Genomic DNA, 249,243 nt, shown 5'->3' with positions numbered 1-249,243 from the left:
AAAAAATTTCATGCCAATGCTCCTTTATCCACCTAGCTAAGCTTTAGCATTCTACCCAGGAATTTGTTTTCCTACAGAGAGCCAAAGCTCGTAGCTGTAGGTGATACTCATAGCTATACGTATTGCTCACTTTATCAAACCACACAATGCAGTCAGAAAAGGCCTTTAGTAGAATCTCAAAAGTGCTGGCTTTTATAATGACGTTTTTTACAATTTGAAAGTGTTAACTAATGGTTGCTACATTTCTTGTATTACTTCTTCCGTAGAACAGTTAATTGTATATTTATTTAAAACTATAAATTGCATGAGCCCAAAATCATCAGTACTCCTCGCTTTGGGTTACATTCCTACCAGTAAGATCTGGTATCTTACTACCTGCATAGATTCTAGCAAAATTTTGGACTAAAATCTCTTTCTAAATTCCCACACAAAAACTGCTTCTAAAACAAACTAATCCTGACTTTCATTTCAATCAATTCAAGCTTCTGTTCATGTGGTATCTTTCTCTTCTGAAAAATGCCACTCTGTCCTGTTCAGATTCCTCCAAAATATTGCTCTAAATAGTAATTTTTCAAACTATCAACTTGACTATTTTATCCAGACTATCTTCTTGTACATATCTTCCTTGATTCTTCTATTACAACTGCAGAATTATTGACACATGAGCACAATGCCTTCATCAGGTCCTCTAAAAATTTGGTACTATTCGTATCTCCACATCAATCCATTCTGTTCTGAAAAAGGAGATTCTTGAAACTTCCTAAAAAGCCAGGATGTCTGTGTCACAGCTAGAAGGCTTTTCTCTAATGGTTATCTGGTCTCTTAATCTCATCAAATTAAGATGGGACATTTTTGTCTTATCACCATTAGATGGAGATAGCTATTGATAGTGATGGTATCTTGGAAGACTGTAACCATGTATATGAAAATCATGTTCTTTAGAAACCATGACCTGCACATGAAGGAGAAGAAAAAACCGCCAAAACTTCTATATAGCATTTCCTCTCAGCATCCCCTGGCAGTACTCTACTGTGCTTCCAAGGCCTTTCTTCAGTGCTCCCCCAGACATCCTAAGGGACCAGTCTGAGGAAAAGGCTTTCCTTTTTTTCTCAGAACTAAACACTCCGGTCCCAGTAATTATCAGACTACCAAAGGTTGCAAGGGAGTGCAGCTATGTTTGGGACTTCTTAGAGAAGCAAGAAAGAAGAAGTTGTGAAGATTTCTTAAAATACATGGAATCCTCTTATTTTCACAGAATGTGGCGTCTTCTACATTTGCTTCCTCTAATCCTACTGCCTGGGAGACAGTTCCCAGAGGGACTGCCCTCTGCATAGAGGTTACTATTCCATTTTAGTCAGGGTCAGCCCTTCCTCCAGAAATGGGAAGTGACATTTAGAAACAGCTACTTCATACCAATCAATCACTTTAAATGTATGGCTACCATACAGTCATACATATGAACACTGATCTGCACACAGGTAAAAGAGATGCTTCAGTTAATTTACACTGAGCCTGAGAACAAGCTGAAAGATTGAAAGGTCTTAAAAAATGTTTAGGGACTGCAGAATGTACTGCTAGTGGAGTCCATGCACGACTATGCAGTTTTCAATATACCTAGAGCTCCCAACCCCCCAAATTAACACAGCCCCATCTACAAAAGCCAGGACTGAATTAAAGAACAAAGTACTGAAATTTAAAGAATTTTAAAAGATGATTGGCTGAAAAGAGGTAGGTTGGGGGTTCTTCCCCTGCAATCACAAATTTTGGCAGTTCAGCAATTAAAAAAACCCCAAACTTATGGATTTTGGATGGCATCCTTAAGGCTTGGCCATTTGGAAGAAACATCAAGTCTCCTTAATTATTTCTGCTGCTACAAATCAGTAATTGTAAAAATGATTTTGTACAATGGAAGGCCTTTTCAAATAAATGTTTGCTTTAAATATAACTATGCTGGATTACCAGGGAGAGTTTTACCATAATTTCTTCTGTTAAATGTATCACTCCTTCAAGCTTTCATCTTTAGCATGAATCATACAGGGTGTGTCAATTAACCATGCTTTTGCCCAATAATTTGACATATCTTTACAGACTGTTATAGTGTACAATGACCTAGGAGCAAACTTAAGTAAGTAAATGCCAGGAAATTTCACAAGATGCCACCAGCCAGACACCTGAGAGCAGGTTACATTTGTAGTGAAATTCATGTTTGTTTTCATAAGACCGGGCAAACAAACATCTGACACTGATGAAGAAGGCAGGAACTCTTTCTTGATCTCCCAGGGCTAATGGGAATGCAGAAGCTTAAACAAGAGACCCTGTTCATTCAGCAAAAATTATATAGGCAAATAATCTATAAAGCTAAAATACACCTCACAAATTTCAAAACCTTCTAAATTCTATTTATTTTTGGTTTACATAATCTAATATCTTTTCTAGCATTTGATACCCAGTGACCACTATTTATAAAAAATAAAGCAGCTGGGAAAGCAGGGAGGAAGAACACTGGACATTTTAACCTGACAGCATGTTAATATGGTATACCTCACCACTGGATGAGGAGCTATTGGTTTAAACTGCATATGCAATGCTGCTGAAGAGCAGTCACCCCTCACCACACACATATCCTCTCTGACTCCTGACACAGCTCCAAAACCTCTGCCCCACCCTTCCTCAGAGAAGCAGAGCTTAAAAAGGAACAGGAAACATCAGATTCAGTTCCATGTGCTGCATGTTTTTGTCAGACTCTCCAGTATTCTAATGTAACTACTTCTAAGAAAACCAAGGATTGTAGGGACGAGAAATAACTAACACAAGCTTGCCACACTGGAAACATTGTATGAGAAATAACAAATAATCTCCTATGCTCAGAGAGGTGAATCAGACAATTAACAGACATCCTGGGAAGAAAGTATCTGGATCTCATCCTCGTCCATAATGCTCTCTGACTCACCTGAGATTTGACTGAGCTACTAGTTTGCAATTTTTTTTCAAATAATTTGCATCAGCATTTTAAAAAGCACTTTTGATGTTTCAAACTTCAGAAACCTCTTCTGCATTTCTTAACTCAATTTTGAGTAATTTTATTCTTCATCAATACATTTGCTTCATAAAGTATTGAACATATTTTCTGTGGCCAGAAGGAGTTTCATCAACTTCATGTTAGACATTTTAGATGGTAAAGTCACCAAATATCAAATAAAAGCTATTTTAAAAAATTTTTTTCTGAGAAATTCATTCCTTTAAAACATTATTTAACCCTCTTATTGTGTTATTTTTCATAGTCAAGTTTTGAGTTCCCCAGCTAATGTGAACTTAAAGTAGAAATACAAACCAGCAGATACTTGAAACACTGGCAAATGATCTACAAGATGAGTTACTCTAAGCACTATTTTAAGAAGTTCATTCCTAAAACATATGTTTATGTTTTAACCCCCCAGGAATAATGTTCCTGTATTTGAAAACAGGAAGCCTAGATGATCACATGGTAAGTTTTGAGGACAGTCTCACACAAGCTAGCCTGTCCTCATTTTCACACTACACACAGTTCAAGTAAACACTCTTGATCTTGCTAAACGGAAACAGCTGATACAGAGGCAGTTCAGGCGTGTCTTACACTCAATAAAGGGAAGTTCTTGTAGTAAGCTTACTGTTACTAACATAATGATAATGATGAATTGTGGAAGTCAATTATATGACACTGGATTTATTTAATTTCTTTTTGCTTTTTTCTTACACCAGTTCCTTCATGTGGTCTGATTCTTTCCTCTTATAATGCAGAGATATGAAAACCTGGAGGGACCAGACATGGTTAACAGGAAATAGCTGGCTGTCAAACCTTGGTTAAAGCAAGGCACAACAACATCATTTTTACTACAGGACAGATCAACACTATACACTCTCCAGCCTATATCACAATAAAAACAGGCTTTAAGAACTCTCTGCTAGTGGTAATGCTGAGAAAATCCCTACTTTAAATGGTCTGTACCCTGGAAGAAGGGCCTTGAATCCTAAAGCCCCATATAAGTATTTTTTTGTAGGTGTATTTCATATTTGTACGTTGTTTTCTTTTCCCATCACTTCCCTTCCACTGTCTTTTGCAAATTCTATCAGCTTCTGATTCTGTGAAGTATCACCTGCATATCTGCATGCAAGCCTTTACTCATACCTTTCCTGGTGGGGGATGGAGCTGACACTAAAAATTCCTTAGTTCCAGTTATATATATTGCCTTTGGTGAATCACTTAGCAATCCCTGATCTCTCTCATACTAGATAATTTTTTAAGATCATCAGCAAAACAGATGTGTAGATAATTTAGCCTATGTTTATCCTGCTCTGGAAGTGCACCTTACTATTATGTTGTGGTCATTTGCTCAGGTGGAGTGCATTACCATCTTCCCTGGCTTCTAACCACTTCCTCCCTTCTGACAACATCCTTCTCTTTTCCTGTGATCTCCAAATAATTAGTCCTCATTTTTCTTTCAGAAAATTCTTTGTTAAATGCACTTGGTAAATGACATATTTTACAAGAATGCCCCCCCCAGACATTTGACACATGCATGCTTATGGTGTGTGTCTCTATCCTGTTGCTTCTCAGGCAGTATGCAGTAGGCTTTTATCTGGGCTAGTTTCCAAGAGGAAGTAATAAATCAATTGTTGGCAAACAGAAATGCAATTAAAAAAAAAAATCATTATCTTACCTGAAAAATTTCTACAGCACCTACATGGGAAGCAGCTCAGACAATAAATCTCCCCCTTAGGTCTAAAGTTCTGGGTGACCACGGAATATAAAAAATGCTATCCTAGATGGAAGTCACACTATACAGTGGGGAAAAATGGATCATCTCAATCCACACAACAGTCCCATTTAAAACTCTTAGCAAGTGTTACTGCACAGGTTCACTACACTACACTAGCACTTTCATCACTACACTGAGAGAACTGGACAGGATAAATTAAAAATGCCTCCTAACCATCTTTTAAAGCTCAGAAGCTAGCAGAAAATGAAGAAGCTTCAGGGAACTAGGGCCTGAAGATTAATTTACACTCCGAAGAACAAATACTTTTTTTCTCCTAAGGTTTGCTACTTTCTCTGTAACATGCAATTTCACAAATTTGTCACATGTTTGCAAGCCAATAGGAAAACATCTGAGACATTCTAATATGCCAAATAGATATGGATAAGAGATTTTTGGGACAAACAGCCAAAAACCTGCAGGAATCAAAACTTCAAATTGAGAAAATGATGTAGCCATTTGCAACCATATATTCAGAGATATATTTATAAAAGAGATGTAAGAATTCTTGAATTAAGACAGAAGGCAAATGTTAGTATGAAAAATCAATTGCTGTGGCACTATTTAGCCATGTACTCCTACCTACAAAATCTAAATTAGCATGGGTAACACTGAAACCTTGCAAGCCTTGAAAAGCCTTGGATCTTAGAAAGGAAATTTCTTGGTTATGAGTACGTTAAGCCAGCCATCAACTGCCCTTCACAAATTAATAACAATCAGCAGGATGCATTAAAACCCAAGAAGTGCCAAGGCCATGACACAGGGATGGGTGCAAGATAATTTAATAGTAAACCATGCAGTAATACTGGTTAACATACTACAGAGTGGAAGCAGAAAAATATAAAGCAGTATGAAACCAGAAAATCTCCTTCATCTTGGGTAAAGTTATTTAGGATGCTAATCAGATTTTGTACCTACAGACACATCCAAACCATACACTACCAAATTTTAGGTTTAAATTTTAGATGAAATAGTTCCAAAATAAATCTGAGGACTGCTGGAGAGTGATCCATCTGTGAATATATTTTACATCCTTTTCTCCATCAGAAATGTTCTGCTTTATGCCCTGTTCTCATGTGCCACATTGGTCTCAAAACCGTAAACCAAAACCTTCCGGTTTAAGTCTTACTCTTTTATGACTGTCTTTCCACACAGGTATATCTTTAGCTTATGGTCAAGCAGCATTTAGTCACTACAGATGCTCTGCTATGTGTGAAAATCACATGAATTTCACAGTTAGACTAAGGTGTGGACCATGTTAAGAATTAATACTGGTGTTCATCTAATGCAGAAGAATGTGATTTTATTTTTTTATTTTTGTAGCTGCGTACACTCCCTATGCTACCATAAATACTTTTAAGAGAAATGGATCCATATTGGCAGTATTACTGATTTTTAAAGGGCCAAAACTCTTTTGTGTAGATAAGGTCTTGCATATTCATTGAAACTTATACTGAAAGTAACCGATTAAAGCAAGAAACTGTACTTGAGTTCCTAAAATTCTAAAATCCTAGATGAGGTTTCTGGCTAATTTTTTCTATTCCTCTGGTTTTCTAAGACACCTACATTATCAGCTACTCAAAAGTTCCATAAATTCCCAAGGTGTCCATTGGGGTTTTCAGGTCTAATGCTGCAGGGTTAGAGAATTTTTGACAAAACCAACTCTTGTACAACCTCAGGAAGACAATCATATTTGCCACAGGGCAATAAAACCTGCCTACTGGTTGGGGATACGTTGACAGGAATAACCTGTGAATCCACTTTAACCACTAGAGACTTCCTGTAAGACTCTAAAACATACTCTTGAGATGTTATTTCAAACCTGAAAGTGAAAAATAACCTGCAACAATTGAGGGCTCAACTACAAATGTGTATCTTTAAAGTTTTTATTAATAAAAATGAAGCCAAAATATGTAGAAGCCTAAAAACAAAATATGCAAGGAGTTAAGAATGCTGAAATTCTGACCCTAGTAACACCCAAACTATCTAAGAACTAGAGAATCACTGCTGTGAGCAGCTGAACTGAGTTAAATGTTAATACTGAAAAGAACTTTTCTCACTTCTGACTTCCACTCCTGGCTTAGTCAACTCCTTCATAATGAGTCTGGTACTTACTGAACATGGTTCTCACTGATCTGCAAGACCTTTTACTAACTCAAGGACAGTAACATCACTGAATTTCCCAATCCATCATTACAGCTGTGAAAGTACTCACGTTGGCACAAGCAAGGTGGGACAGGAATTCTGATTAGAGAGTATCTTTGAGTATTCAGGTAAAGCACTTGGCCCCAGTTTCAGTCTAGTTTTCATTAAAAACATATATCAGCTCTGGTTATTGCCTTTGGCATTCAGATCACCCAGGGTAGTGGCAATTAACAAAAGAATGTGATCCTCACCTGTCAGTCCTACCTTCTGCTCCTGTAAGCAGTAAGTGCCCACACAAAGTGTAAAAATTCAGTCTCAAGCACTGGCTTCAGGCCAGCTCTGGAGTCACACAGAAGAGCTATGTTCATTCAATTCCACTCCAGTCCTAGGTAAACCACTTAATGCCCTCTCTGCTGGAAACCACCACTAATGAAAACGAGAATAATGACAATTCTGTTAACTTTTGGTGATTATATGAAGACAAGTATGTTTTTAAATAAGAGGTTTGTCAACACTATGGTCATTGGGGAGACACAAATATCCTATAAGTATTGTTTGTAATATTAAAATAATAGTGTAAGTATTAAAATAATAGTAATTTTGATATTAGAAGTACATTTTTCTTCAGTAGCTGTCTTTCCGATACAAACTTGGATTATTCTTTCTCATCTTTGTGAATACTTTCTATAATTCAGTTCAGTAACTTCTGCTGTGATCTAATCCTGTGAGTGAACACGCGCACTCTGCACACCTCCGTACTTACCTGAAGTTTCAGGAGTTTCCCTGCGATTTATATGGATTCAAGTCTACTTTCTTGTCATGAACCTGTGAAGCAGTAAAAAGCTGACACCTCACCCACCACCGCGAATTGTTAAGACAAAGACTTTTGGCAAAGTCGAGGAGATGAACATACAGTGGCGGGGATGGAGGACATTGGTGGCCCAGGGGACGTTCAAAACCATAAACGCACAACTCGTCCTTTTCCACCGCCCGCGACGCGGCAGGCACGGCCGAGCTCGGCGGGGCCGTTCCGGTGCCGGCGGCGCTCTCCGGGCGGGCTGAGGGGGCTCCGGGCGGGCTGAGGGGCTCCGGGCGGGCTGAGGGGCCCCGGGCGGGCTGAGGGGCTCCGGGCGGGCTGAGGGGGCTCCGGGCGGGCTGAGGGGCTCCGGGCGGGCTGAGGGGCTCCGGGCGGGCTGAGGGGCTCCGGGCGGGCTGAGGGGGCTCCGGGCGGGCTGAGGGGCCCCGGGCGGGCTGAGGGGCTCCGGGCGGGCTGAGGGGCTCCGGGCGGGCTGAGGGGCTCCGGGCGGGCTGAGGGGGCTCCGGGCGGGCTGAGGGGGCTCCCCGCGGCCGCTGCTCCCGCCCTTCCCCGCCTCGTCTCGCCCGGGGCCCGGCACCGCTGTCCTCCCGCGCCACCACCCGCACCCGACCCCACGGGCGAGCTGCCCCCGAAACCGCTCCGGACTTACCGGCGGAGCAGCGCACATCCCCGGGGAATGGCCGCCACCCGCCCCGCCCCGCCCCGCCGGTTCTGCCCGGCCCCGCCCCAGCTGCCCGGCCCGGCCCGGCCCGCTCCTTTCGCCCCGGCCCGCTCTGGTCCTGCTCCCCGGGCCGCGCCTGAGGCGGGACCCTTCCAGCAGCGGCTCCTCCGCACGCCCCACGCCTCTGGGTGAGGGAGCTTTGCTCTCTGCCATGGGGTCCGTGAGGCTTAGTTAGTTATTGTTTTAAAGGTTTGTTATTTCTTTGCCTTAAGGCCTCGGCAGGCGGAGTTTGGAGTAGGAGTATGACTGTCACAGAACCTGACACCCTTGACAGCTCTAAGGGAAGCTGATGTTCTTACTTTTTTACAGTCATTTACAACACTGAAGGCAGCTTAGCCTGTATAAACATCACGCTTTCTAGCCACTGGGCTAATCAAGGTTAGCAAAGACTTCCTCTTGTTTTTTAGGAAGTAAGCCTCTGGCTATTAGAAACTGCCCAAATTATCTTAAACAAATCACTGCCTTCAGGAACTTCAGTGAGTTTTTTCATCAATAGCCTTTCTGAAGTCCCATATTGTCCTTTTTGATCTTACTGCCTTCCAGGGCACTTTTGAAAGCTGCCTCTTAAAATGAAATCAGATGGCCTTTTACATGAAAGTGAAAGGATTCCTGGTTCAAGACCTTGTTCTGCTGAAAAAGAAAGAAGAAAAAATCCACCAGGAAATGTTACTTGCAGATCTCTTGGTCCCTATTGAAATAGACTGGGGTTACCAGTACTTTTCCAGTGTCAACACTGAATTCCTTACACAGAGCTGGGAGGGCTGTGCTGAGCAGTGGTACGCGGTTGTGCTCTCCTTCCCATCTATGTGCATGGCATTGTTTTCCACTGTTTCCTGCATTCTAGCATGTCCTGCACCCCTGACCACACACTGAAAACATTTTGGTTACATTCAGTGAACAGCTGTTGATGGTCTTCTTTGGAGTGCCCATATGGCTAGTAGAAATTTCAAAACATATTGGCATGTCAGATGGAATAAAATTCTACATGAAGCAAGTCTGTAACTACTGCCTTGAAATTACATGGGTTCTTCTTGGCAGAAAAAGATGTGGAGTTCTATTTCTTTGCAGGATCTACCACCTTTGCTGGCTCAAGCGATGTAGGAAAGAGGAATCAGCTCTGGGGAGGGCAGAGCAAGCTGCTGCAAGACAAAAGGTGGTAACAGGCTTTGCCAAAACCCAGTTTCTTTGAAGTGATTTAATTGGTTACCATTGATTTATTGGAACATTCAAGTTGACAGAGATGTTTGACAAAGAAGAGACTATCACTTAGCTTGTCACCAACCGCAGCTACTGTAATCCCACTGTAACTGTAAATAATTCATATCCAGAGTCTTACATTTCCCATTCATTTTTTTCATGCATGACAGTCCATTCTGAAAGCCTGCAACTATAAAAGGCATTATTTTGATTGCCTTGTTTGTGCAGCAGTAACAATTGCCTCAATTAGGCCACTACATAGGCGCATAAAAAATACCTGACCAAGCTTTAAATGAGCTACCCTGGCTGCCAGAAAGAGCACAGCTGCATTAGTGCAGCATGCTGTGCACTTTAATTAGATGTGTTGAAGCAGAGCATGTGAGCTGTTTGGAGAGGTAAGGCTGATCAGGTGAGTGGGAGATATTGCTGACTCCTGACTTGGCCATTACATACACATTTGCACTTTTATCCATCCAGTAGTATTGATTCCAAGCATGCAAAGCAACCATCCAGCATGCCTGAAATGTAATTAAACTGTCCTTTCCCAGGTATCCTGTGGAAAAGTAACTACAAAGATCATAGTCCCCAGAGATAATGCTTGATTGAGAAATCTTACTGATAGCTTTTCTGTGTGGAGCTAATAACACTGAACATCCTTGAGATACCTATCCCCCACAGCCCCCCAAAGTTACCAGGCTAGCCCAGATCTGTGAGGCCTTGGGGGGAAGTATTTCAGAAGCAAGGCAAAGATTCCAAAAGAAGCTCCAAGCCCCTATGTGGTCCAAGATGTTTATTCCATGGGAGGAAAAGAGAGGGAACAAGGAAAGGACAAAGCCTTATCTAGGCTCAGTACAGGAAGGATACTTGGCTCCCAGCCAATTGGGTCAAGAAAGGAAGGGTTAAACTAACATGGTCACAGCTACAGGGGTCTCTGGGGAGGGAAAAACCATTCCCCAGAGCAATACAACACATCCTCCACATGGATATATCCTTTTTCTGTTTTCCCAGAGATCTGCAGTGTTTTTTATATAATCTCCTGAACCGCCACATGAAAAAGGAAAACTTTGAAATTCAGGTCATCCAGGGTAGTGGCTATTATCAAAAGAATGTGATCCTCACCTGTCAGTCCTACCTTCTGCTCCTGTAAGCAGTAAGTGCCCACACACTAAGTGTAAAAATTCAGTCTCAAGCACTGGCTTCAGGCCAGCTCTGGAGTCACGCAGAAGAGCTAAGTGAATCAAATTCCACTCTGATCTTAATGCCACTAAGTGCCCTAAACCACTTCTCTACGGTGCCTTCTCTGCTGGAAATCACCACTCATGAAAACAAAAATAATGACAATTCTGTTATCTTTGTGATGATATGAAGACGAATATGTTTTTAAATAAGAAGTTTCTCAACATTTTGATCATTGATGAGATGTGAATACCCTGTAAGTATTGCTTTTAAGTACTAAAATAATTTTGATATTAGAAGTACATTTTTCTTCAGTAGCTGTCTTTATGATAAGAACTTGGATTATTCTTCTCTATCTTTGTGAATACTTTTCATAACTAAATCCAGTAAGTATTATCATGGTGCAACCCTCTAAGTGCTCTGCACCCCTCCACACTTTGCTGAAGTATCAGGAATTTCCCTGACTTAAATCCAATGACACAAGAGCTGTTGATGACTCCAAACCAGTTGCAGAGCTCTTTGTGTATTTCAAATTCTCTATCTGTTTATGGCTGCAATAACTCTGCAAGTACAAGCATGAGCAACTCAGCCTGCCGTGCTCATACAGTGTTTGGGACACATGAAAGAGAGGAACTTGTGAACTGCCAACTAAACATGTTGGCAGACTGAAAACTTCCCAATGAAAACCTGAAAGGAAGAGGGAAGTTTGCCATAGCATGCTATCAAACATTTCTCAGAGCACCTCAAGTTAATGGAATGTGAAAACCTGAGTATGATTCTTCTCTGGGAGAATCTCTTCCCCAGAGGAGACTCACACCAGTGATGATTCCAGTGCCAAATCCACATAAACAGCAGTGCCAGTGGGGATTTGGGGTTGTAGACATTGATGGTTATCATTACTGCAGTGTGTAATCAGCTTAGTGCATTCATATGAGGTCGGGGAGGTGTACTTGAGAGATCCAGTGTGTATTCACAGTTAAATAGTGACATATTATGATAGCTACTCTAGTTCAAATACATTTGAAGATGTGGTGGCATATTAATAATAACTTATAGCCAGAAAGGGAATTAATTATTACCCAGTAATTTCAGATGTTTTACTTCCTTAGCTCTGCAGTAAACTCAAACAATTTAAATGGAGCAGGGATTTAAAAAAAAAATCCCTTGAATTTTAAATTACATTGAATTATTGTTTACCAAGTCATTGGCTGGTAAATATGTGTTTAGAGTCCTAAGCAGTGCTGCCAGTGCAAATTAAAGCAGTCTGTTGTGCTTATCACTAAGGTAATTTCTTACAAGATCCTCAGATATATTTCCTGGCAAGACCCCTGGAAGACAGATACACAGTAATGAAGCAGCTGTTTATCTGCTCTAGTTTGTGTGTGGCCATAACCTTTACTTACCATACACTGTCTAGATCTGTATTGGTTTACTGATTTCCTTGGGAGGAGATTGTTTATTACTGGAGTGAGCATTTTTTAAATAGTCATGAATTTTCCTTCACCGCTCCCTGTGAGACAAGAAGGTATTACTGCTTTCAGGTTACAAATAAAAAATTGAAACAAGGGAGAATAAACACCACAACATGAAAGTGTTTGTTAGTGAATCTGAGCCTACATACTCAGTTTGAAAGATTAAGCATTTGTTTTAATATTTTATTGTGCAAAATACATTATATGTAAATTATGTACATATTGAAATCTTGAAAGAGGTAGATTTGGATGTAAATATTATTGTGGGAACTTTCCTGAAAGGCATTTTCAGGGTCATTAAATCCTTGTAATTGCAAGCATGCCATACAATCTGTTTCATAAACTGACTGAATTTTTCTAAAACTAGTTAGGTATTTTGCTCATATTACTCTACTAAAAAAATTGCCCCAGAATTTGGTTGCTGTGAGGGTTAAGAATTATCTTGTAGCTTCTAAACTCAATTTCATACACAGTTGCTCATATACCAGCAGTGACTACTGCTCCCATTAAATAATTCTTTTCGTTCCTGGTGCTTATCAATCCACCTTTGTTTTGCTAAAGTAAACCAGATACGAATGAATCATATCAAACTGACCAAAGGCTAACTAAATTTTGAATAAAAGTATCCAGCCAAAGGTGTAATGAAGTTTAAAAATCCATTCAGACCTTAATTTTGGATAAATTGCTGTGATGTAGCTTGTGTAGACAAGTTTTAAGGGAATAACTGACTAATACTTACTCATGTAGTCCTCATACTTTGCTCATGATTTATACCACTAAGTTTAGGCAACTGTGCAGTGGAAAGAATCGGGAAACTGGCATTAGATGCCAGTTCTGCAGAGCAGTTATTAGCAGCCAGTAGCAGTTATTATTATTGGCATAGGACTTACTGATTGTCACTCACTGTGGTCTGGCATTGTGTGTACTAGGAACCTCCATCCTGAAAGACACTAAGATGAGACTTTTTGTTCTAGAGATTTTCATTTTATCTATTCCACAGAAAATAATTATCAGCTGGAATTTAACAAGGAATCTGAAAGTCTTCCACTTTTAAGAGGCTCTGAATTTACAAGACAAGCAGAAAATAATTTAAAATTATATACTGTCAGCTTACTGCTCAGGAATTTGTGTCTTATCCTGACATTTTTACTTTATCCAATAGAGAAGCTCAGGTGGTAATCTATGGGGAGTCTCCAGCTTCTAACAATCCATATTCACTCCCTGTGAACTAACACAGGCCCATTGAATAAGAAGACACAAAACTAATCTTGAAAAAAAGGGAACACCATGTAATGCTGATACTTGTGGACTGATAGAAAAGTGTGTATGATTGGAAAGTAGTTTCAGCTAAGTGGAATTGTACATAGGCAGATTGATGCCCTTGGAAAATTGCTTTATTCCTTCTTTTTCTGTTTTCTCTGATGTGGCAATTTCCCATGTCTCGTCTTCAACCTTATCTATCTAACTTGTCACTAGCTGGTTTACACTATTACAGTTTAATTGTGTGTAAAAACACTTTTGATATGCACTTATGATATGTACTTATGTGCTTTCCTTTTCATTGGTATAGAAGCAAGTTGACTTGTTGAATTTATCTGGTCCATAAATAACCTTAATTCTACACTTTCTTTTTATCAAACCACTTTATCAGTTAACAAAAGGACCCAAGTCAGTGATATCAAACAAAATATTTAGTAACTGTTGCTTTTTTTCTCTATCTTTGAATGTATAAAATTACTGTCTGTGTTATAATATTTTTCAAGTTTTTCTGTAGTTTTTCTAACACAATTTCTGCTGGACAGTGACTCCAACCTGCCAAGCAAATTTTGTCAATAGTCTAACTTAACTACTTATGTCACAATTACTATATCCATTTCTTGAACAAATAAAAATAATCCAGTAGGTAGATATGAAGATAACACTTAGACTTTTGGATTCTCTCAGGTATTTTTCACAAGGGAAAATCCAAGGCTGGTTTCTCATAAAATGGTAAATTTAAGTTAGGAAAGCTAGTGTCAGATTAAAAGTGTTCACAAGACACCACACTGAAAAAAAATCTAATTTTTATGGTTCATGTATAGTTAAACATTTTTTAAGGTGAAACTTTGCCCATCAGACATTATATGTGATCATTTGACCTTCTAGAGCCAGTGTAAACCAAGATAAAGTCTAAACAAAGATAGATCAAGTCTGAGACAAAGTACAAGTACAGCTTTAGCTAACTTGGAGGAAATGTTACCACATGGATGTTTCTGATTCACTTGGTGAGCCCAGTGCATCACAGATCCAAGATGAATTAATGAAAAGCCATACCCTTGGTAAAGACAAGAGAGATTCATACTTTCACATGTATTGTAGGTCAAGTTCAAATTTAGAAGAAAGCTTAGGTTTTACTTGTAACCTGCACTATGTGACAATATTAAACCAACTGCTCCTTGCTAGACCTTTGTCATATATTCCATTGTAAATAACATAAGGAAAACATGTCTGTTTTCAAGTGAAAATTTTCTATTTTCTCCTTATTTTGCCCATATAAGGAGAAGAATTATTTAAGGAAAACTAGGAAAATTAACATAAATGTAAATTTTCTGGTTTACGTTGCTCAGTATTTCTCTAGAAATATTCTCCAAATTGTGAAATTAAAATTACTTACTACATTCTTTATTGTATCATCTAGAAGAACAAGTAGGTCATGTTTTCATAATGCAAACAAATTTTCTGGATAGCTCTTATCTAGAATTTGCTCCACAGTAGCTCTAAATTATAAATGTCAGCTACTTTATTGAAAATTAAAAATACCTCTCCTGATGTAATAACATCAACCCATTGAAAACTTAGTGTGAGCAAAATAGTAATCAAAACACCATTGTCACTCACATAAGATCAATTATTTTATTCATTATTCCTAATAGCATTTTTTACCATTCATATTACAACAGCAAACCCTATTTGTATGTAGCATTTTCCTGTGTACAAAACTCTTGCACTTGTGCATACACTAGAGGGCTTCCAGACTTTTTTAGAAGGTTAGTAGTGTTTTTTGGAAAATTAGAATTTTTTTTTTTTAACTGAGAGAAATTACACATAGGCAAGCTGAGATGTTTGGATTGGTAGAGTGTCTTATTCATCAGCAACTAAGCCATGAGAAAATTTCCAACACAAAAAGGTGCCTCTCTTCTTTTTTTGTCTTTGCTAATTTGAGACACTCTCAAGATTAAAAAAAAAAAAAAAAAGGTAATTACAGTAATATAATTGCAGTAATACGATTCAAAGTACAATTTGTTGCAGGAGCCATGAAGGTCACAGGTCACGTGGTCATACAACTGCAGCAAGAGTTAGCAAAGTTTGAAAAGCTGGTAAATATGCAGAAGCTGTCCAGAACACTGACAATTGTGTTTAAAAATCTAGTTTTCAAATTAATACTTGAATAGTCAGCTTTGAGAGAAACTGTCACTTTCATAGTATTTGTTTTGATATCTTTTGGAGAAGTCTGTTACATTGTTATTTCCCATGGAAAAGACAAGAGCAGTAGGAAGCAGAGATGTGAAAAGCTGCTCCATATAATTTAGAGACCACAAAAAAGTCCAAAAAATCTGGCTAATACAATGTGCTTCCAAGCTGGACACAGACTGACAAGACTGAGAAAGACTTCTAAATCACAAGGCCATTTTGTGAGGAATTCCTGGAAGGAAGTTGGCTTTATTTGCCCCAAAGAGATTTAGTCAAGAAGCACTGCTGTGCCTCACTATGGATGTATTTGTATTCAAACTGTTTTTTCTTAGTCTGTCATAGTTACTTTCTCTTTATATGCCCTTGGTTGAAATAACCTCTGTCAGCAGAAAAAGAGTACTGCCAGTGTAACTTTCACCAACTGCTGTTTTAATTTCATTTCAAAATAGGTTGTTATGATAAAAATAAAATCCATAGTAGCTGTAATAGTAGCTCTCAACACAGTTATATAATAAATACAGACCATGAAGTCCTTGTGTAGATGAGATGTTTGTAGTCAGTTGTTTATTATTTCAGGAATACTTTCTCCCCACTGCTATTATGACGTGATGGTACAACTTGCTATGCAGCATATTCCAGCATCTACTAATTGTTGTTTACTACTAGGGTTAAGAGTTACCATACTCTACATACTGGGCATTTTCTTTTCTGTTTTATGATGTTCAAAGATTTCTGAAAAGCACTGACACATTCATACCATTCACTATTAATACTGAAATCTTAAGGTTAGGCTTGGAAAACAAGGGAATGTTTTGGCTTAGTTTTTCTACGTCTGCCCTAAAAGGGATTGCTAATTTTCTGTTGTTGTCATTTTGAATTCCAGACATTACAATAATTAGACCTGAACATTGTGAGTAAAATCCCAGTCCTGATGTGTGCCTGGTGTTCAGTTCACCTAGAATTTTTAAATATGAAGAAAGGTACATAGAAGGATAGAAATGGTGACAATAGATTTTTCCGTGTAAGATGGTATCAATAGAGAAGATAAAAATAACTTTCTGCATGTTCCTAAACATGACATAAGAAATAAAGGGTCTGAATTGTAGAGAGTTAGGAGAATATTCATAATGTTCTTGTAGAATGGAAGATGAAGACTCCTCCCTCTCCAATCAAAACTTATGCAAAGAAGTGTTCCTTGGGGATCGGAGAGGAGAAGCAGGGTAGGTAGCTGCTTGCAAAAGATGGTGACCAGTGTTACTCATGAGCAGAGTCCCAGCTACTGACTCCAGTTTGTCTTCTAGCTGTTGTTTTAGTGGGTATATGGCTCAAGCCAACTACAGGCTCCTTGGAGTACATAGGATGTCAATTTTCTAGTCTGAGCTATTCCTCTGCCTCTGTCCTGCAGAACACTGGGTGTGACACCAGCTCTTGTCTCTTCTGTTACCTCAGCCAGGCAGGTGTTGAGAGGTACATAGTACAGATGTTTTACAGATCTATCATATTTACTGATTTCAAGTAATGTGTACAATATCTTTTCATCTGCTACTTCCAAGTATGCTTGGAGTGTTTCCAACAATAGCACTTCCTCTCTCAAGATCTTACAGTGTAGCAGAGCTCTTTTGAATGCTCTCTTCAGTATGCTTTTGTCTGTGAAAGGCAGTACAAATTTCTGTGTATAAACTGTGACTGTAAGCGGTGTTGAACCACAGGAATGTCCCTCAGAGCTATTGCTAGTTCTTCAATGCAGTCTGTGGGAAGGACAGAACTGCTACAGAAACCAACAAGATGATTTTGAAATATCAGTGAGAAGTGAATTCAATAACATTTAAGAAAGTTCCTCTTGTTACATCTCTTACTGGGAAAAAGAGACATGATAGAGACAAGTGTAAAGCTGTACACAGACTTTATCAACAGTATGCATGACACACTGTACTCCTTATGTCTCATGAATATTATATTTACTGAATAGGGACTGAGGGAAAGAACCAAAACTTCTCATGGTTTTATATATTCAAAATTTACAAGCAAAATTATTTGAGAAACAGATTTGTCATTTGGAAGGAATTATGATTACAGATTATGAACAGCAAATAGGTGATAAAGTATGTTATGCACATCAGTGCCATGTTCATTCAGCCTCACTATGAACTTCTCTGTCTCATCAGAATGTAAACATTAAATAGAGATAAATTACTTTCAATCCCCTTCAGCTGCAGCATATCACTATGACCATGATTATATGTAAGTGTCTACAAAAACTTTCAAGATTCCTAGTTTAATAATTAAAGTTCGCTGATTGATATTCATGTGTCAACCAATTTCACCTAAGTATGGGCTACCAGAAGGGGTAGTTTTGTCTTACCCCTCAGTCCCAACTACAAAGGTCACTTCTGTCAGAAGTGGTGCTCTGTTCACAGTGGAAATCTAACCCATGAAAAAAAAGAATGCAAAAATAAAATTACTTTTAATCTACATCAGCTGCAGTTTCATCCTGCAGCCCCAGGTACCCTAGTGCAGGCATGAGAGTCAGGGAGAGGAAGCAGAGGAAGCAACAGGGACTAGGGGGCCAGTGAGGCCTGCCTCCTCCACAGCAACCCATGTTTAGCTCAGCATCATCTTAATTGCAGTCTCAGTGTTTGCACTGCATTTAAAAAATAGCTTTACTTTAAGAAAGTAACTTTACTTTACTTTACTTTACCCTTTGTGTTGGTAAAATATGCAGTTACCCATTTATTTCTATTGACATACCTGTTTAATAGTTCCTTGTGGGACACTTATACTGGTGCTTGGATATTCTCCTCAACTGGATATACTTAGAGCAATGTAAAACACTATCCTACTATATTATGTACACATTATTTATAGCAATTATAATATTATATATATATAAATATATAATTGTTACTATATTGTTATGATAAAATGTATGTTACTATAATATTATTATAGTAACATATAATGGTTATTTCCTCTGGTTATTAAGTTATTTCCCAATGTATTAATTATTGATATTCTTCCAAAACCAAAGGCAACAAATGGATTGATCTTAAAATGGGTTTCATTACTGTAGTTCAGCTTGTGTGTTATCTTTACAAGCAAATAAACCCCTCTATAAGTCATCAGCAATGTGGATAAAAAAAATGTGAAGTTTACGCTACACTTTTCTCTCATAAAATTGCTTCTTTCCTTGCTGCTCTGAAATCCTTGCCTATGTACTTACTGTTCTAAAAGTTTCCCTCCCTGATTTTGTGGTTATTTGAGAGCTTAACTTCAAGGGGTGGTGTGGGTTATTACTGCTCTGGTACAAAAGCATGAAAACCAGATATTTTTAAAGGCTAAGACTTGATGGCAGATCCAAATAATGCAGATCCAAACAAAGTCCAAACTGCCAAAGGCCAATTTTATATCCCCTACTTCACTGCAGTTGAACATGAGCTCCAAAACATGGATTTATAACCCAGCTGTGGTTTCCTTGAGCAGTCTGACTTTGCTTCTCATGGGCCAATAGGCTGGATCAAAAATATTACTTTTAAGCTACATATATGTGAAAAATGAAAAGTGAAATTCTTTATTCTTCAGACTGGGAAAAAAATTAGTTGCTTTGAAAATGTTCACTGGGATAGTGTCACATGGGATGGCAGTTTTCTATCCTCTGTTCTCTGTTCCTGTCATCATCCGTTACATCTTTGATCTCTTCAATTTTTTCATTTATTTTGATCCCTTTCAACCGAGTGGGACACTCAATACCTTTCTCTTTATTTCCCAGATTACTTCATTGCAAGTCTGGATCACCTTCGTATTTCTCCTGTTGTCTCTGGGTTTAAATTGTTGGAGCAGACGCTCCCCCTGGTGCTCTGTTTTGTAGCGCACAACGCAGTACAGTCAAGGTAGGTAAGTTTCCACTAAATTAACAAAGAAAAAATTATAGGGGAATAAAGAAAATTAGTATTGAATATAATTTTTTAAAATTTTAAATTTCATCTACTCTTTTAAACAGCAGCTTTGAATAATTTCCCCATAATAACACTGAATAAATTTTCTTAAAAGCTTACTCTACTAGCAGTAGCAAACCCTAAGGAAAATGGGAGGAATTTGAAAGTTTTCAGTCAGCAAAACCTGAAATCGGTTCTTCCCCATGTATTTATTCTCCAAAACTCCCATGCACCACATTATTCCCACACGGCCACGTGCCTTTCTGTGAAGTTGTGCTGCAGACTGATTTAACCAGCTTGGGTTTTTTACAAAGACTTTCTATCCACCACTTCGGACTTGTAGCTGCTTTGGTATTCGTACAGTCCAGTGTTACACCTACATATGCATAACTGTTTGACGGTAAATTAGCCTTGTGATTTCAGTGAAATCAAGTCTGCCTACAGGTATAACAGTCTCTGTGCAGTTTTGTGACCTGCTATGACTTGAATTCTTACAGGTTTTCTCGTAAAAGCCATCAAGGCGATTTTAATTCTTTGCATTGACATTCAGTGAATTCAACACATGGGAAAGTCACGGCTAATGCAAAAACCTATTCCATAAACCTCCTCCACTATCTGGCTAGGATTTAAAAAATGAGCTCTTCACGGTAAACACTGTACAAGCAACACGGGCTTCTGCAGTCAGTGTTCCTCCTGACTTCCTCAATTTGATGTAATATCAGATATGGTGGCCGTTTTAAGTCTTGATCTTCCTTTCTTGCCACCAAGTGCAAAATTAACCTGTTAAGGGTCAAAAACCAAAGCTGCAACACAGGCAGAATGCAAAACCAGCTTGTTATTGCCTATAAAAGCTTGTAAAATCAGGGGGGTTGCGGCTTCATTCGCCGTCCGACCGAAGGTCGCACAGATCACGCTGCGCGCCCAAGCGCCCCGGGCGGGCGCGACGCGGGGCTGGGGCTCGAACCCGCGTTTGGGGAGGATGAGGGCGGGGGTTGGCGCGTGCGCATGCGCGCCGGCGTGGCGGTCGCGAGGCGGCCGGGCCGGGCCGGGCGATGGCGCGGGCGCTGGAGAAGCTCCCGTCGGGACGGGCGCTCCAGGTGGGCTCCCCGCGGCCCCGGGCGGGGCAGGCGGGCGGGCTCCCGTGAGGGGGGCAGGGCCCGCCTCCCGCCGGGCCGCAGTGCCGCGGGACTGTCACTGGGATCCTGGGGCGGCCCGGGCGGTGCCGCGCGGCCCGGCGGTGCCGGGGCGCGGGTGGCTGAGGCCGCCTGGGCTCGGCGTCCCGGCAGGACTGCAGCTGTGCTCACAGCTGTTCATTCTGCACCTAAGTCCTGGCTGAATGTAAAGCACGTTGTGATTTCTGTGGCCAGTCCTCAGAACTGCCTTTAAGGGGAGAAGGGAGGACAGTTCACATTCAGGGAGTTCCTGTTCGGGGCTTTTTTGAACGGTGTCTGGGCTGCAGTCCCAGAAACATTGAGGCAGTCCCTCCCAGTGGAGGGAAGGTTGATAATTGAAGTGCTTGATCACTCTCATATGAAGTATGGATTAACCGTGAGAGAATTATAAATTATGTATCACATCGTTTCAGTTCCTTCATAAGATAGTTGATGGCATCTGTGGCCGTGCGTACCCTCGATACCAGGATTATGGCAATGTTTGGAGCTTGTCAGAGTGGATGCAGGTTTTAGAAGAAACTACAACGTATTTCAAAACTGCAGTTGGCAAAAATATGTCTGATGAAGAGGTAAGAGCTCATCACTGATTAGCCTTGACTTGGGGAGATCATGACCGGAGTGATTTGTTTTGTAGTTTGTTTAATCGTAAAATGTTTTAATAGGATTTGAATGGTAGTGGATTCAGCCTAAGTAGGTAAAAGGTAAGCAGCATCTAGAGATACACTGCAGGACTTCTACAGCAAAAAGTTAAGTAGACGCTAATTTTTAAATATTTTTCTAATATCACAGGCTACTTGTTAAATTGGTATTTTGAGTATCCCCAGATTAAATCCTTGTCTATAATACTGCTCATTAACTATAAAACCAGTTCACTTTCTTGTTTGGTGCACTGAAGTGGTGTAAAATATTGACTGTATGTAAATAAATATTGTAAAAAATCTAAGTGTGAATGGAGGACCATGTGGTACAGGGACTGTAATTCAGGACATTCCTATAGGTATGAACTTTGCAAAACCTTGTTGCATTATTAGAAATATTAATTCTCATCTCTTGCATGTTGCTTGTATTTTGACCACCTGCTAGCAGCTGGGTTAAAGAAAGACACCTGTGTAGCCTTGGGGACCTCCCTACATCAGTGTTTCTGTTTCAGCTGAGCTGATGTATTTAGCCTCTGCCCTGGTCCTGAGAAACTTGCAGACCTAAACCCGAGCTGTTTGGGTGTGTGATGATTTTTTGATTTCAGGGTGGCATGTGAGAAGGTTGATATAAAACCTCTATTCTCTGGTGTCTTTTAATTTAAATGATTTTTTTTTCCTCTGTGTGTTGCTGTGATAAACACTGACTCAACCAGCAAAGACAGAGAGCAGCCACAAAAGGCAGCTTAGATATTTTAGTTATTGCAGGTGGTACATATTAATTCTGTGGTTCATAGTGCAAGTAATCACAGTTTTAATTTTTATTTTTGTAGGCTGCTCAGCAGATAATGGAGTTAAATTCAGATTATCAAGAAGCAATCACAAAATGTCTGAAAGGTAGAAAGGAAGAAATCAGGAATGCCCTAGTAGAAAATGTACATGCAATCTCTTCTGCCCAGCTGCAGGATTTTGACTGGCAGTTAAAGGTGAGAGTGTTTCCTTGATATTGTTTGAAAGAAATGTTCTGCAATAGAGAAGTAACTTGATACAGTCCCATTAGGCCTGCTCCTTGTGCAGAGTGGTTTGATTTTTGTAGGTAGTGCAAAAACACATCAAAGACTTGCCAGAAACTTGAAAATGTAAATTTTAAAAATTTGTTTTATTTTGTTTTCCCCTTTTTTTCTTTTAAAGCTGTTCAGGGAAACTTGGTGCTCTTCACATAGCACTTGAACACCTGAAAGTTTTGTATGCTGTTATGATTTTGAGGCCTGAATAAACAGTGCTTTTTCTCAAAGGAAGAAAAAATATGCTTAATTTTAAGATGAGTTCACTGATTCAGGATAAGTTTTATTGACTTTCTTCAAATGTTTGTATTTTTGCAATGGACATTTAATAATTAGTTTGAAATAATGTATCATTAGACTTCCTGTTTTGGTAATAAACCTGTGATATTGGAGTTGCCGAAGTTAGGATGGTGGTTTGAGGTAATGAAGATCTTAAGCTCAATCAAAGACTTAAAAACATTACTTACACTGTTTATAATTTTGCTTAGACTGTGAGAGCTGTTAAACAGATTTGTAGAGCTGTTAAATAGTTTTCCATGTTTACAAGAGTGCTCGATAATTTCTGCAGCAAACAGCTTTGGAAATCAAAGAACAATGCCCAAAACAGACAAGTTTTTGCAAGAGCAGGTGTGGCATCATAATGTACTTTAGATGAACTGTTACTGGGCTTGATCTCCTGCTAAGTGCATTTACTGCTGACAAAAATATGGACATATGTGAACTCTTGTATTTTGTTTGTAGCTTCTTTTAAATTTTTCATCTAGAGAAATTTTTTAATTTCTTTCTATTTTGTGATGCAGTTTCTGGTGCATGTCTGAACTATTATTTTGCTTACAACCACTTTTTTCCCCTTTGAGCTGTAATAATTTTTTACTTCGCTTGCCATTATTGAACTCTACTGTATTCTGTTCTCTAAAGATAATTCTGTACAATACTAATCTATAGTACTGTCAACTGATCTTTGATTTTAATGCATTTTAAAAGCCTTATCTATGCCAGAGTATTGTAGTCAATAAAAAAGAAAGCACAATTGGCATGTAACCTGCATCAATGTTTGTCTAATAGGATATCTGACAATATGTTTGATCAGCTGCAGTGTTGAAAAATGCATAAATGTCTCCTCCTTCTCCCAACAAGCCCATTCTGTAAGACCCTTCTTGCTGATTAGAAGACCTATTTGAATATGGTAATTTTGGAATCTTAAGTAATTAATTAAGAGCCATGATCAAATGTATCCTTTGTTTTCACCTAGAATACCAAAGTGTGGTAGCCCAAAATTTTAACAAATTGGTTTTGGCAAGTGTATATGACACTTTGAAGTCTGTGAAGAGGGTGATCTTTATTCAATATATTTTTGATACTAACAAATAAAAATCCCAATATTGGAGGAAAAAAGCCCTGAAAACAGCAGAGATGACTCCTTTGAAGTAAATTTTGTCCTGCTTATGTTTGTTCTGGTATCACAAGTACAGATGTGATAGTATGAAAGACTAACAATTTAATGGCTCCACCTTATACTTCATTGTTTTTGTGTCAATCTGCATAGCTTGCTCTCTCCAGTGATAAGATCTCCATGCTGCAAATGCCACTTCTCAATCTTGATTTGGATGTGAGAGAGAATGGTGAGATTAAGCCAGTTTCCATAGAGATGAATAAGGAAGAGTTGCAGAACCTAATAAATGCACTGGAAGCTGCTAATAAGGTAACTTTTACTGATTAATCTTTTGTTCCTGACTTGTTAGATACTGATTTATTTTTAGCAGAATTCATAGAATCAGAATAGTTTGGGTTGAAAAGGATCTGTAAAGGTTGTCTAGTCTAAGCTCACTGCCATGAGCAGGGGCATTGTTGACTAGGTCAGGTTGCTCAGAACTACTACTCCAGCCTGACTGAGGGGTGGGGCATCTGTGTCCAGAGTTTCACCACACTCATTTTAAAGTATTTCTTCCTAATAACTAGACTAAATCTAATTAATTTAATATGATTACCCTTATCCTATGCTGAAAGATTGGTGAGAACACCCATGTTTCCCTCACCTTCACAAAATGTCTGTGTCTGGGAGAGTTATTTGGTTCATATTAAGTCCTTTAATTTCCATGGCATAGTGAATCAGGAAGAAAGTTAAAAAGATTACGGTGTAGTGACGCAAGAAGAGAATTTCAAGTGAAGCTATAAGACTTCTGAGACACTGAAGGGTCTCAGATTTCTTAATAGAAAAGGCTAAGGAAAATGATGGTTTGAAGAAAATAGTGTTTACATGAAATTATAGCCCTTAAGAGCTTTCACAGCTTGATTCCTTGTGGATTTTCCTCCGTGCAAATGAAATAAAAATAGTACATGAGCAAGGATTCTTCCAGGACAGACTTCAGTGTTCACATGCTCTTTGTTCTGCTTGAGGGAAGCTGTGGGATGTGGTCATCTCTCCATACTTCTGTGAGCACACGAGGAGGAATTAACTTTAGAATTGGTCCCTTGGCTCTGGTTTGTGCAGAAGGAATCTTACTGGACCTGGATTTGCTATTCTACTTTTTGATTACAGGCAGCTGAAGAATGGTTTGAGTGCAGTAAAGGGTAAAGAAAGTTATTTTAAGTGATAGTTTTGTGAGATTGTAAAAGAGAGTTGAGAGAGGAATGATGTGTTGTCCAAAGGAAAGATGCTTATTCAGTTGCATGTTACACCAAAACAGAAAGCAAAAGGCTTCTTTTCATAGGCTACTTAAATTTTGTTCTTAACCAGCTTTAATCTCATTCCTTTTCTCCTTTTTGAAGGTCGTCTTACAACTGAAATGATGGAATTCAGGTCAACAATATCTGCTGGTGGTGGCTCCCTGAATGATTTGGGGAAAAATGTGTTTGCTGCAAAGTGGAAAGGTTCTGGTGCTGTAAAATACTGAAGTCAGAAGAGTGTTATGACCAAATGAACTACTAATCCTTCAATAAATATAATAAGTTCTTGTATCTATTTGACCAAAAATATGAAAATCTAATGTACAGTTGCTTTTAATACTAAAGATTTATAGACATTTGGAAGAAAATCACTTACAACATGTGCCATATTTGTTTTGGTAAAATTTTGGCAGTGACTGCACTGGTGCCTGGTAAAACTAAGGCATCTTGCTGGTATTGTATGTTACCTTATCTAAAGTGCCATGCTAATAAAGAACGAGAGAGTATTTGTAGCATTAATGTATTTAAACTTGTAAATATGGTAAATAAACACCTAACTGTATGTGAATAATTGTAGTAGGCTGTTTTTTGATTTATGAATCACTGAACTCATTATTTTTAGATGTTGGGGAAAATCACCTTTAAAAAAAAGCCAGTGTAGAATGAAAGAACAGTTGAGGTTGTATGTGAGCTCTTTGAGGTTGTCTTGTCCAGCTTCATTCCTCAAACATGGCAACCTAGAGCAGGATGTCCAGGCCTGTCTCCTGAATATTTCCCCGTGATTGAGGCACCACAATTTCTCTAGGCACCCTGTTTGGTGCTCAGAAGTTGTAGAAAAAGCACTGCAGCTTTATTCAGAGTAAAGTTGTAGTTTTTAGCTTAGTTTTTGTATCTTAGTTGGTAGCTGTTCAGTTAAAAATATTAATGTTTTCAGAAGGGGGTGCAGTGCTGGAGAGGAGCTGACCTATATAGACTATGAGAAAGATATCCCTAGCTCACTTAATACAGAAGATAGTTGGTAAATTCTACTCTAAACTTTTCTGGAACCAGATGGAGTTTTGATTGTAGTATGTAACAAAAGTTAAAAGCAGTAACACTAGGGAAGAGTACACCAGAAATCTTACTGTTTTTACTATTTATTAGACCATTTTTCCATACATGAAGAGCAAATGATCTGTAATGCTTACATGATGCAGATGTGTGGTTCTCATTATGTGCATGTGTGTGTCTTAGGCAAGTCTTGTATAAAAAATAAGGAATATAATTGAATACTTTATTCCAAGTTTTGAAATGAGGATCTTGAGTTTATTCCACTGTTGTGCGATGGGTTTTCATATATGCAAAGTTGCATACACTAATATAAAATAATGGACTTCAGAATACTGGTCACAGAAGAGGACAAGAATCTCTTGTAGAAAGGCTTCTATAAAAAGGATTTTAATGGGTTTAATAAATAGGAAACATAAATATATTCTCTTTTATTTGTTCCTGATACATTTAATCAGATATACATGTTCAGTGTCAGCAGTTGAAGAATGAAGAAGTGTGGAGAAGTGGGTAAAGAGTTGTAAAGATGAAAGAGTGGAAGATGTGTCTTACTGAAAGGAGTGCAACTTCTAACAGATATGGCTTGATCATAGTCCTGAATTTCCATAAGCAACAAATTTCATAATGGATCAAATAACAGATAAAGGCTTTGTATAAATTATTCAAAATTCAAATCAGGTTGGAATTGATCATTGTTTAATTTTATTAAAAATCTGGAAAGAGTTACTGCAGGCTGTCCAGCAGCGTGTTAGGAGGACGCTGTTTTTTTTAATTGTGAGTGTAAGGAATAAATGTACCAAGTCTATTTTATTTACAGGTATATTTGTGGTGACTATGCTTTTTCCTTTGTTCTAGATCTAGTTGCTTTATAGGAGAATATGGCCTTATGTGTTCAAATGCTCCATGTATTGTATGATGCATGTCTGAAGGTATAACTTGTTCATCTGATTGGCATGCATTGCTGAAAGGCTTTCCTAGAGAAAAAAGGCTTTGTTTTTTGTTTTTTATTGTTGCCGTGCTGTTTTTTATCATTTAGGACAAAAGGACTGGAAACTTTTATTTATAGTTGCAGATTTAATAACAGCAATTTATTTTGTAAAAGGGTAAACTATCATTTGGGATGTCTTTGGGATGTCATTTGGATAGAAGAAACTTGTGTGCTGATGTACTCATACAGTTTATAGATGTACTGTGAAACAAAAAGCCCCATACCTAGAAAGGCTGTACTTCAGTGAAAGGTGGATATTTAAAACAAATTTTTACATTTTTACTGTGTTGCTGAAGTGAACTTTTGTGTTGCTACCGCTTACTTTTCAAGATCAACCATTCAAAAATACAAAATAGTGGTATTTTCTCAACAACAAAAGGCCACAAATAATAACTTCAATTTTTATTTACAAACAGTGAAACTTCTTTTGCAGAATCTGCTACAGACACTACTTCCAATATTTGTGACTTTTTCTTAATAGTAGCCTTAAGTGTTTACATAGCTTCATTTAAAACATTACCACTTATGTAATAATGGATTTCTAATTACAAGTATGTAGTGGTGTTCAGTCTGTAGTATCATCTTATATTTGTCTGTCCTTTACTGCAGCACTGAACAGAAAAGGCTGAAAAAAATCTTTTTTCAGTGGTTTTTTGCTTTAACAGGAAGACAGGTTTCTGATAGTGCTGTTGTTGACAGAAATAAATGTGCAATGAGATGCTTTTTTAATAGGTGTTAGACTTTATTGAAAATCTGAGTATTTTTAATATAACCATCAAAATTATATTTTTAATAGGGGGCATAACAGCACAGTGTGACTGGCTAGAGGGGGACAGGAGCTCCAGTTGACAAGGAGTTGAGAAGTAGCAACTAAAACACAGCATTGCATTTGAAATGTGCATCTTGACCTTACATCTCTACAGGTAAATGTACGGCAATAATGGCCTCCAGCAGATGGCAAGGAAAAGGACCAGAAAAAATGGAGAGCAGAGCTTGCTCTTTGTACTGTCTTTCAGATTTTTTTTTATCTCTTGCTCAGAGAATTAGGTACTTCTGGAACAAGCAAGGTCTCCTGTTGTGACAGATAGGGCTTTTGTGGAGACTGTACCAGACCAGATTAATGAAAAAGCTAGAGCTTTCACAAGACCCATTATACTGGTGTCATCTTCAGCTACACTTTGCTGAATGCAGGTAGATGTGGGTGGGTAGCAAACAGGACAAACCTGCACAGGACAAAAGCATGCCAAGCTCATGGCCAGGAGCACATCTTGAGGAGAGTTTATGGTGTGAGGAGCCCCACTGACAAAGAAACTTGGGCCTGTAGCTAAGAATTAGGCCAAAGGTGTGAGAGTTTAGAGACTCCATTAGCATTAAAGAACTGAATTTTGTCCTTGTTTTTCTGCTCTATTTGCCTGTATCTGTATTTTCCTGCATTCTTCCATGTGTGAGCTCAATCTAGTTAACTGGCTACAGCATATGGGTTACTTTTGGAGTTTGCACATCCCACCACACTAACTGGTAAGTATTGTTCCTAGGAGATGCTGCCCCTTTGGCCCAGTTCTAGAACAGGGGTTCCTATTCTCCCAGTCCTTACCTGGCAGAACAGCTCTCTTCTGGGTCCTGCAGTAGCATGGGCAGAAAGCCCCCCAACTAACCATCATAAATATGTTCTAGAAATCTCTCTGGTTTTGCAATTACTAAGGAGAGATCTCTTGAGTATGTAATATACACCAGAAATAAAACTTTGCACAGGGGGCTTTTTGAAGCAAAAACTAATGAAATCAGTACCTACAATACAATAGACACACTGTAGGAAGTTTTAATTTCACCACCTAAAAAGCACAGAAATTCACACTGCATAAACAGATGTGCAATTTGAATCAGAAAATCAGCATATATTGATACAAAATATAAAAGTGAATTATAAAAATAATGTTACTTGCCCTCTGCTTATGTTCATTGCACTTTTCTTTGTTTCACAGAAATCTTTCCTTGGTTTCAGAAAACCTTTTTTTTTTTTTTATATCAACCATGTCAGCTTTGATCTTGGTATGCTAAAGGACCAGAACTGCATATGAACAGCAAACTGTCAGTATGGAATTGACTATTGTTATAAAACTGCTTTTGCAACAAAGCAATTATAGATTTTAGGAAGCTGTTTTTAAAAGATCTAAATAAGTCTGTAGAACTTCTGAGTTCTGAAGCAAGCCTTTCTGATGGGAAACATGTTGAGACATAACTATGCTTTCTTCTGAAAGGTGGTTTTAAGAACCAGTAACACCCTGTCCTGAAATATGCACATTTTGCTATAATTTTAATTTGTGAATTAATATTTATAATACAGTATCAGCAGTCAAGGGATTTTTACTCTTCTAGTACTAAAGAATGCTTTCATAAGCATAAGCTTTCATAAGTGCATCAAGATACTCCATAATGTTTTTTTTACTTCTTTAAATCAACCTCAATTACATTTAGTAGTATACACTCCTTCCTCTGCAAAATTTTAGTTCATACCTGCTTTAGCCCTTAATCAGAAAGACCAAATGACTCCCACCAAAACCTGGAAAAGGAGTAAAATATCATGAAGATTCATTCTTTGGACTTTTGCAGACCTTTGTGGAGAGTACTACATAGAGAAGTATATTTTTAAGCATTAGGTTATTCAGCTAGTTTAGCTAATAGAGTAATAAAATGCACTGGAAGATGTGGGGATTTTTCTAACTAGGAGCTGCTGCAGGTCCACAGGGACTGCTCTGGTGATGGACTATCTGTGGGGAAGGATTCCTAGCATCATATAGATTAAATAAATTTTTTGTGGCCTGCAGTAATTTTTTTGGGGGAGGGTGAAGGCAGAGGTTTCAGATCTGTCGTATTTCTGTTGATATTGTTTTAAATGGGAGCCAGAGCAATGTTGGATCATCTAATGAGAACTGCTATTTACTTCTTTTGTAAAACCCAATTCTGAATTCTTTATCTATGCCAAAGTCTCATTCAGCTTTCTTGAAATGATGATTTGCCTGATTATTTCAGAATGTTAGCTATAGTGTACAACATTCAAAGGTTCTTCTGAAAATCTAAAAAAATACCAGGTAATATATTGTCAGCTAGATCAAAACAGCAAATGACATTTCAGAGATAGGAACAAGGAGACTGGTATGTTCACAGATGTGAAGGAGATGGCTGATGTTCTCACTGAAAGGCATGATCTGCTAAAGGAAACCATCTTTATTACTTTTCTGGCAGTGTGATTGATTTTGTACTTTTGCATGAGACTGTGCAGGTACAGAGAGCCAGGGATGAGTTAAAAGAAATTGGTCAGAGATGATCTCTAGCAATATGATATGCTTCTGCTGCCATATAATTATTTTAGTTCCTCACTGGTATTGATAATCAAATGCAATTGGACTTTGCCAAAAAAGAAAAAAAAAAAAAAAAAGAAAGTAAAAGAGTGAGTTCCAGGCCATTTCTTAGATTGGCCCCAGCATGAGACAAGAAGGGATGTTTTTATAATTTTTTGGAATTTAAGATTACTTACAAAATAATTGAGAAATACACATGTCAAGGAGCAAACAACATCGTTAGAGTTAATTCTGTGCTCCAAGGCAGCCAGTAGACCAAAGTCAAATGGTGTTGTTTTAAGAAATGCCAGCTTTTTTATTTGTCACTTAATTCTTTCAGCCTGCGCATATACATTTTGGCATTATTGCATGCTGAAATTCATTATTCTTGTGTAATCTCTTGCCTTCCTTGGGCTGCAGGGTGATTGGTTGCCCAAGGAGGTAGGAGGAAATGATGCACAGTCACAGATGTGGGGAGGTTATGCTTTGTAATAAAGAAACTAGTTTTAAAGAATTTTTTTACATAACAGATATAATCCAGCTTTTTTTTTTACTAATACTCCCAAGGAAGTGTTAGCAATGCATCCTCAATATGTGAGAATTCACAGGAACAGGCTCCTTGGTGATGGGAAACATGGCCCTCAGGCCCTAGGTTCCTTTCCTCATGATTTATGTCAAGAAATCTTCCACTTCCAGTACAAAGGGAAGGAACATTTCCTGTAAGGGTGAACTACGTGGACGAGCAGATATTCTGAAATTGCAATCTCTGTGCTGTTCAGTGGTAGCATAAAGCAATGTAATGTCAAAAATATTCCTGTTTCACTGAAAAGACTGTTTTTTGTGCCTAATAAGGCTGGAGTTCATCAAGCTTCTTTCTGCCAGCGAGGAGGGGTGGATTAATTTGAGCTTTGTCCTCTGCTGAGCTAGCTGCTTTGTTGCAACTTGTAGGAATGTAGGATCTCAGTTGCTTACTGTTCTTTTCGCTTTTGGTTGAAATAAATTCTCAATGGTTTAAATATTGTTGGGAGACTCTCAGGTAGGCACACAAATATACATGCTCAGGGACAGTAGAAACTCAACACCTCAGGAAACTGAGCCAAAACCAACTTCCAGCAGAAATTGCATGAGAGCTGCACAGACTGCATGGGCATTTAGCTAAAACCTAATTAGCAATAGGACCTTACCTGTGCTGATCTTGAAGTCTGGTTCCTCAGGGTAGGGAAACTACTGAAGTTCAGCTGAGAGGAAACTAAGCATTACAGCATTATTCACCTTTATTACATAAAGCCAGCCAAGTTACTCCAACTTATTGATGGGAAGAGATAGTGTTTCTTTTGCGCTCCATAATTTGTAGCTCCAGATGGCATGTACCTGGGTAACCCATAAATGGGCTCATTTTGCTATGCCATGCCACTAATAACCACTGACTTTTCCTTGCTGTCAAGTATTGGTCTCAGGTGAGAAATGTTTTCCTCTGCATTTTTCTATAGAAGTAGTTTACCTACAGTTAGTTGCTCTTGCCTCTGTATATGATGGGTTATTAGTCCCTGCTGACAAACTTTGCACCAAGAGCTGGCAGCTGTTTCCAAACTCAAGGTCGTAGCTTCCAACTCTTGATGCAGACAGGCCTTGGTGTGTGCTGCTCAAAATGGACTGTGGGGCTGGGATTTGGATAGGAATGTGTTCAGTGTCTCTGGGGGCAGAAAGGTAGATCCTTCTATTTTGGAACATGCTGTTCTTAAGGAGTTTTGCCTGTGCCCTTTGTTGATGGCTTTTACTCTGCTCCACAAAATTTTTTTTTGGCTTGGAACTGTACAATGTAACTGATTTTAGTCCATGTACCTATAAGAAAAATATGTGTATGCAGCTGTTAGGGGCCTGCAAAAGAAATGCTGAAGACCAGTAAAGCTGATCTATGCCCTTGTAATCAAAAACAAAGGATCCTTTTTGTTTAAACCTAAAGTCTTTTTTTGATGTCATGTTGGATGTTGGCTCTTCTAAAACATTCACTGCAGCTGTAAGGAGAGGTTGCAGTATCTCTTCACTACTGGATCAGCTGGACTTAATTACTTACCTGAGGTCTGTATGTGAATATCTTTGGGAAACTAGGTAATGCAAACCATGAATCACTGATGGTTGTTATATTTTACAATACAAATCTGCAGAATGCATTACTTTCTTTGAATTATTTTCTTTGAATTAAGTTTTGTGTAAGTACAAAGCAGGCAAATTCAATGGCTCATGGACTTACTCTGTTAAGTCTCATGCCAGTTCAAAGAATTCTAAACTATTTAATGGTATATGTGTTTACAATGAACAGCACATATTGTTCTACCACTGTCTCCCTCCTGGTGCTATTTTTTGCAGTTTTGGAAAGTTCAGTTCACAAGACTTCCTTATGTTCTCTGTATTCTTTATTTTACAATACCAAAATAATACTGTTCGTTTCCACTGACATATTCTTGATATAAACATTACTTAACTGTAATTACTTAACTGTAATCATCAAACTGTCCCAAGTGAGATTCTTATTTAAAAATTATTTTGAGTTGTTTCAAGGAGTGGGTAGACATACATAGCCTATTCAGAAGAGACATTTGTCTGAATTAATATTTGTCCTAAATCACCTCAAGTTGTACTTAGTGGCTGATTAATCTTGTAAGATTGTGCAACTCTGTAGTAGACTGGAGGTTAAAGGTTGTAGCAGCAGAGACCACCATTGTGTTCCACAGAACTTGGGATGAGACCGGGGCTTTGGAGGCCACAAAAAAATGGATAGTTTCAAAGACTCCCTTGGATTAGCAATGCCAAATTCCTGTTTTGCAGCCTTATAACTTTTGTAGTGAGTAAATTAAACCTATTCCCTTTCTTCTTTGGTGATTCTCTGGTTCTACCTCATTCTACAGAAGCCTGCTGCGCAAATAAAGGGAAGGGGCTGCAGGCCCTGGTCTGTGAGAAGGTTCAATTTGCACAATGTGACAAACCATAACATGTAGGAGGGTTTAATTTATTATTATGTTCTGATTAAAGAGATTGCAATGCCACTTGGCAATAAGGTCATCAGCTGTCCTTATTGCCAGGCAATGAGGAACTACTGAAGAATTTTCCACACTGCTTTTTTATTTGTATCCTCAGCAATGTTTCTTTCTGTACCAGCTTCCATTGATAACACCACCTCAGTACCTACATAGACTCCGTTGACTTGTATATCTTGACTCTCCTAAAGTATGAAACACTTGTAATACAAAAAAAAAGTTAACTGGTAATTTTTTCAATAAAATGCTATGTTAGGCAATATAATGTCATTGCTGTTAGGAAACAATTGGAAATAGAGAAGGAAAATTGATGTAATATAGATATAAGATGACTGACCTATTGGTTCTCAGTTGCATGGGTGTTGGTAGTGCTTTGCCTGTGGCTCCTTGGCAGGAGTTGTGTCAGGCAATAGGCAGCCAGGTAAGAAGAGGCAGCTCCTCAGGAGGAGTACACCTGGCATTGCCAGTGTGCCATAAGACTCAGCTGCATCTCCTGGTTCTCAGTGGAATAACGAAATCTGAAGGAAACTGTGTGCAAAAATTTCCTCAGATCTGTTCCCAGAGATCTACCAACTTTTGGGAGTATGTTGCAATTGCCAACCACATGAAACGTGGCGTTAAGAAAAATCTTGGCCTGGGGTATCCCACAGAGTTGCTTCAAGGAAACAGCATGTGTTGTGTGTTTTTAATACAAAATTACGTATGGCACAACTGTTCTCATAAATATTGACTTTGCTGCTTTGTGGAAATAACTGAATTCCATTGAGATGTAATCAGCTGATTCCTTGCTTGGATACTCAGTGGGATTTCCCTCTGCTGTCCTTTATTTCTTTTGAAGATGTCTGTCTATGAAAAAGTTATTTGACCTCTCCTTGAGTGATACTTCTCAAACACACTATGGAAATACTTCCCAGTAAAGCTATTAGGTTTGAAGTGAAGCATGGTGCAATAGTTATAATCCTTTAAACTGTAATTTCTTCAAATTTCTCTACACTCTAAATGGGGAAAGACAGTGACATAGATACTACTAGTAGTTTAACTGTGTTGTTTGGAAGCATGCTAGTGTGAGCTGCCAATATGTGATAAGAAATACAGTGGGACAAATTTCCACTTTAAAAAAAAAATTAATTTGGCACAGAAAGGTCATGGGTGATGCATAAACTTTGTAAAAATCAAGATAGAGCAATTTTTCTCAAAATGCTCCTAATGAGCTGATCTGAACTGTTCTGATCTAAATATTGCTACCCTGGATTTGTGTTGGGTTGTTGTTTCTTTTAAAAAGCTTAAATCTAGACGTGTTCTATGGTGGAGTATCTTATGTTGAACATGGAACATTACAGCTACTGCAGTTCTTCAGTTAATGGAATTGAGAAGCAAAAGAAACAAGTCTTATTATGTTAGTGTGTGGTAACATTATTGCATATCTTAGTGGACATAATACAGCCAGTAAACAACATTAAAAAGAATAAACATGATGGGAAAGACCATTCTGGACCACTTGTCTATCAGGTTAACATCAGTCAAATCAGGTATTTTGATGCTGATCTGGGATGCCCTCCTGCGTAAATGTCCTTTTTTATGGAGCCTGTGCCTGTCCAGAGCACTCCTGTTGTAGAGGTCTCTGCTGGAAGTGGCTCTTCTGTACTGCGGGCTGGCACTGTCGCACGTGTACGTGGTGGCTCGGGGGTCATGGAGGCTCGTGAGCACCTCTGAGCTGCAAATGTTATTTCGTAGTTCAAGTGGTCCCAGAAGCATGTTCCCATGGGCATCCACCTGTGTCAAGGGAGGAATGGGGATTAGACAAGCTCCTCAGCCAGCCCAAGGTGTTTCCCAGATGGCCCTTGTGGCTCAGGGTGCTCCTGGGGCTGCAGTGACAGTCCTGTCTGGTACAGCATTCACAAAAGTGAAAAGATAGTGAATACACTTTCCTGACTAGTGTGAAATTAGCTATTCAACATCTAAGCACCTTCCATCCTTACTTGGCTCCTTGGTCTTGTAATTCAGTTAATTATCTCATCCTCTTTGAAGTAAGACTTTTGTAATTTTATCTTTTACTTGGACCACCGCCTTTATGAAATACTGATTTTTAAAGTCTGGTGACTGGCACATGCATCTTTCACATACTCAAGATGAAAAGAAAATGTTGCTGTCACTGCCCATTTTAAACAGTTTTTGACTGTTTTAGTGCTGCAGGTTAGTTTCTAAAATTTTTTACCAATGGGTTCATCATATGAAGAGTATGTAGATACACGTGTATTTTATCAGTTATTGTAAAATACTTGTGGTGAGAATTGAGTTTGGGCAATTACTATATTACAGGGATGAAATCATAGTACATTAACTTGTTTGTATGCAGATAGAATAATCTATTTTATTAAATGAAAACTTATATTCAGTTGCCTTTTTATGTATTAGTACCAGAAGCAGCTGTTTCAAATATGTTTGTCCCTTTATTTGTGTTATTAGTCAAAGCACTGTTTTAAATACCTAAGCAAAGAACTGGAAACTGCAACCAGTATGTACATGTTTGGCACAAACAATTATATATATGTAAATATTAAATATTTTTTTATCATTGTCTTCTCGTGTATGAGTGTAATTAACCATTAATTGCTGCATTGCTGTGAAGTGTTCTCGTTTTCCTGAATCTTTAGTTTTCTACATGTAGTAAAATCTCTTTTGAAAGGTTTTTGTGCTATTTCCAGGTTAAGTTCTGGTTTATCCACAAATACTTAATAGATGTTTCAAATTCACAGATATTTAAACATCCACTGTAGCTCATATGAGAGAAATATACATCTGGCCTCTTAAATTAAACTTCGAGGTCTTCACCTTGAAGCTTGAATATAAATGTTGTTTTCAGTAAACTGTGGTATTGGACCTATCCCAAATTTGTAACAAACTTGATCATGTCTGTGGATGCTTTTATATCAGTGAGTAATTCATTAATTATAGACAATATCTAGTTTTGTGAAGCACCATTGATATTCAGGGCTTTGTTTGTACTCTGAGCTTTACATTTTTAGTAAGACATAGCAGAGCTAGGAAATTATATAATAATCTACAGCAGATTTGAAGTATGTGCAAGAAAAAATTCCAAACAAAACACAGAGGGAAACCTAGTTTTTGTGGGTTAGTGCAAAAGACAGATGGGACTAAATAAAGTTTCAGTTCCACCTGGCAATGGGGAAGATGTTCCTTCCCATCATCAGGAAAAATCTTTACATCATTAATGACAGCATATTTGCACTGTGCCAGACTAAGCACTTACTGACTGAAAGCAAAGCAGTGAAGGGACTATTTGTACAAAAGCCACACAAGAGAACCGTGGGGTAAAAAACTTTCTAAGTGAAGTAATAAATCATCACAGATAGAAAATGCACTATTCTGGTTTAGAAATTGATTCTGAATGTGCTGAAATGAGCATTCAGTGGTAACACCCCAATTCCCACCACTGTTTTGGTGGGAAAAGCTCACATGTTCTGGGTTAGAAAGGTCAGCTTGTCACAAATCAGCATGGTGTTTCAAATGTTTGCTTGAGATATGGGCTAGCCAGTTCATAGTTTTTAGGTCAGTTCTTCAAATTTTAAGAAGGAAGATTTAAGCTAGAGTCTCCTGCTCTCCAGAGGACTGGTGTAACTATGGGACTAATTATTTACTCTGAAGATCTGACATGTTTTCTGTGAAAAAAAAACAAACCCCAGTTATCTCAGGGTTGTCTCTGTATAAAAAGAGTTTTTTTTTTTTTTAATTCTCAGAAGTTTTGATAGGTCATTATTTTCAGTTTTATGAAATAGCTCTTTGAGTTGTCTTTGATTACATAATCTAATGTGGAAGTTAATTGATTTCAGTGTTACAATAATAGTAACAATAATGCAAGCATTATTAAGCAGTTATTATGACTTTCCTTTTGGGAAGAAAGCTTGTAGCTGCCTACATCTGAAGTGATTCAGAGGGATCTTTCTTAAACTAATATATCCTGACAATTTGTTATGAAGCAAACAGTGCCTGAATTCCTGCTCTAAGCATTCTGGATGAACCTGTTATTTTTAAAATGAATTTTAATTTAAACCATTTTAGGCAAGACGATTTGTATGTCATGAAGCAAGTTGGTCTTTGAATTGCAGTCTTTGCAATTCAGAGCCAAGAGCTTTACACTGATCTTGACTAAATTAGCTCATGGAAGTATAAAAGCTTTTCTTATCTACCTGGTCAAATGCTCTGTGCAATTTCCCACATCGTTATAAACCCTTTCAGTATATTTTGAAGCTCACTGCAAAGCATTAAGACTTGTGCAGCTGATCTCCTGCTGCTAAACCAACAACTGTGCTGAAATCATTCTCCTTAGATGAACTTGGTTAATTTAAATCTAATTGTAATACTATCTTCTTAGCTTTACTAATTCCCACACTAACTCACACCTCCAGCCAAGGTGTGACCACCCCTCACTGGGCATGTGCTCCATATTTTATTGACTCTTAAGAGTGAAGTGAGAGAATTCTACACCAATCAGTAACAAAGGTGTGTATGACTAGAGTCACTCAAGTTCCATGTAAATGTAAAGGAACAGGATACAAAGCAGTTGAGAATGGGAAAAATTCAGGGAAGACTCCATTGTAACTACTGGCATCGGTTGATGGGGTGAACCTGTCTTCTACCCCACAGGGATGCCTATTGGGTAAGAATCACTCTGTGTGGGCTGAATACTTTCACTGGGGATTAGAGTTTATCTGTATATTGCTTTAAAAATGGTCTTGCAGTCAGATGCTATCACTGGCAATCCTTGAACCTTAACCTGTCACCATTTTTTATTAATAAACAGTGATATTCCATAGCTGTTAGTGCGAGTCCTTCCCAGGTGCTGGCTGTTACTGGCAGTAGGTAACATCAATAAAGAGGAAGACCCACTAAGGGGTCATAAACTGGGAAGACCTGCTGAGGAATCTTCCTTAGGCTGTCCCTAAGTCAGTCAAATCAGCCTGTGATCCAGCAGTTCAGTGAAGGATCCCCCTGACAGGATGCTGACAGACCGAGCTCAGTTTTCCTGGGCCACTGACAAGCACTAAAGGTTGAATTAATGTCCTCACACTAAGGGGGATGAAACCCCCTTTTTTCATGTGGCACTTAGAAAATGAGTTTCCTGCTTAGGAACATCAAATGATATTGTAACCGTAAAATAGTTAAGGTAATAAAAGGAAAACAACACAAAGCAACAGGCCTGTATTGACTGCATAAAACATAGTCAGACAGCTCTAGGAGAAGTGCATATTAGCCTTCCTTGACAGAGGATGGTCTCAAATGCTGTCTGACCCTGTCTGACCCAAATTCTGCTCAATGGCTGCCTGGAATGATTTTTTTAAATTTTTTTTAAAAATTTTTAGGTTTTTTTTTTTTTTTTTTACCTTAACTGTTGGGAGATAAAAAAGTAAGGATATCTGTTTTGTCTCAATACAAACCCATTGTTTCTTCCTCTTAAGGTGAAAGACTCAGGGCCATGTTACTCACACAGGTTGTCTTATTGGAACAAATGCTGTAGTGTTAGCACAAGCTGATCTGCAATAAAACAACTTATGCTCAGCAGGGCTATACTAATTCACAAGGAGATTTACTTGAAGGTTAAGATATTTGTCTGGCTATGTGCTTCCCTTCTTTTTCTTTTTCCAGTAGCCACTATATTGGAAAATTGTACATTTTCCTTGAAGCCTGTGGCTGGTCTCTAGCTTTCTATCTCAAGTGTTTAGTGTTTCACAGGATATTTAGAAGGAAAGTGTGATGCTGTGCAGAACTGGGGAGACAATCTATCACTTGTCTTGTGTTGATAAGCCTTTATAAACCTTTTGATGGTGTAGCCCCTTTCCCACTCACATTATGATTGCATCCTACCTTTTCTTCACGCTTAAGAGATATCTTCTGTGTAATTACTCTTCATGTTATAATTGTCTGGGGAAAGAGAAGCAGTAGCATGCATGGACTATCTAAATATTGTCTTGCTGTGTGTTTTTTTTCTATTTATCAATCCATAATTATGGTGATGTCAGTGACATCTAGCTTTGACAAATGAACAAGGAGATATAAACAGTCCTTTTACTTTATTCAGAGAAACAGAAAGATTGTTTGCTACAAATTAATAGTTTTTGTATATTAAAAATAAAAATTGCATAAATTGTGAAGCTGGAGAGACTTTATTTCCATCTTCTTCAGTCTGTAGAGCATGGAACAGCCACCTATGAAACAACAGTTCTGTTTCATTTTTCATCTGGTCTTCTCTATACTGTTAATATCATGGTCAGTTTGCTGAGTGTTGCTCACCCATTGAAAGCTTGTGTTATCTGGTGGAGGAATTTGAACTCTTTTAGTCTTTGGAGTTGTATGTCAGATGGGAATGCTCGGTATCTTCACCTGGCACAAAGAGATGAAGCACTGTCACATATCTTCTAACAGTTACAGGTCCCTGTATGGACAAGTGGTGTGGGCCAAGAGTAAAAGGGAAAAAATGTCCTATAGCTATACATACTTACAACTGTACTTCTTTTATGTTCAAAAAATGACTTTCCCCTGCTCTGGTGCAGGCATCATTACCAGTGAAAAATCTCAAAAAATGATGGAGAGGGGCTGGAAGCTGTTTCAGTGGAGGTCACATAACCTTGCTGTGTCCCACTGCTCTGGTCATGTGCACTCTTCCTGCCAAAGACAGAAATACAACTGTTGGAAATCAGCATTTCTGTGCTGAGTAAAATTAATGTTCACAATCTCTCACATCAGTATGTGGAACACAAAATTCACCGATATCCATTCACGTGTGTGTTTATGTATATGTGTGCATATATATGTATTTACAATCACAAACCTGCACTGTACAGGCAGAAAGCAGTCTGTTCACTTAAAGCACTCTCATTCTCAGAATGGGATTGCTGTCTGAAGTGTGAGCATCTAGAAATCCTGGTACAAAGCATGTATGACTTCCTTTTTCTATCAGAAAAATGATGGTGTATGCAATGTGGTGCTTTAAAAACTTTCCATCCCATTCTGAGTACGAATCTCAGTGTAATATTTGCTGCATAACATTTAGACAAAAGCTTTTAGTTATGAGTTATGGCATTTTGTTAGTTAAACAAACTCTCCAAATACATAGGAGAAGAACTTACCTGCACCCTTATCCTTTACTCATTTCACTGGGGCACAAGTAGCCAAGGCTGACCTCTGAAGAAGTCTTGATTTCCTCTTCATCATGAATCCTTGCTGTGCTGCTTCTCACCTAGGCTGGGTTATCTCAGGAGCTGTTGAGGTAGCTGGTCAGAATTTGTGGGTTATGTTGTTTTTTTCCCTTCCTTATTTTTCATAGAAATGGATGGACAATGTCTGTGCATGACAATCCATACTGGGGTGGCTTATCTCCTCTGCTCTGTGGAAGACAGTACTTTGTGGGGTCTTGGAGACTGCTGATTGCCTGAACTGAATTTGTGCCCTCACTGTAATAAAGCATCTCCTACACAACGGGACAGAAGGCAAATGTAAGTAAAAACTTTTAAGGGGCTTATGAGTTTACTGAGACTATGATGGCTTTGTTAATGATGCATAGCTGTAGTGGTGGGACACCAAAGACACAGCTCTAGAATTAATAAGATATTACAGAGTTTCTGAAATGAACTTTCTGATGTGTTTGTGACACTGTAGCCATCTATCAGGATGAAGGCTTACTTCTTAGAGTTTTATGTGTTGGTCTCATTCTTCAAACTGAACAGAGGGCTCAAATACAGTTCTGTCCAAAGGTTAGGCCACAACAGTAAAGAAGTTTATAGGACAGCCTGGGCAAGATCTCATTAATACTTGGATGTAATATATTGTAAGTAAAGCACAGGAAGGAAGAAAATTTTTGGCTTGTTAGTATATACTTTTTCCTCTGAGTCAGACTGGGCCAAATACACCTGAGGCTTTAAAGGATTTGTTTCTGAAAAACTGGGAAAAAGTGAAATAGATTTATAGATGCTTGCAAGTGCTCAGTGATGTATTGCAAAATTAAACTCATCCTCCTTAAAATATGTCAACAGTATTACTTCCTGAAGGTTTTCTGACTTGTTTCTGAAAGAGGGGATAGTTGTGGTGTGCCTGAATTTAGCTGAGGGAAAAATCCTGACATCTATGAAAGCTGTTATAACCTAGCAGCAGCATCCTTGTGTCCCTCGAAGGTCAGGGCTCACTGAAGCAACAGAGCTTGTCTATGCTTTTTATTTTTGGTGAAGTTTCTGTATGTAAAGAGGGACTTCTATTATAAACATTTCTTCTATACCACATTCTAAAGCAAAAAAAAAAAAAAATACACTTGAAGTGGTAGATATTTAACTTCCTTGTACACCTTGTATTTCTTCTGCAAGAAATACAAAGAAGAAAGAATATGTGTCCTGAATATTCATGTGCATTTTTTCTGTGTTTTCTTACTCTGTTTTCACTTGAATATGGAACAGACCATGCATTTTGCAATCTCCTTAAAATACAATTTTTCTGTAGGCAATCTTAAATGCTTTTGCACATGTGTTCTACCTGTATTTATCTCTGTCATCATATAAATGAACATTTTCACAGTAAAAGTAATGTTTGAAAAGATAGCTTGAATATTTTACCTGGACTCTATTTGTTTCCAGTCTGCTCTTCTCTCCTGTAGCATGTCCTGCTCTGCTTGCTGTCTTTTTTTGACGTTGAGGTCCTTTCCCAAAGAATATGTAGTTTAAAAAGGCATATTCCAGCAAGGCCAGGAACACAAACACAAAGCATCCCATCAGGTAAATATCTATTGCTTTGACATAGGGAATCTTTGGCAAGGTCTCCCTGAGGTGGGTGCTGATGGTGGTCATGGTCAGCACAGTTGTGATTCCTGCCAAGGAAAGAAACAGACGTTGACTAATATGATGAGGAAGGAGATTTGAGCACAAAGGACATAATGGCAGCATTGCACTTCTCATGCAGATGGTGTAATTATGTGCTCAGGTTGTTAGCAGCCAAAGGAATATGTTTTGCAGAACTGGAAAGGAACATATCCTTGCAAGTCTGCTGACAGCACCTTCCTTGGCTTTTTGTACAGTGAATGGTGAACGAAATAACCTTCAAAAGCCCAGGCTGTGTTGGAACCTCTTGCCCTAATTTTTGCAATAACCGTGCTAGGGAATGTGGTGTTGGCTGACCTGGATAGCAAAAGTTGATTGCTGTTCTTTCTATGTGAGAAAATGCTTCTTACTTCATTTACAGCAGTAGCTCTGCTTGACTCTATAGGTGACTTGCATTGCTGTGGGGATCTGCAGTAAGTAGCTTTTGATTTAAAATGGAGGATTGAAAGGAGAAAGGGAAGCCTTATGATAAAGTGATGGTCTTTGATGAAGAGAAGGTCATATATATATGCTTGTACCAAAACAACTTTTCCTGTTAACTAGATGCTTGCAAGTAAAGCATTTCCATCTCATTATGTTATCCACCACTGAGTGACTTTTTTCCCCTCATATGTGTTTTTTCTTTTAGCTGGCTGAAATTACTTTTTAGTCTGCATTAATCACAGGTCATTAGTGCATGTAGATAACAGCTCTAGGCACAGGTGTAACAAGTTTAATTTGCAGGGAGATGGGACAAAATGGCTTTTTGGCAATAGAGTTGAAAAACATATATGCCTTAAAGCACAGTCAGTGCAGATCTTCATTCTTATGGAAAGTTGTAGGAAGGAATGTGATGTGGGAAAGAACCGACTACAGGCAAACCAGACTTATTTGGTGTAAGCTGGTATATCTCCACTGATGTGGAAATATAGGATCTTGTGTATTCCTTCCAGTCACAAATCTGGCCTTAGAGAAAACTTTTAACATCAGCAGGGATTGTTCATGCAGCACAGTGGAGATACCCTTAGACATCTGACTTAGATTTTTACGCTCCCGTTTGGAAGCAAGATACTTTTGGCCTGGTCCAAAGACATTATGACAACAGGAAGTCAGATAGAATCCTAAAGTGCAGAGCAAGAGCTTCAGATGCAGGCAAGGTCACACCTGCCTGCCCTTCCTGACAACCAGGGCCCTGTGCTGCCTGTGTAAGATCACAATTCATGATGCTACAACCAGCAGAATGGATTTGGTGCCACTGTTTTCAAAGGTAGCAAGTGTCATTTTGAGAAGAACTTACCTAAAGCAACTCTGGCTGCAGAGGCATCGTAATTGATCCAAAAAGACACCCATGACAGAATTGTGATCAGTGTGGAAGGCATATAAGTTTGCAAAATGAAGTATCCAATATTTCTTTTAAGCCGGAAGCTAAGTGATAGTCGAGGATATGCCCCTGAAAGAAAGAAGTCATATAATGACTAATGCCTCACAAAAGGTAGGCACTGATATTTCTGGGTTGGAAAAAGAGGGGACAACTTTTTTTAACTTGTCAGTGCTTGCCTGTTGTAAATTCCACTCTCTTTGACACCATCTTGTAATCCACAATAGAAAATTGTGGGAGCTCGATGTTATTAACTCCTGTTACTGCTGACTCTCCTCCATTCCAGTAAAATTCAATATCATCAGTAGTGTATCCATCTGAAACAGAGGCACAATTTTATTATTGACTTTTCTTTTTGTTTTATTACTTTGCTTAAATAGTTGCAGTTCAAGTGGAAGGAGCTGCAGTTAATCAGGAATTCAGCCTTTTGTTGTGTGACATTCCTGTTACACAGAAGTATTCTCCATGCTCCAGGAAGCTTCTAGATGTAGAAGCCCAGAAGACAGAAAACAAGGACAGAATTCATTATTAAAGTTTGTTTTTAGCTACCTCTAGTGCAACTACTTTTCAGTCAGGCTTGAGCTTCTCAGTTTGCCAACAGACAGATACATCATCAGCAAAACTTTTTAACTCTTTGGAGGAACTCTGACAGTAAAACCAGGTTCAGTTCCCAGATTTTGATTTCCTATGCAGGATATGACAAAATAGAGAGTTGGAAACCAGTGGAGACAAAGATGATTCTAGAAGAATTAAGGTGCCTGTAGTATCACCTGACAATGTCTATCAGAGCTGTAGGTAACCCTTTGATATTCATGAAGCATTTTATATTTTAATTAGACCATGCCATCTTTGATCTTCTGTTATCACAGAACTATTTCTTTTTTTACTCCAAAACTAGCACCTTTCTTCTGTTTCCTTTTAACAGTGATGTTGATTATTTATAATTCAATTAAAAATTAATTTGCTATTATATCACTGGAAATGTTAACATTATTGCTACCACTTTCAGGAATATTTTGATTGAACTCAGAAGTGACTGAGTTTCAAAAAAATCTCAAAATTGACAACATTTTTGAACTAATATTTAAACTGGTTCCACTTTATTGCATTTTTCTACTTTCCCCATATAGCTACCAGAGGAGAGAACATCTCATGTATTTTAAAATTTTTCCTTCAGGTGTTAGATTTAATCAGGTTTAAATCACATAACATGGATCAAATAAAAACGTGTTTGAACTCAAAGCTTTAAAAAACTTGACAGTACTTTTGCCAGCTGAACCAACTGTAGCCTTAGAAGCTTCCACAGAGTTAGGGACCTATCTTTCATATGCACAAGTAATGCAATATCAATAGTCTTGAGCAATAAATAGTCTTGAGATGTCTTTTCCTGTGATGGTGCTGGGTAAAAGCCTCATCCCTGGAAGGCTGACCACATGCAGAACAGATCCATGGTTTCCCTGGTGACAGTCAGAGAACCTTTTATGACTTGCTGCCAGGCTCCAGAGATTGCTTGGAAAGTCTGCAGCTATTGAACAGCTATCTTTTGATGCAAACACACAGTGATAGGCTGAACAAGTTTAAATGTTCACAGATTTTATTTCTGAACTGTTCAGTGTTATGGTGTTTGTCCTTTCAAACCAGAACAGTGTTCTAACTATCAGAATTGTCCTGAAAACCACACTAACCTATGTAATTTGGATTGCTGCTGCAAGCTTAAAACTGGGTTTCCTATTACTTATGCTATTTTCTTTTTTCTTTTTTTTTTTTTTCAAATGAACCATCCCAGGGCTGTGACACAGAGATCCACATGACTAGTTTTCATTCCTTTTCACTGCAAAAGGTCAAGCTGGCTGCTTGGTAGTGAGACTTCAGCAGCTGCTTTAAAGGCTTTGCACACAAACCCCAGGGCTGACATGAGCTACATGCAGGGTGTGATACAGAATGGTTGGAAGTGAATGAAGACTGCTAAGACTGTTTAAAAGACCAAGACTGAGATTGGCAGGAAAGTATTAACTTCATTTTCTTGCAAACCTGTTTTATAAAAACCTTCTCTTGAAGGATTTCTCATCTCAGAAAAGGTGGTGCAAAACAGATGGCATTGGAACTGTCATCTCATACTGAAAGGGCATTGATTACGTGCAGACTTTGTAACACACAGATATCCTCTACATAAGGTAATACCCATCCTTTGTCTTTAGGGGACAGAATAAAAATCAAAAGGGCCATCACTACCTAGATGCTGTATTGCTGCAAAGTCACAGGTGAAGGTTTAGATGTGAGAATCCTAAACTCTGCCTCGGGGTTTGGAAGAAAACCATAAAAATGATTCATCTGTTCTGCGCTGTCATCATCTGTTGCCCTTTTCACATCCTGCCCTCCAATTTTGCTCTGATTGTTCCATTTTCTTGGGCAGTGCAGGCTGGGACCCTGGGCAGTGAGAGGAACTACCTCCAGTCCTCAGGAGCTCCTGACTTTACTTGCAGCTTAAGGCAGCCACAGCCAGCCTCTCTGCAGTTTCTCTGACATTTTGAGAAAAGAAGTATTTGTTTGGCACCTTATAGTGGCTGAAATTCCCTTCCCTGAAGGTGAATTATTAGTGATTTAGTTGTTAAAATCCACAAAGGTGTCAAATAAACACCTGGGATATAAGAAGGCAGCTTTCAAAAAGAAAACAGGCACAACCTCCTACGAAAAAATTGCACCATGTTATTGATACACTGTGTGGTCATGTTGGATTTTTGCAGAAGGAAATGATGTGAGTTTTGCAATGTAGACAATGTGCTATCCCTTACTCTTGCTTTCTATGACTTTGGTTACTAAGCAAAAAGTAGAACTAGTAGGTTATAAAATCAACTAACCAAAAAGCAAGAATCTTGCATGTAAGGTATCAGCTGGTGACAAGCTGTCACTGCTGATAGGCCATGTTTTTAATCTCTACAAACTTCTAAATACAACAAAAAGTTGAATGTGAGCTACTACTTTTTCTGAATATATCGATTTTTTTTCTTGAATTAAAGCTTCTCTAAAGTTGATGGAAATTATGAGATAGGGATGGTGATGTTTTTCACTCAGGAGCATTCACATTTTTTACCGCCCTTTAGTAGCTGTGGTTTTAGGTACAGTGAACTTCAGTACATTCATTATTTCGCTGGCAGTCATTGTAATATATCTGCTAGACACTAACAAGGTGTAAATTCTGCCTGGCAGTCCATTCCCTGCCAGGATGGTTACTGTGTGATGCCCTTTCCTTATGCGTTTTGCACGTTGTTCTAGGTGTGTGCCAGGCATTGCTTTTCAAGGCTGACAATGGCACCCAGGTGCAGGAATTTCACAGGTGCTCGTGTTTCATAGGTGTCAACATGTTTTTTTTCTAGCAAACAGGAGGAGGACGGCTGCAGGTTAAAGACAGGAATTGATCTCAGCTCTGAACAGTGAGTAGGAGACAGATTGCTCCTTCTCCTTTTTCAAATGGACAGTGGCTTTAAGCGAGGAGCTGTAGTGATGTGAACTAAGAAACCTCCAAGTGGAGCAGCACTGACGACTGGCTAGCAGGCGATGGAAACCCCTTATTTCGAGCAGCAAATGCTTTAGCATTTCAGTGACAGGAAAAGTGAGTCTTGCCATTGCAGCGGCCAGTGTTAATGCTGGTTTGTTCACCGAACTTATCAGTACTGCCCAGGTATTCCCTCGGCAGCTCTTTTGACATGTCATCCTTTTCCCTCTGCGTACGTACCCGTGACGCCAATTTAAATGCATGCCTCTGCTTTTGTGACAGGGAGGGCAGCACTCGCAGCGGGACCGCGATGTCCGAGCACGGGTTTCACAAGAGTCAGAGATGCCGCGGGCCTGCAGCGTTTCAGCGATGCTGACCAGAGCTGGCACGGCAGAACGGGAGAGCGCCGCGGGTCCCGGCGGGCGCTCCGGCAGCGCGCCCCGGGGCCGCGCGGGGGCGCCCGCGCTCCGCCATGGGGCCGGGGGCGGCGGGACCGCGCGGGGGATGCGCGGGGATCGCGCGGGGATCGCGCGGGGGATGCGCGGGGGATCTCGCGGGGGATGCGCGGGGATCGCGCGGGGGATGCGCGGGGATCTCGCGGAGGATGCGCGGGGGATCTCGCGGGGGATGCGCGGGGACCGCGCGGGGGATGCGCGGGGATCGCGCGGGGGATGCGCGGGGATCGCGCGGGGCATTCTCGCGGGGGATGCGCGGGGAGCCGAACGCGTTTGCTCCCAGCTTCTGCAGCGAGCACGGCCTCACTGCTGTGCTGGCATCCCTAGCAGCCTAGCTCGTTTAATCAAACAGTTTTCCCAGGAGTTCTCCGTGTGGTTTTGTTGACGTAAATAATAAGTGACCCCTAAAATTTTATTTATTTATTTGTTGCATAATTAATAATGACCCCTGGAAAAAAATCTGTTCTACTTAAGCCTTTTTTTGTTTTGTTTTGCTTGGTAGATTCTTTTCCATCTTCAAAACCACTAAAAAACACATTTAATTGCCCAGCTAGCGATATAAAACTTCTGCTCCCTAGAAAATACTGTCTAGAAATTAAAATACAGCACTTAATCACCAAATATTTTTTTTTTTTTACTCTTAGCATCTGAGAGCTTAAGTGAGAATGCTTGGTCAGAAGTACCACAGATCTAAAAAGTAACTATATACACACATGGCAAGAAATAGATTATGTATAAATCCCCCTGTTCACAGAAAGAAATACTTTAGAAATGTTGCTGACATTGTAATATAGCCAAGTTTAACAGTGTATGGGTTGTCACCAGGCTGTTTTATTTTACACTGCAGCACTTCTCAAATATCTCTGGGATAACTGAGGATGTGTGCTACATTCACAACACAAGTAATGGTTACACTATTATTAGCAATTCAATGGAGATCTCCAAACAGAATCCCTTTTCCCTTCTGATTCTCCGGGGCAGGTAGCTCTGAAACACCCAGCAGCCAGGTCTCTTCCTTCGGATCTAAATAGGGCTTTGCAAAAGGCTACAGCAATTCCATGTGCACAAATTAGCTGGCCCTGGGTAAGGACAGGGTCCTTAGGCTGAGGTTGAGGCTGTACCCCAACCCTCTTCCATTCCTCTTGGGTTGTGGGGTTGTGTCTTTCGTAACAACTTAGTCTTCGTTGCTAAATGTTGTTGAGTTTTTTTGTTATCATTGCTATGATTGTATTCAAACAGGAAGATAATGGATTTCTTCCACAGGCCACCAAGGCAGTCCATACAGTGGTAAGTATATTGTACTATTTAATCTTAAATCTGACATGGATGGGGCACCACACATCTGAAGATGTGTTTTGGAAATCAGTGTAACTAGTTAACATTAGGTGATAGAAAAGGTTTCCTGCCACTTGTGTTTGAGTGTGCATTTGCATATATAAGGTATTTTTTTTCCACTGAGAAATATTTTTTGTTTTCCCTGGGGACATGAGTTAGCCTTAGCAATGCTGCTTCAAATGAAAACTTGGTTAGACTGCTGGAATACTAAGCACTGTCAGTTATTTAAGAAGATTTCTCAAATAAAAATAAATTTTAAGTATGCAGCAATCTGTTCCATCCCAGTTGGAGACATAACTTCCTATCTATTAGAAGAGGAAAATAAAAATTTTTACAGCATAAAGTCACTCTTGCAAGATCCTAATATAATTCAAAGAATTAATTATAACCTTGCATTAATTTGCAGGTACCTTTAATGTTGGTTCAGTCTTGTTACATTTTTTGCCAGTAAGACTTGACACAAACCTGAAAGACCTGTGAGAGAGACATTATTTGGTTTTGCTTAATATCTGTTTAATGGCTAGCACAGCAGGGCTTGTCTGTATCACCATGTCTCAACAGAGGGAAATGAAGGATTCTGGATAAGTAGTCAAACTTGTATTGAAAATGCCTTCCAGTTAATTTGGCTCCTTCTATTGGATTATACCAGTGATGGCAAAGAAACTTAAAGGCTAAAATAAATATAATGCAATGAACAATCAGAAACACACATCAGTATGTTTTAGCTAGTATGGCTTTCATGTGCCAGAGTACCTCCTGTAAGGCATGCTGGTATTTTTGTGTCCTGTTCACTAGTAAGAATGTAATTCTCATTCTCAATTCTCGTTCTCAATTCTCAGCTATGAAAAATAACCAAACTAAGGAATTATTAGGAAAGGGAAGCAAATGCTTAAATCTTTGTTTGCATTTCCATATACATGCCATTCACATTGTGCTATTTCATTGAGTTTCCTTTCTTTGCCCAAAATAGCATTCCTAAATTGACTAGAATGAAGGACACATTTGAGTCCAGTGAAGAAAGGACCTGTCTAAGTCATGATTCTTTAGCCTGGAGGCAAGGTGGCAGATAAAAAAAGTCTGCAAGATCCTAATTTAGCATGGTGAGTTTGAAGAGCACATGATTATTTACAGACCAACGGACTTTTAGACCAAGAAAGCAACAAATCATCTCTAGTGGCTAGTTTGAAAGGAATAAAGGGAAAATCAGCATATAGATAAACTGCAGAAATCAGTCATTGACATGAGTGTCCTTAATTTCTGCTTGTTCAAAAGCTGCCATAGAATCAGAGAATAAAAATCTATCCAGGTTGTTAAGTATGATACTATTTCCGACAGGATGCAGCGAAATGCAGAGCGCTTACTGGAGGTGTTTGCTGAGGAAATATCAGCACATGTATCCTAGGCTCTGTTCCACCTTCACTGATATGTTCTGCTGGCCACTCTCAGAGACAAGATGATGGGAAAGATGGACATTTGATCTAAGATAGTACAACAGTTAGGGGTCTGACATGTTCCAATGCAGCCTAATTTACCCATCTCATTTCTTTCACCTTTACAACGCTTTCCTTTCATCACCGGAGCGATGACTTTTAGCCTGATGTTAAGAGCCTCTGACTCTATACATCTCTGTGTTATTCCTGTAAATCAAACTGTGATTAAAAACTCTTGTTCATGCCCACACATTTTGTGTAGTAATAAGCAGCCTGCCCATAGTAGCTTAGAGGCTGTCATTGAAAGTTCCTTATATGCAAATGTTTAGTGAGCAGTGCCAGTGATTCAAATTTGGACTTGAACAATTTTGATGACCTACTGTCTAAAAAATTCCCACCAATTATATATTCATTATTAAAATTTTTTTCAGAAAGCAGGCAAGCAGTATGTGTTCATGGCTGGTGTCCTCTTGTGCAGCCCAGACATTTGCATAATTGTAGATGTAATATTTACAAGGTGCACAGCCGCTGTCAACAGGTCAGCCCTGATACACACATCATACATCAGTTTCTACAGACTTTTAGCAAGTGTCTCATCTTATAAGTTAGTTTGAATGGCTCTGAAGCATGAAGTTTTAAGAAGGTACTTTAGTTAGTTTGGTAGTTACATATGCTGAGGAACATTTTGTTTAATCACTTGCACATTTCTCACTCGTTTGCCTGGATCCTCTTCTCTTGGGTTGAAACCACCAAAGTTCTCAAGTCACACTGTCATGTTCTTGTCTAAAGAAGAGTCAGCAGTCATTAGTGCAGCAGCTATGCATGAGATTAACCCAAACAGTCTCCTTGCCTTGCATGCCATTTCACTTGCTGGTGGTACCAGACCATCCTTGAGAGCTTGGAGCTGAAAAGAGAGGATTTGTTTCTTTCCAGTAGCATGCGTCAGAAATCCCAGCCCTCTTCTCTTCCTTTCATTCTGAGATGCCTCTTTCCTGAATCTGTTTTATCTTTCTGCTTCTCCCTTTCTTATTCTTCTTTTGAATGGACATAGTACTGGTTACCAGATGTATCTCAACTGGCAGAAAGGTGAGCCAGAGCTCCTGACCTCTTCTGGAGAGGTTTGCTTGCTTTTATTCCTCCTCTTTCTTTTTTTCTTCTAACCTTTGTTCCCCTCTGGTTGGATGAGGAGGAATTAAATATCCATTTTCAGGGGCAGCAAAGTTCAGACCACACATTCCTTTACTCTAGTCCTGGCAGCACAGGCTGGGAATGCTAGACTTGGGATGACAGACATGTTGAGAGAGATATGCCCTCTCCTGAAAGCCTTGTGCAATCCTTCACCTTGTTTGTTAACTCAAAGGACTTCCACACCTTCACATGAACCTGATGAAGGTAACTTGCAGTGCTGTCAGGAGCACATTTTATGTAGAATTTGTAAGTCCTATGCTAATTTTTTTCAGCCCCACCAGTTTCTTTCTGTTTGTTTTCTCATTTGAGTTGCTGTACAATAGATGACTCTCACAGTTTTGAGCCATAATCCTAGAAGTTTTTTTCTGACTTGAGTTGCTTTATGAAGTTAAAAAGGGAACAACACTATTTATAAGCACATTATGTAAACATTAGCAACAGAGGTTCAGCTGCTTAGCATTCAATTAATTTAGTTCAGTCAATATTGCATGGTACACAGTTTTGTCTGCTCATATTGTAAACACATCTTGCCCTTGAGCACTTATTTAATTTGATTAATTAAGATCTACTTCTAAGTGCTCTCATTTTGTTCCTAGGCAGACTCACCCAACTTTAGATACAGCTGTTGTACTTGGTGAAAAAGGCATTTGAAATCCAGGTCCATCTGGTTAGTGCTCTAGTGTGTCAGGCCAAAACCTGCACTTTTTTAAGGCAGTAGGGTCTCTGCTTTCCACAGGACTTAGACTGGAGATGAATCAGGACATTTTATGTTTCTTACCTATGCCAGCATGTCTTATACAAGTACACATATTTCTGTGCAATATTGTGTTCTCACCTGAGACAGTGAAAACCCTTTTAAAATTTAATTATTTAATACAGGTGCATAAAGCTTTTCAGAGAGGTAAATGTGGAAATGTAGGAAATGGATTTGTAGAAAGAGTTTGTTGTTTCACCCTTCTCATGAGAGTAAAAATGAAATAAGTTTTTAAAACACCTCTCAGTTGCCCCATCTCTAAGGAAAAAAAAGTATTTTCTGACATGGAACCAAGTACAAGTCCACTGTACTTGGATGTTTTATATAAATAGTGAGAATGAAATTTTCATGGTGGTCTGCCCCTTCTTTTCTGATTCTCCTCCCCGCTGGGGGAAGAGGGGAGTCAGTGAGTGGCTGTTTGGCATTTAGCTGCCAGCACAACACTACAGGTGGGGTCTCACCAGAGCAGACTAGAGGCACACAACTGCATCCCTGGACCTGCTGGACATGCAGCTTTTGGTTCAGCCCAGGAAGTGGTGAGCTTCCTGGCCTGGGAGTGCACAGTGCCAGCTCATGGTGAGCTTCCCATCAACCAAAGCCCCCAAGTCCTTCTCCTAAGGACTGCTCCCCATCCATTCCTTAACCAGCCTGTAATTGTGCCTATAGGCACTTACAGAATATAAATGAGTAAGAACGGAAATAGATTACTCAGAAGATTGGCCACATATTCTGAGCTAAGTCACTGAGAGTATTAGCCAAAATTGCACCTCACCAGGAATTTACAGGAAGAGATAGCAGTACTGGGTAGCAATCTGGTAACCTTTAAGTCCTGCTTCAATTAGATCACAGCTCAGATCTGTAATTAGTTACCATGCAGCCTTTGCATTTCCCTGGACATCAGCACTATGGCTATGTAGTCCTGATCCTGGGCTGCAATTCCTCATGTGAAATGAGTCATTGTCTAATTCAGTTTCCATCTACATGCTGATGGTCCCTTTTAAAAACCAGGCTTGCACTACAATGGTAACAGATATTTGAAAGACTGAGAGAGACGAATGTGCACCTCTCTGCACAGGTGTTTCCTTCATGGCTAGGGAGATCTGAGCTAGAAGTCTGGGAAAATTGATGCTGCTATTTTCATGAAAGCCTAATGAATTAAGGGGTGCAAATCACCAGAAAATATAAATTAAATGAAAAATTGTATCAGTATGAATGATGTCTTCAAACAAAACTGAAATGCTCAACATTTTCTTCTTGGAGTTTTCCACACACACTGTGGTTTCTCCATAACAACCTATGCCTCTTTGCATAGTTGCAGTCTACTCTAGCACTTAATGCTTGTTGCTATAGATTATGAGAAAGGTGAATTAATAAATAAAGCTGTTAGAAGTGGTAGCAGAAAGCTATTGGAGAAAGCATTAAGAGTTTTATCTGAAGGGCTCAATTCTGTTCTCTGTTCTGCAGAGACGTTCCCTGAGGGCTGGAGGACTTGCATGTGAGTATACTGTTCACTTAATAAAACTGCTTCATATTAATGTGGTCCCAGGTTAGGTAAGTCATCTTCTCATGCTGAGATTTGAGGCATTGTGTTTTGTTATTTGTATTACTGCAGTGTCAAGAAGCCATACATAAAGGTCAAGACAGAGAAAGAATAGGCACTGAGTAGATAATTTCTCAAGATTTATAATATCTGTAAATACAGATGCATTGGGGGAAAAGCTTCATTTTCACAAACTGAAGCAAATCCATGAGTACCATAATCGTCCAGTTTGTTCTGGCTTTTTTTTTATACAGCAATTCACCCCTTGGCTGAAGACACATTGCCTTGAAATATATAAGCGATACTTATGGCTGTGACATTCTAGAACAACTGTATTGTCTCAAAGCACAGTACACCAGCTCTTCCAAGATTGTTATAGTACCAGGTGCAGACATTATTTTTCCTTCAGCTTTGACTGCAGAAATACAGACTCATCTAAGAGCACAGCTGCTTCTGGAGAAGTCAGACCCTCGTCCAAATAAATGCTTTATTTTTTTTTTAAGCAAGCTAAACTTTTCCTTTTGCTGTTCCCTTGGCCTGACAGGTCTCAGAGGCTGAAGACTGAGACTTGATGAGGCTTTGCTGGGAAGTGATTCAGCTCCAGCTTTCCTGTCCTCTGTGGTCACCAGGGGACACTCTGGGCCACATATTGGTACCTCTGAGATTACTGAAATGACACTAAACAAGAACAGTTGGTGAAAATAACTCTGCATTCCTCTGTGTGTAATAGAGAAGTGCTTAAGACATACCAAGCTTTGCTAATTTCATATGTTCATGTTCTGGAATTGTTGAATGTCAAATATTTGCTATTAAAATCTATCCATGCATATAAAGACAAGCTATCAGTCATTTTGAAAATAAAACGTGAAAGTCATATAGACTAAACTATCTGCATCTGAGTAACTTGTAAATTTGTGTGCAGTGTAAAAATACATTCTGAAAGTAACATAACTGATTTATAGTCCTCTGGGGAAAGAAATATTTCCAAAGTGTGGAAACAGAGCAGTCACTGTGGCTTAACACTAGTGTGCTGTGAAGAATGAATTATTTTAGCTCAGTGGCTGACTTAAAAGATGAGTGTTAAGGAATGACATAAACTGAGCCAAAAATACATTTTAACTTTTGATGTGAAAAAAAAGGAAGCATGCAGTCCTACTTGGCTAATTTCTCAGTTTCAGTTTCAACAAGCTATTTGTGAATCTGCCTCTCAAAGTATCTAAAAAACAACTTGCTTAGCTTCACAGTTCTGTGCTAGTCTTTCTGTTCCTGTGATGTTTAAATTGACTGCTGTGGATGCTCATGCTGTAACGTTAAAACCTCTCATGTTTTGCTGCCAGCATGTTCTCTGCAGCTCAGAAGGATGGCATGTCAGAAGTTAATGTGGTTCCACAGATTGCTGTGTGTGTGCAGAGTCTCCATGGGCGATCCTTCTGAGATTGTGTTTGCAATGGTACAAGCTCAGTATGTATATTCTGCATAGGGTATATGGGTTAAACGAGGCTCTATTATCTAAATGCCTTAATAAATCATAAAGTGAGTTTCAAATTGCAAAATGTGTTGCCCAGAGAGTAGTCACTTTGCTATCCCAGTGGGCAGTATATGGGCAGTATATTTGGCAGCCTTTTGTGCTGATCTCCATTCCTACTCTTGCTGGGGTGTTTTGTATGGTACTGTCTGGCTTGTTTTATGAATATGCTGTGATAAGATGTGCTTTTCTGTGTCCTGCTGTTGCCTATGCTTTTGTTAGGCTTTGTGGGAGCTTGAATATGGCATTTGATCCAGGGGCAGAGTCTTTGTGGTATAAGGCGATTTGCATGTCATAGTGCAGGCAGCACTGGGAGTACAGCAGGTATGGATGGAGACCCATGTGCACACTGGTGAGTTGGGAAAGCTGTCAATAGGATGACATGCTAAGAACATCCTATCACTTATGGCTGGCACATTAAATGAAGATGGGCAGGCAGGAAACCTTCTAACTTTTTCTTCAGAGAGTTTGCATTGCATCACTTCTCAGAAAGATGCACTGTTTGAATGATCTGTGTTTTGGAACCTCTCTCTCAGTCCATCAGGTTTGGAAGAAATTTAAAGCTGAGTATGTATTTTAGAACACTTAAAGGAATTGGCCAGAAGCAGAAGAGAGTTTTTATTCCCTGTATTATGCTGTAAAAACCAGAGACAAGTCAAAGTGGAGAAAATCAGGTTTTCTTTTTACCCAGGGTTCACAGGACCTATGGGAAGCAACATATTCCAGAGAACAGGTTTATGGCTGACAGGTTTCATGGGAGAGTAGGGGCAGTCTGGCAGGAGAGTGAGTGAGAGAAGCTCTTCATTTACAGATGTGCAAAACCTAAGCAACTGGTATTGGGGGACTGCCCTCTTTAGGAATATCAGAAATAGAAGCTCTTAAAAAGGCACTGGGTTCATCATCCTTCCAGACTTTTTTTTTAATTGGGAAGGGGCCCTGCAACTGGCTTTTAGAATACTCTGAGCAGCAAGCTACTTTGAGAAAGGAGAAATTATGCTTTCTGTAGAACCAATTTGATATGGTTGGTGAGAAGCAGGGTAAGACCAGATGCCCTTTTAGTAGTTTTGAATACTTTAGGGACAATATATAAGTGGATCCAGCTCAAAGCTCTTGTTGTCTCAGGTATGAGAATAGCAATATTCATTAATGAATTTTTATTGCTAGGCATGAATAAATTACTAGATATCTGGTGCCTGCAGACAGGCAAAGGAAAAGCTGTATGGGAAAGCTTGGATTTTTGACAGGTTCTTCATCTCTAAAAAAAAAAATCCCTATTTGTTTGAGGTGTAGGTTCTTACATCCTTCGTAGTTCAAATGCAGTCATACCCTGGATCAATGCAATCTTGTCTCAAGCAGAGAGCTGTGATAAATCTGTTCAAATCTCATTCCCTCAGATGGCTCTGTGCCAACAAAGGTGATAATGAATATTTAGGTATGAACTCAATTGTTTTTGTTTTTTTTCTGGCAACAAACTGTGTAGAGGTTCAAGTGGAGCATTTTACTGATTTACTTTAATATCACTCTAAGACAGTTGTGCTTGCATAGAAGCATTACATGTATTTAGGGTTAGATCTATTTCTATATGAAGCAGGGACAGCCATAAAAACAATGGTATTAAAACAGAATTGACATTTCTTATACTGTAACCAACTGAATAGATCTTCCTCTTTTCCCCAAGTATCTCTGTTCAGGTTTCTCTGGACTCATTCAGTTCACCCATTCAAGTGGTTTCTAAGGTTGCTGCTGACAAGGTTAATGTATGGTTCAGTGTTGCAGTGTTGATCCCTGAATCATGCTGCAGCATTAACTGTTGTCATAGAGACACAGATTTTTGAGTCCAAAGGGACAATTTTGATAGTCAGCTCAGACCTGTTGTAAAACACATAGTAGCTTGCCAATAAGTAAATAACTTTGCCAAATTAGAGCACAGCTGGGCTCTCCCTCTCCTGTGACAGTGAAACACATTTTGCTGAAGTTTGTGAGATGCTGTAAAACACCAAATGGGGATTTAATTTATTGTAAGAGTGATGCTGTCAACACACATTTTTTTCTGATGAGTGAAAGCCAGGTGCAAGCTTACTCCACAAGATACTGCTGTTACTGTGATACTGACAACCTCAGAGGGACAAAGAGTATTAAAACAATAACAGTATTCTGTCTTACCCTCTAGGTAGTGCAGTGAGGTTAGCACTTGTACTTGTAAAGAAGGATGCTAGAGTGAGGCAGCTGTACGCAGTCAGAAGTCTTTGACAGACCATCTCTGGGATATTATTGTAGCATTTTGATGATACTGACCCTGGTTGTTTGCCTCTTCCTTCTGCTTGCTCCTTTATCAGCTGTGTGTCGGCACTGATGCCAGACCAGAGCCTGTCGTGGCTGCTGCCAGGAACAGTGGACTTGTGCCAAGGCACTGGGTTCTGAGCTGCCATAGCAGTTGAAGCTCTTGCCAAAGGCTACCTGATACAGCAGAACTAACAGCTGGGGGATTTAACATCTTAAATTGCCAAGCTGACATCCATCAGAGATCATGTGAGAGTGCCAAGTGTCTGTGTAACCTCCAGCCAAGTATTAAGTCTCCTCTTTCCCAGTATATGCTAATCTGTGAGAAATGGATTGTTACAGATCCCAGCTCCACTGATGAAGCAGTTTCAGTTATAAAATGCCTTGCCTCTGTACACAGAAGTTTGCAGTGGCCATCACAGTATTAGACACTGGAACAGGTGTAAGATGTCTGATATGGTCTCCCCATCTTCCAGTGCAGAATGTGGAATAAGGTGAACTGGTTGGGTAAAACTGTGGAAAATGTGTATGAAGGAACATGTGCAGCCAAAATGCTCCCCTCCTAAATGTATACATTTCTCGCATTATCAGCCATGCATACATAGCTTTAGGAAAGCTGGAAATGCAATTTTTTAATGAAAATAATCTGCTGGCTCAATATAGGCATGCATTATCCATGCCTTTGCTGCACTGCTGGAGAGGTTTGATAATAGTACAGCGTTTGGTTCCTTGTGCTCTTTTCCATTCCTGTGTCACACAGCTGTTTTGCTGCTATTTGCAATGCCTGAAATTACTCACTGTTAAGTATTATTAAGGAACAATTCTTATCAATTTAGGTTTTCAGGGACTGTCTGGGTAATTACCACAGCATCCCTACAAGGTGAAATGACTCAGTGCCTTTCTTCTCACAAGTAGTGCAGTGTTCATCTATTCTTTGATAAATTAATCTGTGGGACTTCCAGGTTCCTCTGGAATGTAATCCTCCTGTGGCAGGAGTAAGTCACCTTTAAAAACTCATGGAAACCCAAAAGAGAGTCAGGCTGTGTGTGCTTCAGTATTGGTGCTCTGTGGCAGTGCTGCACAGCTGCACAGCTGTTGTGGATGCATTGGGGAGCATTCAGATTTTGGAGGGGAAAATATGTCTCCAGATTGCTTGTTTTAGAAATGGGGAAGCACCCTGGGACTCTCTGAGAAGCCACTTGCCTGCCAGCCTTTGTGAATGAAGGAAATTCTGTAGCTCTCACAGAGAAAGTACTGCTCTGGAAGCTGGTGCCACATGAATTAAGCCACAAAACTGTGCACAGTATAAAACTGAACAAGCCCACTTTCCAGTGCTTTGAAAATGGTTAGACAGTGCACAGTATCTGTCTAGTGGTGAGAAATGCTGCTTGCTATTGTAGACTTGCTTAGTGATTTAGAGACTTGCTTAGTGACCAGAGCACCTCCTTCCCTGGGCACTTTACTTAAGGAATAGTTCTGTCCTGGGGTTTAATTGAATACCCATCTGTCCCAAAATTGCAGTGGATAAGCCTTTCTATCAAACATATTTTTTTTTTTACATCAACAAAATAAAAATTAACAGTTTCATTTTCAACCTAGCTCTGTGAACATTTCTATAGTGTCATGATAGAAACAGAAACTCAATAGCTGAAGGGTGATGCAGGAGCTGGAAGGAGAGCTTGAGGGTGGGAGTCTTATAAACTGGTTCTGTCATGGAAGCAAATGGCACATGTCTAAGACACATGGCATGAGCAGAGAAGCCTTGGTCATGGCTATCACATCTTTATTCACCTATTCTGTCCCCTCATTACTCTCAAGGGAATAAGCGGGTACTACTGAGTGCAGATCTGGGCAATTGGCTTATTTGTACTCAAATGCCTAAGAAAGAAGCAGGCAGCTTGGCCTTCAAAACTCTATTCTTCCAAATGTGATGTCCTGCTTTAGGGCACCCTAGGGCATATGATCAATAATTTTCAAGAATTTTAGACATGTAGAGAAGAATTGTGGTGCATTAGAAGGTATGTTTTAGGTGGACAATTGTCAAAGACACCAACGCCCCTGATATATCTACTACTTGTGGGTTTCCAGTAGAAGGTAAGCACATCTGTGCTTCTTGAAAATCATTCACTTGTTAGTAGAACTGACCTAAATACTCATGAGAAGAAATTGACTCTCCCATTTTCACCTGTTGCAAATTGTGATCAGCTCAACAAGTCCTAACATATCAACATATGTATCTCTGGAGACATGAATTATTTATACAAGTGTTCAAATGGTCTGAAAAGAAATTTTCTTTTGGGCATGTGTGACTGGCCACATGCATGATATGGTATTCTGTCATCCCTGGTTGTGTTAGCATTTTAATTGCTTATTCCATCTGATGCTAATTTTGATTCTTGAAGAGGTCTCAGAGGTAGTACTAAATCCATTCTCACCAAACATTTATCCCTACAAAGCTTCATTTATGTGAAAGCTTGTGAAAAGAGAGGTATAAATCAGTAAAGTGTTAGTCTGATTTCATTATTTGGGCTGATATATGCTAGCTGATAAATGCTTACCTACTTTCATCATCTTCAGTCATGACTGAGCTGGGGACTTCAACTACCTCCCAACAAATAAACTAGGTATGCATTCAATATGAAGGAACTTCACTATCGTCACCCATTTTGGTTGCTGTGGTATGTTTCCTCTGCTAGTCAGGTGGAAAAGTGACTGAAGAGAAGTGTTATGCACTATATTTTGAAAATCAAGATTTGACTCATTCTCTAAAGCTTCCATTACATGCCTTAATAAGTTTAAGCCAGAAGATGAGCCAAGCAGCAGCAAGCAAGAAAACTGTTTTGTACCAAAATAGGCAGGAAAATACAAAGCCCAAGGATGGGAAGACAGCCATACATCTTAACAAGCAACTTCTTAGGTCCTGTGAATTGGTGGATCGTGACACACTGAGTTTTGAACTAGCAGAAATTGACTGGGGAGATTAGTAGCATGATGGGAAACACTGGAAAGGGAAGCTACATGGCCAGCATAATAAAGATTCTTATCCAAAACCTTCACAGGCACTTCTCTAAAAGCCACCATCATAAAATAAAGAGATGATAACAAAAATTTGTTAATGCATTTTGTACTCCTATGTTCATGGAAGACAATGATAAAGCTCTCATTAATCTTGATGCTGAAGGATCAAGTTATTTCCTTTTATAACCTCCAAAAAATTTGGTAACAGCAATTGATCAGTCCTGCCACCACCACATGGGACAGATACCAATCTTGATTTTAGAGATGAATGTGCTAAGGTGAAGTAATTAATCCAGGTTCAGCAGTGCTTAGGCACTGACACTGCTTGATTGCAGTCCCCTGAGCTAATCTTCAAAATATACCCTCCTCCCTTCCTTGACAAGAGATTTTGAAAGACATCTTACAGGCTTGGATCAACCAGTATTGTGACTGAAACACATTTTGGCTTGTGTATTACAGAAATACATTTAGTATGTTCAGTGTGCAAGTTCACTGAACCCATAGTATTTGAACAACTTGCTCCAGTTTTGCCTAACCTGTGAATGTGGTTCAATTCTCAGCTGTCATTTGGTCAACCCTTTCCCTCCAGTAACTTACAACTTTCAATTTCTAGTGTGCAGTTTTGTTCATCCAGAGGATATCTGCGTAGATCCATCATGCAAGCTGCTGTTGTTGTGATCCTGTAAGAGGAAGGTGAAAAAAACCCAATGAGACTTGAAAACACAGTTTACCTGTTTGAGATGGCAAGATTTTCTTTAATGGGTTTTCTGTTTGTTTAAATACAGAATGGTATGCACTTGGATTCCTGGTATGCAGTCTTTATAGAGCTTGTAAAGCATGATTAATTAATGCAGCACAGTATACTGATTACAGCATAAAGCATAAAACTATATGTTGAATATTGTACAGAAGGATTTTGACTCAAAAGTTTATGTATAAAAGTGTTTTGAAGAACATTCAGAGATTTCTACTTGGACATATTTTTTTAAATGTTCTTAAATGAGATATCTTCTAATTGTTCAGCAACTTGTTTTATTTATAACTCATACTGCTGATATCTTTCTTTTTCCATTTTGTTGTCACTTCCTGCTGTTTAATTTTGTCTGATAGGTATGTGTATTTTCATCCATGCTGTGGAATACCTGATAATACCTTATACATTATCTTTATGCTTTCATAATCAGTTTATCATTAACTGTAATAATTGTACATCATATCTCAAAAATGGCATGAGGCAATCAAACACTAGTGAAATATAACAACATACAGTGCTTACTTCATGAACATTGAGATTAACTATAATTGCAGGCTGAATGTTTCATATCCTTACTTCTTCTAGAGGGCATGTGAGTTGATATTTGGTCCCTAAAGGTATTCTCCATGGCCTAAGACTTTTTGCAAGGGAATTCCTCTCCCTTGTTAGACTATAAATCACAAAAACTTTTAAGAAAATATTTGCTGATAAGTCTGTGACTGTGTGGGATGAAGGTTAAATGACTTAATGAAGATGGGGATCAAATTTTAAAATTTGAGAAAGCCAATTAGATCAGTGTTTTCAAACTCACAAAAGTGAGTTACCACCTTCATTTGCCTGGTTTTTTTTTTTTTTTTTTTTTTTGGTGATAGATGGGTTCTTAAATCCTTATAAAACTTTTGAAGTTGTGAATGGGCAAACTTGGCTTCTAATTTTATTTAGAAATTAATCTCCTTCTCTCTACAAAGATTTATACCAGATAAAGGTAGATAACCTCTTTTCTTGATCTGGATTTGGTCCTGTTGTTCCAGTTCCATGTTAATGAATACCAGAGGAACACATCTTGAGATTTTACTTTTGATGTGCTGAAAGTCAAACACATTACATGCTGTATTGGGGTGATAATCCTTACTGTCACTGAACTGTCAGAATTTAAAATGGAAAAAAATGCCACATGCTTTATTACTGTGACATGTCTCAAAATTTCCTAAGTCTACAAAATCCATCTGTCATATGGAACATCTAGCAAGGGCTGTAATAAAAACCAGCCCATGAAACTACTCTAGAATACTGTATAAAGTACCATGAAAATGGTATGTTTATACCTTTTTTTCAGGCTGATTTTGTCACATTAAATAGAAATGCATGTGTCTTAACATGCATTTGCCATAAAAAAGGTCTTCAGCTGTGGTAGGATCTCATTTAGATTAGCCATGTACAATTATACCTTACTGAGAGGCACTGAGAAGACACTCATTTGTAAGACACCTGCTTAATAACATTTAAGATCACACATAACAATATACTAACATTAGTCACAGCTGAATGCTTTTTAATGTTTTCATAGGTAAATGTTTTGTTCCCAATTAATAAATCAGCCTTTATGGTAATTTACTTCACCTGTATCAACCAGAGTGTTTTCTAAACCACTGTGGTGAGTTTACACTCCCCCTGCTACCTCCTCAGGCTGCTCTATGATCTCAGGGACTTCCACTAGGCCCTGGCTTTTGGGCAATGAGTTGAGTGGTGAAGTGTACCTTGACCATGCCAGAAATTCTTGCATGCCTAAGGTGGGGGTGGCACCCTCTGTACCAGAGACTTCTGCTGCCTCCCCAAGCTTGGACTGCAGCCAGGATAGAAACTCACTATTGACTAAAGCCAAGCATTCTGTGACTCTAAGCAGATGTTCTAAGAGATGCCCTCTGAGCTCTTCTGGACTGCAGTGGATGCACCTCTCTCTTAGAGGGACACCTCTCAGAGCTTTGTGATACTTGCTGGACCACCACTGAAAATTCACGGTAGGACCCACACTGACACCCCAACTCCCTCCTCAAGGTTCAATTCTCACCCAAATAGAAATGATAAGGTATTAACATTAATATTTCATTGGATTTAAGGGTAATTTATAACAGGTATATATTTGTAAATTTATTTAGACAGAGACATTGTAGATGTTTGTGTGTGAAGTGATTGAAGCACACTATAGCAAGTATAGCATGAATATTGCCATCTTGGATCTACAATAAGTCATGCATTCTCTTCTGCACCCTTGCACTTTTCTAAACTGTTTCTAATATGATTTTCATTTGTGTGCTTCATCTTTGTAGTAAGTAACAGAGTAAACCTTTCCTTAGCACTTTGTGAAGTTGTACAAATTTATATTAAACCTGTTTTTGCTAATATATTTAACAATGATTTTTGAGTCATTCTAACCACTCATTTGTGATAACCAAAGTTTGAATGACCAGTTATTTCTAATGGCAGGGTATCTGTACTACTGACTTCTGCAGTTTTGCATATTTTACATAAGATCCATAAGCAACAGCAATTAGCTATTCTTTACATCATCAAGGCAAATTGATAGCAAAGTAGTAATTAATGCAATTGTTTATATCTGAAATTGAAATATTCTACATAATCTTTTCCCCTGACATTGTAATTCTGACAACTGTATTGTCTTCTCCACCAGCCTGCTAACACAATATGGTCCCTCCTAAAGCTGGAAGTGCTTAAACTTTATTGGAAATCTTAGGTTTCTATGCAAATAGCTATGTGTAATTGAAGGAGTGCTTCAGGATTTAGTAACCTTCATTACCTGTAGCTCATAAATCTGCCTTTCAAGCACGTTTCTCACTCCTGATAGAGCTCAGCTGTGTAAAATTGTTAATGGCATTATGCTCTGGATAACCACAAAACCTATTTAAGCAGATAAATTAAACCCAGATGAAATCATAGTAATTGTTATCTTGCTGAAAAAAAATAAGTATCTTATTATAAACAGAGTAAATAAATCCCAGACCTGTTAATGGTTGCACTCTCTCTGGGTGGAGAGAGGAACTGATGGTTTGCAAATGCACCAGAAGCTTAAAAATAAAGACATTCAAATGCAGAATACAGGGGTGTAATGGCAGGAAGGAGATTGCAATACTCTGAAGATAGGGCAAAGCTCCAATAAATCTGTGTTCAAGAGGATTAGACCTGAAAGGCCCTTGGCATGAGCAGTTTGTGGCAATGGCAGAATATCATGAGGCTCTGTAAATGTTTAAATGGAGGATTAATCCTACACTTGAAGCAGAACTATTTATATCTCAAAGTAGGATGTGTTTCTTCCAGGCTTTCCATTCATAAAATACATTTTAAGTTCAGGTGTTGGGGCTAATTTATTTTGTTTGTACAGTGTCTCTTATTCCACTGTCCTTACATTCTTTAGAATAATTTGGCTACAAATGCTAAAAATGGGATTATGCAAAGAAGACAAGCAGTTAGGTGGAGATAATTCATTATGCTACTTAATTTCACTCATGTCAGTACTCAGACATTCTGAGATGAAGTCTGAACTGCCAACAGGCAAGATAAATAGTATTTGCATAAAAGCAAAATCAACTGATTTAATTTTTTGAAATTGTGGCTTGGGTTTCAAGTTACTTGATCCACTGCTTAGCTTTTTCTTTGATGCCTTATTCTCTGAGTATCATATTCTTACTGTATAGTCAAGTTATTTTTTGCTAAATATAAAATTAAATTTTAAAAAAACCCCACTGATGTCCAGTATTTGCAAAACTGACTTCCTTAAGTAATACTGTCAGAGATTTCCCTGCAGAGCAGCAGGTTTTGTAGGGACAAATATTAAAACTCAGTATTTTGAGTTAAATCATCAATAAGCACTTAAAGTAAGTTCAGAATGAATACAGGAAGTAGATTTATGGTTCAGTACTTAGATAATTTTCTCAATATGCTGTCAAAAAGCTGATCCTCAATTCTTGGACAAGAAATAGACACAATATTTAAGACAGCAATAATAATTAAATGTGAATATAAGAGCTAAACAATGCAAATTCTATTGTGAAATGTTTCCTTCATTTGCAGGTCAGGTATCAAATTTTAATATGTTTGTTCTTTTTCTGTCAGTCAACAGAGCATAAATTATAAATGTACATGAGGATATGAAATGGGATGGACTAATTTTTTTTCCTTAAAAGCTAAATGAAATCTTCAAATCAAATAAAGAACCATGATTTTTTTAACCACTGCAGGTGCTAGGGCTCTAATACATGCTGGAAGTAGACTTTCATATTCCAGGTAAAAAATTGCTATTATTAAATCAGTGTTAATTTAACTTCACTGGTATCAGGGAACTTAGTCCCCATGGAACATCAGAACCCAGATCAGTATCCCTGGTTTAACTGGTGTAATTTTTCTGAAACTGGAAGAACCTTGATGTTTGATTGGGGATGTCTTGTAAGGAGAGTTAATGAAGGAATAGAGGAAGGCAGAAAAAAAATTACATTTAATCTGCAATTATTTCTCTGTCCAGGCCATGTACGAGGCAGTTATCATACCTGCTGACACCATCAATTTCCAAGCACAGCCCGAGTGCTTGACCCTGGGAGAAATGTCATCTCAGCACCTGCAAACATGCCCAACTTCCACTGCCTGGAGCAGCCTGCTTGTAGGGTGTACATTGAGCATCAGCATTATTAGTTTGGTATTGGGTATTTTATATAATGTTTTGTGCACATTTGGGAAATATGTATTCAACAGCCTGTGTGTCGCTTGTCTGGTCAAATCCATTAAAATCTATTAAATTATATTAAAAAAAAGGAGTTATGAGTATTAATAAAATTGGCAAGGGCCAAAAGGTGAATAAATAATAATGCTTTCACAGATCTCATTGGGAGCTGAGAGAAAATTTGCAATATTGGATCTTTAGTTTTAGATATGAGTACATAAGCATGTGAAAACTTTTCTATTTTTTTAATTGGAAAACAATTATATTTTAGCTAATTTTCCCAGTAGGACATATATTTGTGACTCTAGGGTGACGACATCAACTGCTAGGTCAGTGCTGTAGACTGCATACTTTGAGATAACACTGAAGTTTATAAGGAAAGCTTTTCTATGATTTAGCTTAAAAAGTACAAATACACATTTCTTTTTGATCTTATTCAGAGAAATAGTAGAATTGAATAATCATGATAAAACAAAAAGGACCTTGAGGAAGATGTGTAAAGAGAAAAACACAGCTCAAAGACCTTTATAATATTGGGTAAAGTGACCTGTTATACTAAAGATGCACAAAGATTAGGCAGGAAAAAATGGGTAAGACTATGGGCTTTCTGTTGTATTTTATCAATACCCTGAACTTGTCAGTGTTTGCTTGAATTGCCTCTCTCATCTTTGTCCCTTTAGTTGCCCACATAGAACCTTGAATGAAATGTGAGCAGCTCAGCAATAAAGTCAGTTGCCTCAGGTATCAAGGTCTTGAGCTAGTACAGCTGCACCAGAAAGGGACACATGGGAAAATTCTGCAATGTTTTTCAAGGGCTGAAACATTGCTTTTAAGGTAAAAAGAGCTGCAGTGGTCAGCAACAGCACCCCCCAACAAAACCACAACAAACTATTGAAAAAAAACTAGAAGAAATAACTAGTTGTAGCACTGACTAGTGCTGTGGCACAGTAATGGTCATGGATTTGTCCCGATACCCGGAGGAATCATTCTGGGTTGTCTTTGCCTGTGTAGCTAGTAACATTCCTGAGCAGGAATAGACTTGTCAAATGTAGAGAAGGAATACTGGGTTTTCTCTGAGGTATAAATACAAATGTCTGTTTTCAAGCTAAAGACAGGCATGAAAAGTTAATCTGCAGGGTGTCAAATCAATCAACTGCATTGGCTTGAAACAAGAATACTTAAAAAAAAATAACAACTTAAGGAAAACATGACTGCTTCTATTGCTCTTTCCATTCTCATATGTTCTCCCCCAAAGCTATGGGGCTGTCTGCCTGGACTGTCATGTTGTCCTGTAGGGCCTCTGAGACACTCCTTATCCCATTCTTATTTCCCCCTGGTTATATCAACTCAACAGCTGCCAAGACAAATGAGGCAGTTTGCCTGAACTGACTATTGTTCTGCAATCAGTTCATTGTGCTCCATGCTGGGCCCTAAACATAGTTAAACAGCACCATATCAGAAGAGAGTAATGATGAAGAACTGATGAAGACAGAGCTCCCACACAATGAATTTTCTCAGGTTATTCTCATGTCAGTGGGAATATTCACCACTTGTGAATTGTCATGGTCAGGTAAGCTGCCTGAGCTTTTTCTGAGATCCAAGTCCTGGAAGAGTCAAAACTATTCCTAAAGAATGTTCCCTGTCTGTCTCAGCAGCAGAGCCTAATCCTGAGGTATATATTCAGTCTCAGGCAAGGGCAAGCCTCTGAGCACAGTATAACATTCACCAAGGGGAGAAAGAATGGTTTGTGACTGTGTCTTCTTATGTCCAAACAGTTACTGGGTCTGATGTGGGATGTCCTGATTGGAGTGAGCTTGTGCCTGGTCTTGCTGTTGTGGTCACTTCAGCTTGCTTCAATTAGTATTCTTTAACATGACCCAGGCACTAGTTTATCACATCTGTGCCTACAAAGCTATGCAATGGTCAAATGCTCTTCTGCTAGACAGAAGTGACTGTGAATTTAAAATATGTTATCCATTTGGTGTTTATTTTCCCTTGTATTTTCTTCCTTTGCTTTTTTTTTTCTTATTGTTGTTGGTTTGTTTGTTTGAATGATGAAAGGTTGTTTACTGGAAAAGGTCACTGCTGATCTTCCTTTAAATATACCAGGTTCAGAAATCTCTTGCAGAACTTGGAGCATATGGGTTTTCTGATGAAGGCTTTCAGATGCAGCACCCTGCGATAATGGTGTTGTGATCTGTAGGACAATACTGCCTAAGAACTGCCTGCGGCAAGTGATGACTTCAAGCAGAATTCTCTGTTCCTTCCTCTGGTTTTTGTTGTAAAACTAAGCTGGTTTTAACCAGCTTTAACGCACCTTTAACCTCACTTCTGAATGCAAATAGATGCTATCAGATGTGTTAGGCAAGTGCTACTGAACGCTTATGGGAACACCGTGCTTTTGTATTTTGTGTCCTGCTTGACAGTTTAAAAAAATTTTACTGCTGGAGCTGTAGAGCACTTTTTTTTTTTACTCCTGTATTTTTTTTTACAGAAAACATTGACTTCAGTCAGTGCAAAGTAGGAGTGTATCAAAGGTTACATAATATTCAATTAGAGTGTTGTGGGCATGAAAATATTTTGGGGAAGGGGACGTCACATTTCAGCTGTCTTGGGAGATTTACCTTGGCAGTCCAAGTAATTGTCAGTAAATTCATCATTTTTTGCTTTAACACTTAATGAATTCAACTGCCAGAACTTTGCTTCAGCTACATAGTTACACAGTTAAATAGTTGCTTAGTACTATCACCAAGTAGGGATGGGGTGGGGAAATTACCCAAAATGTGGACAAGCTAACTTGCTGGATTCTGCCTTTTCTAAGGGGAGAACCTGAAGCTCCAGCAGAGCAGGGGCAATAGGAGGCAATGGGAAAGGGAGAACTCATACATGGAGGGCATGAGAGAGGCAGTGAGACAAAAGGTCTGTGAGAAAACATGCTGCTCTGACTGAATTAGAACCTTCTAAAATCAAAGCCTTAAGCCAGAAATGTACTTTTTAAAGCTAATTTAAGACCTTTATTCTGTTCAATGTAGTGCATCAAAAGTAGTTCAGAGTAGAGGGAAGATGGATGGTGGAAGAATGAAGATGCTTGTAAATATCAAGAATAATAATAAAAAATCACTACAATTTTACAGTGTAAATCTTTTAAGTATTAAAAAAAGCTGTGTATTTGATGCTTCTAAGCCAAATTTCAGTGCAATGAGAAATTTTACTGCACAGCTATAAACCCATGAAACTAAATTTTACAATATAAATCCCAAGAGGCCTATAACCATACCAGGGCAACCAAGATACTTCAATAAAAAGTGCCTTAGATTTGGAGCTCAAATTTACTGCAAATAGTAATTTAGTTTGACAGTGCAAGTATGTTGCAAGATAAAATGAAAAATAGCAAGCCAGTCTTTAGCATAAAGGAAGCTCCAAGAGAGAAATAAAGTCAGATAACTGTTTTTCAATCTGGTTTGAATTAAAAAAAAAAAAAAAAAAAAAAGGTGATAAAACTGTAAGTTTTTCAATGTCTCTATCCAAACTTCCTATAAGTGACTAAATGCTAGGAAATGCAGATAATATCCACTGACCAAAACACCCTGCTCAGGAGAGAATACAAGTCTGCTAGATGGCAGCAGCGATGTTAGTGTCATCTGGTATGGTCACCTTTTGGGTTGTTTGTTTTGTTGTTGCTTATTTCAAAATAAAAGAAAGTTAAGACACCAGCATACTTAGACACGCTTCTTTGGCAGAAGCAGAAACAAGGCAATATCTTCCATATGCAGCCTGGTTGAGAAGGCTTCAGCATGTGCTTGGTGAAAACAACTGGTGGTTTCTGGTGGTTTTTGGTTGTTTTTTTTTTTTTTTTTTTTTGGTTTTGTTTCAGGTTTGGTTTTTATCTTTGTTTGATTTTGGTTTCCTTGGGTTTTTTTTGGGGAGCGGGGGAGAAGAGATGCTTTTTTCCTCCTGTCTTGAGTAAGCTCAGAGCAACAAGCCTGACAGAGTTCAAGAAGCATTTTGACAGTGCTCTCAGGCACAGGGTGTGATTTTTGGGGCAGGGCCAGGAGTTGGACTTTGATGATCATTGTGGGTCCCTTCCAACTCAGAATATTCTGTGATTCTGTGATCTTTAATATTCTGCAGGCTCAGACTCCGCAGGCTTTTGCTCTCTCCTAGCAACACATCTGCATTTGATTTTACAAGTAGCTGACATGTAATTCCTCACAGTCAGCATCTTGTTGTGCTTGTTTCTTCTATCTTTAGCTTTAAGAGCACAGTACAATAGACTCTTTCCATTGCTATTGTGCCTTTATTTATGCAATGTTTATAAGGACAGAATAAGTTAAAAATCTCCTTAGTTGACAGAGATGCTCTTTATCATAATGTTAAAACGCTGAATTAAGACTGAAGCTTATAAAACAGACCAACTTTTTGTCTTATGTTGTCTGAGTAGTTAAGGAAAATTTTTAGACAAAAACCAGGTTATGGTGTTAAATTCTCATTTTGTATTGTTTCATCATAACCTTTCTGTGCTGCATGGCTTCCTGAATCCCAAGAGATAGTTGGGTAATTTTATTTTTTTTTTTTTTTAATCCTTCTCACAGGACAAGAGGAAAATACAGTATGGTATTGCTATGTGATTACTGTATCGTATTTTCTGTTGAATTTCATAGTTCAGAAGTTCTTCCCTGAACTGTTTTGATGATGTAAGTCGCAATAAATTACATGGGCATTCTTTCATTAAGATAAACTAATAATGTAGAAATGTATGAAAGGCTGTAGGGTTTTGAAACTCTCATCCCTACATTGTCCATCCTGTATATTTTTTGCTATTATTCTCAAGTCTAGTAGCTAAATAACATATTACTGCTAAGGTTTAGTGTTCAGTGGTTTCACAGAATGATTTCTTTTCCTTCAATGAACACCTTATTTTTGTATCGAAGGATAGAGTTTGAAGCCTTTATAGAAGAAGGGTTTAAAAATGGGTTTGGAAATGTTACATTTTAAAATTCATATATTGCATCTTCAACTACTTTCATATAGTCTTCCTGCATGTAATTTAAAGATGCTTTGGAAGGGAAAATATTTACATATACATTTTACTTATTGTTACCCTTACACAAAGTGCATACCTGGCATACTGAGAAGAACTGTGATAAGTTCTTTCCTTTGATCATTAAACTCCTCTTGCTATGGCCAGGACTTTCTCTTTGAGCATGCTAAAAGCTCTTCAATTTAGCAAATAATTTGCTTGTACCGATAAAATTTCATACAGGTGACTCAGTATAGCAGAAGATTGAGTTATTCCCTGTGAAAGCAAGAAGTCCTGAACAGCACTGTGCAGTATTCAGGCAGATTTACTTATAATCTTGTGAGCATGCAGGCCTTTGATTTTTTCTTAAGAAAATACTTTGATATTTTCACTGGCATCTTAAACATAAGCCTGACATTTTGCCATTAGGAAAAAACAGAAAAAAGGAATTAAAAATGGAATAAAAGATCACTAGTAGTGAAAGCTCATACATATATATCAAACAGCCATCACCTCAATGCTCAAAAAAGATAGAAACTTCCATTGCCATTGAGAAAACTTTTCCAGCTTATAAGGAGACCTCAAAAGATCCTCAAAGACTGATCTGGAAACTAAGCCTTATGTCTGTATCATTCACAACCACAAGTGTGAAATTATATGGGTACAAAATATTTGTGAAAGAGGCTGCTTTTGATAACCCAGGCAGTTTAATTACACAGAGCTCTGAATGGCTGTACCTGCAGAATGCAGGAGGTAGGGACTACAGTATGGGTTGAAATATTTTAGATGAGTTTTTCAGGAAAGAAAATACTGATGATCTGTGGGTTACAGCAATTGTTCTAACATGTACTTAGCCTGAAATTTGTTGTTTTGGTTAGACAACAATTTTTTTTTGGTATTTTACTCTTGCAGTCCTAAAATTCAGAGTTTTGGGGTTTTTTTGGCTTTTTTTTTTTTTGTTTGTTTTTTTTTAGGTTTTTTTTGGTGTGTATGTGTTAATCAAATGGAATAAACCTAATACTGTTTATATGTTCTTTAATGATAACTGCACAGATCACCCATCAGTTTGAATTTCTTATATTTAGCAGATAGACTGTCCATTTGAATCATCTTCATGAATTCTGAGAATAAGGACTAGTTTAAAGTACTTGAGTATTTAACTAATACTAAGCATACGTCTGCTATGCAGAGTTCTCCTTTTTAGTGATTTGGTTATGAGACATTAAACAAGGTTGCATTAACATACTATATATAGCACAATTAAATATTACTGAAACATCTGTGACACACCTTCAAAACAAAACGTTTCTCTTTTCTTGTTTTCTCTCAACAGAGTCCCAGCAGGGGGCTCCCAGGTACCAAAATCTGTAGCAGTCTTAATACACACTTGGTGCCCACACTTGGATGTCAGCATGTATTTTAAAACCTTCTATAATTTGAGTTAAATTACTCCTTAGAGTAGTTTTTTTTTCCTTTCTATTTTTTTTTTCCTTTTTAAACCTTTTACTTAAAGCAGGTTTTACTTGCTGAAGTCTTTTGGCTCATCTTGAAGTGTTTCAGTGGGAATTGCTTTTCCTTGCAATCAAAGGTAGAAAGATGGTGCAAAGTTGAAATTGTTGCCTTAGGTGTTGTAAAAATCTGGTTGATACAGGTCCTGTGCCAGTTTAGGCTTAACTCTAATATCTCTGAGATACATCTTGGAATCCTTATGCACTTTAGTAATCCTCTGTAGATGGGTTAAATGTATACTCTCTGTTATCAAATTATATAAAGAGCAGAATTATCAGTCTCAGGTAAAGAAATAATTTTAAAAATGAAATATTGCCATACTTTCTAGAATCCTGACAAAAATTTAAAAGTCCTAATTTTACACCTTTCCATGTACTTCTTTCAGTGAATGACTCAACAGCTGGAGACATTGTAACAAGACAAGTATGCCAGCAGCCAAATGTATTTGAAATTATGCCAGCTGGGGTCAATGGAATATTTCGTAGGAAATGCTCTGACAATATTTTATTCTCATCCCTCTTTCCATATGAAAATCTGAGTAGAGATTTGTGAAAAGTATTCTTTTCTCCAGAAAAATTTCTCCAGAAATATTCAGGTATGGAAATATTTCTTACAGAATAGTTCACGGTTAATAAAATAGGAAGTGATATATTTTTTTAAATTGAATCCAAAGGTGTGTTCCACAGATGGCTTCTGAGAGAAGAAAGTAACAGGAAATGGGTTACACATTATTTGAATTAAATCCTTAACAATAAAATCTGTGTAATTTTTCTTTGTGTCCCTTGGCCAGGAGATATTAAAATTGATAAATGCAGCATTGAAGATACATGGGTAATTTAACTGTATAGCTGTTAGGCCTTTAAAAATCTGCTAAATATTAGCTCTCATTTTACTAATAAATAGCTAGCCTTAAGATATTGGATCTTTTGTTTGTAAAAAGGCTTGTCAACAAACCTGAAAACAAGTTTGAAACACATTATATCTGCTACTAAACCACAAAATATTAAGTTTTCCACACCAGATTTACATAAATACAATAGGAGCAGGACTGGAAGTAGATTTATACTTCCAATAGAGCTGTTTGATCACACTGTCTCACACAGTTTACAAATCCATCTATCTATAAAGACTGTGAAAAATGCTGCATTTGCAGTCTCTTGTGATTATGCTCTCTGAGGTTGCTGGAGAGGCTCTGCTAAAAGAGACATCAGCAGCATGCACCAGATAGTTAAACCTCCAAGTGAAGAGAAGGTCCAAGTGTTTAAAGTTCCCCAGATTTCTTCTGCTTGTGCTGTGATCCATGGCAGATGTCAGATTACCCTTTGTACATAATTTATCTTCTCAGACTATAAACTCCTCTGTCTGATGTATAGGACTGATGGTAGTATAAGAGGGAATATATATTTCTTCTTGGATTACTGGTGTCTGGTTGAACCAACCCTATTGTCACGCATGTGGCTTGGAAAAATTTGTCTTTGGCATTTGTGAATATTAACTACTGGACACTTTGCATTTGTGAAAAACATTTAGTTTTGCAATAAGTAAGTATGAGTAATTTGTATGTGTTTTGGTTTGGTTTTATCTATTTTTTTCAAAGAAGCTAGATGTAATGAGTGTATATTCCTACTGACTTGACTCTAGAAAGGACCTGTGTGTGTTTTTTCCATTTGTGTGTTTGTGTTTTATTTAGTAATTTGGGTTTTATTTTGTGTAGGTGTTTTCTGTTGTTGCTGTATCTGGGATTTTGTTGTTTGTTTTTCTAATGGAATTTCAAAAATTGGAGCCAGTGTTTCTGCCAGTGGGACATGTTGTGGGTATTGAGGTGGAGACTGACAGCTGTTACCCTGACCTGTGGGCAGGTACCTCAGCTGAGGTGAAACCAGCCACTCTGGGTGCAGACAGCACTGCACCCAGCCTGGGGGAGCTGCAGCTCCTGCCAGATGTTGCTGCCTGATGATTTACCCTGAGATTGAGGAATAGTTCACTGTCAGCTCAAACTCATATAGGTCCCTCCCATATACATTCACCTACTATAGGTTTTAAGTGCTGAATGATTTTCAAGTTGCTTTGTCCATGCTTTGACTCCTGCTTTAGGCTCTGAGTAACTCCAGGACTTCTGATATTTCTAAATGTCTCCCTGGAAGATCATATCTAATTAGATTATTTGAAGTACCTACCTCCTGTCTGCTCAGCTTGATTTCCTTATTAATAGTTTTATAAATGAAAGCATTTTATTTGTCACATATTTTGCCTATTAAAATGAGGCCTAGCAACTATAACACCATGTATGTTGATACTACAGAAGTGCCAAATACAGGAATCTACAACTGTATTTTATGGAGTAATTAATTTTATATTTTACATTTTATTATACTCAAGGGCTTGGCTATTATCTAGATTGTGAATTCTCTTGCAGTTACTTTTAAATCAGGCCAATGATATTTGAGAAGAAAGGCTAAGCCTCTTTTTAAGTGGAGATATTTATAGAAGAGTGAAGGTTAAAGAGAAAATATATTGCCTGAAAATACTTTGAATGCATTATTATTTGCATCTTTGCACTTTCCTCAAGAACTGGATTTTAATTTCTCATAAAATTACTTATAAACACTGCATTTGATTGCTGTAGTGAATTAAATCAGTGCAGGCTTGTCACACCAATACCCTTAAACACTTCATATGGCACCAGTGTGCTGCAGCTCAGAGCAGACATGGCCTGGCTGCTCTGGGCTTTTGAGCAAGGGGATGTTTCTGAGAGCAGCAGCCCCCACAACCTGGCATCACTTACTAATTTGATGTCACTATCAAATAGGCTGTACCAGCATTTCTTCAGGATTTCAGCAGCTTTCCAGGTAGTGTTTATTAGGAAAGTGCTTGTCTCTTTGAAAGAACACCTAAATTAAGACTCTTCCCTCTTTTCTAAGTGCCTTTATCAGTTTGGAGAAGGTCTGGTAAAATACTTGCTGTCTCCCCTAGGACCTTAATTTACCTGCCTGATACATTTATTGCACAGAAATGGCACAGATTTCCTCATCCTATGCCCCTCTGATTCTTGGTTGAACAACTGTTTCACTGATGTCATGAATCAACATCAATATAAATGAAATGAGAGTTAAGTTAGTTTTAAGCAGCTAAAACTTGTATTTTGTCCTTCAGTATTAACAGTTCTCAGCATGCTTCAAATTAATAGTAAGTAAATTGGACATCTGCAGCAAAGTACAGATCAAATTACTATCCCTTTAAAATTTTTATAATTAGAGATTTTTTTTTAAATTAATGGATTTTTAGGGAAGTTCAGGACCTAAAAAACACACATAATGTGGTATGTACCAAATATATGGTGAAGCGAAATATACTAAAATATGTTAACATATTAGGATTCAGCATAGATCTATTTTATGTACCTGTATATAGCCTTATATAAAAATACGCACTAAATAATCTGTACTGCTGAAATATAGTGCAGCTGTAGAAGTTAAATAGCAGTGGTTTTTAAAATGTTTTTGCCTTTTTCATTCAAATATAATATATAATATATAATATATAATATATAATATATAATATATAATATATAATATATAATATATAATATATAATATATAATATATAATATATAATATATAATATATAATATGTAATATGTAATATGTAATATATAATATATAATATATAATATATAATATTATAAGTGTTGCAACTGTATATGACCATTTGGTGTTCCTTGCAAAGTATAAGTGGCAGAAATGTGTTAAAAATCTAGTATTCCAGGGAAAAAGCAAATATTATGACATTAGGCAAATTAAAGCACTAACTTCCAGCGTATGCAGATTAAGTATGTGCTGCTTCAGTGGAGTGTATCTAACTGGCTATGCTGAAACAACAGGAGTTACATGGCTCAGTTGTGAAAAGGTTGCATGGATTTTCTTTCTGTTTACTCAGTTGTAGGACATCTCTGCATTTGAGCGTTTACAGTGTGTAAAGGAGAAAGCTGAGCTAGTACATACACAAAAATTCCTTTCTTATTTAATGCCTACCCCCTAAAACCAACTGAAGAAGGAAATACTAGTAAAAACTTGCCTATACTATTATTGGATGAAGTGTTTCTTAGAGTGTGTATATAAATTTATTTGAAATACCTCTTGATCAAAAGTACTTCAGTGCTATTCTCTGTCATTAAATTCTTTTTCACTTGATTTTTGTCTCCCAACATGTTTGAGCCAACAATTGTGTTACTTATACAAATTAGAGATAAGCTTTGGTAGGACTGGCATTCTTTTAAAAGTAAGACAGTAAAAGAATTGAAGAACATTTTATTTAGAAGTGCAATTTTGATGCAGATGAAGTTGACAGAGAAAGAGTATTAATTTCAAAGTATTGGAAGATATTTGCACTTCTGACATGGGAGAAAAGGAGGACTTAGTCAGATTTAGTAGGCAGAACACAGCTTCTAAAATAGAGAATAAGAAAATCATTCAAAATCTATTTAGACCAAGATGGTAAGACATGGTGTACTGCCTAGAAAATATGTAACCCCTACACTGCAGTGCATTTCAGCTTTAAAATTAAACATTTGTTAAATACTATCTAATAATTTTTATTTGTTCTTTTGATACTATTAATGAGATTAAATAGTTATTAAAAATAGTAATATACTTAAATAGTTGACATACAATTTCAGTAATCTGAATTTTATCTAGACCCTGCTTGAATTAAGTAATCTTTGTAAAAAGCGTAGTGGGCTTTGCACTACAAAATGCTTATTTAGTTTTTCAAAGTGCTGTAGTTGACAGCTGCAAACAATTACAGCATTTAAAGCCTGTGTTGAAATTCAGGCCTGTGAAGCCAGTTGTGTCTCCAGCAGACTGTTTATGTACTTCAGCTACTGATTACAGCGGCCAGTGCTCATATATTTAAAGCTGAGTCCATGTTCAGTTCTTGTGTGTTTCTGCTGGTTTTTTTTAATGAACTCTCTACAGAGATCAGTTCAACCTGAAGTATGTCCTCTTCTTCCCTCTGTATTAAATGAAAGAAATTATGAATAATTGCTTGATTTATTTTTGCAAAGTTCTTGTATATTTTTAGGGTCTAAAAATATAAAGGGAGTCCCAAATTGGTTCTCGTGAGTCTTAAAATGCTCACAGCTAAAGCTTTTGCCATGATGTGTGGAAGAAATATTTTCTAGGATTTTCAAAATTATCACCTAATAAAATACTACTTTATCATTTTCTCTGTGTTTTTTCTGTAGTGAAATAAAGTGTAGCTTTTTATTTGACATGGATTTTTCTCATTTAGAACTGCAGTCTTTTTTTATGGCTGGACCTATTTAGTAACACAAGTAGGACAATCTATTGAGTACCAGTGTAAATTGGCTACTTGTTACAATGATGGGTTGTCCTCAAAAGGACTCAATAACTGACTCTTTAAGGAAATCCATTAAGGTGTTTAGAGGAAAGCCAAAACTCTATCATCCCAAATCACGGCAATGCAAAAGCAATTCACAAACTATTAAAATTTCACTGCAATAAAAGATGTAAACAACTGTATAGCAAATTCCTTTAATAATACTCTCAGCTATATTGCCAAAATTGAGGTAGTAAAAACGTACATCTTCACTTAAATTTACTTTCAAGATCATACTAAAACATAAACATTCTGCACTGAAATACAGCTTTTCTTGCATTTCACCTCAAGGATATGCTTCCATGGACATTACATGAATAAATGGTTAGTAAATGCAATGTTAAATGGATCACTTTTCATTTGTGAATTGACTGGATGTAAGTGAACTTGTCTGCCAGTGTTTACATCACAGAAAACCTTCTTTATGTAAGAAGTGGTGAAATAAATCCTTATGTTGAAGACAAAGATTATTCTTCCCCTTGTCCTCTCGCAATTGTAGCAGTGCCTAGCAAAGTGGCATCCTCTGCTGTAGCAGTATAAAAATGCGTGGTCTCACTGAAACCAAAAGTTTTAGATGCTCCAATCCAGCTCTTCACACCTTGTCATGATATGATCAGTTCCCCTGCCTTGAAATAAAGAATTGCTCTAGTCAAAGGTGGGTTTGTGTCTGAACATGAGAAGAGAGAGGTCTGTGTAAAGGCGTCACTGAAGGTATGTTACACTTCTTAACGCCTAACTCTGCTGAAGGACATCCTCCTTCCAACACACGTGAAATTCTGCTGTTGTTTATTGTGAGGCAATGTCATGATACAGGAACAGATGTCTCCAAAGCAACACGGTGTCATTTTTCTGCTAGTGAAAATCTGAGAATTAAGAGGTGGCATAAAATACTAGCAAAGGATGATTTAAATCAGAGCTTCCATTCCTGACATCATGACATAAGAATCTGAATACGGAATTCAGTACAATAAATCATTAATGGTTCTTTAAATATCTCAAAGACACATTATGTGTCTAGCATCTTCTTTGAGAAAGGCAGAGAAAGGAGAAGCAAAAGAATCAACAGTATGTATTGGTTTAAGATTCTGGAGCTTTGGGAGAGATTTCCAGAGAATCTTGCCTGAACAGGGAGTAAAAGTAATGAGAGACACTGCTAGTGACAGAAGTGTTAAGAGCTAATGGCATCCAATCACTTGTTAAAAATGGGGAAATCAAGGGAAAAAAAAAAAAAAAAAGAATAATCCAGCTGTACTGGCACCAGGCTGGCACTGTCTCATACACCAGCCTCACAGTGCTGCTGCAGGTTTGCACATGACTCAAAAGGTTTTATTTCTTTGTCTTAGGAAGCAGATGGCTATACCACAGAGAATGGTAATAGCTGCTGGTGGGAGTACTTGACAGAAACTGAAGAAACATAATCTTCAGGTAGATAATAATTAACAGTGACACTCAACTTCCCTGGGATATTTGAAATGAGATTCAGTGGAAATTTTGCCAAGGGGTTAAATGTGTTTGTGTATGTAGTTCTTGGGTGAAAGAGTAATTTGGTTTGCAATATTACACATTTTTTCTACTGTGAACAATTAACAGAACTGCCTTTTGAAGCAGGAGACATAAGAACAATGCACAATTTTAGAGGTCAGAAGGTTTAGGAGTACTCTCTCTCTGCACAAGTTCATAGCACACGTTCTTTAAATTGTGGGGACATAGCAGCTGAAAGTTACTGGCTAAAAATAACTAAAGGGATTGTTGAGTTTATCATAGAAATAATAAAATAATGGAGACATAATGAAGTGATTATGCTTTGTTACATGATCTAAAACCACTCCAGTGTATTATGTGCATGTTTCCCTTGTTTATTCATCTGTAAACTCAAATGGTTAACCTTGGTTTATTTTTCCTCAGCTCTCTTGAGGCTGAACACTGCATCAATGACAAATTGCTGGGTACATGGGTGCAAGAAAACAGGTTATTTAGAGCTGTTATGATTGTTCCAATTTCTGTTTAAAGAGGCCAGTAAAATTTCATAACTGAGCCTGAATGGAAATATTAACTCTGGACTGAAAACAGAAAAGCTGTTTGGGGAACAGGAGGGCATGAGGGAAAGGAAGCATTTAAATCATCCTTGAGATATGGTTAAAGACCCTGATTAATTTGTGAGGAACTTAGACTCTGGTTGTAGCATAATTGGTGTTTTTCTTCTTCAAGTCATGCTTGGCCAACACTCTGTCTTCAGCAAAGAAAATGAAGCTTGCAGGTCACAACCCATGTGAGAGGTTTGATTTTCATACTCTCTACTGCACAGATGCTAAATCAAGGTAATATGCTGCAGTTTCTTTTCTGCTTGTGAGACTAGATTGGAACTGGGCTCAAATTTCTGAATGCTGAATTTTACCTAAAAGTATTTTCTGCAGTGTTTTCTCATGTTTTGTTTCTTACAAGGCATATATGTCACTTGGAATATGAAAAAATTGATGCTTACATGAATTAAAGGTAACCTATAGGCTGACAGAAGCATATTTATTACCATGAGGAAAGTGACCACTCATAACAGATGCAAGTTTAGTGCAGTAACTGCCATCTGTTGCATAAAAAAAATTTAATGTATCTTAACTTCATTTTTCTTCTGCTCATTGGTTATTCTTGTCTTTGGTTAGAGCTTTTTTGTGGGATGGGGACACTACATGTGTTTTTACTCATAACTACAGGTGAAAGTCTGTTCACCAGATGTGCCTAAACAGCTGCCTTTTCTTGGAGAAAACATGGTGCATCAGCTTGAGCTGTGAAAAAGACCTGACAGCTCAGCATCTCTTCCTGCATGCAGCTGGTGGTGCAATGCTGTCAGTGTGCATGGGCCCATCTGGCAATACCTGGCCTTGCTGCACCCTGAGACCCTGCTGCCTTCCCTGGGGTGAGAAGGTGGGGAAGCCCAGCAACATGGGAGAGTTGGAGGTTGCTCCTGTGGCAGTGTGAATAAAGGGCATGAGGCAGGGTGAGGGAGGAGAAGGAAATTGCACAGACCTCAAGTGAGTGGAATACAGAGCACCTTTTATATTAGTGTGGGACTTTCTGCCTTGTTTTGTTTTGTTGTTTGTTTTTTTTTTTTTTTTTTCTACACAAGCAGTGGGTTTGAACAGGGAATTAACTTGCAGGGCTGCAGCTGTTGCAGAACTGCTGCTTTGCTATTCAAATGTAAATGGTTATTCAATGATATTCAAACTAATAACCTTGTTATGAGAAGCAGACCATCTTTGCTGTTGCAATGGAGGTTTGCCTGAGCACCTGTGAGAGAAAGAGCATGGGCATTATGCTCAGGCAAGGCCACAGCTTCCCAGCTGTGCTGCTGTTCTGTGGATGAAACATGTGATAGGGCTTGCAGCAGGTTCACCAGACTTCTTTTGCTATTTCTGCAGAAGGCTGTTATTGATACCTGAAGCATGGCATGTGTGTGGGAGCACATCCATGGCATGCATTTCAAGGTGTAGTTTATATTGTATACAACTGCTTGTGAGGAAGCATTGACTCTAACACATGTTCTTGCCACTTTGCAAATTCTGGAACATAAATAAATTTAGTTCCTGGCCATAAAAACAAACAAATAATCAATCAAAGAAACCAACCAACCAAAAAAATAAAAGGAGAAATATTTTGAAAAATTGTCAGACTGGACCAAACAGTTCTCTCCTAAAAACTGTCCCACAGGAGTCAGTTTGATTGAAAGGAAATGCAGGAGGTCTGAATGCAATGAGGAACATGTATTCTTCAAATGCTCAAGTTTAGCAGATAATAATGTCAGCCTTTGGTCTAACAGCTAATTCCTTATGGGTCCTTTATTTTCTTTTTCACAACTGAAGTTGCAGTTTTGCTATACCAGAACAGATCTGGCTGTATTAATATTTAAAGAGCCTGGTTGTTGGTGGCAACTGATGCAGTGCCTGGGAATCTAACAAGTTCAAAAGCAAACTCACAACCAGCCAAAAGAATATTTTAAAAATAAATGTTTGTTTCTTGAGAAGCTTGAACTGATGGGTGGAAGCCTGCTTTTGCATGGTAAGTATTGTGTTTTAAAAGATTATGTTTTTATTGGCTAAGAGGTAATTTTAAAATTCTGTTTTCACTAAGCTCTAAATTCCACTTTCCCAAATATTGTTTTCATTTTCAATTGCTGCAGAAGTTTGGTGGATTTTTTTACTAGTTCTATCTTAGATACAAGGTATTGAGGTATTTCAGTTAGGTTTTATGCTTTATGACTTCTTTTCTGATTAATTAACTGAACTATGCTTTCAGGTTTATATTCTCTAAACATTGTTTTCACTGTTGAATGATAACAATGATCAAAGTTTGTTTCAGGCAGGCAATATTATTTCCAAGCAAAGCTACCTTAACTTCAGAAATAATATCATAAAAGCTTAGCCAGACTCTGCAGCAATTTCAACATAAAAAATAGCTTGGTTTCGTTTTAATTTTACAGTTGTGTACCTTATCATTAGATCATGCCTGTTCAAACTTTAGGATGTATTTTTATCTACAGGGGTAAATATGGTTTGCACTGTATGAAGAAGCAGTTGTGGAGTGAAGAAGCAGTCATAAACCAAGGCTGATTAAGGAAAACCTATACTCAGGTATATAGATAATATTTAAATAATTTATGCAAATCTACAAATCTCTCCTATGTATTTTCTACCAAATATCACATTTCTTAAAGTAACTCCAAATGTTAAATTCCTATAGTCCTAAAGAACTGCTAGAGAAATTTTAGAAGGAAGGAAGCTTTTGTGTCAGCTGTGATTGATCACCAGGTGAAAACCATAATGAAGAACTCTTTAATAGATTTAGCACACTCAGAAGAGCTGAAAGAAAGAGGCATTAGGCTTCATTAGCTATGGCTGTAGCTGTTAAAGGTAGTGTTGCTGTTCTGTGAAAAATCCTTCGGTGTGTTGTGGTCGACTAAATAGAGTATGTGCTGGCTCATACTTGAGAAACCAGGAAAAAAGAATAGAAAAGTGGCATTGATTCTACCTGCATTTCTGCCAGCACAGACATTAAAATGCCCAACATACTGTAGGCCATAAAGGACCGTCCCATATGGATGGAGCCGAATCATTCGGTTTTTCACCGTCACCCCATGGACAAATGATTTCTTGTCATTTTGGAAATACGTGTCCGGCACCCAGAGCTGGTCAGCCACTCTGTTGTCCAGAGTTAAGTTCAAAGGAATTCCAGAGTAAGAGAGCCTTTTATCCCTCCAGGACTGCTGAAAGTACATGGTCAAGGTGTAGTCCTACGGAAGAAACAAGAAAGGCTTTTTGTATTTTCATACTGATTGACTGACCAGAAGTTTATTTTTGGATGAATCTCCATTACTGAATATCAGTAGCAATAGGAAATTTAAGGATCATCAAGGCATTGTTACCATTAGGTATGATCATGCGTCTTGGCTTGGTCATATTAGTGTCAAACTTGACACTTATCAATGGCAGAGATGACACCAGGCTTTCATAATCTCATGACCCAGAGTAGAGAATAGATGGGACATTTGGGTTCCAGTCTGTGGATAAAACTTGGTTTCTAATTTTTTTTTTAATGTGAAAATATTAGTGTTTACCTGAGCTCAGCCAACTAGCATTGCATAGCTTTTAGGATATTTTTCTGATATTTCCTCCTTCTGATATTTCCTCCCTTCACTCTGAAACAGATTCCCCCCACAATCCAGAAAGGCCTAGCCTTCCTCAGAAAGAGCAAATACAACTTCAGAACTTAATGGATAACTTCCAATTCCGCCTCTGCTGGAGTTGCCAAATGTAATGACTCTAGATAGCCAAGCATATCTCATCTCAGTCTGGGAAATGTGGTGCTTTCTGTCCTTGCCAATTGGATTTTACTGTACAGAAAATCAACAACTTGGCTATTGTGTTATAACTCCAGTGAAATACCATTTATGCAGCCTTTCAGCTTTCATTCTGTCTGAAAAGAAATTGCTCTAAAGGCTTGTAGTCTGATTTGCTCTCTTGTATATGTCTTTCTGGGAAATTGATGATTTTAAAGGTAGTCAATTTTTTGAGTGGAAAAACCCATGTACTTTGTAGATCATGGAGTTCTTAAAAGATGAGCAGAACAGCAGTATGTGGACTATTAGTTTTCTCTTTCTCATCTCCTCCCTCAGCGTTGTTTTCAAGTGACAGGTCACTTTGTCACATGTTTTTATGGCAGAAGTGCATCAAAATCAGGGCTATTACTGAAAAAATTGGTCTGGTCAGGAGTAAGATTTTATTTTATGTGATAGAAAACCTTACCTCAGTCATTGTCACAAATCCTATCCTGGACTAATTCTTGAAGAAACAGCATAAAAGCTGTCTGATACAATTTGTGCTTTTCATCTACAGTGGCTTCTTATGATTGTATCATTGCCATGAAATCAAAGCAGAGTTACTTTCTAAAGAGTATTTCTACCTGAAATTTCACATCTAACAGAGCTATAATACAGACTTGCCAGTGAAAGTTGTTAGTAAAAATACTGTTCTTCCTTGCCCTGGGCCCGTAGTTTTCTTTGGGTTTTTTCTTTATGGATGAAATACCATGACTGATGATCAGCGGTTACATACAATGGTACAATCATATCCACTGTCAGCACAGGCCCTAGATTTGCAAGGATTTCATAGATATGCCCTTTTTCAGGCCTGCAAATTGGTTGCTACCTACAATAGACACAAGAGGTTGTATGCTGAAGGTTTGTTCAATTTTTTTGCTGGCCTGGGTCACTAGGAGGAGGTCAGAACATCTTTCCTTTTGAGACCATGCTGGTCAAGCCTGGAACTACAAAGTAATGTAGTGGGATATATGCTACACTTTGCTGAGTAGGTGATTTAATTTAAATAGGGGTACAGAGGAGCAGGAACACCAAGGAGGAATGTTTTTGAATGTACAACTTGAATAGTGGTGGGTTAGAAGCAACAATTAAAGAAAATTTTATCCTTAGCTCCTCTTACATATATACAAAGACCAGGTGGGAATTGAATGAGAGAAAACAAAAATTAAAAACAAAACCTAAAATCAACTAAGTGTAAAAGAACAAAACAAAACCCTCATCCAACACCACAAATACCCCATAAGCTCCCACCACTATTTTGGTGCAGTTTTCATACATTTTATCTGTTTCCTAATCTGCCCTATTTCAAATCGCTTTAGGTAAAAAAGCTTTCATAGAGATGACTGATAAAATTCAAACCCTCAGTGCTGCACCTGCTATCCTCTACATCTTCTGCCTGATCTAGCAGAGCCTATGTAGCCTGCAGCACAGATGGAAGAGAAATTCCAATTATACATAATTATGTTTTCTTCTTCTTACTTTTCTTTATATTTTCACTAGGCCTTAAGGCTTTTGTGGAATTTTTATGCTGTTGTACAGAAAACCAAACAATTGAGAGTGGTGTCTATATAACTGTTCTCAAAGCTCAACCAAGAGAAGAACAGCCACAGTAAGCTACAAGAGATCTTAAAGGATTTGATCAAGAGATAGATAAAGAAATTCTGTCTCTTCACTATGACTACTAGAAGCTGACTTGCTATTTTTAGCATCATAGTCTGTTAAAAAAATTTGTTTCATCCAACTGTGCTTTACACAAAATGCTGCTGTTGGCAACACCACAGTAGAGAGAGTGATCCTCTGCAATTGTGCTGTACTATGGAGAAGTTCATGACAAGCCAGCAAGTGTTAATGAGGAAAAAAAAAATCTGCGCTTAATCCTAAAGGAATCTGTGTTTCCTAACCAAGCAAATTTTCTATTTTTTTCCATTCCTCAGTCCGTGGGCATATTATTAATTCAGTATTTAAATAAGAAAAATAGTCTGATGTCACGATTGTGAGAGTCCCTGTTGCAGTAAATTAATATTTTAAAAAGCATAGTCAAAGACTATTTTAATGAAAAGCAAATTATAGCTGCACTATAATAACCCAAATTTTATAGTTACCAAATTTCTAATTGTTTTTTTCAATGGAATACAGCCTTACCCTTCTCATCTCTCATTGGCAAAGTATTAAATGCTGGCAAGCCATATGGCTAGCCACATCTTGGAGGTTCTTGTATTACATTTATTGTATTGTACAGTGGTGTGAGTGAAGTGAGGATTTAATCACTACTTGTCTTCTACCATGTAAAATTTGCTGGGAATTTTGCAGTTTCAAGCTCTAGACTATATGAATAATATGTCACATCTGTAGTGGTAATTTTCTGCAGAATTTTTTTAGCTTCTTATGAAAGCTTCCCAAGATCTCAAGCATAAGTCTAGATATGAAAATAAATCACACTGTATTTAACTTTCATATTTAAAAAATCCTATTCATGAATTTAAGAAACAGGGCCCAATGTAAAATTAAAAAAGATAATCTGTTTTTGCACCTAGCTGTTCTTTCAAATTATTTCTTTTTAAAAACAATTCATGTTTTATAGAAACACAGCATTTTTTTTCCTAAACTTTACTTTTCATAATTTAAGAAATCTGTAATTCTCCTGAAAAATCATGCTATTTCAGTAGATTTAATAGTGCTGTTTAGGTATCTGATCTAGTTTCCATTTTTTCCATGACAGATTTTAATTTACTAGTATGAGATTTTTTTCTTTCTTAGTAATTGTGCAAATTTCTTATTTCTTTGTATCAAACCAGAAATGTGTACTATAACTAATAAGTAAATCTGTATTAGTGCTTTAATAAAGTGCATTAGGTTGCTAAGACAAATACTTACATGCTAGTTGTAGGTAAGAGAGGTTCTGTGAAAATGTGAGTAAGAGAAACTAATCTATTTAACTCAAATTTGAAAGCTATTTTGTAATCTGAATTTAAGAACCCTCATAGATAAATACTGGCACCAAACCTCACAGTATAAATTTCTCAGTAAAGAAAATGAATGGACCATTGAAGCATATGGTACTTGAGGTCATGAAGGAATGAACAGACTGAAGAGTTACTGTGCAATAATTTTCCTTTTTTAATTGTGTTTTTTTTTTTTTTTTTTTTTTTTTTTTTTTGTTTGGTTTGGGGTTTTTTTTGAGTAAGAATAGATAATGTAAGGGCAAGAACAGATTTTTTCCTTTCCCGTTAAACCTCTGTAGATCTCTGAAACCAGAAGAGATACATTAAAATAACTGAAGAATTTGGACTTGCTGGTAATTTCTACTTTGTGATTTACCAGTTCAGTACAGCAGAATATAATATGGAATACATTGCTATATTATAATCTAACCTTCTGAGACACACAAAACTAGAACTTCACCATGTTTATCAGCTGAATTATGGATTCTGGTGGAATAAAAGATGAGTTCACATGTCTGCTGTACTGCTAGTTGTTTTTACTTTCACAAAGTCCATATTTTAAGGAGAAAATAGGAAATCTTTTAATGTGCAATGTTCAGCTTGGTGGTCTAAAGGACCTTTTTTTTTTCCCCATTTCTAAAATGGCTTTAATCTAAGTTCTGTTATCATTTAATGAACTGAACAGCAGGTTAGCACATTGTGATATATCTCAGTAATACTGAATATCAAAGCACACTTTGAAAGTCTGAACAGATAAAAATGAATAATGTGGATGAAGTTATTAGCAAAAGTTAGCAAATCAAATAATATTTTGTGAATATTTAGCTGTTCTAGACAGACATTAGCTTTCTGCATGGGTTTGCACAGCAAAATGAATACATGAAGTGCACCAATGTCATGTGTCTAATAGACAGCAGTGTATATTGGTAGTTATGAGATGAACCCTATACAACCAAACAATCTGAAATTTAAATTTTATCCTTGGGAATCACCCAAGGATAAAATTTATCCTTGGGTGATTCCCAGGATAAAAAGGATAATACAATATCTGGCAGACTCACAGAAAATGAGATGCAATGAAATTCAGATATGTTACAACAATCCAGACAAATGTAACTGAAATTGCAATTTAAAATTAAATATGGAGTGATAATCAGAATATTAACTGCAATAATGCCATAAATGCAGAAAAGCAATATTTGTAAATCCTGCTATGACTGCAAACTTATTAATTGGGAAAGAGTATTCTCCATGTTTATCTGATACAAGAATAGGAAGGGCAGAGTTTTGAAAGAATGGCAAATATATAAATTTGCAAATTGTAAAAAAGCAGATGTTAGTTGTTCAGCAAGTTAATTGTCCTACCTTGGAACTCCAAGGGAAGTTCTATATCCTCACCTGCAAGGGAGCTATTCAATGGTATGAGGACACAAATGGTGATGTGGGGTTTTGGGGTTATGTTTGGAATTTATGGGTGTTTTGTGTTGGGGTTTTTTTTGCTTGGTTTTTTTTTTTTTTTTGTGGGCTGTTTTTCATTCTCCCCCACCTTTACCTGCTCCTGATGCTCAATTCCAGATACTGCAAAGAAATTAGTGGAAAAAAAATTAGCTAAAATTAAGAAGGAAGAATATACTGGTTCTACTCATGTTCTTTTCTAAGAGTGTCAGGGGAACTGCATCTCTTTATTAAGTCTCCAGTCCAGCCAAGCAAGGAAACTAGTGAATTAGGGGGCACAGTACTGGACCAATTGTACTTGCCTTTCTTTCTAAGGACACAGTTCGGAGTTCCTGTGGTTGTTTTCAGTGAAGACTGATGCAGCATATGTTACCCAGCTCTTCTCCTCTTCTATCCAAAGTAGTGGGAAGAGGGGAGAAGGAGCATGTAATCAAATTATTCAGTATTCCCTGGCCTAGTTCACAGAAGGCCATGTTCTTGTGAGCTACACTTCTGACAGGGAAAAAGGAAGAGAAAGCTGGGACTCCAGGACAGTAGGATAAACCCCTTCTATTTTCCACACAGGAGCTGTTTGGTGCTCTTTAACAGGATCAGAATTTTCACACAACAAACTTCAGTTTTGCAGAGATCATGTTTTCCACCAGAAAATTACAGATCATTTATAGATGTGAGACTTCTGTAGGAGAAAAAGTTGTGTGAGCTATTGCTAGGCCAAGTGCCAGATCCTACACTTTGGTTAAACAGCCCCAGGCAGTGCTACAGGCTGGGAGCAGAGTGGTTGGAAAGTGGCCCAGCAGAAAAGGACCTGAGGGTGCTGGTTGACAGCAGCTGAACATGAGCCAGTTGTTCCCAGGTGGCCAAGAGGGCCAGTGGCATCCTGGCCTGTATCAGCAATAGTGTGGCCAGCAGGACCAGGACAATCATCATACCCCCTGTACTCAGCTGGTGAGGCTGCACCTTGAATGCTGTGTTCAGTTTTAAGCTCCTCACAGCAAGAAAGACATTGAGGTTCTGAAGCATTTCCAGAGGAGAGCAACAAAACTGATGAAGGGTCTGGGGTGTAAATCACATAAGAAGCAGCTGAGAGAACAGAGGTCGTTTAATCTGGAGAAAAGGAGGCCTGGTGGGTCCTTATCACTCTCTTTCTACAACTACCTGAAAGGAAGTAGTCAGTCCTTTCACCCAGGCAATGAGCAACATGGGAAGAACTATGGAGGTTCAGGTTGGACATGAGGAGGATTTTCTTCACAGAAAGGGTTGTTAAACATTGGAAAGTGCTGCACAGTGAGGTGGTGGGGTCACAATCCCTGGAGGTGTTCAAGAAGCTACCAGATGTCGCACTTAGTGCCTTGGTCTGGTTGACAAGGTGATGATCAGTCAAAGGTTGGACAGCGTGACCTCAGAGGTCTTTTGCAACCTATTGTTCTGTGATTTTTAAATTTTGTTTGATCCAGTTGGTAGTTCCAATTGCTAATAAAGAATCTTGCATTTTTGTTGTTCAAATGTGCTGATAATTCTTCAGGAAAGTGTTGGTATTTATAACTTCACAATTATGTATGTGGCATCACAGTTGGGTCATACAGAAAGAAGCAAAGATCCAGCAGGAATCCATATAGCTGTAATGATGATGCTCTTTATTGCTCAAAGCACAGCCAAGAACAAGATTAGACTCATAATAATGTTGGAAGTGAAGGCATTACTGTATTGGGACCCAGTATTACTCCTTGAAGTCAAAGCAGAAGTCCCCTGAACTGCAATGGGACAAGAATTACACCCAATCATTACTGGAAAAGCAAAGCAAAACATTTCTCAGTTGCAACCATAACAGTAAGTATTTTGTTACATTTTGTTCAGTGTTTTAGGAATAAGACTTAGCATAAGCAGTAATAAATGCTTCTGACATTTAAAAGGCTTGTTGTGACAGTGGTGTTTCATTGGTTTTTAACAGAGGATGGTAAAATCCCAATTTTATCTTGTGTGTTCTGTTTTGCCTCCTGAGGAGAAGAGTAAGGACTTCTGAACTTAAAAACAAGAACCCACTGCCTTGTCTATTGCTGCTTTTTTCCCCCCTCTTATTTGAACTTTGCTAATCTGAAAGGCTTGAATGTGCCATTTGCTCATTGAATAGGAAGAAGAGAGATGATGTTACTAAAAGTAATATGGATCACTTTGATTAGAAGTGAACTTGCCAAAATTTAGCAGGAAAGTAAGGTAGCAGGTAAGGTAGGCTTACAGATGAGTTACTGTTATCCTCACTGCAAGCTGGAAGCTCCTTTAAGAAAGGTGTAAAACTACTATACCATTCTCAAACTTCAGCTGCATAACCCACTGTCTGGGATAGCACTGACATACCCCAGTGTAACATTTTTCACAGTTCAAATTTAATACCATGTCTGTCTTGAGTACCTATGTTACCAACAAAAGAATCAGAACATGTCCATGGTCTGATTCATATTCCTGGAAAGATCAATCAACTGCTTTTAGTAGGAAAGAAGCAATGGTATGTATTCCCACGATATTTGATTTTGCTTTTGAAGCTGCTAGTCTTTTTTTGTACAGAGGGTAATACTCTCATAAAGATGCATGAGGGGAGGAGTAGAGAACAGGAGAAATATGGCACAGGAGATAGGCACACTTAAATAAGATGTCATGGTAATGAATGCTGGTATAAAGAAGCAAAAATATAGTGGCATATACAATAACTATATTCAGTCTGTTCATGTATTTTTTACAGGCAGAAAATAACAATGTCCTTGATACTTTGGCTCCAGTGAGGACACTTGGTGTTTCAGAAAGAACAACTGAAGAGAAAACAAAGGAACAGAAAAGTTTCTTACTGTCATGCAGCCCAGAGACCAACAAACATTAATAAAAGCCTACATGCATCTTTTCAGAGCAAATGTAAACAGCAGTAAGAGAAAAACATGTTTTCTCTCAGATATTTCTCTCACTGACACAACTAAAACCAAATTTTTGCTAAAACTCTCTAAACAAACCCAACTTGTCCAGGTGGCCCATAGCTATCTGTGTCTGAGGACTCCAGTTAATACTCAAGACCAAGTATTGACAAGTACAGTGGAAAGTTTTTCTAGTATTATATCCTGCTTTGTGCTGAAGTCCAGAATATTTTAGCATCCTTCTCCTCTGAGTTTTACAAAAACTTGTCTGTTCATATGCAGGCATGAAAGGAAATGGTGGAATGACATTTGAGGACTGTGACCTTGTACTCAGGAAGTGCTGTCCTCATCCTCTCTGAAAAACAGGTGGAGAAAGTACTCCAAGGAAAAGAAATTTTAAGCATTAACTGACATCCTAAAATATTTTATCCGGCTTGGAGATGAAACATCAATACAAAGAAGAAGGACTGGACATTTGGGGGAAACTGTACTTCCCATCTTGTGTGGACTATATGAACGTGGGTCTCTCCTGACAGGATGACTGACTCATGACTTGGGCATAGATGAGCTCTGAAGGTTTAGCATATGAATGTGATGTGAAGGCTAAAGCAAACTAAGCCAAAGATAGTTGGGAGGGTGCAGCACTTTCAAGTTCCCACTACGGAAAAAGACTGTAGAAGAGTGAAGAATTAATTAAGCCCCACTTCCCTTGCTACCTATAAGCAAAATAATTGGAAAGCAGCCTGTTTTCTATCAGTGGTTGTTGCTGAAGCACTTGATTATTTTTTTCATTTGTAATTTCCATCTGCTCAGCAGGGGTGAACTATGAGACCGTTATGGAGTGTGCTGTATGTCACAGTATGACACAGTGCTAAAAGCTCACTAGAATTCCTTGTGGTGTCAGTGCACAGTGCTGCAGGTGAAGCTGAACTGATTGCAATCTTAGGAGCGGATGGGAGAGGTTTGTTGACTTTTGTCTTGAACCCTATTGTATAAGCACTGACAGTACCAGAAATCTCACAGAAAGTTAGAGAAAATATAAGAAAGTGAGTGTCAGCAATGTCAAAATGGAGTCACAGGATGAACTAGCTCATCATGTGAAGTAAAAGAAAATCCCCACAAACCTTAAATCTGTGTTGAACAGGGCCTTATCTTAAGCCCAACTTTAAAGTAAGAAATCAGAAATAAAGACAGTCAACCATACAGACTCTTTGGCTCCAGAAGATGCTTAACAATGTAGGAGGGAAGATACATATATCTTAGTATGAAGTTGGGCTAACTTTATAAAAACAGCAACTGATTTTTTTTTAACTCCTTTATATTTATAAAATTTATTTTTTACTCATTTAGGAGCAGGAGTTATTTCTACTTCTATGGGTCTAGTGATTGAAATCTATTTGATTCCTCCTGCCTGGTTCTCAGCTGTCATTCTACTATATCAAGTCTCTTTAGTTTCGAGCGAAGCAGATGGAGGTCAAAGTGACATGTGATGAGTCAGTGGCTCTACCTGGAATAGAAACAGTAATTACATAGCTGCTGCCAGATCTTTAAACTTGTGTGTACCTTACAGGGGTTTTTTTGGTGTGCGTGGGAATTTTTGGTGGTGTTTTTTTTTTTTAATTGGTTGGTTGCTTTGTATGTAACTACTATTTTTTTTTATTATTTTCTAAATGTTCAGGACAACATTGTTTCACTGTTCATTAGGCTTGTGATTGAATAGTGTTCTATAAAATGGTCATGATTATGATGACTTATGTGGCCAGAGATATTTTTCCTGTGTATTTTTGGCACCCTGACTGCTTTACAGGATTCTAACCCATAAATCATAGGGCAGGCTGATAATCACATTTTGTGCTGTATTTGGAAACAAGGGATAGAGGAACATCATGATATTTCTCCCTTATAATGACAGTCAAAGTGAGAGTATTTTGTGCTTAGAGTGAATAACACTAAGGGTATTAGTGACACTTCCATTGTACTAGAAGACTACTGCCATGCTGGTTGAATTTCTAGTCCAATCTCCTGTCAGAAGCAAGACTGTCACCAACCCTGTCTCAGGCTGAGATAACGCTTTCTCTAGCAAATCTTGAAGACCCTCAAGAATGGGAATTCCTAAAAATCTGTGGGCAAGCTCTTCAAGTGCTGCACTACCTTTTTGGTAAGAAATCTTTACTGACATCTACCATGACCCTCCCTATGTGCAGTTAGTAGTTGATGCCTTTCATTATTTTGTCTGCCATTACTGAGAGTGGTTTCACTGCAGTCTTCCCTTCAGGATATTGAAGGCTGCCATGAGGTTTTCCTTTGGCTTTTCTCTTTGCCAACTGAAGCGAGGCAAGTTCCCATGTCTCTCCTGACAGGTTATGTGCTCAAGGCCCTGGCCACTTTAATAGCTCTTCACTAGATCGTTTTAAGTTTTTTAGTATCAGGAAAGAAATGGGAGACACTGTTGAAAGTGCAGCCATACCATTACAGAATATGGGAAGGTAATAATTTCTCTCTGTGCTGCCCATATCCCTGCCAGTGTCTTTTAGTACACAGTCTACACAATGAAAGTGCACTTTGTGGCTTGTTTTCAGCTGCTGCTTAATCCACGAATTTCCCACCTGCTGAATTCTGAGTTTCTTGGCTGGACCTAGAGATGGGTATGCTTGTTGTTTTTTATATTACCAGAGAACTCCTTGATTAGACACATTTTTCAACAGGGCAGGCAGCAGTTTTGAAATTATTATCAGTGAACTCTAATTGTCTTTTGACCCATGTTGTATGCATCTTCATTTTACAATTAATGTAACTAGAGAAGCCTTTCTTGTTGCCCTGTCTCTTTTTACACTCACATCCAACTAGGATTTGAAGCAATATTTTTATGCTTCACAGAATCAAAGACTCATTTAGGTTGGAAGGGTCTCATTGAGATTGAAAGAGAATTGGAGACATGAAAGTCAGAGGCAGCCTTAGCTGTTCTCCTGAAATTCAGGGCTGTGATCCTGCTTTTTGTTGTTTTTCTTTCCTCTCAGATTCTGAATTCTACCATTTCATAGTCATTGCAGCTAAGGCTCTGACTTTCTTATCTCAGACAAATTTTTTATTCTTGAAATTACAAGGTGTAGCAGATTATGTTTTCTTGTTAGCTTCTCAGTTACCAGAAGGTTGTCATCAGTGTGTTCAAGAAGTCTTCTAGATTTCCTGAGCCCTCCTTCTGGCAGATACAGCAGTGATTAGTCTCCCATGAGGAACAGGACCTGCTCACATGAGACTTCTTCGAGTTCTGCTTGATGACTGCTTGCTGGGGAATTTTACTTAGCAGTTACCCAAGTAAACCAAATTCTGCTGTCCTGATGTCCTGAGTCCTAATTCCACTGCTCACTGTCTCATCTATCCTCCAGATCCTGAATTCTGTCATCTTGGCATCACTGCAAACCAAATGTGCTCTAAATTCTAGCTTTTCATTTGGGATGCTTCAACAAAAGGCAGCTTGAGGAAAAACCCTTCATGCGATTTCTCATGAGCTGCATAATTTAAATATTATTAAGCTGCTTACATGATAATCTAACATCACAGTCAGTGAGTATACAACACTGAGGTAGACTCTCTATGGAAAATTTGCGTTTGGCTTTTGCAGGGAATCAGGTTGCCTTTAAATGTATTTATTGTTGACACTAAATCCTCAGAGCAGATGCAGAGTGTTGATATTAAAGGAATTAGTTTTATTTTTATTTTAACAGCATAATCAATTGGGTAACTAATGGCACTGGCCAATTTAATATGATTAATCTGATTAAAACCCCACAAATGCAGTGCTGTTGCCAGTCTCATGGGAACCAACATTTCAAAATACCATATGTTATGCATAGACATTTTAGAAGAATAAAAAAAAACCAAAACAAGAAAGAGCAAATAACTCATCAGTCAGTTGGAAAGCATCCGATTAATACTTTTGAGTACTGATTAAGATATGGAGGTGCAGGCTCTCTTTTCTGCAAAATATGTAACTAAAGAGAATATGGGATTACTAATTATCTGAGGAATTGAGTATCTTAGTGCAGAAAATTTGGATTGGTGACAATATACTGAAAATCTGGGAGAGTGTCTTCATGCAAAAGACTTTATAAATAAAGCAAACCTCAAAATCAGTTTTATTTAATGCTAAGGGCAGTAAAACCTCTCTCTGAGACTGAAGTTTCAGAAGGCTTTCACCTCAGTGAAGCCCAAGACAACTGCTACTTCCATCCCTTCTTGTGTGACCGCACACATTTGATTAACTAGTTAGGAAGTGGAAGGAATCCAGGTTAGAGATTAACTTTGTCATTACTATTTTTGCATGGTGTTTTTTTATGTAGGTAAATTCTTTGATCCTGTCTCCACCCGCAATGACTATCCAAGTATTGGTTCTGTGGCAGGAAAGGACAACTAAGAGTGAAGGACAAAGCCAAAGCAGCTTTGCAGAGCAGCTCAGAGCAGCTGTGAAGCAATAGTTCTGGAGTGGAATTTACAATCCCAAAAAAGAGGCAGGAAAAATGAAGATCACAGGATACACATACCACTGTCCTCACTCAAGGCAATTTTCATGTTTTCTAGTCAGAGGAGGCCAGGGTGAACCAGAATAAGTTAGCAGTGTGCTGCCAGGCATGGGGCTACAGCTGAGACCAGGTTTGGTAGCTGTGTACAACTGTTCTACAGTGTCAAGTCAGAGTGACAGAAACAGATCAGATCTATTGCCAGGGTTGCACCAACCCTTCTCAAATGACTGTGACACCCAAACATCTCGTGGGCTGGCATCTAGCAGCATATCTATTCTCTTATATTTGCTATGTAAGTTTATTAGTGTTTTCACAGTATTAAAATACTGCAGGAGCTCAGCAGCCAGTCAACTGTTTCAGTATTACCTTGCCTCTCTTTGCTCATTTATGAACTTGGGGAAAAAAAAAAAGAGATTATACAGAATGCTGTTGTGAAGTTTGTCCAGCATGGTGACCTCTGAGAGGGGCAGATGGAAACTTGCTGGCAGAAGCTTGTAGCTGGTTTGTTGAGTTGTTGTCTGGGTTTTTTTTTTACATGTCCCTGTGCTTCTGAAAAAATAATTTTTGATCCATCTTGAAAGATCAGAAGAAGTACATGTAGCAGTCCTTTTGTACACAGCTTCACTTCCCTTGGTACTTTCTAGAGACAGCTGTGTCACACTACAAAGGATAAAGTTAAAACATCTATGTGACCCACACTTGATGATCACTGATGCAGATGGCATAAGTCTTGTGTGTCCTGAATTTATTGCAACTGATATGATATATACTGATATATACTAGAGGGACTATTGAGGGCTGAGTGATCCTAAACCCAGGGGTTGTTGTCCAAGAAATATTTAATTCTGAAGCTTTAATTTCTGGAGTAATTGTAAAGCCTTAACTGTGCCAACTAAAAGTTCTCATGGATATTTTCCCATTTAAAAACAAGCAAACTGCTGTTTGTTACTGGTAAGTTTTTACCATTTCACTAATTAGACAATTTCAGTCCAAGAGATGAATGGAAATTCAGTGTGTTTTTGTAGTGAAACAGGCATTGTTCCTATGCATTTATTCCCCCTTCTACAAATATGACTGTTTTTCTGTTTCTTAGTGGCTCTACTGTGTAGTAAGACTAATTTTCTACTAAAACAGACTTGTATTTAGCCAGAGAAACTCTACATGCAGTTGGCCAAACTGTGAAGTTTAGGTCTGTGACACTATTGTTCAAAGCTGAAGTGTGGTATTTTCTCACCTACAGCTTTTTGTAGGACTGGTTTAACTTCTTGCAGAACTAATCACAGGTGCTGTTATCAGAGCAGTATGAAGTGTCCAGAAGGCTTGGCTTTTCTGAATTCTGTGTTCATAAATGAGGTGTTTTTGGACACAACTGGAAACCAGTGTCAGTGAAGCAGCACTCCTATAGAGGAGTAAACTATGGGACAGATGTAACTCTTTTCCTCTTGCCACCTACAAAGTCTGTGGCAAGAAGGGGATGACAGTGACAAACTGACCAGGGGGAACTCCTGGGACAGGAGATCAGTTGTTTGGAAGTTTTGGTGCATGGCAGAGGTAACCAAGTCATGCCATTGTTCCTGCTATGAGCAACAATGCAGATGATAGGATGGATTTTTTCTTTGTGGTAATGGTGGTAAATCTTGCTTATCTTCAGTATGACAAAATAGCTCTGGCTGGTAGCTTCTAATCAGAATTAAGGCCCTCACAAGTAATGAGACAAGTGAAGATACAGCACAAAGTAGGATGCAGCACAATGCTATGCAGCAAGAAAATCTTTGAAACAATATGGCAAGTGCCTTCAGTTAAGGTTCCTGATGGTATGGTGTAGGTGAAGTCAAGTATGGATTTAGTAAAATGAACCTTTTCTGTATTTTTCTTGTTACTTGCCTTACTTAATTGCACAAACTATGATTAAATAGTTACAGAACCAGTGGGTTTGCATCAGTAGACACTGAATCCTAAGAGATAAATGCGCTTGCCAGTCATAGGACTCTCCAGATGGATAAATTTTATCTGAATGGCTTTGTAGTTTTTCACTTACTTATAGCAGGAATGGCTTTTAGATCTGTTAGGGTATAGTAATAAATTTACTGAACTACAAAAATAATTTATCCTCCTGCTTGCTTTCAGCTAATTACAACATCTTAAGGTATTTCAGGATAGTATGAACATCTGTTCCCTGAAGATCGACTCTTCTCAGACAATAATTATAGAGCTAATGAGTGAAGTGGAGAATGGAGTTTAGGAAACAACAAGGGACAGCTCTGCCATTCTTTGCTCTCACCTTAGTACATTCCTTTCACTAGACTGACTTCCTAACACACAGCATACTTTCCAGATGCAATAGTCCATTTTTTTTGGAAAAGGATAGAAAATCAGATAGTAGCTCTGGGACTTGAACACCTTGCTCTAACAATTGGTGTTAGCAGATCATCAGAAGCAGATAGTCCTGCCTCCTTTTTCTAACCACTCTGAACTGTAGAGCACAACACCAGAAACAGATCTCCAGCATTCACCAGTGTTGTCACAGGGAAATCGTCTGTAATTTCTCATTATTTGAGTGATATAAATTATTCTTCTGGTATGCTTTTCTGTTTGTTATTTTTAGTGATAGAAGTGACACCTAATTTGCACTTGTTAAAACAGGCTTATGAAAGTGTGTTGTAAATAAATCTTGGGAGGAATATAAATTAGCATGGTTCAGGGTAAAATAACTTCCTTTTTGTGGGTCAGAATGAAAATAATGTGGCGGGCGGAGATTGTTCCACTTCTCTGTATTGGAAGATTCTTGTACCTTTTTATGTAGTATTGGATGCTGGCTACAGTGGAGACAGGACTTTAAATGGACACCAAGTCTTAGCATGACAGTCCTCTTGTACTTAAACAGCCAGATGAATGTTAACTCTTGGGTCTCAACTCAAAAGTGTTGGCATATTGAGCAGTGAAATAAGCAGAGGAGTTATACCTTTGTGATTTCTGCAAGAAATGTGTATATAGGTAATGTAATCCTACTAAGAATATGTAGGGGACAGGTTGGGAGAATAGCTTGGTTTTGGCTACAGCAAAATGAAATTCAGTAGGTTTAATAGGTATAATTTGTGGTATGCTGCAATGGTAGCTGCCACAGTTTTATGACACAGATAATGCTTTTAATGTCTCAACTCCAGGGGTGCAACTAAGACAGCTTAGTCCCTGCCCAGCACTTGTTTTTTATCATATATCCTCTCCTATATCACTAATCTGATGTTTGGGGAAAAAGCTTTTCTGTGATGGGGATATCTGTTACGTTAAAGATTAGTGTTCTGTGTGAGAACAGTGTTTTTATTTCTCCCTTTTTGTATTTACAGGAAGAATTCTTGTTCTTTAATCCTGATTTCAGTCAGTTTTTAATTCTATTCTATATTCACATTCTGTCTGCAAAGACTGCTTGTCATAAAGATACCTATTTTCTACAATATCAATGTAGATTCAGCAGTAGGTGTCAGTTCAATATTGGGTGAATTGTTTAAATCTCTTCCCAAGCCTTCTCCTTCTTCATTTCATGGAGAGTTAAAGTCTAGCAACTGAAAGGTAATCACTATGGTTACAGCATCCAGTTCTAGCAACAAATCCAAGATTTAAGTCTTAAAACTTGTAGCAAAATATATATATTTGAAACACCCCCAGACATTTGGGATCATGTTTGCAAGTGTTAAAACAGGCATTGACAGTTAGAGGTAATTCCATTGCAATGTTTTGCTTGCAAGGCAGTGGTCTGCTATTATAAGTGGCTTGCTTACATAAGAGTTGAAAGAATACTTACTAGTCTAAAATGCAGTTGAAAGCAATATTGAGTTTTCAATCTCAGAAATCTAAGATTTAATCACTGCCTGGTTTGAAGCCTGTGTCAACACTGTCAGCCAAAAGAAAGACTGAAACTTGGAGCCTTCCCAGCTGTAAATATGAAGACATCACTTTGAGCCAGTTTTAGGCATTACAAGAGCCATGGACATTATGAAGCACCAGGGTTTTGCAATCCTACAGCAGATGACTTTATGGCCCAGGTGGTGGATATTTCATATACTGAGGTCCCTCACCCCAATTAGTAACTAATTTCAATCCATCTGTTCACAGATGGCAGAAAATCACTGATCTACCACAGTTCTCTCTAACAGACAGATATCCATCCATAAGCCAAATTAAGAACCCAAGACCAGAATTTCCCAGGGAGATTTCTTGAGATGGTATCAGTGCCTGAGCACTGTTAGTGCAGGAGTAGTAGCTCTTTTCAGAGATAAGTCTAGTGGGAAAATCTAGACAAATAATGCTTTCAAGATGGCAAATGTATCTTCTGACTGTAGCTCAGGCATAGGAATGAATCTGAATAGAGAAAGTCTAATCTGGGCCATTCTATATTTCAGTGTAGGATACAGGATCGTGCTTTATGCTTAATGGATGGGGAGAAAAGGTGTAGAGTTCTGAGAGAATGGAATTTGTAACCTGACTGCTAATTAGTGTAGGGCAAGAGAATCTACATCCCAAATCATGACAATATGGGTTTTGTTATTGAATTCTCAAAATGGTACTGCTTGCTAATCTCAAAGGGCTCATCCTACGCTTTTCATAACATTTTACAGTATCTTTGTTCATTATGGAGAAAAGAAGACTTTGAGATGATGTGATTGCACCCTTCAGTATCTGGAGGGAACCTACAAGGAAGATGGAGAGAAGCTTTTTACAAAAACATGTAGTGACAGGACAAGGGAGAATGGGCTCAAACTGAAAGAAAGTTTTGATTAGATATTATCAAAAAATTCTTTACTGTGAGGCTGGTGAGGTACTGGAACAGGTTGCCCCGAGAAGCTGTGCAGGCCCCATCCCTGTCAGTGTTCAAAGCAAGGTTGGATGGGGCTTTTAGGAACCTCCTCTAGTGAGAGGTGCTCTGACCCAATTCAGCGGTGCTGGAACTAGATGGTTTTTGAGGCCCCTTCCAGCCCAAGCCATTCTATGGTTTTATGACTTATTCTCTAGACACTTTTTCATAGTGAAGTGCAAAACTAACTAGAATTTTTTATCAAATCTTTAAGCAAAGCCCATTCAGTTGTAAATAGCACACAGTATTTTTTTTAATTTGATATATGATTTTTTCAACTTTATGATACTGGTTTTTGAGATTTTGAAGAAATTGAAATCTTATATAATGTTTAACTGCAAGTAACTTTTCTATTTAGTGTCTCATCTTAATTGTGGTTTATTTTTGTCCTGAAACTATTAAATATAATATTAGATGTAGAATATTCTGCACCAAGTCTTTGAACTTTATACCTAAGTCAACTGTATCACAACTAGCTCGTACATATTTACCACGGGAGCTATTTATTTGTTTTGGTATATAAATTAGAATGTGGCAGCTGCTGCTGCTCTCACTTGATTTTTTAGACTGAGGATGTTTAAAAATATGCATTGTTTCATATTAAGTTTAATTTGTATATGAGGTCTGAGATTAACTGATAACTCCCTTTACCTTGGAGTTTGTTTAGTTTTGCTTAGAGGAATCTCAATAATGATGTAAATTGTGTGGTGGTTTGTTTGTTTGTTTGTTTGTTGTTTTAATACCATAAGGGACAAAATTAGAAACAGCTGGTGATTAAATAAATTCAACATATGCTTAGCAACTGTAGATCAGTGTCTCTTCTTGTTTATTCTGTGACTGAGTCCCTAGATAAAAGAAATTTGGTGGACCTCAGCTATCTAATGTTAGTAAAACATCTTTGGTGGCATGATGTAAATGGAAGAATATGGGATTAGAACAAAAGAAGTGTCATGGATTAACCACAGCTGGCAACTAAGCATCATACAGCCACTTGGTTACTCTACCTCTCCCAGAAGGAAGGGTGCAACTTAATTGAAAGGGTAAAAGTGAGAAAACTCATGGGTTGAGATAAGAACAGTTTAATAAAAGAAATAAAACAATGTTAGTAATAAATTGTAGAGAAATCTAAAGCACAAAGAGACAGAGAGATAAAACCCAAGGAAGACAAGTGATGAAAATCAAAGGAATTGCTTAGCACTAGCTGACCACTGTTCAGAGAAGTCCTCGGCAGTGGCACCCTGGCCACCTCTGCCGGGGCTCAGTGCTGAGCATGGCACCATATGGAATGGAATATCCCTTGGGTCAGGTGGGGAATATCCCTTGGGTCAGGTGGGGAATATCCCTTGGGTCAGGTGGGGGTCACCTGTCCTGGCTCTGCTCCCTCCCAACTCCTTGTGCATCCCCAGCCTCCTCACCAGTGGTGTGGTATGAGGAGATGAGGTGGCCTTGCCTCTCTGGAAGCACTGCTCAGCAATAACCAGAACACCCCTGTCTGATCAGCACTGCACAAACCCCAAACACAGCCTCACAATGGGCAACTGGCAAGAGAATTAACTCCACTCCAGCCAAACCCAGAAAAAACAGTAGAATGGTTAAGATTCTGGCTTAAAGGGGCTGTGCCAGTACTGTATGGTGAGCACAGAAGTAACACGACAAAGGCGATTACAGGCAGAAATACTCAAGGGATCAAATTTGGGACTTATTTTTATTTTCTCGTATGTTTTTTTCTGCCACTAGAAAAATCAAAATGTAACAATGAAATTTGCAGCTGATATTAAACTAAGGAGCCACTGTTACCATCAGAGGGTATCAGAATATCACAATGATCATCTTGAGTGCTGGGGTAATAAAAGTGGGATTTTATTCAATACTGAAAAGTCATAGACTAGGAGAAAAACTATAAGGAAATATTTTATAAAATGAGAACTTGTTGGGGAATGGGATGAGAAAAAAGATGAAAGAGCTGAATACTATCTGACATGTCACTTGAGCATCAGGAAATAGCAGCATCAGAAGGAAGCATGAGGTATTTGGGGTTTGCTGTTTGGGGGAGGGAGAGTTGGCTTTTTTTTTTTTTAGGTCAGCAGACAAATGGAAAATGAAAATAATTTTGGATCACTCAAAAGTAAATACTTAATGAAAGTTCCTTGAAAATAATTTTAATCAAATGACACCTCATATTTGCTTTTTTTTTAAACTACTTTATTAAGTAATTAAGTAGACATGAATCTATTATAAAATACAGTGTTAAAAGTTAATCTATCAGGCTGTTGACACAGTGTTTTTTTAACACTGGAGGTCAAAATTGTGAAAAGAAAATTATTTCTGTTGTGAAGGCCCTCCCCAAAGTTCCCCTTAAATGAGTCAAAGTGTGTGGGTGTTCAGCCTCTTTCTAAGGTACATCTACCAGTTTTTATATGAATTACAGAATCATGCAAGTTGGAAGGAAGCTCCAGAAATCCTCCTCCAGCTCAGAGCATATCCAATGAGATCAGGCTTCTTGGGGCCTCATGCACCTGAGCTTTGAATATCTCCAAGGATGGAAACTCCACAACCTCCCTGGACAACTTGTTCTGGTGTTTCATTGTGCTAACAGGGGAAATCGTTATCCTTATGTTCTGTAACAGTTTCTCATATCCTTATGTTCTGTCAGAATTTCTCCCCCTTGTCTCTCATCTAATCCCTATGTGTGTAAATTAAATACAAAAAAGCTCAGGTACTGAGCAAAAAACTTCATTAGAACTGATTATGATTATTAATGATATTAAATGATGATACTGACTTTCAAATTATTCCTGACTTTCAATATATTCCTGCATGTTTTAATATTTGCTTTTGAACAGGAAATGTCTAATTGCTTAAACTAGTATTATGTTTGACAACATAAGATAACATATGGTTAAAAATTTCAACTATACTGTCATTATCTGTAAAATAATTTTTTCTCCACTGAGTTTATATTTGAAATTTTTGGTTGAAATGCTTATCTTTAAACATGTACACAACAAAATCAAGTAGATCAAAAGGCCTCTGGAATTTGCTAAATCTTCTTCACTTACAGATGAGGGAAAAGTTCTCACAGGCATGTGTTGAGTTGGTGATTTTCAACCCTGACCTGGTGGGGAAAATGTATCTCCAATTCAGGTGTAGGAAATTACTTTCATTCACATATAATATTTTCTGAGGTAATCTCCTGCATTATTTTACCCTATAATATTCTAGTAATAGCACCTGTGTGTGTCTATGCTGTTTTTCTTTTTAACTTAAAGTGTTTTGGAAAAATACTGAGAAACATTTTTTTTTTAGCCATGAAAAATGACAGAAATGGAGCTCATGAAGAATTAATCTAGAACATTCTACTGTGATTGAATTCTTACTAATAAAGAAGAAAATAATAGTGAGAGCTTTGAGTCACTTTGAGTAACAGATATTAAAAGTCAGATGTGTTTTACTTTGTTTTAGACTTTTGTTGAATTCCCAAGTGTGAAGAAAACTGAGGGATGAGGAGGAAAGGAAAGAAAAGCAATATTTGTAGTATACTTCTACCAAAGAAATGTTGGGAATCAAATATTGTATTTGCATGCTTATAAAGATAATCAGGTAATTTGCAAATATATCAAGCATTTTCTTTAGCTGTGTTTGCAAGTAATATTTCTTTCTGGCCAATGTACAGTGTATAAAGGAATAATAGTGCAGCTCAAATAATAAGTCTATAGGAATGCTTCAGTGCGTATCTTGGCATAAGAACTGGCTTCCAGCTAAGCCTTTTGTAATCATCTGAAAGCTTAGATAGAGGAAGATCTGACATTTGATTTTAGAATACCAGTTCATTTCCCTTTCTTTTCTCTAAGGTATATCATATTTCTTTAATAAAAAATGAAACATTTCCCTAACACAACACACTGATATTATGATACAGGAGCATAATAGAAGCCACAGGGACTAAGACAGTCTTTGCATTAATTTCTCATTTGTTTGCAAACATTTTTAATATCAATTTTTACTTTGATGTGGCTTTTTTCTATGGCTATGACAAATAAGATACTTCCTATTCAAGCCATAGCACTTCTGGCTCTCTTCACCTCCTGAGCATATACTATAAAGCCACTGAGGAATCAAAATAAAACTGGAGCCTATACAATTTTTGAACATAGTGCATCCTGCCTCTTGAATTTTTCTGTAAATACTGCTTTGGTTAGGTCAACAGACAGCCTGGCTTTTGCCCAGGCTCAAAAAAGCTTCTTCAGTCAGACTGCAAAAAAAGGCTACAGGAGGGTGTGGTGGTTAAGGCAATTTGTACATACAACATTTGTATGGCGTGTATGGGATCAAAAAGAAAGTAAAATTTCTAGTGGAGATGCTGAGAAAGAGGAAGACAGTACTGCAGGAGAAAAAAGAAAGATCTTATTTCAGTCCTGGGAAAACCTTGAAGAAGAAATTACAGGATAAAATCAGAAGCTTTATTGTAAATTTATCAAAGTGTTAATGTCATACAAGAATTGTCTCTGAGCCTCTTGATTTTTATACTTGGTTAGTTTAAAATACCGAATTGCTCTCTCAGAACTTCACAAGTTCTTACATATATTTCAGATATGGATGAACATACAAAATTATCATCTGAAGCTTGACACTAGTTGTCTCAGGTACTTTCTGTAAATTTTTGATTGCAAGTGTCCTCTCAGGAAGAATATTCAGCTTGATTTAGAACAAAACTTTTGTCTGCTGCAATTCAATTCTATGTTTATTAATGGGCACGCCATTCCTTTGTTTCCTTAACTGAATTTAGATGCAGTGGGATGGAGGTTCAGGTCCTTTTCTTGAAAGGAGTTAGTAAAGTAAGATCTTTATGATCTTAGCCAAGACTAGGACAATGGGGCTAGAGCTCTAACAAACTCTATGAAGGTTTGTTACATACATTCTGAAGTGGAACGATGTAGGCAATATAGCCAGCAGCAAACCCAGGAAAGCAAACCTAAGAAAGTAATGTGGGATTCACAGAGCTCCTTAAGCAATGAAAAGCAGCATACCACCTTTCCACAGAAAAACTGGTAAGGGAAGGTGTTGGCTGCCTTTGGAAATCAGCCTTTGCTGACAAATGCATTAATTTGTAATGGCTGGTAGTATCAGCTGTACACAATCTCCCTGATCTCATAAAGACAACTCCTACATTTCACAGATGGTGGAATATAAATCTGCTTTTCATGCTAGTCTGGATCAATGCTTTCATGAAAGAAATCTAAAATTCAAAAATCCAAAACCCTCCCCTTAGCTGCTGCTTTCCACTGTGAGTGGCCACGTGTAATTTTTTTTTCCTACAATGATGAGGTAATTTTGAAAATGCTTGTTAAGAGATACAAAATAGGTAGACTATTTTGGGGACATTAATGGAGAATACAGCACTAAATTCTGTGATTATACATGCTAGCCACTTGACCATTCTTATGAGTTTCCTTTTCGTGCTTCTATTTCTCTAGCAAGATAACTAAATTTAACATTTAATTGCTATTTCTGTTCTGAAACTTTCAACCTTCTACTTTGCAACTTAAGCAGGGTTAATTAGCCCACCTTAAAGTTCAAATACCCTCATTAGTGTGAGGTTCACTAGCCATCAAGTATTACTGAATAATGATCCCATCAAGAAAGTGTATAATATTACAAAGTGAAAGCAGCAGAATTTTCTGAATGTTTTGTTCACAAGAACTTACATGTTAACGAGCACAGACTTATGTCTGACAAGGACCTTTAAAGGAAATAGGAGAATCATATTAAATTCAGAGATATGCTTTTGATGTCTGTTTTGCTATATTTCAGGTAAATTAAAAAGTCTGTGCATGCTGCTTTGACTATTCCGACAACCTGAATTTTGAAGCAATTGGCCTGAATTTCTGCAATTGTTTCCGTTTTTGTTATTTGCTTATTGTGTACCACATAATTGGTTTTCCTTTCTTTGTAAAACTGATGTCTTTTATGTAACGAAGTTCACTTGTTTTGAAGACTAGTTTTGAACACACTAGAGGAATATGCCCATTATCTTACAGAGGAAAGTTTCATATAACTTTCAGTCATGGGAATGTGTTTACAAAGACAGTATTTGGAGAGGCTTTGTTTTGGAGTAAAATGATGTTTCACTCCCTGCAACAGCCAACCATCTCAGTTCCACCATGGTTTAGGATTTTAACATAAAACATGCCCCAAATAGCAAAAGTGCCTTTTTATGAGTGCATCACACATTACAAAAAAGAAAATTCTCAACATTTGCTCAGTACTTTAAAGACATACTTGCCAGAGCTACCCATTCAATGATGAATATCAGAATACCAAGAAAGATTTTAAAATTTTTTTCTGAAGCTAAGAATTTTATTTTGTCTGAAATCCTTTTCTTTCATTTTTACTTCCAAATTCCTCTCTTATAGGATAGTCTATTTTTCCATTGTAGCCTTTTACTATGTGAATATAAAAAAAAATCATTTATCATAGGAATAACTACCTGCTGATTACAGAAATGACTAGTATGAAAGGCTGTGTAAAATTCATTTATATAATTTGTTTCTTAACGGACTTGATATAAGGTGTTTTAGAAGATGAAGGAAAAAGTAACCCTACAAAGAAATGATGGGTCAAGCTTAACTAATTTTTAAATGAATCCTCAAGAAACATGATCTCTTTCCATAAAGAAGAAAGCCAAGTTATTTGCTACTCAGTTAATCCTTTCCTGCTGAAAGCATCACTGATCATGAAAACTCAGATCACCTCGCCAAGGCATCTCTCCTCCCCATCAGTGACACAAGGCTGGACCTTCAAAGCATGGCGGTTACTTAAACATATTTTTTCATAGTTTCCTAACATTATGATATACTTTTCAGCTTATTCTAGTTAGCATGTCTGCTTTAGTTTTTTTTCTCTCTTTAAGGCAAGTTCAAAGCCTACAATCCGTTAGATGTTTTAAAGCTCAGCTTTCTTATACAAGTCTCATGCTTTTCACAGAAGCTGGGAGATCCTGCATCGAAAGGTGCCTTGTAGCACTTATTTTCCATTTGTGCAAGAATCTACATCAAAATATGGAATTCAAGACAATGAGGTTTCTGACATCTGTTCTTAACTCACTTTTCTTCACTGTATTCAACATATCTGAGCAGCCGTTGTTAGCTGTAGTGGATATTTAATTTAATTAATGGTATTTCATGTAATTTCTCTTGAGTATGAAAGTAGAAAAAATTTCTGTTAGTTTTGCCATAAGTCAAGTGTATGTGATGTATGCTCAGACACAGAGTCCTTCCTGCTTCTTATGTCTTTCTAATTTCAGCATCATCTTAATGGGAAACATTATTATGTGTACATATAATGGAGACCACAATGTGGCCCACAGCTGACTTCCAGGTGACACTGAACAAACAGGTACAAATCTCCAGAGCACTAATGGACGGGAGCCTGAAGTTTTGCCTTCTTCTGTCCTATTATCACTAGTTCAACTATGCTGAGCAGATGTTCTCTGCCATACCCTCATTAGACCTGATATATCAGGAATCCCAGCCAGAGGACCTATTCAAATGGTCAGTGGCTTTAATTTACCCAAATCCGTAAGTTTTCTTTGGGAGGAAGACAAGGTGAACAGTGGAAATAATGGATCAGCACAACCGTTTTGCAGCATAAGATGCTAGTGAAGTCTACCTGTGGTCTGGAAAGCAGGGTAAGCAGCAGGGTGCCCATGACCCTCAGGCAGGTCTGTGCAGCACTGCTGTTGACACCAGCAGACACACCAGGACACCTGTGATCTGTTGGAAGGTATGCTGTAGAGTTACTTTGTGAAAAGTCTTGGTACAGGGGCATGACCCCAGCCTGTTTTTGTAGCCTTCTAGATCACCTCACCTAATCATGGTGAGGGCAGTGGATTCAGGCTTGGAGTCCATTTTTGTGAGTAAACTTGAGTATTTACATGATTTGATCAGCAAAGAGAGGAAAACATATTTATATTTGATGAACACAATAAATAATGGAAGCAGATTATTTGAACTGAACAGTTTGTGGTTTTCCTAGAGGAAGTGAATAATCTGTTTTTGTGTTTTTAGGTCCTCATATGGCATTTGAGGAGTCCCAATGACATCTCTGTTTTACAATATTTCAGAGCTTTTGTAAGGGTTCTAACTATTCTTTGGCAGCACACAAATTACTTGGTGAATAACATCTTCTGCCTTATGACTGGACTTTGTCTTAAACAATAATGTTTAAAATAAAGTAGCAAATGTTGGCTTTTTGTTTTCTCTTCTAGTCTTTTTTTCCTGCTTTGGCATCGCCCACATTTATTCTTCCTCTTCTGTCATTTCTAGATGGATTCAATTAATAAAAAATTGCCCAAGACATCTATCTCTACATCATGGGTTTTTTTTTCCACCTTTCTGAATTTATATCAAGCTACTTCTCCGTGTACTTCTTCAGGGATTTCTTAGTCAGCTGTCTGAGTCACAGAAATCATATGGGAATCTCTCCTTCACTTTGATCCTAACAAATGCTAGGGTGGTACTGGGTGAGAAATGCTTTCTGAAACTCAGGGACAGGAATACACACTTCTCCTAGAAGTTCAGAACATTAAAACCATCTTGTGTTGACACTAGTCAATACAAAAGTAGCTGTTATTTATTTTTTTTTAAAGTCTAAGAGTATAATTACACTTGCCATGGTGAACTGTTCTTTCGTGTTCAGTACTTATTAGCTTGCTTTCCTGTTTTTAGTTTGCATTTAATTATCATCAGCCTCTGTTATCAGTAGGACAAATTGTCTCAACCAACTACATTGCAGAAGAGTTCTGTGTTTTTATGTTTTCTTGTCTCATGTATCTTTGGCAACCCACCAAGGAAAGACCATTTTTGTTCACTTGTTTGTCCACTATAAGTAGACCACAAACAGTCTGATTAAAATCCCGTGTCTGTGTAGGTGGGGGAAGGAGGCTTAAATTAGAAAACAGTTACATAGCCACCTGAGATGAAGCATCTATGAATGTCTGTTGATGAAGTATGAACAGACAAATAAGTAAAAAGAAGCTCTGCTAAGTCTGAGAATAATACTTACTACTGCATTTGTATGAGATTCAGCAAATCAGCACTACATGTAGGTTCTGGTCCAGGGACTGGTATGGAAAGACCAGTTTATAAAGAAACTTATAATATGGACAAGAACTGGAAAGATGTTTTGTGCCTTCTTCCCTGACACATGCTTGGAGTAGTGACATGCACTATCTGGTCCTTTGTGAGAACCCAAGATGCAGTTGCATCAGAACCTTGTGTTAGCACATGGTTCACTTCATCATGAGCACACATCACTTCATGAATACATGTCTATCAGAAGGAAAACTAGACATGCCAAGTGCTTCATTAGTGAGGCTTCATGGAGCATTAATTGATTTAGGACATGATATCTTATAACTAAATATTTGGTTTATATTTGTGCTGACTAAACTCTCAGTAGTTTACTTGAAAGTATAAACTTGAATAAACAAGTACACAACAAAGAAGAAGTTTAGAAAGGATGATCTTTAGAACCACATCACAATGTCTAAAGGACCACATGTCACTGTAAAACTTTTACAAAAGCCATAATATAAAATAGGTCACCTATCCTGCTGAGTGGTGGCAGATGTTAAAACAACTGCTCTGTAAATGAACTCTGCTCTGTGCTAAAGAGCCACCTATGGAGATTTGAGTCAAAACTCTGTGATAAAACACTTTTGAAATGAACTCATAAATATTGTGCCACAAAAATGGGAAAATAATTTAAAAAGAAGAAGAAAAATATGCTCAAAAATTAAGTTGGAATGAATGTGAATTAATGCTATTAATTTGTCTGTTTTACAGAATATGGCATTGCTAATCCTTTGATTACCATTTTTAGTTTAGATTGCCAGCCCAGTTATACTGAGGATATTATTTCTTTCTCCAGAGGACAGTTTTATGAGAAAAACCTCCTGGGCAATCACTTTGGAAATGTGATATGTGATGCCAACAGTCTTTTTCGGGACATACTCTTCAAGGCATCTGTTGTTTGGAAAGGGAAAAGTCTAAAAACAATCCCTGAGAAATGTCCTGATAGAGTTTTGTTTTGTATAATGTCTTGTCTTTGACACACTATGGAATGTCATGCAGACTTTTAATAAGTTCTCAACTATTTCTGCCTTAACTCCCATGACCATTAACAGGTCTACAGTTGTATTTTACAACTACGCCCAGGACTTTAAAAGACAGGCACAAACCCCAGATGTGTGCCACATGGTGAAACACTCCCAAGGAACAGGTCTGTGGGTTCTAGTAGTTTTTAAAAAATCAGGACACTTATCCAAAGATGTAACTAAGAAGAATTTGGAAACAAGGAGAAATGAAAACCATTCCAGCCCTAGAATGCTGTTGGAATTTTAAAAACATGGTTTATTGGCAGCTTTATCCACTATGTCATGCTTTACTATTCTAATTTTTATGTGCTGTTTCGCCATTACTTATAATTTTACTTATTTACAACATTCAGTGGCTTGTTTTATAAACCATAGTAAGACTAGACATAGTATAGATTTTTTGTTGCTAAAATATGTCATGATAATGGCCCAATCTACTGTACAAGTGACAGGTAAGATTGATGAATCCACTATCCTTGACTATAACCACTTTCAGAAATTTATTATTTTTATTTCTTTAATGATCTTCCTAAGTCATCCATGTGGAGATCTTCAGATGCTAAAAATACAGACTTTCAAGCTATATGCTAAACTCTGAAGGAAGGACAAAAATAAGTTGGGGGTTATGGGGACAGCTTAACAGACTATTCGAAACCAGTTCCAATTTACAATTAACAAACAATTCTGAATGTCTTCTTGCAAAGTAATAAGCTGCTAGTATCAAGAAATGTAAACTTAACAGCACTTGTGTAAGAATGATTCTGATGAGTTTGCACAGAGCATTTTTCTTGTTTTTCCTTGGTCTAACTTCTCTGTGCCTCAGCTCACTCACCTGTAAAATGATAAATCTTAGCTATTTCACAGAGATGTTCTGATCTTAATTAATTACAATCATTAAAGGATTGTAGTTATTATATTGTGATATAGAAAATGTCACACTTTAATTGGTAAGAAATGTCAAAATAGGTATATATGGGAAGCGATATGTCTCTTGAAGGCTCCTTAAACTTTTAAATTTGAAAATCAGAAGGGAAGAGAAATGAAAAATAAATCAGTAGAATGTTTCCTTTGCTACTAATTCTGCAAGACTAGTTCAGATTGAGAATGTGTAGAGTGGAAACTGGAGACAAAACAAAAGACAGCATAATGTCATCATCCTAGAAAGAGGGTCTGGAACTCAATTACTGAAAACATCCTTTTAACCTACCACCTATAGCAGCTGAATCCTTTGGAAAGCTATAGCTCTGGCACTAGAAATAGTGTCTTTGTACTGAGTATATTTTTTGAGACCTTCTTCTTTGATTCAGAACCAAGGCAAAGTGTATTTGTCATTGCCTGGGGAACTGCAAGCATGTGGCTCCTCTGAAGGCTTTTAGTACATTTCTGCTTGAAATTTTGGTAGACTTGCAATCCCAAGTGATTTTTGGATTCCTTAGGAGGAAAATTGCCTTTCATCCTTTCAAGTAGTTTGGATATAGCAGCTACTCTCAACTCAATTAGTATTTATTGCTTAAAACACTCCCTGCAGCTACCCCACAGGAGAAAATTAGCATTTGGTTAAGAAATTTGAAATTCCTTGATGCAAATCACAGAGGGAAATATATATATCTATATACACATGCACACACACACATATATATATATATATATATACGCACACATATATTTGAGGAAATGTAAATTCCTGCCTTTGGGTAGGAACACCACCATTCACTGGTATCTGCCTGAACATGAACCAGAAATGTTCCCTTGTTGCAGAGAAGGTTAATGATACCTTGGGATGTGCTTGTCAGATGATACGTTGCCAGCAAGATGGTGAAGGTGATCGTTTCTCTACTCAGCCTTGGCAAGACCAAAGCTGGATATTGTGGCCAGTTCTGGGCTCCTCAGAACAAAATACACATGGAACTACTGGAGAGAGTTTAGTTAAAGGGCCACAAAGGTGTTTAAGGGACAGGAGCACCTTTCCTATGAGGGAAGGCTGTGAGAGCTGGAACTGTTTAGCCTGGAAAAGAAAAAGCTCAGGGGCAATCTCATTCATGTCTGTAAATGCCCAAAGGGATTGTGGAAAGAGGAAAGAGCCAGGCTACTTCCAGTGGTACCCAGTGACAGGACAATAGTGAACAGGCACAAACTGAAACACAGTAGTTTCTCCTGAATTTCACAAAACATGCTTTTCACCATGAGGAGTAACTGAGCACTGGTTACCAAGAGGACATGGAGTCTCAATTCTTGTAGCTATTTAAAAGCTGTCTGGGAATGGTCCTCTACAACACACAGTGGCCCTGCTGGAGCAGAGGGGTTGGACCAAACTACCTCTAGGGGTGCCTCCCAACCTCAACAATTCTGTGATTTTTACCAAGGTAGAGTTTATGAAAAGTTTGCAGTTTTTAGGTGGTTTAAATCTTGGATGTTTATGCAGCCACAATGCTGACTGAGGAGGATTTGGCTTTTCTGACTTAGACAATCACCCTTCACCAATACACATTTATTCAGTAGATTGAAATGTTTACTGAGATCATGCAAAAGGTAAATTAGACTCAAATGGGTTTATCTAAGCTGTAGTGCTTCACACATTCTGCTAGCACATTGCATGCTGCATTAGCTGCTTTCTGCCTTATTACTCTATAAAGTTCTAAATGTTTTGTGAGAGAATTGGGTTTCCACATCTGATAGCTCTGCTGCTGCAGTTAGTGTTAATGGATAAACTAACAACCAGTTTTACAGAGAGGGGATAAAGTAAAAACATCTCATGAACAGTAATATACCTTTTCCCTTACGGTCACAGCAAACTAGAAAGTGAGAAATGCAGGCAAATGAATAAGTATGTCATGTGCTTTGGGGACTCTGAGCTGACATACAGTATTAACAGGTATCTATTATAAGCAAGGCAAATTTTCAGGCATCCATTCATTAGAAAAAAATGGGAAATCTTGTGAACTGTTTTTTGCAAGTGTTTTGTTTGTTTAACTTCCCAGTGAAATTTCCGGGTACCTGAATTTTCTCCTGTTTCCCACTTCTGCACTTTACGAACACTTTTGTTCAAAAGTACTATGGCAGAGACATTCACTGAAGGGACACGCTGGGCATGTGGTGAGCTCAACTAGCTAAAACACTTCCTGGAGTCCCAGATGTTTAGCATTGACCTCTATATATAATTTCTGTGGCTGAGGTAGAATGGTGGTAATCTGCATTGTCATTTTGTTTCTGATGCTGATGTTTGTTGAAAATGATGTTGTTGTGCCATACAACACAGGCAGTTAAAAACAAGCATTCATGTAAGTGTCTAGGAAGCATTTGGATGATCCATTCTGAGGTGGATCTGATATAGAGACAAGAAGCTCCAAATACAAGTGTGATATGAACTCACTCCTCACACTGAAAGGGAGCTTAATTGTATTATTCTATTTACTGTAAAATTCTAGACATCATATTTATTTCCAAATTTAAAAATAGGAAATTACTGTATTTGTTTTCACGTGGAATACATTCATACACACAGCACCTGGTTTATATTGTGAAGTGTACTTTTTAGCCAGGTTAATGGGTAAAGATCTGTGGCAAAGAAGAACTGTACTGACTAGTTTGGCATTGAGATGACTACAAAGGAAGAATAAATCTAGTGCTAATCAGGTAACAAATATCAAAATGATTGTTCTTAATCATTTGTTGTGTTATGAAGAGGGAAGTTTTGAGAAGCCAGTAGTCACTGAAGAAGACTTTAATGCATAGCATTTAGCCAGCAGTAGCAAATTAGGAATTTAGGATTTGAAATGTCTGCAAAATTATTTACGAAAGAGAAATGGGGAGTTGCATAGTACAGCATGCAGCTGTGATAAGTGAAATCTCTGGTTACAAGCAAATTATTCCAAGACTAGTGTTCCAAACAGCTCACAGCTGAACCTAACCCAAGACTGGCAGCTGATGGCAGCCCATGTAATACAACAATGAAGAAAGAGAACTATGGCAGCAGAGAGAATCAGAGGAAATCTACAGCTGTGATATGTGTATGAAAGGTCTCAGTTCTCTTTGAACTCTTCTTTTTGTGTCCAGTATCACTCCTACTAATGCTTTACATTAAAAAAAGAAGTATGTTGAATATTATTTTTCAGTTGTAACAGAAGCTTTTGTAGACTCAAACATATACAGGGTACAGAAGATTTCTAAACTATAGAACAACAGCTTCTAGAAAATACTGTGTTTCCTTGAGGAGGAAGAGATGTTGCTGCTCCTGTAGGCCGCTGGCCAAGGTGCTGAACACTGGAATGGGGGAATGTGTTGTAGTGGCACAATAATGGGGTAAAGGCATACCCCAGGAAAGCCTGACTGTGCCTGGTTATAAAAGATGCAACACTGAAGAAAGCAACATTTGGTAAATTGCAAACTCAGGTGTACTCTGAAGAACTGGAAAGATACCAGGGCAAAGAGACTATTTCTGAAATTATTATGAGCTCGTAAAGATGACGAAATTGATTGCATTGTGGACTAAAAAGGGAATTTGGAAAGGGGCTGAATTAAGCACCAAAATCCATTTTGTGCCTGAAAAAGTTGAACTTAAAAAAATTTCAAGGAAAATTTTATGGTTTAGTAGTGGTCAGATGTGCCATTGCCTTTTATTTCATACAGTAAGTGCCTTCGTTATGAAGAAATTTTAATGAACTAGGTCCCCAAGCAGCAAGCACTATTGGCAGTAGGATGTGATGAATTATTCAAGCAGGATAATCCTGGCAGAGTGGTGAGGCTCTGCCTTCTGAGGCACACTGTGTATCCTGGGTGGAGGAGGAGGGCTTCTGTCAAGGCCATACCGTACATCCTAATTTGAAGTCATGGCACCTAATGATTGTGCAGCTTCAACCTTGGTGAAAAAGCAAGTCTCTGGCCTACCTGGGGAGAATGTCTATAACATAAGTGAGGGAGGTTTCAGATGCACTTGAATTGTAGCAGGAAAGGGTGTAAGGCAACCTTAAAAACTCGTGTTTGCCTTTAGAGAGTCTCTAACACAAAGCCATTCCTTCTAAATAGTACAATGAATGCTTACGGCAATATACTGAAAATAAGAAGCCCAGGAGAAGAATATGATGATTACTTCCAAAAAGCTGTTTTTGAGAATATTTGGCTTCTGGCTGAACAGAATTTAGAAGCTAATAACTCTTCTCCTGGCTGGAACTGACCGAAACTGCCAGAAGCAGGACACCACTGTTAGGCAGTTTGGGATCCCTATAACAGCTCCTGTTATAATGGATCTGACCAAAGATCCATTGCCTTTGAGGACTTCTGCATAGTGAAGTAAATTTGTTTCTCTTCCTTGGGGCCTTGCAGCCAGCTTTTCATGGCTTTTGCCTGCACTGCTGGGGAATAAAGCATCACAGTGAATAGATGGGGCAGCTAAGTTGCTCCTTTAGAGGTCTTGTGCTCACCTCAGACCTGAGGCCCCAGGGAGCTGCTGTACCAGCTCACTCCTCAGAGAGTGAATTCTTAGCTTTGCATTGCTAACTCTGGATGACAATGATCTATAATGTATTGCTCACTCTGCTTTTAAAAACAACAGGAATGACGAAATGACACAGTGAAATGAAGCAAGGGAATGGCTAAGTCGTGTTAACGTATTTGGAAAAAAACAAAGCCCAAGCAAAGCCACTGTTAGTGACAGAGTTCCTTGGCTGTCACATACAATCACACAAATCCCAGTGATGTTATGTCTGCAGCAGATGTGTTTTATTATTTACGATGGGTTGTGGGGAACTTGCCTTTTAGTTGGAGTTTTTTTGGTGCTACCATCTTTATTCCCCTAGGCTGTTTCAGGTCCTCTGATAGTCCTGGTGCAGAGCTAGTTTTTTCTCAGATATCCTTAAAGTTATTTTCTTATATGTGTTTCTGGAATGCTTTTTTTTTTTTTTTTTTTTTTGAGTTAACACCATACCAAATGCAATATTGTAGGTCATGTATTTTCTTAATAAAATCTGGCAGAGGGGTAATCTTTCTGCTGTAAAATTTCCTTCCTGATCTGTCAGAAAGAGTGAGCATTGAGGACCAGGCAGTAATTTCCCAGAAATATGAAGAGCTGTGTTTGGTGTAAGTGTGATGAATCAGGCAGACTTTCAAAAGGTTGGCAAAGGAAACATTTTGTAAATTAGAGAGACCATCTCAGATCTACTTTTATTTAAAAACCTGTATCCATGCTAATTTTGAGCAAGGACAAGAGGATGCAGCAGAACATCATGGCAACAGATGATCAGCACCCAGCAGTTGTGAGGACAAAACACTGTTACCTAGCAACTTCTCAGAGCTGTCTTTTATAAACCCATCCTGTCATGGATGTCATGTACACACACAGTTAGTCTTCACAGATTTTGCAGTACTTAGTACTATAAAATATATCTTCTGAGCAGTAGCATCCTTGGCAGGTATTAAATTATGCTAGTCCAGGCTTTTCTTGCCCTACCTGGATTTTTTTTGCATAAGTTACCATAAGTTACTTGAGTTCAGAGATGGGGCAGCGTTTGTGGAAGATGGTGTTTCTCAACCTCCTTCCTTATTTTTCAGCTTGAGAAAGTGTTGATTAACATGCCTATGAGCTGCTCTCCCTCTTTTGCAGAAGAAGGTGACTATGACCTGTAAATTTTTTTTTTCTGAGGTGAGGAACCCTTACTCTGACTCAGTATTAAAATATGAAAATAGTAAGTGGAGATAGTCTCAATTTTGACAAGTGCTGCTTTACTATACCTCTATAGATTTCTCAGACAGATTTGATTCTGCAGAGACATTTTGGATGTTATAGGATTACAGATATTCAGCAAGACTGATTTAAGGCCTTAACTTTTCTTTCTAATCTTTGCCAAATAATCACATTTATATTGAGATAATGCAAGTACACCATTGTTTCCAATGGCATTTGGAGCTGGAATTTAGAAATTGCAATCTTTCTTTAATGTTTTACTCCTTGCAGTATTTTGATGTGTATGCTGTAATACTGTAAAAAGGGAGTTGGATACATTATCCTAAATATCACACAGAAAAAATACTGTCTTGATTCCTGCATTACCCTTTTAAATTACTTTTCATCCTTTGTTATAAGGAGAGGGAGTGCAGCATCTCTTGCTTCAATAATTATCTGTAATTTGAGGTGTTATGAACTGTACTTGGATTCTATTACAGTACAAGAAGTTCAACAAGCTGAGCCTTCTCTATAGCTCCTAGAAGCTGATGGACATCACATCTTCTTCATGGTTACTTTGAGTGACTTGATATTAACTTGTACACTATCAGCGATACTGAGAGGACTGAGTTCCCATTCTGGCTTTATTTTGTGTGTTTTCAGCATTCTTTCTATGGGAGAAAATGTCACTGGAAATTGTCACTATCTATGAGAATGTTGTAAAGAAATTTTAGGATAGAAGCCTGTCACAATAGTGGTGAATTCAACCTTAAACATATCTAGTAACATAATAGTTGTTCCATTTTGTTTTTCATGTGTATTTTCTTTTCTTTTCTTTTCTTTTCTTTTCTTTTCTTTTCTTTTCTTTTCTTTTCTTTTCTTTTCTTTTCTTTTCTTTTCTTTTCTTTTCTTTTCTTTTCTTTTCTTTTCTTTTCTTTTCTTTTCTTTTCTTTTCTTTTCTTTTCTTTTCTTTTCTTTTCTTTTCTTTTCTTTCTTTTTTGATAGGATTTGTTTAAATTCCTGTCTGTAATAGAAAAAGCAATGATTGTAATGACAGAAAAGATTCTGCTATGTCTTTTCCTTTACCTAACTCATATTTGTGTCAAGATCTTGATAAATTCAGAAAACAGCCTGAAAAAAATGATGTGATTTGGTTAATGACACATTCAAGTTCTATATTCAACAGTAATACTGTGTACAGTATCCCCATCCTGTATATATATATGTATATATACTGAATGTGTATATATACAGGGCTGAGAATAAGAAGCAGCTCTGAGGAAAATGTAGCTTACAAAATGAATGTGGACTACTGTCAAGCTGTTGCAGAAGGAAAAGTGGCATATGCTCTAGTGGGATGTGTAAAGAAAAGGAGAATCTGCCACAGCTTGTATTTAACACAGTACAGAGAAGACATATAGGGGATAAGATATACCAGTCTTCAAGTACCTGAAAGACTATTGCTGACTTAACATGCTGCTGACTTTTTGACCTGTGAAGTTAAGACAGGATTGGCTTAGAATGCAACAAAGTAGATGACAATTAGCAAGGGAAAAACTTTCTAAGACCGAGGATACACTTTACATCTTACTTCAGGGCGTTACAGGGGATCAGTCACTGTCAGTTTCTTAGTCTCTATTAACCACAGGTGTTGTGCAGGTACTGTAGCACCAGTAACTTGCAATATTCAAAGAAATGGACTATGGGAGTTTCTCAGCTTCTCTGGAATTATGCCAATATGTCTAACTGCATTATTTTGTTATTAGTATTTGGTAAGAGGCAGGACAAAAGATAACATAGTTTTGAAGTACATTAATTTTATAATTAATTTTACAATTATTTTACAATTATTCAAATACCTATTCATGCCAATTCCTAACATTACAGTAGCAAATGTTAATAGCATCTAAAGAAACTGTCCTATACACACACAGAGTGATCTCTATAATGCAAATTATCCTGTTACCAGAGTCGCAGGTCATCCTCAGCTGCAGTCTTTAGAGGTTCCCTATACCCCCAAAACCTTTATTGTCTTCTATTACCACTCCTAACTGTGGAATACTTCCTACAGACAACTTTTTCAATCCCCTTTAACCTTCATCATGCATAGTCTTTCGATCTGATGATGACAGGTGGTAAATTGTAATCAGGACCATCCTTTCTAATTCGTGAACTCAGAACAATGGGCACTGGAGAAGAAAAAAAAAATGTTTTTTCATACCAGCTGAATTCCTACATGTTTTTGTTTTGGCTGTTGATTCCTTTATCAAAGTGTTGCTTCTCTTTGGACCGCCACTTTGCTTTCGGGGGTCACTCGCCGCTGTCCCCCGTCCCTCCCCGGCCCCCCGGGACCCTCTGGCTAGCTGTCTCCTCCGGGGCCGGGGTTTTCCGCGGTCCCGCTGCCCTGGGCTCACCAGGCAGCGGCTGGGTCAGCACGGTCCGAGCTGCGGCGCTGCCTCAGTCGCCGCTAGGGTTCGAGATAAAGAGACCCAGAGAGACCAATGGTATGCTTGTCCAGAGAGGTTGTATTGCCTGAACCGTTGCAGGGACCAAAGGCCCAGGGCTATTGCCCAGATACAGTTTTATACAGCAAAATTAAGAGATAAGGATTAAACAATAGAGACAGTGTCCACCTAAGGCACATCAGAACCACCACAGGGGCCAGGTCCAATGGGAACTGCTCAGGGGTGGGGAGAAGGGGGTCTACAGAGGAATGCTGCAGTGGGACTTTCCTGAAACAATGGAGCATACATAAATGTATCCTTTTCCTCAGTTTACCATTCCCAAGGCCTTTCTAAAACCTTCCTCCACGCTACCATGCCAGCATGATAGCTGCATCAAAGTATTAAGACTTGTAACTTAGGTTATGAAGTCTTTTGAGTCAGAGCTACCACCTACTGTTTGATAACATCTTGCACATGGGTTTTCCCTCTATGTAAAGATGTCTGTGTCTCTCTTTGGTACTTGCTCTCTTGCCCTTCACTGGCTCAGAGTGCCTAAGGCAGTGGATTAACTTAATAACTGGAATGATTTCAGGTTAAACCCTTGGCAGGACATGTGAGTAGAGCACTCATTCTGCAAATGGCTCTAAACAGCAGAGCTTGATTATTTGATTAGTGTCTGATTTCCAGTTAAACACTTAATAAATCTTATCTATTATGGTATGCTGTGCACAGTATGTGGCATATGAAAGTGGACAGCTGTTAAGATGTCCACTGTGTGTTTCAGCATATTGACCAGCCAGCCAGAGTGCAAATGAAGAAAGCTGCCAAGCCCTGTGTGAGGCTTGGGCATCACAGGGAGAAAAAAAGGGGGCATGGTAGAAAAAATGGTAAATGGGTAGTAGCAATGACAAAGTAGACAAAGGAAGTGCTTTAGGACCTAGAGGAGGGGGTTCCAGACATTGCTTATCAGGTGAAGCATAACTATTGAACCTACTTGTTTCAAGTTGATTACTCATCATTTACCATCTGATTTTTTTTTTTTTTTTTTTTTACTGCATTATATAGCAGCTCAACATGAAAACACAGGCTTGAGCCAAGATAAAAATTTTGCAACCAGTTAGCTGCTGAGCAAAGTGAACTGAGCACAAGCTAAGGGTTAGAGCACAACATTCCCACCTCAGGAAAGCTGCTCTCATTCACAGGCTAATTAATTGGAAATGCTACTTTTGGCCCTGTGAACTATACTGTAAGATGCCAAAAATTTTAAAAATTCTTTCAGAAACACTAGTCATTGAGCAACCAGAGAATCTTAACAGGAAAATGAGCAAAACCTGTCAGAAGTGTGGACTTAAATATTTTTAGGAGACTCTTTTTCCTAGGAAAATCCATGATGAAGTACTTGGTAACATAAAAGAAGACAAGTTTAGAAAAAATGGTATGTTTCTAACATGGAACTTCCCCTATTGTCCTTTTCTAGCAAAAGCTTCATTAATTATCAAACTATTTCAAAGAAACTCCTCGTGGCAACACATCTGCACACAGTCTATTTGGTCCAGATAGGAACTGAACTCAGCAAATCTGGCTTTTTCAAGCAAAAATTAACATACCTCCCTGTTTTGAAGGTTTATCAACAAACAAAACTAAGGGCTGCTGATTGCAACATTAACACTTAAATTGGTACATAGGGCAGCATTTTTTCCTATAAAATGTAACTTGATTAGTATAGTTCTTTTTATGTTTTTATGTTTATTTGACATAAATTTATTTTTAAAGAAAGTTACATAGTTTCATCTTTTCATAATTTTTTATTGTGAGTCTCAACTGCCAGCATGCCTTCAAATATCAGCCCCATAAACCTTGAATGATGAAGTTTTCTTCAGCTGAAAGTAATTTTAATTTGAAATGCACACACCTTATGTTTTTAACTCAGCAGTGCACGTCTGACGGCATCAGACGCCACTAAGACCTAGTGCTTCTATGACTTAATTACACAAATTAAGTATACAAATTAAGCCTGACAACATCTGAAATTCCTGTGATTTGTTCTATCTTCCTGAATCCATTCCCATGCTTGAGAAATCAAGTGCATAGGCAGGAGAAACATTACTGTGCTCCTGTTCATTCCCTGGCTGCAGCACTGGGACCAAAGGGACTTGAAGCCACAGTATGAAATGCCTCCTCCCAGCACAGGGATGTGGCACACCAGAGCTGTGGCTTTAAGAAGCACTGCATGTAAGAAGGAGGCATGAAATCAGCTGCAATAAATAACATTATTTCTTTCCAGGAGCCTTTAATTGCTTTATACTCTTATGTAACTGGGACCACTGAGAGTGTGGGTGTGTGTTTAAATGCACATCAGTGTGTTTCTGCCACACGACTTCCAGATGGCAAATAAGGAACTGGAGAGTATCTCCAAATAGAGCTTTGCTACAGCCACTCACTCTGCTTCAGACTGAGAGTGGAGAAAAATGTCTAACAACATTTGCAACTGATTCAATTACCCTGGCTTATTGATGTATTTTATTGCTTATTCTTGATTTTTCCTCTTGCTCACTATCTCACATAAATTGTCCCCCTCATTTAATAAATATTTTTTTTCTCTTTATATGAAGTGTTATTTCACTAAAGAGTAAAAGAATTTTTATCATACCTTTGACAGACATTTTATGCATTTTAAAATTACAATAAATTGATTGATAACTTGCTGGACAAACATTTTTTTCTCTATGACAGTAAAAATGAGCTTAGATTATTATTTGGACCAGATTCCCAACACCTATGGAGCTGTGCTTTGACCTGAAAATTTCTACCTTGGTAGAACACAAACAAGGCTCACAGTAGGCGAGCAGTTTACTTTATACATTTTAAGCCTTCCTAATTGCCCTTCAATAATCTGATAAGCTTTTGTGAGGTAGAAGAAAAAATGAGAGAGCTAATGTAAAAAATAATTTTTACATCATTAATAGCTGCAGCAAATTCTCTATCTGAATCCAAGCCTAACCCTCTAGACAGATCCCCAACCTGGGAGGGCAGACGGAAGGATCAGTTCAGGCTCTAGATTCTTTTGCAAATTTCTATTTTGGAAACCTCTTCTAGGATGAATTTGAGAATATTCTTGTTCCTTCAGAGTTAGCCCTTATACTAGCCAAAAACTGGAGTTAGAAGGTACACTGTATGGAAATTAAAGCTTAGAAAATTTAAGCTTATTTCATATGTAAGTGCTCCTTGGTCCTTATGGATTCAGCACAGTGAAATCACATCTTGCAAATTGTGCAGGATATGTGCAATGATAGCAAAAGATTCTCCTCATGGCAAAGCATGCTGCGTCAGGATCTGTAGCCTTCTGTTGTGAAAAGTACATGGAAGGTGCAGCGTGAGCTGCTTCTCCACACATATATTCATTGGGTTGCAGGTTTCGTATCAGTACAAACAAATAAATTTATTGCCTTGAGGACAAGACAATATAACTCACTAATTCTGACAAATATTCAGTTTCACAGCCACAAGAGTGTGGCTCTCAGACACCATCTACCTGTGTGGTTTGGAAGCAAAGGCTGAATGAGCTCCATTTCCTGACACTTGTGTCTGTGTATTCAGTTACTGCTTTCCCTGCCAGTACTGAGCTCATGTACCCACACCATGCCCTGCTGTCTGGAGGAATGTAAGGTGAAGGTTGCCAGCTGCCTCTCCCTCCCACCAAAGCAGCTGTAACTGCACAGCCTTTTCCTTCAGTGTCAGTGCTGGCAAGCACAGCAGAACCTGGGGTGCATTGCAAGAGGAAATTGCCTTCAGGGATGCATGGAGAGAGGGTACTTGAGTGAGTTGTTTTGGGGAGAGGCTTGAACCTGGAGTAGAGTTGGGGTCACTGCTGTGAGAACTACAGGATTTCCCTCCTGTGTTAACACCTACAAATTTTCTGTGTCCAGCACTTACTTAGTTTAGGTAACCGCTTATTTTGCTTGAGCCTTTGCCTTCACTAATCACAGCTTTCAGAGCTCTGTTTTAACCTGTTCTGTCTGGGAACAACAAGCCAGTAAGGAATAACAGTTATGTTCCCATACATTGCACCAGCAGCTGGGAATCATCTGGTGATGCAGAGGGAGCTGCTGACTTCCTGCCTCACACCCTCTTTAGCACATGCAGTCACAAAGGAGCAGGATGCTGCATGTGCTCCAGTTTGTAATTCCCAGTACAACCACTCATGCAGAGCTGTTGAGTGTGTATTTCAGTTAGAAGTACACACACCATGTATTCTGATGATGAATTTGCTACATGACTAGAGAAAGCTAATAAATTATTTATGACTTGACAGATTCCTGTTTATAATCCTTGTGGCTACTGCTGTATTTCTGCTAGATTTTAGCACCTTTGAGAAGGGACTTCATATTAAGAAATTTTTCAACTGAAAAATAAAGCCTGTCTGCACATTTGGTACAGAGGGACTTCAAATATTCAAATAATCTTCTAAGCAGGCTTCTTTTATCTTTCTAGGGCAGTTTTACAACTTCACAGTAGAAAATCCAGAGAAATATATTGTCCCTCTTAATAAAAATTATCTTTAGGATTTAGCTTCTTTGTTATTCTTACCCTCTGCTGAAAATGTGATCATGTAAATGTTGTGTACTGTGAAAAATGCATATTATATGGCTCTATGCAGATAGTTATTATATGTGCTGTTATTATAATAGTATAGAAAATGTAGTTTTGTAGTTAAAATGAAGCTTTAGTAGTTAAAATAGAAACTATGTATATGAAGGGTTTTTTTTAAGGAATGAGATACTTGCTTCGAGGAACACCTAAATCTTCCAGAGAAGAGGAATTTATGTTTTTTTTATCAGAGGAAGCTAATTTCCTCAGGCCTTGCTCAGACTCGAAGACGTCGTGGGGATTAAAGGAAACAGTTGACATACAACAGACAAGAGTTTCTTGTTTTAAACAGAATGTATGCATAACCATGAAGGATATATTAATATGTGACAGTGTATTGTTTTAAGGGTGAGTCCTAAGTTCACAAGGGATGCTTTCCATGACTTAGTGTCCAAGAGCATCCAGACATCTGTAATTCTTTGCTTTTTATTGTCTTGTAATTGTCCTAACCCTAAATTTTATTACTCTAATTGTATTACTATTTTAATAACCATTTTATTATTATTACACTTTAAAAATTTAAAAAACCAAGTGATTGGCGTTTTTCACAGTACTAAGAATTTGTAATACAGGTTCTTGCATAGACCTACATAGATGTCTAGATAGGAAAAGAAGCCTCCCTTGACAGGGGACTCTGTCTAGTCCTTCCTCCTTGCCAAAGGAAGAACAGAGGTGGCCCTGCAGCCCCACGCAGAGCGGCCCCGTGACGGGAACTGAACATGGCAAGGGCTGGGAAACAGCCATGCAGCCAGAGCAGCTGCTGCCTCAAAGAGATCACACAACCATCCATAGGCCCACGGGAGATATTAACTCTTGAATTGGATGAAGAGGATTGCAGACATCAATCCTCTCACAAGTGAGAATAAAGGAAAAGGTGAAGACACATAAAGAAAATAACATGGAGACACCAAGGTCAGTGAAGAAGGAGTCAAATCCCAGGAGGGATTTTTTTTTTTTTGAGGGATTTAGGGAGGAGAATGAGAAGATGCCTTAGTCTTGGGCTGAAATTCTCTTGTAAGGCTATGGGGAAGATATAATTGATACATCAGACTTTTTTTGCCCTGTAACTCATGGAAGGCATTGAGGGCATGTAGTGTTTTAACTAAAGCTGTGAGCAGATGTACCCACAAGCAGATGTTGAAGTAGCTGTGATCCATTGAGACGCTTGAACAATAAGAAATGAAAGACATGAAAAACCTTGCCCTAGGAATGGAAGAAGAAAACCTCTGTTCCCAGAGATAAAATAACTTTTGTTTCTATATTAGAACATCTTATCCTTAAAATTGTACCCTTATAAGGTGAAATGACCCATGGTGGTAGTTGTGGGAAAACTACCAAAACCGTGGGAGGGACCTCACAATTTTAGATTTATGGGTGGCTGATATTTGTGAAAATTGAAACCATGAGAGAACTGTTTCTTGTGGAAAAGTGTCCATAGCATGGCAAGAGAGACTCCTTTCTCCATGTGGACTGAAGAGAGATTATTTTGAGTCATAAATTGACTGAAAATAACAAATTTGTCTCTTTATGTTGTCAGTGGAAAAAAAAAAGCTGGGGGAAGAAGTGTTCTGAAAGTTTATTCTGATTTCTTATTAATTTTATTTTAATTCTGTTAATAAAGTTTTCTTATACCCTTTAAAATCTTGAGCCTGCTTTGCTCACCTCCTAATCCTTATCTCACAGCAGAAAATGAGTAAATAATTCTAGTGGGTACCCTGGTGTTTGGCCAGCACTAAACCCACTACAGGAGGCATGAAACCAGTTACTCTAGAACACAGAAACTGTGTTTTGCACAACTGCTCAAGCCCAAGGGCAGCCAAGTGAAAAGACAACGGTACTGTACCTTCCTCCTGTGATGAACATCTGGTTTGCATGGCTACACCATGAGCAGCCAGTTAGAAAGACAGCTTCTGTCTGGCTAGGTTAGGTTGAGTAACCTGACTCCATGCTCTAATTTCATGCAATGTGACTCTTTTGCTACAATTCTTGGTACAGGCAACCTAAATGGCTTCTGACCCATGTCTGTACAGAAAGAGAAATGATTCAGCTGTATTTCTGGATGTCAAGGCAAAATTAATCATCCCTGTTGAGTCTGGGCTAATTATTTTGGGCACAGTGCTGCAAAATCTGGCTTTCCCACTTCTAGACTAAAACTAGTGTATCTTCATGTTATCCTGCATAACATGGAATCCCTGGAAAGGGATTAGCTTGATTATTATCTTACGCTCCACCACAGGGTGACCAAACATTGTCTTGGATACCTCACATTCTCCAGGTATGCTGTAGACTCTGGTCTAATTCAAGGTGCCATTCCACCTAATCTATCACACCACTGCAGGCCTGAGACAAAGTGCTGCTATTCAGATTTGGTCTCATGAAACAGAATGGAAAGGGCAGGGAATGGGGCTCTAAATTTAGTCTGTTTAGAATGCCACACCACTCAGTATTCCCATCTATTTTCAAAGCTGCAATAAAGCAGCATGGCAGTACTAGTAAATGCCATTAATTCTTTGAATTGAAATAATTACTTCCAGCCAATGGTAATACATTAGAGAAATTCTCATCTACTACATTAGAGTAATTCTTGGCAGTGTGAACATAATGAAACTGAGGAGTTTACAATACAACCATCCAACTAAAATTTGGAATATAAATTCTCAGCTAGTAACCACTTCCTCTTTTGCATCTTTTCTTTTTAGTCAAGGCAGTATGTTTTTTTTTCCAGTCAGAGAGTCATAAAGTTTCTATTTGTTTTTATTGGTTTTCAAAAATGTAGTTGATTGGTTAATGTGATATTGTTTTAAATTATCCTTTCCTTTTCAACAAATATAATTTTCAAGCTTTAAGATATTTACCTTATTTCCCTGACATTACTTTTTTTTTTTCAGGTAATAGATTAAAAATTTTCATTACCCAAATATATTGATATATTGTCATACATCTTAACTGGGCTATGAATATTAAAGTACTGACCTTGTCCCATTTTCTTTAGAAACCTTTCCAGTAAAAGAGTATCTCAAGAATACCAAGTATGTCTTCTTTTTTCTCCTCTGTGTTTCATAGCTGTATTGATAAAAACAGCATTATCAAAGAGCATCAGCATTATGTGAGCCTTTGAAATGCTACAGAAGCCAGTATTTTGTCACTAGTTCTTAAACCTGATACTGATTTCTCTGTTGTTGGTATAACCCCCTGGTATTGGAGTTATTGCTGACTTATGTTGGAGAATTAAGTCCTGCTGAGGCTGTTACCACTAGAACGGGCTCAGGAATAGGACTGGGAACTTGATTACAGCTCCTGCTATTTGTGAACTGGTCTTTGCTGTTCCTACTCTCTGTCTGGACTACAGTCCAAACACTACATTAGTGACAGCTAAATCTGAAGAGATTTAGAGACTTCAAACTGGTTGAGAAAATAGTGTGCTTTGATTCTTCAACTATTTGTGCTAAATTTTGAATTCTTTTCGAACAATCATACTGAAAAGAGAGGAGAGAGCAACCTCTACTTGCTCCAAAGAGATGTTGGCTGGACAGTGAGCAAATACTCTCTGACAACTTTTAAGAAATTATTTCAAATGCTCTCTGACACCTTTAACAAATAACTTCAATACCTTTAAAAGGTACCTTTTAATAATCACATAATTGGTTATCAATGGTATTGAAAGATGCTTATGGTTCTAATGTAGAAAAGCTTGCTAGAAGACTTGATCTATGTCACACGTTATGAGAAGACCTGTACAGGTATTGAATAATACCATTGGTGCTTTTTACCCAATGGCAGATTTACAGACAGCTAGAAAATCCCTCAGATTTGAACACAGAATAAACATTGAACTTAATGGCTGCACTCTGGATTACTGATCTACAATAATCTGCACAGCAAAGGGGAACCACCAGTCAAAGAATTTTATTGATTTATTTAATTTTCCTTTATGAGCTATTTGTGTTTATTTGTATGATACTTCGCCTTGCTGGCAATCACTAAAGGAATGCCCCTGAAAACCTGAAGTGTTAAATATTCCTTCTGTTTCTTCTTCACAACTAACCTTCCAATACCACTGTAATGGAGAAGCAGAGTTTTATGCAAGCTGAGCAAAAGGAGTGGATGAACCTACAGTTTGACCAAGAACAGGACAACAGGGAAAGAAACAAAAAAATTTACAACAATGTAGAGATAGGGAACCACAGTTTTTCTAAAATGCCAAAATTTACAAAAATTATAAGCAATTCTGAATCTCATGCCCTTCCCTCCAGTCTTCATCATTATACTATCTTCTGTATTTTCAGATATTCTGAACCAAATAGTAGTCTACACTGGGAGAACTTCCCAAAGGAACTAAAAGTAAATGCATGTAAATGCAAACACTGTGACCAAGTGATGTACCAACAGATTTGCCCTCATCTGTCCATGATGGTCAACTTGGGTTAATTCAGGAAGAATTTTTACTTGATTTTGCTTCCAGTTGTTTTCATTCCAGAACAGATGAATTATGGAAAAGAAAGTAAAAAACCAGTTGTCTCTCTGCAGACCAGCATTGAAAGAAATTGTATCACTGGTTTGATGTCAGACTCAGTGAAAACAAAACTGCTTTTTATCTTGCTGTTCTATAATCAGTTTACAGATTACAGAAACTTAAAAAAGAGACAAAATAGTCAAAGACTTGGAGATTCCATAAAACCACATGTGTGCAAGTCCAGTAGGTATTGTTAGTTTAAGTCTCAGGCTTATGATCAACACATTGGAAGACAATTTTAAAGAAAAATGCATATTTGTAGGTATCTTCTTTCATAAAATAATCCTCTTAACCACTTTTTTCCCCAACTGTGTGAGAAAAAATTAATTCTCAAGTGATTAGGAACTTTAATTATGAGCATTCATAGAAACTCCTCCATGATCTGAAAATGCTGGAAGCAAATCAAAGTCACTCAATAAAACATGAAAATACAGATGCAGAAATATATCATATAGGGAAATAATTCCTTCTTTGTGACTCTATTTCTTATGTTGTGAAATTAATTTAGGTAATTCTTCTTTTAAAATGAAATCAGAATTACTATAAAATATCATCCAATCCTTTAGTAATAAATCTGATGGATGTTGCTATAACTGGTCATGTTGAAAAGCTCAGACCTTCAGCAAAAGAAAAAAATATTGCTACATAAAATACAACTGCAGCTCTACAGCTGACTAAGGAACTGAATCAGGCTATCTAGAATCATAGCCTAAAGCTCTAAAATTAGCCTTTCTAGTCCTGGTTCAGGGAAGAACACCACTGCCTTTTACATGATCCCTAACAACTTCATAAATGATGGCCTTGTTCATTGTCCTGTACAGCTTTTTGTTAGCAGATAGTATTTCTTTGCCTGATTCATACTTTTGACTAAGTAAATGTTTAAATAACTGTGGCCAGGCATTCACAACTCTTTTGGAAGTTACTTTTTTTTCAAGTATCTTATTTTTAAAGTGGTTTTTTTTTTTTTTTTTTTTTTTGCGTGGAGAGTGCAATATACACACAGTTCTTCTGCTGCTGGTCAACTATTGTATTCCAACAGACGCAAATACTTGTAGTGGAAAGCAAAGGACAGATTAATGGGTTTTGAAGTATTTTTTGCAACAGATTTTTGTACACTGGCAATTTGTTTGCAGCGAATGTCAAGTGAAGCAGACTCCAAAGAATCCTAAAAGAAAACCAGTAATACCCATTTGAAAACATCAGAAACATAAAGAAACAATGGTTGCCACAGGTACAGGAAGAATGGTTTATAAAATCTTCAGGATAAAATTTGTATTTCTGCACTGCACTGTGTTTTAATTTACTCTTTAGTTCACCAAGGGAATCCACTGATATTTTCCATGGAACACCCTAAAGGGAGATAGAAACTGAGTCATAGTATTTTGAGTCTATATAAACTGAATCACAGTATTTTGATTATATTTTTAAAAATTTTTATGTTTGTGTGGAAGCAGCATGAAAGCTAAGAGTAAATTTCAAAACACTGTTTAATATCATGCTTAGTTGTTGGTACTGTCTGGTTTACAAAACATTTTCTGGAGCAAGGAAACTACAGAGTAGAGTTGGGAATTTGTTTCAGTTCCAAAGATGATAATATCTGTTCACAATCATGGTAGAGTGTTAAAGGATTGGTTCTCACCTTTGGGAAGGTTTCTGTGAATTTTGCTTTTGTTCTGTTTGTGTAGCAATGAAGAGTAAAGTGATGCTTTAGATTATTCTATTCCATTTTCCAGGGTTAATACCAAGTCCCTAGCATAACCTAGGCCTTTTGTGGACCTTCATGTTAATGATAATCACTAAATAAATACAGGAATTTAGGAAGCATTTTTCAAGACAGTATTTCCCCCACCATACTTCGACTAAAATCCTCCTACTCAAATCCCTAGTTATGCAGCTACCTGAGCAAACACATCTAACACTAATTATTGAAACACCAGTTCTGGCTTTTTATCATTTGAGATACAGCAAGGGATGAGGACAAGAGATAGGAACCATGGGACAGCAGAATGCAGAGAGCTCTCTTTTGAAAGGAAATTTTCTTGGCCATCATTTCACATCCAGCTAAATACAGACAATAAAACATGGTATAAAATAAAATTAAATTTAAAAAATTAAAGTTAAGCTACGTTTTGAATTTTTATTTATATTATGCTTACAGATATCTAGATACTAGAGGTTTAATCTGTTAACAAATGGACAAAAAAGCAATTGTTTTGTATTTAATTTTTAATGTTTAATCTCTTCTGAGAGATTTTATTGCTCAGACATCATCTTTTACTTTAACGAAAAATGTAGTTATTTTTAAATTTTGATTGTACTATGACAGATTATATACAATACACCATCTAGTACTTATATTTCTGTCTGGCATGTTCTAGGTACATTATTATCGTATTATTTACATATTTTTTCCTGCTGATCCTTTCTGAAATACACTGATCCTCTGATACACTTTTATCACTTGACTCTGAACTCAAATTGTCAGTGAGACTGTCTGGGTGTATCACGACTACAAAGAAACTGAGAAATTGCCCATGTCTGCTATCAAGGTATTATATCACTCCCTGCTAAGCTGAGAAACATATTCTAGCTTGATGCTTAGAATCCACTTCAGGGAAACATACTGCCCACCCTCACCAAACTCAGAAACATGCTGGAGAGAAGATGACTGGTTTGCTTTGGTTTCTTTTTAAGTGCTGTTCTTGACCTGGGTCTAAGGTATACTTCACTGTCTGCACTGAAGGCTCATACACTGTTTGCTTTTCTTGCTTCCAGTGCCATTTCAAAATGTCAGTGTTCTCCCTGGAACCAGAGAAAAATCATGGAATGCCATCTAAATGACTCTCAAAGTGCAGCCTAATTTCAGCAGCTCCATAAGTAAACTCCAGCTGGGTATCCTCCTAAAAGATACCAGAAGTCCCCCTTCACATCTGCCATGCAGATGTTCTGTTGCTCACCTCTTTGACAATGACTCAGACACCCTGTGAGCTTTCAGCTTTGCTGTCCCTTTGTGCATATCTCATGTGTCAGAAGATATTGATTATGAAAAAAAAAAGATCTGGTGATAGCCTACTGCTGCATATTCAATGGAAAACCCAATGCTGAGAAAATGAGCTGGATTGATGACACTAAAATATGTGTTTACTTATCTTATTGTACAAATTTTCACTCAGCTTTGCATGAAAATTCATTCTTGGCACTGATGTGGAAAGCAGTATAGAAGTTGCCTATCTACTAGAATTCATGCTGTGGAAAATAACCCTCTCTCCAGGAATTTGATTGTTTCAGGTCTGTAGTAATACCCAAACTAAGTAGTCAAAGCCTCTTACCTACATTCTTAGCTCAAAGATGTTGGTTCCAAACTTACTTCAGTCAGAGTACCTAAGAACTTGTTGAGAAATAATTTATGCCAGCAAAGTGTCTTGAACCTGTTTACTCCTAGTTCTTTTTGCAAACAAATTTAATATATATAATTTTCCAGGATGATAACCAGAAAGTTGAGTGAATACATGAAGTCATGTATTAAAATAAACAGGTTGCAGGTACATTTAGGTAAGATTGCTTTGATGTAAGAACAGGCATGAAAACAGAATTAATAAACTATTATTTATAGTATTTAAAAGCCAGAAGGGCTGTGCTGTAAGGAACAAAATTACAGGGAAATGAGGAGGTTTGGGAGTGGTATACTGAATTGCAATTACTTTCCATCCAACACCTGAAAGATGCTTTGTTCTGGAATACAGACATATGCAGAAATTAGCTTTTGAAAATATACTTTGTCTGTCCTCCTTCTTTCATCTGAATATGACTTATTCAAAACAGTCTAGTTACTGCCAACTTGTAATAGTGCCAGTGAATAAGGATCCTGATCCAATGTCTATGTGTAGTGAAAAGTATTACTCCAAAATGGACTACTCCCATGATGTGTAATGGCTTTACATATCAGTTATTAAATTTTCTCAGCAACATCTGAAAATACACCTAGGAAGCAGGAACATAGCCAAGCATGCACTTCCAGACTGCCTAAGGCAGATCCTTACATAGGCTGGTACTTGCAATGGCTTATGATGTGCTGTTTTATTAACTTGAAAGTAAGTAAAATGACCATTGATTTTAAAGATACCACATCAGAGAAAAAACTTAAGGGAAAAAAGCACTAATGAATGTAAAACAAAAGAGAAAAAAATTACTGCTTTCCTTTCGTGAAAGGAGCAGATGCTTATATGTGATACCAAAGTCATAAAATGAATAGATGAGAAATAATGTCTTGGAGTCAAGGAGAACACCCTGACTGAGATAGGGAAGGACTGTTCAACAATGTTCTGATTTTAGCTCCTGTAAGAACAGTAAATACACAATGAAGGGTAGGATTCTCCTCACTTAGTGGATGGACTAGGTTAGATAACTTCTCTCATTTCACACTTTACTCTTAACAAATATATCAGGTTTTGACATGGATCTAAATATCTTGTCATTCTTAGGTCCTGTCATTCATTCAGTATCTTTAAGCAGCTATAACACCAGTTCACTCACTTAAAGGGACATCTTGCAAAGTGCATGAAAATTTCCAGTTGGCACACACCAACCATATTATCTTGTGTTGCCTTTGACTGGTCTTTCTCATAGAGACATGGCCAAAATAATGAATCCAATATGCAATTTTATGCACCAAACCACAAGATCCATACAGTTTTCAGATGCCTTTACATTAGTTGTGCAACTGGTCTGGTCATGTGATAATGCTTGAATCCTGAGATTAAGAATTGCTAAGTGAAAAAAGTGCTCCTTGTTTTGAATTTAAGGAGTAACATACTATAAAGCAGGGGAAAAAAAAAATCCTTGTCAAGGTTTCATACTGCCTAACTTTAGCCTCTTAACCTTAAAGAAATACTAGCATAGGCTTTGTATGATAGGATTAATAAAGAAAGAGATAAGGATACTTCAAACAAATTATTTAGAGGAGGAAGGAAAACTTTCCTCTTTGTCAGTTTAAGGAGCCTGCATAACCTCTCTGGTGAGCAGACTGATAACAGATGAAGACATTTGGCACTACTGCACTCAATCCTCATTCCAGCATATCAGTAGCAGTGGTTTCATAACTGAAGTCCTTGACTTCCTCATCTACCCAGGAACTAAAACAAGATATCTACAATCTTTTACCCCAGGGATGGCTGACTTTAAAAGTGCTACTCCTAGCATAAGACACAATTTACCAAGAGGCCAAAGGGCTGAAACTGCAGTGCAGAGTTGTCTAAGAGCACACTGGGCCTTGCACTGACAGAGCACCCAGTGAAGTAAGTGTCCACTCTAGAAATAAGAATGGCAGGCCTGGGAAGAATATTTTCAGTTATCAGCCACACACTTTGCATGAAGGCTATTGTTTGTTAGGGTGCACTAAAACTCTTTCACAAATACCTAAAGAAAAACGTCCTTTCCACAGAGGGGAATTTCTGCTTGTGCTAACTGCTCTGGTGTGTGGACAAAAAGCAGAATTTATGCCAGTCTTTATTGTTTCTTCCTCCCCACATGCCAGCCTTGCAGTATGTTACAAAAGACAATATGAGGACTGAGGAATAAATGTGAATATCTGCCACCTCTCTAATGATTAGAAAAACCTTCTGCTTTTGGATGTTATCATGTTCCAAAAATGGGAAAATAATGTTCTGAAATTAAGCAAGGTTACATAGCCTTCCTAACAGAATAATCATGCAAGTTGCTTACCTGTTCTGTTAATCACAAGAAATAGGCATTTAGTGGCATGAAACACTAAACAGAAAGAAAGAGAAAGCTTCATGCTTTGATGTCTGATTCTTCTGACAAATTACTATAATTATTGTCTTCTCCTGTGAAACCATCTGCAAACAATATATCATTAATTATTAGATATGTAAGCTAAATAAATAATGAATACATGAAGATTTCCCAAGCCAGTGGAGAATCGTATGTGCTTTGAAAGCTAATGCTGACAAAATGTGCATGATGCTGTGTGGTATTCAGAAACTTCTCTTTATTCGTATATTCACTATGTTCATCTGAAAACCTACTGTACTGGGCAAAGTACTGTGATGAGTGAAGTTAAATTCACAGTTGCCTCTTGATATATCACAATATGTCATCCAGCAATACCACTGAGGACATCTTGTGCTTTCTTGGGATTTCTCACTAGGTCAGTAAGAAATAAATTTCTGTCAGGACTGCAGGAGCATTGTTGTAGAGATGTAGGAACAGACCAGCTGGGTCATAAGCCATGATGCTGTGTTAAAATAATTGGTCACAGGGGATATATTCTTCTTTTAGCTGCAGGCCGTATGCCTTTTTTTTCCATCTCAGTGTGCAGAAACTTGCTCACTGTCCAAATGAATGCTCATACAATGCATTTAATTCCCATACTATCCCTGCAAGGTAGAAATCTTAACAGAGAAGCAACTGAAGGCCAGAGAAATTAAAACAAACAAACCAATGGGGATGGGGGGGGAAATCCACGTAAGGACAGAAATTTACACTTTGGTTCCACTCAGTATCTCTCCCCTGAGACTCCTTCCTTCCATAAAGCAAACATATAACCCCTGTAGGCACTGATCTCCTGCTGAACACCAGAGTGAAATCCAAGACACTGGCCTCCAAAAGACTTTCTTAGCATGACCCAAGCAACCTGAATCACTGCCTTTTTCTTTGGAATAATGACCTCCACTCACAGCTTTGTTTTGCTGCTACAATGACTGTTGTGATTTCCAGGAGGAAGAGGCATTAACACCCATACACTTTCCCAGTTTCAGTACAAAATTCAAAGCTCCTATTATGGATCTATTTTGATTTCTTTTTTAAAGTCAAATATACAAATAAAATCAAAGGTACATACAAAGAACAGATTCCCACTTTAAAAATTTTAAAACTTGCATGCCATTCTGATAATGTGGTTGTGGGCATGAATAATAAAAAAGAAAACACATAGGTAATTGTTCATGTTCATTTTGTTTCCACAGGATCTGCCTCAGTATAGACTAAGGAGACTGAGGTCTCAGACTACTCTTAGAAAGACTTGATAGATTCTTATATAGCAATGTTTAAATTATACCACCATAAAATGGTTATGGCTGGAAGGGACAAGACCACCTAGCTCTAACCTCCCTGCCACGGACAGGGACAGCCTTCACTAGACCAGGCTGCTCAGAGCCCCATCCAACCTGGCATTGGACACTTCCAGGGATGGGGAATCCACAGCTTCTGGGCCGCCTATTCCAGTGCCTCACCACCTTCACAGTAAAGAATCTCTTCCCAATATCTTATCTAATCCTATTCTCTTTTTGTTTAAAGCCATTAACCAGTGTCCTGTCACTACATGCCCTTGTAAAAATGCCCCTTCATCTTTCTTGTAGGCTGCTTTAGGGACTGGAAGGCTGCAATTAGGTTACCCCTGGTCTCTTCTCCAGGTTGAACAATCCCAATTCTTCATATGAGAGCTGCTCCATCCCTCTAACCATTTTGGTGGCCTCCTCTGGACTTGCTTCCATAAGTCCATGTCCTTCCTGTGCTGGACCCCAGAGCTGGACACAGCACACCAGGTGGGCTCTCACCAGAGCGGAGCAGAGGGACAGAATCCCCTCCCACCTCTGTGTGCAGCCCAGGACTTGTTTGGCTTTCTGGGCTGTGAGTGCCCATGGCTGGGTCATGTCCAGCCTCTCATCCACCAGCACCCCCAAATCCTTCTCAACAGGGCTGCTCTTGATCTGTTCATCCCCCAGCCTGTGCTGATACTGGGGATTGCTCCAACCCTTAATTTAAACACTAGGCTAGGATGCATGAATACAGCAGTTGGAAAATAGTAAAAATGCTTCAAGGAAAACCAAGCTGTCTGCAAGCCAAGACTCCACAATGACAGAGAATATATTTCCATAAGGGTAACAGACTTCTTGTTTTTTCTCACTTGCTCATTTTCATTCTTTTTTGCATTTTGCTTCTCAGAGGCATCATCATAACAATTAAGCATTTTTGAAAGTTTTTTTCTTGATGTCTGTGTGTGTTCAGAACAGTTTCTTTTGTCTTGAGTTTACATATGTTACTGGCAGAATTTTGCCAAGAAAATACAGTTACTGCAGGAAAGTATAATCGCCTTGAATACAGTTGGTTTGACTCATTACTGATTCAACTTCACTGATTTCCAGAGGAACCTAACTAAAGAACAAGGTGAGCTGGGCATGTCAATGCTCCAAGTACTCTAGAGAAGCCCTTTGGAGCTGATATTCAGAAGTGGAAAAACAGCTAATACATGGGAACAATCTGTTCCCCTACCAAGATGTCAAATATATTTTTCCTTCTATAGTATTTCTATAATAGATGACTCATGAGCACATGGATATATATAAATCTTAGCTAATAAAGTATTTCAACCAAACTGTATTGGTTCAAAATTTCATTTGGCTTGCTGTTGCATAAAGTTTGTCCAGCTTCTTGCTCCTGAGTTCCTGAATATTGCAACATGTTGTACTGATCATTTCTGTTTACTGGAAGTTACATGAAATACCAACTTTTCCATTTTGTTGGAATAAAAAATAAAAAAATTATGCATACATTAGGTATGCAGAGGTTAATAGATTCATAATGTTTTAAGTACAGAGTTCCATATTCTTAAATTCCTTTCCATAACATCCATAAGAATTCACTTGGATTACACTTATTGTAATCACTTGGATGAGAAAAAACCGGCACAATTGTTTTATTTCAAGTTCCTTCTAGCCCCACAAACATCCTTGGGAAAAAAAACCAAAACAACTATGCAATTAATAAAAAAAGTTTTGCCTGCATTGTAATAAGTTTCTATATAGAAAAATGATAAAACTATAGAAAATAATCTACCACAGTATTGCTATTTCAAATCTGTTGAAAAGAATTAGCCATCTGTCATGACAGCAGCTTGACCTGATGGCCCTGCAGAGCAGCAGTGAGATCAGCAGGGCCCCTGCTGAGCCAGCAGTCCTTTCCTGCCGAGTCAGGCCCTGATGCTATTCCTTGGCACAACAGGTTGTCCTCAGCAGTGCCTCTTCCACTTACTTGTTCTCTATGATCTGGAGCACCATTGTTGCCTGGATTTCCAAATAGAAACTGTGCAAAAGTCATTGAAACCATGAGGTCCCACAATAAACCCAGGTAATATGCTTGCTGGAGTAGTATGTCAGAATCATTTGCAGATTAATATTTAATTTCTGAATTTACAGGTGGCCATCAATCCCATGTTTTGTTCCTTTCATAGGAATCCAGTGAAAAAGCTGCACTGCCAGTGAAATGTGTTAATGTGAGTGAAGCCTCTGAATCTCATCCATTTCTCTCCTTGACCAGTGTATTTGATCAGTCAACAATTTACAAAAAAACACCAAAGGTTAAAGAAAGGATAAATCATAACAGAAGAACACAAGAGGGGAGGGTATCATTCCACACTTGGTTATTCTTCCATGCTGTTAAAGAACAACACAGAAAATTATAAAGAAACAAAGGTTTAAAAATTATGTAAACTGGAGAGCTGAACTGCTCCTGCAAGATGCTGAGCAAACTGTTGAGCTGGTGGAGCTAATATGGACTTCAATTTTAGTGGTGTAAAAAATTTTATTGGTGAGCATATTCATTGAAAACATGGGACTATTAGCACCTAGTCCACTAGGATGGGACAGGAGTCCTCAGTACACTGCAGTAATTAGTGCTTACAGAAGCTCCTATGATACACAAGCACAAGCACATCTACATGCCATTGACTTCTACTCATGTTACTTCAATTACACTTATGAGGCTCTTCAGGTTAAAATTATGCTATGAAATTAACTTCATTCCTCTTTTAATAAGATTAAGATCCTGCATAATATTTAGACCATTTATCTGTTCCAACAGTTTTAACTTTGTTAACTTTTCAGTTCTTTCTATAGGCAATTAAAAAAGGCATGACTGAAATTCTTCCATCTGAGTCAAATGGATTGATGAGTTTTAATGGAGAACATTTATTCCAACCTTTAATTAAGTTTGGCAGTCTGAAATCATTAATCTATGCTTTGAAACTATGTGAACATTTAAAACCATTCAAGTCAGTCTTGTTATAAGGTGGATGTCTGAGTGACAATGCAGCTATCTAGAAGCTGCCTTTGAATCTTTTAAATTACCTCTCCTTAGTTCATGACAAAAACCATTAAGGATTTGCCTCAGCAGAGGATGAAACCAACCTCAGTGTGACACTGCTTTGGCCAAAAGCAACCATTTAATCTTGGAAAGTTATTGTAAAAGTTGATAGGCAAGAAATCTGATCTACATTTTCCATCCCACAAAAACCTTAACCACAGTTATTGCTTAAAGAAAGAACCAACTTAAAGAAAGAATAACTGGTGTTATTCTGCTAGATAATTCAGTGACTCCTATGACCAATTTCGTTGTGAGCATATTTGCAGTAGTTTTACCTTTGGGGTGGAAATAATTTCATTTTAATATGTTTTATGGAGCACTGATAGAGTTGCAGACATTTTTTATGTGAGAGAATTCTACAAGCATGAAAATACATACCTTGAGGTCCTGGGTTCTCTTTCTAGAAGAAAATAAGGCATCTCAAGGAGCATTAAAGTATAAAATCTTTCCCGTAGCCATCCTGACTACTTTTCAACACCTGCCAGAAGACCTTATAGTTACTTTTTCAGCCTTTACTGATGCTTTAAAATCCAGCACACTCAAGATGGATGGGAGATAAAAAACTACAGAGAATTCTCCCAAGCAGCTGTTGTTTGGAATACAAACCAATGACCAACAAAACACAACAGCTGGGGATACCTCTGAATGAAGGTAATCTCTGGGTTTGATTTAACAGTTTCAGCTGCTGTCACAGAATACCTGACATCCTGTGAACAGGAACAGGTCTTTCTGGTAATAGCTTTTGAGGTTGTTACTGTTCCTCCACTGAACTTTCTCCCTCTTTTCCCAGCTCAGGGTGAACTAGTGGTGTGCGTTCCTTCTCTTGGTTACGCAGCTTCAGCTCCAGCTCTGTACTGAGCTGCAGTTGGTAGATAACTTATTATTACAGCCTAGAGGAGGTATGGAACTTTTCAGGCAATAGAGTACAAAGTAAAGCTGATTAAAGAAAAAAAAGGACTAAGTTTTGCAGTCATTTGAAATGCATGGCTTGAATTTCCTTATGAAGAAAAATTCTTAGTTTGGAAGGTTCTGATACTCTCAGAAGTCAGATGTAAAATCCAAAATAGAAGTAAAAGGGAAATGCAATTGTGGAAAATGTGAAAGCTTTTAAATAAGTACTTGCCCTGTTCTGCACACAAGAAAAGAAATACAAAATTTAATTTTATGGATTTATTTTTATTTTTTTAGAAAGTAGTGAATTTAGGAGAATGGGTCTTTTTGTGTTAATCATTTGTGTTCCTATTTTATACAACTACTTGGCATTGTGAATGGTTCAAAAGGTTTGTACCACAGAACTGTAGAACTTGTGCACATTAACATCATCAGCTGGATGTTTCCAGTGGTCACAGCAAGATATTGTCTGATGCATGTATACTAAACAGGCAGTTCTGGGGGAATCCTTTCATTTTCCCTTCCACACAACTAAAAAGCTCATCTCTTTAGAGGCATATCCCTTATTTAATGAAATCCTACACACTTCAAACTGGGTGCTAAAGCTGCTACTAGAGGAGAGGGTGTCACCCCTTTAATATCATAGCCATCATTACAATATGATTGATTAACTCTTGACTTTGGGAGTCAGGAGAGTTGCATTTGTGGCGAACTGTGAGTTTAACATTAGACAAAAGAAATACATATTTTCTAAAGGGCATTCACAGCTAGTTTGTCTAAGCCTTGAAATCAAAAAAGTATTGTGTCTGTCAGCCTAAAAAGAAAATGTGGACTACTGGTCTCAATGTTGTTCAACATTTGAAAAATTAAGATAAATCAGATTTCTGGATCATATGAAACAACATTCACATTATTGCTTTATAAGTTTTCCCTGTTTATCAATTTTGCTGAAGAAATGCTTATTCTTGTCAAATCAAAAACAATCCAACAAAACATCCACTAACAGTGACCCACTCATTTAACCTCAAGCTGCCCATTTCTACATTCATTCCACATTCCACTCTCTAATATAATTACTCCTGTTTGGAATAGACAGTGATGAAATGATCTGGCCTTCATGTATTATTACTTGATTAGTTTTTCCATATTTGCTGGAAAAATAATCAGTTACTGAACATTCTTATTAATATTAAAGTGCCTCTGCATGTCCTTCATGCTCTTTAAGACAGTTGCTATATTACAAAAAAGTATTTCTCCTTTCTTCTTCTGCATTACAGCTAAGTAAATTTTCATTAATAATTATTAAGCTTTATGACTTATCAGAAAAAATAATTAGTTTAATATAATTAGTTTATTATGGACATCTCCTGGTAAATATATTTAGACCAAGGACTATTTATCATCATTTGTGTTTCCACACTGGCTGAGGCTAAATGAATTTTTGACATTTTATATAAACCAGGCTTATGATTACAAAAAATGAGACTTGGCTTCTGTGATGCAAAGAGGCATGAGATAAGGTTCATAATGCAAATTTGGTTCGCTAGGATTTATTTCCTATGTTGAGATTTACAACAGCCACCATGCTAAATTCTCAGATACTTAATTAAGACAGGAAGGGGAAATAAGATGTCTGAAATTCTGGCTGCTCTAGTAAACGCATCTTAAATCTTTCTCAATCTCCAAAAAGTATCTTAAGATAACCTGCATACAGCACAGAAGTCCTTCTACCATTTCTGGGACTGGGGTCTAATGCACAAGCAGTGGCCTGCCAGGGTTAATGGTCAAACTTTCAGTGCCTTGGTTCTAAGCATTACCCATCTCAAGTGTTTATGCCCACAGATTCAGATTCTCTTGGCTAAACATCTACCACTGTAGGATGCCCCAGCCACCTGGACTAACATCAGCCCTAAAGTAAGGTGAAGGCCTTTGCTCTTCTAGGCCCTGGATGCTTCTGTGTCAAACTGGAAAACTTCTGTTTGTCTGTGTCTACATATATATATATATATATTTATAAACACGCATAGGTGTATATATATATACACACACATATATATATACATACATGCATAATAAATACATATATGTTTATGCAGTTGGCTTATTTAATTATCAACTTTACAAAAAGTGAGTTAAGCTAACATAAATTCTTTCTGGGGCATAAAGATGTTACCCAACAGGTTGGGATGTTAAATAAACTAACCTCTGCTAGATTTGTGGCTTTTTTTGTAGATCAGATAAAGGTAGGAGCCTTGAATACAAGTTTAGAGAAGCTAAAGAATTATACACTCTTTCCATGACTTCATTTACCTCTTTGCTGGGACATGAAACCTCCAGGCTGTGATCACAGAAACTACATCATCATTAGTGTAAAATCAGTATGGTGGGTCAGGAACAGTGTTCTCAATATAAAATAAAGGGCTTTTTTCATTTTTTTCCCTTTCCTCTTTGGTATCTTTTTTACCTACTCTATAAAAGGTTCTTTATCATATGCATTGTTTTAAACTTTAGGACATGTACATGACATCTTTTGCCCATTATAAAGGCTTGACCATCTTTACTTCAGTAAGGAACACATTTTAGAGAAAACTACAACATGTACTGCATGTGAATTTTTTCAAATCCAGTTACTTCTTTCGACTATTTCTTAGTAGATAAATACATTATTAGTTTGCTGCTTGCCCTGAAGCATGACACTAATTACTGCCAATCATTCTACCCATGCTTGTTCTTGATGTACAAGCAGCACCTTATGCCAACCACATAATGGCATCAGAGTAAACCAGACATCACAGCAGCTTAATAGATCTAGTCATAGCATGGTTCTTAACGAACTCTATATTCATGTAACTGTCTATTATACTTATGGAGCTCTGTCATGAATGAAAATTAGCTGAAAGTCATTAACTGAGACAAGGAGAAAGGTCACCTTGTGCCTTTGGAAGGTAATGCTTGTACTTACCGTAGCAAGGATGTGAAACTCAGATGAAAAAGTAAACTAAAATTTATCTCATGCTACATTAGGGAGAAAGCATGGTTAGAACCAGGCTATGGTCACTAGGATGTTTACATTCTACTTCTCCTGCTTGTTTGTTGTATGACAAGCTCTTCAGCTTATTACCTGCAAAAATCAACATAAGACAATGTATTTGATGTCAAATGGGAAGAGTCAAAAGACTGAGCATTTCAATTAATCATTCTGTAAAAGCTGATATGGCAGCTCACCACAGTATTATTGAACTACCAAGCAGGTATAAAACAATGCTATTTAATGAGCTGAGAAGATAGGGACTGAGTAGTAAGGGAGAAAAACCAGACAAATTGACTTCAAGAATGTGCAAGTCTTGGTTCATTAATTAAATAAAGTATTTCACAATAGTCTCATAGATTAGAACAAGCCACTTCAACCAGCCAAGCTGCTTGAACAGACAGTTACTACTACTGGTGCTCACAGAATTCAAAATAATTTTGTTGAGTATATCTTCAACTTTTTACCCAAGGACTGGATGTACTTGGACATACAAATCAGCCTGTTGACATGGCAGGCAGTCTACAGCCATGACCATGTCTCACCCAACACACCAAAGGAGAGCACCTCCTTCATAGCCTCTCTCTCTCCCTCTATAATCTTTATTCTTATGTATGCATTGAGACTGGAATACAAAATTTAACTCTGTGGGCACCATGAGTGTGATTATGTGTCTCTGTCACTCTGGATATAATGTTTCATGTTCCTGAAGAAAGCCAAGGGATAAGACAACTCCCTCCAACACTACTAGGGTGAGACTGACTGAGCTCTGATGGATCCTCTCTTGTCAGGAGGACCTCACATGATGAGGGCATTGCTCTCTCGGCTCCTATTACTGGTTTCCTTCAGCAACAAAACTGCCCTATTGCCAGAGGACACTATAAATTTAGATCTGAAAAACATTTCTGGCTCTGAAGCCACAGAACAGTAGCTCTTACTAAATAATTTTTTAAAAAATCTGTAAGACACAGTTTAAAGGAAAAGAAGATTAATGACTTATGTGACTGCAACATTAAGCATCTCAGATGCTGTGATAATCAGGCTGTGATTTTTCAGAAATAAAAAAAAGTACTAGAACAAAGAATTATTTTCCTAGGTAAAAAACCTTTTCTTCTTATACCAAGATATCAATTGCCTTGTTTTTGCAATGATGGATGAAACTACTGATCACTGTCCAAAACTAGGCAGACAATCTCTAACAACATCATAAAGACCTTGCAACACAGAACACTAGATACAGGTATATACAGGTAGCACTTGTGATATCAAAGTCCTTTTAAACTGATTCAGAATGGAGACTCCATATTTTGCCTTCTGGAATGGCAACAGCTACAGCTGGGACCAGTTGCTTCCTTCCACTGTGAGATGTGGTATTTTATGAAATGAAAACATTTTCTCACTTTTTGACCAGTTTTATTCACAGAGATTATTAAATTTTTACACACAGAGATTATTATTTTTACACACAGAGATTATTAAAATAATCCATTTAGCATATAACTTCTCTTTCCCAGAGACTGTGCAAGTGTTAGAAAGGAGAAGAAAGCTTTGATAGGTACAGCATGAAACTAAGAAATGTTGTGAGCTGGTGCAACGCAATTAGTGCCCTGTGAGATTGCCATTGGAAACTGTCACATCCACTACCCTACAGATTAACAGTATTTCAGGTGTTCAGACTTTACAAGGTAAATTCTGGATTTTTCAGAATAGGTATTTTTTTCCTTTGCTTTGTTTGGCTTTTTCCAGGTGTGAAAGCAGCAATCCACTTCAGTGCTGTAGAATTAGCTTGGAGTTGGAGTAGATATGTTCTTTGACTATTTTGATAAGGTCTATGCTCTGTTTCCTCTGCCTTATCCGTGTGGTCTGCACCACATTCCTCTCTTAAAGTACAATACATCAAAAGGAAGACCAGGAGCTGAAAATTGCAAAATGTTGTCTTTGTGTGGCACTAGCAGTCTGCAGTACTTGGTATGTTACACACAACCTGCCAAATTCTCTTTCCTCCCCACTCTACCACACCCATTCATAAGCAAACAAAACAGTTGCACACAAATGGAACCTGTGATACTTATAAAGAACAAGAGATAAAAACTAAGTAGGAAAACAAAACAAAAAATCTATGAAGAGACAGCTATTAACTAATTATACTACTAAAAAACTCCCCACCTTTGGGTAAATTACTTAAAATGGGCAAATATCAACCAGTGAAATAAACATTTGATCAGGATGGAAATGTAAGGTTTCCAAGCTTCTTTTAACTAAGTTGCTGTTCCCTTATGTACAGAAAACAACCGAGATTTTCCAGCGAGATCAAACATAAGAAAAGAGAGAGCAAAATGCCCATGATGCTGGCTAATACAACACGATTTTGTACAACGTTCAAACTTGCAACTGATTCATTGTTTTCTTCTGGGAAAAGGCTGTCAAATGAGGCAGGCACTAAAGTCACACTTTTGATCTTTAAACCTGCTTGTCTATTAGCATTCCTTCCTGCAGGAGAACTGAAATCAAATGCAGTATGTTTCACACCTGTAGCTATGAGACTTCTGATTTTGATAGCTGGAAGCATCCTTATGTACCTATTCTGCAGTGTCATTATTTTTTTACCATTTTACAAGAAAAAGAGTTTTCCAGAAGTCCTTATTTTCTCTTGGCACATTTTATTCAAGGTTACTAGCATGAAAAGTGAACTGCCTAACTCTTTAAATAATTTAACTTGAAAACACGCACATCTGGCCATCTGCTGCTACAGTTCAAGCAATTCCAGCATTTCCGACGGCAGCTGCTGACTACGCAAAGGGCAAACCAGGGCAAGACCTCAAGCCTGCAGCAGGTATTCTGACCAGAGCAGGGAGCTCTTCTGAGGTGCCACCACAGGCACGCCAACATCATCTCAAAAACGCAGATTACTTTTCCCAGGAAGTGCGACGTGCTCGGTTATTCTGTGGCAGTCGCTGTGGCTCGGTACGCGCATCCCCGCGCAGCCGGGCTCCGGGCCGGCTGCATCGCGGGCCCCGGGGCCGCGGCAGCCCCCGCACGGGCGGGGCGGAGTGGGGTCCGGCCCGAGGGTCACTCACCATGTTGACTTCCGAGACCACGTCGATGCTGGCGATCTCTATCCGCATGCCCACATCCACGGGCGGACCTGCGGGGGGAGCGGGAGGCGGCGTTAGCGCACCTGGGGGAACCGGGGAGCGGGTCGGGGGCCGCGGGCGCCTCACCTCCGAAGTCAGGGCGGAGGCGGATGTCGTAGCCTCGGAGCAGCCTGTCCACGGTCTCCTTCACGTAGGACATGTTGCTGGGCCCGTCGGCGCTGCGGGAAGAAGCCACAAGCGGGTTAGAGACGCGGCCGGGCGGCCCCGCGCCCGCCTCCCTCCCTCCGTCCGCAGCCCGGCGGCGCTCACCTGCGCGCCGTGCACGCCACGGCCAGCGCCAGCGGCAGCGGCAGCGCCAGCGGCAGCGGCAGCGCCAGCGGCAGCGGCAGCGCCCGCGGGCCGGCCCGCCCCGCAGCCGCCCCCATCCCGGCCGCCGCCTCACGGGGGACGAGCCGCGGACTGGAACTTGGCGCGGACCGGCGAGGAGAGACAATTCGCGGCAGCGGGACGCATGCGCGGAGCGGCGCGCCGCGGCCCCGGGGCGCCCCTCTGCCCTCCCCGGCTGCCCGGGCCCGGCCCGCCGCGGGCTGCAGCAGGCACCGCGGCAGCGCTGAGGGCGGCACGGCGGGGCACGGCGGGGCTCGGCGGGGCTCGGCGGGGCACAGCGGGGCTCGGCGGGGCTCGGCGGGGCTCGGCGGGGCACGGCGGGCTCGGCGGGGCACGGCGGGCTCGGCGGGGCACGGCGGGGCTCGGCGGGACCGAGACCCCCGAGCTGCCCTGGGGAAGGGGCTGCCGCCGCCGGGCGCGCCGCCCCCGCTGGAGCGCCGGCTTCCCGTCACGGGACAGTGAATAATTGTTGAGGGCGCTTCGGCGTGAAAATTCCCCTCGATGCTATGTTAGCCATGAAGTGAAAGGGGCATGCCAGTTCGAGAGAAATGGCGCGTTTTGGTGCAGGTAGCGTTTTGCCGAGCGGCGGAGGCTGGAGGACGCGCCCGCCCCGCGGAGCGCTCGGCGCTCCCGCAGCGGGGCTGCCCCGCAGCGCTGCCCGCGGTGCCCCGGCTACCGATCCTTAGTTCCAATGTTTTACCCAATGCAACTGATCTTGCGTTTAGAAGTTCTTCTTCCTTTTTAAGACTTTCGGAATGGGTGCTGTAATGTAATTTGGTCTCTCTTGTGCATCATTGCACAGTGACTGATCGCAGCCCTGTGAATAGCTTATGGCTTTGTCGGTGCCGCTCGCTTTCACCGCACCGTAGCGCAGCAGAAATAACATTTATTCTTTTCAGGTTCAGCCCATCTCCTCTGTGCGCTTCACAGTCCTGTGTGCGGTGCCCTTGGGATGCATATTGGATGCTTTTGAGTCGGCTACAGCGTCATGCAGACTTGTTTCTGAGAAATGGCAGACTTGGTGATGTTTTTTGTAGCTGAAATATGCCACGATATTTGAAAAATGCTGGAATATTGATATAGTTTGTGACACACATTCACAAATGTGATAGTTTTGAGTAGCATTTGGAACAAATTTTTGAACAATGCATTTTTCTATGAAAATTTGTCCCTTTTGGAGAAGGAGCCCATGGGAGTCCTTCATCTCACATCTGCTTTCTCCAACCATAAGTGTACAAATTTATGAAAACAATTATTTTATCAGTTCTTTGTAATAGAACATAATAAATATTTTCAATTTTCACTAAGGCATTTCATATTTTATTCTTTTCCTCCTAGTTCAGTAATTAGCTGCTGAAAAATGTGACCTCCGAGCTCAACTTGAGTCTACTTTAGGATTAGAGTTTTGTTCAATTAAAATTGGTGTGGCTTGGGTAGAGTGCTTTTTAACCAACCAACCAACCAAACAAACAAAAAAAACAAATTAAAAAAATAATTACCTATAGCTGTCTACCAAATAGTATCTTTTTAATTAGAGTTGTATCCCACACAGCCACCATGAAGTTACCTGAAGCACTGAATTAGGATTTACCATAGAGCCATATATTTTACTTATTGATGGTATGCAGAATTACATTTAGCTTTGTCATAAGCCATGTGAAAGTCAGATCTGCTTGTATTAAAGGGAGAGCACTGCTCTCCATGGCTTGCCAAAATCTGTTTTAAGGCATAAGCACAGGGGTTTATTCTATTAAAATTCTTCATCTGCTGCACATTTCAGGGCAGCTTTAGTTCAGAGGAGCTGTAGTCTGGCCCCTGGATGCCCATTAGTGGTTGTACTGTTTTAGGTGAATTTCTGATCTTACCATCTTACCATCTGGTCTGAGAAGGCATGAACAAAGCCTGTCCTGCAGGTCTCCTACAAACAGGGATGCCTCAGCCCAGCAAATATACTTCCAGGAGGGATGAGGATGTTCATATGGTTCTTGTTCTTACGGCGAGATGGTTCTTCTGAGAGCTCTCCCAACCAAGCTGTCATGGCTTATGGAGACCAGCCTCGAGCTTTTTCCACTGAGCATCCCAAAAATAAGACCCAAACTGTTGAAATTCTACTCCATTTTGTATAGTTTGATTACTAGGGACATCTGGGCTCTAAACTTGGGATTTGAAACAACTGCAAATATTCTGCAGTCTAGAGACAATACTGAAAAGATTCATCAATAGTGGGGGCTTGGGAACAAAGAGATGTATATGTTATTTTTAATAATCATACAAAGGAGGAACTGCATGGCATTACACTGCCATAGCAGAGGGGGCAAGAAGGATTTCTCTTGTCCTATAGGGGAGATGATGGAAACATGTCTGAGACCTGTTTTCCATTGTTTTCAGGACTGAAAAAGGTAAATTATTATCATCAGGACTTCGACTCTCACACGTGTTGCTAGCTGAAGTAGCCAATGAATTAAGATTTGGAAATTCTGCTCTCTTTGCAGGTCATCTGTTTCTAAGACAATATAGTGAAGTAGCCAATGAATTAAGAATTTGGAAACTCTGCTCTCTTTGCAGGTCATTTGTTTCTAAGACAATATAGTATGCTTTTCTAGGCCACCAATGTGGAAGAATTTTGATGTAATTTTGATAAAACACTCCATGTGACATAGTTCTTGTTTCAGGATCTTTAACAACCCCTTGTACAAAGAACAAAGACAAAAACATCCAAAATTAATGACTATGGGGAAGGGGCTAACAGTCAAATATCATGCCTGTTGTTTACAAATGTTTTATTAAAGTTTATACAGGTGACAAGACATCTGGTGATCTGGTTTTGACATGTGCTTCAAAGGGCAGCTGCTTCTGCAGTCAATAAATTTTATTCAAAACACAGCAGTGTGTCTTTCCATCCACTCCAATGGGGTTTGCTCAAGCACCCAGGCTGAGTGAAACCTGGTGGATACTCAACATGGCTTTTGGGCATCTTGGAATTTGCTGAGCACCCCAGAATAGAGGCAACTAAGTAGATGACTAATTTGCAGTTTTGGAAGTCAGGCTGCTTAGTGTCCAAAGTTTCAGGAGCTTAATCTGGAGAGTTTCAGCACTAGTATTTGATATTTTTAGTTCTCTCTCTCACCTCTGAGCTACGCAATTATAAATCTGTGGGTTTTTAATAAGACTGGAGATAACACAACTGATATACCAAGAAAAGTGCATGTCCTCTGCATGGAAGTGTCTACCTTCACAGAAATAATTAAATATTTCTATTGCTATTACCTTTCCTGTCCATTCTGTCAGTGAAATGAGCTCCCATGGCAGAGCTACCACCCTGACCCATGAGTGCTGCTTAGTGACACCAGCAGCATACTGAGGTGGGATGCAGTCAGCTCACAGCCTAGAGGAGCTGTAACCCCATTGTACCAAACCCAGTTTGGTTTTCAAACACCTGTGGTGACTTCAAATTCTGCTCTTATGGTCTTTTCTTATGGTTATTTTCTCTTACTGTTCAATAAATTTTCTTGAAACCCTTGCAAATGATAGTGCCAAGTATCTTTCCCAATAATTTCTGCTCTGGGTTTAGTATGTGTAAGGTCTATGAGATAGACATACAGCTTGTAAATAAAATTTTTAAAATATATTTTCTGGTCTGTGTTAGACAAGGGAGACCTTTTGGGCAGGGAATAATTTCATATTTGTTAGACATACATAAGCATTAATAAACTAAGCCAATTGAAATCCACTAGTTCTAACATATTAACCATGAGTTTTTCATATTCTAAGGCATATCAAATGCTCACAAGAAGCAAGACAAATAATATAATCATAAAGCATGATGCATATCCTATCCTGGGCCAAATGCATGTTCATTTTTTAAAATCATTATGTTTAAACTTTCAGGAAGGCAATTTTTCTTACACAAATTAATGTTTCCAATTTACTAAATACCTTTTTTGCACCAGAAAGTGCATATCATACAAAGATAATGTCCTGTTCAGATAATGTTGTCTTATTAAAAAAAAAAAAAAAGAAAGATCACTGAAAAAGAGGGAAATTTGGAAATTGTTTCTGTGTCCTTCTAGATAAGCTCTGTAGGCAGGAAGACCACAAGTTTTAAAAAATAAAGGGGAAAAAACTGCAAAAATGATGACTATGCAATCTCTCTCTAGTGATATTTTGTGCCTTCTTAAAAGTAGAATGAAAGTAGGTGACTCTGTGTTTCTGCTCAAAACAAATGGGGAGCTGTGTCCCTCATACTGTAGACTTTGTATGTGGAGGTGGTGACTGAAAATGTTAATATTTGTGGTACTGACAGGTTTTGAGAAACTGCAAATAGGGAGTTGAAGACTCAGGATGCTCCTAATCTGTGTCCAGTTGGAACTGATACAATTTCATACTATATACACAGCAGAAAGAAAAATGAGAATTCGGGTAGGTACACTTTTTTTTTTTTTTTTTTACTTGGCACTGAGCAGGCAACATTTTGCTGTAATTATATGAATCATATAAATTCCAAATTTTAGATCAATTTTTTTAAACAATTAAGATGAATGGTTGGGTTTAAAAACTATGAAGTGAAACCTTGGAATTTTGAAATGACTACCTGTGCAGGTAAAAACCAAATCTTTTTCATATTTATACATAAACAGGCAGGTAACGAAGTCGGTCACTTACTTCATCTGCTTAGTGATAGTGCTATTGTTGTTTTGTACCTACAGTAATCCCTTGAGTCAAATAGAGCTTGTGAGCCATCTTCTCAAATGACAGAAAACTGCAAGCTGGAAGTACTTTTAGTGTGCCTTGGGGATTTCAGTGCAGCAGCAAAGCTGTGCAGACAATCGACAAGAGCTGAGGACTGCCATGCTGAGCTCGTGCTTTATCCTGGGATCTGTAGGCACTGTTATACTGCTACACACTGAAGAGATCACCTCACCCTCACACCTCTTTCCCTTTCCTTTGGGCCTCTCAGCAAGCCCTCACTCTTATCTCAGGAAAGAAAAAGGTTCCTCTTTGTGCTCCATTTTCATCCCCCTTTTTATACCCTGTAAAGATCAATTAAGATCTTTCTAGTGGATATTCTACTTTGTTTTAAAGGATTGTAAAATGCTTAGGATAGTTCTTTTAAGAAATTAATAGTAAATATCAAAACTGTGAATCAAAGTTACTCACTTTTAATAGTAAAAATGAGAAGAGAACATATAAGCAGTAGGATTTTGTCCTGTAATAATTATTGCCAGGATAATTTAGTAAGTCTTTAATAATGTCAGCTAAACATCTGTATACTCATTTGAAACCCCTTTTTAGATTTCCAGCTTTTTGTCTAGACCCCCATTCAACATCCATTCTTAACATTACAGAATTTGCTTCCTCTCAAGATGCATGCCCAGCATTGCATCCTTAATGACAGAAAACCCTACAGCAGTACATTTTTTTGCCCTCCCTCCTCACTACCTGTGAGAAGCAACCTTGCTTCCAAGTCCATCCCAAGTGTGAAAGATTCAGAAGCTCCTTCAGCTTCTGATTCTGGCTCAAGAGAAGTAGTAGGGGCTGAAGATTAAGGTGTTTGTGTCAGTTGCTATAGAGATTATATAAAAAGAAAATTTTAGTTTCAGAGAACAAACCATTCAGGGTAAGTAAGCAAGACAAACCACAAGTGTTCAGACAAGAAGAAGGTGTAGGCAGTCTATATGCATTTGTATAGTTTTAATGGACATATTAACTACAAGGAGCCAGTCATCTCAAGTGTTGTTGGAAAAAGGAAGGCAGTTGATGGCAGCACTGCAGAAGTTGGTTTTAAGGAGGTATTTAGAGAACATATGAAGTATGGTATTGTTTTGATTTCTCTTTAAAGGTACTTCAGATGCTTCCTTTTATACATCTCATAAAAGCTGAGTTTTTTCAGTAGTGGAAGTCTGTCAGAAACAGGACAGAAAGAGTTAACATCTGATGTTTTATCCTGGAGAAATTGAGCACATGTATACCTTTTGATTACAAGCAGTTCCCTTGGTTTTAAGATGTTGATGCATACTGTGGCAAGGTGCTTATACCTTTGTAGGATTGAGAACTTTGCTTCTATGCTATTTAGGCCTGCTCCTGTCTTGATTTGTACAGGTTTGGATTTTTGTTTTCCCAAATAAACAAAGCACTGTTAGTTGAAAGGCTCAAAAATTATTTTTTCTGATAAATGGATTAATTTTACCTAGTTTTGCTTTTCATTATTTTCTGAAGCGGCTCATTACAAATCCCTATTAAAATTATCAGGTTATGAGTAGTATTCTCATACTCAAAAGCATTTTACCACACAGAGCCACTAGAATGCAATGTGTCTCTTTCTCCCATTTCAGTGATGTGATGCACTCACTACAAACACTTGTGAATGTGAGTCATGTAAATAAGAGCCCAGCTTGTTTTCTTCTAGCAATATGGAGGTAGAATGGCTGAATTTAGTCACATATGCAATTTCTCTGGAGATATCTTCCATAATTGTGTAGCTCAGAGATTTCTTTTCTTAGGAAGAACTAAGTAAAAACTGGATTAAATTAAATTTTCTTTGAGAAAATATACATTTTTGCATTATATACTCTCAAGAAGTTTTGAATTAAAAAATACTCCTAAGCAACCTGGTCTATCTTTGATGTTAATGCATCTCAGAGAAGAAAGTGAGCTTGGCTCTGCAGTTGAGCAGGAGGTAGGCTACTCAGCTTCCTCTTCCAATTTCAAGTATTTTGTGATCTTGTGGATTTAAAGGCTTTCTGCCTCTACATCTGGTTTATAATTCTTCCATAGAAATGGTAGTTCCAGTTCCTTTTTAATCTCCAGTAACCTCTGCTTATTTGTTGTATTATGTTGCTGAGAAGATTGAAGATCCTGTCTAGTTGTTCCTCAAAGCCAGTTTTACATTAGAAGTTTTGGGGTTTTGACTTAAATCTGATTTGTAGTGAAAACTGGTGCTGAACACAGACCTTTTCTATTGGCCATCACTTCCAGTTTTAAAATGAAATCTACCCAGAAGTATTCTTAGCGCACTGAAGACCCAGACTCCAAATCACATACTCTTCAAACAGCCAAGTTCAGTAAGATGGGAAACAGACATTGTGGTTGAGATTTTCTAGTACTTGTTTTTTAACAATATATAGGTTGTGCCTGTATATGCTAAAACCCTAAAAATGAAAATCTTGAGCAGAGCCAAGAATGGGCATCGCAAACAGAAACAGTTCTTTATCTTGCTGTTGCACCTCCCTCATGAAAGGTAGACATTTTATATTTCCACTCATTATCAAGGTTGTCTGCTGCTTCCAAAGATGGAGGTGACAATAAGACAAATTTACATTGTATTATATATGTTTACAAATATGTCACCTCTCGCATTTAAGAGTGAGTTTTATGGAAAGAGCAAAATATAACAATAAAACCTGCCAGACTGAAGACTTGCAAGCTGTTTTCTTTGATGATGGCAAATTTCCCTGGAATTCTGTTGTCGATTTACAGCCATGAAAATGACAGCATTAGGTACCACCATGCATAGTCATACCTACGCTAGGAGAAAACAAAGAGGGCATGATTTTAACAAATGCAATAGTCCTACACACCAGCTGCTTGCACACTCTTGTCTTAGGAGCACATTTGATGAGCGAGACAGATGCTTCTGGCTTGCTGAAAAAAAGAGCACGTGGTAATCTCTTCTGCTGGGAGTCACTTTGTCATCAGGGAAGTGTAAGACAACAAGTAATTTTACTTATCTCTACAAGTGATGTAGGGATGAAGGTCTAAAATCCATGATTTATATATGTTGTGTGGGCTGGCAGCAGTCACCGGAAGCAGTCCATATACTGAGAAAGGGATTGCACCTTGTCATTTTAGCTGCTTTTAGCTAGTTGAAAAAGATCCTTAAAATAAAGGCTAAAATAAATGCAAAGTTAAGGATTTAAAGAAAAAAAGAAATTGAACTCAAAGATAGAGAACTGGTAAAGATGTTCCCTCAGCCAGATCACAGAACTGGGATGCTTTAGGTTTTTTAGTCCCTGTTGATATCTCTTCCCACTGCAGTGGCAGGCACAGGGGCACAAGGATCCTTCCATGGATAACTGCTCTGAGAAGGGGTATTCAGGAGAGATGGTTCAACAGCACAGGGTATTGCTTTATTCACTGTTCATGCATTTTGGAACAGACTGAATTTTTTATGGCCACCTTCAAATCCAGCTCAAAGGGTGAAACCATTGTGACTTCTCTTGTAGGGCAATCAGCAGCACGTTGAAGCTCAGGAAGTAGTAAAATGTGAGATAATGGATGCAAGGGCATTCCCTTGTTCCCTTGAGCTTCTCCTGAGCAGCATCAAGCATTTGTGTGATGTCAATATTAGTTTCAGACAATTTTTAGTGCCATTTTGGGACAGAAGTGAATACAGGTTGAAAGAAGATTTGGTTTTGTGTGCAGAAGAGGCCAAAAGAAAAAAATATTAAGATATTAATCTTTTGGGAACCTTTATCTCTCACATTTTCCTGCTGTAAGGTTTGGTTTTGAAATCCTTCACATGAGTTGACTTCTCATATTCTCAACCTCTTTTTTGTGTTTTCCTTTGTCTTGCTAAGTGTCTCCTTAAGTGACTTGTTTTTTGATTCAGAGTGTTTCTCTCCCATCACCTGGTATATTAAGGCTCAATTTTTACTTCAGCTCTGGACATCATGAATGTTAATTTCAGAAAATCTGCAAAATGTGTTTCAGTGAGAGGTGCTAGGCCATATGAGTGGCAGACAAGTCAAATTCCTTTTCATCCCCCTTTGAGAAAGCAAAATGTTGCTTGCCTGTAGTCAGAAAGGGAACTGAAGAATTAGAAAAATTGTCTAAGAGGATTAAACTGCAATAATGAGGCTAGAACAAAACAAAGCATTTTAAATATAGAGAAAAACTGAACGCTATAGTAAATAAGGAACTGAGAATGAAAAACACTATCTTGTTCTGATCCAGAATCACCTGCATGAGTGGCAGCGTTTTTGTTTACTTCAGTGAGTTTTGGAGCAGGACCTAAATGACCATAATATCTGAACCGTATATAAGTGAGGGTAGATTTTTCCTCCTTGGGTAAGGAAAATATCACATATAGCTTTGGCTTAATAAGACAGCAAGGGCACCTTATTCATCCTCTTAAAACCATTCATCTTGGGAAGTCTGCCTCCTGGATTTGTTTCTGTTAAATATTCAGCTTCCTTTTTGTCCCTTGGTTTTTTCATCATCAGCATCTCATGTCTGAGTGGGATAAGAGGTGAGGGAGGTGATGGTGGAGGCCTGCTCACGAAGACAGGGTATTTCTCAGATAGTATTAATTTCATGTACTCTCATATCTGTGTCCAGCAGAGTAATATTTAGAAAGCTGATTATGTATTAAACAACTGAAATGAGACACAAAGTTGACAAAATGTCTAAACTATTAAGGACATGGGTATTGGTTAAATACTGACCTATTTGGTAATAATACTTAGTATTCTTATATGTTTTTAATTCCCAGTGTGCATTTGAACTTATTAATGCCTTCAAATATCCCTAAAATATATGGAAATCTTTGCTAAAATTTGAAGAACAGGAAATTCAGATATGGAGGTGTGGGGATCAACATTTTAAATGCAGATTTGGGTATTCATCTCCACAAGGTCTGTGTCAGTCTTATGTATAAATTGATGCACATAGACTGAGCTACACTTCTTAGAAGATCTGGCCTAAATTACTTATCCAAGGTCATATAATTCAATGGCAGAGCTGAGAAAGGATCTGAAGAGTGCATCTTTCAAGGTACAAAGCAACTGACGTATGATACTATTTCTGGTTTTAAGTGCATTATGACCTGTGAATTTTATAATTATAATAATGATCTTTTTTTGTGCTGTTCTTGAAAATTCAATCTAGTACATAAGACATGAAATGCTGCAGCTGCACTGGATCAACCCCATGGTGTACACAAACTAGCACACCCTGTGACTTTGTCCAGGAGTTTATATTGGTACTGTTGCAAACTACTTAGATTGGACTTGTCACTGCACATCAATTACCTATTGATTCATACACTTAGGTAAAAGCAAAAGGGTGCTGCACTTCATCAGTTATTGTACTTCTTTCACTCTCTTTAGGAGCAGACTGCCCTCCCTTCATAAGAAATAATCCAAGAATAAGAAAGGAAGATTGCCAAGGGGGATGAACTCCTCAGAGGCCCTGGACCTCCCTGGTCTAACTTCGAGGTTAATTGTGCTTTGAGAAGTTTGGACCAACGACTAAAAGTCATTTCCAAGTTGAATTACACTGCAAATTCCTTTTGTGTGGGAATCATTGTGTGGGAAGAGGTAGAGACTCTACAATGGATAGATACGGAGACTATTGACTGTGCAAGGGGTGAGCTAGCTCCTGTAGAATGGGATTAGATCCCTCTTGTTTGCCACTGAGGACATGGCTCCCTGCTGGGCTACCACTGTAAAATACCTCTCTGGGTGAGTAGTGAAGATCTGGGAACTAGTTATGGAAAGTGGCTAACCAATATCTCATCTTGTCAAATGATCTTAGATGCTGCTGCTGTCAGCAGGAGGGAACAGCACACTGTGCTTCCCAAGCACTTCTCAGTTCCTTGCAAATGATACTCAGGTACACCTCAAAATACTTGAGAGAAGTACTTCTTTTTCTCTTTTCTACCTGCTCATCTTTACAGTGTTTTCTTTGCCTGATGCCTTTGTATTGATGCCTATAAGACAAAACTACCTCTCTTGTGCTGCCCACTGCTGCTACTTTCCTTTCCTTTCTGAGGATATTAAATTCTTCCTCAGTAACTTTGAGATGTGAGTAATGCCACTCCATACAACAACCACCAGATGGTAATGAAGAGCAGACTAGTTGTGTGTCTTTTTTGGATTTCGTGTATTGCCACAATGGCAAATTTTGCTTTTACTAGCAGAACTTACAGGTCTAAACACCAATTTGTTCAGCTGTTTACCTCTGGGCCAGTCTACTTGGCAGCTCTATTTGTATTATTCCCCTGATCATTCTGTTTGCTTTTATACTAAAATATGTGAAAGGGAATAGTCTCTATGTAACACACAAATGCTGATATTATTATTTAGTAAAAAATGCTGTCATTATAAGGAAGGTTTGACTATACATGGTGTACCACTATAAGAGCTATCTCTTGTAAGCAGGTAGATGCAGAACACCTTTCAGTGACTGTATTCCTTACTTCTTCTGCTGCCATTATATTTCTCAAAATGTTACAAAGAATATACCTCTTTCAAGGTAGAAAGGAAAGTCTGTTACTATGCATGCTTGACATCAGCAACGTGTTGGGAGATGAACCAAACCAAAGCAAAGTTCTTAAGTGAACATCATTGCCAGTGAAGAGGTGGTGTTGAGCAGAGCTCGCCAACCTCCCAGCATGGCAACATGAGGGAAGAGCAGCATCAACAGAGCCTCTTAAGTACTGCTAGCCCCAGACTTCTGAGAATCACAAATCAGCCCCACAGGGCTCATGAGATTCAGAAGCTTCAGTTTTATCCTGCCTGCAGGATTTTGTGTTCTTTATGCAGTACTTGTGTATACAAGTAGTCAAATTTTCATCTAGGTCAAATTTTCACATTTTTTCCTGGCATTGTAGAATCTTTGCAACTCTTTACTTTCCTTCTTTTAAAGAAAAATGAGGTCCTCCTCCTTTGGTGCAAGCCAGGCACCAGGAAGGCAGGAAGAAAATCACTAAAGCTGTTGCCAATGGCTTCACCGTGAGTCAAGGACCAGGCCTGTGGCTTCCATGGAATATTTAAGTCATTCCCCAGGTATCTGCTCATAACTCATATACTTCTGGGATTAGTAGATGTGTAATGACTGGGAACAATGAAGTATTCCAGGAAGGCAGTTTGTTGGTGCATTTTCTCTCTTGTTCCTCCTGGGAGCAGTTGCCAGCATCAGGATGCAGCTGTCTTGAAACCAGTAGGCAGAGCAGCATCCTCTGCCTGAAAGCAGGAATCTGATGGAGACTGCAAGTCAGGGCATCCAGCCTTCCTCCCCTCTTCTTCTGAGCTCAGCCCCCTGCCCTTCTCTGCCCTGCCAGTTGCTTCTGAGTGTTGCAGAAAATATGCAACTGCTGCTCGTGGCAACCAAAATTTTTGGCACATTTTGTATTAAACATGGGAACCTGACAGGGAAAGGCAGGATACAGGACAGTGGCTTTCCAGATTCCTACCTACAGCCTTGGCTGCCATGTTCTTCACCTCAATGAAAGCGAAACAGATTTGTATTGCTTTTAGGAAAATCTGCATTTCCTCCTGTATGAAGAGGGTTTTCTTATCTTGCTTTTCTGGGGATACCCATTTTAGAGACAGAAATCAGATGTCCTTGATTCCCCACTTTTCCACTGAGGACATGACTGCAACTTGTCCTGGCTGCAGATATGACATGGGTTAGTGACATGCCAAATAATATGAGTGTGTGTGCCAGGAAAATATTGGGGTCAGATGAGAAAGAAGAGATGAAGGCACATGAATCCTTTAGTGCTTTCTTGGTGACAACACTTTTTGCCCCAAATTGCAGTTCCTTCAGTGAATGCTTCCACAAACACATTTGCATTGCAGTGTGTAGAGTAGAGGTCCCCTTAAATATGAAGCTCACAGTTTACCTCCTTAAACATCCATGTGTCAATCACTATAATCCATATAAATCTTCTTGCAATCATTAATAGCAATATATGCATGTGTGTGTGTATATATATATATATATGTATGTATGTATATGTATATATTTGGTTCTCAAAGGATTTTCTAGGCTTATTCCAAGCAATCAAATACATATGTGTTAAAATAACCATGGTGCTGTAGAGCAGTCTTGTAAATACCATATGTCAGAGGAAAAAATACACAGCTAAATGCATGTCGGCATCAGCTCCTGCAGTTTCGTAGGAGTTCTGGCCATGGAAGTGAAGCAAAGCTGGACCAGCTGGAGGTTCAGTTTTACATAGAGCTTATGCTGTGCTCTGAAAAGACAAGAAAACTGACCTGGGCTCAGCAGACTATAATTAAGCTTCTGTTCTGCTGCAAATTTCTTATATTGAAAGCAGTTACATTTCATACATTGTGTTGCATAGCCACTTAAGCTTTTTGTATCTTTATTTCCAGCAAAACAGAAATAACAGTACTTTCTTGTATCCAGTCCTTACTCAGTCTTGTTTATCTAGACTGTAAATTCTTTAGAGAGATAACTGCATAGGTAAAAACTTTGTGATCAGAGACTGAAATAGGAACCTGGAAACAAAACTTCTAGAACTACATCAGGAAAGGGAACTACAGGGAAAGCTGGAACTGGGAGAAGAGCCAGAAAGAGATTATTCATCTATCTTACTGTTCCTGGAGCAGAACTTAAGTTTCAATCAATAGACCCAAAATCTACATTCCTTAAACATAACTACATCAGTAGAGGTGCAGTCAAGGCCCACAGTGTCCTGGTATCCCCCCTGATTGAAAACTCTTTGCTGAACAGGTAATACAGACCTTCCCTGAACTCCATATCAAAGTTTTGATAAAGCCAAGACATGTAGGTTTCCATGATCTCTTTAATCAGTGTGGATGTCGGAGAAGAAGGGAATGAAAGATACTTTAGTTAGTACAGTAAAGGTCTCCATGTCTTTTCTTGGGCATTTGCCAAAAAGATCAGGATATGCATTTTCCAAAGAATGGATACTCAAACCCTGATTTTTAAAAAGGCTATATGTGAAGAGAAGTTGCTTATTCAAGACTGTAAGAAACTCTACTGATATGGATAGAAACTTAAAAACCCAAGAAATCAATGACTTACCTATTTAGATAAAGAAACATTGAGATACTTGGCTGTGATCCGTTTTATCTTTTCTAAGAGTTAGAGGTTTTTAGCTATGCAACATATAGCTGGGCATTAAAGATTTTCACAGCCTTTTTAATCTTAGCTTGTCTGTCTTCATGGATTTGATACCAAAACTAAATCAGGTAAAAATCAGCTGAATAATTAAATCTACTGGGGGAAAGGATGGAACCTATGATTTACCTATATAACCTATATAACTGTAGTATTGATAGAACCTATGGCTTACAAAGTGGGGGGAGGGAAGCAAAATCAAAAGTACAAACCTTGCAAAAGTTAGATAATGACTAGCAAAAGAAAATAACTGACTTCCTTATTCTTTCCATTTAATCTGATGGTAAAGTAGAAATGGGAAGAGTGATGAGAAAATCTGCTTCTCTGTGTTGTAACAAATAAAAAATGATTAAACTATACTTAAGATCAATAGCTTTGGATAAACCTGTTTTTGAGGCTTGGCTAGAATGTCTGTTTCATCAAAAATCATTAGTAGGATAAATCAGTAGAGGGACAAAAAAAAAAAAAATCTATTTAAAAAATTCAAGTGCTTTCTGAGCATATGGAGCCTGGCAAAAATAGTCCCCTTCTTACAATAGTTCCCGATGGGTGAGATTTCTTCAGAGAAATCTTGGAAGAATTGGTGGTAAAAGCTGGAGAATCTGGGTAAATGCTGAATCCAGCAAACACTTTTGGTGACCATCAATTCAGCCTGTGACTACTAAATCCTTCTTGGAGTCATCAAGTTATTTTAGAGAGATGATATAACCCAGATATACTGTGAAGAGATCAAAGACCATTTGAAGCAGTACTTTTCAAAACAGCATACATCTGCTGGTGATGAAGAAGAACCTCTGGAGTTTCTGTGTGTCTATGCTACAAGTACATTACCAAAAAAGCCCCTAGAATAGCTCTTAAGTTGTAATTCAGAAAACATCAAAATTTAGCAGGGCAATGCATGTATCAGAGGCAATAAATACTCAGAGGGGCTATGTGGCTTACAGGTCTGTTTACTGTTATTTTGAACTGCTTTAAGTTTCCTTCAAGTCTAGTTTTGTAAATGCTTCATCAATCTGATGATACAGTTGATGTCAAAATGATACAGTTTTTCATATATCAGTGACAACCGTCTGGTTTTGGTATTAATCTTATGTATTTCTTGATAATCATGCCTGGATTTAAGGGAGATATTAGCAACTCATAAATTTCAGATGTGTTAGAATTAATTTTCTAGGTTTAGAGAAAGTTAATTTTCATTTTGTTTTAGCACTTGTAGGGAGTAAATGCACTCATGTGGCACCCAGATACTGCATCAATATAACCCGAGGCAGGCTTGGTGTGACAGGAGGGCACTGTGTCTACATTTTCTTAGAGAAAACAACATGGGCACCATTTTAGAAGTCATGAGTATTTCTTGTCATTTCATGGCATGTCCACAAATCTTTAACTGAATGTTACTTCAGTTACCTCACTGAAGTACCTGTACTGAAGAGACAAAAGGTATCAATAATATTGTTCTTTGTTCTGAAGAACTTGGAAATCATTGAAAGACCAGCTCAGTTCCTAGAATTGATGAAATTTCTTTGATTTCTAGCTGTAGCAGAACTACTGACTCCAGGCATGGATTTGAGAGGGGGTTGTGTGATAGCATTTCCCATGATGTTCATGTGGTGAGATCATTACTGGTGAATACCACTCGACTTTTCTGTTTCAGCTCACACAGGTGTCTATACATATCCAGAAGGTATTAAAACAATCTAAAGGGTGTCCCTAGCTCTGTCTGGGTGTTTGTTTTCTTCCTCAGCAGCTGCAGTAAGTGACAGTGCCATAGAGCCATATATTGCACCGAGTCTGTGACTAGCCAGCAGGATTTTGCCCAGTTCTCAAATACCCTCTATTGCCCTCACTTTCATTTTTTGAGTTTCACTTCTGTCAGCAAAATTTAACTGAGGTATCCCTGTATAACATACTCTCACTGGGAAATATTTTCAATATTCTGTAGTAAGGGTCTACTTTTTATTTCAAGGGAGAAAAACTTGACACTCTCTTGACTGGAGGTGAGTTCTCAGTATCCCCCTGGCACAGTCCATGTTAAGGCAGAAGATTGATCCAGATAAACAAATCACAGCACTTTACAGAAGATCCCAAGTGACTGATTAACCCAGAGAAATTTATCTGACTCTGGTGAAATTAGACTTCTGAAGAGCTGTGCATCCATCCTTCTGTTGTCCCTGATCAGACTGCTAATGGAGACAGAGCAGTGGACTCTGTTGTGCTGGTTTTCACCTGTGTGTGGAGTTAAACAGAGCCTCATCACAAGAGCTGAAGTGACCTTGTTGTGACATCCTACCGTCTGTGTTGTCCAGATTTGTAAATACTGCACAGAGCGTGCATGCCATCCATAGACAGGCTGCCCCACTCAGTGACGTTTTGGCAGCACATTTGTCATTCCACTAAGGCAGTCAGATCAGGATCTTATAAAGCAGTCAGAAGATAAGGATCCTTGTCAAAATCTCAGGAAGCAGACTAGTGATCTGCAGAGGCCTAAATAGGGCTTTTAAAATTGGAAGCAGAACTGACTGCCTAGACAGAGTTTTTTGAAAGATAAACAGCATCAGCAGGCTAAATGGATTTCAAGCACAGCTTTAATTGTTTTTTAAACGAATCAGCAAAGGGCACCCTAGCTGGAGCAAGCTCTGAAGTACAATCAGGAAGATTTCAAGTGTACAGTGGTTTTGAAGATAATCAGGCATTTCAGTGCTAAAAGATACTGTAGTAAGTAATGAAGACTTTTTACTGTCGGCATTGACAATACTGTAGTTTTTGAGTCAATTACAATATCTGCCCTATGTGGACGATGAATTTCACCACCCTCATTAAAATTGACATGCACACTGATTTTCAAACCTCAACGATTGTCTCTGCAGCACACTTGATCAGAAGAACAAGTTGTTTATTGCCAATACTTACTGTGTGTGGAACACCCCCACTCTCTTCCTTTCCCTCAGTCTTCCCCCTCCACCCAGCCATCCCGATAGCTTGTGACAGACTAACAACACTTCTGAGTGGCTTTTACTGTAATTCTTCAGAATCCCTTGGACCTTGCATAATGGAATGTTTTTGGGTCACCAAATCATGTTTCCTAATTATAGGAATGATAAGAAAAGAAAAAAGAAAAAACCCACCAGATATAATGTGAAACGATTCCCTTATGCTGGCATTTTTTGATTTTAGAAACCTGGGATAACCCACTCGCTCCCATCTGTTTTGGGCGCGCACTGTTTTAACCTTGAAGTCAAAGCTTTCCTTCACCTCCTCTTCCTATCTCTCTCCTGCCAGCTCCTCTCCTACGGGAGCGGAGAGACCCTCCTGCTCCCAAGCCCTCCTCGCTGGGGAATTAAGAGCCCCCGCCCGCCCACGCTCTGGGTTTTGTTCCCCTCGCGGGGCGCAGAGGCGATCGGGACGAGCGAAGGCTCCGCCACCGCCGTCACCCCCGCGACGCCCCCGGCGTCCCTCCCCGCACCGCCGCCCCACCTCCGCACCGCCACCGGCGGCGGCGCGGCCGCGGCCGGGCCGGGAGGGGAGCGCGGGGCGGAGCGCGGGGCCGCGGGCGGGGCGGGGCGGGGGCGGGGGGAGCGGCGGGACCGGCGCCTGTTGCCCCGAGAGAGTTAACGGTGCGGGGAAACTCGCTCGCCGCTCCTCCGCCCGTGCCGGGCGCTTGGCAACCGGGGCGCCGCGCATGTGGGACCGCCGGGGGCCGCCGCCGCCCCGCCGGGCCCCGCGTCCCCCTCCCCGCCCCGGACAAGGCGTTTAACGTGCCCAGGCGTGAAGTATGGCATGCAAAGATGGTTTCTGCCAAGGAGCCAGCCATCGCCATGTCCTCGGGTCTCTCCATCGCCCTCCTGCACTGCCTGTGCCTGGCGACCTGGTGAGTAGCCCGGCGGCGGCGCCGGGGGACCCGGGCGGCCGGTCCGGTGCCGCTGCTCGCCGCGGGCTCCCGGCGGCTCCGCTCACCCGCTCCCTCTTTGCCTCGCAGTCTCACCGGGCCGCCAGGGCAGATCAAAAAAGAGGAGAAATTGTGGCCGGAGAATTTTACCAGCATCCTGAACAGCCTCCTGGATGGCTATGACAACCGGCTGCGACCGGGATTTGGGGGTACGGTGGCGGCGCGGTGCCGGCGACGGGCGGGGGGTCGCTGGGCTGGGGCGGGGGAGGCAGCGCTCACCGCTCGGACCGACCTGCTCCTGTCCGAAAACGTAGGAGTGCGTCCCCACTCCGTGCTCCGGGGTCCGAACTCTCCGGGAGGGGCCGGAGCGAGGCAGCGGCTGGCCCGGGAGCCCGGGGGTGCTGCGCAGTCCCGGCCGTGGGGGCCCCGCTGGGGCGGTCCCGGGCTCAGCCCCCGCTTTGCTGCTCTGCCCACATCCCGGGCTCGGGCTGCTGCTGCTGCGCTGGGGGAAAAATAAGCACTGAAGCCGGTGTGCGTTGGCTTGGTGCGGACGGAGTGACCTGTCTAACACCCAGATTCTTCTCATTCTTAGCAGGTTTTGACCCGTGAATGCCGCGATCGGGTCCTATTAGAAAAAAGTGTACTTTAACCAGCCTAGGAGATTGGGTCTGATGGATTCTGTTCCCCTAGTTAGAGAAAATTAGAGCCCAAGTGCCAGTTCTTCGCCACAGTTGCTGAAATTCCAGCTTTGATTTAGAAGTAGTAGTTAATTGCTGTATAGGAATCAGACATGGTGGGGTTTCAAATGTGCCTTCACCTGTGTTCTGTGTGTGGGGGTTTTGGGCCTCTTCCTTTCCCCAGGCTGTTAAGATGCAGTTTTGTGATGCTGAAGAAGTAGCCAAGCTTGCTGTTCTCTTTGATTTTAATGTTTTTGTGTAGGGACTTGGAACAAAAAATCATTAAGATCCAGGCAAAATAAAAGTTTATTTTGTAATCTGAAATGAAGATATTAAAAATGCAAATTTGAAAGTAAAAAAAATATAAAAATGTTTATAAATAAATGCTATAGACCTTTTTATGATGCTCAAAGCTGTAGCAAGGTTTTTATAGGCTGCTTCCAATACAGGATTGAATGAGATCCTTGCGTAGGTTTATGTTGCAAAATACTTTCTTCCTCCTCTGAAAGTACCTTCTCCATACATGTGATCCATCCACACTGACATGTATGCCAGCACATTCCCCACATGCCATATGCAGTGCTTTCACCTGCATGATCATGATTGTTAAAGGACAGCACCTGGCATCCATGGACCACTCATTATTTTGAGTGTGTGGAATAAATGAGGCCTTCTTAAGTTAGTTTACACATTAAGTGAGAAGGAAGCTAAATTTATTAACACCCGGAGGAGTCATTTGGAACTGATAGTCTTTTGCGATTTAGTCTTTGTGGAGAGGTTACAGACACTTCTGCACGCGTACAAGAGATGTGCTAAGTTTGGCATCATTTTAGGTTGAATGCCAACTAATTAGTCATCTAGCAAAGATGCTTTATGAGCATTATCAGATTTCCAAAATTAAACATCTACTAAATATATAATATATGGTGATTTTTATTTTAATACTATTGTCCCTTGCAGGATGTTTTGCAAGAGTAGGTATTTTTCCCCTGTAAGCGTGGCAGACTTTCAGCAAAATGCAATCAAGGAGAAGAAGTTCATTGTGTCTTCTTGAACTTTCACATTGGCGATATTGAAGTAAGGGAGAGAGGGAGGAAAAAACTCAGATTTCAGCCTGGTGAAAATATCTCTGGGTCAATATTTCACAAAATTGATATTATTTTTCTTCTTCCTTCCTCATAACCATTTCTATGGTTGACATTTAACCACTCATCTTTGAGTTTTGAACTTTTAAATAAAACATGGGGGAAAATGCTTTGGATTTTAAAATTATGCTTGCCTCCTCCCTAGCTCTTTACAGTGAAAATTATCTACACTTGATTTGAGAAGAACAATTTTGGATTTAAAAAAATTAAACAACAAAACCAACCAAAGAAATTTCTGTAATTGATCAGGTTTTTGACATTGCTCAGAGTAATAACTACAGACTATTTATTGAAATAGAGAATATAAAAATCAACTTTTACCTATATTTTGGGGCTTTTTTCTGATAAATCTTTATCAGAATTGGGATTTCTAGCTTGAAAGTGGGTCACTCACTAGTTTATACCATTGGAAACATAATGTCTGAGGGGATGGTAATATTTAGAGATGGAAAGTATAGTGTGTTTTAGTAATGTTAAAGCTACATCACTTTCTGATGAACAGCAGAATACTTATTTTTGTTTTCTTCTTGAAGCTTATTCACCATCTAGTTTTCACAGGGCCTGAAATAAAATGAAGGCTTTATTTTAAGAACAAAAGGCCTCAGAGAGGACTAACTGATGCTCATTTTAAACTTCAAATTGATGAAAATATTTCTAATTCTGGCACAAATTATGTTTAAAATCAGACTCGGGGAGGTAGCCAAATTCTGAATTTTGCTGGCATGTTACAGCATTACCACAAATAAAAATACATGCAGAGCAAAGTAGAAAATGTTTGGTTTTGGAAAATTCCTCCAACTGGATCAATATTCTCCATACTATCATTAATTTTCACAATTTTTGGTAGTTATGGAGGAGAAGTTAAATTGCCTCAGCATGCTTACAAATGTGGATGTGGTCTCCTGGGAGAGTTGTGAACCCCAGTGGAATATGTGGAAGCTTCTCTTGGTGGTACTTACGCATTGACACCTTGCATTATAAGTTCCCTTTATTAAATTAATTTAATGAACTTAAAAAGTTGCTGTCACCTTACTAGGTGCTGTAAGGTTTGGTAGTATGAAAAACAAAACCAGAAGGGTTTATCAAAACAGTTAGTGAAGATCATTTAAGTGAAAGTTCCCATTAAGTTGAGGCATGCGGAGAATCTAAAGAGAGAAGCGAAGAAATGTCACCTAGAAATTGAATTAAATAAAGCAGAATAGGCAGTTTCATGTAGGAAAGAAAAAAAAAACCTGCAACTGCTGTCAGGAAGACTTTAAATGCATAAGAGTTTTGAATTTGAGTAGATGGAAGGTATTTAGGGACTAATGAGTAAAGTAATGCTGTATGATGTTTGAAAATAGTGTGATGGAAGTGAAGTTAGTTCATTCCCTACACTGTATGCTCTGTTAGATCATTATCCTGAATTTCAGCATACAATTTATAATCCAAGTAGGTTTCCTGGTCAAAACCACTCTATAAAAACAGTTTTTACAGAATCTGCTTGTAGTGTCATTAATTAAAATCATCATCTGCTGGAAAACTTTGAGAGTCCTACCAGAGTACTATTTTGATTGAGTCCTAAAAGTTTGAAGTAGAAGCATTTCTAGCTAAACCCTGTCTTCAGTTTTCATCTGCTTTTAAAATTTTGTGTATTACATGAAAGTTACACAAGCTGTATTTTCTCTGAAAATTATTACTTATTACTTTTCTGGTCATTAGTTTCAAAGTCACAGTAGAAATCCAAAGCCTTTGAAAGGAGCATTATTCACTTGAGGTAAAAGGCCTGGGTCTGATTTGCCATTTTAAACCCTTGCATGGTTTTGGAGTTTACTTGAGCTACTCTTGATAATAGCAAGGGCCTGCAAGAACTGATTCAAACCTGTATTGGATGGTAAGTTAAAAAAATGTAATGGCGTCCTTGAAATGTTCATGATACAGTAACTAATCACACTTAAACCTGGACTTAGGGATGTAGGAAGGAATAAGAAGACTGAAGCTGATGAGGGTGACAAGACTCTGTGCTGCCACGTATCTGCTAATTTTAATGAATTGTGCCTTTCAGACAACATCTGATCTCTGGCATCTTGCTTTAAATGGCCAATTATATGGCCAGACCAAAGAAAAAAAGGTGGCGTGTGACTTGCCTCCTGCCCAAGGCTCTCAGGTTGGCTGTGAAACCCGCTGGCCGCAAGCTGCGGCATTGCCCACAGCCTGTTGCTGACACGTTGTGGTGTGGTTGCCCATCAGTTGGTGAAATCTGGAGCCCTCTCCCTTCCTGAGTTCTGTTCATTTGTGTGAGGGAGAAACTGGTATAAGTTTTGAATCTCACTATCAACTACTCATGTTAGCTCTGTGGCTTTCTCTTTGGAAATTGCCACATCCGCTGTTGACTCCTGAATAGAAGGAATAGGGCTGTGTTCATCCATTTCCCTTTTTCTTTTCTTTGTCCTTTTGTGTTCTTTCTCATGCTCTTGTAATTGTGGAAGTGCAGCTGAGTACTTTATAGAATTAAATATATTGGCCATTGTCTCCCCTAGGAAGGGTAGGAGAAGGATTCTGTGCCCCTTTAGTCTGTGTTTTGTTCAGCTGATGAACAGCATTTCTGAAGAGTTTCATTTCCTGTCTATGCAGGACTTTAGTCAGAAAATAAACACAGAATACATTTGAAGTGCAAAGGCAATTTTCTGTTTTTAGAGAAAATAAAAATATCTGCATGATTATTTGCTCTTACTAGGAACTCAAGCGTACCTTCAAGGTTCCATTGCTCAGCATAATAGATGTTATAATTTTTTAAACTATTTTTTTACTATTTAGATTGCAAGTGGACTTGAAGTGAGCATTGAAAAGGGAAGTGGGTCATTTTTTTTTTTCAGGCAGTTGTCCATTCTTTCTCAGCTGGTGAAAGTTGATGACTCAAAGCTTAACAGGATATGGTGGTAGATACCTGTAGGTGACAGATTTGAGTTTGGCCTCAGTTAGTAATGCTTGAAGTCATTACCATCTGTCTGTTGTTCAGTGATCTGTGTAAAATTAGCTGATATTCTTAGTCCAGTTCTTAGTAGACAGGTGTCCACATCATGAAAACTGGCACCAGTATGAGGCCCATTGGCTGTCTCAGCAGAGTTGTTTTGCTGATAAATAGGCAAAGAAACAATAATCTCCTCAGTTCTGAGGTATACTTTTCCCTTTGCAGGTTCAGACATGCTGGTGGATGAACATACATAGAGACAAAGGTTATTGTGTGCTGCTGTGTTTGTTGTATCATCTTTTAGTAGAGAATGTAGCCCATGTGTTTGAATTCTGTATTAATTTTTAAAAAATGCCCTACCTAGTTCTGGCTTTGAGCAGAATTCTTACATATAGTTGGTGACCTTAGCTGTTCTTTCTGATAGAATGAAACAAGAGAACATATTTCATATGATGGTTTTTTTTTTTCTTTTTTTTTCCTCACTTTAAAAATGTCATCCCTATTCAGGCAGCAAGAATTTGGAAAGAGAAAACACCAAATCTTTCACAAGTAGTTATATTTTAAAAAAATCTGCAGAAACTACTTTTTTTTTTTTTTTTTTTTTGATGTAGCTGTAGGAACTGATGTAATGTGATTTTATGTGGTTTATATATCCTGAGATTGATCTCATAATGGCACCGATAACTGCACAGCATAACTGCACTTGGTATGATGAAACCTTTGCACAGACTTGTTTTTTAATATTTCCGATTATGGGACCCTTGATGGCAAAATTTGCAATATACAGAAAGCTTGTGCAGGATTTGAGTGTTTACATACAGCAGGGATCTCTGCAGTGACAGTTGCCTATGGAGACGCAGGGATAATGGAGCCCAAAGTCTTTCACTGGGAGCTGTGCTGCCGTTCAATCCATATGTTGACATAAAATGCTTGGGAGAGCTCTCTTGCATTCCTCTTCCCAGGGTTAGGGCCTGGCATCACTTTTTCAGCCCACATGTAACATCTATAACACCGAACTATTCTGGCTTTTTGCAGGGGCTGCTTTTAATCCTGCCTGAGCTTCCTTAAAGTATATTATCTTGCAAGCAGTGATTCAGACGTAACTGTTCCCACTGCAGTGTGTAGGACTCTCCTCCTATTTCATTGACATAAAAATACACACAAGTAAGATATAAATAGTTCTTCAGCATTCCTGAAGATTTATGGTAGATAGATACTTTGTGAAGATGCATTGAGGGGTAAGCCCAAATGGTCATATTTAAAGTTAATTGGCCTTATTACAACTCACTGCATTTTACTGCCAGTAATAGAGCGTTAAGGATTCTAATAGGATCTTCTGCTTGCAGAGCCTGAGTTGATTAAGTGGTGCAACACATTCGTTTTGGAGGGCTGCTTAAATCACCAGTAAAAGTAGGTTAGGTGACTGCAGATCACCTCCTCGTTGACAGGAATTCCCACGATTAATAATAGTTTAAAAAAGAAGCAGCAGCATGACTCACTATTTATACCCCCACTATTGTTACCAACTATGTTTTCTTCTAGAACAAGAAGAATAAGAGATAAGTATTGGTGTCACCATAGATACTCCTGGGTTGGCATTAAGTACTGGGATGTGCTAGAAAATCCAAGATTTGTCATTTCACAACTGTTAAGGCCAGTGTAGGTAGAAGACATGGAGCATGAAAGGGCTGCAATTGGAGAGAAAGCATTAAGGGGATAATCAGCTTCACCGTCTTTGCTCCTACCAGACACTGAACTGTTTGACCAAGGTTTTGGCTGCAAATCAAGGATTTGTATGTCTGTACTAGCTGGATAACTGTTATGATGTTTAAAGTACCTCTAGACCCGCATTCATCTGCCATTTGCTAGTAGAATAAAATGTGATTTTCACATCTGTTTTGTCACTCTTCTGCCATCATGTTGGACAAGCAACCAGAAGTATTATGAGATCACTTTTGTGGCCTCATAATTGTCTGAGAATTCCTTCTTCCTTCTTTCTCATGGGTCATACTAATAAATATTTGAGAGCAGAATAGCAGTTACTGAAGAGTGAACCCAAACACAGTTTTAATCTTGTGCTGCTGCTATAATGTTTCTAATAGCATTAGGTCATAGGCTTGCTGATTTGGAGATTAGCTTCTTGATCTTAGCTTTCCCCTTCTTTCTGAGAAACTCCAAAAAACAAAGTTGCAAAAGACTTTCAATGCCTATTGCCCATGAAGCTGTAGTCATTTAATTAAAAAAAAAAAAAAAAAAAAATCAATGTTTGAGGAAAAGCAGCTCATGTCTATAGAAAAATCTGTCCAATTGCTCATTTGGTATGATTGTAAAATTACAGTGTTCTGTGAGCTAAAGAAAAGAGTATACCATCAAAGGAAAAACACATAAAGGTCTGGAGTTTATTTAAGGGCTATTCCTATTTAGTTTCTTATAACTAACAGGTAAAGCAGTTCTTGAAAGGAATTCAGGCACTTGTCTCTGTTACTCAGTAGAACTGGATTACTGAATATTGAGCTCAGTTCCTGAAAGAGATTCTTTCAGGAACCGAGTTCAGTATTCAGTATTTTATTATTAAGTAACAAAGACTAATTCTTGTATTTTCTTATTAAAGCTATGTGGGAAAATGAATTTTTCACTTCTGTAGAACTGATTGCAGAAATATTTCAAGATCAAATAAAATAAATATTTATGTATTTAAGTCAACCCTGGATAAATTTTAATAGTGTGCTTATGGGAGATCAGTGGTAATTGAATCTCTTCTTTTTCTACATGCAAGTATGTCTGGGCTTTCCTCTCCTGTTTTCTAGCACTGCAGATAAATGTCTTAACTTCTAATCTCTTAGAGCGCTTCTGCTCTCCAGAAATCAATATATTCAGGAAATGTCATTGGACTATGTTAGTAAAATGAGTGATCTAAACACTTGTGGATTTCCCTGACTCATGAATGCCTTGGTAATTGTAGAAAAGAGAGCAGCTTCCATGTTTAGGGACCAACTTACTGCAAAACAAATGGCATGGTATGAAACTGGAACTTGGCGGTTGCTTCTTAAAAACCTCTTTGAGACAGACATGCCAAACTACACAAGTTTCCAGGGACCTCTGAGCTACCAACTGTTGTACAGTGGAATTTATTTAGATTTATTTTGAAAAAATGCCCTTCTGTGAAAATTAGCTTCCAGCAAAGTAATCTTTTTGACACTTAGATGAAACATTCTTGCTTTTTTCCTCTAAATAATAGGCAAATTCTGTAGTAAAACAATTTTACATGGTTTTCTTTTCCTTTTTGTTCACAGCTTGAGACTTGTTCTAAGTGCAAGAACTTAAATTTCCCTATTTTCCCATTGCTTACTTCTTTTTTTATCTTTTACCATTTGATTCAAAGTGACATCTGTGAAGACTGATTTTTTAATTTTTTTTTCTTTTCAAGTGGGACATATTCTTCTGCTGCTAACTCTGTTGAGTCTTTTCTCCTTTCATTTTTAGAGTTCAAATATTATGATAAAACCTGAATCATCAGACTTGAGGCACTTATCCTTTTTAGTAATTTGAGTTTAGAAGCTGGTTGTGAATTTGTAGATCATGCACATTTTTTTCATAAAGAAACTGTTTACAAGATCTTCAGTAGATTTCTTTTTTAAACTTACAATGTGATTTAACTACCTGAATTAAACTGTTAGCTAATGCTTTGATCACAAAACCATCATAACGGCTGATAATTAGCAGCTTTCTAGACTATTACATTGGGAAGAGACCTAAATCCCAGTGAAATTAGTGTGTGTTTTCTTTGCTTTAAGGGGAAATGCACTGAAGGGCAAATGCCCATTTAAGATTTCAAGGTAGTAAAAGCAATAATACATTAAAATGAAACTGCTTTCTCTGGTGGTTGATTTGCCGTAGGCAGCTGTGAGAGTGCAAAACCTCTGTTCAATGCACTGTTTTTGACAGTGTCCTAAGTATCATTGGCTCTTTCAAGACAGACATAGTAGCAGAATGTGGATCTTGGTTCAAACCCTCAAAGGTACTTAGACCTCCAACTTTTATTTTGGATATTAGTATTAAAGCACTTAAGTATGTCTCAGGAAATAGATGCAGTTCCTGATGCTGCAATACTAAATTGCTCAGTACATGGCATGCTAATGTCTGTAGTCCAGATTTTTTACGAGTAGGTCCAAATATTAGTAATAAATGCTTTGAGGAATATGGATTTCCAGGATTCAGTGCTTGTTGTAAAGTAAAATGGCGTTTTTAGTGAGCCTTTTAATTTTTTGGCATCAGTTTTCTTAGCCCTTAAGTCAACATTGGTTTTCTGAATGGGGATTTGCATGGAAATGCTGCTTTTGATTTACTTATGTGGTAAAGGTAATTGAGCAGTGCATGTTACTTGAGACTTACCTGAATTGACCTCTGTTTGCATTTTGCTCTTGCTTATCCACAGAACCCTGAAAGCGGTAACTGTTCACACACCAGGATCATTTATGGGAATTGTTGACCTGCAAAATTCAAATTTTCTTGCTCACTTCCTTTTCATATATTAGGTCCTGTTACTGAAGTCAAAACAGATATATATGTCACCAGTTTTGGACCTGTTTCTGATGTAGAAATGGTATGTATTTCTGGGGTTAAAATGCCATTTCCTGGTTCTGAGAAACGATTAACTGCAGTAGGAGTGGTTGCTTCATCTGTACTGTTCTGTCAATCATGCAAATTAGGCAAGCTTAGTAACAGCTTAATTTACAGGTTATAATTAGATACATAAGGCCTGATTCTGGTCACAGTTTCAGTGGGTTTTGGCTGGCTTAAGAAATTCACTTCATAGGATTTAAAACAGATTTTCATGTCACAGAGGCAGAATCCAGCCTTGCAGGGAGTGTATAAGTAAGTCTACTGTGGGGAAAATGTGTAATATTTTTGAAATTGCTTTTTGTTTCTGAAACTTGTGTTATTCTCAGGTGAAGAATAATGACATCACTTCAAAAATGCTTGCTGACATTTTCATTTCTGATGAATGCCCTTTGCTGATCTTTGTTCTCCTTTAAGCATTGCTTTCAGCAAATGTTTGTCTGATAATAGTTTTCATAAGTATATGCAGAAATTAAATGTCCAGGTGACATGCATGAAATAGTAACAGAGGAGAAATATTACATTTGCATGTTCTGGTATTTGTTCCTGAATGGCTTTTGCTTTCAAGGTCAAATCCAGCAAAACTCTCATCAACTTCTAAAATACAGTGATATGCCCTTAAATCATACAGCAGTTGATCTTTTTATAACACACTCAAGAAATCCCATGGAAATAACACAGCCATGTGTGCTGAACTTCTTCATGGAAAATGCAATTTCAGGGTAGTAATTTTCTTCCCATATAGTGCTGTTGTTCACTTCGTGTTGCACCTGACTTAATTCTGTTATGTGGAAAGGTATGTGATAGCAAGATATTTTTTCAAGAGCTACAGTCTTGACAGCAGTCTCATGTTGAAATGCCTCTTACCCATTCCTAGGTTAGCATGTGCAGGATATGCTTATCAGAGGGACAAGGGGCACAAGAATGTGGTCCCAAGGAAATCTAGTAATATGTGCCTCAAATTTATAGTGAGGGCTGCATGGCATCTCTCAGGTTTCATTTTCATGGGAAGTTATTAGTTATTATATTGGAGCATATATCTAGGCAGAAGTCAGAACATGGACTGAAGATGGGTGAGGAACTTGCAAAAGGATAATTTACAGCCGATATTTCCCCTTTCTTCATTAGGGATGATTTAGGAGGCTATTTAGCGATGCAGGAATTGTTTCTGGAATACTCTTTAGTTAATACATCCATTAGCGACCTGATGTAATTTTAATGTGGCTGCACTCATAAAACTTGCTGCAACAGTGACGTGTGCTATAGTTTCAGTACAGGGGATGATCAGAATGTCTTTTTAGTTGCTTTTGTACCCATTTTAATTTTTTAATGAAAATGGTTGAAATCTTATATTACAAAATCTGTCAGGTAGAAGCTAATAACAGAAACAGGTACTTATGGGCCATTAATTGACACTAGAGGAGACACTTTTCATGGATTAACTATAAATCACAGTGGAGGATACAGTCATGGAAAAGAACACGTATAATCCAAGATGCATTACATTAGTAGACCTGCCTACTTGCCAATACAAATAGATGTAGGCTTACAAGTAATTTCAATAGAAACATTTTGTAGAAGAATTTGAAATCAAGCCAGAAAACATTGTTTAGCTTAAGGACATCCTTTAGTTTAAGGACTTAAAGCCTTCCATGTGACCTTCCATGATAGCTTTTTATGTGAAATACTTAGGCTTCTCAAGATGAGAAATGCATTCTTTCATCCATTCATTCACACGTGATTTCTCATTATGTGCTTATGTCTGTAGTTCTGCAGTTTGTTGCATGTTTTCTTTAGAGCATCTGAGTGGCTTTTCTGAGGAGTTAATGGGATATTTACATACTCTTAAAAAAATGTAGATATATATGCAAATCTCTATATAATTTGTGATCCCTGTTTTATGGGCATGGCAAAAGACTTACTTAGCTTTCCTCAGTTAAAAGCTTACTTTCCATGAAATGATGTTAGGTTTTCTTTCCTAACTTTGAAGTGGAACTAATCATTTGTCCTGGTATTTTCAATTTAGCCAGAAGCAGCCAACCTATGGATATATTTTCTTTAAAAATCTGTTGACAATTCTTGTTAGAAATAATTTTGTTTCCAGTTATATGCTTGACTTCAAATTCAGTTGCTTGCTTCCTGCAACCTAATTAGGTTAATTATCCCTTAATGATTAAATGTGTAGCAGTTTATTGATATGACTAATGTAAGAAATTAAGCTACTAAGAAGTACACAAGACACTTTAATTGGTGGAAAGATGTTTTTGTAGTGGACTTAGGATTTTCTTTTCTAATGATTTCTTTGCTCCTGAGGGATTTCTTCTTTTACAGGAAACACGTACGCAAATGTGATCTTTGTTTTTCTGCAATTTAATACAGGAATATACAATGGATGTCTTCTTTCGTCAGACATGGGTAGATAAAAGATTAAAATATGATGGCCCTATTGAAATTTTAAGACTTAACAACTTGATGGTTTCGAAGGTATGGACTCCTGATACTTTCTTCAGGAATGGAAAAAAGTCTGTTGCTCATAATATGACAGCCCCTAATAAACTCTTCAGAATAATGAGAAATGGCACCATCCTGTACACAATGAGGTATCTAATGTGTTTGTTTGACTTCTTACAATTACTGTATGCAAAAGTTGTACTGCCTAGACAAAATGGCAACCAGAGACTATTTAATTTGTTCCATTATAGGCTTACAATAAGTGCAGAGTGTCCCATGAGATTAGTGGATTTTCCCATGGATGGTCATGCTTGTCCTCTCAAATTTGGGAGTTGTAAGTTGCAATTATCAAATTTCTTGTAACTACGGAATTTAAATAGTAGAATTAAATTTTGAGCAGTTACTAGACTTTCTGAATTTATACAGTTATGTCTTGATATGCAATCTCTATGCAGACAAAACTCCTGTTAAGTTCCTCAGAACTTCAATTTAGGATGTCAAAAATTAAACCCAGAGAATTAAAAAGGAGGTGGTGATTCAGCTATTATGTTAAACCCCACTATTCTGGATACACAGTTGCTTGAAATATGAAGTTTTTCTTGGTTCTTGGGGAGGAATTGGTTACTCAGTGAAATGAGAGGTACTTTGGAGAAAACAAACTTAATTTAAAACAGCCACAAGAGACACCTAGGGAAGCAGGTTAGCTCACTCTTTCTACAGGTAGTGGAAGCACATTGGCATCTTAAGAAAGAGGTGAAGGTTATGTGCAGAGATTTGACATCTAGTTGTAATTGTCTGCTGGCCTGTAAGAGGAGTCTGCATGACAAGTTTAGACTAAATAAATAACTTTTTAACTGATGAGAAAAATCTTAGTGCAGATGATTTTTCTGCTTTGAAGTCAGATGTACATTTTTGAAAAATACGCAAATTTTGGATAGAGGAACAGTTTGGGATTTCTGCATAACAAACCAGAGAGGGTAGCTATGGTTTCCTGATGTGAATCCAAACCAGAGACCTCTGAGACCCTCTGGAAATGGTTGATGCACTCCATTAACTATCTTGTTATTCTTTTAAGCCTTCTTGGTCATTGACTTCTCTGCTTTACACCCTCCAATGGCTGGACATTAATCTGTTTACCTTGACCCCAGAGCTCTGAAGTGAGAAATCGCTGGAGAACCTTCAGAGGTTTTCCATTGCATAAATTTAGCTTATACAGCTGGATAGTCAACCTGAATGGGGGCATGAGAGACACACCTCTAATACGATTTTTCATCAGTGGAGACCAGGTGCTGCAAGATTTGTCTTTGGTATGAGCTGTATGATAGGGGTTCTTTGATAGTGGGGGCTCATTCACAGTAACAGGTCTTGAGACAGAATCACCGCCTAGAAGGAATTGCTGAACACTAGTTTGATATTTCCCACAGTGAAACTTGAAATAATCTGTAGCAATTTCAAATGTAAGACTGATTTGATTCAATTTTAACAGGAGTTTGGACTGTGTAGGGATTGAATGCTAGCCCTAAGAAATGTCTTTTGCATTAAATGTAAAATGTTTCTTTGTATGTGCTTATTTTGGGGCCATTGTGAATTTTTTTACTGACCTATGGTTTCTGGCAAATATTTTAAGCAGAAGTTTAAAATGTTGCCATTTTTAGTATAATCATCCTTTTCTGTAAAGTAATGTACACCCAATCTTCAAAATATGTCCTCCTTGTACATACTCTTCTTTTTTTTTAGATTAGTATATTTTAATAGTAAAATTTTAGTTGGAAATTGCTAAATTAAACTTTGCATGCCCAGAAAGGGCTGATTCAGAGGGGATTTGCGTTTAGTCTTCACATTCATATGTGAAGTGAATTTATGTGTGACACTTGACATATAAACTCAGCTCTTATTTATTGTACTCCAAGGGTGGCTTTTTGGGGGTAACTTAACATGAAGAGTATCTTCTGACATCATTCATCTGTGTTTTACTGTTTGGTTTCAGTAGGTTTGGTTTTGGTTCTTAGTAAGGCATGAGAAAAATTTCCTATTTATGCAAACTGATGCTGTGTTGTAGATGCATATCCAAAGAGTGAAATGATTTATACCTGGACAAAAGGACCTGAGAAGTCAGTGGAAGTTCCTGAGGAGTCTTCCAGTTTAGTTCAGTATGACCTGCTTGGGCATACGGTATCCTCTGAAACTATAAAATCTATTACAGGTAGGAATCATGTCAGTAAAAATCAACTTGAGGTAAAACTAACCTGTAACATTGCCCAAAGCTTTTTTTCTTTCTCTTCCTGTAAGTTTTACTCTACTGAATGTCATAGGGTATGTATTAAGGATTGAGAGTGTAAATCTGAATTAGGTTTCTGTCCTTGAGGTTTACATTTGTGGATTCATTACAGTAGATTGCGACAGTCTTTCAGAAAGCTGGAATGAGATCATTACTCCAAGGGACAAAATGAGCATTTAATCACTGCTTAAAATGCAGTTTGAAGAGTCAAGAGGATGCCTGGGTAAGGAAGTAATTTCTCAGCACTGTATCCACATTATGTGCAAAAGACTTCCTTTGTTTGGTGGTGCAAACAGCTCAGGATAGAAGTACAGCATACAGAATGGGTTATTAAAACCATAAAAACCCTCTAGTCAGATAAGGGTAGACACAAATATGCTAGTCACAATAGATACTTCTGCTGATTTGTTCTGTAAGAAATAAGGCAAATGGCAACTACAGGCATCCAAAATGAGTGAAGTATCACTGATGAGCAGTGTGGTGATAAACAAGCACATTCCCAAAATATTTTTAAAATTTGGAATCATTTTCTAAGCATCAGCAGGTTTGGGTGTTGTAAGATAGTCAAAATGAAACCAATAAAACAAATATATTTGATGTATTGCTCTATGGATGTTTTACTCAAAGATAAAATGGCATTTTGCAATTCACTAGGAATTTACTTCTCAGCATATAGATTATTATGAGTTAATAAAAAAAAAATTACTTGCTGTCCCATAAGGCTTATTCTGTTGTGCTTTATTTAGACAGTTTATTGAGTTTATGGTAAAACTGATTTTTTGGTCTATTTGCTTAATATGAATGATAGCATTTTAGATAAATTTAGAGTATTTTGAATTCTTCTCAATGATTTTTGCATTTGTTTCATTGTCATAGTGGGGCTGACTTATAAACCTAGCAAAATGTTGAGATGCTTGCATAACGTTTGATGTGTATCATTGTTGTTGTTTTATTCAGCAGGTAGGTACCATAATGTTATGGATACTGGAAGGTAGATAAATTGTGTCTTGGGATTCTCTTCTCCAACAGCCATCAAAAGGATTTTTAAAATCATGCTTATACTGTAAAATGTAATCCAATATTAGTTGTATTATAGCATTTTTGATATCAACTTTCTTGTAAGAACCTACTGTTTCTGGGATTTAAAAAAAAAAAAACTGAATTGATTCTTGTTCTAAAGAAGATATCTCTCTGTACATATTAAATTATGTGAATAGCATCACCTTAAACAATCCTACTTGAGAGTCTGAAACACAAATTTTTACACAGAGAATTTTTTTTTTAGGTGAATATATTGTTATGACAGTTTATTTCCATCTGAGACGGAAAATGGGTTATTTTATGATTCAGACCTACATCCCATGCATTATGACCGTGATCCTCTCTCAAGTTTCATTTTGGATAAATAAGGAATCAGTTCCTGCTAGAACTGTATTTGGTAATTATTTCCTTTTTTAAACTTTTTCTTGTACTTGCTCTTTTAATAATTCTCACTAGAATAGGCCTTTTCAGTGCCTTGGGGTATACTCCATGCTATTTCAGAAACAAGGGAATAATTTAAATTCAGAGAGAATCTTGCTATTGATGTATGAAGAATGTGGTTGAATGAATCCTTGGAATCTGAAGAGAAACTTGGAACATATAATCAGAAGGATGGGATGGTAACCTGTGGCAAATGGCTGCTCAGCTCTAGGGATTCTACCTGCTTGAGGGAGCAAACTGGAAAGACCTGGCTCTGAGTAATACACTCAAGTCCTTAGTCTACATCCAGATCAGATTTATCCTCCAGTGGAGAGTAGTGTAAGTACTCAAACTCAAGGTTTACAGAATACTTGTAAATTAAATTGATGTGGAGTGTGTGAGATGTTCCAATGTCATGTTAGGAGGTATCTGTGTCATCAGTGGAAGCTTGCTATGAATAAGGCTTAGATTCTGTTACTGTAATTTCATATTTAGTGCTTTTCTTTCCTTTCTACCACTGCCATCATGAAAATGAATTACAAAGGCAAAATGATCACAAGATATTAAAATTGATCTTTTCAAAATACAGCTTGAATGAGATGGCACAGTGAAAATAATAGAAAATCTTCAGTGGAAGACAAGTGCATGAATCTAAATGGAAATATTTTTCCTAACAAAGAAATAGGATAAAAACATTTTAAAAGCTGCCTAAAGCAGGAAGAGCATATTATACTACAAGCCTCTCAGTAGACTGCTAGATGCCGGCAAGAGTGATAGTGATAGGGGCAGTTGTACTGGCAGCTCCAAGTCTTGCAGAAGAATGATTTAATAGAGAAGAATCTGATAAAGTCTGTCAGTAAACGAATACTCTCACAGACTAACATATCCTCTTTGTTTTTGGTTAATATTTGGTCTTGATCCTATTTTTGATTCTATTAATCAAACGTTTTTAGAAACAATTTGGGCAAAGTTTTTGCTTGAAGTGGACAAAGGTCCACTCAAGTCCTTAGAAAGGATAGGGCTGAACAGAGATGGGCCTCCTCCAGGAAAATAAACAAAACCCAAACAACCAACTTTCCATATTTTTTTTTCTCAGACTTAAACATTTTCAGTGGTGTGGATTTCAACACCTTCCCACTGAAGAAGGTTTTGTGAGCTTTCATCTGTATTTTTTATCCTCCTGATTTTTTATTCCTCCTGAAAACTCTGAGAAATCCTTTGAGCTGTCATGACCTGACTATTACACTTTTTCCATTTTTCTTCTTTAGAAGGAAGGACTGATTTCATTGTGAGCATGTCTCTGTATGGCAGTGTGTAGAGAAGCTTTTTAAAATTATATTACCTTGATGGAATACTACCATTTAGCAAATAGGGATGTGAGAAAAACATATTCTTAATGAGTTTAAATTCTTCTGAGCATAAGAATTGCATCTTGAGTTAGAATGAGTACAGTGTTCTTTTCATAACAGTAAAGAAATCTCTATTTTTAGACACTCATAATTGAGATTCTCATGCTAGGATTTATGCAGTGTTCATCACATACTTGGGTTTTACATTTCTATGATATGGGATATTTTGGATGAAAAAAAAGAAAGACTCCATTAATTAGTTTTTATACAGCATGTGTTTGCATTTGAAGCACTACCATGAGATGGCCATCTTTTGAGTTCACTATTCATGCTTAAAGTTGTTTTTTCAGAAGATGAAACTCTAATTAAATTTCATTGGCTGACTAGTAGCAGAAGGTTGTAAAAAACCCTGATGGTTTCTTAACTAACAGAGTTTTTAGCATAATATGCTTCTTTAGCACCAAAATAATTTGTCATGATTTAGTGTTTCCTGGATTACAAGTGTAATCAGAGGCACAGATGCAGAATAATAGGTGGCATTCAGAACAATTTAGAGGTGAAGTCATGTTTTTGTTGTAGTCTGAGGAGTACTCCCCAATTTAACAACTTAAATCTTATTCAAATATTTAGAAAATAACTTGTAAAAAAATTATACTGAACTTAATGTGAAAAACATATGAAATGAAGGCTTCTGTGTTTTCTTCATATGATCATGTAGATGATCTGCTGAAGTCATGGTTTTTTGTGCCTCCTTTAAAGAGAGGTAAACTGTTTGTGGACTTAGCTGCTCATAGACATGTGATACTTGCCATGACTTTAATCTAATGCAATATTCACAAGCAGCAGAGGAAGACTCACATGTGATTTAGAGTTCTTTCTTTGAAGGTGCTTGCCAGTTCTTGCTTTGTTTTACTTCGATTCTACAGTTCTTTTGCTTTATTTTTTTGAAGGGATAACCACAGTGTTGACAATGACGACACTGAGCATCAGTGCAAGACATTCACTTCCAAAAGTATCCTATGCTACTGCCATGGACTGGTTCATAGCGGTTTGCTTTGCCTTTGTGTTCTCTGCTCTGATTGAGTTTGCTGCTGTCAACTATTTTACTAACATTCAAATGGAAAAAGCCAAAAGGAAGACGGTCAAGTCACTTCTTGAATTTCCAGTTGCTCCAGTACAAAGGAAAAGAAGTACAGAAGAGACATTCACGGTATGTTTCCAGCTCATGCAAACATTTTCTGCATTTTTGGTAGTGTTTCTCAGTAAAAATTGGCCTTTAACTTCCTCCTAGGCTCCTTTTGAGCTAATGACATGTTGTACATCAGATTAATGGAAGGCTATATTCAGTTATAAAAACCTGTAAAGCATGATTTAATTTTTATTTGTGTTATTGAATAAACTCAGGGGCAGGGTGGCAATTATGTCCATCCATACGTGCAGTCTCTTCTATGTTTGAGTTTTGGAGGTCAGTTAGAATGGGAATCTTGCTTTTCCACAGTGATTCTGTATGGACTGACTATAAAGGCCAAGATATTGCAGATTATAAGGGCATCATTATTTTATGTGGCTAATGTCTTTAATGAATTAAAATATGTTAAAGCATTGCAGCTGTACCTTGGAGCACTTCCCTAAACATCACAGTTCTCCTGCATTGCATGTGTTGCCTATCAAGAGTTTTCTTTCTTTATCTGTTACAATTTCAGGAATTTTTGAAAAATATTGGATGGAAACTTTTTGTCCATGATAGATATAATTTTTTATGTAATTTGTGTATCTTTGCACAGTAGTTCACCTCGATTGCTGATAAGGTTTTGTGACTCTGTTTACCAAAATGCTTGTCTGCTTTCCTAATGCTCCTAATGCTTCCGATTAAGTGTGACTTGTGGGGAAGCTGTTTTAGTGTGTGGACTAGCTAATAAAGGCTTGATCTCATTTCCAGTAGAGCCCATTGGTGATTACCCTTTCCTCTCTTTTCCCATTCCCAATAAATGGTGCTTACTCTCTGAAGCAGCTGTTCATGGGACATGTAGCTAACGAAGGCATTGAGCACTGTCCCAGCCACGCAGTGGGCCAGTACTTCCCAGCCAGGACTGGCTCTTGACAACACCACTCAAGAAGTGAGACACTGACAGCAGCGTTGTGATTTACTTACTCTTCCTGTCAGGCTGACTTTGTAATTTCCTTTGACTGAGCCAGGATTTAAGAAGTGCTGTTTTAGACTAACTCTTGTTAATTTTGTCTTCTGTCTCTTTTCACATCTCGTTTGTCTCCTTCCCTATTAATCTTCTCATTTTTGCCTTCCCACCCCTTCCATTTTCTATCGCTGTGCAGCTGCTGTCCACCCACTTCCATTTTTCTTCCTCTTCTTTGCCCTCCTACTGTAGATACTGTTTTCAATCTCCTGGCTGTGTTGTTATGTTAGCTCCCATTTCTGCTTAAAAGGATAGATATGCTCCTGAAGAGTTTGTTATTTGTCACTCCACTGGCTGCTGGTAGGAGACAGGAACCAAGAAATATGTTTATAGTAGCATGTAGTTCACCTTGTACAGAGAGTGTATGAGCTTATGCTAAGCTTTTTGATTGTGCAGCATGAAGTTTAGCAGAGTATCTTGGCTGCTCCTGAGGAGTGAAAATATATGCTGATTTTGGTGATAGGTTTTATTTGCATGCCTGGGAAACGAAATTACTTAAGAACAGTTTAATCCTAGGTTTATTTATTAGATTTTATTTTAAACAATAAGAAAAACAATAGTTTACTCAGGTAGCTTAATTAAACTTATTCTCATGGAGGCTTCAAAGAAGTATTTTGATTCATGGACAGAATTGCTTTAAGTTAGTAATGTGTAATGCTTAACCATTTATACACATTTTGGAGAAATTCTTCTTTCTCTCTTTTTTAAAATTCTTATTATTACTATTGCTATTATTATTATTTTTTAAAACAGCAGCGACAGAATACACATCTTTCAACTTGAAAGATAGATAAAATGAGATGTGAAGAGTTCTATTCCACTGCTTAATTAATACAACTGGCATAAATGTGGGAGCACTCTCACAGATTAGGAGATTTTTGAAAGCACTCAAGGGAAAAATCTACTCAAGGGATTACACATTAATATTATGAGTATGTAAGTGAGTGATAGTGTTGATTGTACCTTGAACTGTTAGTTTTTTCAAGGCTTTCTCCTTAATTCTGCCTATACTAAGATTTGAGACTTTGCTCTTCCAAGATAGGTGTACAAGGTGAGCCCACAGCTACTGTTAATAAAAACTTAACTATTGTGCAATCCTTTCTATGACTGGAGGATTACTTCTGGTCTCCCACTGTGCAGAACAGGTCCCTGCTCTAATTCTCTAGAACCTAACGTGGATGCTACACCCTGCTTTCCAAACTGACATGTAATATACTGCTTGCTATATTTTGCTTCTAAGGACTAATCTAGAATTTTAAAAATTATTATTATTATTATTATTATTATTATTATTATTATTATTATTAAATATTTATTTATTCCTTATAATGAATCTGACTTTTTGTTCTGCACAAATACTGTCTAGTCAGTGCTGATAATGAAATCTCAGTTTCCTTAGTACTGAGATTGGTGGTGAGTTTGTGGTGCACAACGAATGCAGGACAATAGCCAGACTATAGCATGTAACTTATAAGCAATGTTTCTTAATGTAAATCTACACTTTTTTTCTCAATAGATAGGCTTGATTTCTTGACCCAGTAAGTATTTAAAAATCTGTACTGTGCTGACACTATTGTGGTAGAAACTCTGTTGATAGCAATACAATTGCCAGAGCTCAAGGAAAAGTTGTATTTTAAACCTGAATTTTTTTTCAAACAGACTTTGCCTATAATACTGAATTTTCCAGTGTCCCAAAATCAAAAATTTTCTCTCAGCCCAGGGAGGAAGTGGGAGAGAAGGTGCCTGAATACCTGAACCTTACAGTTCTTTCTGTTGAATATCTCACCATTTGCAATGTGCTTTGGGTCTTCTGATAACTGGGGGAGATCCCTGTCTTAGGACTACTAGCCCTATACTTTATTATACCTTGAAATGGTCTACAGGTGTCTCTGCCCACTTTTTTTCCAATTGAGATGTCAACTGTATAGGTCCCCTGAAAAATTACAGAGCAGTTGAGGTTGTTAAGGAAAACAAACATGTTGACATTATATTTTTAAATAAGGGTTTGTCTTATGAGCTGTTGATTCTGTATTATTAACTGGATGGTTTCACAGTTTTGATGTTTATTTTTTCCTCAAGTAACATGGTGAGATTGTCCTTGAAGGATTCTATGAGGGAGCAAGTTGGGCTATGAACCTGGATTAGCTATAGAGAAGATTTTTCTATCTGGTGATATTAGAAATTGGGCATATTAATAGTAAACTTTGATAAAGTAAAGATAAATTTCACATTATTAGAAGTCCTTTTTTGACAGGTGTATTTTTGACCAAATTCTTACCATAGAATTAAACTGTATTTTCTGTATTGAATCAGTTCATATATTACTCATGCTAATTAGAATTTTTAATGATGGTTATTTTTCTCTTTTCAGTCAAAACAACTTTTATAGCTGTCTTGAACCAAAGGAAACTCCTATGATTTATCATTATGATAAAATGATTTGGATATATTACTTTATGTTATATATTTCTTCACTAGAACCAATGAATCTTTGCTGGAGATAATGTGGGCTATCTGTTTTTCTAAGTTATTCTCTTATGTAATTATATTTACATTTTTGGAGCCACATGATGGGTGTTTCTGATTAATACATTGATTAAGCATTAAATGCAGTTCGGAGGCTACCTAAGTAGTCTGAACTGTGTTAATTACAAGAAAAAAATCCTAGCATCAAGCTAATTTACTGGGCTGAGGGTAGCAGGAGCAAGCCTGCAATAGCTGCAGATGCAGTTTGTGTTCCTTTTTAGCCATGGTAATCTTCAATTTTTTTTTTATACTCCTTCCCCTGCCTACCCTATTTCAACTCCTTCTTGTCTTTAACTTCTTGATACAAACTTAATGTATTTCAATAAGGAGTACTGTGGGTCTGCAGAAGACATCCCAGGAGTAGGACCCAAGATTTTTTGAGGTCTGCCTTGAGTTCCCAAGGGACTTGGACAAACTTTCTGTCAGGCACAGCAAGATAGCTCTGAAATATGTCTAACCCAAGAGAGGTAACTTAAACCTTGGTTACCTGTGATTTCTTTGTTTTGGGAACAAGTTAAAATGCTTTCTGTTTAGAAGGAAAGAACCTACCCCTAAATGTTCTGAACTGCTTTTGTTGGTATAAGCAGAAATGTTGCTGCAAGTCAATGTGTGATGGAAATGAATGATTTATAGTTTGTTATTGGACTCCTGAGTCTATTTTTGTGCTTCTGTACTATTTCCTTTTCACTGTATTCCTATGAAGTTTATTTTTAAAGACCTACCCAGTTTTGGAGATGAAGAATGCTACTGAAAAGTAGTCTTCAAAAAATAGACTCCTAAACACTGGTAACATGAGCTTCAACCTCAGCTGTTTGTTAAAAGGGTGTGAAACTCAGGAAAAATCAGGTCAGACTCAAAAAAACCTTTTTGAATGGAATTACTTCTTCAAACTCAGTCACAAGTAGGTTGCAACTCTCAATTTTTCTTCCTCTTTTCTGAAGACAATTAAATGTCAGCTTGTCCTTAGCAAGTCTTGTAGCATCTAATGGGGAAACTCGGGGGTCAAGCTCTTCTCTTCCATGTAGGCAGAAACTCCTCTCCTTGCTTGGGTGCTGTGTGACACCCCACAAGCTTACGAGAAATGTTGTCATGTGGACAACCTGCATACTGCTTTTGTGTGATTCAGATATGTTTTCTGTGGTATGAAATACTTACCTTTTAGTCATTTAAGAGGACAGTTCAAGTTATGTGGTGGGGTGGGAGAAAAGTGGAAATCCTTTGGCAGCCCTTGGTGAGCAGACATCTAGAGCAATTAATCTGGCTGATGGCCAGCTCTTTTCCCCAGACTCCTGACTTACAGAACAAAGATTGGGTTTGATAAATTGTTCTGATGGGCTGCATACAATCTTGAGGCTATAGGTAGGATACTTCTTCTTTTTAGTGTGCCATTTTTTTGTTGCTGTTGTTGTTCTTAATCCCTGAAGCTGATTTAATGGTGAGATGTCAGCAGATACACTCTTGTGTCTAAGGTCTAGAATTTCAGTGAAACTGAAAACTTTACCTTCTGGACCAAAACTTCTATTTGAATACACAGACATGATGGAGAAGTACAAAAACCATACAAGACCTAGAGTAGTACCACTTACTTACTTTGCTTCTTCTTTGGAGTAGTAGAATGTTAGCTTCCTTTGTCCCAGCAGTAGTGAAGCAGAGCTAAACCCTCCTACCTTATACATGAATGGAAGTATCTGAAGAGCAAATTGGTCTTGATGGCAACACTTGGGCCACAAGTCTGGTTACTGGACTCCTTATGTGGATGCACAGCCTATCTCCTTTGTGTGACTTAAACAGTCCTGCAGTTAGGACACCATTTCAGGTTTTAAATATAATGACCATTTTTTTCTGCTTCACTACTTCTCCACTGCCTAGGGTGTTACAGTTTGGGCTTTTTAGGGCAGTGGCATTTAAAACTCAGATCCTAATGAAGGAAGTCAAGCTTGAGAAATGCATAGAGTTCATCTAAATATAAGGATAGGACCATACAAATAGAAGCTGCTGTGCCACTGAATAATTTCTTTACATGTCAACAATTTTATGCTGCTCTAATTTCATTAGTCAACATTTTTGGTGTTGATGATTTACAGTAAAGATATGCTAGCATCAGGTTTAAATAGGATGAGAGTGGGTGCAGGTCATAAACAACTGGCACATTTTGTACTAAATGCTACTTGAGAGATAGAAGAATCACCTGGGAGAAGGTTGCAGTGACTTAGTGGGAACTTTCAATTTTTGGATACCTGAAGATAGATCCAAAATGGTTCATGAAATATTTTGCTAGCTGTGATGCTCAGGTACAATGCTCTGTGGGTTTTTTTATGCTTACTTGATTTTATGCTTTAAAACTAAAATCTTTTGCCTTTCGTTGTTTTGCTGCTTTGTTTTTTGGTGCAGTTTTTGGGTGTTTTTTTAAAATTATTTTTTTTTGAGGAGAGGTACTTTTTACTATTGGCCTTTTTTACTATTGGTTTTGGTTGTATGGTTTTTTGGGGTTTGGTTGGTTTGTTTGGGTTTTTTGTTTTGTTCTTTTTTTGGTTTTTGGTTTGTTTGGGGATTTTTTTTGTTTTTATTTTTTACTTGGTTCACTAGACTTAGTTCCACTGATCAACTGGCACTATTCATAATGTATAAAGCTAAATATAGGCTCAAACACTGTGACTTGGGCATAAATGAGAGACATAAAAATTAAAAATTTAGCTTAATATTTCATATAATATTTCTTTTTAAAATCACAAATTAAAGTGCTATATTCAAAAATTTTGTCTTTGTTCAACATTCTGATATTACTCTACCTTTTATGTGGTTGGGTTGTGAATGAATTTAAACTGTAAGTAGAAACATTACTGCAAAGTGAGCAGAGTAATTACTGGAAGTAGGTAATGTAGTATGGGATTTGTGCCTAGATTCTGACCCAGCTTAACTGTGATGTAAACTCCACTGAATTCCAAAATTCAGTTATAGTGAAGATAGAAAATGGTGGGGTGCTAGATCAAAACTGTTGGGATTTAAAGGTGGACAATGGAGTTTTTCTTATTGTAGTGGAAGTGTTTTTCTGGGGGGGAGGTTGGGTTTGTTTTGAGTTTTGTATTTTTTTTTGGGTTTTTTTTTTTTTTTAATATGTACAAAATGAAGCAGGAGTTTAGTTGCTGCACCTGGTGGATGACAAAAAAATCCTTCTGGAACGGTATGTTCTCCAAGCCTTATTAGGAAATGTTATAAATGATAATTCTTAAATTTCTTTTAAGTATTAGAATGAACTGTCACAAAGTAGACAAGGAAATATGGAGGATATGCTTGGCTGTTACTCATCTGATGCTAAAATACCTGACAGTGTTTACTCTAAGTAGTGGAAGACTTTATTTAAATAGTATTAGGATAAGGCTTTTTTTTGGAAACTAAAGCATAATGCTTCCCCCTCCCATCACATGATTCAGATTGCAAAATGAGCAGAGTGGATAGTTGACTGGCTAACTTATCTCCCTTTTGTTTTTTCTTTCCAAATAATTTGCACTGCTCTCTGCACTGGTAGAGCTAGGGACTAGAATTCATTATATTTTGTGGCAGGTGGAGCTTTTACTTGGCTGTATTCCAGAGCTCTATAAGGCAACCAAAATTCTCTAGTATTATTCCAGTAAAATTCTGATTGACTGGCTCTGCAACATAGTAGTAAACCAGGGTAGATTTCTCCTCCAAGTTTTGCTTTTGCTCGCAGCCGGTCAATATGGTGTCTCAGTGGGATTTGGGACAAGCAGCATTATTTACACTGATGGCAACATGCTGCTTCCCTGATAAATGTCAAATAGTGAATTTGGCAGGCTATACAATGTCCTCCCAGAAGAACAGACTGTTTCCTTAGGAAGGATTGGTAAGGATAAAAACCACTGTGGTAGATATTACCATACAAACAATTTTGTTTTTGCAGCTAAACAGTAAGTGATGCCAGACTTTGGTTTTTCTAAGCTTTCCAATTTTTGAATGAATTTTTGCTTGGATTAATTGAGTTCTCCCAGTTCAGGAAGTCCATGCTCTCAGATAATACATTACTGACTCTCCTATATATTAATTTATCTGTATATCATTGAAAGTGTAGTAGTGCCATCATGAAAGATGCTAATTGTATCCTTGAAAAATTAACAGAAAAGCATAAAGGTGTTTATTGGCCGTTCAGTTTTGATTTCATTCTACTAACATCTCATTGTTACATGCCTGATTATTCTAATAAACAATTAAAATTCTTTGCAATTTTACATCTGCTTTGACTGTGGTGCCCTTTTCAGGAAATTTTTTTTGACTGGTTGGTTTTGTGTTTGGGTTTTGTTTTTTACTTAGGGAGATGAAGTATGCAAAATTGTGATTAGACCCTTGGCTTAATTACTAAATTTCCCTGGGTGGGCATGTACAGAACTGACTTGCTGCTTCTTAAGTGTTTGCCATGCATCTTAGGTGGATACTTACCCTGTTTCAACTTCCTGGCCAGCATACTTATTACGTACAGCCTCCCACAAATCCCTTGTGGGAGTCTGAGACTTGAGTCCTGCCTTTTCAATACTGGAGAATTAGGTTAGTAGCCAGACTGCTAGGCAGTTCTTGGCTTGTGAAGTTCTACTGAAGCTGCTCTCATCATGTTAAATAATATATATGGGGCCATGGAGAAGGAAAGGAATTGATTTTGGAGCCAGCTTGTCTGTGCATGTACTGCAATGGGAGGGCAAGATTGAAGTGTGGAGAAAGCAACATCTCTAGCAAGGAAGAACGATCACTTGTCCTAGACTATCCAGTGGCCTGGTGGGGAAATGACTGATATGTGAAAAGCCTGTGTTGATGTCCCTGTGACAGAGCAGATTTGAGAAGTGGTCTCCTATCACCAAACCCATGCTCCCTTCCTGGTTGCTGGGTTACAGTAGAGGACAGAGACTTCTCATGAGTGTCTTCTTACAGTGTGACTTAGCTGTCTGGCTTCAGGAAAGAGCTCAGAGCTGGAAATGCTGGATGCAGTTGGTGGCTCCTTCTGCAAAGGCTTGTAATTTAGGCTGTGATCCTACCTAGGGCATTTCTCTCCAGCTTTGACAGCTGCTTGCTGGATGTCAAAGTGTTAGCTCTCTCTCCCACTAAAACTGGTACCAGATGGTGGTGGTGTGACTTGTAAAGTCTGCTGTGCATTTATCCCTGGGCAAAGAGAATTTACTCCTTTAAGTACTACCTCAGTCCCAGAAAAAGATACAATTTTAGTAATATCCTGTGGCAAAGATCTGTTGTGAACTAGAAAATGTATTGACCTGCAGCAGTGAGCTCTCCACTTGAGTAAACACAGTGCAAAAGCAGCCCTGGGATCTTGCATAGTGATGTTGTGAAGCTCTCTCATAGGGTGAGCCTGACACAGGTCTTCAGAAGTGTCTGTATATCCAACCCCACAACTGCTGAACTATTTTCCAAGGAGTCCCAAGGAAGATTAGAAGAATGCATCTGAATTATATTGCCAATACATGGCTCTAGTTTTAATGTGCACCTGTTTTTCAGGAGTTGATGATGGCTGTGCTTCCTAGTGATCAGAGAGCCTAAGAAGGGGATTTTCCATGCTGAGTACTACTGATACTCTGTTAGCTCAGGCACTAAGAGCTGCTTATTTTGGATTCACATCTCAAAAGTATGTGCCCATCATAAAAACTATGAAGAAATTTAAAATTACAGAGACTGATTTAAAGTTGCTATGTAGAGCCCTAACAGGCTACAGAAAGATGCTCTTGAGTTGCATGAAACAGCTGACTGCACAATGTTGTACCAACACGAGAGTTTCTTCACAGCTTGCAGTGATCTCACTGCTTTTGTTTTTAAATACACTCCTAAGGACTAACTTCCCTGGTGTCCTGGTCATCACTTTTATCATTGCTGCATTCTCCCCAGGACATGGCTTGTAACTTTTAAATTATGTTCTTGTTTGTTTTACGGATTCTAGGTTGGCCTTATCATAGGAAATATGCAGTGTGGTTGTTACCAGCTCTCTTTGTTCTGTAACAAGATGACTAAGTTTGTCAGTTCAGTACTGCATATTGCTGTGCTGATGATCCCCTTCCCTTGAACCTCAGCTCAGCTGCTGCATGCTACTTCACTTCGTGCTAAATTTGCAATCTTGACTTCATTGAAGTGCAAAATTGCCTTGCTTGTCAAAAACTGGTAATACATACAAAACAATCCAGTACTTTATTTTTTTTGGCTCAAGTTGAGGCTTACATAGACTTAGAAAGAGTTTCAAAATTTCCACATTATGTGAGCAGCTGTTTATGGTGTACAAACCCTGTTAAATATTGAAGAATTTAGATCGACTCATATTTGTGCATCATTTTAGTGCTGTAGTAAACAGCAGTATCCATCAAAGTTGAGCTTAAATGGAAAAGCAAATGATGTGTGAGTTGATTTTTGGCAATAGATTTGTTGTAGGGTTTTTTTGTTATATACACTCTATCATAGGGTTTTTTTATTATATACACTCTATCATATATCTGACCATCAAATTTACTCCACAAATCTGCCACAGTATTTAACAATAAATTGTATAGATTTATCCTGAACTATACTGAAAGCATCTTTCATTGTATTATTCATGGTTAATTGCAGGTGAATCCACTGGTAAAGGGAATGATACAGCATTAATTACCACATTTTACACACACTTGTAATGAGGTTGGTATAGACGTCCTATCTTCATGCCAAATGAAATGGACTTTCTGTTCTAGTACTAGCAAAAGGGCATCTTGCATCAGGACATTACACATAGGAAGAATTTGTATGCAATGATTCTTTCCCTAATTTAGTTATTTTAAATATAAAATGCATGAGAAATAGCATGTGATACTTACAAGTAAAGCAAAATCTCTATGCCTTTTAAAGCAGTAAATACTTCCAAAATCTTCTTGCATATTGCATGCAAGAAGACAAAAATTTGTCTGACTGAATTTGAACCTCCTGGCCTATCCTATATAACTTCCTTCCTCCTCAGTGAAGTATGCTTATGCATTGGATGCGAGTTTTCTAAACCTGTTTTACTGAGCATGTTTTTTGTTTTGCTTTCTTTTTAAAATTGTATTTACTAAGAAAATATTAATTTAGATAGAAAGGAGGAGTGATTATCAATCTCTTCTGAAAAAGACTGTAGTCCACATTTTCCCATATTTGGTCAATTCCTTGGCTTTACTACACTCATCTATCTAATCTATCTACTTTTGGCATGATGAAAGTTTTGGTAATAAATGTTTGAAGTCCCATCAAAGCTGGAATTTAGTTTTCACTGTTGCTGATCTTGACTCTTAAAAATAAAATAGGCATTAGTGTATCCCAGCCAACCACAGAGCTTTAGCCAATGAAGATGTCTTACAATTAGGATGAGGACGATATATATATTCTCAAAGCTCTTGAGAACTTTGTTTATGCACAGAAAAATTAGCCAAAATTTTGAAATTCATCCATACTGTTTCTGTCAGTAACGGTTCAGAGGCTGAATTCTTCTGATAGGATCTATAGCAAAAAGGTTTCCTCTTGAAGGAGGCTATATCAGAGCAAAGTGCTAACAAATTCTGATTTGTTGGTGGTTATGATCAGAGTTTCTAGTGTGTGTGGAATTGGTTGGACTAATTGGTTGGACCTATCAGATGGATAGACTGTTTCAAAGAAAAGGTGAGGTGTCATTTACCTAAGCAGAATTTGTTGTTTTATTGACAGGCAAAATTTATCAGATCTATTAAGCCTGGGGCTGCACTGGATGTTATGGTAGTTTCCAGGCTCCAATTTTGCATTCCTGAGCTGCACAATTTTAAATGTCTACCAAAAGTCTTACTGAAATGCCTCCAGAAAATCAGAACTTTTCTTAATCTAGAGTGAGAATATGAAAAATGGGCACTCGGTGTTTGCTGTGGAGCCCCTTCTGGACTAGCACGGCAGTCCTGTTGGCTCAGGACAATTGAGTGGTTTCCTGACTTGCCCTCATAAAAGATTCCTTACATGGATAATCCCTTCCTATCTTGGCTTGCATTTTCATTTGGCTCCTATTTGTTTTTCATGTTATATTTCTTGTTTTTTTGCCTGTAATGGGTTGACCCTGGCTGAACACCAGGTGCCCACCAAAGATGCTCTATTCCTTCTCTCCTAAACTGCACAGGGTAGAGAAAATACAACAAGAGGCTTGTGGGTCAAGATAAGGACAGGGAAAGCTCTCTCATCAATTACCATCACAGGCAAAACAGAGTCAACTTGGGAAAAATTAGTTTAATTTATTACTACTCAAAGCAGAGTAGGGTAATGAGAAAAAAAACCCTAAATCTTAAAACATCTTCTCTGCAGCCTTTGTCCTGTGCTTAAATTTACTCCTGAATTAATCTCCTGCCCTACAGTGGTTCAGGGGGATGGGAAATGGTAGTCGCACTCAGTTCATTACAAGTTATCTCTGCCACTCCTTCCTCAGGGGGGAGAATCTTCACACTCTTGTCTTGCTTCAGTGTGAGGCCCCTCCTGGGGCTGACAGTCTTCCATGAACTTTTCCAGTGTGAGTCCTTCCCAGGCTGTGCAGTTTGTCATGAACTGCTGCAGTGTGAGTCCCTTCCTTGGAGAGCAGTCCTTCAAAAACAGGCTGCTCCACACTGGCATGGGGACCTCCATGGGCTGCAGGTGCATATTTGTCAGACACACGGGGAGTTTCTGGCAGCTTTTCACAGAAGCCACCCCTCCCCTGTGTCATGCAAACCTTGCCACACAAACGTAGTCAGTGCTTCCAAACTAAAAGGTGGTAGTTTTGTGTTTCTTGCTGTTGTTTTAAAAAAGATAAAGTGAAATATTTTTGGGAGGTAGCAAGTGCTTTGCATACATTTATAGTTTTGTTGGTCAGATTGTCATTATCACATTATTCTTTTACTAGGGGTAAATACTGAAATGACTGTGGAATGTTTTCCTAACAAAAACTGAGCATTGTATTTTACTATGTTTTACAACAGAATTTGAGTCGTTAAGGCTTGCCACAGAATCAGGCTTGTTTGATATTTTTATTAGTGACCTTGTCACTAATCTTCCTATGATGTAGATTGTGATTCCTATGATGTTGAATAGAGAAATGTACAAGAGCCCTGTGTATAAAACCAGTAATAAGAATTTTTGCTAGAAAATTTTTAACTGGACAACTCAACAAGGTGTAATACTTGAGTGCTTTAAATGAGGAGAATGAAGTATTGCCATGATATTGTTTTGAGTAAAACAAGTGCAAGGAAAGGATAAATGAGGAGATGTGATGGTCAATGTGCTGGTGAGGCCATCCTGACAAGGAGACTGCATTCTGCTGTTTTGACAAGGCATGCATCTGGGTTCTCCATGAAGCATGCTTGTTTCAGTACCTTTCAAGAGCAAGATTCTACTCAAGAACACAAATAGAAACGATTACAGTGACATTATGCAAGAACAACCAGGTGTCTGTGATACATTGTCTGGAGCATGTTAAAAATGCCATTTCTGATTTTCATACTCTGAGTGATTGGATGGTGGTTTCCAGAGAATGAACAAAAAATGTACCCACATTTTTGATGCTTGTTATGCTGTGTTATTTTTCAATCTTACAATGTTATGTATTCGGGCTTTATGCATACATTTATGTGTACGTTATGAGAAAATTGTGTTTCTCTCTAAACTTAAGGTTTTGAAGTAGAAGTTTTATGTGTCAGTAACAAGAAAACAAATGCCCAGTAAGCTTTTACACAGATACACATTTTGTCCATTTGAAGTAGTATAGATAATTTTATTCTAGAAGAGATTGTAATGGAAAATAAGTAGTGAATCCAGTAACAACAGGTCTGATTTGGTCATTTAGATGACAGTTGAAGTAGGGAGGAAGATGAGGTATTATGCAAATATTTTGATGGAAACAAGTTCCTACAAAAGAAATGGGGATGACTAGAATGTGAGGAGCCTGCTGTTACCTGTATGTTTTACCTGTGTCTGTAGATGATGGTGCACAAAAGGGAAATATACTGAGATGGTCATTGAAAACAGGTAACAGTATAAGGGAGCAAGAACATAAAATGGTGCCTCTGTAAATTAATTGCACCTAATTTATTGTTTTGCTCATTGGACTATTCTTTATGGTTGCATGTGGAGTGACTGAAGACATGGTAATTCTATTCTCCATGGTAATTCTATTCTTCTAAGATACTTGTCTAATGTAGGCAAGAATATGAAGGGACCGAGACATGTCTTGGTTCCAGTGCAGATCTACTTTGCAACTCCTGTCCCAGCCCAGGGATTTTTGCTTCCCAGGCACTGCTTGAGAGCATTACAACGTGTGACACATACTTGAGCAAAGCCAGGTTGTCCAAGAATCTGCATGTAAAACTCACCTCTTATTGACTAATGCCAGCTTCTCCATGGCACAGAGATGTTATTTTGGGCAGTGAACATTGATGACTTCCATCTCCTTAGCTTTGCAAGCCTTCAAGTAACATGCAGCACTCCATCAGGTATTAACAAGTCTCTAGTAAATGTACCCCTGTCCTGACTGTACTTTTTCATTTCAATTTAGCAGTATTGAAAATGGCTTTACTATTCCTGGGCCATTGAAAACCCTAGTAGGAAAGTATTCAATTTTCACACCTGTGTGTACTTCTGCACTTCCCAAAGAGTGACTCAGGCTTTTTTATCAAACAGTAAAATTAGTGTTTCTTTCAGGAAATACCAGCTTCTTCTGGTATTTCCTTCTTCTAGTTCTCTGCTTCTTTGGATTGCAGATGCAGAATAATAAATAAAAGGGACTGACATGCTTCTATTCAGGAAGGAAAACTGGAATTTAAGAGGGATTCTTTGATATATCAACTGTGAGCTGGCAAATACATAAGGCATGAACAAGAATAAAGCTGCGACAGTTTCAGATAAATTCAGGCCAACAGTATTGCCAGTGACAGATTTGTACTGCAATTAACAGGATTAGGGACCAGCATTCTGGTCATGATTGGAATACTTCCAAGTGATTTGATTTTTTTTTTTTAGATTTCTTTTCAGCTTAATCTTCTGTTTCCTTGAGCAGAACAGTGAAACACAAATGGTGTAGCAGACAGACACAGTGTCACTCTTGTCACTACTCAAGGTACTGTTAGTACCTTGAATAACACCTAACCTACTCTCTGTTACTGCTCTGTCACTTGGCTGGAGAGAACTGCTGTTGGATGATGGAGGAAAGACATCACTGCCTGCGTTCTCTCCCTTTGATTTCTGCTGTGAGTTTTGGCAGGGTTCTCTGGGAAGGCTGGAGGGAAGGGAAGCCAAAGGCACAGTTGGTGTGGTGCAGGGCAATGCTTGGGAATGGTATCATCGGAGAGGCATAAAACATAGGATTTTTTTATATAATAGCAAGTGGTTGTTTCCTCCAGTCTATATTTAGACTCTATGTGTACCCTATCTGTCCTCAAGTCTTTGTCTTCTGGAAAGCAGTTTGTATCTTAATTAGAAGACATTCCCATATCATATCTAAAGTATTATATGTTTTACATCATATTTAGGTGCAGTGTTGAAGGTCAGAATTCTTTAGATACCTTTCCAGAAGGATGTTAGTCTTCCTCTTAAGTGCAGAGAAGAAAGGCAGAGGCCAAGTCCTACTCCCAAAAGTCAATAGAATGTTAAACTCTGATGGATTTCCTATTCCTGTACTTCCTTATCTGTATTTTGGTTTCTCATGCAGCCTAATAAGCACTATTTGGTTGAAGAATATCTTTCAGAAGGACATCCAGACTTGCCTGAAGACACCGAGTGATGGATAATTCACCACTTCTCTTACTTAAAGAATGGACAGGAGTAGTTGATGAAAGGCTAATTTATTCCCTGGTTCAGTTGTGCCTGGTAAATTTATTGCCTATGGTTGATGTGAAAAAGCACTGGCTTTATTTCTGAAAGAGCAGCAATGTGATAACTTGGTTTGCTGAATACGTGCATTTTAACAGCTTCTTCTGTAGAAGACTAGAGTTCCTAGTGTATGGTAGTTATTTTTCTGGAGATAGAAAGAATAAATAAACCTTCAATGACTGGTAAGTTGCATCTAGAATGTTTTTATATCATCAGAGAAATAGGTAGACATTGGAGAATCTTGTTTTGAGCTTGAACCTGGAAAAAGCTGTGACTCTAACCTGAGAATCTTTAGCTTCATAGTATTCAGTTTCTATAGGTACTGCACCACATGTAGTGTGACACATTTATATGTCTTCACTGGTATTCCAGCCACAGGTAAAAGGAGCTCTTGTTTCTCACTTTATATGCTATTAAATCTATTTTCATCAGTTTTGGTATTTTTGTTCTTCAGGATCAAGCTATGGTTATATTTGTGAGTATTACTCGGGTAGTGCTTGATTATAGTTTCCATTGCTTTTGTTTGAGTGTTTATTTTAAGAATGACAAGTATTTTTTTGTAACTTTGCAGAGTACAGATGCCAATTCAAATGTGAGGAAAAGAACGAATGCCACGGTACAGTCTGAAGCTGATGGTGGGAGCCGAATTGACACAAGGCACAGCTCTGTCCAGCCTCCCTCTGTAGCTCAGGGGTCTTCTGACATTACACCCCACTCCCTTTCTGCATCAAGTCCCAACCCTTTCACACGAATCAACGCATCGGAGACATTATCTTCTGCAAGAGCTACCCCTCCAGCTCCTCCTTCTACCCCAATTTTAACTGGATTTGTATCCCAGCATGCCACAGCTGGATCCCCTTCCATTCAGCACTTGCTTGGATCTAGACTGGAGCAGATTCAGACCACCACACCTAATACATTAGGAGCATCTGCAAAGCCATCTGCTGTCATACCACCTCCTCCCCCCGCCTCCCACTCTGGCACGAGTAAGATAGACAAATATGCACGCATTTTATTTCCTGTAACCTTCGGAGCATTTAACATGGTCTACTGGGTGGTGTATCTATCCAAGGATACCATGGAAAAATCAGAAAGTCTAATGTAGTTTTGCTGCTATGTAGTAGTTCCTAAATTATACTCACATTTGATGCAGAGTTTCTTCTTTTGAAACTATTTTAAAAGGTCAGTAACTCTTATTTATAAAAGCTGTGTGGTACTTTCCCATTCTAAAGGCTGGAGTTATTGGGGATAATTAGTTAACTCTTAAGAGAGTGATGGGTAACAGTATTGGTCTTCCTCCTTTCAGCTAGCAATGAACCAACTACTCTGGCTGCACAGAACTTGCATTTAGGAGGAACATGCACCTGAAAAAAATCAGAGGCAGAGGTGCACAGCTGTGCAGTGGAACACATCTGACTGCTAGAAATGTGCATGTTGGCTATTACAAATGCCTGAGGCACCTAGCACTGCTGTCTGGACACAGCATTGCATTCTCTGAGTGTGAGGTCTATGTCCTGTATTTTTTGACAGTGCTTGCTAGAAAAAGACTTTCCCTGATAGATTAAAATTGACAGAATAGGGGGAAGAAAATCAAGAGTGGCAAAAGGGAAGAAAGTCCAGCCTGGGAGAGTGCAACTCCAGGAAGTTATGCAAAGGAGTTGTAGAGCTCCATATATTTTTACTAAGCATTATTTTGCATTGTAACCTGGGAAATTCTCACACCAAACTAGAGAATGAGTGAACCTTGTAAAATCTGAAATCTAATGTAATTCTCAAAATTGGATTTTCTTGTTTGGTAAGGTGATCTTAAATGGGCATTTCTTCTTCGACCTTGCAGACCAGCTTGAGTGGATTTATTCCTAAATTACATCAGTTGTAGTAGATGAGGACCAGACCACAATGTTCAACATTTTATTTGAATTCTTTGCTTTTTCTTTGGATGCTTTAGGGTTTGGGTTTGGTTTTTTTGCCCCATAATTTTCAGTTATACTCCTGATTTCCTTTAAACACGTATCCATTCCCCTCTGCACACACCTCCTTATGTAGTGTTTGTATCAAGCTAAATTTTCAACACAGTTTTAAAAGTGGCTTGGAAATTAAGCAAAAAAAGCCCCATTTCCTGTGCATAGATAAGTGTGGCATGTCACTGAGTGAATAAAAGACACCCTTTTTGAGAAGGACTGCTGTGATATAAATAAGAAAGTAAACTTTCTAGGTGGATCCCGGGCTAAAAATGTTAATTTATGATCCATTTCTTTACTTTAAAATGTGGCATAAATAGGTGCTTTTCTTTCTAAATTGCAGTATGCAAGCAGGCAACATTATTAAAGAATTGAATAGTTAAACCTGATAGAAATATTTATCATAAATGTTATTTTCGTTATAAGAGATAGAAAACAAATTGCCAATAAATAAAATAAATGTTTGTACAGAACTGTCTGGCTTGGCAAATGGTTAGTGTTTCTGTGCAGGTAAAAAGTGAGAATCAAAGGCCAAATTCTCAGCTATGATCTGGCTGTGCCTTTAAAGGGTCTGGACTAATCTTTAGCTTCAGTTAGTTGACTGAATAACAGATTGGTAGCCTGTTGTCAAAGTTGTATGCTGCAGGGCAGATCAGGTGAGTGTTGGGTGGTTCTGTGTCGAGAAAATGATCAAGGAATTTATGGAGACCCCAAGCTGCTGGCAAAAAAAGGCCTGCATAAGACTGCCTTAGACTGGAACAAGAGTCAGGGTAAAAAGACCCCATAATGGTGAAACTATGACAGTGCCTCTTTCTCTCCAAGCCTTTTAGCCAGCTCATGGCTGAGAACATGACCTTTAACTTGTGGGATCTGGGAGATACCTGGCAAGAGATACTACATCACTCATTTGTAGTTTGGATCCTTTCATGTGTAATAATGAACTGTAGATGATAGAATGCAGTGGGAATGTCTTACATAACTTTATTATAATGGAGTATAATCAGTTGCCTTAGTCTTTCTTTTACTTAAGGGATGCTCTCAAAAGGCCAGGTATGGTTTTTGCTTTTTTCATCTTTTACATCTGGAAGATGGCTGAGACTACAGCACTCATTAGAAAAACATTACATGGCATATCACAGAACTGGAAATGGAGCACCCGTGCAAGATGTCTAACTGCAGTAGTTTGTATCTTTGGATGTACTGCTAGTTGCTGTAGCTGTTTCCTCTCTAATTAGGTCACATTGTTACGAATTGTTAGAATAGAAGATGGTATGCAAGGGATTATTTATTTGGTTAAACTAGAATAAACAAAGCTAAACCTCTGGCAACTATTGATCATAATTGCGCAAATAATAAAATACTTCTAGCATGAAGAATGGTGACCTGTGTGGAGAACCTAGTTTTTGCACCAGAAGTAATTGAAATTACTCTTTGATGAAAACCTAGATGTTTTTTTCACAGGCAGAGCTTTAAACAATTCATTAGAAGCAGTTATCTGTTCTTTCTACCTATCCCTGTATACTGATTTTATAATCAACTTTTTCAAGTGTGTTGTTCAGTGGGATCAACACTAGTTCAGGCTGATTGGTCTAAATGTGCTGCTTGAATTCACTTGTAGTTTCTGTTTAAAGGCCTATAAAGAGGGAAAAGGGCTGAAAAATAATAAATTACAGATATTTATTTCTATTCTTCCATTTTGGGAGAAAATTTTAGTGATACCATGGAAAAAGTTGTGTATTTTAAATATCTAGTGTATTCCCGAAATATCTTCCAACACTTCCATGCCTAAATTCAAAATGAAGTATATTAAAAAAAAAATCATGATGAGCCTAGGACTAATTTATTGAACTGTACTACATTTTTATGTTGCAGCAGATGAAGAAATTGCCATAATTACCTTTCCCAAGTACATGTGGACAATGTAAATAGAAATTTCCTGTTAACAGTAGTTCTTCATTGTCTTTAATCTCCCTGAATGATCAGAAACAGTAAAATGAAAAAGAGCCTGCAATATACTCAGTGATACTGTAACTTGAAAGCACAAAAGGAGGAATATACTAAATATAGCAGCCCAAATGTTCAAAACTGCTAACTGAAATCCTAAGGGAATGTTGCAGAGATCATTTTAGTGACCAAATAGCTTATTAGAGATGAGTTTCAGGGAGATGAACTCTACAGGAGCTATAATTTTAGGTTTTTGTTCTATTTTCCTATTGGCTTTGTTGAGCAATCTTTTTTTTTTTTTTTTTTTATAGTATCATAATGGCTTAAAACTAACCAAACACTTCAGAAAAGTTCACATCTATCAACAGGAAAGAAAAGTGGAGGGAAAGACAAAAATCTTTACAAGGAAATAGAGATAGTTCTCCACTGATGTTTCCTCAGAGACATTGTTACAGCAGCAAAACTCCTACAGATTGCAAAGATGCAGCCCTGACCACTAATGCAGTCACTTGAGAAAAACACTTAAAAACTTGGTTCAGGAAGATTACCTTCACAGGAACTGAAGTGTAGTTTGTAGTCAATTGTGAGCCCATGATTAACAGGTTTCACTGCAACTGTGAAAATAATGAAGATGAGAAAGGTGGCAAACTTAGACCCCAGACCTTCAAGGTGTCCTGAACTCTTGGAGCTCACCAGCAGTACTGCAATCTGTTTTTCCTTCTATTAAAAAATTGACTTATCTCCATCAAATGGATGTTTGTAGTGCATTTCTTCTCCCATGTGTCTTTGAAGGAGAAAAAAGATTTTAAACTATTTTGTTATCCACTCTACATTACACTTTGATTGGGCAAGTAAACTAGACAATAATTGAATGAAAGAGGTAAATAGTTTAATAAGGAATGTGATAAGAGCTCTTCTGTTAACAGGAGAGGAGAGTTATTGATTACAGGGTGCTCAAGTGTAGCCTTTGGCATCTCATCATCGTCCTTCAGGATGGACCTTACCAAAAAATGGGGAAACCAAGTAAATGTATTTAATAGGATTAACCAGTATTTGTACAAAGAATTTAATGAACTCAGCTTTTGTTATATCCAGAATTCCATCTTCTTCTACTTAATGTGCACCTTGTGTATGTCATTTGGCCTCAGTGTCCCTCAATGCTGTAGCTCATTGTCTGTATGCCATGTGAGAACATCAGGATATGCAGTATCTATTTAACCAATTTATCCAAAGCCTAACTTCCTATGTTCCTTGTGCTGTTAGACGTGTAGGGAAGGTCAGAATGGGAGAATGACACACAGGCTTTGTAAGAGACACATTGGCCATCTGGGACATTTTCCCATAGATATTACAGATTTCTTAGGGTACTTTTTTCAGTGTGCTATAGCACACTATACATACAAATCCCAAAAGCTGCCAAGAGGTCTGGGTATCAGAGTAGATCATGGACTTTGCATACTTCCTATAACTTTTGCTTGACTTAGAAGATTAAGGAGGAAAGAAATTTTGGTGAGTTGTACCTTGTCTTCCTGGGACTTGCCAGCCGGGCTTGACCTCACTAAAATAAGGGTTTGTGTGGCTAGCACTGGTTATGAATTGCAATACAGACAGCTGACAAAAACCCACCCTTGGTTTTATTTAATCCTAGGACTGAATAATAGATTAGAAAAAAAGCAGCTGTGTTGAGAAGCCTAGGTTTACTATAACATGTGCTGATGATATCGATCAAACCAAGGATGATCAAAGTTGTAGAAGTCTTACAGAACTTCAGGGCCATACAGCAGTAGGTTTGCAGCAGGCCAGTGCTAAGTAGGGAGAAGAGGAGGTGCTTCCCTTCATACTCTGACAGGAGTAAAGCAATAAAGCATAAACAGTACAGCTCCTCTATTAATATGTGGTAGAACAAGACTGCATAAACAAAATTTCATACTCAAAGAAAATTAGAGGGGCAAATAGCTCTATGGAGGTCAGTATTAACTACCAGAAACCAACCCTAAAAAAACAAGGGAAAAAATCCAGGAAAAAGAATTAAGATAAATGACAGTAGCATATTTTAAAATTATTTAGATTTTTTTTTTTCCCCAAGAACTTGTATTTCTTTCACTGTGGACTTCCAAGGTGAGTTTACATTTTTTTTTAAGAATCTTTACTGGTATCCACTGACACCAATATGTGTTTTTCATTTACTTCAGTGCACTTTAAATGGGAAGTTTACTGGCAGGAAAACTGTGCCATTTTAAGAGTCTGATATGCATTAATTTGTACAATCTTCATTTGTAGTCCTCTCCCTGGAGTCAAGATGTAGCTATTTTGTAGAATGTGAGTGTGGGGAGAGTTTCAGTGTATTTTGAGTAAATCAGACTCTGAAAGTCAATTTTTGCCACATCCCAGGCAAGTGAGAGTAGTGCGAAGTACAGAGCACCCTGTAAAGATCTCTTTTGCTAATGTTATATTCTGTGTTAACTGGAGGGAATGAAAAATGCAATTACTGTAAAAATTGATAGTATTTGAAAAACATAATTTGTTTTTACATGAGTTAGAAATGTGTTAGGTATTTATTTCAGAATTGAATGGCATTGTCTTCTAGTCCATAACTTAATGCATCTAAAAGTATCTCTTAGACTTTCTTATGATTTTTGTATTATTCCACTGGAAAGGATTTCAAAGCAAACCAGTTCACTAGATTTTTTGCATTGCAGTTCACTAGATTTTTTAAGTCATAATTCTATTTTCATTTTCTTGTGCAAGAGGAACTGAGAGCATGATGGCTTTTTCAAAATAAAAATAACAGTGGCAAAATAAAAGCCTTGAAAATTCCCTTTTCTAGAAAACCTTCCAAACTCCCATCAATTTTTAAACGGTTTTTAAAAAGTTAGTGTAGTTGAAGCATTTAAAAATACTAATGCTGTTGCAGCCTGGGTACATATATACATATATCCCTTGAAATAATATAATTTCCCTGAATTTTAAGGAGACAAACTCAAGATGCACTTGCTAATAATTCTGTATTGAAAGAATACCTTTCTGGATGGAAACACCATATGAGGTAGGTATTTTTTTATCACTGTCTTTGTATACCTGTTTTCAATAACAAGATGTGTAGGAAGAGTGTGATATTACTGAATTAATCTTGAAATAACATGAAGATCTGGGTTATTTCCTGCTGGTCATCTTGCTCTTGTGTCAACATTTACTTAGTGTCTTTGTGAATGTTGTATCCAGGTTGCTGTTAACTGACAGCAGTCTGTGGATGATCTGATGACATAAAGAAACTTTAAAGGAAATCACTGTTTGTGAATATGCTTCATCCTTGGAAAATATTTAACTGGAGTTTGGTAGAAGAAGCAGATGACAGTATAAGTGCTCAGCTCTACTTCTGAGCTCAATACACTGAAAAATTTAATTGAGCACTGCTTTGTCTTGCATCATCATCTTGTGCTGGTGGCTCATCTCCATGGTAAGTAAAACTTCTATGAGGATGGAAGTCTCAGAAGTAAAGAATGTCTACATGTATTTCTTCAAAGTTATTTTGAAATATGAGATAGCTAACCTTATTACTAAGCGTAATGTCATGGTATGCTTTATATTTCTAAGCTTGAAAATCTCCTTTTCTCTTAGGGTGTGCCAGGTTGTCAAATTAACTTCTCATAAATAGATGATTCTGTATGTACATGTATTTCTTTTTTTTTTTTTTTCTGTTAATTTGTGGTAACATTCTCTATCACCAGATGAGTGGTGAAGATTTGAGATGTTTCAGATAGCCAGAGCTCTTAAGCAATTACTTTAAAATATTTGGAGATATATGCCTTTGCAAAGCAATACCAGCAGTGCTTTTGTGGTAAAAATTAATCAGCCTGTGAAAAATCCTGGTCTTGAATGCTCAACCTGTGTTTGAAGGGCTGATGGAGCACATCAGGCAAGGCAGGACTCGGGGCATTTTTATTCTGAGAGGCTTCTGAATTGGAGCTGGCTTATGTTCTGCCATCTTCTGGAGCAGTCTGCACCAGAGGGACTACAAGCAGAATCCATGGGCTTTTTGCAAGCTTTTTTTATGACTCTACCATAAAACTGTATTACTGCTGAATGTAGAACTCTCACCTTCTTTATTGCCTTGCTTTGTGTGAGGGGAAGTATTTCAGTGCTTGTGGGGAAGCAGGCTGAAATGATTTGTCTAGCTAAACCGCCAGTTTTGCTTTGTTTCCCTTTGGCTGGTTAGTGTAATGGGATCCGTCTGATCTCCCATCCTAGTGCTGGTACAAAGGAGGGTGTGAGGAGCCTGGATTGATGCTTTGAGCTGGGTTAATGCTGGTGTGAAACCACAGCCTGAGGATTCTCCTCTTACCTCCACTGTCATTAAAACAGAGGCTCTCTCAGGCTTTCTTAAACCTCCTGTGCCCCCTGTAGTAATTTTTTCTCCACAAAGGTGATTTTATGAATTATACCAATTACAAAACATGGACTAAAAAAAAAACAACAAAAAGAGAGGCCAGAATTTTGGAAAGACCCCAAATCGATGAAGTTATTTGAAGAGAGAGCAAAGGAGAGAAGGGAAAACTTAAGTATGGATGAAAAATTTAGTTTCTTGCTACGAAGCAGTTATTTTAAGATATGTCCTAATAGAGGTACTAGAACTGCATCTGGCAGGAAACAGCCTAGAAATAATTATTTCTTCATTATAAGTATAATGAGAATGTATTAAAGAAAAGTTTCTAATGTCCTATTATAAACATTTGTGTTCCATTGAAGTTTTCAAAAATAGTATTTTCTTTGTCAGCCAGGAAGAATTAGGAGACAGAATGAGAAGGGAAAAAGAATGAGTTTTATTAAGTTTTACTGTTTCCCTTTGTTTTAGAACATTTCTCAACCAAAATATAAACAGTAATATTTTTTTAAATCTTTCTGAGACTCTATATATTTAATTCTCAGTAATGAGGCACTTTGGAATGTTTAACATTTAACTTGATTTCTGCTTAAGAGACTAAATAGAGAGAGTACTGTCTCTGATTTAATTCAGTTATCAGAGTGGATGTGGGTGAAGAAAACAGCTTTCATCACAGTAACAACCAGTTCTTTTTAAAGTATCATGCTTTCCTACTAAATCTGAAGGCTTCATTCTTGTACCTGAATTCATGGGAGCTGTTTAGTGCTGAGCATTTCTGATAATCCAGTCAGTGCTACAGCCTGTGGGCTGCACCTGCATTTTAGAGTTGCCAAGTCTGAAAATGTACATCCACAAGTTGGCACTTGCACAGCACGGATCCCACAAAAGGCAAAGGTGTGTGTGTAGCCCACTGTGAGTGCATGAGAGCTGTTGTGTTGCTCAGGTAGGAGAAGACAGGAGTCTGTGGCCAGAAAAAGAAGGTAAGGAGGGTGTGACTGCATCTCTCAGAGGCTGAGCAGAGCTTATATTGGATTAAGCCACTCATGAAAATACCCCCTAAACCCCTTTCCAAATAGGCAGCATAGGAGCAAGCTGAGTGCAATGTGGAATTCAACTCCAACTTCAAATCCTGCCCAAGGATCAGCACAGTTAATCTCCCCTAAGGGTTCTGATGCTGTGGCTAGAAGACTGAAAAGATGTGAGGGAGCTCCTGCTGCCAGCTGGAATGCCTTCATGTTGCTGTGCATCCAAACTGTCCTGTAGTGCATCAGGGTCTTTGGAATAGTAGGGGTAGGATGGAAAATACCTTTTTGGAGTACAAAATAGGGCAGAATGAAAACTTCCTTCAGATTAGCACTGCTCCTATGCTCTGCAACAGCACAGAAGATCCCAGAGGAGCACCAAGGTCTATTGCAGTCGTCTGCTCCTTGCCTATCTGCTAAATGTTTTGAAATGGAGAGTGGTGGGTATGAGAAATGCAGGTGTGGTAATGAAACAAAAGTTGATTAGTGCTGCTGCCTGGTAAGTACCCACAGTCTCCTGCCAGCAGCCTGTGGGCCTTCCCAGAGACAGAACTGCCATCTCTGACTTTTTTGTAGGCATAGTTATTATGTCTCTACCATCATCCCTGTATCTTAAGCATTGGGAAAAGGGGGTTTCTCTTTGATACTCTATTTTGTTGCATAATTGCACATTTCTCCATTTTGTTGCATAATTATTAAGAAGAAAATCAAGCTGAATTATTTTCATTTTTTTTAAACTTTTTTTTTAATGAGTCTTCCTCACCTGCAGACATGGAAATCATAAGTTCCATTGCAAACTTCAGGAAGGTAGGAAATACTTCTATGCAAACATCTGTCTGTGATTATCTCACAAAGATAGCTGCTTAGCTGTGGGATATTCAGTAGCCACTTCATAAATACATGGATTGTATTTTTTCTCTTTGGAGAACGTGGAGATGATATATAAACAGAAGGTGGGAAAATTCTGTGGAGGGGTTTTATAATGCTACTTCTCACTTCTCTGGCTATTATATGCATAAATATAGTGAAATCAGATAAGAAATTATATGTAAGCGAAAAAAAGACATTCTTTCATCTTCACATTCTCAGTTGATCTTACTAAGTATATGCAATTAACCAGCTTCCCTGTACACTTTCAAGATTTCTTTCTGCTATGCCATGGGTGAACTGTGGAAGACCTAGGAATTTTTAGGTTCAGTACATCAGTCCAGTTAGGAGGGCACTCAATGCTGGCCTTGCTGAGTTAGGAGCATGTTTTTGTGAATGATGGAGCAATGTGCTCAGCAGGAGAAGGTATCCCAGTTCTGGATAAAAAGAGCTGAAGCATTTTGCTGAGGTAAGATGTAAGAGTTGAATTAGATTTAAGGGCTGCTCATTAGCTGTTTTAAACTTCCCAAATGAACAATCTAAACCTACTATTTGGCATGTTCTGCTACTTTTGCGCTGTTTTGGTTTGTTCAAGTTCTGTCCCTGACTATGCTCCCTTGCTGCATGGCTGAGGTGAGGAGCAGCAGTTTCTGGGATGGTGTGGGATTCCCATCCCTTCCCTTTAGCCACAGGCTCTCTGTGCATCACATCTCCATCACCAGATGGACAGCAGAAACTGGGCAGGGAGAGGATGTGCATCCATGCCAGGGGCAGATAAACCCTAGCTGTCAAGCAGCAAGGCACAGTGTGAGTAGGGTAGGAGTCCTAAAATATGGTGTGTAAGGATTTAGGGGTGGGCTTCAAGATCCAGTGCTAGTGCAGTGGCATAAACCAACTTTGTCTGCTTGAGATACAGGTCAGTTGTAGAACAGAAAAAAGTTTTCAGGTTTCTAAATTTTCTGCATGACTGCTAGCACTGCCAACCCACTTGTGCTCTGTGCTGCATCACTAGCAAGCATACAGAGCACAGTATGTTAAAAGTCCATCTGCAGACACTTGCTGGTAGTAAGTAAATAAGGTGCCTAGAAGTTGCCCTGGGTACCTTTTTCTCCTTACCTTTACCTACCACCCTTGCACTCTGCCAGTCCTGATATTCCAAAGTGCTGAGGTACTTCAGTGAGCTGTTAAAATCAGTCCATCTAACAAATGATGGAGAGCATCCTTTCTCTCACTCTTTCTACTCACAAATTCACAGCTGAGAGGCAGGCTGGGAGATATCAACTTCTGTGCTAATTCGAAGTTTAAGACCTATGTACCAACTGAGAAACCAAAAAAAAAAGAATTTATATGTGATGTGTAGCAGCTGCTATATCTTGTGTCATTTTAAGCTGAAAATGAAAAGAAGTAAAAAAAAAAAAAAAAAGATAGTATTTACTGATATTTTGCTTTACTGTAAACTTTTCTTTTCCTGAGAAGCCCTGTCCATTGCAACCAAGACATCTCAGTTTAGGCTTAGACATTGCAAGGAAGACTACCAGTGAAAAATATGAAGCTTTTGGAAGTACTTTTATCTTTTTTTTTCTGTAAAAGTAGTGGCATGCAGAAAATAAAGTGAGCATAGTAAAAATGCTTTTTAAACACCCCCTGCAGGAAAGTCCTATCTTCTCTGTCAATAACTTACTACTTCTGCAATATGTGGCTGTCCTGGATGCATGTTGCAAGAATTCCTGTGCCATTTCAAATTCTGATGTTTATCCCTTTGTATTGGCTCATACATGGGGAAAAATTAAAAGGAAATCAAAGCAAGGGAAGCCTTTGGTTGAATTCTTTTACACTATTCTTGGTGCACATTTTAGTTGCATGGAACAATGTGGTTGGGAAGATTTTAAGAATCAGAGGTAAACAAAATTATTTGAATAATATGTTCAATGCTGGTCACCTGACTATACGAACAAACTTAAAAGGTGGTTTGATAGCTGTCAACTTGTTTTGCTATTGTGCAGCTTAACTGTTACCTTCCTGTATTATGAACATCTATGTATTTGGAAAATAAATCCATCTTGCAAGAAAGATTGTGCAAAAAAAATTGTTCCTATTATACTCCAGTGTATTGCTGATGTCAAATAAAATACAATTGTGAGAGTTCTTAAACAGTTGTCTTTCTAATTGTGGCCTGAAGCAGAAAGAGGAAGGAATACAGTAAACCTCTTTAATATGAATTCTCCTGAAATTATTGATGTGACATTGACGCTAGCTAAATGATTCAATCAACCTGATGTTTTAGATATGAACAGATAACGGAATGGGTTTCATGAGCAATATGATGAATGTTAATCTGCTTTATTAAGATGGCAGACCAGTCTACTGATGTATCATTGTCATGATGTATCTCACTACGTCAACAAGCTAAAAGCTAAACCTTGCCTCTCTCACAGCAGCAGAAACAAATAATACACAGATTAGCAATGCTCACTTTATTGTCAAGCTTATTTATTTTTTATTCCTGTGAGGTAATCTAAGAGCACTTCCTTCTTGCCTTACCTGCCAACAGACCATTCATCAGCTGCTCTATTTCTTTACATGACCTAAAGTGATTTTCTATTACTCTTTTCTTGGGCCTGGAAAGGCTTCTTTACATTAGAAGCCACAGACTTGTAGAAACTGTGTTTCAGCAAAAATGAACCATAGCTTGCAAAAAATATGTGTATAGAGGCATGTATGGAGAAATAATTTTGGTATGAGTAGTGGCCCATGCAAAGCAGGGAGTGGGGAATCCTAATTTCTTTTGCTAAGTGTGGCCAGGACAATCAAATCTTATTGCAGGTTGAGCTGAAAGCTGTCAGCGGTGCTGCAAAGTGCTGCAAAATGCTGTAATTGCTGCTTGCTTCAGGGACAGATGTTGATGCCAAGAAATCTGCTATGTTTGACAACCACAGCTAGATCATAGATTTGGGAGACTACAGCCCTTTCTCCTAGCTTTTGTCGCTGTCATTTTTAAGCCTGTAGCAGAAATTAGTCGTACATGCTGCTGCTGCCACTTGTTGCTACATGGCATGATACTCCCTACCCCACAGCTCACATTTTACTCACATCACTTGCATTGATTAAATGGGGATTTCTACTGTTAGGTTATAGATAAGGCCTGTTTAGCATCCAAGGAGAGTTTCATTTGATTCTGGAGTAAGGTTTTATGTCTATTTAGAACTATGTCTGTTGGTAGTATAAGAGGAATTCAGCCTGCAGGCTGAAAACTATTAGGAACTTTACCCGGGCCAGTGAAAAACACCTCCTAAATTAATTGTTAATACCTCTTTGCATACTGGGTGTGATTAGTGGTTCTTAAGAGCACTAGATCCACTTATGGTAGTTAGGACCACGAGACTTCTGTTTTAAATATATTCAGTCTGAGTTTAAGGGAATTGATCCTGTGTTTTCTGTCTGAGTGGTCTTACTATGGGCCTATGAAGTATTTGAGATTGAGCTGGGAATAGGTGCTCTCAATTCACGTTGAAATATATTTATTTTTATATGTAGTACTTAGTACTTCTAAGAGAAAAGCACAGCTGAGGAGGACTCAGTTGTTGAAGTCAGGTTCTGGCTTTTTGCCTACCATTGCCTTCTGCCCTTTTCCCTCCTTCCTTTCTTCAGGGACCAGTCTGAAGTTTGTATTCTCAAATTTGTATTTGGATGTGCTTTTGGAATGGCCCTGGAGAAGATGGAATTAAGTATCCTGTTCCTTGAATAAAAACCTTGGTCTCAAATGCTGAATATGTGTTCATCTACTGAACAGCCTCTGACCTGGTATGTATATAAAGGTAAAACCTGCTCAGCCTGTTCAGTGGTCTGAGATGGTAACACTAAAATGCCCTAGTGTTTGGACACTAGTGTCCTAGGAAACCAGCAAGATGACAGCTCCAGCTATAAGTGAAGAGGCATCTGGGAAAAGGCTGGCTGTAGCTCGTGGTATTTCATAGCTTATGCTGGGAATCGTCGTGTCAGGAGGGCAGGCAGCACAGGCACAGAGAGACAGGCAGTTGTGATGACTTCAGCACAGCCGAGTGGGCCTGGAGGAGGAATTCAAAACACAAGGTGAAGGTAACCCCCAGTGTGAGTGCAGGAAGGAACTGGTAGCACCCTCATGCTATTAGGGGAGGGTTGATGAAGGTGTGAGTTGATGTGATTAAGCCAGCAAAATTTGGAGATATTATAGATCAAAGACTTGGTTTTCAGATTTGCTGGAGGGTCTTTAAGAGGTATTGAGAACTTACCTGTATCACTGAACTGCTTTAATGCTGATGAAAGCCTTTGGATGGAAATTATGTGTCAGCCCTGATAGATATTGTGAAAGGAATCTTGCTGGAGACCTAGGAGGTGTGAAGCTGTTGGGACAAATTGCCAAAGGCATTCTGGGATGGACAAAGTTTCCAGATGTACTCACTGTATTTATTGCAATCTTGGCTATTTTTCTTAAATGACCTTTTCTGTTTGTTCTGTGCAGATTTTTACTTTCTTGACTGAGAAAATTTCATTTCAAACTACAGGAAATTCATTAAAAATGCATTGAAGTGTTTTCTTTTCCAGATAACAAGAAGCTGAATAAAAAGCTACTCTGAAGTGTCATTCACAGCATGGGAGAGCCTGCCAAAATGACACAAACAACTTGGGGCTCCCTGGTGTTTTATCTTCTGGGATTCTTTTTGGTGTTTGGTGGTTTTTATTTGGTTTTTGTTTTGTTTTGTTTTTGTTATTTTTTTCTTTTAATGATTGCAGATGGAGGTGTTGTTATATCCTTCCTTTACAAGGCTAATGATTAAAGCACTTGCCCATAAAGGACATTGAAAGTCTTCTGCCTGTTTTACAACATGTATCTATGTATCAGCTCCCAGCTGACATATAAAATGTGTGTGTAATAAGAAGTAACCCCAGCCAGTGAGCCATTATAGCAAAGGAAAAGACCCTGTGGGGTCTCTTGAAGCATAGTAAAAGGTATTTTGCTTCAGGATTCTGTTCAGGATCTGAAAATGAAAGAGATGTATGATTCCATTGCTGGTTCAGGAGATAATTTTGTACATGTTTTTCACAGTGTTTCTGGACCCCTTGTTCAAGGAATCTGTACATGCAGGAAGCCCAAGCACCAGGTAATGTACATGGACATGGAACAGATGTTTTAAAATGCCTGCAGACTTGGCCCTGAAGGGAACTGAACTCAGCTGAAGAGGCTCAAATGCTACTTGGGCTGTATGGACACAATTCCAGCCACAGCAAGGCTACTTCTTCCCAGGGACACAGCCATCCTTGGAGTTCCACAGCAGCTTTATGACGAGGTGTTATAGTGGTGTTGATATGGGCCCCAAAGAGAGAATTTGTAAGGGTAGAGATGCCCAATTGGAAGTTAAAGAGGCCTGATTATTTGCACAAATCTGGGCCTGTCTGAATTATTTTTGCTACTGTAATATACCAGCCTCTTTTTTTACCATACATTTGACTTTGATTCCTCTATTTATCCTCCTTAATAACAGTCCTTGCTTTTATGGAAATGGATTACATCTGTCAGTTCAGACTGGAAGTTGTACTTGTGTTTTTTCTAAACTTCCAGCTCCACTAAACAGCATCACATCTGTGCTATGTGATTCATTGTGAGCTATAAAGCACAGCAATGCTTTGGAGACAGCGTGTGTAAGCTCTGCTTTGGACATTGACAGCTGAAGGCCAGGAAGATGGGATGCCTTAGGAATGCAGAAGCAGACCCCTGCCAGATTCCCTGGCCATCACAGGGAAAGAGGTGTTTGAGATGTGTTTCCATTCTCTCCATGTGGCTCCAAGCAGTGTCTGAGAACTGGCACAGCTGGCATTATTTTAAGGCCCTTTTGCTATGTTTTAAATTTATAATATAAGATTACAATAAATGACACCTTTGGAGAGCAAATGTGGTAAATTCTATCCCCAGATTTGAGAAAATATTATAACTGATTAGGAATGTAACAACACAAGTAGGGTAATTGTTAAATCTGCTTAATTTCTCTAACTGGAAGCCTCTTTTCCTGCAATTTTAAGAGCCTAGGATCCTAACAACATCTTGGGTTTTGGTAATATTCACATTCACCTAGATTAGCTAAGATGTCTATACTCTTGCTTTTGAATATATTTAGTTATCCAACTTGTGACCAAGATGACCATGATATGGTATCTGTCAGGTCTTTTTCAATCAGTTTCTACATAATGCATGTTTTATCTTGCCCTTATTTCCATATGCTGTCAACAAGCTGCATTCTAAAACACAAGCAATTAGTCTTATCTGGGATATGAATAGAATCACATGACAATAAATGGCCATCGGTTTGATATTGCAAATGGTGATGAGGAGGAAAGTTGTTTTAGTCTATTCTGAAATTTGTTAAAAATATATGTGTCTCCATGCTGAGAAAGGTCTGGAAAGAGCTTATCTCTAATGAATGGCTCTGTTCTCTATCTGCAGTGTCTGTGGGCAAAGCCGGGTAAGTAAATATATCAAAGCCTACATATGAAAGTTTTTGTTCCTGTGCTGAATATGCCTTTTATGTGCTTAAGCATTGAGTGCTCTTTCTGTTGGAATGCAAAACCAGTGCATATAAATACTACCAGGAAGGAAGAAATATGGTCTCATCAGAGGGAAAAATTTAGAAGGTGTGCTAGAAACATGAGACCTGCAGAGTTTCCTGAGGAAAAACGTGCTATTAGCAGCAACTCACCCAGAGATTTTAGCCTGGAGAAAACATAAATCACTGTAAACCTGAGTGAAGCCAAAAGAAGCAGTTGAGGAAAGATTAGGATATACTGTCTTCTCAGTTTTCCTTTGAGCCACTTCCAGACCAGTTCCTCTTTAGCACCCTAATCTTTGAAATCCCTTTCTAAGACACCCTAACTCTCAGATAAACATAAGGAATCAGGGATCCCAGAGGAGGAAAACCAACCTCTTTGATTCTCTGGATTGCAAACTCTGGGCTAAAATCAGCACAACACTTTAGGTGCTGGTTCCTCCCACTAAAACCCAACATTCACATCTATGATAAGGTTTGAACTTAAACACAACCAGATGTCAGTGCTACTGACACTGTAGCAAAGATCTTTCTTCCTGCATTTTTTTCCTAGGAATGGGGAAGAGAGAGAAAGGCAGGTAACAGGGAAGTAAAACTGGACAATGGATGGGAGGAAAAGATAACTCTATTCTCAGGTAATATTCACATAATTTGAACAATATAAAAATTTGTTCTCAATGGGGTCACTATTTTTATGTCTTTTTCTTAAACTAGTATGCTATACAAGTCTGGAAAAAACATTTAAATTTGGCCATGTAGGAGCATGTGCTGAACTCCAGATTAGATTTTTGGTTAGTTATCTAGCCTCTATCCCTGCACATGCTCTGGTCTAGTTGTTCAATCATATGGGAAGAAATGACCTGTGTCAGGGACAGGTTCTTAAAGTGAGAGCTTGAGCATTTTTTTTTTGTGTCACACAGCTTGATTTATTGTTTCTTTATTCACATGAAAATCAAATTCATTGAGTAAATTATATAGTGTGAGCATCTCTTCTGTTATCATAGTAGCAGGGTGTGCTAAATGGAGTAAATCAGCCAAATCATTACTTATCATGTGCTTAATTCATTGTCATGGATTTTTCTCCATAAGTACTCATTATGTCCTTGCAAATGCATTGCTGTTGCATTTCCCTGTAAACATTATTTAGGTTTTTTCACTAATTAGTTAATACATATTACATTAATGTTTTTTAAATTTGGATGAAATCACAAGTGCTTAATTCAGCTTACAAATGTCTTTGTGCTATGTTACTGATAAGTTTATTTAAAGAGTTTTGTAGGGAAAGTTGTATAAAATAAAGAATTTTGCAAGAGTCATGAAGATACAAGAGAAGTAAAGAAGACATTTTCTACTCTGTGTGTGCTAAAACTACAAGAGACTGAGGTACGGATTCCAACAACAGCTGAAGTACAGTGGAACAAGGCCACCAGCTTTAAATTCAAGTTCTGGGTTTTTGGCCTTTTCATTTGTTTGGTTTTGCTTTGTTTTGTTTTTCTTTAGGCTTTGTTCATATTTCTTTTCTGTCCTTCTTGGCTATTTAGTTCCTGCTTTTCTTTGTCCAGTGTTCCACCCCAATCTCTCTTTGTAACTAATTCCCTCAACTAACCTAATAATTGAATTCAGTGGAACTTGAGAACATGTTCAAGTGTTCTCCTGAAGAAGGATGCTCTAGTTAATCAGACTGAAATTGTCCGTGAAGTAAATAACATTTATGAAGAGTTTTCTGAGTTATGAATAAATTCAAGAACAATTTGTTTATGTTAATTTTGTCACAAAGCACTTTATTAATAAATTGTTCAGGCAACTAGATAAACCTCTCAGATACCTGCTGTAGAAGAGAAAAAACCCCACTTACATATTAATTTAAAAGTCATTGCTGGCATCCCCAGTGCAGTAGCTATACTCTGCAGTCCTGAGCTTGGACAGTGAACCTCCTCACTGTGTGAAAAGCTGGTTGGATTGCTGGGCCCAGAGATGGTGGTGAGTGATGTTACATCCAGCCGGCAGCTGGTTGTTAGCAGTGCTCCTCCGGGATCAGTGCTTGGGCCAGTTCTGCTGGATATCTTTAGTGATGATTTGGATGAGGGGATTGAGAGCATTCTCAGAAGCTCACTAACAACAGCAGGCTGGGTGGAGGCGTTGATCTGCTGGAAGGCACGAAGCCTCTGCAGAGGGATCTGGAAAGGCTGCATCCATGGGCCAAGGCCAACTGTATGAGGTTGGCCAAGTGCTGGATCCAGCATTTGGGTCACACCAACCCCAGGCAGTGCTACAGGCTGGGGGAAGAGTGGCCGGAAAGCTGTTCAGCTGAAAATGCTGGCTGACAGCGGCTGGACACGAGCCAGCTGCACCCAGGTGGCCGAGAAGGCCGATGGCACCCTGGCCTGTATTAGAAGTAGTTTGGCCATGGAAGTGATTGTTCCTGTGTATCTGGCCCTGGTGAGGCCACACCTCAAGTGCTGTGTTCAGTTCTGGCCTCTTCCCTTCAAAAAAGACATTGAGGTGCTGGAGTGAGCCTGAAGATGGGCGATGGAGCTGGTGAAGGGTCTGGAGCACAAGTCCTGTGAGGAGCGGCTGAGGGAGCTACCTGACAGGAGGTTGTAGCGAGGTGGGGATTGGTCTTTTTTGCCATGTCTCAAATGAAAAGGTAAGAGGAAATGACGTTAAATTGCTCTAGGGGAGGTTCAGATTAGATATTAAAACATTTTTTCATTGAAAGAGTGGCTGGATATTGAAGTAAGTTCCCTGGGTAGGTGATGGAGTCACTGTAACTGCAGCTGCTCAAGAGGCAGCTGAATGTGACACTTGGATTGTGGTTTAGTGTTGAATATGGGTTGAGGGTTGGACCAGAATACCTTGAAGGTCTCTTCCAAACTTAATGATTCTGTGAAAGACATAATTTTATTTAATTTTTTTGTTTTGTTTCTTCTTGATAATGTCCATGCTAGAAGGTAAGCACTTAGCTAGTCTTTGGAATGGTTTTGGTCTGCATCAGCTAGTCAAGTGGTTTCTGAACACAAGTGGGAGCTCCTGATGGGAGTTTTCTCAATACATAATTGCCCTCACTGGAAGGCAAGAGGAGTAAATGGCTGTGCCTAAGCAGCAGGCACAGTCCTGGGCAGGTTTAACCTCATAGCATAAGTGCACCAGGCTGCAGCAGGATAGAAAAGAGTCCTCGTGCTCCTTAAAGGACTATGGAAGGATGCAGCTAACTTTTTTGTTGGAAGTAAAATTTTTAAAAACAGTTGCAGAGGAATACCCCATGGGATTATAATAATCCTTGCTGGAGGTCAGATTTAACTACCATTACTGGCATTGTGTGCCATTAATCCCTGTATTTCAAAATGAAATTGCATTGGTTCTTTACAAATGCTTTTTATTGCCTAGGAAATAAGCCTAACACAGTTCTTCAGCTTGAGATAAAGCTATTTAATGTTTCAGACATCTCAGATGATTTTGCTGGTGCTGCCACATATGAAGCTCACAGCCTCTGACCGCATACAAGCAGTGCTATACACACAATTCATTTGAGACATCCCACAGCATATTCCATCCCGACTAAGATATGGTGATAGCCTTGTGAATCATTAACCACATGGCTGATGTGCACATAATCTATATAAACTTTGCACTCTTTGTAGTCTTTCAGGTCTGACAATAAACAGTCCTGACTCTTGCATGCTGGTGGCTGATTTTGCTGCCTTCTTGCAGATCTTGCAGATCACTTGAGTCTGTGTCATAATCATTAAACATAAAGGAAGCACTGGAGCTCTTTGAAGCTGAAATGTGTCATAGAGCTTACTTTGACCAAGAGAGATGTCATAAAAGATGACATTATCATAGATTTTTGTTTTCTTTGGTGTTAAAATCAAGCTGGAAAACATGAATGATTGAAAAATAAATCCTTATAACATCTAAGTTTTCAAGTCAACAAAACAAAGATTTTCAAATTTTCAATGAAAAACTTAGGAATTTTTTCCAGTTCTGATGGAAAAAGATTAATATAGCAACCAAGTAGGGATATGCATTTTAATACTCTTAATATAATGAAAGAATTTCAAGTGAGGGGTTGCATCAGCTTGCAGACTTGCAAATTATAGAGAAATAGAGAAATATAGCATTCTAATTGTAAGAAAAGGAAGATGATTGAATCAAGGACAAATCTTGTTTTACTTTGCTGCCTATCTGCACAGGCCTATGACTCTGTACTGCAGATGCAATAGGGATATGTATCCTGCTTGCCTTGAAGTGCAAAGGGAGAATGGGAAAGTTCAGGTATATAGGAATGATTCCTGACCCAGGTGAAGAGCTTGAATCTAACTCTGTTTTTTTTTTCTCTCTGGCAAGCACTGGGTCTGATTTGCATCTTAAGCAATAGGATCGTTTAAGCCACCATGATCTAGATGTTCTTTATCGCTTATAAAGGAATGATTTTTTAAAAATATAATTTTATTTAAAGAGTTGAATGTCTGTGCTGGTATTGCCATACTGAACCAAAGTTTAGGAGTGTAAGTAGTGACTTTACAGAAGTGTAAGACCCATATGCTTGGCTGAGTCAAAAGCTCAGGTGAATGTGGGGCTAAACATGTACGAAGAAAACATATTTATAGATCAATTGCAAGATTTTGACCTGTACAGAGCTATTCAATATAATGACATTGATATTTCCAGCAACACTATATTTAAAGGCTAATTTCAGATAAGTATCAGGTATGAAACTTAGGAAGTTTTATGTTTGGAGGATTTCAACCTATGGGTGTATCTGAGGTATAGGGTACTGCATGTATCAATTCTTGCTGTTAATAATAGAATAGAATTGAAGTTAGAAGATGTTATGGATAAATGTAGAATGGCATTTTGGCTAAATGATGGCATTCTTAGATAAGGCTGTAGAAAAGAATTAACCAGATTTAATAGCAAAGCAATTAGCAGTGGAGAAATAGAATGTCTTGGTAGGTCAAACTAGTAGTGAATTTTTTTATATACAAGAAAATGTTTAGAACTATGGAACTAATAAATCAGGAAATTATCAAGGAATGTGATGCAGTGTGAAAACGTGGGGCCAAAAGACCTACCTCAGCTGGAGAAAATGTTTCCTAGCTTGAACTGAATAGCAAGCATATCTATAACATACTATTGCAGCAGACTGAAAAATATCTTAGATGCCATCTGGAAAGTTGCAGTGATTGCACTTTTTAAAAATTTCCTTCTAACAAGAAGCAATTTTGCAATCTCAGCTGTGGCAGAAATTATCAAGATGAAATGCTTCTTTACCTTTACTTAAATGATACATTATGCAAATTGAAAACAGCAATTTAAGGAAACAATTACATAAAGTGAATAGCTTCTATGATCCTCAAACAGGAAATTGTAAGGGATAAAAAAAGCAAACCCTAAATGCTCTTGACTTCAAGCTAGTACAGAAAAAGAAGCTCTATACCTTTCTTCATATCAGGAATGGCAATTGCTGGCATAGACTGTCCTTGTAAAACATCCCTGTTGGAGGCCTTTAAACAACTAAGAACAAATAAATTAAGTAATACATCTGACAAAAGCTTGAAATTTGAATGTAGTATCACTGAAGACATATAGGAGTAATAAACAATTTGCTTGCAGGGCAGAACTGAAAACTGATTCTTACTCTGACCAAATTCCTGTAGCCCTTCAGATTTATCAGCTTTTATGGGATTCATGGCTGTTTGCTGGTGGTGTCAAACAGCCCAGTGCTTGCTGACCCTTGTCTGCCAGTGAGTGGTTTTTACTAGAAATTTATTTCTGTCAGGCTTTAAAACCGAGAAGATGGTCAGTGCCTCTGTGTCTGGGGAAAAACAAAGACATTAATGTGATAACAGTACTGTGTCCCACTTCACTAATTCAACTCCACTCTGTATTTCAGTGATTTTAATTATGTTTCCATCTTGTTGACTTCATGTGGTCTCTTGATTATCTTTACACAGAGGATTGCCCTTTAGTCTTCTGCATTTTTTCCAGCAGCCCAAACTCATGGGTTGACACTCAAGCAAGGAGGAATACCTTTAGCATTGGGAAAAATCTTTGGCACTGGGGAAAAGCTGCAATTGTATTCAAGCACAGGAGTGTCTATGGTGTTTTTTGAGTCTTCGTTACAGCTTTTCCTTTTTAAAAAACCTGTATCAGAAATGTTTTGATACTGTTGGTCTTGCCTTGAATGTGTGTCTAGATAGCTGATCTCTTATGGTCCATATTTCAAGAAAAATAAGGTGCATTTCCTTTATTCATGAAAAATATTAATCAAATGTGGGGTTATTATTTTGATATTTATTATTTGTTAGTATTATTTTTGTGAATATAACTCCTTGTGTTTCTTAAGAGTTTGTGTCTTTGTTATAAAGCTCTCCTGCAACAGTCTTTTTCACACAGAGTAATTTGGTGACTGACAGTTTGTCTGCCTAGTTTTCTTCTAATCCCATTTAAACTCCCAGTCTATATATTAATTTTTCTTGGGTAAAAATAAAGAGGCTACATTTGTATGTAAAATGATCAAAATGTTAATTTAAAAAATATAGTTTTTACAAAAGCTTCTCTTAGACTATGATGTTCTCAATATTGCTTTTAGTTTTTAACTGTGCTGAAGCTTAGCTTTACCTTGTTGAATTAGTATGTAGAATGTAGAGGCAAGTGGTGAGATTCAAACTGTGTTTCACCTAGGCAATTCCAGTTATGTCCTACCTTCTCTTCTGATGGTACAGCTTTTGCCAGCCATCCACCTGCACAATTTTCTGAATAAATATTTCAACAGTACAATGATGGAATGGGCGGTGGTGCAGAGCAGTTGTGATGTCAAAGAGGCAAAAGTTGCAGATTAATTAATTGAAGCCATGAGTGACAGTAAAAAGTGGAACATCAATTAAATGAATGCTTCAGAATGGGGAACAAACCTGCACCTTGTTAGCTTAAAGAAGGGTAGCTGTGAGGTACTGGAGTCACAGCTGTTAATTACTGTTGATTACTACTGCTGTCACCACTACTGGTATCACTGTGTATTGGGATAAGGGAGGAGGTTGGATACTCTTGAAAATATATTTAATTGGTGAAAAAATGTTATATACTTTTAGTTGCAATGTATTTATTATTTTAATCTGTTATTATTTAGGGTGTGTATGTGTTTTCTTTATTTAGGGTTGAGGTGTTAGATCTTAATTGCCAATGAAAGTGGAGTTTACTAGATAGATAGTTGTTTATAGTCACATGTTCTTCTGTTCAGGCTTCCCTCTGTTTCCTAATATTATAATTCAGTGATGAACATATGGTTGAACATAAATTTGTATCAAGAGAGAGTGTGGTAAGCACTGAAAATGTGAAAAAAGTTCTAATACAAAACATCCTGAGATTAAACTGACATGTGTCAGTTCACTTCAAATTTTGTGAAAACAAAAGTAGATCTATAATTTAGATGTCCAATTCTCAGACTAAACTGTGAGATACAATGAATGAAGGAAACTGAGCTGAAGACAAATGGAAATAAGAAGCTCAGAAACTGATTTGAAGGCAATGCATGGGATTTATTTAAGGAAAGAAAAAAAAGATCAGGAAATTTGTGATTCAAATATTGTACAAAATAGCTCTCTATCTTTCTAAATTAGTAAACTTCTCAGGTTTTTTGGGAAGAATTTAGATTGCCTACAAGCAGTCAAAGAAAGACTGAAGATTTGAGTTAAATGCCTTAGAGATTAGAAAATGAGTAGGGTAAAGAAAATTAAGTCAACCTCAAACACAGAGTTTAAACAAATGGACCTTGCTCGGTAAATAAAGAGGAGATAATGGCATTTATTATACAAAACTAGTATTAGGATGGAGAAATATTACACAGAAACAATATAACAATAATTATAGAAGTTGTACTGAAATAATATACAAATGCATGAGTAAAGTCATGAGAATGAAGTATCTACCCATCAGGGATTGAAATAACAGTCTATTTAATAGAAGATCTTTGATTTCTGAGTCAAAACTTGTGGGTGATGATAATAGAGAAAGCATGATTAAGGATGATGTGACAGCTTAGTGAAAAAAGAAGCAAGCAAAGTTGTTCATGCAAAATTAGAGGCAGGTAAAAAGTAAAGGAGGCATTTGCAATAGTATTGAAGAAACCATTAAAATCAACATAAAAATGATAAGAAGAATAATGGATTGGTTTGGCTGAAACTAATCAGTTGTTAGATTAACTAAATGGACATGAGTAAGAAGATAAAGAAATGAGAAAATAGGTCCATTGAGTTTTAAGAAACTAATGGGTCAGAAAAAAAATAGCTGAGAATTTAGATCTCTTAAAAAAAAAAAGGTGTTGAACTCCAAAAAAATCCAGCTCTTGTTAAAATCTCTTTTTCTCATTCCTGTCCTTCCAAGAAAAAAAAATCACAGAGGAGTAAAAAAAACAATCAACAAACAAGAACATAATATTTTTAATTTTTAAGTTAGTTTAGGGGTTGTAGTCAATAAAATATTAGAGACATACACACTTAAAACTGAATGTACAGGTATTTTTACCTGTATATTCACCACTTCTGAGTGAGAAGCTGTGTAATTGCACTTATTCAATGCAAGTAGCATTCACAGTGTGTCTGGTCCTGAGTGAATTATGAGCATTATGAAACCTGTTTAGACAGTCTCTGTTTAAGACTTTGGTGGATGAATGAGTAATTTGGCATCCTCTTGAGACTTGGGTGGGAGCTAGATGCTGAATTAGGCAGGCTGAAGGAGACATGCAGAAGAGTAGAAGGCTGTCAGTGAGGATTTTGGGTGTTTTCAAAGGGATTTGAGTACTTCCACAATTTGGAGGTTTCTGAATACAATTATATGGGAAAAATCTAGGTTGGATAAATCCTGCTGTGGAGCCTGCCTACCTCCTCTATTTAACATGTAGCTGCTAACTAGATAATTTTCAACGCATAAAGACTTGCTCACCTGAGCTCCTATCATTCACTTAAAAGCAACCAATCAAACTGATCCATTGTAATCTTTTTCAGCACACTTAGTTTCATTAGTGAGGGATATCTGGCAAGAGATTCGACAGATCCTGGGGCCCTGGGGAACACAATTGCTTTAACACCCATGTCTGCCAAGTAGCTGTAGCCCCAGGACCCTGTGTCGGTCATATTTGGTAGGGTACACAGGAAGAGATAGACTTTGACCCAAAGACCTTATGAGCTTTTCAATGTTTATTTTTTAAAAACTATTTAGTTTTTCTACATTTTCTATAATAGTTCCTCATCCTTTCTTTTCAGTGCTGTGCAGAGATTTTCCCCCGTGCAGTGCCAATCCTTTATCTTTCAGTGCGTGTCTCTAGTGCTCTCATCAGTCTGTTCATTCACTCGTGGCTGTGCCTTTTCCCCCCTTATAGTCTAGTGACATGTAAGCTGATCACAGAAATCTTTATGTTCTTTTGTTCGAGGCACCTCGGCACAGTTCTTCATTTCTTCTTTCTGCCTGACAATTGTGTTCATGGCTTTGTCATCCCAGTAAGTGGGAGTACAAGAACTGGCAACATCCTGGCATCCTTTTTGAATGCACGCAATGGATGGTTTTGTTGAATGCCGTTCTGTCACGATGTTCAAAGCAAACATCTACTGCAATGCAGCTGTTTGAGCTGTGCCTGCACTTGGTACTATTTTTGTTTGCAGTTCAACATATTTTCTTAAAACTCTTTTAGTAAACTCAGATACATGCTGCAAGCTGATAGCTTTTCAGAGAAAAGCATAATCCCTAGGAGCTGCCTGCCTTGGCAAACGTGTACGTGCTTTTCAATATGTCAACAGGCAATTATTCTAGCAGTGTTTATTCCCTCAGTTCCCCCAACCCAGCCCAACAATTGAGTACTTTTTTCACGTGCCCTCACTTAAGAAAATCAGATGAGTGCCCAGAATTATGAATTTGTCATCTGTGGATTGATGCAGTCACTGCTCTGATGATTTTGTTATTCAGCCTTTTCTACTCTTTTAGAACTATATTAGAATACATATATTTCAGAACCAGGATCATGAAATTTATATCACTTATATGATAATGACTATGAATGTGAGTCCCATATTTTCAAAACCCAGATATAGACTTTCCAAAGAGAGTCTTCACCAGTTTTTTTTTTTTCTCAATTTCCCTGCTACAGTGCATTTGCCTCAGTAAAACAGCTTACCGCCACAACATCAGAAGAAAAGCTACTTCTCTGCTGTTTTTCCCAATCAAGATAATTTCAGATTATAGGATCTTGCTCTGTGTATGCCCAGGGCCTCGGTTGTAATAATCCTTCAAAGCTGTAGTTTATTCAGTAATTAACTTATTACTGTGTGGCTCATGCAGTGTACAAGTAGTTCAGATCTTTATGTAGAATGGTCTGCTGATTTGAGAATGGCTTAAAATATTTTTCTTCAGGAATATAGTTATTTTCATTAAAATAGTTTAAAAAGTGGAAGCTGCTTTTTATGTCTTAGAGAATTTAGAAACATTAGACATTATATTACCCCACCTCTTTCAAAGAATGAAACATGCTAAAATGGATATTTTTCACATCATGTCTGAAACTCTTTTTCTGAAGAAAAGTAACTGTTACAGTGCTCAGAATACTTTGATAGTGTGATAACAAATATATACTGCTGTCTGGCATGGAATGATTGCATGTTTGAGATCTGCATTTATTACTTTCAGCTGTCTGTTAGTGATGGGTGGTGTTGTAGTTTGAATCTTTGACAGCATTTATATTGCATATATAGGTAACTAACTATAACATCTATATTGAAATTTACATCTAACATCTGTACTAACATTTCATTGCTATTTAACCAAGTATTATAACACTAGTATAGCTTTCTTAATTTTTGGGAGGCTTTAGGACAGTGTGAGTTTCCCCTCCCTCCCTCCCTCCTATTATAGGAACATCTCATCTGCAGCTGGTGAGAAATTGTGGGAGCTAAGATTCATCTCAAGATGCAGTGCCAAGGCCCTGACATGCTTCATCTTTTTCCTCCACAGTGAGTTCTATTTTCTTCTTTTTACAGCTGTTTCCTCAGTCCCTTTTGCACAAGGTTCTTTGTTGTGTGTGTTCCTGGGGACTGTGTGGGAAGATGCAGATCATGAGAGGGGATGATGTGAGCAATTCACAAAGTCCTTTGACATACAATACAGGCAGAACATACTACTGGCTTAACATGAGGAAGCACAGGTGATGGGAAACAGCTCAGAGGTTCAAGAAGTTCTTCTTCAAGAAGAGGAAAATATTGAAGAAGAATCAGTGGTATTATTTTACAAAATCATAGAATCATAGACTATTCTGAGTTGGAAGGGACCCACAAGGATCACTGAGTTCAACTCTTGGCCCTGCACAGGAAGGCCCCAAGAGTCACACTATGTGCCCAAGAACATTGTCCAAAAGCTTCTTCTAACAAGCCTTTGGGTGAAAAAGCTTTTCCTGATATCCAATGTAAACCTCTCCTGACACAGCTTTGGTCCATTCCCTTTGGTGCTGTCACTGGTCATCAGAGAGAAGACATTGGTACCTGCCCCTCCACTTCCCCTTGTGAGGATGTTGAAGAACTCAATGAAGTGTTCCCCTCAGTCTTCTCTTCCCCAGGCTGAACAAGCCAAGTGACCACAGCCTCTCCTCATACAGTGTTCCCTTCAGACCCTTCACCATCTTTGTAGCCCTTCTTTGGACACTCCCTAATAACTTTCTATCTTTCTCAAATGATGGTTGCCCAAAACCACACAGGATTTGAGGTGAGGCTGCCCCAGAACAGAGCAGAGCAGGACAATCCTCTCCCTTGCCTGGCTGGTGATGCTGTGCCCAATGCCCCCCAGGACAGCGTTGACCCTCCTGGATGCCAGGGCACTGCTGATTCATCTTCTCATTGATGAGGACCCCCTGTAAGTGGTCCTGCTTTGCAGCGTCTCATTCCCCACTCTGTTCATACATCCAGGCTTGCCCCATCCCAGGAACAGACTCCAGCACTTGTCTTTGTTGAACTTCATATGGTTGGTGATTTCCCATCTCTCTAACTTCAGGGAAGATTTTGTTTTGAGGGGGGGAAGAGGGAAGAATAAAAGCAAAGAGGAATGTTTCTGTTTCAGAGTCTGGAGTGCCCTGTGCTCTCACCTAAAGAGCAAATTATTTTCTTGTGGTGACTTTAACTAAATGGAGTTGATCTATCCTTTGCTTTTGATGCAAAGCGAGACAACTGAGGATTTTAAAATTAAAGGAGTTGTGGTATTTACTGAGCAGACTGGAAGGAGGCCTGGACAGCACATCCCTATTGCCACATCCATTCTTTCCTAGCTGCTACCACAGGTAATACAGTGGCATTATCCACTTGGTGGGAAGAAATGTTGAACAAGGAACAGTGGAAGTAGGCCCTGGGCCAGGAGCCTTACATTATCCAATCCTGAGCACATGGCAAGTCTCTTTGCCAGAAGAATTTCTGCTTAACAACTTTGAAGTAACACCAGTGCAACAGAAGCACGCCACTTTTGAACATGGCTATTTCAATAGATTTGACTGTAGTAAAGTTCTTGTATCTCGTGTATAAGAACACAAACATCTAGTTTGTCTCTGTTTTTCCCTTAGTATTCACAGTTTGCTTTGGGCACTTGCAGCATTTAGGAAGAATATCAGTCTGATTTGTTGCCTGCAAGAGAGTCTAATTAAAACAAGAGTGCAGGATGGGAACTGATGACACACAGTGCAGCTGAGCTGCTCCCAAAGCTGAACATGGCAGCTGTGGTTTCCGTCATTTGCAAAACCTCAGCCAACACGTTGGCCCCACAGAGTTAAAATAAATGTCTAATTATGTTGTTTAACTATTTTGGTTCCAAATTCCTGCTTGAAAAGTATTGCAAAAGATGTGAGAGAAGCACTGAGAGTGCCATTATCACGTCTGTGGCTTGCCAGTAAATCGATGCTTTCTCTTAGTCAGGTTCCTCCCTTCCCTGTGCCTGTGGTCAGGCTGCAGAGGAAGCAGAGTGTGTGCTTGTACCAGTCTCCAGCCCTCTCCCCTCCCGTCACTTGGCACTGACTCACAGCACTGTGTTTTCAACATGATGCTAATTAGCTGCTGAGTAGTGAGATACTGTGAACTCTGAGAGAAAAGACAGACTTCAAAGATGTTTTCCATTTTTTTTTTAAATTTTGACAGTAATAAAAAAAATTCTTATCACTGTGGTCTGGATCCAGCAATTTCTTATGTGCAGGAAGATATTGTGCTAGGTTATTCTGGGGTGAGGAGGCTGTGACTTTGTTCTTTGCTTTCCATGGAGTGGGCCAAAGAGAGGGAACAAATATGGATTGCTGTGCCAAATTTGGTGGCTATAATTCGACAGGGTGGTACTAGTGTGCCAAGCAGAGGAAAATTCATGCAGGAAGAGAGACTGAGATTCCTCCATCAGAACAACCTCTTGGGAGGTCTTGTTAGGTCTGAGCCCAGTTTGGGGCACTGACATCTTTTCATGCACAGCTTAAACAAATGCTCTTGGTTAAAGTGACGAGGACCATTAGGTCCTTCAGAATCCCTGTTGTTTTATTCCATATTCACAAAATCACTTGCCAGTAAATCAACTGGTAATGTCCCAACTAATGGGTCTATGGTCTTTGGACATAGGCTGTCTATCAGTTAAGCTGTTTCTGAACCAAATGTTCATCAAAATGGTCTTTATCCAGAACCCTGGAAATAAAGTGACTTTTTACACACAAATGGTTACCACTGGTCATGCATCTTTAATTAAGTGGTGGCCCACTTCTGCCATACTATGTTATTCTTAATTTGTCATTCTTCAAATAGCTTAATAAGATATAAATGTTGAATATATTGTAAAAATCTAGGGGAAAAAGTTTTTGAGAAAGACTTTTTTCATCTGAGTCCATTTGTCTTTTATTTTCCTGATGTTAAAGGTCTTTCCTTGCCCAGTTTTGAAAATTCTGCACAACATATAATCAATATAGTCAGTGGCCCACTTGCTATTAATTTGTGTGATCAAGACCTCTGAACTCCTCAGGGAACACTTTGAGTCAACAGTTTGCATTCATCAGGCTCATGATTCACACACAAATAAACTGTGACTGTAGCTGATGTGCTTGCTTAGTTATCTTGAGATCATTATTTTGTTCTCCCACAAACTGAGTTTCATGTTTCTCATAATTATACTGAGACGTCTTTGTTTTCACATGGAACAAATAAGAGAGGAAAATGAAAGCTAGAGGTCCAAGAAGTCAAGTCTTTTCTGTATCCAGTGTTTTGGCCTTCTTTGATTGATGAACATTTTGAATTCCAAAGGGATTAACTGCAATAACAGTTGTTAATTATTGCAAAGGGAAACTGGCTGAAGAGAAAAAGTACTTGTTTCCAGAGCTAGGTTGCATATCTCTCTTCAGCTAAGGGCATATTGATACTATGAACAATGACTGCACACCACAGTCAACTGAAAAACCAATTGATTTTTTAGTATTTTTTTGGAGCATGTGGTCAGTTGGTGATATTCTCCTTTTCTAGTCCAGGTATTCTGATTTTAATTCTCAGTTTTGTCTCCAAACAAATGCTTTTTGTAATTAGAGAATTACAAAAAGACTTTCTGAAAAGTCTACATAGGAGGAAAAGTATGTTTAACTTATTTTGTTCTAGTATGATCTTGTGAGGAGTTCAAATGTGATGACTGCATACAAATCTTGGTGCCCTATGGTAGGAATTTAAATGAAATATTTTTATTTCTCTTAAACTGGAGATAACATAACTTACAAATTAACAAAAAGTAAAGCTGGAGGAAAATTAAATTAAATACTTCCAGCTGCCCTTGGATCTCTAAAACTTGTCAGTCTCTTTCCTTGTTTCACTTTTTGCATGTGCACATCTGAGTAGTATTTTATTCTCATATGTATTTCAGGATTTATTCATGTCTATTTGTTTAAACTGTGTAATTCATAAATGTGTAGATTGTTGTTAGCTTTTATCCAGATACCAGCCATAATTCCTTTTTATCTTGACCATTATTGTCATATAATTCAAAGTAAATCTAAAATAACATTTTATTTTCTACACCTTTTAGCATTCTTCTACAAAAGAAGTGAAAACTGCTCTTCTATTTTTTTTAATGAGGGAGAATTACTTAACGGATATTAAAATATACCATGATTTCTCCTGCTTACTAAATCCCTGATCTGATCCCAGGTCATAAGAAGCTGAAGGAGACAGAAATCAGTGTTAACTGTACCTGTCCAAATGTGAATTTTCTCCTGAGTATGCAAAGGAAGGTCATGAATCAACACACGCCATGCTGGACCTCTGCTGGTGTGACCACATCTTGGCTGTGGGGATGCACTTGGCTACTTTTGAAGGCTTACACTTACCACTGCCAGCTGTAAAGCAGAAGGACTTTGCAGCCAGCATGAGGCCAGCGTGGGAGGATGTGCTGCTGCTGTCTTTCGCAGCTCATCTCTCTGCTCTGTGGAGGTGCTTTATTTATCAGGTGCAATGAGCATGAGACCTCCAAACCTGAGATTTTATTGTGCCACAGAGCCCAGAAAGGCAACCATGCTTCCCAGGGACAGCAATCTTCCTTCAGCTGCAAATGCAAGAGGGGACTACAATTAATATTGCACAGTGCATGTTTTGAAAAAATACTTCATCGAAACTGTGTCAGCTTTAAATTTTTAAGTTGAATATTATCCTGGATTTTCAAACACTTTGTTAAGTAATGGATACATACAGGTGCTTGCAATTATAGAGGAGTGAAACTTTCACAGCATGTCAATGGCACATCCTGTTGCTATCAAAAGAGTCACAGGTGAGGTTTCCCAGGCAAGTATTAATTAAGCTAGCAAAAGGGACAGCAAAAGCTGTTATGTTAAGGATAGCTTTCCACATCACAATCCATGCTTAGAAAATGTGAATAATGTTTTCTTTTGAAAAGGCTACAGTAAAATGGGAATGGAGGAAGGAAGAAAAAACCAGAATGTAGTATGTTCAGACTTTTTTTTTTCCCCCCAGCTTGTTAATGCTTGTTACCTTTATACAGCTTCTCTGCTGTTAAAATAAAATTGAAAGAAAATACATCCCTTACATTTCAATGAAAAATTTAAAAGACTGAAATGGACACATTCCTGCAATATCTTCTTATTCAGAACATCTCTGGAATTTTCCGGTACTTCAGTGAAACATTTAGGTGTCCCACATAGTTTCTTTTCCAGTTTTCAGTATTCCCCTCATGGGGATGGTCTCCCTGACTCATCATGCCATCCAGTTGCTGTATCTCTTTCAACTTTAAGTGTATGTTTACACAGTTAAATTAAGTGTTCTGTAAATTAAATGCTCTACTAAAATCCCGCCAGGAGACTGCCATTGGTCGATGCAGACTTTTTCCTTCAAATCCATTGCCCTCTCCAATGAGAAATTTCCAGAGATCCCCCCTCTTCTAGGTTTCTTATCCATCCACAGAGGTAGTGTAGGCTATCAACTTTAACTTTCAACCCTCACGTGAGATCAGCTTTAGATATTTCTGTTGCAAGTTTCTAAACTACACTGGAAACTTTTTGAGTGCTACTATGGCAGCAGCAAGGCATGAGTTGTATCACTGTGGAGGCTGTGCAACTTCACAGTGAGGACACCAGTACCTGCTTGGGTCTAGATTCAAAAGGGCCTTACTTGCCTTCTGGGCTTTGCAGCACCTAACTTGAATTTAGAAATGAGGAAGAACTATTAAAGAGTTCAACCCTCTTGGATAAAGAATAATCTGGGTATAGCAGCAAACTTTGGAATTGTTACTACCCTGACTTTTACCTTATTGTAATGGTAGCCAGAATTATATGCATGAAATTTGAACAAAATTTGAACATAATTAGTAATACTCTCAATATATTTTCTAAATACATGACTGAGTGAAATTCTAGCTAATTATTTTCATATTTTTCCTTATAATTAAATGCTTTTGGATATTTTGTACTTAGGAACAGATTTTATTCTTTAATACTCATTAAAAACCATGACCAAGGTGCACAGTGTAGCTTTAAAGCATCTCACAAGTTTTCTATTTCAAGATTCAGAGCATCAAAATTATGATCTGTCTGAAATTATAAATGAACCTTCTTCAAAATGTTTGCCTTTATGATCTCCTAGTTTGCATTTCTCCAATATTATTTGTTACTTATAATACAATTTGCCTTGTTTTGTTTTGATGCTTGAATTTCATGTTACAGTAGCAATAACACACTCCAGTTGAGTTTCACTCTGCTTGAGTGCTTACAAAACCATTTGGCTTTCTATCTCATACCTGTTAATGCCTCCTGCAGTCTGCAATATCCATTCAAGAAATTCACTGCTTGTCATGGCCTATTGGTTTAAATTAAAAAACTAAATTTGGAAACTCCACATGCTCTGCTATCAGTTTTTCTAGTGTAAAGCTGTCTTATCATGGGAAATTGCCGATGGACTTCACCATGCCTGAAAAAATTCAGCATCAATAGAGTAGAAACAGAGTAAAAGAATATTTTGGCTGTGTGATCTTGGTGAAATATAGTGTAGATATAAATGTGAAACCTGTCAAAAAAAAAAAAAATCCAAATTATTTTAAAGCAACCTCTGCTTTGGGAGATTGAATGCACCATGGAGACCCTGAGGTGGAATGTGACATGGCAGTATCAGTCAGAGATACTCACACAGGTGAGGAGGCACTACAGGAACATCAGCAAAGCATCATGCCTGTGCCAGCCTGTGCTGCGTGATAATCGTGCCTCTCTGTGACAGCTTGTGTGGAGACATGTCTGCTGGCTGTGATGTAAACACAGCAGTCCAAGAGCATCCTGAGTCACCACAGCCTTTTGCCTTCAGGATAGCCCCCAAATCCCTTTTTGCCTGACTAGGCCTACTCATGTGGTACTTAAAATCCTGGGGAGACACTGACAGTCAACAGAACAGGTTTGCACACTGAGAAGGGATGCCATCCAGAAAAACCTTTTGGGACAAATTTTGGAAGTGGACCTGTGTTCAAGACCAAGTGTGAGGTCCTGCACCTCAGTCAGGGCAATCCCAAACACAAGTACTGGATGGAGACCAGATCAAGAGAAATATTTGGGCTGTTGGACAAGAAACTTGACATGAGCCAGCAATGTGTGCTTGGATCCCGGAGGTTAACTGTGTCCTGGGCTACAGCCAAAGCAGCATGGCCAGCAGGCTAAGAGCAGTCATTCTGCTCCTCTACTCCACTCTTGTGAGACCCCACCTGGAGTTCTGCATTCAACTCTGGAGCACCTAACATAAGAAAGTCATGGACCTACTGGAAATGAGTCCACAGGAAGGCCATGAAGATGCCCAATGGACTGGAATACTTCTTCCCCTATGAGGACAGGCTGAGAGAGTTGGGGTTTAGCCTAGTGAAGAGAAGTCTCTAGGGAGATGCTATAGCAGCCTTCCAGTACCTACAGTGGCTACAAGAGAGCTGGAGAGGGACTTTTTGCAAGGGCATGTAGTGATGGAACAAGAGGGAGCAACTTCAAATTATAGGAGGGAATATTTGCATTAGTGTTAGAAAGAAATTCCTTACCCAGAGAGTAGTGAGGCACTGGAACAGGTTTCCCAGAGTTGTGGATGAACCACCTCTGGAAACACCCAAACCAGGCTGGCTGACACTTTGAGCAACCTGGTTTAGAGGAAGGTGTCCCTTCCCATGGCAGAGCAGTTGGAACTAGGTGATCTTTAAGGTCTCTTCCAACCCTACCTTGCTATGTTTCTATGAAAGTGTCACACCCAGCAGTGGGTGTGACAAAGGTCTCACTTCTATATATCTAAGAATACTGTATCTCCCACTGGAAAGGAATACTACCTGCTCTGTACTACAGAGGAAAGCCGATCAGTAAAAGCACATAACCAAGGGTAAACACAGTTGTTATGTAAAGGGTGACAAGCAAGTCTGTAAGAACTCCTGGCTCTACCCCAGCACTGCAAGTCTGAGTCTAGATAGCTCAGATCAGTGAGGTGCTCAATCTAGATTGTTGCACTTGTGTATCTGCCTGCTTTATCAATGCTTAGACTCGGCAGATCAGCTTCTCATCAATCTGAAGGGCAATTTCCTTTACAGCATCCTACCAAATACCATCTAGAGATAAGTTTACATAAAAACCTGAAAATCCAGGTATTTTTAGTGTTCACTTAATGGATAGGATGGGATCCCTTGCAATAATGTGGTAGAAGCCTGTATTAGGAAAAGAAGTTGGTTTACATGCAAAGGTTCAGTCACACCGTTGGGATGAGGGAAGTCTAGATTAAATACTTTCAGTAGATCTGTCCTGTCCCTGGGAAATGCTCTCAAGTGGGAGAGAGCATTGGGTAAATTTGACCTGTGTTAAAGCTGTGCCCTTGTGCAGGTACACAATGTTCAAATTTTTGGATGCCAGACAGAAGAGTATAGCTGGGCCCTTGGTATATCTACTTAATGTTTTCAAGCAGATGCCAGCTTTGTATCTTCACGTGTCAAGCTGGCTGAATGTGAGCCAGCTCTCAGCTGAAGCTGTGCAGCTCTAGGTAATGCATTACTTGCTCTAGGATAATCAGAATCAGGATTTCTTTAGGCTGGATCCACTGCCACTCCAAAGCAACTAGAGAATATTCAACCTGCTGATAGAGCAGGCACCTCTTAAATAAGGGCACCCAGCTTTGAGGTGCCTGGAGAAGGCCTTGGACTCCAGTCACAACCTCCAACTGTTCCTGGGCTTGTAGGTGTTCTCCATCTATGTCGCAGAAATCATACCAAGTTTGGATTGATCACAGCACGATCAAAGCCATGCTGTGACAATAAGCAATTTGAGCTTCCCTTTTTTCTGTTCCTGACTAGACCACTATAGAGCTTTTCAGTGTTTATAGCTTTATAACTTAGTTATTTATCTCCAGGTCACATCACGTGCTGTGTCTTGACTGCAAATTGATTTTTGTTCACTGTGTAGCTCTAACTTTTAAAAATAAAGTTGTTGTGGAATTGTGGTTGAAATAATTGTCTCTTCACTTAGTGTTAGCTCATATGCTGTATCACTTTTTTCTCTTTTGTGATCAGTTTAGCATGAAAAGCTGTTACATATTTAGTAGGTATTTCCGTTTGCAGATTTTTTCCTTTTTAATCTTAATACATTTTTGTAAAACAGTGTAAATCTTAATATGTAAAGGATTAATATGTGCTTTTATTTTCAGATGGTCTGCGCATTAACATTCCATAAATAGCCCAGTTTTCCCCCTGAGTTGATAAGTAGTCAAATAATTCCACTTAGGACATTTTTACTTTATCATCCAGAATGTGAACAAATTTAAATTTAACTGGCAATTATTGGTGATGAATGGAAGTAAAATATATGAGTGTTTTTCTAATTTAGTTTCCTTAATCTCATCTTCAGTGCTGCTAAGTAATTGCTTGAGAAACCATCAAGACAAAAGGCTCATAACAGGCTCATAGACTCCTATTGCTGTGGTGCCAACCAATTTATGTTGCATCAGCATAATCCACCAAGAAATTCTAGCCTTTGATCCCAGGAACTTTAAAATTCTTTTTATTTGCATTAAGGCTCCCTAAAGAATATAAAAATTCAAATTCAACCTCACTGTGGAATTTCTGTGTTCAGCAGCTGAACTGTCATTATGGGACATCTAAAAATGATGCTTAATTCCAGACATACACATTCCCTATGAGATTTTATCTCATTTATGTTGCTCAGTATCTATGCAATCATTAAAATCACCTCCTGATCTTCAGTTCATTTGTTCATGTTGCTCTTTTACTCTGATGTTTGTAAATATAGCAAGTTCTTCTAGGGTGCAGGGGACCTGTTTCTTCAGTTCCAAGAAAGCTACTTGTGGAGCCAAACCTCAAAATTCAAAAAGTCACAATAGGTAAGAGTGGAGTGTCTACCACCTGGTACTCTAGGTATGGTACAGATAATTGCAAATAAAACCAGGAGTGGTAAACATTTGTAGCAGCGGAACCCAGCCTGAAGTGAGAGTATGTTGTGCCAAGCTGTACTGTATTAACTGGGTAAAGAGACAACATTTGGAGGTCCAGCTGATGTAACAACTTTTCACAGCTTTAATAAGCAAATGAAACAAATATTTGGCTCCCCTAATTCCATTACATTCTAAAATGCATTTAGGTATAAGAACATGGTCAGACTTCCCCTTGGGGAATGCTCATCTAATTTTGGTCACCTACATTGAGGAAAGATGAACTTCAAACATAGCTGATGCAGAGTAAGACCATTACTCTAGTAAGGGTGGTTAGTAGCCTTCTAAGAAGCTCTGCTTGTGTGGCCCCATCATATTAAGGCTGAAAGATGACAGCTGACTGATAATCTAATTAGTATTCTAATTAGTATCTTGTATATTGGAGATTCAATACTTTATTTACTTTATCCTCAGTTTGATAACTTTTCAGTCTTTTTTTTTCATAATTCTAATTCAATTACTGTTCTTAAGATCACTTTTGTGGAAGCCAAAAAGTAGATTTGCTTTTTTTAAACTTATCTGAATTCAACGAAAGCAGACAAATAGTCTGTAAATAATAGTATTATTTATTTACTTTTTCCTTTAAATATACAGAGTTGGTTTCTTTGTCCATTGCATATGAAAAAAAGTCAAATAGATTTCAAACACTATTACATTACAGTTTGAAGCCTGTCATCACATTGAGCAGATGTAAATGGTACAGGAGATTACTTGTGTAAAGCCAGATGTTCATACTTTTCTTGTTCCAGAGAAGCAACACTGATCTTATTTGGATCATTTTATACCTTGGAAATCAACATTCCTCTAAACATCAGACTACAAATAAAAATCTGTTGTTTTCCATACTTTGTAAATACATTTTTCAGACTTGAGATAATAAGACTATAATGAAATTGGTCATTTACTGCTCCTGCAATTCCAGGCTAATTAAAATTAGGCAAAGAAGCTGCAATGGGCAGTCTTAGGATTCCTTCTGAAATGGTATTTTTCTAATGTGCACTACTCTCAATCTCTTTTCATACCATTTGATGGTGGTATATAATTAATATTCATGTCTTTAATTTGGTGTCATGGTTCGGGAATTATACTCTGCAATTTAGTGCTTCCACTGAGACTTTTTAACCCATACATGTCTCATTTACTCTCCTCCTCTCCCTGTAACAGGATGGAGTGGAGAATTGAAAGCACAAAAGTGAAAATCACAGGTTGAGATAAGAACAATTTACTGGAAACAGCAATGAGATAAGAAAGTGAACCGTAAGAGCAACAATATTTATAAGAAAGTGTGCAAGACAGCCAATGATTCCCGTGGAGTTGCTCAGAACCCGTGTTATCCACCAGGCTTATGGGATCAGATGGGACACCTTCTCCCCAGCAGAGACTCCTTTCCCCCAGGCCCAGAAATGACATGAGGTGGTGTAGAACAACCTTTGGCTCCTGGCCATGCCCCCTCCTGGATGCTGCAAAGATTAACCCTATCCTGGCTGAAACCAAGACATTTGGTTAAAATATACAGTCATGTCTATTGGACAGGACTATCCTGATGGATAGATGCACATCTACATTCCCAGCTACATGTGTTTCTTTTCTAAGTTTTGCTGATGCATCTCCATTCTGAGCACATGGCTTTCTTCCTAAGATTGCACCATTCATGACTTGAAACACTGGGTGAAATGAGTCAGGATTTTTCAGGAGGATTGAGATAATAAGGCAGCCACATTAAAACAGCAATGAAGAATGTCCTTTCTCTGACAATCACCTAAGTCAGAAAGTCTACAAAATTCCTGCAGCAGCTGTAACTAGGTCACAAAATTTTCCTTTGCTTTCCTTTATAGGTAAATTAGAGGCTCCAAGGTTTAAACAAAAGCTATGCCACTGATTTGAGATTCACCATGGTCTGCATGTGAGGTGGAACAGGGTTTGACCTCTGCCCTCTCTAGAGGTGACCTCAACTCTTGTTTAAACACTTCTGCCTTCTAGAGGAGGCAAAGATGTCCTGACCTAAAGCTCTTTCTATTCTAGAATCTCCAAATTTTAATAAAATCACACAACTGGAAGGTGATGGAATTTTCATCCCAGATACTCTCCTTCAGGCAGAGTAGGTAATCTCTAAATCCTTTAGCCAAATCTCCTGGGATGTATAGATGCAAATGTTATTTGTCATAACATAAACCACAGAAAACTCACTTTCAGCATTGTGCTTGAACAGTGAGATGGTGTATAAATAGTGTATTGGTTTAAGCAACACTCCAGCTGTGTTCTGATATAAAAAGTGATCTGAAGAGAGAATATCTGGTGGTCACTTGGACTGACAGTCCAGTAGTGACCAAGCAATTTCCTTACAGCAGGATCTGTCTTTCAAAAGACTGCTAATGGTAAAGAAAAGAAAAACATTTTTATTTACTATATATAGGTGCTAGGATTCTTTAAATTAATTAATTAAAAGGCAGTTTGGAGATTTGATAGACGTCTGTGTAGAAGGTAAAGTTGTAAGTACTTATGAAACAGAACTTTAATTGCTATTAAACCCTGATGAAAGTGAAAGGATATTTCAGAAAAGGGCCAATGAAGGAAAAGCAAGCTTTGAAGATTCAATAAAATTTTTCTGCCATAAAAATAAAGTCATTTAGTAAAATACTGCATATGTATGAAGTTAACTATGTATTCACAAGCTGAGGCTTAACCAAGAGCATTGTGCGAAGGTGTTGAGTCAATATTGGAATGACAGTAGCTAATTTTGAGTCCAGCCAAGCATGAATGGACTTAATGGCTTTTTTTGTTAGTCTTTTTCTCATCCTTTCAGAGCTGTTGAAAAGGTAGAGTTATAAAGCCATCTTTATTATACTAACAGCTCTGTACTACAGCTGCCTAAATTCTATAATATTGTGCATAGCCTCTTCGGTATTCAAGATTGTCAAAACTAAAGGCATAAGATTCTACAATACAGCATAATAGCTGCCCAATTTATCACTGTTTTGCACTATGTTGACATTACAGAAACATGAACTTGCAGAACACTGAGATGGCAATAACATCAAGAACAATTAAACAGAATTCTGAAAAACTATGTGTTACATGTTCTACTAGCTTTGTATAAAGATGTATATGTCTTTGCAAAGAAACTAAACCCAAAACCACATAGAAAAACAAAAAAAATCCCCAACCCCAAACAACCCCATAGTAAGTTTTAAATCTAAACTCTTTCTCAATTATTTTTCTTTTATTTTTTTTTCTTTCTCCTGAGGTTGGAGCAGTTAACCTAATACTATGGTATTTAATGAAATTAGGCTAATATTGGTATAGCGTTTTCTAGCAAAAATAGATACTCCAGTAATTATTAGTGCTAGCTAGGATTTCAGTTCTGTATAGGAAACAAAATTCTTTATCTCAGTCTTCTCATTTAGCAAATAATGGCTATATTCAACTGTATACTCAGTACCTTTTCCATTTTTATAACCTTTTCTAGCACATTACAGGAGTGGAGTTGCTATAGCACTTTTCTGTTTCTATCCTCAAATGGTAAAAGTCAGTGTCAGGGTCTCAGTTTTTAGCTGCTCTCCATGTTTGAAATCTCTAGTGAGGAGATGATAAATTGAGAAGGATCATGAGATGCTTGTCTCTGTGCTGAGGTCTGCTTGCAGTGCAGCTGCTGCTCTGTGGTACAGTCACTTTTGGTAGATGTTCACTGGGTTTGCCTGTCTTACAGCTCTAGAGACGCTACCCTTCTGTTTATAAGGGAAGTGAATATACCCAGAGGTCATGTTCTAATCAAATCCACTTTCACTCCACTTTATTGTTACTAGTATTTGATTACTTATATATATTTTTTTTTTCAATTTGAATATGGAGTGTTCCATTTCAAGAAATTGCTCTCTGTGGACTCTTGCAGAGAAACCTTTTTGTTCTTTATTGGTATTGCTGAGATTATAGATTTTCAAATATCAGTGTCCTGATTTCCTGGTAAACTGTCCTACCATGAAGCTGGATGTCTCTTTCTCCTGTTCCTTGGTTATGGGAATAAGCTGAGAAGATTCACCTGAATTCATTGAGAATGAACTTAAGTGGAGCAAAACCCATTCCTGTTGATTTCTGCTCTGAGGTTTCTAGGGTAGTATCTCTTCCCATTTTTCCCCACAAGATGTCTGCTGATGAAAAAGCATATGAGGAGAAAGCAGATCTGCAGCTTGATTCACCATTACTTCAGACTTTACAAATGCGCAGACTGAGAGTTTGCAGATGTGAAAGTTATGTAAATTTTCAAAAATTACTGGTCTTATTGTGATCTAACTATGATGCTACCTGCCTTTGTCACTGTCTCAGCGGGCAGGAGTGGCATAGAGGAGGAGGTCAGCCCATTTCTCAACAACTCAGATCCTCAAACCCCTAGTAGAAGAGTGTGAGGATTACTGGTGTTCAAAATGGGTGACCTTAGCCGTGGCAATTAGCTGTGCTAATAGTCCTTTCGCTAGGGTGGGCAGGAGGGAAAAGGGTCTGCATGTGGTTCTGATTTGTGTCACTCTGCCAGCCAGTCCATGGTGCCATTTGAGGTGTGAGCAGTTCCTGCTGTTCCCAGCTGCCTATTATGAAGTGCTGTTGCCTGTTTTCTGGCCCTGTAACTAAACAGCCATTTGATTTAGTAGGCTCTAATGCTCATCTTGATAAAAAGACATACAGGACAATGGAGAATTAAATTAAACTATCTGCAAACCCAGTGACCCACTTTCTATTTCAAACAGAACAGAAGGGTTTAAAATATACAATTTGTTCATTTGCCTCGCAGATGAATGTGTTGGGAAGAAATAGTTATGCATTGCATAATACTCTAACAAGAAAAAGCTAATGTGATATGACAAATTATATGTAGAACTGCAATGATAAAATAAATTGGTCTTCTGGAGATTATTTTAATTGTTGCTTTTTGTCTTTCATATGCAAATATACAAGTGCTGGTCTTATAAACCATTTTAAAGCTAAGAGGGTGACTTATTAGCTGCCTTGATAGTAACATTCACAAAATGTCATCTTCCCAATGCAGGGTATATGTATAAGAAAGGTCAAACCAGGATGACTCTGTTCATGACAATTTAGACTTCATATTCTTAGGTACTTGAAATTAAGAGAAAGAGGTATAATAGCAGCTCAAATTTTGATCTTTCTGTAGAAGCAAATGCATTTCTAATTTACCAGGTAGAGAATGTTGAAACCTACAATAGAATGATACCACCTACTCAGTCAACAGGTTCACTATCTGTGTCAATTTGTATGTAGCATAATTACTCTTGTTTTAAATAATTGCAGCTATCAATGCAGACCTTTGAACAACAGGGAGCATGTTCAAAAACAAGAACCTTTTAATGAATTAATAGTGCTATAATTTTCTTAAAAGTTCTTTTCTTTTTCTGCTTATGCAACTGTCTATCACTCTGGCTAATGTGCACGTATCACATCCTCATCTGAATAATTTTTTTTCCTTTTTTCTTGATTTAATACAATGAAAGGTCCTAGCAACAAGGCAAAATTATAATTGAAGAAAGGCTTCTACAAAGAGACAAGTGTTGCTTTAGTTGTCACCTGCTTGTACAGTGTTTCTTTCTCACCAGCTACTTTCTTACTTCTCACTGTTGTGTAAGTAGGCCATTAACAAATGAAGAAATAATAAGAAAAAACCCTAAAGGGTCTCCTTGACTACTATCAGCATTTATGATATATTTAATATATGTTTAATGTATGTATCTTCTTGGCCCAAGGTGAACCACTCAACAGTTAGACTGCAAACCCCCAAACTGAGCTGACTAATATTAAGTTTACCTTCAACAATATTTATATATGTATACTAGTTGTGCATGATACTGAGCCAGTGGGGTTTTTTTTAACAAAAACCAGGGAGACTAAAAGTAGATAAAAAAGAAAGGCTACTTTGTCTTTGTCCTGTTCTGAAACTGTTCTGTGATGCTGTTCCCAAAGGATGTAAAAATCCCTTTAGACTGCAGTGACTTTTGGCAATGACAGTTAAGTCATATATTTGTCAGGTTTTATTTATATATATTTATATTTATATTTATATTTATATTTATATTTATATTTATATTTATATTTATATTTATATTTATATTTATATTTATAGGTGTAATTTCTTATGTCTAAGAACTAGCATGCTAAATTTAAATTTATTTTTCCAAATAATAAAGGAATTGTCAAGAACAGTCAGAAACCTTTGCTAAACTTATAATCATACTTTTCCTGTCTCAATATAAAATAATAAACCTATTTCATTTTAGCTTGATTTTTAGAATGTTATTGTTGAAACCAATGAAACCCATTTTTTATTTCTTGTATCTGGATCCCCTGGTGCAGATGGACCGAAATTACAACACAATCTTTACCTTCACACACATCTTTGCTTCTCTCTCTGGCCACCTATATCAACAGGACTTAGTATCTTCATGAAACTAGGGAAAAAAAAAAGACAGTGTAATTAAGAATATAAACTTAGAATATAAAGCAGGGATAAAAAATGTTTAAGGTGGTAAGGACATTTCTTAACACCTTTATGGTATCTGCAACAGCACATTCAACTTTGTCATATTCATCTGATAAATGGCAATAATGGTAAAAGAAGAAGAGCTTGCAGGGATACAGACAAGCAGAGATGTGAATCCTTGGTGACTTGAAACTTCATTTCCTTGAGGCAAAGACCTAGTAGGGGCAATTTCATCTTGTCAGTTAAACTGATGAAAATCTATGATGAATCTTCAACACTAAGCCTGCCTATAATTTAACCTGAAAATGTTGAAAGTTGTAGCTTACAGTAGTAATAGATGTACCTGATATTCAGGGCATTAACAGAGATTTTTCTTTATTGGTAATTTTTTAGCTTGAGCTTATGCTCAGTAAAACATGCTGTCAAATTTGACTAATGCCACTGATGTTTATCATTTATAGTGGAGAAGGATAGAAACAGAAAAGATAAAAATATTGCATTTACTTAGTGGTATTAAATGATCAGTGGCTGATTATTGCAGTAATCATTCTTGAGATAACTCTTACCAGTGAGTTAGGGTGTTTGATAACAGACTCCTCAAACTCCTGGGGGAGTGTCCCACCCATTAGAGATAGGAAATACACTGAGAACTGACAGCTCTAAGTTTCCCTTGGTCCTTGTGTAGAACAGCACTTGCGCTGGGTACTGAGATATTAGTACCTACCTGAGCAGCAGGTGAGGTTTTGACATGATAAGACTTGGTTTCAGAAACCCAGCTGTGCCTGAAAAGGGAATTTGGCAACTATGTTTACGGCCCTGAGTCTTGTCCTTTTTGCCTGAAGGAAAGACCTAAATAGATCTGGGAAGGGAGGTACTGAAGGCAGCTGGCAGATATTTTGAGAAGCAGAGCATCCTAACTGTTGGATGTGAGCCCTTCAATCCCTTCCTCGATTTGGGTCACAATTCATCTCCTCCTGCTGTCAGACATAATTTCAGAGGGGAGAAAAGCTACTATGTCTGCATATAGAGCCTCTGGGTTTCTTTAATCTTAGGAGCTACTAAGTTTTGGGGCCTTGTAGCAAGCTGTTCATTAAATACTTGCAAATTTGAGTTCTTTTTTCCCCATCTCTGATATTAATTTGCTGACAGGTGGAAATAGAAATGTTAAGATATGCAACTGCTTAGAAGACCTTTAGGGTTTCTGCTAGCTGTGGGGATGTGGGCAGTGGTTTCTGCTGCCATGGCATGGCAGATCCCTGCCCATTATTAGACTCAGCAGGGTTTGGAATTAGCTAGTTAAGGAGTCTTTTGACCCTAAGGGTTAATACTGCTATATCTGCCTTCCCCTGGGGAAGAAATGCTGCCTGGTGTGGGTGAAGAGAAAAATGAGCAAAATATGGATGCCTTGGTCAGAGAACAGTGATTAGTTCCTCATTAAAGAGACAGAGAGAGAGACACACTGTAACTATAGTAACTGCTGCATATAAGATCCTCTACCCACCTCATTGTAACCCACATGGTTACAACAAAGATTTCAAGCTATTGTTACTAGCTTGTACAGCCATTCCTCCCACTGAAGAGTCACATAATAAATGCTTTTCAAATATGTATATATACATATATATATATATACATATACATGTATTTTTATATTCTCACATGTACACAGACTCAGGGAAACTGAGTTTCCTTATGATTAGCTAAACAGATGGATAAAACCATTAGTATAAATACCTATCAGTGGTATTTGCAATATTTTTTCTTGCTGACTAAGGGAAAAGAAATGCCATAATTATTCAGGAACCATGTCATCATTTAAGAATAATTGTATCTGTGCATATATTTCTATGCTCTGAGCTATTACATGTTTAATTTCAACTGCTTTTTTCTAATAAAATACTATTAACATTTAAAATTTGAGTTAATGAAGTATGTCTCAGAAATCCTGCTGCTGATATCAAAGCATGTTTCTGATCTCTCTCAAGCTGACAAGCCATTAGCCCATTTCACTGCACTCTGCACCTAACTGCATTAATGCATGATACTGCTCACCTACTTGGAATAAAATGACTAACATTTAGCCCACTGATATGATCAAGCATAAATTTGAAAAAGGCAAATTGCTGGCAAATGTTCTCCCTTCAAAGGAGGTTGTGGCAAGGTTTACAATGTTCATCCTCCTCTATCTGGCCAAAATATCCTGTTCTGTACTAAAATTAAAGGGCAAATATGAGTTAAACCTAATGCCTTAGCAGCTATTTCCAAATCCTGTATTTTATGGACTTTTAGCTAGAAATTCTAAGACCTTCCAGTCAGCAGAACTGAACATCTTGCTTTGGTTTGAAACTGATATTGCCAAATAGCAAGTCCTTCCATTTATTTCTGATAATGAAACCACTTAGCAGTAATAGTTCTATGAGCATTAGAGGGACCAAATTTAAATCAAAGCCTACCAAGAAAGTTTTTGCTCATGTGAGGGAGTACTATAGCAACTGAAATGCCAAAGACAGTCAAATACATTTCTAAACTATTTATTTTTACAACAGAGGAGTGTAAGTCCAGCCTCCTAGTGTTGCAATCATGAGTATACTTCGAGTGACTGAAATGTGGGGTTTTTATGGATTACGAGACCTATTCTGATGGCTGTTTTTTAACTTTTAGACTGGTTAACTGAGAAGTGTTAATTTTTTACTGTTCTCAAACAAGCTCCTGCATGTTTTATGCCTGCCTTTATTTTTTACAGTGAAAAAAATTCCTTTCACCTCAGTGAAATATCTCTATTAGCCTCAATACCAAGACAGAATTTCACTGAAGTGTGAGTGTCACTGAAATTTCTTATGTTTCCAATAAAGTACAGATTTCCTTCTTTCTTGAAGAAAAATCAGACGTTTCATGTCCAGGACCTTCCTGACACAGTTCCTGGGCATGGGTTGCAACTCACCTTTTGTAGCTAGAGGGCCATGCAGTGAGTTATCCTGGCCCTCACAGCAAGCACTGGCCACAGTGACTCCCGGGACACTCACTTTGCTCTTCTTGCGTGACTCCTGATCTGGGAGCATGTGGAGGCTGAAGTTTCTGAGTTATCCAGAATGTTCAGCATATCCAAACATTGGCAGACCATAGTAAATAACTGATACAGTTATCACAGAGAAAAACCTGTATGTGTGAAATCTGCCTCATCACCAAGGCTCTGTTAGGTTTAGACTAAGATGCTTTTGGTTTCCTAGAGTCTCCTCCTGGTCACATTGCATAACTTCTTCCCCAGAGATGGTTCTTGCCTAGGTGTGCAAGAAACAGCAGCAGCTCTGAGCAGGAGAGTGCTGACAGGTGAAAAACAAGGAGCCCTGTATTATCTGTCTTTAAAAGCTACTTCAGAAAAGGTTGTGAAAGAATGTATGTGGCCTGTAATTACTTCTTGTCAGAGTATGTCAGAAACAACCAAAGAAGCTCTTGAGATGCATTGCCTTAGGTTCTTGCTTCCAGTAACATAGAAAAAAGGAATTTGTGACACAGTTCTAATTTGTTGTTTAGAATACAGTTAATTTTAAACCTGTCAAAATTTAAAAAAAACTTACAAACCCATTGCATGTTTCTCTTATATTTGAAGCACAGGATGTCAGCCTGAGCATCTTCGGAGAGCTTTAAAGATTTTATCATTTTTTTATGTGCAGTGGTATTTTCAAATGTACCATGATGTACTAGCAGGTACAAATTTTTCTCTTTTACCTTTGAAATGGAATAATACTTTCTGGGATATTTCAGAACACAGAACAGGCATTCCTTAATTTCTGCAATACTTTTTGTAATTATTGATATTTTATTTTTCATTCTGCATGAATTTTCTCATTAATTTCTTCCCCTTTCAGATCAGCCAATTGACAAGTAAACACCTAGAATGTGTTTTTGTCTTTGCATATGAAGCAGTAGGGTGAAATACTTTTTCTCTACAATATTGTGGCAGGTCTTTTTGACATCAAGTGCATATCCCACCTGATGTCAAAAACTGTTTTATATTTGTGCAGCTTCAATCTCTGAAACAGGGAAGCAGAGGAGTGTTCATTATGGTTATGTGCTTGTACAAAATGAATGCTTGGAGCAAAGCTATAGCATCAGCTAGTTGAGCCTGGCATTTAGTTACATTCTAGAGCTGAATTACACTATTTTTTTCCATTAAAGATGAAAATCTGATGAATTTCAAACCTAGTTTTATTGTCTGTATTCCACAATGTAATTAGACTTAAAGATCATAATATAACTTTTCCTGCTTCTTTCTCCATACACAGAAAATAGATTTAATGAGTTTTCCTGCTCAGAAATGGTTTGTTCTCCATGTCTATCTTTTTGTATTAAACTAGTAACTTCTGGGCAAGGTGTAATCCAGAGTGATTTTCTGGTAACTTTTTTTCTGGAGTCATGGAAATGTTCAGCCTAGATTGGCATAACAGTGAACAACTGCTAGTATCAATGAAACAGTGTCACAGGGACCCTTGAGAAATATGGATTGCACAGCATGAAATCAGAATATACTAGGAGCACAGAACACATTCATGTCTGAAGAAAGGCTAAAATGGAACAAAAATTGACTTTAAATAGAAAATATGAAGACTCAGAACTGGGATGGGCCTATTTTAGAGGAGAAAATAAAATGAAGAAGTTTCATGTGAGGCACTGTAAAGGTGGCAGAGGTTTATTGAAATATGCTCTTGAAGTTTAGTAGTGTAACTTCTGAGGGTGCAGGCTATGAGGCTGCAGAAATGACAGAAAATTTGAAAATATACAGCAAAATTCAGAGATGCACCATTTTTAACTGAGTAGCAGTAAATGTTGCCCTAACCAAAGTAGAAGCATATGTACTGTTTACCTGCATATACTCTGAAAAAAATATTTATATATATTTTACATATTTTTTTCATAAATATACCTTTATAACAAAGTGGAAGACAAAGTGGAAAAATAGTAAAATATCATGTAACAAGGTAAACTATAAATGGAGTGAACAACTGGAAGATGACAAAAATCTATATAAAATATAGTATGAAAAGCAACATTCCTTTATGTTCGAGATTAGCTTTATTAACATTAAAATTTTTATGCTGTAAGAAATGTACTAATAGAAAATAGTCATGATGGGTAGAAGAAAAACCTAGAATGTTTATTTATTATTTTAAAACATTTAATAATATTAAATAAAAATGCAAAACCTATGCAACAGTTCAATGTGAATCATTGTAGCCTTTCAGATAGTAACAGATGAATGACAGTGCACAGTAACATTATGTCTTAACATTAGCCCTACCATACTCTGTTCCAAATGTTTATAAATTAGGTAATAAAGATATTTGAGCATAAAATATTCAAAGGCTAAAGTAAAGTCAGGTCCTGCATTCCAAGATGCTTCCAAATGCTGTTTTTCCAGGTAGGGTTCCTGGCAATATCAGCAACACAAAATCAGCCTAAGCTTTAAGGCATGTAACAGTGAACTTTTTCAACAGGAATGAGTAGTACAATAGTTATAGTTTGCAAAAAATAATATATGTGTGTATTAAAAGTAAATAATTTTACAGATTAAATACTTAAATTGCAAAAAAACCCTCCCAACTTGTAAGAATTTGTATGGAGGGATAAGTAAACTTGTTCAGATAAATGTTAAACATGTTTTAGTGGAATTTTACATAAATACCTATTTTAAATTATCTGATGCTTTTAAGTGGAAATGTATGTGTTAAAGAAAGCCAGGAGGTCCCTTGGATACCTGCGAGTGCTGTAGTCTCTTACCTTTGTGTACACTGTCATGGCATATTATAGGAAGTATGAATTGCATTCAAACTAAGTTTATTTCATTCCTTTGCTTACAGCTGGCTCAGAATCCTCTTTTTCTATGGAAATACAGACATATCAATCCTATTTAATTCCCCTGAATTCTACTAAAATGGTCACAATTTTTCTTTATATAATTGCACCCTAGTACAGGTTAAATCTGTTTAACTAAATCACTTAAATTCATAGTAATACCCCCATTTAAAGTGATAATAGAGGATAATACTTCCTAATCACAACTTCATAATCACAGTCATAACTTGTAAACTTTCAAAGTAAGTGTGGTCAGTAATGCAGTGATGAAGCACATCATTTATATTCCCATCATCTATAGCTGCAAACCCTGCCTACAACTGATGCCTATGACTAGACTACAGCTGCTGCATCCACACCTGGTGGAAACATCTTCTCACAACAGATTTCTGCTTCCACAGCTCTTAAACATTCACCTATCATGCATTCATATGGCCTTCATTTGTGTTTGTTAGACTAGCAAATGGCTTATTCTTATTTGATTTAAAGCATGGCACACACAGTGAGCCATGGCAGGAGTGGCAAGTATTTCCAGTAGAAGAGAAATTAATATATTAGTGCTTCAGAACTTTACTGTTATTTACTTGAGGAAAGTAAACGTCCTACCAAAATGCTAAATAACCAGCAATACTAAAAAACAGTGGTTAAATGGTGCTTGCAGTTCTTGTTTTGACATGTTCTGTATTCCACTTCCTTATACAAGCAATAGGTCTAGATGGCCTTAAAAAGATTATCTAGAAAGCATCACTAATTTTCTCTTTTGCATATGGATACTGTCTAGTACTGCAACAATCATAGGACCTGAGAAATGTGTATTTGTTAATGACAGCTTAATGAACTATTCTCTCAGAAAATGAATTAGTCTGTCTCTGTGTTACAGTCATTATTTTTTAAAAAAAAGCCCATCGATAAATCTTCGTGGTGTTTCTCTGGGTAGATATTAGATGATGATGTCAGATTCAGTGCTGCACTCTTTTGCTAATGATTGCACTGGATCAAGTAGGACACTAACAATTACAAACTTGTCAGAAGCAAGAAAGTAAGTCACTGAATCAATGCTTGAACTGTAATTAAAA

The 249,243-nt window shown here is 38.2% G+C and overlaps 3 protein-coding genes and 1 long non-coding RNA gene across 8 annotated transcripts; 3 read left to right on the top strand and 1 right to left on the bottom strand.

Annotated features, from left to right (window-relative positions):
- The first annotated feature begins 20,713 nt into the window (after positions 1-20,713).
- COMMD8 (COMM domain containing 8) lies at positions 20,714-25,764 on the top strand. Its single transcript, XM_021556029.2, has 5 exons — positions 20,714-20,800; positions 21,289-21,444; positions 22,344-22,496; positions 24,121-24,276; positions 25,344-25,764. Exons 1-5 carry the CDS (start codon positions 20,756-20,758, stop codon positions 25,362-25,364), a joined length of 531 nt encoding a protein of 176 aa, XP_021411704.1. The 5' UTR covers positions 20,714-20,755; the 3' UTR covers positions 25,365-25,764.
- A 7,242-nt stretch (positions 25,765-33,006) lies between these two features.
- GABRB1 (gamma-aminobutyric acid type A receptor subunit beta1) lies at positions 33,007-164,976 on the bottom strand. 4 transcript variants are annotated; one of them, XM_031504751.2, is made up of 9 exons: positions 146,738-146,815; positions 146,555-146,646; positions 146,411-146,478; positions 83,373-83,593; positions 61,501-61,583; positions 44,065-44,202; positions 43,805-43,957; positions 42,268-42,518; positions 33,007-35,422 (listed from the first exon to the last, which is right to left on the bottom strand). In XM_031504751.2, the coding sequence occupies exons 2-9, from the start codon at positions 146,625-146,627 to the stop codon at positions 35,075-35,077; spliced, it is 1,335 nt and encodes a 444-aa protein (XP_031360611.1). In that variant the 5' UTR covers positions 146,628-146,646; positions 146,738-146,815; the 3' UTR covers positions 33,007-35,074. The 4 variants fall into 4 exon arrangements, 3 of the variants coding, with proteins under 3 accessions (XP_031360611.1, XP_021381293.1, XP_031360610.1); XR_002464974.3 differs by lacking the exon at positions 33,007-35,422 and adding an exon at positions 39,724-40,330 and having other exon boundaries at positions 40,795-42,518; XM_021525618.3 differs by lacking the exon at positions 33,007-35,422 and adding an exon at positions 39,724-40,938.
- Positions 148,195-150,078, top strand: LOC144246218 (uncharacterized). The gene is made up of 2 exons (XR_013339885.1): positions 148,195-149,307; positions 149,381-150,078. It is a non-coding gene; the product is annotated as an uncharacterized LOC144246218 (long non-coding RNA).
- Positions 164,311-210,428, top strand: GABRA4 (gamma-aminobutyric acid type A receptor subunit alpha4). Of its 2 annotated transcripts, XM_021525245.1 has the most exons (9): positions 164,311-164,576; positions 164,685-164,803; positions 173,902-173,969; positions 176,366-176,586; positions 176,689-176,771; positions 178,497-178,640; positions 180,001-180,153; positions 182,476-182,735; positions 198,674-210,428. In XM_021525245.1, the coding sequence occupies exons 1-9, from the start codon at positions 164,494-164,496 to the stop codon at positions 199,205-199,207; spliced, it is 1,665 nt and encodes a 554-aa protein (XP_021380920.1). In that variant the 5' UTR covers positions 164,311-164,493; the 3' UTR covers positions 199,208-210,428. The 2 variants fall into 2 exon arrangements, with proteins under 2 accessions (XP_021380920.1, XP_021381002.1); XM_021525327.3 differs by lacking the exon at positions 164,311-164,576 and having other exon boundaries at positions 164,707-164,803; positions 173,802-173,969.
- The last annotated feature ends 38,815 nt before the right edge of the window (positions 210,429-249,243 follow it).

The sequence above is a fragment of the Lonchura striata genome, chromosome 4, assembly GCF_046129695.1.
Source record: "Lonchura striata isolate bLonStr1 chromosome 4, bLonStr1.mat, whole genome shotgun sequence".
NCBI lineage: Eukaryota > Metazoa > Chordata > Aves > Passeriformes > Estrildidae > Lonchura > Lonchura striata.
The sequence above is the reverse complement of the archived record's forward strand: the minus strand, read 5'-3'. Positions and strand labels throughout refer to the sequence as shown.

Bases quoted from the DNA above. Each gene is read 5' to 3' on its own strand.
- COMMD8 (XM_021556029.2), top strand. From the start codon at position 20,756: ATGGCGCGGGCGCTGGAGAAGCTCCCGTCGGGACGGGCGCTCCAG. The intron at 21,445-22,343 runs GTAAGAGCTCAT...TTATTTTTGTAG, and splicing joins AAAATATGTCTGATGAAGAG to GCTGCTCAGCAGATAATGGA. The intron at 22,497-24,120 runs GTGAGAGTGTTT...CAATCTGCATAG, and splicing joins ATTTTGACTGGCAGTTAAAG to CTTGCTCTCTCCAGTGATAA.
- GABRB1 (XM_031504751.2), bottom strand. From the start codon at position 146,627: ATGTCCTACGTGAAGGAGACCGTGGACAGGCTGCTCCGAGGCTACGAC. The intron at 61,584-83,372 runs GTATGTTGGGCA...TTCCTCTTACAG, and splicing joins ACGGTCCTTTATGGCCTACA to GATCACAACAACAGCAGCTT. The intron at 35,423-42,267 runs GTAAAATATTCA...CCCTTGACACAG, and splicing joins TGGAAACAAATAGAGTCCAG to GTGGATGCCCATGGGAACAT.
- GABRA4 (XM_021525245.1), top strand. From the start codon at position 164,494: ATGGTTTCTGCCAAGGAGCCAGCCATCGCCATGTCCTCGGGTCTCTCC. The intron at 173,970-176,365 runs GTATGTATTTCT...AATTTAATACAG, and splicing joins CTGTTTCTGATGTAGAAATG to GAATATACAATGGATGTCTT. The intron at 182,736-198,673 runs GTATGTTTCCAG...GTAACTTTGCAG, and splicing joins GTACAGAAGAGACATTCACG to AGTACAGATGCCAATTCAAA.